Raw genomic sequence first — 259,612 nt, 5'->3', positions numbered from 1 at the left:
CTATCTGAAAGCGCATGTAGATCAAGCATTCATGATCAAATAATAAGTTTACCTCTTATGCAATATAGTTTTGGTCTTGAAAGAACGATGCTCATGTGAAACAATTAGCCGTTTGGTGATGTTGAACTTGGCCTGACTGCTTTAATGTAGTAAAACGGCAAGTTATTCACTCCTTATCAAAGTTTAAGCATTATGCTATCTTTATATTTTTGATAGCTGCAGATGTTTCCTTCACAATTTTGTTATTTATGAATAACTAAATGATCATAATACTTTCATCTTGTCGAGGATCGCATGCTGAACTAAAACCTAGATAGCAGGATAATGGTATTAGTATTTGCCAAAATCTCAATAGAAAAAGTTGCAATTATTCAAAAAAACTTATTAAAATTATATTGGTCTAGCAATAACAAGTGACAAATAAAGCCCGCTGACAAGAATTGCAAATTTTGCTGAACAACCAGTATGACTGCTAGAAATCTAATACATGCTGAAAGAACCATGGAAAATACTGCTGATAAATGTTTGTGGTAAAATGTTCGCGCCTGGAAATCTGCCAAGACTGAGTAAAAGGGTTAATTCGAACAGAAAAAAAGAAAAAGGGAATCCTGCACTAAACTTAAACTTGAAGTCAACACATGGCTTTCCATGTGGCAGACTGCATGCATGCCTGAAGTGGTGTCCATCCAGCCACGAAGAAAGGACAGTGGGCTTCAGCTCACTTCTTAGCTAGCGACTTTTTTCTTTTCCTTGCTAAATATAGACCCATTCCATCTCCTCCTCCCCCTACTCTTGTTCTGCTGCCCTCTGATGGCCAGGAGCAAGATGATGTCTCCTCCCAAAACAGTGCTTCTTCTGGTGTTCATGCTCCATGTTTCCAATATCATCTTTGTGAAGGCTGAGGATAGCTCAGCTGACAGCAGCACCTCTCCATACCTATGCCTCTGCCCCCCCCAGTGCGACAACCCATGCCAGCCTTTCCCTCCGTCGCCGCCGTATCCATTTTATGGAGCTCCGCCGCCGCCGTATCCATTTTATGGAGCTCCGCCGCCGCCGCCATCGCCGGTTGAGTGCCCACCAACTCCTATACAGTGCTGCGAAAATCCCCCAGCACAGGGTTCGGGTTCTCCTGTACAGTGCTGCCAAAATCCCCCGGCACAAAATCCCCCAGCACAGGGTTCGGGTTCGGGCTCGGGCTCCCCTAATCTCCCATATTACAACTATTCATCCTCTCCTCCATTGCCAACCTTCCACCGGGTCTGCAATGCTCTTCTCTCCATCCTGCTCTTCCTTCACTATGCTCTCTAGGTTCTCAGAGGATATGCTAAAATGCTAGCCTCCTCCTGGGATCCTCCATTGGACTGGTTTCTAATAAGTTTTGTGGTTTGTCATGGTAACTGTTAGTCGGTGTAGCTTGTTCTTATGTGCTTATGATGTGTATTCTCTTTTATATTCAAATTTGGAATAAATGTACGTCTCTATTTTATTTAATCTACAGCGATTCCGTTGCTTTTCGTTTCCTTAGAAAAGAAATTGAGAACTGTGGTATCTGATGGCTAGATTTTTGAATCTTATTAGGAAGTCTTTCCCAGTATTTGCATGAATGTGATAGGTAGACCCATGATTGCTCCCTTCCAGGGGGTTTCCAACAAAAGTTTGTACGTTAACATGGTAATTGTTGGTGGCTGCAGCATGTGTTTATAAGGTAAATAATTCTATCTTCTTCGATAAGATGATGAGAAATGAATGGATGGATGCCTTTGGAATATTTTGTTTCAAACTAAAACTTCTGTGCCCTCTTTTATCATGTAATTGCTTTCCCGGAATGGCACATCGGAGATCTGTTGCATTGTTAATGGTACTTGGTAAGCGGTTTTAGTGGGAAAGCGGCTCGGGTTTCAAGTGCAGTCTCGGCCACGTCTCCTTTGTTTTGGCATCATGCCTGGTTTTGGCGCTCTCTTGGCTCCCTTTAGAGATCCGCATGGGCGCATCTGGCGGGCGGTACTCCCTAGAGCGGCCACGTCTGGGAAACCGTGAGCGGCTTTTTGGCGTCGGTTTGTCGCTTACGGCGAGTTTCCGTCTTGTTCTCCGATGGTCCCTGGCGAGTTTTTCCTGTGCGTGTCCGAGCAAAAGCCGCGGACCGCGGTGGTTCCTGTGACAAACAAATCGTGCATTCCTCTGGAGGAGGATGTGGAGAAAAAGCATTCAGCTTTTAAAGATCGCTCGTTCCTTCAGCTGCATGCGTGCAATGAGGACTTTAATTTCAGTCATATATTTCCTCTGTTTTTTTATGGAAAAAACGTTTGGTGGCGGGTTGCATTTGAATTTCTAAGCCTCATGAGGGAGGCTTTGAGGAGACTTAAGTTTTGTTGAGTGGGGCATCACTTGTATTTACCTGGCTTAATATATTTGGCTGGACAAAAACACTGTCTCTTTAAAAGTAAAAGGACATCCCTCAGTGCGGTGGTGGATAGAGCTCTCCGTCAGACTGCAGAGATCATCCACACTAGTATGGCAACTTTATCCGGGATGGCTAGAGACATCTGAGATTCTCACTTCACTACTGCAGCGCTTAGATTTATCTTTGTCTCTTGGGAGCCCCTACTCTCAGTCATTTCAAGATGAATTTCGATGGTAATATGTTGATGACAGATAGAGAAAGAGGAGGTGCAGAATTTGTGATTAGGAATCATAAATTTAGACTGATTGTTGCGAGAGAGCGTCGCACCTAGGACATGACAGCTATTGGGGTGGAGCTCGGGACAGTATGGGAGGGCATCACCTTCGCGGGGTGTATTCTAGAGGCTAACAAAATCTTTCTAGAAGGGGACTCAGCAATGGTGATCAAGTGAATTCGGGACGAGGAGTGGAGGGGCGATGGCTATCCACTGCTCAAGGATATTCGCAGGATAGTGAGAGACTGTGACTCATTTTAGGCCACTCATATATATCGAGAGGCGAACAAGACTATAGACTAGGTCGCCTCCTTCGACGCTCACCATTCGGGAGAGGTTATTTGGATGTGTTTCGTAGCTGCTCCCTCACTCTTATACCATCTCCTTTCTATCGATTCTATTGACAACACTCACCTTAGAGCAGTGTGAGCAGCCGTTGTATTAAAAAAAAATAAAATGAAGAGGCACTGTTGTTCGTCGGATGGCTCCCCTGCTCGTCAAGCTGCATCATCGTACCTATCAATGTTGCATACGCCCCATAACTGCCCTATTCTATAGCGAACGTAATCACACTGAGGTGTTTAACGTTATTTATCTTGTGATCCAAGCGAGGACCTTAAAATCAGTTAGGGCATATGACTATCTTACTTGGTAATAAGCACCAATCCTCACATATATAAATATCATTCGAAGGATCTTTAGGTATGTTCGCTGCTATTTATCTCTCGAGTCTCCATTGTTTTCTCAAAATCTCTATCTAATTTAGGCATTGGAGGATCCTTCGTCAGACAAACTACTATAAGTAAACTTTTTTCCTTGATTTATGTTGGAGAACATGAGTTGCCATCTCCAACCAGAGCATAGGTTCCACGAACCACTTCACCTTCAGCTTTAGCTTAGAGCTTGGATCGATCTTGCAGGTCCGACCTGAATCATCATCAACACCAGCCTTAAGGAGCCAAATTGTGGAGCAGGATCTTGGCAGCAACAACTCTCTCTCTCTCTCTCTCTCTCTCTCTCTCTTTGGGTAACAAATGGAGGGAGAGGTATTGTACACGGCAACAAATTTTTGTGGATATAGGTGTGAGGATTCGTGCGGGCATGTGTTTAGTGCCACATTGGTTATTCGCCAAGGAGATTTTGGGTATTTATACAGAATCAAAAAATCCAAATAATACTTTTCGGTTAGCCATTTTGGATGAGGTTCTGTGTTGTTACAAATAGTATCAGAGAAAACTCGGCCCATAGTCTATATAGATTAGGGGACATTACAGTCAAGTTCATGGAGGCTGACCATGGGCCTATCATGGTGTTTGTGATTAGATTTGAATGAGTTTGAATCCTTAGCCTGATGAGAATGTCATAACTTAAACGGAGGGAATATGTGAGGATCCGTGCATGCATATGTTTAGTGTCACATCAGTTATTCATCGAGGTGATTTTGGGTACTTATATAGGATCAAGAAACCCAAATAATACTTTCCGGCTAGCCATTTTGGATGATGTCTTGGGTCGTTATAATAGGCCACATTTTAAAGAAAAGTTTCAACCAAGGAGGCCACGATTGTATTGTAAAACTAGTTATGAAGGCAATGCATCAAATAGCCGGTTGGATAACTTTTTGAGCTTTGTGAATTTTTGTGGACTAGCTTTACCAATTTGGTTGTTTGGTCTAAGAGTCGCAAGGTTTCGGGATTCAATTGATGAACAAGGAAAACATACTCATCGCTTCTTTTTATGATGAAAAAGGAGATCCAACAACGAGATAGCCAATCTTGACCTCTCTTTATGGACTCGAACAGTTGAAGGACTCGAACAAATTAGAATTTCTAAAGCAAACATTGTAATTTGAAGCAGGTATCATGATTTGTTTTCTGTGATTTTTCTTGTTGGATCGGCTGAACATTGTTTGAAAGCTTTTCGAAAAGCTTGATCATTGAGATTTCAGAGCATTGGTGGTGAATCAGTGTCAGATATTATGTTGTTCTTAACTAATTCATGAGGAAAATACTAAAACTGTATGTACATGTTTAGAGTAGTGTGGCCAACATATTTCCCCAACCTAACAATTATATCAGGATTCTCCATGTATCTAATATGGATTCTATTAACAACAGGATGGAGTGAGTGGCTTATGTCAGTGCTGCAGATTTAATGTTCTTGTTTGGTAAAAACAAGCATTTCCTTTTAGAATGAAGGAAACGAATAATGCTCACTCTTGACATTAAATGTATCATACATGTATATGTATTGAGTCGAAATGCTTCGGTACATGAATTGTGATGACCCATATGGGCGCATGTTTAGTTCCATATTGGTTATTTACTGGATAAATTTTAAGTATTTATATATGATTGAGAAATCCAAATAATACCTTCCGGCTAGCATTTTTTGGGTGAAGTTCTGGAGTATTATAAATGGTATTAAAGCGGATTCAGTCCATAACCTCTATGAATTAGGGGATACTGTAGTATAGGTATATTTGAGCTGACTAAAAGATTTGGATTCTTAGCCTCGCGAGGACGCTAGGGTTTAAATCTTGGATTTTTCTATAGGATCAAAGAATCCAAATAATACCTTTTAGCTAGCCTTTTTGGATAAGATTTTGGGTTGTTATATTAACTCAACTATTATAACCCTCCAACCAACTAAACAAAAAAAAGTGGTAGCTCTAACTAAATAATTTTATTACATAATTTTACTATAAAATATAGATGCTTTGCAAAAACAAAAGGCAAAATATTAGATCCTTCAACACTAGAATTTTGGGATGGAACAAAATTAGTGTAATATTTTTTGCCTCTCAATTTTCATAATTTTTTTTCTTCTATTGTATATTTTAATGCCAATATCACCATTTTTTGCAATAATTAGACTCAAATTACAAATTACCATGCATTACATACTAGCAATTTTTACATTGATCAATTAATTCAACCTCAATACCCACACATCATATCATATACTATTGCAACTAAAGCTCATTATGTCTAAAGTTTCTAGAATCCTTAATTTTAAGCCTCCAATCATGATATTAAGTAAATCATTGGCACAATGCCAGCAGGATTCAAGAGTAACTCTTATAATAAAGATACTTCTTTGACTCGTTTTTCACTTTATCTACTTGGAAAAGTAAAGAAGACGCCAAGAAGATAAACTAAACAAATACAAGCATATAAGTATACAGATAATAAAAAAGGTGTACCATTATGTAACATGTCAAAGTCATACATACTTCTTTATGTACTTCTTGTTCATATGCATGCATAAAAGTGGTAAATTCAATTGAAACCATAGTTTAAAATAATAGTTGTTATAACATGACAATAGTTTCTGTAATTATTTTGGACCATCTCCATTATATTGTGATGGGTGATTCAGTGCATTAATGATTTGTTACTACTATTATCACACCATAACCTTAATAAACTAATATATACTCTCAGTTCAATTTTTTTATTTTTTTTCTAAAATATGTGCCACCTAAAAGAATAAATCTTATTCAGTAAACAAGGATTTGGATAGCAGCAGCATTAAATTTCCTTGTTTGTTTAGTTGTGGCAGTTGTAATTTCAATATTAAATAAGTCTGAACCAGGAAGAATGGGGCAAGTAACGGCCGTTATAACGGCCAAGAGCGGGTGGTTTGTTACATCGGATTGACGCCGTTACTGGAAGCTGGAAATTCTAGCCTAGAATGGGCTGGGATTGGGAAGCTATAACGGTTGCGTCACAACCCCGTTAGAAATGGAGCCGGAGAGCCTGTAGGGCCGGAATCCGCGTCGCACCCGTAAGAACTCGTGTCGCTCTCTCCTTGGAAATTAAGCCGAGAGTCACGACCCCTTCGGCCTTAAAGCAGAGGAAATCAGGGAGGGGTAACTCTTTTTCATTCTCTCTCTCTCTCTCGCTCGCTCCGCGTCTGCCACCAGGAGCTCCTCCTCCATCGCCGCCGTCCGACGAGGTCGCAGTGCTTCTCTTTCCTCGGTACGATCTATCCCTCGCTCTCTCGATCTCCCTCTTTCTTTCTCGTCTGCGGCAATTCCATCTTTTCATCTTTTCTTTCGCTTTGCCATCGATTGATGCGAGAATCCATTCGTCGAGGCCGGCGACCTGTCTCTTGCGAAACTTTTTTGAATTTTTCTTTCTTTCTTTTTTTCTTTTTTTTCCTTTCTTTCTTGATTACCCGTTTCGGGATCGGTCGAGGATTTAGGGTTTTTGTGCTGCGTACTGGAGTTCTTCTATATTGTTGCCCTTTGTTTATGTAAATTATTCAAAATGGATGCTTCTTAATTACGGGCTATGGAATAAAAGGTACTAGTGGTTAGGAAGCGGGTTGCTGACCTAGATCCGGAAAATTTGCTCTCCTTGATGCATAAATCTAGTCAATCTTGAATATTGTTGGATTAATTGATGATAGAATGATCCATATTTTGGTAGATATACCGATTCTTGGTCTGGATATTGGTTCACCGAACATTATGCTCATTGATATCTCTGAGGCTGGTGATTTGATCGCTGCAGAAAGGGATTTTGGTTGAATTCTTGAACAAAGATGTTTTTTTTTTCTTTGAATTCGAGAATGCCTGCTCGTCAACTGAATGACTTGCTAAAATTGCTTTAAATTCTTTTGAGGGGTACCTTTTTGCAAGTTGGAACCAGATAGAACTCTTATTGACCTTTTATCTGCTTGTGCAGAGAGCAAACAATTTTGTTTAATGCAGGAAAAATTCCATGAGTTTTCCTTAAAAATATATTCTTTGGCCATCACTTGCTCGAGGTGCAGTGAGCTTCTTGCTTCATATTCTTTTCTCCAAGTGTATAAATTATGTTTTTATGATAAAGGGGCTGAACTGAATGTTATTGAATAATACTGCAACACGATTGTGCTTTTTCGATTGTTGCATTCTTTGAACTGTGATATTCTTTGTCCATCTTAAGATATTAGTGATATTTACTTGGTATAGTTGGACTGTGTGAAAAGTGTTAAGTGTTACTTCAAACGTAGAATGGGTGTTGACTTGTAAATGCTAACCTAACTGCTTTGTATATACATTCTTGTGATGTGAGAATGATTGTGGTACATTACGTGAGTTCACATATTGCCAATTATCTCACAACTTATTTGTAGATATCTTTCTTCATGTTCTTTAATCTTGCAGGTGTAAGGGAACTGTGAGATCCGATGGCTATGATTGATGAACCACTCTATCCAATTGCAATACTGATAGATGAGCTGAAAAATGAAGACATTCAGCTGCGACTAAATTCTATTCGCAGGCTTTCTACAATTGCACGGGCACTTGGTGAAGAAAGGACCAGAAAAGAACTAATCCCTTTTCTTAGTGAAAACAATGATGATGATGATGAGGTACTCCTCGCAATGGCTGAAGAGTTGGGTGTATTTATTCCATATGTTGGAGGGGTGGAATATGCACATGTTCTACTTCCACCTTTGGAAACATTGTGCACTGTGGAGGAAACTTGTGTTAGAGACAAGGCTGTCGAATCACTGTGCCGAATTGGAGCACAGATGAAGGAAAATGATTTAGTAGACTCGTTTGTTCCTTTGGTAAAGGTAAGACAACTTACTCAAATGATGGTTGGACTTATTACCCTTTGTTGTTTGGTTGGTACCTGCTTGTTATTCTTCCTTTTGAGTTTGATGCATGTGTTGTTTATGTTCACTTCGCAAGCAGAATTCTGATATTCATGGATATGCAGGGACGGACTCATTCTCCATTATTCTAGGGCTATTTTTCCCAGCTTCTCGTTTTGCTTGTTCTTTTCTCATGGATTATGTTAAAGGAAAAACCACATTATTCTTGAGGACATTCATCATCTTGTTTGGGGGGCTCTCTGGCAGAAATTTTACATATTGCCGGCATAGCAGTTTGCCATGATGGACACTTATGTGCTGAAATTGATGTATTTTATGGAGCAATTGTGTCTTCTCAGATTGGGGGACTCTATGCATGCCAAAATTTTGCATGTGTTGTGGTAAAACATAGATCTTATAAAAAATTTGAGATTGAAGAATACCTATTATTCTGGTTTGTCGTACTGCCTTATGTGAATTTTCATACCCATCACGACAATCATATATAGAAGGAAAAGAAGAGTGCTTTTTAAAATTTTCTTTTAAGACTAACTTCATTATAGAGCTTTCATGTTGCCCAAAAGCTTGAATCAATTGAAATTTAACTGTTCTCATATTAATTCTATCTTTGCTTTCAGTGCTCTTGCCTTCATGTATAAAATCCACTTACTCTAATTTGAAATGTCATCGTGTTCAGTTAATTTCCTGACTCGTTCATTTTCTCATGTGCTTCAGAGGCTAGCAGCAGGCGAGTGGTTTACAGCTCGAGTTTCCTCTTGTGGTCTGTTTCATATTGCCTATGCAAGCGCACCAGATCACTTAAAGGCAGAATTAAGGTCCATCTATGGCCAGTTGTGCCAGGACGACATGCCTATGGTGAGAAGAGCTGCTGCAACAAACCTAGGAAAATTTGCAGCTACAGTTGAATCGAACCATCTGAAGATTGAAATCATGTCAATATTTGAGGATCTAACACAAGATGGTACTGTTTGGTTTATACGTTTTATTAATTTATCATCTGCTAGTAGTTAGGATTATTTCCTTTTTGTGACATGTATTGCTATACTGATTGTTTGTATTTTTCCGAACTGTTTATCAATTTCTCTTTAAGTTATGGAAACATGTTAATGAGTCCTGTGACTTTAACATTTTTTCGCTGACCTACCTAGTACTGATGCTTATATTTGTCAGCCTTCTATCTACATTTTGAGATCTGGAATTCTTTATTTCTTGATGATCAATGGACAACGATTATAAATGGCAATTGTGGGGAGCGTAGAATTATTTTAACACTTTGTTTAAATAATGGTGACTATTATGTTATAAAGGCCTATTATAATGGTTGTATAATGGTTTTAGAGCACCTCATGTTGTTAGATGTGAAACTCAGGAGCAGGTGCTGATGTAGTTGAGGGTGCGGGGAAGCAAATTTTTTAGAAAGACTTTTTAAGGAAGTCCTTAGGAAGTGGGTGTGGGTTTGAGCTACCAGGGAGATTATGAAGCAAGTGCATTACCCTAGGTAGTAGACTACTAAGGTTATGCATTATGAAAACAGACATGTATGCCTGCAGTTATAATGCCAATACTAGGGTTGTATTGGGTGTTTGTCTCAACTTCTGACTCTTTATTTTTGTCTTTCTCATTTTAAAGTTGTGTACTCTCTGTCTCTCTCTCTCTCATTGCAAAGTGGGTGCATTCACAAAAACACTATTAAAAAAATAAAACACAGCAATAACCTAATCTAGCTGTCCATGCAACAGCACACCCATCTGTATATATGCAACTCTTTTGTCTATGTTTGTGTATGTAAGCTGCTATGAATAATGACATGCACATATGTTGTCGTTTGCTAACTCAGTGTGGTGTTAGTCCAAACCCATATACTGAACTGTGTCAACAGTTTCAGTGCTGGTGTCATTTTAAAGTTATTGAAAAGAATTTGAAAATCCAAGGGCATGGAAAAAAAAGAATAAGAAAAGTAAAATATTCAAAGATGAGTCAGACATATGAATTATTTTTTTATGACTTAATATATTGCTTGCTTGACTAGTTTTAACAGTTATCACATTCAAGTTTTTTTGAAAATTAAGCATTTTCTAGAAGAAAGTACTATACAAAAAGCTAAGATAAAATCAGAAAAAAATATTAGGTATCCTTCTAGATTATAATATATTGTTTGCTGACAATATAACGGACATGAAAGTGGCACTAGATGAGGAGTCTTTGTGACACATAAAGATTATGGTGTCTAATAATTAGTTTACCATCTCAACTTCCATTCAAAAAAATATGGTATTGTTAAAATAATGACTGGTTAGCAATCATCAAGAATGACTGAAGGACATTCAAATCACTAATACTTAATGCATCAATATCAAATATTATTCTTCTAAAGTATGAATTCATGTTCAGCAAGTAAAGGAATGGCTATAAAAGGTATAAATTATTAATTTACTAATCATTAAATTATGAACTAACAGATTTGAATCACTGATGTATTAAGCATTCATCAGACTTGCTTTTACACCAAATGTTTATATTCATCTTGAAGTTTGACAAAATCACATACGACTACGAGGTTTCATTAATTACACATTTTTAAGGCCACAGGATTGTAGGGTGCTGGGATCCTTCAGGCTTGATATATTACTACTAAAGTAAGAAAAAGTAAGAAAATTTGGCTCTTAGTAGCCACAATCTTCTAACTACGATAATGCACCCCTCTTGGAATATTCCAGGCATCTTGAAACCATGCCCACTTCCTAAGTTGTTACTTATAAAAGTATTTCTAATGTATTTGCTTCCTTGCACTCACACATAAACCAGCTCTCAGTTTTGGCAATTAAATTTTGCTTGTAGAGGGAACAAACCATTCTTCTAGATCAGGCCTGATATATTATTGCTTAAATAACAAAGAAGTCCATATTTTGACTATAGATGGAACCAAGGTTCGTAGAACTGGTATGGGGGTTGAAGCAGTCGACAATCGATTTGATAAGGTACTGGTATGTATCGTATGGACCTAAGGCGTATTAGAACCAAGGGAGGGATAGCGAGGAAGAGAGAGAGAGAGAGAGAGAGAGAGAGAGAGAGAGAGAGAGAGAAGAGAGAGAGAGGGGGGCTGAAGCCACCAGGGTTCGTCATCTTCAAAAGAGAGAGAGGAGAAAGAGGGAGAGAGGGGGCGAAGTTGCCGAGGTCGTTGTTATCTTCGGGAGAGAGAGCGAGATTGAGTGAGAGAAAGGGGGCGAAGCTGTTGAGGTCATCGTTTTTCGGAGAGAGGGATTGTGAGAGAGGGAAGAGAGAGAGGGCGAAGTGTGTACCTGTGGTGTTTGTCGGAGGTGGTGGCAGCGACTGGTATGGGTGGTGGTGTTGAAACCTTGACCCTGGCCAAACACAAGAGGGAGGGAGAGAGTGATTGAGAGGCAAGGCGACTCAGGGTTGGGTCAGGGGGGTTTATAAAGGCAGTAGACCGCTTGAATCATCTTTAACCAAGCAAAACTGGACAGTTGTGCTTGGTTCAGGTTGGTGCAAGCCGGTTCGAGGCATGTTCGGAATTGAACTTGCATATTGACTTTTTTATTTTGGCCCGAAACAGGTTGGTACACTCCGAACCGAGTGGTTCGGGTCGAGACAACTAACCTTGGATGGAACAAATACCAAACAACACCTTGAAGAAGAATTAACGATCTTCTTGCTCTCAACCATCAGTTGTGGCTGAAATTGGTGGTGAAGCTTGAATGTTTGCATCCAGATCAACTGAGTATTATTTATGGTTTTTCATGTGCTTTATTCAGTATATTTGCTGATGGCTTTCATGTAGCATTGCATGGTTGTAGTGATGATGCTTATTGTTCTAGACGATAGTTGTAAGCGATTCTCGTTATTTACATGTCTTCTGGATGCTTTCTGGTTTACATGTTCTCACACTTGTATCCCAATATTCTAGCTTGGTGTATTTCCCCATTTAATTATGTTTACTCTTTTCTTTTTCAACTTCAATTGTCTTTACTATACTGCTAAGTATAAATATGTGTCAAACTTCTCTGTTTCAGATCAAGATTCTGTGCGCTTGCTGGCTGTTGAGGGCTGTGCCGCACTTGGGAAGTTGTTGGAACCCCAGGACTGTGTAGCTCATATCCTTCCGGTCATTGTTAATTTTTCACAGGTATCCCTGACATATGCTATGCTTTCTGCTTAATATATGCTGTTTTTCCTTGATTGTATGAGGCAAATATATTCTGCAGCTTGGGTACATGTTTGCACCAACAGCATATGCTTCTCTCATTGGCCTGCAAAATTACTGTTCGCATCTACTTCATATTTATAGGGTGCACATTTAGATGTTGCTAGAAGATTGTCATATCAGATGTGGTTTATTTCATGGTATGAAGTGCATTTATGTAAACTTCTTGAATAGGATAAGTCCTGGCGTGTCCGCTATATGGTTGCAAATCAGTTGTATGAGCTTTGTGAAGCTGTTGGCCCAGAACCTACCAGGTAATACACTTACAAGTTCTGATATTACTGCTATATTGCATCCAATAGCTTATCCTTATCTTAGTTTGTTTTGCAGTTTGGGTCCTGATTTTATGCTATTATCTTAGTTTTTCGATTAGGCTATAGAATGTTTACATTCTTGCAAACAAAAATATATGTGGTTATATTAAAGTCGAGTAACTTGGTACTTTTCTTTTCCGTATTGTTGTGGCCATATATGAACTTTGCGAGATATCTCATCCTTTTTGACCTCTGTGTTGCTTTAGGGCGGATTTGGTGCCAGCATATGTTAGGCTTCTTCGTGATAATGAGGCTGAAGTACGCATAGCAGCTGCAGGGAAGGTGACAAAGTTCTGCCGGATCTTGAGCCCTCAACTTGCAATCCAGCATATCCTTCCTTGTGTAAAGGTATTTATTTTGTAGAGAATTTAATACAGTCCTAGTGATATAGTGGTTAGAACATGGAACTTGCACTTTCCTTTTTATTCCTTCTATTCCTTTTGTGATCTTGTTCGCATACAATGTTATCATCTCCAGGAATTGTCATCAGATTCTTCACAGCATGTTCGTTCAGCTTTGGCTTCGGTAATCATGGGTATGGCACCAGTACTGGGAAAGGTATGAATAGCATTGCAAGCATAAACAAGGTTCTTCTGTGAGGTGTGAACCGAACAATCATATAAGCAAATTTACACAAATTCGTGTAGCTTATGCATATATATGTATAATGATGTGGGCTCATCTGTTGCATTCTTTGAAATACAAATTATTTATGGTGTAATGTTTATCGAATCTGTTTTCTAGCTACCTTTACTTCTTTGCTTTTCAATTTTTGATCATCTAGAACCTAATTTGGATTGTTATTTGAAACTTTTGCTCTTCTTATATATATATATATATTGAAAAAATATTAGCTGGTTTTCATGCTTTTGGTTTCTAATTCTGATATATAGTCATTTGTGACAATTAACTCCAGTAATGCATGGTAAGCTATGTCCTGTGGTAGCTTAAATGGTGAACAGTTCTTGAATTGTTTGCTAGTGACATATCCACTGCTGGTCTCAGCTTAGTGGCCGTTGTCCATGTGAATGGGAAATGCAAGTGCATCTGATGGTGAAAGCTTAGGTGCCTCATGCTTTATCTCTATTTTATATTTGATCATGATGCCTGGTGATCGTGTGAAATCTATCCCCAGAATTATTGATAGACTTTGTATGTCTCACCTGTGCTTGATTCACATTTGATATGATTTAGTGTCATTATTTTAATTGGTTTGAATAGTGTCTTTTTATATCATGCTATCACACAATAAGCAAAATATCCATTTTTTTTTTGTTTTTTCGTTTTTCACGTGTTTTTGGTGTTGTGAATATTTGTTGTCAACATTTTGCAACTAGGATTAGAATTGTGTACTGCTTCAATTATTGATGATAATCATCCATCATGTTGCATTCCTTTTTTTGGGGGTGGGGTGGGGTGGGTCTGTTATTTCAGAGTAAAGGTTTGCTAGTGTAGTTATCTTAAATTTGTTCGTGTAACAAAATCTTTAGATGGTTTACATATTTAGACTCAGTTTTAACCTATATAATCATTGTCTGTTTATATTATTATTTTTTTTCTGTTCAGAAGTTTGGAGAATTTGTTGTCCAATTGATTTTGGAAATGCCTGTTCTCATATCTTTATGCCTTTGTTTTCTATGTTTTTCTTTCAGTTTGCTAGATGCAATGAGCTAGTTGCTTGTGTTTGTGCCTTTGTGGCTTAACTAATGCATGGTCTGTGTTAAAGCGTATTCTCTGGTAGGAACTTTAAGGTTAGCCACTTAAGGTTAACTATACAAATTAGTAGATGGCTCCCAAATTCTGATACATGTCTCTAGAACACCATGTTATTGTTTCGGTTACCTAACATGCTTGTCACCTTTACATCCATTTTATCTTAAATAGAGATTTCACCAATTTTGGTGTTTTATGTAGGATGCTACTATTGAACAACTTCTTCCAATCTTTCTTTCTCTGCTGAAGGATGAATTTCCTGATGTCCGACTCAATATAATTAGCAAGCTTGATCAAGTTAATCAGGTGAGCATATCTTTTAATGGCTTTATCGCAATGGATATTTTCATATGGTTGTCTCTTGTTGATTTTTAGTGTTGCATGAATGTCTTGCTGCATTCTTAAAGGCTTTTGTTTTCTTTCTTTATTGCATGGTTATACATAGATTTAAGAAGGCATCGATTGTTTGTACCATTGTTTTAAATTCAGCCATGGTGGCCACTATAGCAGCCATTATAGCGGTTTCAAACCTAAACAGCTTTGCTATGCGCCATGGCAGCCTCATGTGGTGCTTGGGCCTATAGCGCCTGATATAGCAGGAGAAAAGCAACTATGATGGCAGCTAGCTTCCATTACCCAGTTATGGTCTTAGCAATCCAGGGTCTTGGGAGAGGCAAATTGGGTAGGCCTAACCTTTGGCATTTTTTTGCACAAAGTTGCTGTCCCAGGACTTGAACCTGTCCATTGCGCTTGTTAGCACAAGCCTTTATTATTGCACCAAGCAATGGCCCCTCCTAGGACTTATAGCGTACAGCAGCCACTACTTTATTGATTTATAGGGGGCAATATGTTTCATAGCGGACTGGACCAGTTCTAATTGCACTGGTTCAGCATTTAAGCTTTAATTGGATTAAAAGAAGGGTCAGTTCACTTATTTGGTGCCCTAGTTGAATGGAGAGTGGGAAAGAATAGAAGAGAAGAATGGAGGGTAGGAAAGAATGTAGGCATCCCTCTCATCACTGCACCACTAATGCTCCAAAGCTGGAGCTCCCTCACCAACACTCAATAGCCAATGCATCACCTTGCCCCCCGGAGATCTTTTTTTTATGGTCGATGTTATATGATCATGGACAACTTTATTTTATGAATGATGTTATTATTTTTGGTAGAGGGTGATATTTGTTATTAGATTGTGGAGCTTTGCATTATATGACGTGGATATGGTATTATGATGTTAGGTCGATAATGTTTTATAGTATTGTCCTTCATTTCTAATTTTTTGCATGAACTTGATGTAAAGTATTGATTTTGATACTTAGTAAGAAAAACATGGATATGTTTTCACAGCCTGCTTTGGGTTCATAATGCCTGCTATAGAGCCCGCTAATCCGCTATCTGCTATGAAACCTCCTAGCTGCTACATGTCCGCCGTTCACTTTTTAATGCATTGTTTGATACTAAAGCAAAAGTACAAATTCAGCTTATTTTCGGATTCCTGTTTCTGGTTCAAGCCAACCTGATAGTACCAGAGCTAAATTACACGAACATAAAATGCACTAGTAGATGAATTAGTGAAATAATGTAAAGCACTCAAAGTGATTCTAGTTGTTCTTTCCTTCTGCAGCCTACTTGTTACATATGGAAGAGGCAGAACAAGCGCATTACTAATGTTCATCGCATGGATTAAGTAGACAATACTGATAGTTTAACTGCATAAGTTATACTTATCCAACTTTAGTGAGAAATTTTTCTTTCACTTAATGGAAGATGCAGAGCAAGCTCTCCCTTTATTTGACATGTGATTGAAAGTTCTAATCTTTGCTGTCGTAGTTTGTTTTCTTGCTGTATTCTCCCCTTCAGTTATCTATATTGGTGCTTTCGATGCTACATATACTTAGATGATGCAATTATTGTAATCTAGTCAGCTTTCATGAGATAACAGTATCTATCTTTGATGAATGGTATTTTCTAGTTGGGTTACAAAACATAGTTATTGCATAAGCTTTTGTTGTTTTTGAAAAATAAATTGTTTGTGTTTTAGCTAAAATACAAATGCCCATGCAGGTTATTGGAATTGATCTCTTGTCCCAATCACTACTGCCAGCCATTGTGGAGCTTGCAGAGGATAGACACTGGCGGGTTCGGCTAGCCATAATTGAGTACATTCCTTTGTTGGCAAGCCAATTAGGTGTTGGATTTTTTGATGATAAACTTGGTGCTCTATGCATGCAGTGGTTGGAAGATAAGGTAAAATAATTTCTTGTCATAATATATATGACTAAGATAATTTATCTTTGAACTATTTTCAGCATTCTTTTTAATATTGACTCTAACATCATCTTGCTTTGGTGATTACTCATTTGCAGTGTCAATTTTGTTTTCTTTTATCCTTATAGTGATATATGCTTGACAGTATTGATAGGGGTTGATTAACCATGTAATTGAAACTACAGGCACACCTCTATTCATGAACAAATAATTGAAGCTGTTATGCTTCAAATGGTTGCAATAAATTATCATAGACCTTTTAAAAGTTAATTCATCCATCTGCATGGCTTGTGGGTATGCACTAGGTAGTTGTGAATAAAAGAATATTGGGCTTGTGTTTTCTTGACAGAGATTATTTTCATTTTTGTCACGTTGCATAGCTTAATATAATATACGAGATTATTTGCAATCTTGTGGCCCTTGCGAGTAAATCCAGCCTATCCATCTGTTTTCTTTTTCTATTTAGGCTGCTAATAAGACATTTCTTAAGCAAAACTGTCAATGCCAAAAATGTCAATAAATTGACCAAAAGGCTTAATTATTTCGCAGGTTTTCTCAATTAGAGATGCAGCTGCTAATAACTTGAAGCGTCTTGCAGAAGAATTTGGCCCAGAATGGGCTATGCAGCACATAATTCCACAGGTTGGCTTTTATGGTTCAGTTGTAATAGCATATCCTTTTGCATGAAGCATCAGTATCTGTTTCCTTCTTTATCCTGATGGATTTGCTGTATATTAGGGTGGCAGCATTCAGTAACATGGTGATGCTGAAAAAACTTGAAATTTGAGTTTATTCAACTCATCTGGAAGTTTATTCAATTAGCCACTGGCATCAAATATGGCACAACGCTTGCAGCAGTTCCTGCCACTGAAATTTATGGACTGCTTTGGTTACAAATAGGTTTTATTATCTAAAGAATAGTAAATGGATACCTTTGAAATCTATGAGTACTTCCATCCGGGCTATTTAAGCTGAAAATTACAATTGTATGTAAAATCACAATTTTGTTTGGGAAGAATACTGCTAGAGAGAAGATTATATTGCAGAAGATAAATGCAGAGGATTCACCTAGCATTTGGGGTGGACAAAGTGGACAACTAGAATTTGAAAAAATGTTAAAAAGAAAAATTATATACAACCTACATGTATATGTATCTTTATGGGAAAATAGTCTCTAGAAAAGGGAAAAAAGCTACAAACAAAAAACAACACCTCAGCGACCAACAATATATAGGGTACCAAATTGTAATCCATGAGTTTTTTAATAAGTCGTATACGTTTCTTGCAAAAGTCATTAATAGTTCATGCATAAGTCATGAGATTTCTGAATCATGAATCATTGAACGATTCTCAGTTTGATCACTCAGAAATAATTTGGAGAATATGCCTAAGAAAAAAGTGAGGAGGATTCTAGCATTTCAATAATTTGGAGAATACTAGCCATATGGGGCCTACAAGAGGCGGAAACATACAATAAAAAATTGATGCAGATTTTCTATTTCCCTTTTATCAAAAGTTAGGTAACTAAACTTTCTTGGAATTGTTTCATGGGTTGTGCCATCCCTTTTGTTCTTGATCTCATAAAATAAGTACTATCACATTGATATCTATATATATTTTCCTTTTAAAGATTTGAATTGGTTATTTGAGCTTGAAATTCTTTGCTTGTTTAGTCTACATTTAATTATCAAATGAGTTAAAGGTATTAAACCGTTTGGCTATGAGAATTCTTTCCATTGTTAATCTGGGTTGGCTTTGTGAATCAAGGATGCTTCAATTATTTTCCAACACCATGTCAGCATAACTGACATTGTATTTTTCCACTGGAAAGTTTATCAAGGCTCCAGTAGAGAGAGAAACAAACAAGGTTTCTCTTCATATGTAAATGTTTATGCTATATTATTTTACAATATGATAGAGGTTCAGACCAGAAAAAAAGAAGAGCCTAGGCCTGCCACATATATATCTAGGGTAGCCTCGTGTGAAATGGATAAATCCAAATTAATCAAGTTGTGAGCTGCTTGTGATTTTTTTCCCTTTTCTCATGGGAATGTCCTAAGTCCTAATGATGAGATGCATATCTGATCCATAGATGATTTGTCCATTTGCTTGGTTCATGCGATTTTCATTTTTGTGGTGGCTTGTGTAATGATTATTTTTTAAAAATTTTTGCTAGTTTTTGATATTATGGTTTTTGTGATTGGCTCATGGCCCTTGGATGTTATAAATGTAATGTCTATGTCATAGTGGAAAATGCATGCTGTTATAGAAACACAAGAAGAGATTAATATAGAGGAAATATCTTTGAGAACTCGGATGGGATCTCATGAGGTAGCAAGATTCACGAATTTCTCTTTGTGGATCACAAGGTAGACAATAATGATTATATGTAAAGCTGATATGGAAGTCTTAACGTGGAGAGAAATTTAAGGGAGGAACAAAGAAAGTGATTGAAAACTTATAAAGGCACATCTTGGTAATGTTGTAAATGTCATGCTGTTCGCTAGCCACTCCGTATGGCATGTCTTTCTTATTTTGTCTTGGCTCATACAAATGGACAACAGTCAAGTTAAATTACTATTTAAAGAACAGGGAAATAAAAACTGATTGTGGTTTAAACTAACAGCTTTGTATTTTCAAGACTGATCAAGAGAATTTCTTATGTAGGTGCTTGACAAAATCAATAATCCACATTACTTGTACCGTATGACGATCCTGCATGCAGTTTCTCTACTAGCCCCTGTCATGGGTGCTGATATTACATGCCAAAAGCTGTTGCCTGTGGTGATTGCTTCCTCAAAGGACAGGTGAATTCTGAACCATTTGTTGAGCTAACACCAGTTTCTTTCCCTAGATCTATACCATACAGCCAGTTGAACATCTCACTGAAAATTTTCCTATTCTGCTAGGGTACCCAACATCAAATTCAATGTGGCAAAGGTTCTACAGTCGCTCGTACCCACTCTTGGCCAATCAGTAAGTAGGATAATTTGCACAATGATGCTCTGCATCTTATATCTTGCTGCCATCATGGTATTTCGATTGATCTTGGTCGTGCTCAAAATTCTACCTCACAGGTGGTGGAAGGCACGATTCGTCCTTGTCTTGTTGAGCTCAGCGAGGATCCAGATGTGGATGTCAGGTACTTTGCCAGCCAAGCACTACAAGCATGCGACCAAGTCATGATGCCAAGCTAGGATGGTGTTCTAGTGGTTTGATCTCTACCATTTGGTTCTTCTAATTTCCATTTTTCATCCAAGACATGCTCTGTGCCTTCCTGCTGAATCTGTCTGGGATCTTTAATTCAGTGATGAAAGAACACTAGCTTTTGTATGTTAATTTGTTAGAAATGAAGATGTTCTAGGTTGGCAAAAGTTTCTTTTTGATTTTTAAATTTGAATTATTGTGATTTTACTAGGTTTTTGGGTTTTAGCTGAAGTACAACAAAATTATCATGAGTGCTGGTAAAGTTTTAAATTTTAGATGGATCCCTGCTTAGGATGGGACTTTGCACTGTTGTTTGTGTATTTTGTGCCTCCTTGATCTTAGGATGACATCTTCCAGAAATGCTCATGGTTTAATATGATTTGATGCCAAATTATGATATTGGAGAAGTTAGGGTTCCTTCCGAGCCCTGAACGAATTTCTTTACGGCTTGCTTGAAATTTGAACTTTTGATATCCCAGCCTTGGCTGTAATTCGCAGCTTACTGGATACTGTTCCGTAGTGTCCTCTAGGAGGGCTTTGACATGAGCTTGTATTCTAACGCATGCTTAGCTGTCCGGTGAGAAGCATGATTTGGGCTTTCTGTCATGGGTTGATATGCTGGCCAATTAATTGTGGAAATGATAGAAAAGCTTGGTCATCTCATAGAGATATGAAATTGGTTCAGTTTAATTCTATGAAGACAAATGGTTGAGTTATAGCTCCCAGAGGAAGCTAAATCATGTTCCTTGTCAGATTTGTGAGCCCTTTGCTGACTCCATGGCAGCAACTTATCCTAGAAATTACCCAAGAAATATATAACCTGATTAAAATATTTCTTTTCAGCTCATTACGGAAAATTGATCAAATGATAGTTCAATTTTGCAGTATATGTCCGGCGTAATACTGAAACAAAGATGTTTGGGTTTTTAGAATTTTGTAGTTGTTTTCATGTTCTGGTTTTTCTAGCCTAAAGGTTTTCTTCCAAATTCCTAAAATTTAGCCCGGTGATCTGGAAACAGTTTGGAGAATAAAATTGAGTTTGATTCGATTTAAAATACTTAAATTAGAAAATAAAAATAAAAATAAAAAAAATATTTGAGGTTGATTTGACTCGTATCAGTCAAGCTTGAGCCTTAGTTCTATTTTAAAAAATATAGTTAAAATAAACAAAATATTATATTATAATTAAAATATTTAATATATATATATATATATATATATATATATATATATATATATATATATATATATATATATATATATAGAGGATTGATAATCTAAGGTTATCAATCTATTTATTTTTTTTAAGACAAAAAATATTTTTACTTTTTATAATTTTTAAGAATATTTTATATTTTTTTACGATCTCATATTAACTCATTCTCTCACCCTCCAATTAATACTCTTTCTCTTTCTTTCTCTCTCTCTCTCTCTCTCTCTCGGGTGATAAAGTAGCAAGGCACCTCTCTCTCTCTCTCTCTCTCTCGGGTGATAAAGTAGCAAGGCACCTCTCTCTCTCTCTCTCTCTCTCTCTTCGCATGGCATGCCGTTCTCTCACCCAATTCGGACAGGCATCCTTCCCCGGTTTGCTCTTCCTTGGTCTTGCCAGCAGACATCCCTAACAATGGGGGACTAAAAAGTTTGAACTCTGGATCACTTTGCGTTGCAAGCTGGGCTAATTCATCATCAGCTTTTGGCTGTATAAGTTACAAATAAAAACATTAGCGAATCTCTAATGCCGTCGATCGAATTCTTAAAATGAATGGCCATCTAACAAAGAACAAAATCACAAATCGTACAGCACGGAACAAATCACAATATTATCAAATATATGTTATGATGTCTATCAATAATCACCCCACCCCACCAAAAAAGAAAGAAAGAAAACACCGTAGCATGTAGACTAATTAAATCTGGTAATTATCTAGCAACTGACTATATCTATTTTAATAGTCCTAGCCAAAGTCTCGCTTCTAACGCTCCTTAGAAAGCAGAAACAGAATGATCCATAAAAATTTCCCGGCATCACCAGAATTTGCTATAACACCCGGCCAATTGGATATATTCAATTAGCAAGCAGAGACAGTTCTTTTCCACTAAATACAAAACCTATTCAGTAGATGCGCATAATGCTCACTTCAACAAGATACTTCTCTCAGATGCAGCAGCATAATATCCTACTCAAACGGTCATGTACAGCCAACGATAGACATGCAATTAGATGATAGAAATCAGAGAGAAATGAGAACCTTGATAGAAGGTATCAAGGAAAATATTACCGATGAATGTACCACATTTGGAGTAGGTGGCTTGCTCCTTTTTTTCCTGCATTGCTTTCTGCCGATTCTCATAGAAGCCAAAGTCGTCCAATATAGAAGTCTTCGAGGAATAGCTAATTAAAATGTTCAACATCTCAGTTCCTTGGGGAAATTTCACCTGATAATAATACAGCATAAGAATTTGATTAGAAGACAAAATATATCATATGCAAATAAGGTAATGCCTGAAAAGATTAAAGAAACTATCACAAAATAATTAGGAAAACTTAATTGAGCGGACCATGTAACAGTTATCCAGATAATGAACCCCCTTCATAAAAATTCCACAGCTCAACTCAAAATCAACGAATAAAAGAAAGCCATATTAAGAGTTGACATCTTTAAACAATTTGTGGTATCAAAGGGTTTATTGAAAATATTATTTTATATAGATGCCTTACTACTTTACCGCCACAGAGAGAGAGAGAGAGAGAGAGAGAGTATTAATTGGCGGTTGAGAAGATTAGTTAATGTGGGATTGTATAAAGACATAAAATAACCTTAAGAGTTATAAAAAATAAAACTATTTTTTGACTACGGAAAAATGGGTAGATTGATAACCTACCATAACAGAAAGTAAGTTATCAATCTCCATACATACATACATATATATATATATATATATATATATATATATATATATATATATATATATATATATATTTCGAGCTGAGTATTTTGTTATTAGAGCTATTCGAGCTTGACTCAAGCTCAAGAATAACCGAGTCAAGCTCCAGCAATTTGCAAGCTGCTCGGCTTATTTACACCTTTATTAGTTTAGAGCTTGTTTGGAGCCGTCGCTGGTTTCTGGTTTTCACCATGCTCGGTAGTCCACTTGGCATCTCGACGTCGGCTCTAATGATGGAGAGGACGAGGGGGAGGTGTTCAGATTGGAGTTGGTAATAAAACGCCTCTGGTATTGAAAAATCGTTGGGCCCACATCCTGCTGACTTGGCAACTTAGTAAGCAACCATCTCAGCAATATTTTCCGTCGTTTAGACAAATCGTCCCATGACTCGTGGCAGTTGCAGAAGGCCGGTTCCCCAAGGCATCTTTTTAATTCTCACTATTAGGTCATTTGGGCCCGTCCCAGATCATTTTATAGTATTCCTTCGTTCTATGCCAATTTGACGCTAACCTCTAAAGGCTCTAATCAACCAATAAAGGTGATTTGGCCACCATCAAGTTACGATCACGATGTCACGGCTAAACAATAATCCATGGCCGGAATCATTGAATGTCATAACAAAATAAAGACCAATATAAGCCACTATAAACTGCTTATATAAAATGATCACAAAGATGTATACATTTGCCTATCTACTTAATGTCATTAAGTGTTGCAACAGCAGGCACTATCGAGTGACTCGTATGACAGCATATGATGAAGAATAGTAGGCTTAAATAGCAGCCTCGCTTACAATAAATAGTTGTAATGTACATGCAACGATCTTAATTTTTCACCCTCGTGGGTGCCCCAGTGTATTGGAAAGGGGTATCAAATTAATTATTGAAACCATCTTCCGAAAAATATTTAAATTCCCTCAGAAAAAAAATCTCAAAAAGTAAATATATATTAACTTCTAACATCAAATTTTTGATAAGCAAAGAAACACTATAGGATAGACCTGACTACGGTTCGGTTCTAACCGAAAAATCGGATCGAAACCGAACCGAAAAGAATCGAACCGAAACCGGAACCGTATCTCACGGTTCTTAACCGAACCGGAACCTTGAGAAATACGGTTCGGTTAAGATTCTAGGTCTGATGGAACCGAACCGGAACCGGAACCGAAACCAGAGCCTAATTTTTTCTTTTTTTTCATTTATAATAAAATAAATTAGTTCCAAATTTATTTAATGTAACTTATTATTTTTTTATAATGTTATCTAGTTGTATTATTAAAATTTACTTTGATAGTTAATAATAAAATGAGGTACAAATTATCATTTTGTATTAATTACACAATCTATTTGTATTTATAATTTTTTCCAAATTGCTTACACAATCTATTTTTTTTTCAAAATTTTATAATTTATGTTGAAAAATCGGAATCGAAACCGTCTACAATCGGAATCGAAACCGTTTAGAACCGGAACCGGAACCGAACCGACTATTTTCAGTTACGGTTAAGGTTCTAGATTTTTGTGGAACCGGAACTGGCAGTTCCAGAACCGTGGTCAAGTCTACTATAGGAACACTATCAAAATGGAAGCTGTACTGGAAATTGTACATTTTTTTCAGTGAAAAGAACCATAATATTGATAAGATATCCAGTAAAATTACAAATCATTTTTCTACAATTTAAAAAGTAGATAGTATTAATTATTTAATGACGGGATATGGAGCATGATATCTCTTCAAGCAACCTATTTATCTCTTGACATCGTCTTGGCGAAGAAATATTATAGAAATACCAAGAAAATAAAAGCTACATTTCAAATTGTACTTTTCAGTGGAGAAAACCATAGCTTGGTAAGGTATTTTATTAATATTAAGAATCATTTTTTTCTACAACTCAAAAAAAAAGACAATATTAATTATTTACTATCAGCGTAAATATTAAGAGATCTCTCTCTTTGAGTGATCTATTTATCTCCTAGACATTCCTTATATCCTCTTTTTTTTTTTCTTTTCGTGTGTTGTAGGGTTGTCATTAGGCATTTGGCTGCGAGTCAAAATGGAATTTTCTTACTGGATTTGAAAGCGTAACTAAAAGGATTAAAGTAGGATCCCTGCACCATGCCATGATGGAATGTGGGCCATGCTCAACGTATTGTGATTAACAAATAACACAAACCTCTTATCTCGAGATGGTGATGACACAAGATTTTGCAACTACTCCACTAAGATACGAAATATCTAATAATCAATCACCAAGATCACCTAATCTTCATGTGCTCGACAAGTGTAAGTATTAATAGTTGCCGTTATATAATCGTAGAAATGGAGTCCTACGTGCGTAACTTTTGGGCGCCCCCGGAAATGCCCTGCCCCGAATACGACAATCAGGAGCCCACGAACTCATGCCGGCATAATTCCACCCACGAAGGACGACTTACCCCGTCCTTCTTCCCCCAATTTACGTTCTTGCCTAAGCTCCAAAGCTAAGTGCTCCAAGCAAATAGTGGCACTATTGTAACTATGCTCCAATTTAGGGCTATTTTTCTGGTACTCATCTTTAAAGCGTAGCTAGAGAGGGAGAGGGAGAGGGAGAGGGAGAGGAAGTTGAAACCGCAGTCTTAATGGCGATCGATGGCAGATGGGTCAAGGTCTGTCTTCCCCCCCTCTCTCTTTCTCTGACTCTCTGACTCTAACCCTCCATGCTCGAGAAATTTAACGGACGTCCCTGCTATTTGCTGAATTTTTACTGACCCACCCTGTGTTTTCCACCCTCTGGCTTTCCAAAATCTCGTCAGCTTTGAAATTTGTAAAAATTTGCTGAGAATTATACAATTACGTTGAATTATTTTGACAAGAAGTTATTGATGACGAAGTTATGAAAAAGTTTGTGGGAATTCCTTCTTGTCTTTTGTCTTTTCTTCATTTTCGACCCTTTTTCCTCTGTTTTGTACTCTAGAGAAGTTATAGCCAAATAATCGTGAAAGAGATTGAGAAAGCGAATTTAGAGAATGAGGTCAAACGGGCTTATGAAATGAAGCACGAAATACTAAGGTTCTAGATGTAGTTACTTGATCACCCTTCAATTCTTGCTGTAGTTATTTGACTTCTGAGTTGCATGCTATAGATACAAGTTATACTATCTGTTTGTTAAACACTTATATATTTGGAATCAAAGCATTGCTGTAATTGATGTTATATCTTACTGCTTGCTGAGGAGCTCTGTATTGCTACTTAGAATTGCCCTCTTATATTTGAACCCACACTCATTACCCTAATGGATGACATTGCTATCCTTGGCTTTAGATCGTATTGTTAGCTTTACATTTTCAAATTTCTAGATCATGTGCTCTTCGATGTCGTAAACTTGTAGATTGCACTTAGTAGCTCATGGATTTCTTGTTATTGATGTAACCATCATAGATTTTGTAAAACAGTGGTAAAAAAAGTTCTTGTTTAAGTGTTATATAATGATGTGAATGAACTTATTGGCTAATGAACTGCTTGTAGAAATTATATTGTTAAATATCTGACCTATATTGTCGAATGCAATCATTAGATGATGAATGGCTTGTTACGAATGCTATCATATATAGTGATTCAGGAATACGTGTTGATTGTTACCTTTAAATTGATGGGGTCCTTGATTTTGAAGTCTAAAAATTTGGTCTCTCTGGAATCCAGTTAAACTTGAGATCTGAGCTGGGTTGTGAACGTTTGAAGCTTAAGAAAAAATTAATTGGTACTGTTGTTAGGCTCGATTTAGGACTTGTATCCTTTCAAAATGCCTAAATGTTTGATTGGGTTTTACACAGAGGGCTAAGCTTTGCTGAAATTAACTTCTAAATCTTTTTATCTTGCAATAAACTGTCAAGGGAAGAAAATGAAGATGAACAACAATGAGGTTAGGACGAGGTATATATAGCAGGGTAAGTTCAATATTTTGATGTTTGGGTTTCGACGTCTGCGAGAGAAGAGTAGAATTCAAAAGAAATGGCAAGATAAAAGAGAGGTTAAATTGGGAATAATCATGCCAACAGGGTATCTTGGTGACAGCATGAACTGTCACCATGTAGAAAAAGAGAATAAAATCTAGGTTATTCAGCTAAAAATTCTAGTAAGAGTTTTGAGTTTTTTTTCCTTTTTTTAAAGGGGGTGGTGAGCGGGTTATTTAGTAGACCCTCAGCCCTTTTTTTTAAACAAAAATATATAGAAGGAGAATTTCAAAAAGAAAAGAACTGCCATGAGGAGGGAGTCATGGATTCATCTTATGACTTTGATAATAATAATAAGCACTCCTTTCTTAGAGAGATTCATTAGTACAAGGATAAAAGGAAAGGAAAGGAGTAATAGTAGTTTGATGTTCATGGAACTAAGTATAGAAGAACATCTTAGCCTTTACAAAGTTTTTCCTTTTGGCACAACAGCCTTTACAAAGTTTAAACTCAATCAACTTCAGGATTTTCTTAACCAAGGTGACTAATTATGACTCGATACTTGTGTTACTCAAATAGCACATCAAGCTCGCAAAATTGTCAATTAACAAAAATTTCATGAAGCGACATGTAGTAAGTGTAAATTGTAGGATCTTCAGAATCACATAGATCCTTCATCTCCTAACTCACCAAGATAGAATACCTAAATTTGCAAGAGGCATTAACAAATTTGCTTAAGTTATATACCCTTGGAAGTTTTAACAAAATAAAAAAGAATGAAAAGAAGAAAGAAAAAGAAGCTCCAAAGTGTATCTTTTGCCGAAAAGCTAATGATTGTAGAAATTAATGGCTTTTGCCAATGGTGAATGATAATATCTGCTGAAATTTTCATATATATATACATACTTTCAGCTAGCACAGAAAGGAACTGGACCTGGCGCAAGAAGCTCCCATGCCATCACGGTTGTAGGCCATAAGGCTTATGCCTTCGGGGGCGAGTTTACTCCCCGTGTGCCTGTGGACAACAAGCTCCATGTCTTCGATCTCGAGGACCACACTTGGTCTGTCGCAGATGCCGTAGGTGACATCCCCCCGCCGCGAGTGGGTATCACAATGGCTGCCATCGGCACCACCATCTACATCTTTGGCGGCCGAGACTTGGAACACAAGGAGCTCAACGAGCTTTACTCCTTCGACACCTGCACTGATGTGTGGACGCTACTCTCGTCCGACGAAGCCGGACCGCCCCACCGGAGCTACCACTCCATGGCAGCCGATGAGCGGAGGCTGTACATCTTTGGTGGGTGTGGGAATGCTGGCCGGCTAAATGACCTCTGGGCATACGACATCATTGATCGCCGGTGGATCCAGTTCCCATCACCCGGCGAGAGCTGTCACCCTCGAGGTGGCCCTGGGCTAGCTGCCACCGGAGGGAAGATATGGGTTGTGTATGGATTCTCCGGCGTGGAGCTTGATGATGTGCACTGCTTTGATCCTATCAGTCAGAAGTGGACGCTATTTGACACTACTGGGGACAAGCCAAGCCCTCGGAGTGTGTTTTCTACTGCAGGAATTGGGAAGTATGTGATCATATATGGTGGCGAAATCGACCCAAGTGATCAGGGCCACCTTGGTGCCGGGAAGTTCTCCGCCGAGCTCTTTGCGCTGGACACAGAGACAAATGCTTGGCAGAAGCTGAAGGACTTCTCTGATGCCGGCGAGCATCCAGGGCCTCGTGGCTGGTGTGCATTCTCCTCTGGAAAGATGGAAGGCAAGGAGGGGTTGTTTGTTTATGGAGGAAATTCACCTACAAATGACCGGCTTGATGACATTTTCTTCCTCACTCCTAGTTTGTAAGGGTTGAAGTAGAATGGAGGTATGGTTTTGAGGAGTCGGTCTTGTTTGCAGAGTTCGTATGATAGGTGTGTAAGCAGACGGAATGCTGTAGTTTTATGGTTGTGGATTGTGTGTTGTGCGCTTAATTTGTGTTGATATGTGGAACCATTTTGAGGCTTGTAATAAGATTATGATTTCTCCATTCTAGGTTAGGAGCTTTTCACTCTTTTCTCATTTTACTCTCTTTCCTTTTGCATAGCTTGTTCTGTCTCTTATCCAACTGAGATTGTTGTCCCATGATTTTGATGGCAGACATCCATAACAAGTGGTATTCTCTAGTGTAAGCCATTGGACCCCTGGTAATTGGTTTTATAATATCATCCACAATAAAGGCATTTGGCATTTTACTTCCCAATTTTCCAAAAGGATTTGAGGAAGTCATCTTGGCCCTGAGAAGCTGATGATTAACACTTCATAGTGCCTCTGGGCAACTTGGCTTCTGAATTTTGCTGACCAAAATGGCCATTAGAATTAACTGAGAACTGAATTTGGCAGCCATTCAGTTTCTATATTTTTTGCTAGGGTTTTGGAGACTTGAGGATTTCTAGAATTCTCCCCAAGCCCATATGTTCATAACATTTGTTGGGTAGCACCCCCTCTTTCATAACATGTGGATTTGAAGCCCATATGTTTTAATAGATATCATCTTGCAAGTATCTTGCTTTTGCTTTTGGTGAGTGAACCTCCTGATCCGAGACATAGGGATGATGATGAGAGATGGAGTGACCTTCGAGGCCAAGCATGTATTCAGATAAGCCAATGGGACGACTAACTAGTCAGGATACATCCTGTGGTCAGGAGAGGGGGAGCAGTCATAGGCACCCAGTGACCTTGTATTTTTTGATTTTATTGGGTGTACTCATATCCGCATTGTATAAAGACCCGTCAAAGCATAAAAAGAAAAAAAAAGAGGGTGCATGTAAGCTTGTGCACTGGAGCAGAAAAAATATGATGCATACATAAATTTAGCAAGCTTATTAGTTTAAATTCCTCCAAAAAAAGGGAGTTCTGTAACTTGAATTGATAAACTTGGCAAGAAAGCACTGGTACTCTAATGCACCCAATGAGGCCTATGGTGGACCATGAACTTGCAAACCAAACTCTGCCAGGCCCATGACAAATATAAATTCCCAGAGAAAAACCAAACTTGTCCCAACTAATCTTGTTGCTGTTTCCTCCTTAGGACCTTGAGAGGAGCTCCCATTAGTATTCTTAGGGGGAGGAAAAAAAAAAGAAAAATATGACCTTCTATTCCACAAAAATGTTTATTCATATAATGGTTTAGCAAAAATAAGGTAAAATAGCAATTTCATGGTAATAGATTGTAACAACCCATGACCTCACCCAAAATAGCTAGCCGAAAGATATTATTTGCATTGCTTGGTCATGTATAAGTACCCAAGATATACCCAGCAAATAACTGATGTGGGACTAAACACACGCCCGCAAGGGTGCTCACATACTCCTCCCGTTCAAGCCCTGACGTCCTCGTCAGGCTAAAGATTTAAATCCATTCAAATCTAATCACAAACACCACGATCAGTTCGTGGTCAGCCCCAAGGTCCGCTCTGATACCATTTGTAACAACCCAGGACCTCATCCAAAATGAATAGCCAGAAGATATTATTTTAGTTCCTTAATCCTGTATAAGTATCGAAGATCTACTCAACAAATAACCGATGTAAGACTAAACATACGCCCGCACGGGTCCTCACATAGATAATATAACCCTCATGTCCCATTAAGTTTGTTGATTATGCCCAAAGTTGGCTCTTTTAGTGAGTAGTCCATATTTTTGAAGCAAAGCTCAAGCCATGGGGTGTTCTCCTCACCCAAGCCCCGTTTGAAATGCATTCTGTCTCACAAGTTTCCAGCACATCCAGGCTCTTGCATTCAACTCGAGCAAGCTGATGAGCTAACTTGGTTGAGTTCCCCCACACAATACTCATAAATTTCTAGTTTATTGTACGTATATCTTCCGACAATTCTTTATGAAACTGCATGTCCATGCATCTCTTCGAAACCAATAGATCCCTTTTATTTTTATTGGATCATTAATAGTAGCAGCACCTATTTTGTTAATTAGCAAAAGTCACTGAGGAAGTCCTACTTTAGGCTTTAGAATTTTGAATCCTAATAGGCCGGGTGGATCGACTGGTATTGGGTACTTGCAGGCAGTGACTTGGATCGCCCACATTGGGTTGCAAGTACTATTTATGATTGCCAGGCTTTAATTTTTAGTATGCATTAATATCGTATCTTAACTTCTCTTCATTTAAAGTTAATTTTTGAATTCAAATTATTATTATAATCTTCATCTTTTTTTTTTTTTTTTTACTTTCTTCCTAAATTATTCTTCTTGTTTATGAAAATGTTACAGCAATAATTTAAATTCAAAAATTGAATTTGAATAAAGGAAATTTAAGATACGTTATTATGGATTTTTTTTGTATTGGGTGTTCCTACTATTAGCCCCATGTTTTTTTTTTCTATTTTTTGGAAAAAATATTCCACCACTTTGGGTTTTTTTCGATTTTCTTGATTTTTTTTTTCCAAATTTTGTACTCATTACATTTCTAATGAAATGTTTAGTAGCGCGACCATTTTTCTGGAAAAAAAAATCTGCTTGAGAGGAATTTTTTTTTGGATTTTTTGTATGGATATCCTCCTAAATATCAAATTTTATATGAATATTCTCCTAAAATTGATATTGGCATATATATCCTCGTAAAACATTTATTTTGCTATTCTACCTTTTTTTATCTTTATTTTTGCATTTGTACTTGCGTCATCTAACGCCGTTAAAAATTTAACGGTTTCAAATTAAATGACTAAAATATCCTTAATAGGTAGATGTGCAAAAAAAGAAGCATTCACAAGACGATCACGAGGAAGGACAAAAAAATAATTTCAACATTTTATTTTATTTTTAATTAAAATAAATATGATTTTTATTAACGGTATTAGAAGAATTTTTATATTAGCGGCATTTGCACAAAAATAATATTTTATAAAAATAAAAAAAATATAAATTTTAAGAAGATATTTACGTAAATTTAAATTTTTAGGTGGGTATTTCTGCAAAAAAAAAAAAAAAAAATTATGATGCCAATGAAGCTGCAATTTTCCGAGTTTGGACTCAAAACCTCTCCGGAATAAAAACCACGATGGGCAAGTTCCTTCACGTGATCGGTTGGGGAATGAAGCCAAGCTGGAGCTCGTTTTCATGCGGTTCGGCTGTCAACATCCGCTACGACCGATCGAGTCTCATGAAAAACGTTTTCCCGAAGTTGACAGACTAACTACTGCAATGCCACTCTCTCAATGCCCAAGTACTGTGATAACATTAAAAATCTCCGGTAACATTACCGGCGAAGTTTCTTACCGAGAAGAGGTCAAGTTATCACTCTCTTATGGAGAGACAGAGAGGGAGAGAAGCAAAAAAAACTTTTAAGATCAGATGAAGATAGCCTAACTAGCACCTGAAAGTGAAGTATAATAAATCTATTGATAGCGTTTAATGGACAACTTGACCAATGGCTAAGTAAATTATTTGATTGGTAGCCTGGCAAGTTTGTTGAGGGCAGAGTGATGATTAATTTTTCCGTATATGATCCAACGCAGGAACAAGGATGAATATCATGCGAGGCGAGTGTGTTAATTAATCGAGAAATACTATAGTAAATCCATGTATGTCCAAATTGTTTCCTAAGAAGGAACATTAAAGAAATCACAAAGAGCGAAGATGTGCCCTAATGCTACCCGCCAATTAACGAAGAATTAATTCTTGACTTGTATTGCTAAGTTCGCATTTGCAGTACTTCTAAAATGTATCAATTGGCAAAATGTTCTATAACAGATAATGGAAATGGAGTGTAGGTGGAGTGGGGAGGCATTTGGTTGGGTAGTTGCTTTCCAAAATAGAGAGGAATGGTTAAAGCTGGGGTTGAATCTTTGGCAGGGTTGAGTGTGGCTTAAAAGGACCTTGCATGATATATACGTGGGACCTATGAGCTGTCTTGGCTGCACTGCCAGCTAATAACACCTTGTAGCCACGCCAGGGACATCAACCACAGGAATAAAAGAAAGTTTTGGGGCCCCAAGCCTTCTCTAAGTCTGATCTTGAATAAATAAAAAGTGGCTATCCCATTCGATTTGTACCTCAAAATGCCATCGCATAGGAAGTGCCCAAAATCTATGGTCATATATTTGAAGCTGACACCTAATGCATGCATCTTCTTTGTTATATAAGGCTGTCTTGTAGTGAGGATTAGAGTGTCGGTAACCATTAAAAATCTTCTTAATCCTCCCACACTAGTATTAAAATTACCTCCAGTTATGGAGGTAATGCATGCTCAAACTAACAACCGCTATTACATGAAATTATTGTCTCTTCCTCGGTTAAACCTTGGCATTGCCTGACCGACAGATAAGACTAGTAAATTGGGATATATATATATATATGGCTGCCCTGCCATGGCAAGCTCTTGGAATTTTCACACTCTTAGATGTTTTGCACAATTTGGTATAATAATATTTAATAACCAGGGTCATAAATAATTCATAAAATAATCCAAGTATATATTGGAGTTTTAATTACAAAAATTAATTTTTTTATCTCCTAATCTTTAGTTGTTTTAAATATTTTAAAATATTCTTTTGTGAGACACCTATTTCAGAAGAGTTGTGACATTTTGGAAGAGAACGTTGGCTTCCAAAGCATTACGTACATATCTTCAAAACAATCACATCTTTTCAATTTTTGAATAAAAATTAAGCTCTTGTCAATCTTTTGAATTTATTTTAGTAAATTATTCGTTTATAATATTTTCATAAAATAATGATATAACAATTTCTAGGCAATATATTTTTAACGGTGTGAGGCTTCCAGGCACCAAGTTGGAGTTGTTCTCTGGGCTGTATAATATGCTTGTAAGAGAAGTTTATATGGTAAAAGGATGTCTAAGTGGTAATCAGACAGCCTAAAACTAAATTTAAGTTTGCAGAGCAGGGATAAAAATCAAGCTCATCCTCCATTGTATATCGGCTGATTGGTCTCTCTCTAGCTCTTGTTCCACTCAGTTCAATTACCCATCTGGAATTAGACAATGGCCACCAAAAACTAATTAGAGAGAGATCATAGGAGCTTGTATTCTTTTTTTTTTTAAATAATATTTGGCCTCAATAATTCCTTCGCATGTGTCTTCCCTCTCGTTCTCTACATAAAAATAAGCTGTCATGCAAAATTCCCAGTATGATACATGATCAAACCCCACAAACAAGCCGAAGAGTTTAATAATCAGGCGAAATTAAACTAATTGGAATCCACCAATCGGGTGGTTGAGAACAATGCAACCCTCCCGGAGAGTGATTAGAATTGGGCGGTCAGGATGAGGCGGCGAACGCCATGATTTGGACGTTTTCGGTGCTTCGAGGTCGCCAACAACGAGAAGAGAATCGGCTGTCAGAGACATCTGTTTGCCACCCAGCGCGGGCCTGTCGGTGGCGGCCATACGTCAACGTCAAGAAACCCACTCGTCACCGTCCACGTGGCAATCTCGACCGCCATCCTTCCTCACAGCCTGGCGCACCCCCCAAGATCAAAACCCCCCCACTCCGCGGCCGTCGCCTTCTACTCAGGAAGGCCCACGTACTTGCTCTAAACTACGATTCTGCCCCCAACGTGGTTGCCTTTTTAGCCTTGCTTCTCCCCTTCTCCACCGACGATTCTTCGGTACGAACAAATTTTTAACAACTTACAACGACAGCCCAAAATTGACTTCCGCCAAGATTACCACGTGGTTGCATTTACTCTTTCTCTTTAAAGATATGCTCTTGAGTTTGACTTCCACATTTACCTTGGAACTGCCACGTTATTGGTTTTTTTTTTTTTTGGGTAACCACGTTATTCGGGTTCGGACCCAGTTTTTAAGTGCCAAACAGGAAACATCGGTGATTTATTGAGGTTTAGTATATCAACTTTGTCCGACGCTAAAAAAAAATAAAATAAAATAAACAAGATTCTAAAAAAAAATTATTAATTTAATTTTTATATTTATTCTTTTTGTTAGAATTATAACTGTTGGTTGTACCAAACTTAGTCGTCTTCCTAAACTTTATCTTCATTGATTTATGATTGATTATGCCAAACTTAATTGGCCGTATTAAACTTCGTCAGGCTTCTAATACTATATAAAGGCTACTCCAATACTTTATATTAATGGGCAGAAATACAATTCTCTTTTTTTTCTAAATATTTCACCATAATATCAGAGCTACCGATTACGTAACATGTTGCGACTTGCCGTCCACTCTTCCGCCTTTGCTATGGTCGTCGTTGTCGCTAGTAGATCCTTCTTTTTTTCCTGCGAAATCAAGAGCGGAACCACGCCTGATAAGTTTATCTTTGCCAAGCTTCTTGTGTTCATTTTATATAAATTTTAGATAATACATATTTTGTATATAATTATGTGCAACATAGGTGAAACTGAACAGAGATATATGTAATCTAATTATGTGCAGTAATTAAACATTATAAAAGCCAAATAAAGTAACTTTATTTTTCATCTTTGGATCTCAAGAACAGCTATCTAATATTTAATTTGTTGCTGGACGGTAACTTAAGATTCCGTTAATAACCTCAAGCTTTTACACTTTTAGGGGTTACTTCGTTTTCGGATGAGACTCCAAAATCCTCAGATCTCAATCACGGTCATCGTGTAAGATAAGCGGAGCAAAAGAAAAAAAAAAAACCCCTTGCTTTCGGTGCTTTTGCTGCCCCGAAGATCACAAAGTAGTCTGCAACTCGAGACAATGGCAACGTTAGTAATTTATTTCAGATGCTAAGCTTAAAGTTAAGCACGATAACCAGACCACCACTACTTAAAGTACTGATAGACCTCAACCTCCGCTCCCCAACTCTTTCCTCCGTACTCTTCTTCCGCTTCTTCTCCTTCTTCTCCACCGCCGGTGGATATCCTATCCCTGATATCCCAATTATTTTATCCGTGACGGTAAAACAACAGCGGGGACAATGCGGCGGCTCTGGGATATCCTGGCCGTCGTCGGCGTTTTCGTCGTCCTGGCGGGGTCCATTTCGGCGACCCGCGCCGCGACCCACACGTACAACATAACCAAGATCCTTGCAGAGCACCCGGAGTTCTCGACGTTCAGCCACTATCTGAGCGTTACCCGGCTCGCCGGCGAGATCAACCGGCGGCGGACCATCACCGTCCTCGCCGTCGACAACGCCGGCATGGCCTCGATCCTCGCCAAGCACCTCACCCTCGAGTCTCTTCGCAACGTCCTCCGCCTCCACATCCTCGCCGACTACTTCGGCGCCAAGAAGCTCCACCAGCTCACCGGCGGCTCCGCCCTCGCCTCGTCCATGTTCCAGGCCACCGGCGACGCCCCCGGCACCTCCGGCTACGTCAACATCACCGATCATCGCGCCGGCAAGGTCACCTTCATCCCCAAGGACGCCGACGACGGCACCGTCCCCGTCGCCTTCGTAAAGTCCGTCAAAGAAATGCCCTACGACCTCTCCGTCATCCAGATCAGTGCCGTGCTCACCTCGCCGGCGGCCGAGGCGCCCGTCGCGGCTCCGGCGCCGGTGAACCTCACCGATCTCATGTCCAGGAAGGGCTGCAAGGCCTTCGCCGACCTCCTCCGCGCCAACTCTGACGTCGAGAATACCTTCGGCGCCAGCGTCGACGGCGGCCTCACCGTCTTCTGCCCCGGCGACGCCGCCATGAAGGCCTTCATGCCCAAGTTCAAGAACCTCACTGCCGAAGGCAAGACGTCGATCCTCCTCTACCACGGCGTCCCCGTCTACTACTCCATCCAGATGCTCAAGTCCAACAACGGCGCCGTCAACACCCTCGCCTCCGACGGCACCTCCAAGAGCTTCAACTACACCGTCCAGAACGACGGCGAGGTCGTCACCCTCAAGACCAAGATCGTCACGGCGACCATCAAATCCACCGTCATCGACCAGGACCCGCTCGCCGTCTTCGTGATTGACAAGGTCTTGGAACCAAGGGAGCTGTTCAAGATCGCCGTGGATGCACCGGCGCCGGCGCCGGTGGCGAAGGCGAAGGCGAAGGCGAAGGCGCCCAAGGCCAGCAAGGACACCGCGTCGCCGCCCGCCCCCGCCGGGCCGGAGGAGGCGCCGGCAGACATGAAGGACTCCGACAACGCCGCCGGGAGGAATGATGGCAGGTGGGTCGTCGCGGCCGTGGCAACCGTCGCGGCGGTGGCGGCCGTGGGTATTTACTAGGGTTCCTTTATTTTTATCCTTTTCCTTTTCTTTACGAGAAAAATTTGTGTAATTAATTTGGTGGTGAAATAAGTGAGAGAAATCTCCGTCGTTGATTGATGGAGGGGGTATCAGTGGATTGTTTGCAACGTTAAATCTTAAGTTATCATTTTATGACATTTTGTAATTTTACCATTCGCCAGACTTTGGATTGTTTTGTATACTTTGTTACATAATAGAGACAGGGTTTGGAGGTAAGCTTTTTATTGTTTCTCTAGTTTAGGAACCACAAAGAATTACAATACTAGATATTGTTATTTGGATCGTGCGTGGTAATTAATGAGGGGCGAAGGCTAGTCCCTTTCTCCTTCTTGTTTTAAGTGAGAAAAATAAACGGGTGGCAGCAGGCAAGGGATACCTTCTTCACATTCATTGCGTATTCCGAGCTCAAAGCAGCGCAGAAGGACGTTATCTATGCGAGACTCAGAAAGCGAGAAGCATTCTGAGCACGGACTATATTTTTTTGAAAGGAGACTCGGTCACTATGATCGAATGGGTCCGATGTCAGAGGTGCACTGCAGATGAGAGGTCACTGCTCCACAATAATTGCCGACTTCTGAAAAAGTGTGACTCTTACTTGGCCACTCATGTTTACAGGAAGGCAAACTGTGTCGCTGATTGGATTGCCTTTTTTGTTGCATACCACTCGAAGAGTTTTATCTGGTTAGATCACGCGTCCGCGCTTTTCTGTAGTCATTTGTTTTCTAATTTTGTTGGTCACATTTATATCCGACACATGCTAGTGTCATTGTGCCCAAAAAAAAAAATAAATTGGTAATTTCATAATTCTTTAATTAAAGATGGGTGGGTCCAGTGGAATAGCCAGCTGGGTTTGGACAAAACTGGAGTGGAAATATTGGACGCAGGATGCATGAAAGCTATTAAAAAACTAAAAAATGAGAACATGGTGGGGATATCAAATATTTCTGTTCTCTACCTCATTTTCTCGTCGCATTTCAATCGGAGCAAGCAAGGATGGTGGCCCTATCTCCTCAATCTTAGCATTGCAATTCTTGGGTTCCGGAGAGACTTAATTGTACTTAAAATTCTCTTTTGGCCGCAGCAATTGCTTCCTTCAGGATGGTGTCCTACAAAATTGTATCTATAGGATTATCCCATAGGACCATCCTGTACTTCTCTCTCTCTCTCTCTCTCTCTCTCTCTCTCTCACACACACACACACACACACACACACTCTCCTATTACATGCATGAAATCTAGGATGAGTTTTTCCCTCCCTCTTCTAGAAGCAGCAGCAGAATAATTAGATTTGGGAAGCTATCTTTCACTCTCGATCCTATTAATTGTATGCATGAAATCTAGGATGTGTTTTTTCCTCCCTCTTCCAGAAGAAGAGACAGAATACCTAGATTTGGGAAGTTATCCCATCCGCCACGGCAAGCTTCCAAGGCATTATGGCCACCACAGCTAATAGAATGGGCTTGAGCAGGCAAATGATAGATCAGCTAAGAAAAGTTTGAACCTGTCCTAAACCTAACCACATTAATACGAGGATCTAAACAGCTGTATGTTTAGTCTTATATTAATTATTCAGTAAAAAATTTTGGATATTTATATGGAACCAAAAAATTCAGATAATACATTATGATCAGCTTTTTTGAATGACATCCTGAGCCATGACAAATGTTATCATACGGACTTGTGTTTAGTTGCATATTGGTTATTTGTCATAAAAATCTTAAGTATTTATAGAGGACCAAGAATCTAAATAATATTTTTTTACTAATCTTTTTGAATAAAATCATGAGTTGTCGCAATTAATCCACATATTTGTTTTATAATATTCTTTTTTGATAAAACTTATTTGAGTAGTTTTATCTTTATACTCTTCCCTTGATTACACTATCCTGAGTCAAATCCTTAATGCAGATGCATACTAATTTGTTTCCTCTTTTTAATCTTAATAAACATGATAGTCACTGGGGAAAGGCATGAGAGTTTGACATGGAGACCATCAAATGATTTGTGGAAAATGAGTGCCTGTTTATCAATATTTGAAATAGTTTGAGATGGCAATTAAGCACAGGACTAATGAGTGCCTGTTTTAAAACTTCTCATTCAGGCCACATGTTATTTTCGATCCATGAATTTTATTTTTACTCTCCTTTATTTATTAACCTTCTGTAAATCATTTTTCTGTGTCCCTTTGATGTCACAAACTATTGCATAAAATTTGGTTAAGTTGGTCTTGGCTCAATGAGGTCAGGGGAAAATAGTTTTCACACTGGATTTGGGCTCAAATCATGCGGTGGTTGGGGTATTGATGATGAACCAAGCCGAGATCTGCTCAAGTTCAGCCTGATATTCCACCCAACAGCTTATATTGCATGCTGCTTGTCATCCCTACAAGGCGCCTTCTCGAAGCCCAAATCTAGATAGAATTATTCAGACTAGCTTTTGATTCATTTCGACTCAGCCATGTACTGATAGATTTATTAATTTGTTAGTACTTTTTTAAAAAAAATATAGTATAAAACGATATTACCCTTCGATGAGATATTTTTTGAACAAAAGCTTTAAATAATATATCACTATGGACCTCCTGTTTTGCTCAGCTCTTATTAATAATATCCTCTCCTCCTGTCGTAAGAGGAGAAAAAACGTCGGTTCTTAATATCAATAAAAAAATACTATTATCTATTTTCAAGATATACCACATTTTATATTTTTTTTGGGATATTTGATGCCTATTAATTTCATCTTCATGCATCGCAAGGATTTTATGCTCATTCGAAGTTATATGAGATTGTTGAAAATAGTTTGCCTAGAAACTGCTATATATTTATTTTATAAAAATATTATAAAGGAATAATCTACTAGAATAAAATCAGAAGATTGCCGCCAAGGCGGTAGCTCAGTTGGAACGGAGCTCTGCTTCTAACCAAGCGGTTCCAGGTTCGAAACGCGCGGGCGTCGATTAAATGTGGAGACCGGATGCTCCTAGCCTGGACGCGGGGTCTAGAAGTGCTACTGGTCGGCTGGTAGCCTTGGTGGTGCCAGGTGTGACGTACTCACACGTGGTACTCGAGCCAGAGCCCTGTGGGATAACTGAGCCGGGGCCACGGGTGGGGAGGGTATGAGTAATATATGGCTGGGGTCTGGTGAGCTGGACCTATACCAAACGGTCATTCTGCCCGAATCGAACATAGTCCTGGCGGGGGCGGGGCCCGGTTGGGGCTGCTACGCGGGGGTGGACTTGTCCTCTCCCCCCTACCCCCTTTTTTTCAGCAAAAAAAAAAAAAAAAAAAAAAATCAGAAGATTGATAATAACTTGTCTGTATCAAGGCGTGTGATATATACTTTCTTAATAACGTGTTTCGCCTAAGGTACAACAACCCAGTTCTCTGTCTATGGACTAAACTCTCGGGAGATAGAATAGCAATAAGAGAAAGATTAGATTGGATTTTGACTAATCCCAAGGAGTCATAAATTTTTTCGAAAATCAACATTCTCTTTCGAAGAATCATAACTCTACTGAAAAAAGATATTTTACAAAAAAAAAATTTAAAGCATTTAAAACAATTAAAGTTAGAAGATAAAAAAATTAAAATTTTTAATTAAAACTTTAATAGAGATTAGAGTTAAATGCTCATTCTGCATAAACATTATCTATTACTATCATAATTGCAAGAGCTTTGTTCTTGTTCCACATTAAGACATAGAATCATAACTACTTATGAAATGCTCTCTCAATACCTATCATAATGATGCCTTTAATATGTATCAGATGACGCCACACCTATTGGCCATTGTGATCTTAGCATGCCTTCTAAATTCATTTACATACAAAGCACCCACCAGAACTATATGAATACTTGTACCTGTTTCTCTGCTTCTTTGGGATGAAATCCGGTTTTTGTGTGATTCAAATTGCATAAAAAATAAACGATCAAAATAATAATAGTGTCATTGCTCATATTATCACTCTTTTTCTGGTCACCGGTTGGCAGTGACCATTTACCACCGTGCGAGAGAGATCTCACCAGTCATCACGGGTTGAAGGAACCAAAAAGAATACAAGCGATAGAGGATGGTACGTAGAAATCGAAGCCCAGCATCCACGCGACTATGGGCGGAGCCTATAACGAGACCTGCCTCGCTTCTGATGCTCCCGGACGTCTCGTTAGTGGCACTCGGACCTGGCGATTCTGCCGGCGAGCCCCCGGCGGACGGCATGGGAGGGCTCGGCGGGCTCTGGACTTCGGGAGCGTCGGAGCCAGCGACAGGGAAGGACGCCGGGGCGGTCGACGGAGACGTCGCCGGAGCAGGGCTGGTCTTTCCAACCGGAGCCGGAGACCTGGCGGGGGTGGCGACGGGAGAGGGAGCCGTGGCCGGAGTTGGGGGGGGGTCTTCTCAGCCGGAGACGGCGGCGGAAGGGCGGTCGCCGGGGAGGCCGCGTGGGGATCGGACTCGTCGGAATGAGGCGCCGGCGCGGTGCCCTCGGCCTCGCCTGAGGCCACGGAGGCGAGGAGGAGGAGGGCGGCGATCGCGAGCCGCGAGGACGCGGTGCATTTTCTGGACTTTGGCGGACATTTGTAGGGGCGGAGGATGGGAGTTTGGAACCGGAGGGGATCATGTTGGAGTTGTAACTTTAAAAAACAATATTAATTTTAAAATAAATATATCAGCTTTACCTTCTAAATTTTAGATGTTTTAAAATATAGGATAAAGCCCTTGTTCTTTTCTTTAAACGCTTCTTTCAAATGTAATGTTTGAAAACAGAACAATGGTGCACCGTATCGGTCTAGAGTCTATAAATAGACTTCTTTAGGATTAATTCTTATAAAATCCAATTTCTCTTTATTTCTCATTACTACTTTGTCCCCTGAGAGTTTTTTCACAGGCAGAATTTTTTTACTCTTTAAAAAGAAGGATCGAACTGAGCTGAGTTGTTATATCTTTGGGATGAGATCGCCGCAAACCTACACGTAGGAGCTAAATCACGTTCTTGAGGCAATGTACATCACACGCCTCGATTCAGGTAAGTTCTTTTCAATTTTTTGATTTTATTTTAGTAAATTATTTTTTATAATAGTTTTATAAAATAAATATATAGCAATTTTTAGGCAATATTTTTTTAACAGTCTAAAAACGTGATTCTAATTGTACTAAAAATTGCTATATATTTATTTATTTATCAAAATTTAATTTGATAGCATAGAACAAGATTTAGTTTAATTGTATAGAAATTTAAAAACCTTAACTTCATTCTGAAGATTGTTTCCTTCATAAAAACAATTTTTTAAGAAAGTCATATTGCTATGAAAATTGTGCAAACAAATTTCTGCATCTTTAAAAATTGTACAGAAATTTTTTTGTATATTTAAATTTTTTGTAGAATTTTCTACATCTTTGCAAACAGTGTAGAAATTTTCTATAGATTAAAATCTGTATAGAAAATTATTGTAGCTTTAAAAGCCATGCAGATTTTCTATAGAATTAAATTCTATGCAATCTTTAATTTATGAGCAGAATTTTTTTGTATCTTAAAATTTATGCGGAAAACTTATGCATTTTTAGAAGCTATGCAGAAATTATTGTTGCTTTAAAATCATGCATATTATTAGTTGTTTTCAAAATATCTATTGCTGCTGCTTTGAAAAACGTGCATAAATTATAAAATTACTTGTTATATTTTTTAGTATAGTAATTTAATTTTACTATTATTATATCTCTTTATTATATTTATTTTCAAAACCTAGAAGTATATTATTGAAAGCCATTAATTAACTATTCAAACATACATGGCTAATCCCCGTGAAACTTGTGTTTGCATAACAAACTAAGCAAACAAAACTTTATAAATAACTTCTTTTGATGATCATAGTTCAATCAAACCCGAAAAATTTAGTGGATCTTCCTTTAGAAGGTGGCAAAGCTAAGTAAAATATTGGCTCACCATATTAGGGTTGATCGCTACCATAGATTTCTCTGATGCTAGATCATCTAATAGATCAACCTCTCAACCCTCTTCTAGCCCTCAAGATTCTCGATCGTCGGGCTCTTACTCTAAAATCCCTGAAGAAATTGATTTTTATTACCGCTATAGGATCCATAGTGTCCATGCTGATTCTTTATATGATATGTACACGTTCTCACCAAATCGGCTAAGGAGCTTTAGCATGCTCTTGAGAGGAATATGGATTGGATAATATCGGTCTTGATTGGTTTGTCGTATCCAAGTTTTGTAAATATACCATGGTGGATTCCAAATCTATCAATGTCCAAATCTATGAATTCAAGATCTTCTTAAAAAGGCTGAATTGATAGGTTGCAATTTTTTTGAAAATTATAGAGTCGAAGCCTTATTTGATTCTCTCCCTTCATCTTGGTCGTGTTTTTCTCGTGAGTTAAGTTATAAGCAAGGTGACTTAACCCTATCAAAGATTATAAACTCTATCAGGATCGAAGAAGAGCATCAACTTAAATATAAGCCTAAAACTGATTTTGGACCCAAGATCAATTTGATCGAATCAAGTCAGACCTATTTCAAATCTCGTAGAAAATTCTTTAGAAAGAAAAAAATCCGAGAATCCTTCAACTCTTGTCTCTTCCTCCAAACCTCCTAGAAGCCATAACCGTCTGGATCAGAAGCTAAAAAGAAAGGAGACCTTCTACTTCGTGCGTGGGCGAACAAATTCTATGGCGAAGAACTGCTACTATAGAAAGACTGAACCTTGGAAGAAAGGATCACCTAAACCTTAAGTAAATATGGTTGAAGATGGTTCTGGATCTTTCTTCAGGTCAAAAAGTCAAAATTCTTTGGTTTTCCTTGTCTATTCTTCTTATGATTGGTGGCTTGATTTCGGAGCTAATGTTTATATTTGTTTTGATCGCTCCTGGTTCTCCACCTTTCAAGAATCAATGGAGGAGGTGTAACTCTTGGGAACGACTCCTCAGCACAAGTGTTAGGAAAAGAACGAGTGAACCTAAAGATGACATCTGGAAAAACTCTAATCTTTCAAGAAGTACTGTTTGTCCCCAACGTTCAGAGAAATCTTATTAGTGGATCTCTTCTTGTATCTAGGGGCTATAAGATTGTATTAGAATCTAATAAGTTTGTAATTACTCGTAATAATGAGTTTGTTGGAAAAGGCTTTGCATCTGAAGCCCTATTCAAATTGAGTGTAATTCCTAAAGATTGTAATAAAGATCACCCTTTTATTCTAAATCTTGAATCTTTTAATGTTTGGCATGGTAGGCATGGTCATGTGAATTTTGATTGGATCCATCACATGACTAACTTGAATATGATCACTAAGATCCATCTAGATGAAAAGGTCAAATATGAAATTTGTGTTCAAGCCAAAAGTACCTGAAAACCTTTCAAATCTATTAATAGAAGTTCTAACCTTCTTGACCTAATTCATAATGATGTGTGTGACTCTACCAAAATTCTAACTCGAGGAGGAAATCATTACTTTGTAACATTAATTGATGACTTCTCTAGGTATTTTGCACATATCTAATCAAATCTAAAAATAAAGCCTTAAACAAGTTTAAAATCTATAAGGCTGAAACTGAAACCCAAACTGAGAAAACCCATAAAACTTAGGTCTGATGGAGGTCGAGAATATATCTCGAATGAAATTGCTCTATTCTGTCAAGAACATGGGATTATTCATGAGGTTACTCCTCCTTACTCTCCACAATCGAACGGTGTAGCAGAATAGAATAACCGTACCCTTAGGGACTTGGTTAATTCAATATTAATCAGTTCAGGAGCACCCGAGAACTTGTGAGGGGAAGCTCTTTTTGCAGCCTGTTACATCCTAAATAGAATACCTTTTAACGATAATAATAAGATACCTTTTGAACTCTGAAAGAATAGAACCCCTAAATTAGATTATCTTAAAGTATGGGGATGCCTAGCTAAAGTAGGTATACCTGAACCTAAGAAAAGAAAAATTGCCCCTAAAACCATAGATGCAATATTTGTAGGGCATTCCTTAAAATAGTAGCACAAATAAATATCTTATAATTAATTCCAAAATAAGTGACATCTCTAATAATACTTTCATTAAGTCTAGAGATGCTACTTAAAACCATGAGATCTTGAAAACTATGAGTTAATCAACTTTCGAAAGAAATTGTGGGCTCCGTAGTCATGATGGGGTGCCCCAATCTCTTCTCACCCATCAACCTTCCTCCTCAGGTTAGACTAATTCCAGGATAAATCACATATGTATCGCCCATCAACCTTCCCTCTTGATCTAGACTAATTCTAGCCTTCTAGGCTCTAATGATATCCTATTATGGATCTGGGTTGTATCTTTCGTAGGAAAGAAACACTCATCTCTCTTCGTACGAATCTACTATTAAATACTTTAAGATCCACAATGGTGACAAATAATTGGAGTGCTTTAAAATCTGTGCAAACGCAATCTAACAGCGAGCCTTACCTCAAAAAAGGTGGTCTCAGCGAGCCGTGCCTGATCCGTTGGCTCAAAATTCCACCATGAAGACTGGACTGGCGCATGGAGTCCGCTTGGTTGGGTCTAAACTCCGTCGGGTTTTGATAGCTGAGAGAGAGCCCGAGAGGGGATCGTCTCACCGTCACGGGGGCTTTCTTCGTTAGCGCTTCGTTCGTTAATGTTACGGTCGCCTTGGGCGCTCCGCACCGATTTGACGCCCCTCTTAGTCCTCTCTCGCCCCAGATACTCCCGCAGCAGGATACTATTACACACCATCTGTTCGATGGAATGCCGATAAGACGAAGCATTGCTCCTCCATTCGAACCACGAAGTTAGCAAAATAGGGGAAGAGATATAGTTTCCGATAATCCGGAAAAAGCAATTCAAATCTAAAGACAGCACCTTTCACCTGAACTCGATAAAATGTGGACCACGGCGTGCCGGAGAGGTCCCAAGTGCGCATCCTATTTCCTCCAGAGAGCAAACTTCGTACCGAGCACGCCTGTAGTACATGCATGTAGGATACTACTTTGCGATTCTTCTTTGAGCTGTCTTTGTGATCTTACCTTCGCAAAAGCAGTAGAAAATTTCCATCCATGATTGTATAATTTGTGGTTCGACATGGATGATATTAACTCGTTTTTTGTTGTTGTTGTCGTGATTTAATGGCTTCGTTAATGAAAATGTGTTCTTATTCATGCAACAGGTAGGCCTTCGTTGGAACTCTTGCGATTCTACGCGACAAATTTCCTTCTCGAAGAAGCTGAAGATGCTGGCGAGAGCATGAGCCAATTGCAGAAAAGGAGCACTCCCCCGATATCACTTGCCAAGAGCTTAGCTTGCCTCCCTGACGAATCCTCCACTCCTGAGAAGCGAAGGCCCCTGACACGAATGGAGCTCAAGAGATTGATTGAACTTCGCGTCAAGAGAAGGGTGAAGGCACAGTACTTGAATGGGAAATTTTATGATCTTATGGGTAGTGTTGTCGCCGCTGCCGACACTCTTCAAGACTCATATGATATCATTCGGCTCAACTCAAATGTTGACTTGGCATCAAAGATAGATGATATTTGTTTCAAGTCCTTGGCAGAGGAGCTTGCAAGCGGCAATTTTGATGTCGAGGCAAATACTTTGATGATGGTTGCAAAGGGTAGAAGCAAGGAGTGCTTAGTCCTTCCTAAATTAAAGCTGAAAGTTATTCAAGAAGCAGTTAGAGTAGTACTCGAGGTTGTCTACAGGCCTCACTTCTCTAAGATTTCTCATGGTTGTAGAAGTGGAAGAGGGCACAGATCAGCCCTGAGATATGTATGCCAAGAGATTGGTAAACCAGATTGGTGGTTTACAATATCTATGAATAAAGAGGCTGATGGTAATATTCTGTCCAAGCTTATTTCAGAAATGGAAGAAAAGATCGAGGATGCTCGGTTGTTTAATTTTATCCATCGCATGTTTGATGCCCAAGTTCTCAACTTGGTATTCGGAGGCTTTCCAAAGGGCCATGGTCTTCCTCAGGAAGGAGTACTCTCCCCAATTCTGATGAACATATATCTTGACATCTTCGACCGTGAAGTGTTCAGGATATGCATGAGATATGAAGGCATCAGTTCAGATTCTGCTGATGTGAAAAATGGCCAGCGCTCGAAACTGCGCTGTTGGTTCCGAAGACAGATGAAAGATTGTGATGATAAGAATGTCAACCAGTCAACAGATGCTGTGGAAACAAGACTACATGCTTGCAGATACATGGATGAGATACTTATTGCAGTTTCTGGTTCCAAAGATGTTGCGCTCAGCATAAAGGACGAAATCATAATTTGCTTGAGGAACTCATTATATTTGGATGTGGAAGATCATGCGGATCTGTTTGCAGTTAGAAAGAATTCTCGTGGGTTGCAGTTCCTTGGAATGGCTGTTCGGCTGGCTGCCAAAGAAACTGCTGCATTGAGAGCTGTAAACAAGTTGAAGGACAAGATCCGGCTATTTGCTCATCAAAAGCAAGAAATTTGGGATGCTATGACACTTAGAATAGGGAAGAAGTGGCTGGCATATGGCTTGAGACGGATCAAAGAATCAGAGATCAAGTCACTAGGGCTTAGCACTCCATTGTTGGATCAAATTTCACAGTTCCGTAAAGAGGGCATGAAAACAGATCACTGGTTCAAGGACATGCTTAAGATATGGATGCAAGACATGAATGCTAAAGTTGAAGCTAACGAGGAGATAATCCTTTCCAAATACATTGCTGAACCAGCACTGCCAGAAGATCTGAGAGATTCATTCTACAAATTCCACAAGCAGGCCATGGAATATGTTTCATCAGAGACAGCTGCCACCCTTGCACTGTTGCAAAGCTCCACCACCAATACAGAATCTATCCCTAGTACTGAAACTACAGTTATGAGGATTGAGGCACCTATTAACTTTATAAAGAGAAACCTCCATCGATATGGCTTGATAAATGTTGAAGGATTTCCACGTCATGTCTCCACCCTTGTCTTACAAGATGATGCTCTGATCATAAATTGGTTTTCAGGGCTAGTTCGCCGGTGGCTAAAATGGTATTCTGAGTTTGACAACTTTGGAGACATTAAGCACCTGATAGTTGAATGTGTCAGAAAATCATGCATTCGAACTCTAGCGGCCAAGTATAGGATGCATGAAGTTTTAATCGAGAAGCGGTTTGAGTTGGAGCAGAGTGGTATTCCTCTGACAGAAGACTTAGAAACTGAAATGATGACATCAGACTCTCCCATTTCTGATGATGATGAGGCTTTGATGTATGGAATCTCATCTAGTGGCTTGTGTATTCTGTCTCTATCAAGGGTTAAAGTCCCAACGCGGATATTTAATTGCTTTGTAATGGGATGCACCATTGCATCTCCAAGTATGTACGCACTTCATGTGAAGGAGAAGCAAAGGTTTCCTGGATGGAAGACAGGATTCTCAACATCAATTCATTCCAGCTTGAACAGAAGACGTATTGGCTTATGCAGCCAGCATGTTAAGGATTTGTATATGGGACATATATCTCTTCAATCTATAGAATTTGGTGCTCTGAGCACATGATTTTCCATGCGATGTTGATGGTTTGAGCATAGAGGCTTAAGATCAAGGTCTGCTGAACTGGGCTGAACTGCCCGGTTTAGGCAGTACCGAACCAACCCGGTGAAAAACCGAGTCGGTTTGCTATTTAAAATTGGTTCCAGCCCGTCTCACCGGGTCGGTTCGCTATTTAAAATCGGTTCCAGCCCCTACAGGCCGGAACTAGTCCTTTTCGGGCTGGTACTGGCCAGTTCGATGCCGACTCGATGCGAACCGGTCAGTTCGCACCGAGTCAAGCCACACTGTAGCAATAATGTAGCTCGGAGCATCTCATGGGTCAGATTTTGTTGCCGGTATATCCGGATGGATCTCTCCATAGTCGTATTATTAGCCAAAGGACACCTCTTAAAGCCAAAGGACACCTCTTAAAGCCAGAGATTCAGAGATTTTGTTGCCGGTATATCCGGATGGATCCGAGAGTGCTTATAACTCGGCGCACGTTTCTTATGGGATGAACGTATAAGACTACAATACCGCTTGGTTAGAGGGATGGGTTGTTGTGCCTCCTGACTATGCTTATGATCTGGATATCTACGAGCTCCAACGCCACTCGACTCGATTTTAGATATTGGTATGTATGTTGTACTTTAAATGTATATAAGTAATTATATTATGTTATATTTTTTACGTCACTACTTGAATTGAGGCTATTTTATGTTGTTTTTTGAAGCATGCAATATTTTACTAATTATTTTATGATTTGTATAATTTTAAAACAATAAAATGTATCATTAGGTTAATCCAGGATCATAGAAATATCAAAAAATATCAAAAAAAATCAAAAAATATCAAATTACATTTAAAATTATTGAAAAACTTCAAAAAAAAAGTAATTACCAATTAAATATTCTTAAAAAGAAAAAAATGGGTGTGCCGATACGGAACCGGCACGCTATAGCTGTTACGGTACCAAACCGGATCGACTGCCGACTGGTACGGATTCCGGTACCGGTTTGGCGACCTTTGCTTGAGATATTTTGCTGCCTCATTGCATGTTTTGCAATGATCAAGGTGCTCTCACAGAGTTCAGTTTAAATCGGTTGACTGATAGGTTCCTCCAACATTGCTCAAGCTAGTGGCTTGATGATGCAAATTCAACATTTTCGCTGTTCTGCCAAGATTTGCAAGTGCCATCATCTCATACCATCTTGCCAAAGTGTTTGCTGATTGCACTATGTTATTGCCTTTGTAATGCGCTTTGCCTCCAAATTTGGGCCAGGTCATGGATGAAGTTTTCACATATGCTTAGCTCAGCTGTCTGAGATGCTGAGGGCAAACACCCTTTTTCTGCAAATGATGACCTGATGATAACATTGAGATACAAGTCTGTAGAAGTTGGCAGAATGCAGGGCTTCGTGTCATAACGAGCAGTTGTCAGAATTTGTTTTGAGCAAAATTTTGTTGGTCCAGATAGCTTTTCTGAGGCCACAAACAGACTTAATCTAATATGGAGGGGAGGTCAGGAATATCAACATGAGACATATAGAACTTATGTTTATTCTTTCTCCGAGTAAAGACAAAAGAAAAATGTTTCTTAGACTGTGGAATCAAACACATGAATGATAAATTAAAACTCAAAACTGAGTTATCAGCTTATAAGCCGCAGCATTAGACTGAATGCAGATAGGTTCGATATTTGTTTAATCAATGTCATCATGTCATCTTTCTCTGTCAGCTGCACCAGAATATGCTTTGTTAACACTACACAATTTATGTCCTGTAAATATAATGTAAGACATCAATACCATTGTCTGCAACAATGAAAAAGTCTCAATTGCATACAGAAAAATTGTGATGATTCATGATGACATTTAGGTAGTACAACTGACCAATCCAATATTTGAGAAATACAGTGGAATTGCCATGTCACTAGTCAAACTCAGGACCTCTCCTCGGCAGAGTGGGGTGCTAGGTTGCTAAGTTCGGTAAGTTTGTTTAATTAGACCTGTATCTGCACTGCATTGTTGTTCTTGCTCTTGTTGTTGTTTTGTGTGTAGCTAATTCTACTGAAAAAACACTAAATGCATTTAAATCTCTATATGGCTTCACACAAAGAAAAAAACTGAAAACTAAAACAGCCGATACAATTTAGATCTCTCTGTAACTAAATGCACAAAAACATACAGTTTTGCTTTCTGAATCACTGTATGTGTTCAACAGTTGAAATTACCAAACCCTGGCCTTATTTAAAATCGACACCATCGCCAAATCTTTGTTAACCCAGCGATGGAAACCTGTAAGCTCCAATGGGTAAGTGCTGTTGATTATGAAGCAATAGTATTAGGTACAGGTGTGTACTGACAATCTATAATGATCTGTGAATAACTTCTTTTACCAATAGGATGTGCCCTGTTCAGCAATTTTTTTTAGAATTGCAGACCTTCTGCTCTCCTCCACTGCATTTTTAACCAACCATGCTCCCATATTGCTTCTTCATTGGTCTTTGCACCATAAAACAGCTATCGAAGATGTCGAAAAATAGATTATCTGATCTAGAATCTTGCGATTATATCAATTGACTGCACATGAAATTTTAGAATCAGAATCTGTCATGTTTCAGTTGCAGCTAGAATAGTTTGCCATATTAGAGACACAAACAGGTTCAGTTAACCCATATTGAATTCTATCCTTAACATCGGAGCCGGTTGATAGAGTGGTTCCAATTGTGGGAAGTCGAAGGGCTATGCCCAAGTTGAACTCTATGATCCAATTGTGGATGAAAGGCAAATTCTTAACTGAGTGCTATTGGCTGTGAGATCAAGAAATGCTTGCATGACTTATAAACTCGACATGTAAAATGCCAAAACTTAGATTGCTCCTTTGGAGCTATGTGATTGATTGTGTTTTACCATTTGGCAGAAATTTTGGTCCTTAATTTCTAGCTAGTCAAAGCATCAACCTGTTCTGAGGAAGCTTAAAGTTGGTTTTTCTTATTCATTGCCTTAACTACATTTAATACCAAAAAAAAGGAAATTGTGAACAGCATATGGTTTTATATTCACACTCATGTGTGGATAGTAAATGATTGTGAAAATCTCTCTGAATAGTGGGTCATAGCAGTTATAATATTTCGTATTTCTTTTTTGACATTGTTACCTCTATATGCTGCCAAATTTTGTGGTTACAGGATATTATTTAGAACTATTTCTTCAAGGCTGACTAGGTGGCTGTTGTACTCTTGATCAATGAATATGCATGGAAGTACTTTGCTGTGATCACCTACCATTGGGTTAGAAAGGTCATGCGAAATTGCATTTGATGTAAAGATCAGTATTTTTAACTTTTTAGCATATGCTTTATCTTTTATAATTTTGAAGTGGTTTCATGCTTAATGTGTGATTTTGGAAGAAGTGAAAAGGTTTGATGGACCTCAGAAATTTCAATAATTAATAACTGTAGTGTGTCTAATCTTTCGATAGTTTGGTTCAGTCCCCCTCATAGTGCTTCAAATTAGCTCAGGCCACTCAACAATAGTAACACAATATTGGGAAGGAGTGGGGGGCGAGTACTTGGCTTGATTTTATTATTAAGTTCTAATGTGGCAAATTCATGCTTACCAAGCCCATACATGGCTTCTGTTACCACTATCTCTTTACCTTTTCCATGTCTATTGTTGTGATGAAAAGATTAAAAGATTTATGGATATCTTGTATAAAATGATTGGAAGACGAGCATGAACATTTCCCTTACCAGTTTTAGATGTGTAGAACTTAAAGCGAAGGGGCGAATGTGTATTATGGAGCTTGCATACATTGTTATGGAGATTATTTGAGGCACATCTCTGGTGAAAAGGCACTAATGCTAAATAAATGGAAGAGAATTATGGTTGAAATGTAGGAATTCGGGATTTTCAAGCCGCTAGGTTTGTTGTGATGAGATAATAACTGGGGAGTGGTTTCTCATACAGACTCTACCATGTTGGAAACAATGAAATTCATTCTTCACCTTCCAAGGGTTCTAAGATCAATGGAATGGTAACTTTGAAATTTAGATTCTATATACAGGTTCTTGATGAATGTCTTGTGAACTTGGAATTTTCACATCCTATTTACAAGAACATCTTTTGACTAAGGTCTTCAGTACGCAGGAGATAATGTATCTTTAGCTTTCCACACATGACAAAACTACTTTGTCAAGGATAAGGGGTCTTTTATTTTACAATTACAGGAATTAAGTACTTAAAAAAAGAAACCTTTAGTTTCTTAATTTACCTGCTTTGATACCCTGACAAGTTAAATGCGCACTAAACTTTAGGCATGATGGTGTCTTTTTTCCTCTTTTTTAAGATCATGCTTGAAAATGCATTATAGAGAACCTTTTTATCAACAAAAGTTTAATTGGGATACGATCTTATGGGTGCCTTTGCTATACGAAAACAGTGTAAAATGGGATGATCAAGAGGTAAGTTTTCACCCCCCAGTTTTGAGAAAGAGCACTCTGAAGCCTCACAATCATTATGTATAATAGTAGATGATTTGCCTTGCTATATTAGAGTAGTTGCTGATCCTCCATCATCTGAAGGTACAAGGAAAGCTGCAATAGATGATTCATTGGGAAATATGGCAGCAAGGAAACATTAGGAAAACGTTTATGGATGAGTCAAGGATCTTAGCTTTTATGAAATGAATAATCAAACTACTAACAAAGTGGAAGTTAGGGAATTATGTAAGCTAAGTTGGACTAGTCAAACCATCGACACCGATATTTTTCAAGGTTGAGAATCTTGGGGTTTCACACTAATTAGAGTAAAATATTGCCTATCCACTTTGTATTCATGTTCAGTCACCAAGTAAAATTCACTATCTGATCTAGCTGTGAGATCGAGTGGGTGCGAAGCATGGTAAAACCATTGATCTATATATGTGAAATAATTTCCAATATTTGTACTATAATTAACCTTTTATCAATAAATTAGCTACCTTCAGTGGTAAAAAAAATTACCCCTTATGTTAGTATGTGTTTTATTTTCCTTGGATTTTTTACATAACAATATTTCATGTGATATTCAAGTTAACAGTCCAGATCTTTGTTCTTACACAAGCAATATCATATTGTCTTTGCATTTTATGCAGCTCAAATCGATTGACATCCTCTTTTTACGACTTTTACTCTATTTTGATGATTAATTGTCTTGTCATCCTCATTAAGAAAACCATATTTTATTTTATGGATCACCATTATGCAGAGGGCTTGTGTTGATGCATTATCACTATGGAGAGCCATTCGAGACCTTGAACACAATTATGGATGTTGCATGAGTATTTTGTCTTGAGATTAGAGGTGTTTTTTATCTTTAAACCCAAAACTCTATTCGAAAATGGTCAAAACATTTCAAAAATCTCAATGGCCAAAACTAACAAACATTAATCACTACTATTGGTTGGCTTCATTTGTCCTTTTTGTCCATTTATTCCTATTAAGAGGTGCTCCATTAGCACCGTCAGCTTCTCCAACTTTTATCATACATGATCTTAATTAAAAGTGTTGACTATTTGGAAGACTGGGTATCTTTAGGGGTGGCATAATTTGGGCCAACCTGACATGGACCAGGTAAGCTCAGGTCCGCATCAGGTCAATTAGATAAAATTTGTGAATGTCACAACCTGATTTAAGCCCTTATGTTGGGTATCCCACATGAACAAATTGATGTACAATATTATGAGGTAGTAGAAGAAAATGGTGCACAATTGATCTTATTATTCACTATCATTTATGTACAACAAACATTTATCTTTGTGGTTGTGATATAAAAATTGATTGAGGAATTTTCGTTAAAAAAGGTAATTTGGGACTATAAATGACATCGATCCAGCCTCAATAAATTTAATTTGTAAGCTATTTTATGATGTAAGATGAACTTCATGCTGAAAGTTTTCAAGATTCTAATAAGTCTAGCTGTCATGGCCTATGGACCATCCAATATCGGAAATGGAAGTTCTCAACAAAGTTTATCTAATATTTGATTGTAAATTTTATAGAAATTGTTTGGTAGAAGAAATTTGTTGAATTTTACTTCATCTGCATGGTGCAGAGTATATCTTATGTTATATAATAACTTGGTCATTTATGTAAGGATCTTAGAGCAAGTATTACTTTGTGTACCTTGGTATCTCCCTTGTTAGAATTATCAATTATGCTGATGTTTCTTATAGCTTTTACAATTGCACTAGACTAACTTGTGTCCTTGGTTCTGTTACATCAAAATTTATTTCCAAATCTGATCGAGAATTTACACGACTGTTATTTTAAAAAAAAATCAGGGCAATGTGGATCGTTATGTTATTAGCGTATCTATTGTTTTTATTATCTATTTGATTTGAATATATTCAATTTTGCTTATCTGCAACTAGAAGAGATGTCAATTTCTTTCTGTCTACATCTGGAGACCCCCATTCTTGTGCATTGGCTGATCTTCTTTCAAACTTTGAGCTAGTAAGTGGTTATCTTGGATGCACAGTCCGATGCTCGTATTCTGAGTTGAGGAGGACTTTCTTGGCAGGGATGCACTGAAAAAAGAAAATTGTGACTGTAGTGTCATGGATACTGCTGAAAAAACTTTGGCTAAAACCCTGTACTATTGTTTATTGTAACCAGATCTGGAACTGTTTTGAGTGTTTCTATATGTTGTTCTCTGGGTTTGAATGTTCTATCAAAAGCTGCACTTATGTTGTAGGGTTACAGTGGGACTACAATGTGTCCCATGTATTGATGATGGAGGTCACTTTTGGAAGCATTGCTGGGGATGATGCAACTCTGGTCGGATTGAAATCCTGGAATTTCTTTACATCTGTGCTTTTTGTCTTGCTATATCTGTGAATATAACCAGTTGATCAGTTGATAAATTTTTAGGTTGTCAAAATCTGCACTTGATGTTACAGAGTCATGGGGCCATTGCTAGTTGAGTTATATTGTGATGTGGGCATTTTCAGAAGCATTCCCACATTGTATTTTTGCTTGGATATTCATGAAACAGAACTCTGGAATTTCTTCTCTTTTTTTTCCTCTTATGATTTTTAGCAGCATGGCTAGCTGATGGATGGAACCTTTTTGATTTAGGAGAAATCATTGCATGCACACCAGCTGGTGCACACCACCAAATCACCGAGACATGCAAGCCTGGTTTCATTTATTGTGCGCTCATCTTAGTGTCACACGTCATGCGATAATTTTTCTTGTTTTAGGGTTATTTAGAGATGCAAATAGGTCGGATCAAATTGGGTCACGAGTCATTCTGACCTAATTTGATTTTTTGTTTGGATTCTAATGTTGGATTCAAATGCAATCCAAAAGAAGATCGGGTCAGGTCCGTGGTTGAAATTTCTGGCCCAATAGGTCATTTAGGTTGAGTTCGGTTCATGTATAACTCGGTCCTAATCTAAAAAATTTGAGTCTGATCAGGCCGGGTAGATGTTGAACTTGGAAATTAGCATACTAAGGTCTAAGGATAGTGTTTGTTTTGTTAACGGGGAATCAGGCTCTGGCCCCGCACGTATTATGGCTTTAAGACGAGATAGGAACGATGTGGACTCTGGAGGGGTCGTTTAGCCCTTGTACCTTGCCCATCTTGGCCCCTTTTGGGCCTTTCTACCAAACGAAGTGAGATCCGAGTATATCGTCTTGAACGCTGGATCCTGTCTTGTTCATCGCCGAGATAGATAAACACCACCCACATCTATTAGCCATGAGAAGCATCACGAACAGACGAATCAGGTTACCTTTCTAATGCCATCCTACTTGCAATTTATATGCAAAATAATTTATCTGGGGGCCATCTTTTGTCCTTCTTGATGTCAGTAACAAAACATTAATCCTTTTTTGTTTGCACATTAAAGCAATGAATCACTGGAAAAAATAATTATTAATTTTATTTTGCAGCGTACAAAAGACTTGGCGAGGCATGCTGTAGAGGCTGGTGAGTTTAGATGGCCAACATAAACTTAAGGGTGAGAATCCAGTAGATGACTAATGTTTTTTCATAAGACATTCCGAATTCATCGCAAAGCATAGCACAGTGAACATAAACTTAAGGGTTTAGGTCAGGTCATAGAATAAACGGTCCAAAGTTAATCTAAAAAATAATGGGTCAAATTGGGTCGGAATCCAGTCATTCCAGATCTGATCTAAAAAATAGAATGGATCTAATTTTAGAATCCGACCGGGCCTCACAGGTCTTTTAAAGCAAGTCGGATCAAGTCTAAATGGGTCGAGCCGGCCATGTGTCAATCCGACCTATCTGCACCTCTAGGGTTGTTATAATGTCATTGCTTCAAGTTGTGCGATCATGATCGTGGAACTTTTGAAGGCCAAATTGGGAACGAATGCTTGCGATCATGCATTACAATGTCATTGCTTGAGGCCATTATTACACCTATCATGTAATATAGGAATTTAATAATGTTGTTGTTTGCTTCACTGGAGTGGTTTCAGCAGGAGCGTGTACAGTTATCTAGATCTTGAACACTCGGTGAAAAGTCAAAAAATGCCCTCCAGTTGATTGGTTATATGCAATTTCCATCTGCCATACGAAATTCTAATTGTTTGTTTGAATAATTTGTGATCGAATAACTTGAGGTAGTAGTTATTAACTATAAGTTTATATTAACATGTTGGTAGATATATTTTTGAAGTCTTAATGGGAGAAATAAGATTTGGCAGAGTTTGAGACCCGTCAGGATTGGTGTAGGTGGGCTGAACGGAGCCCACTCTTCTTATGAGCCGAATCCATTTTGGGACGTTTCTCTCTCTCTCTTTTCTTTCTTCTTTTTTTTTTTTTTTTGGTACAACGGTTGCTCATCCTACTTTGGTGTACGTGCAGCTAATAGAGTCAAGAGCTACAAAATGGCATAATTATGAAGAACTAGATCCTGATGCATCCAGAGGACCTCTCCGAAATGCTGCGCTGCATCGAAGGCGTTTCTCTCGGTCAAAAATCATTATTATCTGGCTGATTATTTATTTATTTATTTAGTTAGTTAGTTAGTTATCTTGTAGAAGAGTAACATAGGTTTAAAAAAAAAAAAAAGAATCGAGCACTCACAGATTTTCTCCTACAAAACCCCGTAGCCCGACCCTCCAGCCACGAACCCAAAAGAAGGCTGTATTCCTTGAAACCGTGTCTCGCCCGCAATGGCCCGACGCGTTCTGAGCCCAAGCCCAATCCCCGTCCGCTTCCAATGGTCCAATACCATTAGCTGACCAAACCCGAGGGCGCTAACCCTATGGGCTGGTATGGACACGTTCACCGAACCCATCTTCCCTCCTGCCCGCCACAACTGAAGTCGTTCAAGTCCCTACGCCATTTGAGTCGGCCACATCGAGAGAGCACGTGAGGCACCTTCGCGCTGGGTTTCGCACGGTGCTGCGGCTTCCGCCACAAGAAAGAAGCCCGGCTTGGGAGAGCAAAATGCGGACCCGCATGCTCTCTCCATAAATAGAGAGAAGAGAAGAGAAGAGAAGAGTAGAGCTCCTTGCGTCCTCAACCGCATCAGTCTCGGCAGCAGCGCTTTCCTTTTCTCCGCCCCTTTATCGTCTCCGGAGGACGACAGCAGCAGCGGCGGCGGCGACGATGGTGACGCTAGTGGTGGCGACGACCGCAGACCCCGCCTCGGTCGGCCCTGCCTCCGCCTTCCTCGCAATGCCCGGCTGGAACCCCGGCCCCTCCCTCTCCGTACATTCGCGCCCACATGTTTTGTTTCTATTGTTTTTCTTGTGTTGATGATTTGTCTTACCGGATGGAGGGATGAATTGATGGGATTAAATTAGGAGGGGATGGAGAGCTTCGCGAATGGGGATGTGAGGCTGTTGAAGCACGAGAACAGCATCGTGGCGGAGGACGACCTGGACCGCCGCTGGGAGGTCGCCACAGGAGAATCTGTCACGGAGGTCATCTTCCTCAGCCGCCACACCGCCGTCTCCAACCGCCCCGCCCTCACCGTGCATCCCATCGGCGTGCCGCACCTGCGGGACGACGAGATCCCGCCGCAGGGAGGGCGCCCTGGCTGGGCTGCCCTGCCCAACCCTCGGATCGGCCCCTGGCTCCGGCTACTCAAGAAGATCGCCGATTCCCTGGGTCTCCTTCCGGAGTTCGAGGTACTGTGGATCACACCGCCTTTTCGTTTCTTTCCGATGGATCGGTCCGGTGGGTACCCGGTCCGACATTTTATCGGCTCGGTTGGTCGGGCTAGTAATAGTAAGGTGCTTAAAACTAAACACCATTGGTTTGTCGGACTCAGTGGAAATCCAATGAGTATACCGGACCGTTTGTCTGAACCGGATCGGCCGGAGTGGATGTTGGGCCGGCTTGATATATGCAAGTTGTAACGTAGTTTTGACGGGAGATGAGAAAAGGAGAAAACAAAAAAAACTAGAATGCTGTTCCCATTGTAACGGATGCTAATCTCTCTTCTTCTTCTTTTTTTTTTTTTTTTTTGTTTTGTTTTTGGCTTCATGTAGGTTACTCTGGAGGCAACTCATCATGGACCTGTAGTTAATACGCCAACCTTGTTCTTGGAGATAGGTATATGGCTTTCTTGTAAATTTGCACATTTTAGTACTTTTTTTTTCATCAGTCTTTTGTGATGTTGAGTGTTTCAGTAATTGCAAAATTTAAATTTACATGTTCATAATTGTTTCCCTTTTATTTGATGAGATTTATGGCTGCCTGTGGGCTCCTTGTAAGGTTATCTTTTAATTCTTGTAGGAAGCACAGCAGAGTACTGGGGTAGGCAAGATGCTGCTCAAGCTATAGCTCTAGTGAGTGATTTTCCACCAAAAAAAAAGAATATATATTTTCAAGAATTTAAGCTTGTCATGAATAAATATACCTGCTCTTAGACCTATGCCCTTTGCAGCAATTTTGCAATTTCATGAATGTTATGGTCAAGTGTCGCACAAATAGAGTTATAATCTTTCTAGCAATTTATATGTTTACTATTGTATATCATTATCCTAGAACTATTTTAATAGTTCTGGAGGACAATTTTAGAGCGGAATCTTATTCTTTGATCTTCAGGCCTTTTTCCTTTCTGGATCTTCTCATCTTGTGTATTGGTGACTCCATATTTTCTTTTATATTTATTTTGAAATCACAAATATTCTAGTCATGTTCTTATGCTTTTCATAAATGGAAAGAGCGACTACTCTTTCCATTGACATTAATGGAAGATATTGGCTGTAGCCATATTAACAATTCTTATTGCATCAATTTTGGGATGGCTTTGTTGCTTCTCCTCCATTTGACCCTCCCAGGGGCCATATCAGAGTTTATAGTATAAACATAGTTAGAAATATCTCTGCACCAAGAGTATATCATTAGGAAAGTACAAAATCTTAGTATTGGAAATTTGACTATATTTTTCTTTCGTTAAAAATTGTCATTGAAATTATGGGAATGGAAAAGCGTATCAAAAGCCTCTTTTGCCATCGTTTGAAGGTTGAAGAAAAATCAGCCCAATTTTAAGTCATTTATGTATCATAACAACTCCCCACCAAAAGGTGAGGAAGCATGCAGTCTATCTTGTTAGCCCATCAAAGATCATTTTGCAGAAAAACATCTATAAAACTTGATGTTCAAGGTATCTTTTATGTTAAAAAGGTGTTTAAGTTCTTTTATTTAAATAATATGAAAAGGTCATTAAAATTTTAACTAGGGAATGTTTCACTGCTTTCCTCTCAAACTTGGTTGTGTTATTCCCATATTGTTATTGGCAACATGAAACATTTGTTGCTATTATTTCTTGCATTTTCCCATGGTTTGCATTCTTAGTAACAATACCTCTATATGCTTTCAAGAAATAAAGGTTACTTTCAGTTTCCTTTTGGGAGTAGCCATGAAGCACAGATAATAGTCCATGACCCGGAAAATTGGTGGGAACCTAAGCAAAGTTGACACTGGGATATTGACTATTATCCATGTATTGAAGATTATTCTGCCAATGGATGTTAAAAAAACTTTGGTTATCTATGAAATAACTTATCGCACAAAATGGTTCCTCAAAGATGTATATCCAGATGATGTATAATATTGGAGAACTGGTTAGAAATGAATATTATGGGTTTATTTTGTGCTTGGCTGAAGTATAAGATTAGTCACTCAAGGAAAGCTCAAGGCATGGATGAATTTCCAAAACAAAAATGTATTGTAAGAAGATCCAGAGAATGTTATTACTTGGGGCCATTGAATGACGGACTGTGGCAGAATATGCTTCTTTAAAGTGTAATTTTTTTTTTCTTGAGTTTATCTTAAAAATCTCTTTTTGATTGCACCACTTTTTGTTAAAGAAGAAATTATCTAGGCTTTTATAACGTGTTCATATAGCAAGTATGACCAAAAATTGGATGCTAGGATCTTCGCACATATCCAAAAGTGCCAAGGATTACTTTTATTGGTGCCTGCTTTGAAATTTAGTAGTATAATGCTTACATTTATTTCACTTTTCAGGTTTAATTATATTGCCTTTGTTTGTATGTAATTAGACTCATGACAATATGTTTAGTAAAATAAATTGCTTTGTTTTATGATATTTGCAGCTCATGTGGGAAGGACTTGGCCTTGGAGGAGGTGGTAGTGTGGGAGAGTGGAAAGGGTAAGGCACTATTTTAAGGAGGTTGTAGAAAGATGTATATAAGGCTTCTGAGAAATAATCTTTTTTCAACTTACTGATTGTAAAAATAAATAGATAATTCCTTGCAAAGAGGTCCAAATCACTATTTTTAAACAAATAAAGCAAAATTTGGACCAAAGATTCATAAATCAAGCTACTTTGCTGTAGACAAGTTTTAGGGTTCGCATATGCTTAAGTACCAAGTATTACATTTCATTTTACTTGTCTATTACTAGTCTTTTCCAAATTAAATAATGATAAGAAGTAATTTAAAGGTGATTCTGAGCCCAGCTTGTTAGCGGTTGTCATTTGACATTTTTGTGTATTGCCTGCATCGACTTTTTGTTGTCTATTGCACAGGAACAATGGTAAAAATAAAGTCCTTCTGGGAATAGGAGGCGGTCATTATGCTCCTCGCCACAATGATATCGTTGTGTAAGTAACCACGTCCTATCTTATCATGGTTTATGGTTAAAGTGAAGTTTTTTAATTTCACCATGTTCAAATTTCAATTGTCATGGCATAATAAATAAAAGCAACAATACAGGCACATATTGTTTGAAACCACTGAAGGAGGAGTCTAGTTATGGCACATACCCTGGTGATATACAAATTAATATGCTCTTCTAGTCACATCACTATTTGTAGAGACTGTATAACGTTCATCTAGGGAAGTCGACTAAAAATTGCTTGTTCTTTACATTGCCGTGGCCTTAATGGAATGGCAGGAAACAAATGCCCATGTCACTGACACTGGCCATCCCTCTTGTTCTCCATGATTATTGCTTATCAGATGAGAACGAAACTGGGCATTCCCCATCAGTTTCCAGAGATCTTGAAAGCATAATTTCCTTCTATGAACACTTTGCTATGTGCATTAAAAAAAGATTGGTTCCAGGATGTAATTCTGCTTGTACCTGAATTACTATTTGCTTACGTATTGGGCACGCATATCACCAGTTAAAGAAAGAAAATAGGCATGCCTCCCTTTCCATAGTAAGCAATAATGTTAATTACTTTCACTATTTGTTGAACCATGTTATTTTGAGATGTATAACTGAGTAGTATCACACCTTTGTGGGGATTTATGAAATTAATGTATCAGTTTTATGGGTTATACCTTGGCACTCTGATTTGCTGAATCTAAATTATTTTAAAGGCATATTTTGAAGAAGCCATTACATTGTTTGATTAAAATCCTAGATCAAGCGAAGTATTGGAAAATTACCTCCATGACATTTCTTGTGGGCCAACCCTTCTAAAGTCAGTGAGGTCAAGGTACAATGTTAGAGCTTGTCCCTTTTTTGGGTCTAGCTAGGTGCTTGCGACTTAATTTTAATAAATTTGTCGGTTATGTTGCATTTATGGCGGAGGCATTAGATCTCTCGAATGAGACTTTGTTTGCATTTTGGGGAATGGGGGGCAGGGTTGGGCAAGTTCCAAATAGTTACTTTTGTAATTTTTAAATTTGTAATACAGTTGCTTCACAAAAAAGAGGGAAAAAAAGATCAGGCATTTTCTGACACGATGTGTTCTATACTTGAAATAATTTCAGAAAAGATGGTGTATGGGTCGGCCACCTTCTATCAGGATATTCTTTACCGATGGAAGATCCTAACCAGAAAAAGGTAAAAGCAAGTGAGAAAACCATCGGTGGAACCTGGAAACAATCAATCAAAGTTGCATACGAGGCTACTGTATCAGCTTTTCCAGGAGGAGAAGTTCTAGCACATCTAGATCACAAGTAAGTTCATAACCCTCACACAAACCTGTCAAGGTCTAAAATTATTTTTTTCATTTACCTTTATTTTGTCAAACTAACTTATGACACCAGGTTTGATTAGCATATGGTAAATATGAGATAAACATAATGAGAAAAGACAAACTTCTTGGAAGGAGAAGTTTTGAGAAAGAAATGTCTAACTTTATGGAATAACTTACCTTAACCTGAGCTCATTGGTGGTGGGAGCTGAATGCCTATGAAGCTTCAATATAATTATTCACCTAATGAACAAGGCTTGCCCTCATGTTTGCATTAACAATATCTTGATGGCCATTTCACCTAACTTGCATAAGAACATGCACTTGAGTTCATGAGAGTTTTTTCTTCTCTAATGAACATGATGTTTCTCAGAGTACTTAGATACCTTTTATTTTACATATACAAGAGTTGAACTCCTGTGCCACTTATGGAATTATGAACCTCAGTGACACATTGCCTTATCAATACCTAAATTCAAGGGACACCAAAATAAATCCAAGCGAGAGGTGATGCATTTCCTAACAGGAATTGCAGTATGGAAATTGCAGTATAAGGTTACATGTAAAACATAAAATCCACTGCCACAAAAACTTATCTTTTACTTGATATTCAGATGTTTACCATGCTTGTGAGTTCAAAGCTTCTCTACCCTTCGCATAAACTTCCATTCTTGTTTACTGTTTCAGTGTAATACATTTGGATACGCAACAGACTTGAATTTTTTATTTTATTCATGTTTAGTTGAAGGAGCCCTCTCCCATTTTGGAGTACTACTTCAGTCAGGACATTGTTCCCTTCTGTTCTCTCGGTGATTGATGAGATATCAAAACTAACTGTCTAGTTTGTTCCTGAAGTATATTTCTCACTTTTAAGCATCTAAAAGCATCTCTTGCAAATAATTGCTTGCTGTTGTATTACCAATAATGTTTTTTTCACGCTCATCATGTGTCAAACTAACCTTGAGAAAACAAAAATGGTTTTGGCATCTCGTTCTATTGTTAAATCAATTTGCCTGCTAATTATGTTATTCAGATCTTATGTCTAATATCAGTGGCAGTTAACTTCTTAGTTGCTGTAATTCTTCTTGGTGGATGCAGGAGCTTTAAGGGCTGGCAGAAGAATGCCATTACAAGCTTCTTGGCAGAGCAGAACATAAAGATCGGAAAACCTGAGGACTACTTTTAATATGCCATAGTTGGAATGCAAAGAATTGGACCTTTTTACCCCATTATATGCCTGATAATATTGAGGTTTATAAGTCCAGCCCTATTCTTCTTCATGTGATCACAGTGTAAGATTAAGTTATGGTTTCAATGAGTGATATTTTAAGGATTACTAAAGTTGCAATTCATTTTCATCTTTGCTATGGTAATTGCTCTGATCTGAGAATGGACATTTTCCAGAGGATCTACTGTTAACTCTTCTTGTTCGTTGTCCAATCTCTGAGTCAATTGGTCAGCTGCTTTGTCAAACACAGCTTGTTCGTCCAGTTAAACCACTAGACTAATAGATTTCTTTGTTACAAATAATAGATTGTTTATGGTTCCCTAAATCCAAGGACAGGATACTGAGAGGTCTTCGGTGGTTGGAAATTTGAGCAGTGCCCATTCACCTGCACGCCTGACAACTTCTCAACTCCCGTAGGCCCCTTGGTGGAAGAATTGGTAGCCCTTGGGTGAGCAGAGATTGACCACCTTTTCACAGGCCATTATTTTAAAAAAATTTCCAAGATATGGTACCATATACTCACCTGCAACATAATTATTTAGATCGTAATTTTTAAAGATCTTTGATTACCAAGCAGAGATTGATGACCGCTATTAGCAACCCCTTCTTCATGACTTCTATATCCTCTTATCACCAGGTTTTCGCGAGCTCCAGCCACTTACTGAAGTATGCCTGCATTTTGTTACTAGGAGATAAAAAAGAAATCATGCCTGCACTTTGCTAAATAAACTAGTCTCTTCAAAACCACAGGCATGCAACTCCTTATTCTGAAAGCTCCAAGCACCAATCATGAAAATTTTTGAATGCAGGCAGGCTTGAAAAAGACTTTCGAAAAAGCTTGCAAACTAGACCCATCAAGAAACGCATAACTGAGGTAGATGGTCCTGACTATAAGTGGAATAGAGTAATAAATTGATCCTCTTTAGGTGAAGGATAGCCAATGAACATTTCCTTAGAGATGCGATTTTGAGATCAGATGCTGGAATTCTCATAGGAATACCGTATACACTGTAATTTAGTGCAAGCAAAAGAAAACAACCAAACTCTGTTGAGCTCAGCCTATGCCGCAAAACATGCATGGTAGTTGGCTGGATAAGGAACTTGCAGTTTTAATTGTAACGTTAGAGAACAAATGCTCGGAGGTGAAGCCTTGCCTCAGCTGCTGCAGCTAACAACTCTTCGCTGGGGTTCTCTTTTGCGGCAGCAATAGCTGCAGTGTAGGCCTTTCTTGCCTCTTCCATCCTCGCCATATCACTCTCATCGATGCTATCCTGTTTTAATTTAAGCTGGTTACTTGCATGTCGACACACTTTCTGTTCTACCTCCTAAACTACAGTTGACTGGTAACATAAAAGGCAGTAGGCTGATAAAAGTACATAAGATGCACGTATTCATGCGGAGCAAAGACATGAAGAAGTCTAGTTATATGAACTGTTGCACTACCTTAGCATGCAGCTTAGACAATGTGAAAATGCAAAGCATGTCTCAGATTAAGAAGCCAGCAAGAAAAGACAGAACATGATCTTCTGTAACCCTAAGTTACGATTTCAATGTAACTAGAGCACTGATATCATTTTATTGCACAAGTTCGGGCACACAATTTGTACCTGAGTAAAGTTCTTATTCAGATTGTTTACTTTACAAATGCAGTCTCTTTGATTATCTACTAAAAGGATTATGAATTTATGATAGTGAGAGTGACCAATAGCTTCCATAAAGAAATGAATTCACACAGCAACCAAATTACATGTTCATCCAGATTTGCATTTCTTTTTGTGAAATTCCTCTTAGAATTCTAATGTATGTGATAGGAGAATTATGAATCTGACAGAGGCACTGATGAAAATTAATATCTACAGCTGCAACTTTGAAGATATTCATGTAAGGATTCCTGATCCCTGCCCTAGTAGCATCATACATGATGACAGCTGCATGTGACTGTGTACCTTATACTACTGATGCCCTTATCTCTGCACACCTGACTTACTGATGATAATGACCTCAGGGAATGCTCATGAGAAGCCTATATACATGGAACTAGCTAGTATTATACTTGTCGGATTTGATAATACAATTGTCAGTTACTGTATTAAAAAGTAATGTCTCCTGCCATAACTGAAGCACTTTCAGGATTTCTTGTACTGTTTCAATTCTTTCAATTCTCTCATAATACCTCCTAGTTTTGCAAAGTTTCATGCAGTCAGATGCTTTTAACTCGACACCAAATAGTGTAACCTCCTCTCTACTGCAAATAGCCTTAACTTGAAGCACCTAAAAAGGGTATTCTTAAACTAGAGAACCTAGATAATTACATGCCAATGTGACAGGCTGTAACTTTAGAGATTAAACTTAATTTTCATACCACCAAAGCTCATCAAAGGAGACTAAAACAAACTAAGCCAGACCAAAAAGACTACTACTCAAATTAATGATAAAACTTCAAATTGACCTAAATATTCATGCCCTACATCCTCATGGACTACATTGCAGCGACCAACTGTGAACCAATGCCCATGGAAAAACACAAAGCCATGGGTTCATCAAGCCGAAGCAAAAAATGATGTTCACACAGCAACTAAACACAATGAAGCTTGTCAGCAGCGGGTAATGCATTAAGCCCATGTGATTACATGCCACCATTCAAATGAGATTTAAACCTCAAAATATGTGCAGAGGAGTGGATCACACTATCTAAATTGCAGCTTTCATGTTGACAATGTACTTCCAAGTCAGGTAGACTATAAAATAACAACATGCACATGAAGTAAGACTTTTAAATGCCACATCTTTTGGGCTCCTTGATCTGTACCAGTTAAAAATTTTATTCACAATAATAGTGTTAAATATTTTTAAATGTATTATGATATATGGACTAACATCCTTCTCTATAATGCACCATGATCTCATTGTTGTCTAGACATCAGCTAAAATGTTATGAGCATGCAGGAACGTCTCAACTCTCTACTAGTAGTACTATTTACAAAAAATCTCATTCTGGACTTTGAGGCACTCATACTAGCATCAGACTTATTGGTTAATTTCTGTTTATTCCCAAGTGGTATGGCCTTCAGGGCTCACTATGTAACAGGGAAAGAATAACACAAGATAAGCTTCGTATTTTTGAAAAAAAGAAAGAAAGAAAGCAAATATGATCTTACTATGTATGGCAGTTGATCAAATTTTTGAATTGAAGTGATGTCATCATCAGGATATGCAGCTGAATCATTTTTTGATAGCTCTTCAAATAACCGCATGAGTGCAGTAATTTCGAAGCCCATAGAGTCCAGATCTCCCTGCAGTTCCTCAATTTTAGTATTTGATGTCCTTGCTTCCCACTCTAATTTCTCCAAAGCTGCTTGCTTGTCTGCTAGCTTAATCTGTAGTTAAGAGCAAAGGCTTTAGATGAGATATTGTATTTCTTCCTGACCGTCATATGTGTGAGATAGAAGCAAGGCTTAAAGTAATAGCCATTATAACAGTTCCAGAGAGGGTCCAATATTTCATATTGTATAGGTTTTACATTATAACAGCCATTATTTAACATTTGCAGTTTTCACCATTTTTTTAGGTTCAAATCTTAGTACCAGATAGGATTTTTTTTTTATTCAGTGAACAGCAATCTAGGCAAACAACATTGTTATTTTTCTGGTATTGATCATCCCATCGCATTGTAATAGCAAATAACAGCCACTCTAATGGTCTATTTCTTTAATCCCAAAAGTCCAGGCATCTTTGGACAAATAACGACCATTATAACCATTACAAGGGTTGATAGCAGTTTCATGGGGGAATCCATTATAATGAGATTGCAGTTGATACAAGATATTAAGATTAATATTCCTTGGAATGATCGAAAAGAAATGAAAAGTACAGTATGCTAAGTGCACAGTAAGATGTCAGCACATGAGCAAATGCTAGATCAGATCATTTTCAATGTAACATACAGCCACCTTGTCAAGAAAGGCATTAGGATGACTCATGATATAGGATATTGAAGAAATTATAAAATTAAGTAATGTAATTTGAAAGAAATAGATATGTAAATAATTAACAATCAATAGTTGAAACACCAAAGGAAATGGTTTTCATGCCATTGTGCATATTCGTAAGGCATATACATGCACACGTGCATGCAAAAACATGGACAGCATACACAAGAATGCATGCGAACGTGTGTTTGTACATGCACGTGCATGCATGCATTATTAGCATGTATCCCAAGTACTATGGTGGCATCCTAGAAAATTCACAACATCCAATTAATCAATGCAAGAACAGGTGAAATCCCCGGCCTTATAGAATACAAGTGCCTTTCATAGAGTAGTTCCAGTTAGCTCAAAAGCCCCGAACTCAATCATGCCCCAATGAAGCATGGCAGTGAAATTTAAAGTGTTGATATATGGTCTTAAATTATCATGATAGTATTCATTATAAGATTTCTGATCCAGTTTAGCATCCAATCTCATCTAAGACTTCTGTGTCAACAATATATAATAAACTAAATTCCTTAAGACCCTTAGGAAAAATTTAAAAAAAAAAAAGATTCATTTCAACTCTCCACTAGCAGGAGAAATTCTCCCTTCCCCATAGATGATATCCTTTCATAATGGCGTCTACTTGTGATGCGAGAACTGGAACCCCAAGAAAAGGTTCAGGGAATATGATCGCACCGGATAAAATGCAGAAATATGCTTTCTTACAGTGGTTATAATGAACGCAAGCAAATCCCAAATATGAATATATTCAGCAAGATTGGCTGAATCAAAAGAAAAAATGATATGATACATACAGCACATACTGTACAATGCACAGTAGATGAGTCTTTCATATCCATTGTTTGAATAATTAAAGATTTAGTCGAAGACAGTTAAAGGAATGCTTGAAAAAAACAAGAGAGTGGCAGGACAAATCTTCTTATTATATACCTGCGTATTAGCCAATTGTGAATTGGCATTTCTAACCACTGAATCCTTCTCCGCAACCTGGTGTCTCAATTCATCGAGCATCATATTAACTCGACTCATTCGATTCATCGTCTCTTCTGCAGATTTCAGGGCTTCATCTTTCTCCAGTATTTTTTTACGTAGGTCATCCAACTGCTCCTGCACCACAGTTAACTCTTCTATATTCTTTTGGACATACCCTACTGCCAATGGCGTTGAAGAAAAAACTGAAAGGTTGTCAGTAGTAACATCTTGGTCATTTGTATCTTTGCTCAAGTCTCTAAGATCCCTATGCTTTTTTGCAGAAACAGTTTTGGATGGTTTTCTGCCTTTCAGATCAACGACCTGCACTGCCATTGGTTTAGTTAAGCCTCAATTATGGCATCCACCTTCAATGCCAGAAAAACTTGTGAGTCCAGAAGATAAAAAAGGAAAAACATTAAAAAGTCAGACGAGAAATTAAAAATAACCATCTTGTTTAACTTCTTTCCAGAGGTAACTGGAAGCAGTTAACAAGCATGCTGCAGAAGAATATGTTGCACATTGGAGATCATTTCTATGAATGTTTTGTTGACCAATGTAGAATAACAGGTCTAATAGCTGAACAGAATAGATTTAGGAATCAAAATGTAAGAGAGAGCGATCTAACTTTGACAACTGGATAAATAAAATTGTGGCATCCTAAATTTTCCTATGTCCATGGGTTTATTTCTTCCTCTTCCTTCTACGGGAAAAAAAAAACACCAAAACTCAATCATTTGACCATCAGGTGTTAGGTTTAGCTTTCTCCCTAGAGTTGACAAAAATCATAACCTTTGAGGCATGTGTGTGCCAAGATGAATCAAGAGACACTGGTGCTTTGAGGTAGTTTGCTTACACTTTAGGTATTTCCTGAATCAAAATATATAAATCTAAGAAAATCCAAGAAAATGATGAATATGACTTGGTGGATGGGAAAAAAAAGAAAGAGAGAGATGGATCATGGATATCTACTCATTGAAACCTCACCTTGGTCTGGTTGGAAGGTGTGGGCGTGTAGACCACCGACGCCCGCCGCGTAAATGACGGATTTCCTCTCCGGTCCTAACACCATTTATCAAAAATAATAATCGAACAATAACTGGGAAAAATAACGGATTCCTGAAAGAGGGAGACGGCACACCATAAGGGACTCGACGAGGGGGACCATTTCGACAAGGTTGTTGAAGAGGACCCGGTCGACATTTCCGCCATCGCCGGGGGCATTCTTCGACGACGAGGAGAGTGGAGGCGGAGGCGGGGACGAGGTACAGCCGGCGAAAGTCCCTCTCTCCTGCGGCTCGTCGAGGCCACGGCGCTTCTGCGGCTTCCCCAGCATCGGCCCGGCTCCAAGGCGGTGGGGAAAGAGAGAGAGAGGGCGGGGGGAGCGGTGAGCGACGGCAGCCTCAGAAGTCGGAAGGGGGAAGAAATTTAGAATTTCGAATGGCTAGTGCGGGTCGGGTTACGGATTCTCCTCCTTAACTGAATCCGGCCCCCTCAAAAGGTCCCAAGTTTTTTTTTTCTTTTTTTTTTTTTTTTTTTTTCGGATGAGCCATCGGAGTCGAGAGAAAGAATGCAACCTATTTAGCCAGCTACTCCAGTAGTACCTTATGGGCTGGTGATGGAAAATTATCCCAGCACTCTGAGGTATTTTGTTTTTTGATTTTATTGGATGTATTCGTAGATATGATCCACCCGTATTAGCAAAAAAAAAAAAGAATGCAACCTAGAGATAAGGAAATAAATACAAGACAAGTCTAAAAAAAATCTTCAGAATGGTGAGTGGCAAAGGAGGCGACTTAATCTTACACATATGATTTGAGGAAGCTCCAGAAGCCCCGATCCTCATACATTTTGTAAACAGATTGGGTTGCATTGCCATCTTTCTCTACTATTAATACGAGAGGAGAGAGAATGAAAGATATTAAAGAATTAAAAAAATAAAAAAATTGCAAGATTCAGGAATCTTGCTCAGAGAGAGAACTTTGTCTTGCTATCTTTTATTTTTTTTCTTCTTAATTTTGTTCTTTTTTATACTCATGCAACGTATACGATTTTAGGTTATTAGACATGTGGCCCGAAAAAAGGAAAAACAAAAACATGAATGATTGGTACTACAAGATTTCAAACCATACGTGCAAGATTTTCAAGTATAACAATCCATTGGGTTCGGTTTCAAAATTTTTTAGCTATTGATCAGCAATAAAAAAATTACTGATATTATTTTTAAAGAAGAGAATGATTTTGTAGAATTACCACTAAATATTTTGATCATAATGCTATATCTTTCATTTAGAGAATCTGGTGCTATGATCTCTAATTGAGTTAATCAATGGATCAAATATGAATAGAATTACCTGATTCAAGTGAGGAATTCCTGATGCTTTGCTGCCATTAATTTTGGTCATATCTTTTTACTATTACAATGTAGTTGTCAATTTACTTTTAAATATTCACATCACATTTTACTGCTTTGATATTTCTTCTTAGTTTTGTAGTTTCTTTTAGTATTTCTACCTTCTTCCTGTGGAATCGACACCCCAATATATACTACGATAGCCGCATTATTCTTTAGGGGTAATCACTGCCACAGATGCCCTCATGCGCCTCGTGAAGTGGATAATCTACTTCGGTTGGATAGAGGCACCTGAGGAGCAGCAACAAAAACAACCTTCGATATAATTTGTCATTGAGGAGGATGTAGTGGGAAGCCTGTCGGCTGTCGCTTTATCCGGCATGCTCTGGTCCAGTCTGCATGCAATCTCTCGTGCTTCAAGAAGTCGACGAGAGGGTTTAATCAGCTTAGCTCGATGGCGGTGTTCATCACAACCTCAGTCTCGTCAATGCTCGGTGTCTCTAGGACTTTGAGGAAGGTGGTTTTGGTCAGTTCGACAGTCTCCGAGGTGGCCAATTTTGATAGCAAGTCGACCCTTGCATTATCCATCCGAAGAATCTACTGTATGTCGAAGTTACAAAAGGTTGAGGTGATGTCCTTTACCTTTTATAGATATTTGATTGTCGATGGCCCTCGAGCCTCGAATTCTCCTCGCACTTGGCAGGCCACCCATTATGAGTTGCTGATGACCTTTAGTTGCTGAACCTCGAGCTTCTTGGAAAGCTTGAGGCTGGTTATTAGTGCTTTATATTCGGCATCATTATTTGAGGTCAGAAATTCGAACCACAGAGCATACTCCATAATTACTCCATCAGAATTGGTGAGTATGAGCCTAGCCCCGCTGCCCTCGAGCTCGACAACCCATCTACGTGCAGGATCCACAGTCGCTTTGTGTTCTTCTTTTTGGAGAGTTCAGTGAGATCTTCATCATGGATGTGCATTCCACTAGAAAATCTGCTAGCACTTGCACCTTGATAGACGCCGAGCTCCACTGTCCACTTCGTCAGTCGACCTGCATTTTCAGCTTCTACAGAATGTGTCTCATCGACTAGCCGATTAGGACTGTGATTGAATGAGCTCGGAAGTATGGCTGGAACTTTCGAGCTGAGATCATGAGGGTGTAAACCGTCTTCTCCAATTTGGAGTATCCAATCTCGGCGTCGCGCAGAATCCAACTTATGTAGTAGATCAGTTTCTGGCATCCTTCTTCCTCTCGTACCCAAACCAAACTCACAGTAGAAGGAGAAATGGCTAAGCATAAGTAAAATATTTCTCCAACCTGTGGTTTGGTGAGAAGAGACGACGAGCTGAGGTATTCCTTCAGTTGGTCGAATGCCTCTTGACACTCATCAGTCCACTGGAAATTCTTGAGATGTTTCAGGGCCTTGAAGAACAAGAGGCAATGCTCTGCAGATCTAAAGATGAACCTTGCTAGTGCAGCGACCCAACCAATCAGGCATTGAAACTCTTTGACAGTCTTTGGGGGTTGCATCTCTTGCACTATTCGAATCTTCTCGAATTTCGCCTCGATGCCTCGCTGCATCACCATGAATCTCAGAAATTTTTTTGAGGTGACCTTGAAGGTGCACTTTATCGAGTTGAGCTTCATCTGACACCTCTTCAGAGTCACGAAGGTCTCATCCAGGTGATCTAGAGGATCGGTGATGCCGTCATACGGCTCTACTTAGGGCATCTTAAACTGAGGTGGGATCAGTTGCTTCATGATCTGCTGGGAGAAGGAGGCTCCGATGATAAGTTGAGGTTGTTGTTCGCCCTCATAGCTTGTCCCCTGAGGGCCTGAATCTGTCGGTTCATTTTCTTGATTCTCCTGTTGAGGTCAGCATTCTGCTGGGGTAGCGGCTCCACATGGCGAGGAGGCGAGAGGCTCGGAGCAAAGTCCTTGTTAGAATGGGGGCTTGGTGTACGTCTCATCCCTGCCAAGATTACTCTGCTAAGTGTGTTGACTTTGGCGAGACTGTTCGAGGTCCCGATTCTGAGAGTGGTGTCTGACAGGTGCATGTAGTGCACCACCGACTGAGAGGGATGACTGGGCTAATCGGACTCCGGCTGGACCTAGTCCGGCCGTCCATCTACTTGTTGCAGAACCTGGACAGCCATGATCAGTGCCTACACCTGTTGAATGAGTAGGTTGAACTGCTCGTTATCCTCTGGCGTAGCAGGTTTTTTCGGCGAAACAGGTTCCGAGCTCTGCAACAGTCCTCGAGAGGTCAGAGCGTGGTGTTGCAAAGTATGCAATGCAATGCAAGCTCTTCGTGACCTCATGTTGGCGATTTCTCCCTCCGTTGAATATGATGTAGCTAGGGGGTGGTCCTTCCTCTAGCGTCAATCTATTGCTGCTGGATCCAGACCGAGGTTAGAGCGAAGCTCGGACGACCTTAAAAATGGCTGGAACTAGGGCTATCAATGGGCCGAGCTGCTCGGGCTCGGCTCGGGCCCGACTCGAGCTCGGGCTCCTTTGACAGCCCGGCTCGGTAAATTAGTCAAACGAGCCCGAGCCCAAGCCCAAAATGAGGCCCGTTTAAATCCGAACCCAAGTCCGAGCTCAAGCCCGAGCAGCTCACGAGCCCAAATGAGGGCTCAGTGAAGTTCGATTCCAAAGGAGCTACCAAGAAGGGAAAAGTCAAAGTTACTAGGACTTATTATGCGATCGGGGTCCACTTCCCTGCCTAGCTCCTCTGAAAAAAGGAACCACCTTGCTTCGGCGCACGATTCGGGAAACAACCTCAAATAAGACTACCAACGAAAGGATTCAATATCCCACTACGTCAGACAACCTTACCTTACATATGCTAATTATGTGTTCCAGTTCCGTACCGATAATCAGGAATCAAGTTGTGGTAGCTGATTCATATGCTTCATCGGCCTTCTTTCCTTTCGTGGTGTGAACGAATAAAAGGAATTGAGTTGGGCCTCAACACTTAAAACACCGAAAAGCATTTTCTTTGTCTCTGACCTATCTATCAATCCATCATTGTTTTGAATGCGCTCCCGGTTTTGTCAGCTAGAACCATAGATAGGGGATAGTTTTCGATCATGGAAGCTATCAATAGTTGGGAAGGAGAAAGTTCATATCCAAGCTCTTGGAATATTAGTTAATAGAAGTACAGGTCTAGGAGAAGTAAGAATATCTTAGCTCTTGGAAGACAGGGAATTGAAACTAAGCCTACAATAAGGAGTCCAATTAACAATTTAATTAGGTCCCACTTAAACTTGAACTCAACCCAATTAAATTTTATTTGGCTTAATCAATTTTAATCCCAATATGATTGAACCGAGTTGGATTTAGATCAAACCCAACCCGAGCTAACCCAAATCCATTTAATTTCTTTAAATCAGATTGGATTGGTTCGGGTTCGGAGTCAACCCGTTAACCCGAATCCAACCCGTTAACTCATTCCCTCCTCCTCCTCTTTCTTTTTCTTTTCTTCTCCTTTCTTCTCGGTTTCTCTAGAATCTTCCCAACCCCACCTCCACCCCCACCCACGACTTCATTCTCCTCGCCCCAAGCCCGAAGCTGATGCCCCCCTCCTCGCCCTCCCCTCCGACAACGGCTACGACGACGATGCTGTACACCGATCCCAGCTCTCCGAGAAGCTCCGCCGCCTCAGCAAGAAGTTTCGCATCATGTCCGGCTGCATCGCCCGCGGCCAGGACCTATCCCGCCTCGCTCCGCATGACCGCGACCTCCTCCACCCGCCTCTGGCACTATTCCTATGCCTCCTCCTCTTCCTTCTCTGCCTCCGATGCCGCTGCTCCCGGTGGGGGAGGCAACAAGTGCCGCCACCCCATCCGACCGTTCCCGCGCCGAGCCTACCCCTATCCCCCAGCTTTCACTCCCTCCCCTACGGCCGAGCCCACGGCGCCCGCGGCCGATGCCTGTGCCGGCGGTGCTCGCTACCACCCCCTTCTTTCTTCTCTTCTTCTTCTTTTCTTTCTTTCTTTCCTTCCTTCCTTCGTTCTTCTCTCCGACGACGAATCGCTTTCTTTCTTTCCTTCGTTCTTCTCTCTGACTACAAACTGCTTTCTTTCTTTCCTTCGTTCTTGTCTCCGACGATGAACCGAGCTCGGGGATGGGGCGGGCTCAGGCTCGGGCTCGGGCAAACGAGCCTTACGATCTCAAGCCCGAGCCGTCCAAGCAAGCCCGAGCCCGAGCCTAGAATTTTATGGAACGAGCCGAGCCGAGCCCGCGGAGACTCGGGCTCGACTCAGCTCGTTAATAGCCCTAGCTGGAACCGAGTTGGGCTAGTTGGTTGAGGTGTCGGGAGTTGAGTTCCTCCAAGAATGGCCTGCAAGAAATTCGCTCGCCGGAGAGTTTCCGGCAAGAGATCTTTCAATGCCTAAGTCAGAATAAAGATACAATAGTATAAAAGAAAGAAATCTCAGCAAAGGGTGGTCCTCAATAAATGATATTGCATGATATCGCCTTATGTACCTATGGTCCCCCGGATTGCTCCTTTATATAGAAGAGTTGATTATGTCGTTACGTGGGTTGGCGTACACCAGTGGTCAGGTGGTGACCGGTAGTATGACCTCGGCGTGGACGACATACGGTACTGACCGCATGCTGAACGCAAAACCATTGAAATAGCCAGTCACTGTCACGACAACCAATTACCAGGACTATCTGTCCTTATCATCACATGTCGATAGGCTCCTCTGTTAGAGACAAAGTTGTTCATCTCGGCCTGTTGGTTCCTCTACTGAGCTGAAGTTGGTTACCTCGGCTTGTACCGAGGTGGTCGGAGTCTATCTGGTCAGAGGTCGAGGTGTCTAATATTTCTCCCATCAGTCTCAAAAGATAAGAATAAATTTTGCTATATATTCTTAATTCAAAAGATATGTTATTTAAGGATATTTTTTATGTACTTCAACAAAAATCATCCTTCTCACCAGTTGGGGCTTTTATGTATACATGCACACATATTAGTAGTGTAACTCTATATTTAGAGTGAATTAATTGATGAAAGTTTGTATTCTTTTTATTTTCAAGCCGGATTGGAGAAGTCCAGTTCAATCATTGTTGGTGATCAAGTTGTCCATTCCGCAAATCATGGACAATGGGGTCCACTGCATTGTTGGTCGTTTTGCAAAGCAAAGATCATGGGTAATCTAAAATTGGACCAGCAGATTACAGAAGTTGGACAAACAATCAATCATGGAATGATCAATATGGGCTAAAACCATGCAAAACACGCAAAGTCTATTGAATTTGATCTATGAGCTTTGTTATGCTTATGAGCTGTCAAAAGATTTAAAATTAATTTGATTTTGGTATGATTTCTCTTTAGCTAATTATTTTCTATAACTTTTTTTTTAAAAAAAAATTATATAAGGCATGTACTATAGAATATCATATAGGTGGAATTTTTATTTTACCACATTTCCTCTCTCACCCTTTTTAAAGAAGAAATCACAAAAGTTAAATAGGGAAGTGACTCCTCCTACTAATGGGGTCTCTTAATTCCATAACTTCAAAAAAAGAAGAAAAAAAAAGAGCATGTGCCAAGAAAGATCATCTATGAAGAGAGACCATCCGTATTCTTTTTTTTCGTCAAGCCAAACCATCTATCTTCTTCCTTATCAAGTCGTTTATCATATTCATATAATCTTCTTTCGCCTTTTTAAGTTTTTTTTCCTTCACCAAATTTTTCTTTATTTTCTAGAATCTTTACAACTAAGAATCCATAGAATCTAAGGAATGGATGTATATAATTTATTATATTAGACAAAGCTAGAAAACTATGTATCAGCACTGACGAACAACATATTCTAAAACCATATATCGATTTATCTAGAGATATGTATTAACTTGCTGGGTGACTAATTTGCTTGGTGTATATCATCTACATGGTGTGTATTGGTAAACTGTATATTTTAAAAATTGTATATGTATTTATCTGGAGGTGTGTATTGGATCAATGCCGAATGTGTATCAAATAAGCTTACAGTATGTATCAAAAAGTAGATAAGTATGTATCACTAGCCATGTAGTGCGAACTGATGAATATGATGTTCTAGAGACTATGTATCAATTTGCATAAAGATGTACATTGGATTAGTAGATGACTAATTTGCTAAATATGCATCATCTGATCATGTATTATGTATTAGTTAATATCATGGTTTAGAAACTATATATCGATTTACCAAAAATATATGTATTGGCTTGTTAAATGACTAATTTATTTGATATGCATTATTTGACTATATGGTTTGTATCAGCAAAAAGTATGTTAGTAGAAAAAATTTATATATATATATATATTTTTATGATGGATATTAAAAAAATATAATAATATAGGTTTTTTTTTTTTCTTCTGAGAAGGACGTGCATGATAGACGCATGAAGAAGACTTGAAGAGCAAGCAAAAAAAAAGGCAAACATTTTGTGTCAATCAGAGCAGCTTTTTCATTTTTTTACCCATTTTCTAAGAAAAGAAAAGAAAAGGCTGATATATAGATATATTTTTAACCAAAGAAAAGAAAAAGCTGGTACATGGAACATCAGCGCCCGATCGTTGTTGCCCACGTGTCACCCCGATGAACCCTTCCCGACCGTCGCCATGTCTATCTGACGCGTTTTTAACGGAACAGATGAGCGAAACCCACCATTGAACGGTCCAGATATTTCAAAATAAAAGGAAAAACGAAAAACCATAACCGACATAAGTGCGATATAAGAAAGGCACTACCGTCCTCGTTTTCTCTATTTGCTCTCCCCTTCTCTTTCCTCTCCTCTACGCCGCAAGATTCTCTTCTCAAAACCCTCACTAGATTCAGTTGCGAAACCTCTCTTTCCTCCCCCCCCTCTCTCTCCTTTCTTCTTTCCGTCCCTTTAGGGTTTCGATGAATTGATCGTTCGCCATGGCGGAGATGTCAATACTTCTCGAGATCTTCCAAGAAGACAAGGTGCCGAAGGATCTTGCCCAGAGATTACGCTCCGATTCTATCAGACCGTGCCTGGAGAGGTTCCTCTCGATCCTCGAGGTCGGAATCGGGGACGCTGGTGGCGGCCTGCCGGGTTTTGAGAGCTGGAGTCGGTCCCAGATCGAAGCCGTGGTCTCGGTGGCCAGGCTGATCGTTTTGGCTATACGCTCCACTTCCGGTATGGAGCTAGTCCTCTTCTTTTCTTGGAATTTATGAGGTTTCGAACGGATTTGTGGAATCAGTTCACGATCTTTTGGTGATTTTCTTGGATGTTTTTAGTTCCTGAGCATGTGGAGTCGGTGGTAGTGGTGATCTTGGAGAAGTCGTTGGAGTTCTGCATCGTTTTTCTCGAGAAATCGCCTTTTGAAGGCGATGATTTCAGCTTGCAGGTACACTTCTTGGACAGAATGTTTTTGTTCTGAAATGAATCAGTCGAGATTATGCTTTCAGATCATCTGATTCCTCTCGAGTATGAAGATATCGGTGCTACCAGTTCAGAATCACCATTCTTTTATTTTGATGGGTTTTGATAATCTTTTGTTGAATGCATAGAAGTATCTTATGTTCATCTAGCATGATTCTTACGTGGGATTTGAGTCGCAAGTGCAATCACTTGGAGCAAAACTAGCTAAATTTCTGGCGTGCTATATAGTACTATGATCTGGAGCCTTATAATGATTTAATTGATAAGCATCATGTACTTGATCTTTTCTTGTTCTCGTGGAAATCAAATGTTCATTGATGCTTGATGTGTTGGGAATATACTGTCCCAGAAAATTTTAAATCTATAATACTCTACTTCAATAAATAATAGGCAGAAATAGGCTTAGAGAAAATAAATAGAGAAAGTGGAAAAATGGAACCCGAGATGCTGAGGCGTGGTATGTTGGTCACTTTCCTTGAAGTAGATTTCGCCGCCTTACAGTGCACTAGGCTTAGATGACGTTCTACTCCTGAGATACAACAGCCTCTCGCACTGTTCCTTCTGCCTCAATAATTTGCACGGATCAAAGAAGCCTTCGAACCCAGAATCAGTATGCAGCAAGCCTGATTGAAAGAAAAATAGCAAATAGAAAGAATAGAAGTTCTCTGTTTTCAATTCTGTTTTTTTTTTGTCTAATCCGAAGAGGTCTATTTATAGACTTCTTCGGAACAGACGCGATCAAAAATCGGTCAACGGTCAAAACTGGTAATAAAGTTTGAAAAAACACTGGGAGTAGGATCAGCGGATGCGAGGTCGGTTGCGAAGAGGTGCTAACGAGGAAGCGACGTGGCTCCTCGTGCTAAGGGTGCGAAGCACGACTCATGCGCCTCTTGGCTCATCGCACCTGTTGTCCGACCTCGGCTCCTCTGGGCTCATTGCACCTGTTGTCCGACCTCGGCTCCTCTGGGCTCATTGCACCTGTGGTCTGACCTCAGCCTCGGCACCTCGGACGAGCACAAGGAACCTCGGACGAGCAGGGCCTCAGTCTCTTGGACGACCTCAGCTCTGGGTCGCACAGGTGCAAGGAACCTCGGACGAGCAGGGCCTACGAGCACAGGCACGGGCGCAAGGAAACTTGGACGAGCAGGGCACATGCGCAAAGAACCTTGGCTCGGACAAGCACAGCTCGGCCGCAAAGAGCCTTGGCTCGGACAAGCACAGCTCGGCCGCAAAGAACATGCGCAAAGAGCCTCGGACGAGCAGAGGCAGGGAGAACCATGCTTTACGTAAAAGAAATGAAAAAGGAGGGAATGGGGAATCGAACCTGTCATCTCATCCTCACCCAAACAACGCACCAACCACCAAGCCATACTCCCTTGTTAATACATATGTATAACATATATATATTTTAAGTATGAAAACTTTTAATCATTAATTTAACCAAAAAATCTAACATTCCCCCACCTGATTAAAATGTTTTCAAAACTTTATAAAATCAGAAAATAGTCAAACCGGGCTTGTTTATGTCACGACTTCAATAAAGATAGCTTGCGGCTTTGAACCTTTACCTAGTGAAAGTATATTTTCATCTGAAAGGTATAGTGGTAGCTAAAAAGCTTTAAACCAAATTCTTTGGTTCAGATTTCTATATACTTCACCCATGACAAATGCAAATACTGGGTTCATCATAGGTGGTGCTTTTTCTGGCCTTATGCACCAATATCTCAGTTTCATGAGTGCTCTAGGGGTTAAACCCTTATCGCCATAGACTGCGGCCACACAGTCACACTCACATAGGTGAGTCCTCCAAGGGTGCTCGCAGCACAGCACCTTGCCATAGACTCGGACTCATTCAGAGTTTTAAACTCTTCCGTATACCTCTGCTGTATTTAGCACTCACATCACAGGGAGAGACTAAATGACATAAAGTCATTTTATTATAGTGCTAACTAATCATTAAACAACTTGTTTTTCCCGTTGAACCTTTCGTCTTGGGATCTCCAGTCAGAATAGGTTGGGTTGCCATTGTCAATGATTCTTTATGGGTTTCAATCCCATCCCCTTTGATGTTTCTATGACTTTGCTTCTAGCCAGTCCTTTGGTTAAAGGATCTGCTAGGTTATCTTTAGATCCAACAAATTCCAAAGTTATGATACCATTTTTAATTAGGTATCTAATAGTCTTATGTCTCACACTAATGTGTCTTCTGTTTCTCTTGTTATACTCAGTATTTCTACAAATATTAATTGCAGCTTCATTATCACATAACAAAGAGATAGCAGGTATAGGCTTTTCCATAATAGGTATTTCAGACATAAGATTCTTAAACCATTCTGCTTCTTGACTTGCAGAATCTAAGGCTACAATCTCAGCCTCCATAGTGGATCTTGTGATCATAGTTTGTTTGGATGATCTCCAAGCAACAGCTGCACCACCCAACATGAATATGTATCCACTAGTTCCTTTTCGGTTCACTGAATCAGTGATCCAACTAGCATCACTGTATCCTTCAAGTACAGCGGGAAATCTTGAGTAATGTAAACCATAATACATGGTACCTCTCAAGTATCTAAGTACTCTATCCAATGCTTCCCAGTGACTAAGACTAGGGCAACTATTAAACCTACTGAGCTTTCCTATAGCATAAGAAATGTGAGGTCTACTTGTATTTGCAACATACATCAGTGTCCCAATAATTTGAGCAAATTTCTCTTGGGCCACTGGATCACCTTTATTGCACTTCAAGTTCAAACCATGCTCATAAGGTGTACTCACTGGTTTACAGTTGTACTTATCAAGTTTCTTCAATATTTTCTCAATATATTGTGATTGATCAAAGATTATACCATCAGGTATTCTGGTAATCCTGTTACCAAGAATTACCTCTGCCTGACCTAAATCTTTCATATCAAAATTATTAGATAAGAAAGTTTTGATATCAGTCACCATATTCATATCAGTACCAAAAATTAAAATATCATCAACATATAAACACAAGATAATACATGAATCATTTTCTAACTTTGAATATAAGCACTTATCTGATTCATTTGCTTTAAAGCCATAAGAAACAATTATTTTATCAAATTTTCTATGCCATTGCTTAGGAGCTTGTTTTAAACCATAGAGGGATTTGACTAACCTACAAACTTTTCTTTCCTGTCCTTGAGCCACATATCCCTCTGGCTGATCCATATAGATCTCTTCCTCTAAATCACCATGAAGGAAGGCAGTCTTGACATCCATGTGATGAATTATCAAATTATGGATTGAAGCCAGTGCAATTAAAGTACGAATTGTGGTTATTCTAGTTACAGGAGAATATGTATCAAAGTAGTCAATACCCTCTTTCTGAGAAAAACCCTTAGCAACTAATCTTGCTTTGTATTTTTCAATAGAACCATCAGGTCTTAATTTCTTCTTAAATATCCATTTACAACCTATAGCCTTACTACCAGGTGGTAAGTCAGTTAAAAAACCATGTTTTATTAGTCATAAGTGAATTCATTTCACTATTAATAGCTTCCTTCCAAAACATAGAATCTAATGAGTTCATAGCATCTTTATAAGTTTTAGGATCATCTTCAACCATAAAGATATAGAAATCAGATCCAAAATCTTTCTTTTTCCTAATTCTTTTTCCTTTACCAAGTTCATTAATATCATTAAGTTCATTTTCATTTTCATTATTAGGAATAATTAGAGAATTAGATGGCGAACTACAAGATGCATCATTAGATCTATCTATTAAATGCTTTTCTATTCTATCCTTAAATGGAAAAATGTCTTCAAAGAAAGAAGCATCTTTAGATTCAATTATAGTATTCTTATCTATGCCATTAATATCAGAACTAATGACTAAGAACCTATAAGTAACGCTATTAAGAGAATAACCAAGAAACACAGCATCAAAAGTATTAGGTCCTAATTTTCTTTTCTTGATTAAAGGAATATTAACCTTAGCCAAACAACCCCAAACTTTTACAAAATTTAGGTTAGGTTTTCTTCCTTTCTAAAGTTCATAAGGAGATTTATTAGAACCTTTAAATAGAACCCTATTAAGCAGGAAACATGCAGTAAGCATTGCTTCCCCCCACCAAACCTCAGGTAAACCTGAGTTGGCAAGCAAAGATCTTACCATATCTTGCAGAGTCCTATTTTTCCTTTCAGCCACTCCATTAGACTGAGGTGAATAGGGAGGTGTAACTTCATGTAGAATTCCATTAACTCTACAGAATTCATTCAAGTCATTAGAGGTGTATTCTCCTCCTCTATCTGACCTGAGAATCTTTATTCTCTTGTCAAGTTGATTTTCTACTAAAGATTTGTAAGTCTTGAACATCTCAAATGCTTCATCTTTAGATTTCATTAAATAAACTTGACAATACTTAGAATAATCATCTATGAAGGTAATGAAATACCTTCTACCCCCTTTAGTCAAAGTTCCATTTAGATCACATACATCTGAATGTATTAATTCTAATAAAGTTGAATTTCTATTTACTATTTTAAATGGTTTTCTAGGTTGTTTAGATTGAACACAAATTTGGCACCTTTCCTTTTCATTTAATGAAACATTAGGTAATAAACCAGAGCTAATCATTCTTTTAATAGTATTATTATTCACATGTCCTAATCTAGCATGCCAAAGAGATGAAGAACATATTGAAAGCACAATTTTATTATTGTTATCAGAAGAAAAATCCAAAGATACATTATTTATTACATACAAGCCATCACACTCATAGCCTTTGCCTACAAATGTTCCATTCTTTGTTATAATCACTTTCTTAGATTGAAATAACAAAGAATAACCACTCCTATTTAGAAGAGATCCACTGATCAGATTCCTCCTTCCATCGGGCACATGGTACACATTAAATAGTGTAAGCACATTTCCAGACGTAAGCCTTAGAAGTACTTTTCCAGTTCCAAGCACTCGTGCCGAGGTGGAGTTCCCCATAGTTACTGTTAGGCCACTCCGGACCTGATAAGTAGTAAAAAGGGTATGATCAGTACACATATGAACATTCGCACCTGTATCCACTAACCAATCGGTAGAGCAAATTGCCAAATTTAATTCTGGACTTAAAGTTACATACCGATCATCAGTACTAGTAGGACCAATACTGGATAGCACCATGTTGGTTTGTGGATTTACAGGTTGAGAAAGCGCATGTTCATAGTTCTGATACTTCTTCCTCTTCATCCGGCATACTCGAGCCATATGACCGAGTTTCCCACAATTGTAGCAAATCGGCTTCCGATCATTCTTATTGATATGGTGTTTTGGCTTCATAAGTTTTCTTTTGTTTCTAGGTCCACCCTTTTCAAATTTGAACTTATGGGTCTTATTCTGGCCTTCTACAAAGTTCACCTTGGTTAGAAGCTCAGGATTCATGAGTTGCTCATTATCTTTTTCAAGGTGTTGTTCTTGGATCCTAATGGCAGACAATAGAGTTTTCATTGTCATATCCTCGGTTTTATGTTTCAGGGATAACCCAAAGTCTTTCCAAGAAGGTGGGAGCTTGTCAATGGTACAAGCAACTTGAAGGCTCTCAGTTATACCCATTCCCCTTAAGCCTAATTCATGATAAATCACTGTTAACTCATGGGCTTGATCAACTACGGGCTTGGTGTCAACCATCTTATAAGACAGGAATTGACTAGCAGCATACTTGTCCATTCCGGCATCTTGGATACCATATTTCTTATTAAGATCATCCCAAATCTCCTTGGAGGTTTTAAAAGTGCAGTAGACATCAAAAAGGGGATCAGTAAGATAGGACAGAATCCTTCCCCTACACAGGTAGTCTTTCTTCTTAAATTCCTCCAAATTATAAGTTCTAGCTGGTTCATTCTCTTCCTCATTTGGAGGAGAGTCAAAGATTATGAAAAATAACCCAAGTGTGGTTAAGAAGATTTCCATCTTCTGTCTCCAACGCTTAAAGTTATTTCCATTAAATTTTTCAGGAGGAACCGGGTCACTTGCATTGGCCATTGGGGTAACTCTAAGTACTAGCCTATTATATGTAGGAGAAATCTACTTCAAGAATGTTGGAAATAATGATCTGGAGCCTTATAATACTATGATCTACTTCAAGCTATATAGTACTATGATCTGGAGCCTTATAATGATTTAATTGATAAGCATCATGTTCTTGATCTTTTCTTGTTCTCGTGGAAATCAAATGTTCATTGATGCTTGATGTGTTGGGAATATACTGTCCCAGAAAATTTTAAATCTATAATACTCTACTTCAATAAATAATAGGCAGAAATAGGCTTAGAGAAAATAAATAGAGAAAGTGGAAAAATGGAACCCGAGATGCTGAGGCGTGGTATGTTGGTCACTTTCCTTGAAGTAGATTTCGCCGCCTTACAGTGCACTAGGCTTAGATGACGTTCTACTCCTGAGATACAACAGCCTCTCGCACTGTTCCTTCTGCCTCAATGATTTGCACGGATCAAAGAAGCCTTCGAACCCAGAATCAGTATGCAGCAAGCCTGATTGAAAGAAAAATAGCAAATAGGAAGAATAGAAGTTCTCTGTTTTCAATTCTGTTTTTTTTTTTTTGTCTAATCCGAAGAGGTCTATTTATAGACTTCTTCGGAACAGACGTGACCAAAAATCGGTCAACGGTCAAAACTGGTAATAAAGTTTGAAAAAACACTGGGAGTAGGATCAGCGGATGCGAGGTCGGTTGCGAAGAGGTGCTAACGAGGAAGCGACGTGGCTCCTCGTGCTAAGGGTGCGAAGCACGACTCATGCGCCTGTTGGCTCATCGCACCTGTTGTCCGACCTCGGCTCCTCTGGGCTCATTGCACCTGTTGTCCGACCTCGGCTCCTCTGGGCTCATTGCACCTGTGGTCCGACCTCAGCCTCGGCACCTCGGACGAGCACAGGCACAAGGAACCTCGGACGAGCAGGGCCTCAGTCTCTTGGACGACCTCAGCTCTGGGTCGCACAGGTGCAAGGAACCTCGGACGAGCAGGGCCTACGAGCACAGGCACGGGCGCAAGGAAACTTGGACGAGCAGGGCACATGCGCAAAGAACCTTGGCTCGGACAAGCACAGCTCGGCCGCAAAGAGCCTTGGCTCGGACAAGCACAGCTCGGCCGCAAAGAACATGCGCAAAGAGCCTCGGACGAGCAGAGGCAGGGAGAACCATGCTTTACGTAAAAGAAATGAAAAAGGAGGGAATGGGGAATCGAACCTGTCATCTCATCCTCACCCAAACAACGCACCAACCACCAAGCCATACTCCCTTGTTAATATATATGTATAACATATATATATTTTAAGTATGAAAACTTTTAATCATTAATTTAACCAAAAAATCTAACATGATGTAAAGTTACTAGCAAGTTTAGTGGAGGCTCCAGGAAATGATGCATAGGATAAGAAAGCGTTACGATTAGATTTAAATTCTCATGAAGTTGCTGAGTGTAATTGGCATTAATGGAGGTCTGGAAAATAATGTTAAGTTAGTGTTGTCCCCTAGAACCTTGATACTCATCAGATTGTCAAGTGTCTTGTTTCCTCCTATATAGTTGATCATTGAAAAAACTTCACTAAATCATGGCATGTGCAACACTTAGTCTTGGTTCATGTGAAGGTGGTATCTAGTATACATATATATTACTGAATGAATTCATAGATGTATCGCTGCTTTTAGCCGATTCACTTTCCTATGTTTATTCAAAAGAGATCAAATAAGGGAAGTGATTACAATGGGGTATAAGTATTAATGAATCTAAAAAACAAGTGCATTTAGCATCACTCTTCTTTCTGAACATGGTGAGAGATTGATGGACTCACATTCCTGATTCATGTGACTACTTTTGAATGAACAGTTGTAGTTTAGTCTCTGAATGAAAGCTATTTATTAGTGGCTAAAAGGAGTATTTGATGTATAATTGTGATCCCATGAGTTTAGAAAAAGAAATATTTGATAGGCTATGTGATCTTGTCAAATAACGAAATAGTATGCAGCATATAACCTGATTGATTCAAGAGAAAGGGCATGGACACGACCTATTCAAGAGGAATATTTGATGATCATCAGTGATTCAGTACTTGGTTTGCATCCCAGACATACTTGTCACATGTTTTAGACTCAGCTATGCCTGTTTCATACAAGATATGCCTCGTTTTATGCAATCTTGGAACTAAACATTAAATGGCCTCAAAGCAATTTTTTGGCCAGCAGGCCTTGTTCATTAAATGATAGGTGAACCAGGAACTGGACAACAATAACAATAGGGGAAAAATGGATGGGGAGGAAAGGAAAGACAGGTTGGTATATAACAGTTGCCAGTGAGCAGAAAAAAAAAACAAAGTCAATAAACATTTGTGATGCCCATGATTGATTTAAGAAGAAAGAATAATCCATATTGTGATCTAGGAGGGTGGAGTACTTGATGGACGTGATCCCGTAACCGGCGGATATTTGGGTGCTTTTTTTTTTTAAATTGATGTGATTTGATAAAATACTTCATCTTTTAGTTGATAGTTCTATTTTGCCAAAATTTCTTTGAAAGGAGATTCCCCTGGATTTGATGACAAACTATTCACTGGCTATATACTACCAAAGCAGTGTCATAGAACTTTGGACCTAACAGTTACTCCCATTACCTTTTGGATTTGGCAACAACCATGCAGTAGTTCCACAGTAGCATCATAAATCAAAATAAATGAAGAAGCCTTGCTTAAGAATGAAAAACCTATCTGCTTAAGTAGAAATATATATATATTTTTAATTTTTAAGTTCAAGAAGTTGAATCAAACTTTTTGGACGAGATCAGTAGAGGATCTGCAGAGGATATCAGGAATTAATCGCAACTTAGTCCTGAAGTACACAGGTTCCTTACTCATCTAATGTAATAGTTATTTCCAGGATACATTGTTTTGGTTTTGGTCAGAATCAAAGGGAAAACCTAACCATGTTTTGGTTTGGTCAATTTGAATCATAACCAACTACCTTCTGTTCTCGTTGAAATTGATGCATATAAAACTGGTAATGTTATTACTAAATGTTTGTTATGCTTTTCTAAATTAAGAGGGTCTATTGTTTGTGGGTAATAATTGGGCTTCCGTGGAAGCAATGGTAATAAAATATAGTCAATGTTTAAGCAAAGTTTGATTCTTATGAACAATTTTTGTGGTCTTTCTTATTCAGTAGTTTACCACATGATACCTTAGTGATTTGTGCTTCTTCAAGAATATGAAAAAGTTTTGGTGATAAACTTTTAACGATTACATTTATTAGTCATTCTTACTTGTTGCTTTTCATAACCATTCTTTGTTACTCTTATGTTGTTTGTTTTTCTTCTCATTTTGATGTTATGCCATCTCAATCATTATATTTGTCCCTAAGACACCTTCACAAAATTACAACATTAACACTATGATCTATTGTTTAGATGACTTCTAGCAGTGCTGTTTAACTTTGCTATTTTTATGATCTCCTTTTGTGATTTATTATTTTTAAGTATTTTTTATAAGTTTTAAAAAATCTATTCCAAAGTGTAAAGTACAATATTGGTAATATTTAAATGATCTATAATGTATCATTTAACTTGTATATCTTTTTGGGCTTCCTCTACACATTTTCCCAAGTTGCTTTGATTGTATAAGTTTGAACTGAACCCACTGAAAACAAGATTGTTTCGGTCTATAGTTTGGTTCTCCTTATAGTTCTCTAGCACACCTAATGCGGATCTTAGTGACAATTCTCGCCATACTCTTTACTACCATAACTTCTTACTGCTCTTGCAGCAGATCTTAGTACCTGAAAAGACGCTACCCTATCACTTATACGAACCATCTTTCTCCTTCCAAACTAAGGTGAAAAATAAGCATTTTTTCCCTCTTTCTATTTGATGGTTGTATTTATGGTTTTAGTCTAGTCTATGTATGATATCATATTGGTTGATATGGTAACGAGCAGGATTCAGAAATTAGGGTTCTGAACTCTTTATTAAATAGAAAATGTCAATCCTACACTTCATAGTGGTGCAACTTGGACCCACCAAATTTGGGTTTCTCTGACATGTCGGACATTTGGCCACTTAGAACACTGCATGGTGTTCCTTGACACTTCACACTATCAAACTATGATGCTATCTTTGAAACTTTTAGTTTAACATAACAATCGATAACCATTTTATCTAATCTTATGAATTAAGGAGCATAGATCTATGTCATTATTCATTTATCATGCAATATATATGTATACATATTTACACATACCTTGGTGTGTTCATATAGAACTCCTTTCTATGAGATATTGTATCGGATCTGTCATAATAGCTATAATTTGTCATATTTTTCTATTGAATCTATGTTGCCATCTTCATTTTTATGTCTCATTGTGCTTTCTATCTAAACCTTGAGGCATAAAATGGAGAATAGGCGAGAGAAGAAGTGAGCGGGAATGGAGGCAATCTGTTTGCTTGTTTCACACCAAGGGTTGAAGTTTCAGCTGGTTTCTGTTAAGTCCCAATAGTTCAGTCAAAATTGATGGAAGCTGAAGTTTTTGGTTTTTGTTTTTTTTAAAATTAGCAGGCATATATGTTTAAGATTTTCTAATAATTTCTAAAATTTGTTAGTATTAGTCAATACCCCATTTATCTATGGCTCTAATTATCTAATTTGTGTTATTTTTCACTAGACTTCGTTATTATAGCGGGCAAGATGCAACTTTGATGTGTCTTTACTAATTAGATTATATGTTCCTGTGTTTGTTTCCATAAACTAGTTTTGTTTAAAACATGGTATGCCGTACTGTACCGAATGGTACCGGACATACCGTACCATACCGGTTCGGAACTGGTACCGATACCGGTACGGGTGGCGTACCGATACTCGGTATGCAAAAGAATCGTGTACCGTACCGTACTGACACTATGCTAGTGTGGCACCGATACAGGGTCTGATATTGAAACAGCGAACCTTGGTTTAAAATGATATTAAAATGAAATAGTGAGATAAAATGGATTCTTATTTTGATGATCTTTTCTTGCTTAAAATGATATTTTTAAAACAGACCTAATGATATGCTTAAATTGTTTTTTTGTTGCTCAAATGAGTTATTAAAATGACATCAAATCAATATGCTTAGAGAATAGTTCAGTTTAATTCAAAAATTTAAACAAATATGGGAAATTATTTTCAGCTAAATGTAAAAATTATAGTATATACAGGAAATTATTAAGAAAATAGAGATCATTGTAGGAAAATTAGAAGCATTAGAGGAAGTGGAGGATAACTATTAAAATTAGGGATAAGTATACTATATTTTATGTATTGAGTTTTCGAATAATTAAGTTTCAACTTGAAACCACCCAAACTACACAAATTATGGTCCTAGTTAACTGAAAACACAGTGGGATAATGTGAAATAACTTTTCTTGATTTTGTTAAGTTTCGATTTTTGGATTTTTTTAATGACTCTTTTGACCAAAACTCCAAAACTCAATGCAAAACTCTTGAAACTGCTGAAAACTGCCGAAATCGCTACACATTGTTTCACACACAAGCACATGCCCATGGATGAGTGTGAGCAGATAAGAGAAAAGTATTACACAGTGGGAGGGGGGCGAAATATAGAGCTGTTCAAATGTTTACTCAGTTTATATTAAATATATATCCCCCCTCTTCTATATGAAATGTATTTATTTAGAGCTATACTGATGACTTTCCTCCCCTAATGCAAAATAAAGTCAAGCAGTTCTAAGTATTTTTCGTTTTGCTATTTGTCCTAGTAGTCAGCATTCAAAATGAACTTCTCAAAAAGTACTGTTAAATTTACCATGATGCGAGCATAAATTTTTAAGTTGATATTTTCATGAGGTATGTGTTACCAACATGATACTCTTGTAGGACACAGAAGATGCGTGTGTTTCTTTCTCATTTTATTTGGAGGTTAGATTGAACATGAGCATTAGTAAGATTGCTCAAGTTTCCGCGAGGGGGATCATTTAGAAATATGTGCAAAAGCTGATGTCTTTCATGTGCAGCACTCCAAAGTGTTGTTTGCTCATGAGGTAGTTGCTGCATTCAAAGAATGGATGCTTTGTTTCTAGGAAAAGAGAGAGCAGATAAAGTCAATGTGCTAGAATGCAAATTTACTGTATGCAATTCAGATGTCAAAATAATAGTCGTAAGAAAATTTACTAAGATGTGCGTATTACTAAACCAAAAGAACTTACTATCTGATCTTGTGTTCTTGTGCAAGTCTATGTGGTATTAACTCTCGACCACTCCAAAAGTTGGAGCTTAAAAGATTTTATCAGTCCTTCAATTTTTTTTGTTCCCATTCTGTTCCTTTACCGCTGTTTCTCTGTTGCTCCTCTATTTGCTATTTGTCTATGTTTTTAGTGTTAAGACACTAATAAGATACTTCGAAGGATGAACACATAAGTAATTTGGATGTAAGATAAAGTAGTGTGATTGGTTCTGCATTAAGTTTAAACTTTTAGGCTAACTACTCAATTATACTAAAGATAGTATATGCATGCGAGGGATAAAATTTTGCTTCACTAGAAATGTGCCAGCAATATAAACATGATTTTGTGCATAAACATATGCCAACTTATTGAAGCATATTAACTATTAAGTATTATAAATTTTCAAAGTAACAAAATTATTTCGGATATCAGGTATAAATGTTTTTAATTCTTATTATCTCATTGTGTTAACTATCACAAGTTATTCATGTTCAAGTCTACTGGATCTTTTCACCAGTAATAAAGAATATAAAATCTAGGCAAACTGAATATGCTGATTTTTTATAAAATATACGATTATCTTGAAGTTGTTCTATTCAAGTTATTGCCTTCATAGGCTATATTTTTAGTTGGAAATACAGAGAAGGGTTCAGGAGTGTTGTGTATCAAAATAGCATATGGAAGTAGTTGGGATGAGTGATGCATGAGTGGAAGATGATGGCTGTGATTTCATCTAAGTTGTCTGATGAAAGTAAGAGGAGCAGAGATGACTCTGTTAACATATCTGATTTAAGGTTTCTACTCTACCATATAACTTGATAAATATGTTTACATTTTTGGCTGGTGTGCTACTCTTGAAACCCTTCCTTTGTGTGTGTGTGAGAGAGAGAGAGAGAGCCGAACCAAGAGGAGTGTACTTATTAAGATAGGAGTATCTTTAGATGTAGTGAGTGGAGATTTAAGCAACCATTTTTTTTAAATTTTTATGTTATATGGAACTCATGGACGAGTGCTGCAAGAACCATGAATTGATGGCTTGATAAATACATCCCGAATTTTTGGCTAGTGTGTCCTTTTTTAAGATAAGAGCATGAACTGAACTAAGAAGGTTGTGTTTATTAAAGATGGGAGTATCCATAGCAATGTAATGAGTGGAGACTTTTGAAGTTCCTCTTAAACTGAAAGTGCTACTCAAGTGTTTTTTTTTTTAATTTGCGATCTGCAGGACAAAGTTCATGGTTATATTTTCACATGTGATATTTGCTGGCTAAAGATTACATAAAAAATGAACAACCAAATGAAAAATGAAGTCTGAAACTGGACCTTGATCTTCAGCTTCTGATTTTCTTTTTCAGGAAATAAATTTGGTGTACATAATGACTACATGAAATATCATGTTTACTGTACTAACTTACACGGAGAAAAAGTTTTAATATGTAAAGACACTTAACATAATTTGGGCCTAAGCTACACCTGTGATGTTCTGTATGATACTCTTCAAAGTCATCTTTTTAGTAGTATTGCAGGGGTCTATCGAGATATATAGTATTTGTGTGTTGGATGTATGATTTTGTTACTTTCTCTTGTAGTTCATTAATGGGTTCAAGGAAAGCTTGTTGGAATTCTTGGTGCAATGTGCTTTTTTTCAAGAATAAAGTCATTTCATATGATACATCATTTCCTGTTGCTTATAGTTTGTTCTGAGTCTTTTTGCAATACCTTGTACTCTGTCAATTTGCAGAATATTGTAGCGCAGTTCTTGCAATCGGTACTAGCTGATGGAATTATCAAAGAATATCCTTATCCTGTAAATAGCTATGTAGAGCAATTGTCAAGTATTCCAGTTAATCATGCCAGTGTGGAATTGGGCAATAATCCTATATGCAGTCTGCAAGGTAGGACCTCCATGATGCACATGTTTATAATTAAAATCTATTAATTTATTTATCTTATTATTGGCTTTAGTATATTCTCACTTGGCTTGCATGACTCTTTTGGATAGTTTTTCACTGCTTGAAGGATGTGAATATGGTGGAAAGTCTACTGGTAACTTCTGAGGTTTTCCAATCAGATAACATTGTCGCGGAATTACATGATTCACTCCGCCCAGAGGCTTCAGATTGCACAATGCTCCTAGCACAACACATAGCAGTTGTTCACTTGAAATGCTTACCTCGTCTCCTTATGCTATGTAAAAAAATGCTTTGGCCTCCAATTTCTTTTGATGAACAGACGGAGGATGTAAATTTCAGCTTGATATTGTCTTTCAGTCAAAAATTTTTGAACTTAGTCCGAAATCTTGCCCGGGAAACCCCTCATGATGTTCGCGATGCTGAGTTGTTATGTGCAGTTGTGAGCTGTGCCGATACACTGCCAACCTTGTTTAGATCGAAGTTTGACTTTATTAACTATGACTTGGCGACTGCTGGAAATGAAATAGGGAGCCTCTTATTACAAATTTTGGAAGAATTTCTACAGTTTGTCCAACTTGTCTTCTATGATGGCAATATATTTCTAAATATCCAGACATGCATAGTTGCTTCCATGATGGACATTTTAGATTCCAAGGTCTGGAGATATGATGGTGCATGCTCTTCGCCAAGACCCCCATTAGTTTACTGCCCTCAAATTGTTCTCTTTGTGTTAAAGCTTCTCAAGGATGCTAAAAATTGGAAATCTCGAACTCATAACCTGAAGGAAGAGTCAGATTTATCTGATTATTTGTGTAAATCTGAGATAAATGTTCCAGTATGCCATGTTCGCTCTGAGCAGGTTTTCATGCTTAGAAAGTATACTTGGGAAGAGTATTTGTCATTGATATTTCCAAAGTCAGAACAATGGATAGATGGCTTAATACATCTAGCCTATTTCCTCCACTTGGAAGGGGTTAAATCAAGGTCAATGGCTGATAAATCACGTTTAAGTTGCGCAAAGCCTGCTATCGCATCGGATCAGGAGTGTGCTGTTAGTCATGAAGATGAAGCTATTTTTGGGGATCTTTTCTCTGAATCTAGCCGATCTGCAGCTACTGGTGATGGACTTGATCAGCCAGCTGCTGTGGCTACTGGTACGTCGAGCAGTCCCCACTTGCCTATCCAAGCAGCAACTGAATTGCTGAACTTTCTGAAGTTGTGTGTCTTTTCTCCAGAGTGGCATCATACTGTATATAAAGATGCTTGCAGAAAAGTTGATGCAGGTCATATAAATCAACTACTTTCCATTCTTAATTGCCAATCCTGTTTTTCTGGTGAAAGGAAATCTGAGAACGCCGCCTTGCATTCGCAGACAACTTTTCTGGATATCAATGATATCTGCTTTGAACTCTTGCGTGATCTTATAGTTCATCATGCTTTATCAACATCTCTTAAAGAACACCTTGTTGATCAAGTGCTGAAGGTTGAAAATGGAATGTATGTCTATAATCATTATACTCTTACTCTGCTAGCTCATGTTCTTATTTCCAGGGCAGATTTGGATGGGGGTCTGACAATTAAAATCTATGAGGAATATATTAATTTTGTTCTGGAGAAAGCAAGGACTATTTGTTGCAGATGTCCTGAGCCCAGTGATTTCTTCAGTACTCTCCCTTGTGCTTTTCACTTGGAAATTCTGCTGATGGCCTTCCATCTATCAAATGAAGCTGAAAAAATTACGCTGGCAAATTCTGTGCTTTCCTCGATCAAAACGATAGATGCTCATCCAGCTGGTTTTACTGCAAAGCAACTTTTTTGCTGGGCTCTACTAGTTTCACGGTTGCTTTTAGTGTTACGGCATATGGTAATGTACCCATCTACTTGCCCACCATGGTTGCTTTTGCGGTTGAGAACTAGATTGAGGGAAACTCCTCATAAAACATGTCATCCTTATTTATTAAATGACCAGTTGTCATCCTGGGCGTCAACTGTGGTAGAAAGCATTCTACGTGATTCTATCAAAGATGTTTCAGTTAGTTGCTTGCTTCCTCAGCTTATTGATGTTACCCCCCATCCTTCTGTAATATGCGGTGACAACTCTGCCTTCCAGCGATTAGCCTTGAACTGGGATGATTTGTTTACTACTTTTTCATGGATTCTTGGTTTCTGGAAAGGGAAAAAGGCTGAAGCAGTGGAACAGCTAATACTTGAAAGATATATCTTTTCGCTTTGCTTGGGTACTGTTTCTTGTATCTATTCTGGTTTGAGTTGCACACTTCTTGAGGGAAACGGTTGGCTGAATCTTGACTTTTCAGATATGGATTCATTCTTAAAATTTGCTCTTGTTGTGGTGAATGACAGTTCTGTGGTTTGCAAGGATGCTGATTTTTCAATTGTGGTTTTTAATCTGCTTCAGCAGTTACACTCTGAGCAATTACCAGATATGACTACACTACAAGGTTGGGATTTTCTGAGGAAGGGTGCATGGCTTTCCTTTGTTCTCTCTCTTATATATGCTGGTATTTGGAGATATTCTGTGAGATGTGCAGTTCCTGGAGTTGAGTCTTACTGGATCCAGGATGCCAAGGATGGTGAGTTTTTTAAACTGGGTGAAGGCATAATTCTGAACATAGTTCAGGGAAACAAAAGTGGAAGATTTTTGTATTTGCTAGTTTCTATTTTGAAAATGAACTTGCAAGTTCTTCAGGAAGCATTTGTTTCTATACTCAATCATGGTCACCATCTTTCAGATGGATTCTCTCCTCTTATATTGCTTAGACATACTGGGTTAGACAAATGCAAACAAGATATTCTGATTGAGAAGACTGGTTGCAATGTTATGCAGCTGGAAATGATATATGGCCTCTTGTTGAAGTTGGATGAAATTTCTTTGAAAGAGGATACAAGAAATACAAGTCATATTTTTTTGAGGTGCTTGTTTCATGGTTTTCCATCACATTCAGATTCTCGCAGTGGTGTTCTTCTTTCTTGCATTCTTACTATAAAAGAGGTTATTTGTGCTCTAGATGGGTATCTCAAAGTCAAAGATGCAGAAGGAAGAGTTCAGTTAGAGACTGAGGTCATTTGCCAGCTTCTTGATACAGTTATGGCGATAAAATCTGATAGGATTTTCCAATGCATCAATGAGAAATGTAAATCTATATATGCTAGTTTGGTTGTTCATCATAAAGAATTGGAAGACTACAGTGATTTGTTTGTCTTGAAGCAGTTGGAAGGTTTTTTGGCAGATGCTAGTTCTAGAGAGGTAGTTGATAGTGGTCTACTGGAAATACTAATTTCCAGTGTTGTTGATTTTATCGAATGCCTTCGAAAAGATGATTCCAAAGCAGAAATCTATAAATTTTATCTGGGTTCTAATAATGTGTCAGAGGAAGCCAAGGAAATTTTCAGTGGGCAATGTGGTAATCTGCTGGTTCTCATCAATGCATTGAATAAGTGCCATTCTGAGACAGTCAATATGAAGGTACTAAATTTATTTGTTGATCTTCTAGCTAGTGGACTTTGCCCTGGTCTCCATGAGAAACTACAGAAAACTTTTCTTGGGATGGACTTGTTTTGCCTATCACATTGGCTAGAAAATAGGCTCTTAGGATGCACAGTAGAGTCCACTGGGGGAAGCATTACTGCAAAAGGAGGTTCCACTGCACTCAGAGAGTCGACCATGGATTTTATTATGCGTCTTGTATCCCAACCATGTGAAATGTCTACAGAACTCCAGGGTCGACTAACTGAAGCCATGCTTATGTCGCTTGATTGTGCATTTATGTTGTGTGATATTCAAACTGCTAAAGCTTATTTCAATTTTGTACTTCAACTTTTAAATGGCGAGCCCTCAATGGAGCAACTTTTGGAAAAGACTGTAATGTTAATGGAGAAACTTGTTGATAGTGAGAATTTGCTACATGGACTGAAATTCCTATTTGGCTTTGTTGGGGCTGTATTGGGTGGTTTTGGAGCTAATAAGAATGCTTCAGATAAGCTCTCATCAAAACTTTGCTTGAGTAATAGTTTTGGGTCAGGATCTGAAGCATCCAAACCAGTTAACTCAAGAAAAAATTCGGAGAATTTGGTTCTACCAGCTAATCAGGAAGGTAGTTCTGCACAGATTGATTGTGATGCAACTTCTGCAGATGAAGATGAAGATGATGGCACATCTGATGGGGAGTTGGGTAGTGTGGACAAGGATGAAGAGGAGGATAGCAATAGTGAAAGGGCATTGGCCTCTAAAATATGCACATTTACATCTAGTGGCAGTAATTTCATGGAGCAACATTGGTATTTCTGCTATACTTGTGATTTAACTGTCTCTAAGGGCTGCTGTTCCATATGTGCCAAGGTTTGCCACCGAGGCCATCGTGTTGTCTATTCTCGATCAAGTCGATTCTTTTGTGATTGTGGGGCTGGGGGTGTCAGGGGAAGCAGTTGCCAGTGTTTGAAGCCTCGAAAATTTACTGGAAGCAACAATTTACCAGTTCACAATACCAATAATTTTCCGTCCTTTTTACCCTTCTCTGAAGATGGTGACCAGGCAGCAGACAGTGATTCGGATTTGGATGATGATGTTTGTGTGGATATGGGCAGTTGCTTCAAGTTATCAGTCCCCAGAGATGTACAAGATGGACTACCTGTTATACTTGAAAAACTTGATATGGAAGGTCGTTTGCTTGAACTATGTAACAGAATGCTTCCCACAGTAATCAACCGTAGAGAATCAAACCTTTTAAAAGATAAGAAGGTAATTCTGGGTGATGATAAGTTATTGTCCTGCAGTGTCGATCTTTTTCAACTGAAGAAGGCTTTCAAAAGTGGATCATTGGACCTGAAGATAAAGGCAGATTATCCAAACTCCAGGGAACTCAAATCACATCTGGCTAGTGGTTCTCTCACCAAATCCTTACTTAGTGTCAGTGCTCGAGGTAGGCTTGCTGCTGGTGAAGGAGATAAAGTTGCTATATTTGATGTTGGGCAACTAATTGGTCAACCTACTGTTGCGCCTGTGACAGCAGACAAGAGCAATGTTAAGCCACTATCTAAAAACATAGTCCGTTTTGAAATAGTCCATCTAGTTTTTAATCTTGTGATAGAAAATTATCTTGCTGTAGCTGGATATGAGGAATGCCAGGTCCTTACTGTGAATCCTCGTGGTGAAGTGACTGATCGTCTTGCAGTTGAACTTGCTCTGCAAGGTGCCTATATTCGTCGAGTGGAATGGGTACCAGGTTCTCAGGTTCAGCTCATGGTGGTCACCAACATGTTTGTCAAGATATATGACCTTTCACAGGATAACATTAGTCCCATGCACTACTTCACCCTGTCTAATGATTTGATTGTGGATGCCACACTTGTTCCAGCTTCGTCGGGGAAAGCCTTTCTCCTTGTTCTATCAGAAGCTGGGTCTCTATTCAGGCTAGAAGTATCAATGGAAGGTGATGTGGGGGCCAAAATATTAACAGACATTATCAGGGTTCAGGACAAGGATATTCAGCCCAAAGGCCTTTCATTGTATTTTTCTTCAACTTACAAACTGCTTTTCTTGTCATATCAAGATGGCACTACCTTGATGGGGCGCTTAGATGCTAATGCAACATCTCTTATTGAGGTATCTTATGTGTATGAAGATGATCAAGATGGTAAAATTAAGCCAGCTGGGTTGCATCATTGGAAAGAATTGCTTTCTGGTAGTGGGATTTTTGTTTGCCTCTCAAGTCTTAAATTAAATGCTGCACTTGCAGTATCTATGGGTCCTCGTGAGTTATTTGCACAGAATATGAGATATGGTGCAGGCTCATCTTTGCCTTTGGTTGGCATTGCTTCCTATAAACCTTTGTCCAAAGATAGAACTCACTGTCTTGTTTTACATGATGATGGAAGCCTTCAGATTTACTCACATATATCTACGGGAGTTGACACTGCAGCAAATTCGAGCATAGACCACAAAAAGAAGTTGGGATCCAGCATTTTGAGTAATAGGGCTTATGCTGGGTCAAACCCAGAATTCCCACTTGATTTTTTTGAAAAAACAATGTGCATCACAAGTGAAGTGAAGCTGAGTTGTGATGCTGTCAAAAATGGTGATTCTGAAGGTATCAAGCAAAGGTTATCATCAGATGATGGGTTTCTCGAGGGCACTAGTCTTTCAGGATTTAAGGTATGATGACTATTTCTTCCCAAGTGGTCCTCAAACATTTATATTTAGTCGTTTAGGCTATAATTGCTGTCTTGTGTCTCAGTGCATGTGTGCTGCTATATGGCTTTTGTTTGTTTTCTTTTGTATACTTATTGTTAACAAGAATAGTTATGGAGTTTTCACCTTTTGCATTTGCTTAGGTAACTGTATCAAATTCAAATCCTGATATTGTTATGGTTGGTTGTCGTATGCACGTGGGCAATACATCAGCAAGCCATATTCCTTCTGAGGTTACAATTTTTCAGAGAGTAGTTAAACTAGATGAAGGCATGCGATCATGGTATGACATTCCTTTTACAATTGCCGAGTCACTTCTGGCTGATGAAGAGTTTACAATCTCTGTGGGCAGAACCTTTGATGGTTCAACTTTGCCTAGGATAGACTCTTTGGAAGTTTATGGTCGTGCTAAGGATGAATTTGGTTGGAAAGAGAAAATGGATGCTGTGCTGGATATGGAATCCCATGTCCTTGGTGCGAATTCTGGTACTGGAGGTGCTGGAAAGAAGTTCCGTGCAATGCAAGCAGCTCCTATTCAGGAGCAAGTTTTGGCAGACGCTCTTAAGCTTCTTTCGAGGATTTATTCATTGTGCAGGTCACGTTATTCTACTGAAGTTGAGGATGCAATGATGGAGCTTAATAAGCTTAAATGCAGGGCATTGCTAGAAATCATATTTCAGAGTGACAGAGAACCTCTGCTTCAGTCTGTTGCATGTCATGTTCTTCAGGCAGTGTTCCCGAAGCGGGAGATCTACTATAATGTAGCTATCACTGGGATTATTCTCTTTTATTTTTTTTCCCTTTTCTTTTCTTTTTTACTTCCTGCTTAATTTTTATGTCTTTACCAGGTGAAGGATACCATGCGCCTCCTAGGAGTGGTAAAATCTCTTCCCATGCTCATTTCAAGAACAGGAGTTGGAGGTGCTGCATCTGCGTGGGTGATCAAGGAGTTCACAGCACAGATGCATGCAGTGTCAAAGATTGCAATTCATAGGAGGTCAAACATGGCCAGCTTTCTGGAAACTCACGGTATCTCAGAAACATTATGCAATTTTACCTGCATACACACTTATGCATCGACTATCTTGAATACTTAGAACTTCCAAGTGCCTCTTTATCAGTCTCTCCAAGATTCTGAAGTTCTGTCTGCACTTCTAAAAAAAATTGCCTCATCATTCATATTATGCCACTGTCTTTTGCTTTCAGAACTCGTGATACCCCTTCTCCCTCCACTTTCTCTAATGATTGATTGTAATGCAGCCTTCTAACAGTCTCCTTCTTCTTATGTTTTACCATGTGGATCACATCCAACTTCTAGTTTAATAATTGATCTTGGCATGTCTGATGCATGCGGGGAGAAGCATGTTGATTGACTGTTCTCTAAATCTTATCCAGGATTGATAAATGCAGTACACTGAAAGAAGATCGATGATTCCTCTACCAACTTTTGTTGGTAAACTTCTCCAGTTTATCTCTTGATTGGGGGGGGGGGGGGAGAGGAGAACTGAGATGGGTGTTTTAAGTTTTTTCTTTTTGAATAAAAACTTTATTAGAATGTCCTCGGTAAGGGGGCTGATGGTCAGATGAAATTTATAATATTTAGAGATATTAATATTATACAGATAGGCTTAGGAATCCATTTATTTATGTACTTAAAAATGCAAAGTCAAAATAGCTCTACATGGTGAAATATCTTGCACTAAATCTTTACTCTTGTCTTTTGCTTGCTCAATTTAAATCTCTCAATATGATGGTTCATAACATATTAAGAACAACCCCTTATATTATGAGCCATATTTAGGATCAAGTTGATAAAAACACATTGCTTGTGCATGCATAATGGAATTGTGGTGTCCTATTGATTACTATTACTCATCCACATGCGGATCTTCACTTTTGCTTTGTGCTTTCTTGATAGGCATGGCACTTGTGAAACTGGCAGAATTTATTTTTAATAAAGAAAACTGATCAAAAGATGTATTTGTACTTGCTTTCCCAAATCCATTTAAGCCTTCTTTCCCAAACCAATTGAATTGAAGTGCTTAAACACGTAGAGTGCTTTCTCAATGTGCATAGGCCTGACGAGTTGATTCTGGATTACAGTATTTGGATAATTGACTTGTTTAGGAAATGCCTTATAATATTTAAGGAAAGTAAGTTTAATGAATTAATAAATGTTTGTTTGGTAGAAATTTTTTGTATTAACATGTGATTTCAGTATTTCAATGTTCGGTACTATTTTGGACTTTGATCTGGAGTTTTCAATGTTCGGTACTATTTCAAAAGACAGTGTATGTCTTCTTTTAAAAACTTTAACTGTTCGGTTTATTTAATTTGTTAATCACATGTGACACAGTGTATGTTCTCTTATGTTTGCCTTTGTTTCAATTACCCTAGATATTTGGAGTCTATCATCATGGGTCTCAGCTATTGATGCTTTCAAAAGAGGGTATACTGAAAGTGACTTTCTTAACTGTTATATCTGAATCTATGTTGTATGATGTTTGCCTTGTTGTATCAATTGTAAATACATGTATCTTAATCTTTTCTAAGATCATGGTAATCAGCTATGTGTCAAAATCACATATTGACATGCTTGTCTTCTCTAACTGAACTTTAAGAGGCAATTAGCTGCTCGTTGGATTTACTTTTGTTGAGACATAGTGTGCAATTCATTTCATTGCATCTGGTATAGGATCTTGGGTTGTGGATGGGTTGATGCAAGTTTTATGGGGAATATTGGACTTGGAGCGACCAGAGACACAGACGATAAATAGCATCGTGATACCCTCTGTGGAACTGATTTATAGTTATGCTGAATGTCTGGCTTTACATGGAGCCGAAGCATCTGGACGCTCTGTTGCACCTGCTGTTGTATTACTAAAGAAGCTACTTTTTGCACCATATGAGGCAGTACAGACATCTAGCAGGTCAGTTTTGCAACTGAACTGGATCTACAAGTTTTCATGCATACTGTAAGCCCTGACTCGGGTGGTGATTTTTCTTTTGTTGATGCAGTTTGGCTATATCATCTAGATTGCTTCAAGTGCCTTTTCCAAAGCAGACAATGCTAGCCACTGATGATGCTGCTGAGAATCCTATAACAGCACATGTTCCTTCCGATATGGGTGCAACCAGTGGTAATGCACAGGTCATGATTGAAGAAGATTCTGCTACATCATCAGTACAATATTGCTGCGATGGTTGCTCAACTGTTCCTATACTTCGCCGCCGATGGCATTGCAATGTATGCCCGGACTTCGATTTATGTGAGGCCTGCTATGAAGTGCTTGATGCAGATAGGCTTCCTCCACCGCATTCTAGAGATCACCCTATGTCAGCAATTCCTATTGAAATTGATTCCCTTGGAGGTGATGGCCATGAAATTCATTTCCCTATGGATGAGCTGAATGATGCAAGCTTAATGCAGGTTGCTACTGATATGAGCCTGCAGAATTCTCCATCCTCAATTCATGTCTTGGAAGCTACTGAGACTGGAGACTTCCCTGGCTCAGGAACTGACCAAAGGATAGTTTCAATCTCTGCATCAAAGCGTGCGGTGAACTCTTTTCTGCTGCATCATTTAATTGGTGAGCTTAAGGGATGGATGGAGACAACATCTGGTGTTCGAGCTATTCCTGTTATGCAGCTCTTTTATAGACTATCATCTGCAGTGGGTGGACCTTTCATGGATGGCTCTAAACCTGAAAACTTGGACCTGGAAAAATTTGTAAAATGGTTATTGGATGAGATAAACCTGAACAAACCATTTCCAGCCAAGACCCGTTCTTCTTTTGGAGAAGTTGCAATCCTTGTCTTCATGTTCTTTACTTTGATGCTTCGAAACTGGCACCATCCTGGCAGTGATGGTTCTCAGCCAAAATCAGGTGGCACTGCAGAAATACAAGACAAAGGTTTTGTTCAAGTTCCGCTATCAGCTTCAGCGGCTCCATCCCCCACTGATGACCTAGAAAAGAATGAGTTTGCCTCCCAGCATGTCCGAGCTTGTTCCCTCCTAAGACAACAAGCTTTTCTGAACTATCTAATGGACATATTGCAACAGCTTGTTCACATTTTCAAATCCTCATCAGCAAGTGTTGAAAGTGGTTTATCAGCTGGTTCTGGTTGTGGTTCACTTTTGACAGTTAGAAGAGACCTACCTGCTGGAAACTTCTCTCCTTTCTTTTCAGATTCTTATGCTAAAGCTCACCGCTCAGATATATTCATGGATTACCACAAGCTCTTGTTGGAGAACACTTTCCGGCTGGTGTATAGTTTGGTTCGCCCAGAAAAGCAGGACAAGTTGTTGGAAAAGGATAAAACATACAAGACATGTGTTGGTAAGGATCTGAAGCTGGATGGTTTTCAAGATGTTCTCTGCAGCTATATCAGCAACCCACAGACAACATTCATCCGAAGGTATGCTAGAAGGCTCTTCCTTCATCTGTGCGGTAGCAAGACTCATTACTACAGTGTCAGAGATTCGTGGCAGTTCTCAAGTGAAGTGAAGAAGCTACACAATCTTGTAAATAAATCTGGAGGTTTTCACAATCCTGTGCCATATGAAAAGAGTGTAAAACTTGTAAAGTGCTTGTCTGCAATTTCTGAAGTGGCTGGAGCCAGACCAAGGAATTGGCAAAAGTACTGCTTAAAGCACACGGACCTTTTGCCCTTTTTGATGAATGGGATATTTTACTTTGGTGAAGAATCTGTAATTCAGACTCTCAAGCTTTTGAATTTGGCCTTTTACACTGGAAAAGACATGGGTCATTCAACACAAAGACCAGAAGGTGGTGATGCAGGAGCTTCTAATAGAAATGGGCTGCAACCTGCAGATTCAAAGAAGAAGAGAAAAGGGGAAGAAGGAGATAGTGGTTCAGAGAAATCTTGCCTGGATATGGAGCAAGCTGTTGATATCTTCAGTGACAAGGATGGCTGTGTTCTAAGGCGTTTTGTCGATTCTTTCTTATTGGAATGGAATTCAGCAAGTGTGCGCCATGAAGCTAAGTGTGTACTATTTGGCATTTGGCATCATGGAAAACAGTCATTCAAGGAGGCCATGCTGTCTGCTCTCTTGCAGAAAGTGAAATCCTTACCTACGCATGGCCAGAACATTGTGGAATATACTGAGCTCATGACCTGGCTGTTAGGTAAGATACCTGATAGCGGGATGAAGCAACATGAGTCAGGGCTTGTGAGCAAATGCTTGACGCCTGATGTAATAACCTGCATATTTGAGACTCTTCATTCACAAAATGAGCTTTTGGCAAATCATCCAAATTCTCGCATATATAACACTTTAAGTGGTCTTGTAGAATTTGATGGTTACTATCTGGAAAATGAGCCCTGTGTGACTTGTAGCTGTCCAGAGGTGCCTTACACCAGGATGAAACTCGAAAGCTTGAAATCTGAGACAAAGTTTACTGACAACCGCATAATAGTAAAATGCACTGGAAGCTATACCATCCAGTCAGTTACAATGAATATTCATGATGCTCGTAAATCAAAAGCAGTAAAAATTCTGAACTTGTATTACAACAACAGGCCTGTAGTTGACTTGTCAGAGTTGAAGAATAATTGGTCGTTGTGGAAGCGTGCAAAGAGTTGTCATCTTGCTTTTAACCAGACAGAGCTGAAAGTTGAATTTGCCATTCCGATTACTGCATGCAATTTCATGATTGAGCTGGATTCCTTCTATGAAAATTTACAAGCTTCTTCTCTTGAGTCGTTGCAGTGCCCCCGGTGTAGCAGGTCCGTTACTGATAAGCATGGCATCTGTAGCAATTGCCATGAAAATGCATACCAGTGCAGACAGTGTCGAAATATTAATTATGAAAATCTGGATTCTTTTCTATGCAATGAGTGTGGATACAGCAAATATGGCCGTTTTGAGTTCAATTTCATGGCAAAGCCTAGTTTTTCGTTTGATAACATGGAAAATGATGAGGATATGAAGAAAGGATTGGCAGCGATTGAGTCAGAATCAGAAAATGCTCATAGGCGATATCAGCAACTGTTAGGATTCAAGAAGCCTCTGCTTAAACTTGTATCAAGCATAGGTGAACACGAAATTGATTCACAGCAGAAGGATACAGTTCAGCAAATGATGGTGTCTTTGCCTGGGCCTTCATTCAAGATAAATCGCAAAATTGCACTTCTTGGTGTGCTGTATGGTGAGAAATGTAAAGCAGCTTTTGAGTCTGTCAGTAAAAGTGTCCAGACATTGCAAGGACTTCGGCGGGTGCTGATGACTTATCTGCATCAAAAAAATTCTGATGGCGCAGTGGCTTCATCAGAATTTGCCGTTCCAAGATCACCAAATAATTGTTATGGCTGTGCTACTATGTTTGTCACACAATGTTTAGAATTGTTACAGGTGCTGTCAAAATATACACACTGTAAAAAACAACTTGTAGCTGCTGGCATCTTATCTGAGTTGTTTGAAAATAATATTCATCAGGGCCCTAAAACAGCTCGTCTTCAGGCGAGGGCTGTTCTTTGTGCTTTCTCTGAGGGCGATGCAGATGCAGTGGCTGAATTGAATACATTAGTACAGAAGAAAGTCATGTATTGCCTTGAACACCATCGTTCCATGGACATTGCACTCGCAACACGAGAAGAGCTATTGTTACTTTCGGAGACATGTGCTGTGGTCGATGAGTTGTGGGAAGCCAGGCTACGCGTTGCTTTTCAGCTGTTGTTCTCTTCTATCAAACTCGGAGCAAAGCACCCAGCCATTTCAGAGCACATCATTCTTCCTTGTTTGAGGATCATATCTCAAGCATGCACCCCTCCCAGATCTGATGCTGCAGATAAAGAACAAGGTGTTGGAAAATCTACTTCTGTATTGCAATCAAAGAATGACCATGGCATAAATCCATCCGTAACTTCAAATTGCCTTCCAAGTGCTAGTAAAACTCCAACAGAGATGACAGAAAAGCATTGGGATGGTAGTCGGAAGGGTCAGGACATTCCACTTTTGAGCTATACTGAGTGGGAAAAGGGCGCGTCATATCTTGATTTTGTTAGAAGGCAGTACAAAGTCTCACAGGCAGTTAAAGGTACTGCACAGAGGGCTCGCCATGATTCACAGAAATTTGACTATCTGGCACTAAAATATGCTCTTAAATGGAAACGTCGTGCTTGTAGAAAAACAGCTAAGAGTGACTTTTCTACATTTGCTTTGGGCTCCTGGGTCTCAGAGTTGATTTTAAGTGCTTGCTCACAGTCTATAAGATCAGAAGTATGCACTCTTATTATTTTGCTGTGCCCCCCAAATTCTTCTAGACGGTTCCAATTATTAAACTTACTCATGTCCCTGCTTCCGGCTTCACTATCTGTTGGTGAAAGTGCAGCAGAATATTTTGAATTATTCTTCAAGATGATAGATTCAGAAGCTGCACTTCTTTTCTTAACTGTGCGAGGATGCCTGACTGCTATATGTAGGCTGATAACACAAGAGGCGTGCAACTTAGAGTCACAAGAGAGAAGCCTCGGTATCGACATATCACAGGGATTTGTCCTTCATAAGCTTATCGAGCTCCTCAGCAAGTTTCTTGAGGTGCCCAATATTCGAATCAGGTAAGCATGTTCCTTTCTGTTGAAAACTTTTACTGCTGTCATTGATTCTTTTCCTCTATTTAAGTCTTCTTGGGCTTGGTGATAGATTCATGCGGGATGAATTGCTGTCTGAAGTGCTCGAGTCTCTTCTTGTCATTCGAGGTCTTGTAGTGCAGAAGACAAAACTAATAAGTGACTGTAATCGGCTTTTGAAAGAACTTCTAGATGGTCTTCTGCTGGAGAGCACAGAAAATAAGCGGCAATTCATTCGTGCTTGTATATCTGGTCTGCAGAATCATGGCAAGGAGAGAAAGGGACGGACCTCTCTGGTATGGAATTGCTCAGTGCAGATTTGTTTAAGATATTTATTGAGTGATCTTTTTTTGGGCGAGGTTTTTTGCTGTCAATCTCAATCATGTTATACAAGATTTTATCTTTCATTTCAATTCCCAGCACTAGTAATCCTTCCATTCATGCTGCTACATGGTGAATATTTTCACATAGTTCCATATTTTGGGGAGAAATATTCAATGTTTCCTTTTGTTTTTTCAAGCAATGGTTCTGGATGATGTATTCAGTCAAAATCTTACTTTGTTTAATTTTGACTGCAGTTTATTTTGGAACAACTCTGCAATATGATATGTCCATCAAAGCCGGAGCCTGTTTATCTTCTGATTCTCAACAAGGCACACACTCAGGAAGAGTTTATCAGGGGTTCCATGACGAAAAATCCCTATTCCAGTAGTGAGATTGGTCCACTGATGCGAGATGTTAAAAATAAGATTTGTCATCAGTTGGACTTGTTAGGTCTTTTAGAAGATGATTATGGCATGGAGTTACTAGTTGCTGGCAATATAATTTCTCTTGACCTAAGCATCTCTCAAGTATACGAGCAAGTATGGAAGAAATATCATAGTCAAACTCAGAATTCTGTGTCCACTGCTGGTGCACCATCTTCTGCCGGTTCGACATCAATCAGAGATTACCCACCAATGACTGTAACCTACCGACTCCAGGTTGATTATGGGATCGGAAAGTTTGCTTCTTTAACATTATTGCTGTTTATATTCAATAGAGCAATAGCTCCATATGTGGTGCAATTAAATCTCACTTTTCATAAGAAGTATAGAATAATGGTTTTCATCTGTTCTCAAAGACTTGATTTTAGATATGTAAATATTTCTTTTGTTCCAGCACTCTGTGCATTATATAGTTTCCATATGCCACGTATTAATTGATACTTTGCTTGCATATGTAAACATACATTCATTTTCCTGTATATTCATATCTCTATATTATTTGCATAAATGTTTTTGTATGCTCAGTGGTATACATGCATAAGCAACTCAAGGTGCATACACATTTTGTCTCACTTAGTTTGCTCTCTCTCTCTCTGTATGTGTGTGTGCATGAACATTCACCTGCCCACCCGTAGCTGTCCCTGTTGTATATGTGTTTTGGTCAGCTAGTCCTAGTCTTTTATAGCTATGCTAGCTTGTTGTGACGCTCGAACATGTTCTTATTTTGACAGGGGTTAGATGGTGAAGCTACTGAGCCAATGATCAAGGAGCTGGAAGAGGAAAGGGAGGAATCACAAGATCCTGAAGTCGAGTTTGCAATAGCGGGCGCTGTCCGGGAATGTGGAGGTCTTGAAGTTATTTTAAGCATGATTCAGGTATGTGCTATATTATTATTGTTTCAAGATTAAAGAATTGCCTTTATGCTTATTTTCAAGGGGACCTGCCTCAGTTTTTAATTTTATGAAGTTCATAATGCTACTTTAGATATGTTTGTTGAGCATCTTTCGTGGAGAACTCAAGAGTTATGACAGTGAAATACTTCACATTAAGGTCTGTGGTACCGACCTATACCAGCCTGTATTGACCATACTATACCGTATGGTTAAGGTACCGGTATGGTACCAAGGTTTGGTTTGGTATATGAATCGAACTAGTCCATGCTGGTCCAAACTGAGTAGAATTGTCCTATGTCGCTTGGTACCGCTCAAAACTGGGGTGCGTACTGTACTGTACCGACCCATATTGCCCAATATCTGGAAGTATTGTGATAAAAGGTGAGAAAAAAAAGGGGGTTGGAGCCTCAATGTAGGTGCATATCGTACCGTACCGACTGAACCTACCGGTATAGAAACCGGCACTGAGATTGCGGTCCTTGCTTCACAATATATTCTAGGCCTTAGCTCTTCTTTATTCTTCGATTTGTATTTGGTGCTGAAAATGTTCTATTGTGCTACCAGTTTATCACATGTTTTATTTAGATGATTTGTTGAGTTTTCTGCTCTTAACTTCATATTTTTTGCAGCGATTACGTGATGATGAGCTGAAGTCAAACCAAGAAGAGTTGGGCTCGGTACTTAACCTTCTCATGTATTGCTGCAAGATACGAGAGAATAGACGAGCCTTACTACAATTAGGAGCTTTAGGGCTGCTGCTTGAGACAGCAAGACGTGCCTTCACAATAGATGCCATGGAACCAGCTGAAGGCATTCTTTTGATTGTTGAAAGCCTTACTATGGAAGCTAATGAGAGTGACATTGGCATTACTCAAAGTGTACTCACAATTTCTAGTGAAGAAAGTGGTGCTGGTGGACAGGCTAAGAAGATAGTTCTCATGTTCCTAGAAAGGCTATGCCATCCCTTAGGTGCCAAGAAGTCAAATAAGCAGCAGCGGAATAATGAGATGGTGGCAAGGATATTGCCATACTTGACTTACGGGGAACCAGCAGCTATGGAAGCACTTATTCAGCATTTTGAACCTTACTTGCAAGACTGGGGTGAATTCGATCAACTTCAAAAACAGCATCAGGATAATCCCAAGAATGAAATCGTGGCTCAACAAGCAGATAAGCAAAGATCTGCTTTGGAGAATTTTGTTCGAGTATCAGAGTCACTAAAGACAAGTTCATGTGGGGAGAGGCTGAAGGATATGATTCTTGATAGGGGAATCACCAAGGCTGCAGTGAGGCACCTGAGAGAGAGTTTCTCGGTTGCTGGGCAGGCTGGGTTCAAGTCAAGTGCAGAATGGGCAACTGGTTTAAAACTACCATCAGTTCCATTGATCTTGTCGATGCTGAGGGGACTTTCAAAGGGCCATTTGCCTATACAAACATGCATTGATGAGGAAGGAATCTTACCCCTTCTTCATGCTTTGGAGGGTGTGTCAGGAGAAAATGAGATAGGTGCAAGAGCAGAGAACCTGTTGGACACACTGGCTGACAAGGAGAGTAATGGGGATGGTTTCCTTGGGGAGAAAATATCCAAGTTGCGACATGCTACTAGGGATGAGATGCGCCGTCGTGCTCTGAGGAAAAGAGAAGAGTTACTGCAGGTAAATTTTTATTATTTTACCCCTTCTATAAAGTGTTTTCCTGATGGTAAGTAACTTGCAATATTGTATAATTGCGTGATTTTTTAGTATTTAGATAATGTGATAGGAAATAATATATAGTTTTAAGTGTGATAATGCAATATGCATTAGAGTGAAGATTTATCTCATATAAGTGAGAAAGAAAATGGTATAGTCTACCAAAAAAAATGGGTACACAAGTTGGTGGAAGGGTGGAGCAATTATGTGTTGCAATGCTGGTTCCATTCTTATTTTTCAAGTTTTTCTGTGTTTCTTTGAAAACCAATCACCTTTAAATGCCATAGTAGTATAATATTTTATAGCAGGAAAGAAGCTTGTTGCAACAACTGTTGTTCTCCATAAATTGAAACTTTGCTCCCTTTTGAAGTTAAATAGTTGCGCTTTGTTGGTTTGGCTATCTTGAAAATGGCAATGCAATTTATACTTACCGGGAATTCAGTTTTTGTTTTCTCCCCCCTGCTGAGGAAATGGGATGCCATGTTATACCTTTTTTTTCCCAATTCAATTTGATAACTGTTGGATGCAAATCATAATTAGTATGGATGATTTATAAGAAAAGGGCAGTTGTTTGGTAAATTATATTTTCATTTTTTGATTAAATCTTCTAAGATTTTGTTTTAGCTGGGACAACACCTGGAATATCCATTTTTACCACCACAAATAATTGATTACTCAAGGGTATACTGATTGGAGTCTTAATCATGCTAGCATAAGTTATTCCTACCACAAATGCAAGTTATATAATTAATGCAATGGGTCCTTCTAATTAATTCTGTGCATAAAGTCAGTCTGTTTTCTGTGTTCTGCTTCTCTTGTAGGGTCTTGGAATGCGACAAGAATTTGCTTCAGATGGTGGTGAGCGTATTGTTGTTGCCCAACCTGCCATTGAAGGTTTGGAAGATGTAGAAGAAGAGGAAGATGGGCTGGCTTGCATGGTATGCCGAGAGGGGTATACTCTGAGGCCCAATGACATGTTAGGTGTCTACTCTTATAGCAAGCGGGTGAATCTAGGTCCAACAAATTCAGGAAGTGTCCGCGGGGACTGTGTTTACACAACTGTCAGTCATTTTAACATCATACATTTCCAGTGCCATCAGGAGGCCAAACGAGCAGATGCTGCACTGAAAAATCCCAAAAAGGAATGGGAAGGAGCTACATTGAGGAATAATGAAACCTTGTGTAATTGCATCTTCCCCTTGAGGGGCCCATCTGTTCCTCTTGCACAATACGTTCGCTGTGTCGATCAGTACTGGGACAACCTGAATGCCCTTGGTCGTGCTGACGGCAGCCGACTCCGACTACTGACTTATGACATTGTCTTGGTATGACAATTTCTCTGTTCTTTCATTTTATTGTGTTTTGCAACCTGGCTTTGAGAGATGTCAAATTGGTCTATAATGTGTAGTTAGGTCACCCATCATTTTATGGATAGTTGTTCACAATTTGATGAAAAGCAGAAGATATCACTGGTTGTGAGTGCCATAACAAACAAATGGTTGAATTGTAGATGATGCATTACTACCCCTAGATCTAAACTTGATGCACTACTACCCCTAGATCTAAACTTGATACCAGTCTCAGTGATTGCTCTTTATTTGCTCTCTCTACAGACACACAGAGACACGCACACAGACAGACACGCTCACTCTCTCACACACACATACACAGAGCTCTCCCTGTTGAAGCAAGCCAGTTGATGCAGCTTGCTTCTTGAATTGTGGAAACATAAATGAGATTGCTCAAGCTATATGTGGTTGGCATAATTCATGTCTAGGCTTCTATTAGATAATTTCAAACATGTAATTAGGAGGGTAGGACTTTAGCTACTGCTTGTGTTGCACCATACATTTCTCATGACATGTCATTAAGGCCAGAATTAATGACATCAAGAGTCCATCGCTGGTCGAGATCTTATTGCTGTTTTGCTCATTGTAATGATTGTTATTACTTTTCCAGTTTTCAATATTTTACTTACACTTCAATGTCATTATTATTGATATTGTTATTGTCATCATAGCTGAACTCATTTAGTAAATGTTTGTTGCCGACAAAGTCTCTCTCTCTCTTTTGCAAGTTGGACTTTCTTTGGTGTGTCTATAAAGATATGTTTGATTGGACGCTTACCCTGCTATTAATAATGCTTGTTGGATCATGCAATTTGTTTTCCAGCTATGAAAACCAACTGTTTGGCCTTCATCATATGACACATTACCAATATAGAGGTGCACGCCCTGAAATGTTCCTATAGGCATGTTAGATCTCAATATGATACTTGAATGTTCTGAACTAAGCAGTTGATAGATTTGAATGTCATGAGTGCACTTATGCAGTCGGAATGTCTTATGGTGATCATTTCTCATGGAGAAACAAATGCATATGGTGGCTAAACTATCTTTTATGTGCTAATATATTGCTTCATGCAGATGTTAGCTCGGTTTGCAACGCGTGCTTCTTTCAGCACAGACTGCAAAGGTGGGGGGAGGGAGAGCAACTTCCGCTTCCTCCCTTTCATGATCCAGATGGCTTCTTTCCTACTCGACCAAGGAAGCCCGAACCAACAGCAGCGCCGAGCCATGGCAAAGTCAGTAGCTGCATACTTATCTAATGCTTCTCCCGCTTATGATTCTCCCAGTAGGCTTTCATCCTCTCTTCCCGGGGCTCGTTCTGCTGGCTCTGAGGAGACTGTCCAGTTCATGATGGTTAATTCTCTCCTCTCCGAGTCATATGAGGACTGGTTGCAGCACCGCCCTACTTTCTTGCAGAGGGGCATATACCATGCCTTTATGCAGCACAAGCATGGCCGGTCGACCCTCCGATTGTCCTCAGAATCATCTGCTAGTGCTGTCAAATCAGATGAAGGATCCTCGACAGATCTTAATGACAACAAGAAACTCTTCGCCATCGTCCAGCCAATGCTTGTTTACACTGGTTTGATTGAGCAGCTGCAGCGATTTTTCAAGGTAAACAAGGCATCGAGTGGGGCAAGTTCAAAGGGGTCATCAGGAGGAGATGAAGGGGGCAGCGGGAGTGGTTTGGAGAGGTGGGAGATTGTGATGAAGGAGAGGCTGGTGAACATGAAGGAAATGGTGGGATTCTCGAAGGAGATGCTCTCATGGCTTGAGGACATGACTTCAGCTGCCGATCTGCAGGAGGCATTCGATGTTATGGGGGTGTTGGGAGATGCCCTGTCAGGCGGGTTTTCCCGGTGCGAGGACTTTGTTCATGCAGCAGTTCTTGCTGGGAAAAGCTGAGGATGGACGATGGTGATGCAATGTTCGAAATCATTATCCTCTGTTGCCTGATGATGCTCATATGCTGTGAAGGCATGAACAGATGCCTTGTAACATGTGCTGAATGAAAATCTTTTGATCGCTAGTAAAATCTCTTTTCCTTTTCACTCCATGAGCAATTGATCCGTACCGGCAGATCGTCCGAGTTTTGTTTTGGATTTTCTTCAAAATGTTTCACTTGTGTGCTCTGCGAGATTATTCTATTTGTGGAATGTACGAGGTCTTAATAACAAGTTCTCCGGCCGGCAGGTGCAAAGCTTAGCCGGCTTGGAGGATGTACGGGGTCCATGTTTTCTCCAATATGTTGGATGTGAAAGGAGTTTAGGTACCATGAACTGGGACAAAGAAAAGAAGGGTGCCAGGTAGCAAAAATGAAAATAGCGATGATACTGCAGAAATCCATTATTTGAAAACTTGCTCGTGTATTATAATATATGCGGGACCGTTCCGCTGAGATCGATTTTATTGGGCAGAATTTGAGTGTCAAATGTTATATATACATATGTTGCTGGAAATTGGATCCGGAGGCGGCCGTCGGCTGAGAAGGAGGAGCTCCGGTGTGGGATAGGGGGTGGCGGTCCGTCGGCGGGCGGCGTCCTCTGGGAGATCTGCAAAAAGCCGGTGGTTGGGGTTCGGCGTCTTCTGGGGGATCTGCAAAAAGCCGGTGGTTGGGGTTTCTGGCGTCGGCCTTCCGATGCCTAAGTCAGAGGGAGCAAATGTATGGGGGAAGAGGAAGAATATCTTTCGAGTTTCAGAGTCCAACCCTCTCTAAGATGGAGGGGTTCCTCTTTTATAGAGGGGTACATAATTATCTGTGATGTGACGGGGCGAACGGGTTACCGTCATGATTGAGCATGTCGTATGAATTAATGCACGAACGTGTGAATTAATGCATTGCCGTAAGAGATCAGGCCGGAGCCAATGAGTCGTCGTGGTTGATCGGATATAGTCGAGCGGGTCAGCTGTTTGCCATGGAGGGCTTGAGATTTGTAGATAGCATGCGCATTAATTGTTGAGTGAGCCGGAGATCAGCAGAGGCCATGCGTATTGATTGTTGAGTGAGTCGGAGATCAGCAGAGGTCATGCGCATTGATTGTTGACAGCGGTAGTAGGGCGTGGTCCCTGGTCGACCTGCAGAAGGATGTGATCGCGGCGGGTGGATGGTGAGACCGGGTTTTCGAGGTCGAGAATGTTGAGGTCGGGTGCCCGGGTCGGACGTCTCGAGGTTGAGCGCCTGGTCGGGCGCCAGGTCGGGAGCTCTGAGGTCGGGCGCCTCTGAAGCCGGGCGCCTCCAGGTCGAGCGTCTCTGAAGCCGGGCGTCTTCAGGTCACGTGCCAGCAACGCATTGATGTGCTTCGGAGCAATTTATTTTTCCCCAACACTACCCCGGCTTCCAAGTTCGAGCTGGGAAGTAGTTGCCTTTATTGTATTGGTGGGGGCCAGGGAACCTTAAATTATTCCGGCATTCCGCGCGCTTTGGGGCACCTTTAATGAGAGGAGATGGGGCGACGCCCTTTCGCCCTTCGAGGCCGCCTCGCGTGGTGGGCTCATGATGGGGCTCCGGGATCCGATGGGACGCTGCTTTGATTCTGTATTCGAAGCATCGATCCAGATTAAATATGTCGTTTCGGTTTTTGGAGTCGACATGTGGCACGATCTGGATAGAAGGCGGGATCCAGTCCCGCCGATCTGGACCGTCGGGAGGGTCTATATAAACCCCTTGGCTTAGCCCTAGAAAGGTCTTGCTTGGCCGTTTGTTGTTGCTGCTCCCCTTCTTCCTCCGTTTCTTTTCTTCTTTCTCAGCAGTAACCGAGCCTTCCCGACGGTGCCCTGAGGCGATTTCTGGCGACTCCTCCGTAGGTCATTTTCCCACGTTGGCTCGGAGATTCCCCTTCTTCTTCTTCTTCTTTTTTCTCCTTCATCCTTTGTTTTCTTCTCCGCCTTTCTTTTTGAAATGGGTCGTGGTCCGAATGAGGTCGAGTCTAGCTTGACTGAGGAGGAACTAGAGCTGGTCCGTTCCCGGTTCTTTTTCCGGCACGGGTTTTATCTTGAGCCTATAGGGTTGGAGGACCGGGTGACGAGGCCTCCTCCAGATCGGATCGGAGTGTACGTTGAGATGCTCTGGGCCGGCCTGCGATTTCCTCTTCACGAGTTCGTGAACAAGTTGCTGGTGGAGTACCAGCTCGTCCCAGCACAACTCACTCCGAACTCATGGAGGACCATCATCGGGTTCATATCCCTTTGCCTTGCGCACGGGATACCGACCCTGATAGGTGTTTTCCGCCAGTGTTTCTTATTGAAGTCGAACCCAGCGAACGGGGAGTGGCTTTACTTTGCTTTTCGGAGCGGTATGTCATTCTTCCGAAGTGCCCCTTCCTCTATTCATGAGTGAAAGGGGAGGTTTTTCTTCCTCTCCTCCGAGCTTTCGTGGGGATTTGACCCGAGATGGGGGCATCCCCGGCTGAAGGCCCTCAACCGGCTCACCGAGCTCTCGGCGGACGAGCAGAGGGCATTTGATGCTCTACGCGGCCTCGGGGGCGATATCCTTCTGACCGGCCTCCTGAGCGAGGAGGCTTTGGTGAACGTCGGCTTGAGCTCGGCGCACCCCGAGGGTAAGAGCCTGCTCCTTCTTCATTTTGCTATTTTTTGTCTTATTTGCTTCTTTCTTTTTTTTTAGCGTTGATCTAACACTTAGAAATTTTTCTTCTTTTCAGACGTTCCCAACATGGTGACGAGCAACACCGCGCTTTTCTCCCGACTTAAGAGGAGGGTGGAGCGGGGCTCTTCCCGAGCCCAGGAAGAAGACCAGGTCGGCCTCAACTTCTGGTCCTGCCGAGGCGAGGGGCTCTGGGGACGGAATATCCGGATCTGTCCGGGAAGTCCCAGTCCCCGAGCACGCGAGCTCGGGTTCCGGGGGGGCGTCGGACTCGGCGCCACCAGCTTGCCCCGCCCCTATCTCTCAATGGGCAGGCCGACCAGTCGTCCGTCTGCGGCGCTCGGGCCCCGAGCCGAGCAGAGGCCTCGGGGTCCCGAGCACGTCCCGCCCCGCCGTTGTGAACCCGGGCGGGCCGAGTTCGTCGGGGGTCGGAGGTCGCTCCGGGAGGGGATCTGGCAACCCGGAGTCTCCCATTCGTCATGGCAGTTCGGTCCTCCACGATAGCGATGTCACGCACGAGGTATTTCGTCGTGCATTACTCCCAGCTGATCGGGCCGAGTTCGAAGCCATCAAGCTCGGGGATATTGTCGATCAGACATACTATAATGTTGTCCGGGTAAGTCGCCTTCTCATTTTTTGCTATGGTTATCGGCATTTTCTCCACTTTTACTTATCGTTGCTTTTCCTGCAGCATCTCCACGAGATCAATACACTGGTATTCATAGCCTCGGGATGCCAGAATGAGGCTCGGCGATTCCAAAGGCAGCTGGAGATGGCCGAGAAGAGGCTCGCCGACTCTGAGACCGCGTGGGCGGAGGCCATCGCGCGGATGGAGGCTGCCGAGGCCGAGCGGCGATCGGCAGTCGATCAAATCGAGGAGGAGAGGGCTGCACACACTTTGGCGCGGTCAGAGTAGCGTGCCTTTGAGGCGCGTCTGGCCAAGGCTCGTGCCGAGGCCGCCAGCCACAAATACGAGGGCGAGGTTCTCCGCCTAAAAGTCGAGCAGCTCGAGGCTCGAGAGAAGAGGGCGCTGGAGAAGGCTCAGAATGCAGTGGAACTCTTCAAGGAGTCGGAGGAGTTCCGCGACATGTTGGAGGAGGCCGTGGATGGGTTTCTTCGCGGCTTCGAAAATTTTTGAAGGCAGATGCACAGGTTCTGTCTCCAGCTCGACCTCGGGGGTATTCGGCCTAGATCGGGGATCGGCGAAGAGAGCAAGTTCGATCTTCCCGCAACCCTTGAGGCCGAGGAGGAGGTCGCCGAGGCCGAGATTGATGCGGCCGAGCAAGCGGCCCAAGAGACTCCCCTTGGGGAAGTTGCCGAGTGCGTTCCCGAGGCCACTGGCGAAGCCCCATCTGAGGCCGCTGCGGAGTGTCCCGAGCCAATTCCTGCCGAGGACCCTCGAGTGATCATCGTGGATGACCCTGAGGTCGATGCTGATGCAGCTGCTGCTCCCTAGGACTTAGCCTTCTCTTTTTGTTTTCCCTTTTTGTAAGCGAGTTCGGCCCTTGAATACGGCCGAACCTCAATTTTGTACTCGGCCTTTAGGCCTTTATTAATGAAGAACTTTCTTTTTCTAAATTTGTGCTTGTCTCTTCTTTGCATAGTAGGTAAACTTTTACCTTGGCTGCTTAAGTTGAATTTCCCTCCCACGAATTTCTCCAAGTCTTCAAGCTCGGCTAAATTCATAGACTTAGATTCTGGTAGCATTCGCTAAATTGTCAGGCTTAGCTCTGATAGGGATCGCGTTAAGGCTCCGGGTTTAGACTTTAGGAAAACTCGCTAAATCTTTGAGCTTGGGCTCCGAAGAAGTTCCACTAAGCCTTTAGGTTTACCCTTTGGAAAATTTGGCCAAATTCTCGGGCTCGGCTTCCAGGATAAGCTTGCCAAAGCTTTAAGGTCGGGCTCCGAAGAGATCCTGCTAGGTATTTAGATTTACCTTCTAGAAAATTTGGCCAAGTCGTAGGGCTCGGCTTCCAGAACAAGCTTGCCAAAGCTTTAGGGTCGGGCCCCGAAGAGATCGTAGACCGAGGTCGGGCTACCGTTGGGGCTTTCGTGCCTTTTGATCTCTAACTCGGTCAGAGTGTCAGCAAGTAGAATCGGAACTTACGATGAGTGACTTGGCACCTCCGGGCTCGGCCAAAGTATCATCGGGCAGAGCTCGAGGTCGTCGTTACAGGCCGTCTCGGCTTAAATCGACGTTTGGACTCGGCCGGGCCCTCATTCAGAGGGGCCCGGAACAAGTGAAGATTGAACTGGAGATTGGTAGTGAGGAGGGTACGCACGGGGTTAAAGGAACCTCGACTTATGGTTGATTCAGGAGAGCATCCCGACCTTGGTCGGGGGGTTCCGAGCTTAGTCGGGGTTTTGCCGACCGTCTTGTAATATAAGAAAATAAATGCGATGACATAGGTGTTGGGTAGGGTTATACCTCTTGCACCATCGGAGCCGGGCATCTCAAATAGAGGTAAGTGACTCCGCTCTGTGATTGGCCTTTAGGGGCGTTCCTCGGCCTGTAGTCCGCTTCCGCAGGTGGTGTTATCTGTTGTAGGGATGGCGCTTTGGTCGGAGTCTTGCGCAACAGCATAGCTCGCACCGGCCGAGCAGGGGAGAATGCTGCGTTCCCTACGAGGTATTGTCTTCTTTAGGCACGCCTGCACGCCAGGGGGTCCACGTAGATACTACCCCGTTGTTGAAGGCCTCGGGGGTCCGCAAAGGTACTACCTCGTTGTCGAAGACCTCCGAGGTCCGTAAAGGTACTACCCCGTTATCGAAGGCCTCGGAGGTCCGCGAAGGTACTATCCCGTTGTTGAAGGCCTCGGAGGTCCGCGAAGGTACTACCCGTTGTTGAATGTCTTCCCGAGGTCGAGGAAGCTTGGGCTCACTGTCGACTCAGCGGCGCATCCCAACCTTAGTCGGGGTATCGAGCACGAGGTCGAGGAAGCTTGGGCTCGCCGTCGACCTGGTGACGCTTCCCAAGGTTGAGGGAGCTTGGGCTCACTGTTGAATAACGGCGCATCCCGACTTTAGTCGAGGAATTGAGCACGAGGTCGAGGGAGCTTGGGCTCGCTGTCGATCTGGTGACGCTTTCTAAGGTCGAGGGAGCTTGGGCTCACTGTCGAACAACGGGGCATTCCGATCTTGGTCGGGGTCTTTGAGGGAGATCGAGACCGAGCTCGACGTCGACGTGGCGAGGCGTTCCAGACTTGGCTGGAGCATCCGAACTTGGTCGGGCATCCGAGCTTGGTCAGGCATCCGAGCTTGGTCGGGTTTTCTGAAGATCACAAGTGTCCCAATATCAGGAGGAGCACAGAATAATTAAAGGAGAACTGTGAATGAATTAACATGAGAAGGGGACGAGAATCGTATTCCCAATCATCGAAGACCCCTGAAGGGTTTACTGGTAGTACATCCGAAGATTTTCGGAATTCCAGCTTCGTGGAATGAGGGTCCCCTGAAGAGATTTCAACTTGTATACTCCGGGCCGCTGGACTCGCGCGATCCGGTAGGTCCTTCCCAGTTCGGGGCAAGCTTCTCCTGCTCGGTGGGCTGAGAAACTTCTGCTCTCCTGAGGACAAGATCTCCTGCCTTGAAAAGCTTGGCCTTCACTCTGGAGTTGTAGTACTGCACCGTCTTTCGTTGATATCTTACCATACGAACTCGGATTGCCTCCCTGGTCTCCTCGATGAGGTCCAGGTTGCCCCTGAGTCAGGAGGAGTTGGAGGTTGTGTCGTAATGTTCCACTCTTGGTGAGAGGAGTCCAACTTCTAGAGGGATGACAGCTTCCGTTCCGTATGCCAGGTTGAAGGGGGTCTCGCCGGTAGGAAGTCGGAATGTGGTTCTGTAGGCCCAGAGGATATTGTAGAGGTCTTCGACCTATTGCCCCTTGGACCGGTCGAGCCTAGCCTTGAGCCCCTAGAGGATGGTGCGATTTATTACCTTGGTTTCTCCGTTCGTCTGTGGATGGGCTATCAAGGTGAAGCGGTGATCGATGCCGAGCTCGGAGCAGAATTCTCTGAAATGGATGTTGTCGAACTGACGGCCGTTATCAGATATAAGGATGCTGGGGAGTCCAAATCTGCAGATTATTGACTTCCAAACAAAATCCCGCATCTTCTGCTCGGAGATCCGGGCTACTGGTTCGGCTTCGACCCATTTGGTAAAGCAGTCGATGGAAACGACCAGAAATTTTCTCTGCCTGGTAGCCAAGGGGAATGGCTTCAGGATGTCAATCCCCCTTTGGGCGAATGGCCAGGGGGCGCCGATCGAGGTCAGCGGGGCCGAAGGTCGGTGCTGGATGTTGGCGTTCCGTTGGCATCGATCACACCTTCGGACGAAGTCGTTGCATCCTTTTGAAGTTTGGGCCAGTGCTCAGCCTTCCAGATGGTTTCCGCATATCCCTTCATTAACCTCTCGCATAGCATAGTCCACCTCTGACGGGCGGAGACATCTGAGGAGGGGAGAGGTGAAAGATTTTTAGTAAAGTTTGCCTTTATATAATATGTATTAGGAGGCTAGACGCTTGATTCGGCGAGCCTCGAGCTCATCGTTGGGGAGAGCCTCAATTTGTAGATAGTTGACGAGCTCGTCCATCCAGCTTGGCTCGATGTCGACGCAGAGGGTTGGCTCAGGCTCCTCTGTACCAGGCGTTTGGAGATATTCGAGCATTGTTGCCTTAGGAAGCTCGCTTATGCGGAAAGTCGCCAGCTTCGATAGTTGGTTTGCCCTTAGGTTCTCCGTTCTGGGAGTGTGCTGGATATTGAAGGAGCCTAAGGTGGACGTGAGGTCTCGCACCTTTTAGAGATATCTTTGCATCGACGGCTCTCTTACTTCAAAGTCTTCCAGAATCTGGCCTACGACCTGTTGGGAGTCACTGAAATCCTTCAGGTCCTCTGCTTTCAGCTCCTTTGCCAATTTGAGCCCGGCGACGAGCGCCTCGTACTCCGCCTCATTGTTCGAGGCTGGGAACTCGAGGCGTAGGGCCTGCTCCGCAACTACCCCATCTGGGCTTGTAAGGATAAGACCTGCTCCGCTACCCTCCGAGGTCGAGGAGCCGTCCACATATACGACCCATGACTGCCTCGGGGTCTCCTCCATTGGCATGAGTGGGAGCTCGGGATCGTCCGGCAAAGTGCACTCCATGATGAAATCGGCGAGCGCTTGGGCTTTGATCGCCGGCCTCGGACGGTATTCGAGGTCGAACTCCCCGAGCTCGACTGCCCACTTGGCAATTCTCTCGGCGCGATCCGAGCGTTGCAGAATCTGCTTCATAAGCTGGTCGGTCAGTATGACCACAGTGTGGGCCTGGAAGTAGGGCCGGAGCCTCCAAGCCGAGATGACCAGGGCAGAAATTGTTTTCTCCAGTTTAGAATATCGGGTCTCGGCATCCTTCAGGACCCGGCTGGCATAATATACTGGTCTTTGAAGCTTGTTCTCTTCTCGGACCAGGACTGAGCTTACCGCAACCGGGGAGACGGCCAGGTACAAATAGAGGAGCTCATCCTGCTGAGGTTTTGTGAGTAATGGAGGGGAAGCAAGGAGGTGCCTAAGCTCTTCAAAAGCTTGCTGACATTCCTCCGACCACAAGAAGTTCTTCGGTCGCTTGAGGATTGTGAAGAATGGGAGGCAACGCTCGGCCGACCTAAAAACAAACCTTCCCAGAGCTGCGACCAGCCCCATGAGCCGCTATATCTCCTTGACCGTCTTTGGTGGCACTATCTCTTGCAGCGCTCGAATCTTCTCGGGATTTGCTTCGATTCCTCGCTGGGTGACTGAGAAGCCAAGAAATTTGCCCGAGGTGACTCCGAATGCGCACTTAGCAAGGTTGAGCTTCATCCGATACTTTCTAAGTGTGGAGAATGTCTTGTTGAGGTCAGCCATATGGTCCTCCACTGTTCGGCTTTTTACCAGCATGTCGTCCACATAGACCTCCATATTTCAGCCTATTTGATTTTTAAAGATTTGGCTGACCAGCCTTTGATATGTTGCTCCAGCATTTTTCAACCCGAACGGCATCACTTTGTAACAATAAATGCCCTTGTCGGTGATGAAGGCCGTCTTTTCCTCATCTTCTGGCGCCATTCGGATTTAATTGTATCTTGAGAAGGCGTCCATGAAGGTCAGTAATTGGTGTCCCGAGGTGGAGTCCACAAGTTGGTCAATGCTGGGGAGCGGAAAGCCGTCCTTTGGGCAGGCTCTATTCAAGTCGGTGTAGTCCACGCACATGCGCTACTTCCCGTTAGCTTTCTTCACGAGGACCACGTTGGCGAGCCAGTCTGGATAGGAGACCTTCCGGATGAAGTCGGCTTCAAGAAGTTTGTCCACTTCCTCGACCGCTGCCTGTTGTCGTTTTGGGGCGGAGCCCCGTTTCTTCTGCCGCACAGGTCTGCAGGTCGGTTTCACCTGGAGTCGGTGAATCATGACCTCAGGGTCTATTCCCGGCATGTCGGCGGGCGACCAGGCGAAGACGTCCCTATTGGACCAAAGGAACTCAATCAGGCGGTTTCTTTCGAGGGAGCTCAGGCCGGAGCCGACCTGCACGATTAGCTCTGGGCAATTTTTTTGTAAAGAAATCTGGGTAAGAAGCTCACCAGGTTCTATCCGTCCTTTTCGGGGGTCGTCCTGCACTTCCAAGATTTCGATGGGCAGCATCTGATCTGACGTTTGAGTTGGCACCTTGGCCGGTAGCTCCCCCCGACTTGGTGCCTTAGGTGGTTACTTTGCTTGGTGAGTTGCCATGTAGCACCGCTTAGCTATTGACTAATCCCCACGAACTTCGCCTATTGCTTAGTCGGTGGGGAACCGCATAAGCAGGTGATAGGTCGAGACCACAGCTCGGAGGGCATTTAGCCCTGGTCGTCCGAGGATGGCGTTGTAGGCCGAGGATAGGCGGACCACAAGAAAATCCATCCTCACAGTACTTTCTTGGGGAGCAAACTCGACCATGACAAGGAGGCCGACCTCACCCTCAACCGGGACCGAATCCCCAGTAAATTCGACCAGTGGAGCATTCATTCTCCGGAGCTGGGTTTCTGTCATCTCCATTTTTTGATAGGCATCGTAGTACAAAATATTTATCGAGCTTCCATTATCAACCAGGACACGTTTTACATCAAATTTGTTTACAATCATGGAGATGACCACAGCGTTATCATGAGGAGTATCAACTCCTTCCAAGTCCTTGTCCGAGAATGAGATGACTTTGAAGGTGCGCGAACGCTTCAGAGGGGTCTTTCTCTCGATTGGATCTTCAGCTGAACTTCCTCCTCCGATAGCATTGATGGTACCGGTGATAGGCCTGTTATCATTTGGATTCTCGGGCAGTGCGGCATTTTTCACTGGCCTCCTTTCCTCACGCCGGTTCCGCACAAACCGGTTGAGTACTCCGCGACGGATAAGCGCCTCGATCTCATCCCGGAGCTGGAAGCAATCCTCCGTGTCGTGGCCATGATCCCGGTGAAAATGACAATACTTTCTAGGATTGCGCCGAGCTCCTGTATCCCGCATCGGGGGTGAAGGTCGAAAATAGTCTCGACCTTCTATCTCCATTAGGACCTCTGCCCGGGGAACATTCAGGCGGGTGTAATTCTCGTACCTCCCCGAGGGCATTCATGGCCGCGGTGGAGATCTCGGTCGAGGCGGGGATCTTGGTCGAAGCTGTCACCGCTGTCCAGGTGGACTCCTCAGCCGAGGCAGGTTCTTGTTTCGACAGGGAGACGAGCTTTTGGGACGGCCGCGCTCCTCGCGGCGTCTTTTCTGCTTCTTCGAGGCCTGCTCAGTCGCGCCCTGCCTGGAGGCGATGTCCTCCTCGGATTTCGCATACTTCCGAGCTCGGACCAATATCTCGGTGAAGTCGGCAGGAAAGCTTTTCTCAATTGAGAAAAGAAATCTGTAGGAGCGAGCTCCAATCTTTAGTGCCGACATGGCTATCGACTGGTCGAGCTCGCAGACCTCCTAAGTTACAGCGGTAAAGCGGTCGAGGTATTCTCTGAGGGATTCCCTCTCCTTTTGCTTGACGTCCAGGAGGGAATCCGACGTTCGCCACTAGCGCCGGCTGGCAGCAAAGTTGGTAGCGAACTGCCTGCCGAGCTGCTCAAAGGAGGATACCATGCTCAGCTTCAGCCCAGAGAACCAAAGCCAAGCTGTTCCCCGAAGAGTCGCAGGGAAGGTCTTGCAGAGCACAGCCTCCGAGAACCCTTGCAATGCCATGAGGGCTCGGTAACTTTCCAAACAATCGAGGGGATCAGTAATTCCATTGTAGGGCTCCACTTGGGGCATTTTGAACCTCGGTAGGACCGGCTCATCCTCGATTTGGTGGAAAAAGGGGGACTTGGTGGTAAACTCAAAGTCACCCTCATGCCTTGCCTTCCTGCCGTGAAGCGCTTCAATCTGGCGCTCAAGCTTGTCGAGCTCCCCAGCCTGGGGGATTGCCATAGTAGTCTGCTCCGGCTCGTGTCGGTCCGGGGCTGACTCAGCTTCCGAGAGCTGCGGCCTTCTGTCTATGCTCCTCTCCGGTAGTTCTTTCCGGGGAGACGCCCGAGCTGAGCCTTGGCAACAACATCGTCCTTCATTGTTGGCCCTCGAGGAGCCATGAAGATTTTGGTCCTGGGGCACCGGTCTGTTTGGAGGAAGCACTGGCTGGACCTGGGCTTGTGGAGGCGGCATAGGTGGGGCTTCCTCACGTTGCAAGCCTTGGACGGCTGCGGCCAAGGCTTGAACCTGCTGCACCAGAATATTGAACTGTTCCGGCTGAACTTGGAAAACTGGATCAGCCGGAGATGGCGAATTCTGGACAGAGTGTCCAGGACTTGGTGGAAGATGCCCGGAGGCATTGGAGGCTCCTTTGCTTCTCAACTTCATGGCTACAACTCGATCCCTTCCTCTAGCGCCAACTATTGCTGGAAATTGGACCCGGGGGCGGCTGTCGGCTGAGAAGGAGGAGCTCCGGCATGGGATGGCGGGTGGCGGTCCGTCGGCGGGCGGCGTCCTTCGGGGGACCTGCAAAAAGCCGATGGCCAAGGTTTCCGGCGCCGGCCCTCTGATGCCTAAGTCAGATGGGGCAAATGTATAGGGGGAGAGGAAAAATGTCTTCCGAGTTTCAGAGTCCAACCCCCTCTAAGATGGAGGGGTTCCCCTTTTATAGAGGGGTACAGGATTACCTGTGACGTGACGGGGCAAACGGGTTACCGTCATGATTGAGCATGTCGTATGAATTAATGCACAATCGTGTAAATTAATGCATTACCGTAGGAGATCAGGCCGGAGCCAATGAGTCGTTGTGGCTAATCGGACGTAGCCGAGCAGGTTAGCTATTTGCCGTGGAGGGCTTGAGATCCGTAGATAGCATGCGCATTAATTGTTGAGTGAGCCGGAGATCAGCAGAGGCCATGCGCATTGATTGTTGAGTGAGCCGGAGATCAACAGAGGCTATGTGCATTGATTGTTGATAGCGGTAGCAGGGCATGATCCCCGGTCGAGCTGCAGAAGGATGTGATCGCGGCAGGTTGATGGTGAGACCGGACTTCCGAGGTCGAAAATGTTGAGGTCGGGTGCTCGGGTCGGACGTCTCGAGGTCGAGCGCCTGGTCGGGCACCAGGTCGGGAGCTCTGAGGTCGGGCGCCTCTGAAGCCGGGCGTCTTCAGGTCGAGTGCCTCCAGGTCGGGCGCCTTCAGATCGGGCGCCTCCAGGTCGGGCGTCTACAGGTCGGGCATCTCTGAAGACGGGCGTCTTTAGGTTACGTGCCGGCGATGCATTCATATGCTTCGGAGCAATTTATTTTCCCCCAACAACATACATATACGAGATAACTGGGCGTATCTTCAAGGCAGTATAGGCAGGACTGATAGGAACTTGGTAATGTCTTGCAAGAACTAGTTGAGAATCTTCTGTTTAGAGTGGGATATAGCATCCGTGCTGGCTTTGGTCAAATGAAGGTGGATCTTTTTTCTGATCAAACAAATGGGGACCATCTATTAGATTAGAAGAATTTTGATTGATGTTCTCAACATCCCATTAGAACAAAAGGATGTTTTGCTAAATTTTGACGAGGACGACATTTGGATGTTTGATTTGTAACCCAACAAAAATATGCATAGCACGAACAGATCTTCTGTTTTAGGGAATGCTGTGGATGCCCCACAGACCCATCCTTGGATAATGTCCCATACAACTCCAGTTTGGAGGGGGACAACCATAAAGAAATATAGATGCAAACCAGGTGACCTTAGATTATCAAAACCTGAAAGATCAGGAAATTGCAGGGTTTTTTTTTTTGGTTTGTAAATGCCAAGGTTTCCTCATCTTAATTTGTACAAAATGTTAGAAGGAGAAGACAATACTTGTGTGTGTAACCTCGTATACTCATCCTTATAGCCTTGAGTATATCCCACATGGACTCCAAGGGGGCAAAAAAGAAGAAAAACTACACAATTTCCGCAATGAATGATATCCTGTAGTTCTGTTATATAAAAAAAATGACATAAGCCAGAAACGACCGATACAGCATTTAGAAATATCATCATCAGGGATGTCAGCAGGATACCCTTTTTTTTTTTTTTTGAGTATCTAACCCATCCCAAATCCGAATGGGATCCGCTAATAAAATCCTAAATTAGGATTTAAAAATTGACGCCGAGTTACATGACCTGTTTATATGATATTATATATATTATAAATCTTCATATATATATATATATATATATATATATATATATATATATATATATATATATATATATATATATATATATATATATATATATATATATATATATATATATATATATATGTAAATATATAAGCTACAAAATCCATTTGATGTGTTAATAATTTTTACTTATATTAGTTATATTCAAGCAAAGATCTTTCCCTTTGTTACCGTCTTTGTTTTTTTTTTTAATTTTTTGATAATTCTAAGTCGGACACCTGATTAATAAAAATTAATCGAATTGATTCAGATACTCGACAAGTTTTACAGTTTTTTTATAGAATGAGTTCAAAATTTTTGGGTAAACTTTTAATCAGTCTTGGAATGAGTTCAGAAGGTAGGATCTTAAATGGATTTGCAGACAGATTGGACAAATTTTGCAGGTACCTAATCATCGTGGCATTAATCAGTTCAACAATTGCATGCCTCTCCACTTCAACTCTACAATCTAAACAGCTGATCAAATATATGACGAGGATAATGATTTCCATAATTCACAAACAAACACAGTAACAACGAAGATCAGCTATCCGCGGTACCTTCATGGATTAAGTACTGTGACTTGGTATAAGAGACTTCTAACAGGATTGAAAGCCAGAAATGAAAAGTGGCTTCTCAATTTATGATGGAAGCCTCGTCATGAAACCATATGAACACATAATGCCATTACGTGCATCTGCAAAGGCTTGAAAATTCATCCTAGATTCAGAATGAGGATGATTACAAGATAAATAAGAGGATCCGAGCATGTAGCATTAGCTCTTATCAGTTTTATGCCTCTTCGGAGCTTGCTCAGATTCCTCACCACTGCTCCCCACTCTCGAGTCTTCCATTGCTTGATTAAAAGCTGAGGGGTCTTCAAGATCCTACAATCAAAGGTGATGAAAAGGACCACGTCAATAGTTGTTACATTGATTCTGAATAGTCATTGCACAGAGTAGACATGTTGTCAGCTGGAATACAAGCCTTAAAAATTAACACTACAACAGCAATAGGCTTAGACATAAACCCAAGTGCTCAACTAATAACACACAACAAAGGGTACTCACGGTCCTAAAATCCACAAGCAAATCAGGATGACAACGAGCATGAGCTCATCACTTGTCATGTACTTCTGAGTTTTGTTTGAAACTTGGGACAATCACTAGAACCTATAAGCTCTTTCCCTCATACTGCATCATGGGCCCTGCTTATAAATGAGACAAACGATATACTGGCACCAGCTTGCGATACTAAGTTTGAAAATGGTTTCACTTTAGAGTCATCTCATTTAAGTGGGTCACAAGCTGAGAATAACATGTACAACTAAACTAGGCTCAAGCAAAAGCTTAAGCTTGAACACCCTTTTTATGACCAAGAACGAACAACCAACCTCAGCTTGGCTGATAGGAGATGCGGATCCAAATGGGATTTGAGGCAATACTGAAATCACTTTAGAGGTCCTGTAAAGATTTTAAGCCCAGGCATCAAAACTCTCTAACCAGAAAAAAAATAGCAGTTTGGAAGAGACAGCTAATTAGGGGTAATAATGAGCTAGCCAGCTTTAGCTCAAGCTCCGCTGGTTTTGTAATTGAGCCGAGATCCAGCCAGCTCATTTAATTTGAAGCCGAGTGCAAGCTGTTCACAAGAGCTCATTTAAAAGATCTCATAAGAGCTGGAGATTTTTAAATGCCTTCATTCATACATTTTGAGATAACTATCCTAATCATATTTTAATCCTATATTTTAAGTATTCCATATAGATTATTAATTTATAGTAAACAAATATAAAAAAAATACATAGAGAAATGTTAATTAAATTAACATATACAATATATAAACTGCTTATTTATATTCATATTCCGAGCTTAATCAAGCTAAGCTTTTAGGGAGACGAGTGTAGCTCTAGCTCATCAGCTAATTTGCCATTCGAGCATCTCAGGCTTGAGCTCAAGTTTGAGCCAAACATGATTTGGCTTGCTACCAGCATGCTCCCTAAAAATCAAGATACCGCAATTCAACATTGGAATGAATATGGGCATTGTCCAACCCAATGTGATGACAAAAACCAACTGCTTTGGAGAATAAAATATAAGGTAATGTATCATACCCTCCTTATATAAAAAAAGAACAACAAAACATGCAAATAATGAAGTAAAAGCGAAAACAATTCAGGAACATCTTCAGCAGCAGATTACTTCAGTGAGTTATATAACATAACTGGGTAGGTTACAAAAAGCAGTGTCATGAGAATAGCTTGGCAAATGCAAGGAGATAACTAATTATTCATTATGTAATGTGCACAAGTTAGATACTAAGACATATAATTGTACTGTATAATGTTTATTCATCTTAACATAATTTGCAAATCCATAAAAAAGAAAACAGGTGGGTTAGGAAAAGCATTGTAATGAGTGTCATTTCCAAATCCAAGGAGATCAACAAATATTAATCAACTTGACAGAAGCAACTCATGATGTCATACATATAATTGTTGCAATAATGTTTATTCAGAAGAAGAAATGATCTTCATCGGATAAGCACAGATCCATACTAGTATATATCCAAATGCACAGGGTAAGACCAGAATTGAGAGTCCAGTACCGAAATGGGGATAATTTCAAGAGATGTTATTGAGAATCTCATTTAGTTCAGTAAATTAACTAGAAGAAAATATAATAAGAACAAATGAAATAATCTATACCTTAGCACTGGACATGGTGGTGGTAGCAGTCTGTCTTCTACTATTTGCACGTTTACCTAGATTGATCTGCACGGAAATGCTGGCTTGAGACAGATCTATACCTAAACTCTCCAGTGCTTGTGTTAGCGTAGTCAATATCCTATCTCACATCAAGCCCATGTTAAAATTCAGGTAAATATTAATCTCAAAATATAAAATCTTTCAAAACTGGGTCCTGCTGGTTTAACAAGAAGTTCCAAAGGATATACATAAATATGAGCAAATGAATGGTCTGCTATGAAAAAGATGAAGTTCATTAAAGCATATGCTAGAAATGAAAAAAGTAGAGATTTGAAACCTAAATTTTCTCTGTCAAGATATTTGTAAATGTATCCCACCTTAAGTGACCATAACATTAACAAGTATCCAAAAGAAATAACTAGAAAAGCATAACTCCCTGCGAAATTGAATTGCTACATCTTAGCATGAACTTTTAACAGACAACAACATTGATAGAAGCTTGTCTATTGTTGAAAAGGAAAATACAACTTATGAAAAATAAAACAAAATAACAAGGTCTTTGCTCTGCCCACCATCCACACGGAGATCAATGAATAGACAAAAATAAATAAATAAGAGGTCAAGTCAAAATGTCAAAATGCATCTACTTTTCCAATTCAAAAAACAAGAAGGGGGGCAGCTCTTTCCCAACAACTACTAGTGGAAAAAAAAAATGAATGCGGTGATAGACAGTTTAATGATTAAAATTTTCATATATAATACTTAGGAATAACAATCCATAGCCAAAGAGCAAGTATTCGTACCCACAAAAGAGAAAATGCAAGTTTTCAATGTCCTAAAATAGTGCACATAAGAAGATGATCTAATACAATGTAAACTCACCCTTGAGTATAGACACTAGACACGCTGATTGTGCCCTCATCAATGGCCAGCTCTTCTTGTATATTCAACATATCACTACCGATAGTACAGTCAGCCGGGCCTGATGATCTTTGCCACTGAGATTGAGCATGGGATGCCATGTTATCTGAATCTGAAATTAACCTCTCCTGAGGGAGTGTTAAACCAGATTCCCTTCCAACAGAAGCACAAGGAGCGAGCACTGCACCTGTACCAGTATTCATGTCTGGTTCTGCTACATTCTGTGTGTTCGAGAGCATTGTTGGCGCAATAGGGATGCTATTGTCAACAAACTTTCCACTGAACATAAACCCAGGGGGGACAGGTCCATTTTTTAAGACATGAGAAGGGTCAGATAAACCATCTGTGGGACCTTGGCTGTTACTCTGTTACAAGCCATAAAAAATATAAAAGAGATCATGTTATTCATGCATAGTCATATTCCATGCCCATAAGCAATAAATGGCAGATACAATATGATTCCAGAAGAATTTTAGAAACTAAGAAAAAGAAGTGAATTCAATGAAACACTCATCTCATTTTTTGTGGGAACCATAGAACCCAAAAGGGGAGATCCTAGGATTGGTGGAACTAGGATGTTTCAGTTGTACGCATGTGCACGTGCACATAGAGAGAGAGAGAGAGAGAGAGAGAGAGAGAGAGAGAGAGAGAGAGAGAGAGAGAGAGAGAGAATTATGAATTATAGGAGAATGACTTATATCGAAGAAATAAGTTATGGAACCTGAGAGTACAAATAAAAGCAAAATGGTCCAGGGATGTGTCTAGTTGATATCATTTAATAATATGATATAGTTATTGCTTATTTTGTTGACACATAATTCCTGTAAATTGCCAGGCGCATTAAAGAAAATTTCAAGACAAACCACCTTAATTATTTGGAAAACCTTCATCTGCTCATTCGTAAATCTAACTACTAAGGTACAGTCAGCCCCACAAGTATTGTTAGTTCTGGAAAACAGTAAACAAGATAACGATAAAAGACCAATTTCATAGTTGAAGGTCCATAATTTCAATAAAAGCACATAAAGGCCATACTAAATACCATGAAAAATGCTATCTACATCTGATAATTTAGGTGCTGTTTGGCATCACTTTTATTTTTGCTGTTTTTAGGAATAGACAATGGAAATTCTGTTTCTGTTTTTAAATTTTTGTAAAAAAATGTAGATACATTCGATATAGTTAATTATTTTCTAAAATATATGGAGGTAGTGATGATGGCGGTAGCGAAGGCAGCTGCAGTGATGGTTGTCTAAATGGTAAGAGGCGGTGGTGGTGTGACGAAGGGGGTGGTGCAGCTGAGGCAGTGATGATGGTGGCAGTGGTGGCAATAGTGATGGAAGCAATGGTGGCAACAATGGTGGCGGTGGTATCATTAGTTATAGTAAAAAATATGAATTTTTTATTTCAAAAATATTGAAAATAAGAATTTCTTATTTTTAATTTTTGAAATAATGAAAATGATTTCTGAAAAAAAGAAGTTAGAAACAATAGCACAACACATGTTTTTTGTCTCAGTTTTTGGGTATTTGTTTTTCAAAAGTAGAAAACAAGAAATAAAAACTATGCCAAACGGGCCCTTAATTTACTAGGCTTTGACAAAATAACGGATTTAAAAAAAAGATAGATCTAAAAGCATATTGCTCATTTAGAGAGACACAATTAGACTAATGCTCCCAGTCATACAACCATTTTATTACAACTGATTAATTAGTACAAATTGTATGGAGGCTCTTTGCAGTTGATCCAATCTTGTTAATATTTGGAATGTAGATAAACCAGTCCATGCATACAAAAAAAGTGCATTTAACCCCAGGCCATTCTTGTTCCAACTGGATCGAAATTTATGTGGATAAGCAGATTTTTGTGAAGCAAATGATAATGACATGTGCATCCACCCAGAAAAACAAGTACCTAGAGATAATGTCACATGCTGCCTGTCTACAAGCATATAAATGCAAATTACATGCATACATGCATGTATGCATCTGTTGACTTTTATGAAAGAAGAAAGTAAATCAATTACCCATGGCATTAATTTTGCATTTTCCTGACCCCATCCCTGGTATTCATACTTTTGTACCTTCTCTTGTAAGAATTTAACATATTCAATAACCTGCATAAGGAGGTGAAGATAATATATTATCCCATCCAATTTGATTACTGCAAAAGAAGAAAACAAGCTTGGGATGATATTATTACCTCCAAAAGAAATGAAGCTTTATCTCTCTTCTGATCACTATGAGGTATAAGGTCTCTAAGTATCTGAAATCTATGTGCCAGATTTACCATCCATTTTCAGTACATCAAATATAGTTCATGACAGATGGAAGACAATAAAACAATGCTTAAAATTTGTGCAATTTTTGATTTTCTATTTTGACTTAGGTCTATGCTGAGAAACAGAAACAAGAAAATATAATTGAAGTTTAGAAATAAGAAATTCAAAAAATGTTCATGAAACAATATAACTTATGCAACATATTTCAGTGTAAACATTACTAATTCTTTGCATTCGCTACAGTATTTACACTATGTTAGCAATCAATGTGAACGAAATGTTGTAATTTGGGGGGCACGTATGTTTTTGTTGCAATGTCTGAGATACGTGCCTAACACATCCAATATTGTCCAGCAATTCTAGGACATGAGATTCTGGATATATTGACCATGTACAAAACAAACATCTCCATGCATGTAGATGTGCACACACCATGTGTGTATATGCCCAGATTTTAGGGATTTGCAGTGTTTGACACCAATACACAAAGTCACTTCTGATTCTCTTCATATTAACCATATCATAGCAAGTTGATTTAAGCATCTCATTCAATTTATACACGGTGCTTACAAGCCAGTAGGTTTAATAGGATGGCTGCATGGACTGTACAGGAAGACTGCCAATCAAGTCATATTTATTACTAGTGTTGGCAAAGTGTGTTGCATGTGAAAGGAAGAACAGTGTGTATGATCCATTATTTGATTAAAGATTATTACTACTTAATATAACTCTGCAGATGTATTCCCCTTTTGGCTGGTGCACTTACTCTTACTTCTCTCCTTCCCAGTGAGCAAGAACTTTAACTAAGAGGGGTGCATTAATAAAGATGGATTCTCTATAGTCATGTGCGGACAGGGACTTGTAGAGTTCAACAGTTTAGGGATTTTTTAATTGTTATATAATAGCAGAGTGATGGATTATTTCATTATTATTTTCAAATAAAAATAAACAAGTTTTTATATAAGCAAAGTGAAATAAGCTAGAATTAACCTGAAACAGGTTCCACACCAAATTAGCTGCCGAAAAGCATATTTTTTCATAGGTAGTACACAAGACTATGTATGAAATTGTAAGTAACTATTTTACATTTTGTAGATCATCTTGACTCTAAATTAAATAAAAGTGATTCTATCCAAAAGACATGATTGGACAAACGAAATTGTTACCATCAGAAGTTGGGTAAAACAAGGCCGGAACATGTATGATTCTAATACAGTTGAAAAAAATCATCCATGTTATAAAAAAAGCATCTATAGAGTTCTTATATGTAAATATAAATGTATACACACACATACATATATATGTACTAGCAAAGGGCACCTGCAGCATGCTTCTGAAAAAAAAAAAGAAAAAAACATTTTTACTTTTTGACATTCTGCATATTACAAATAGTATATAAAACATAGAACAAATAAAGAATAAGGCTGCTTTTGAAGATCAGACTGATGATACTATATAATAAATCTTGGAAGCTAAAATTATTAAGAAGATAAAAGATATTGTGTAACATATATGGAAGTTTTCTGCAACTAGTAGTTTTCTTCAGTTTCAGCATATTTTAATATAAAAGAGTGCCGTGCCATAAAAGATACTTAGGGGTGTCTATGAAGAGTGCGGTTCAGATCAACTACAAAGTAGAAACTTAATTTACACTTTGAGACCCCATGCTACACATGGTAGGCTTTGAGATTCGAATGGGGCTCCCTCGTAAATTTTTAACCCAAGGCTTAGCACGGGATAACAAGTGCATATCCAAAGTCCACTTTGTATGGCATGCACGTCCCATGCAGAAACTTAGTTTCCACTTCAAACATGCCATGAAAGGAAATGTAAAGGAAAATATGGCCGGCAGGATTAGAGGATTTGAATGAGTCATTATGGGAAAAAACTTGACAAACAGGATCATAAAGGGAAAATTCCAAATTGTAAAGCTTCTTTTTATAACGGAGCGTGTGTACATACCTTCCCATTCTCAAATGAAGCCAAGAGATTTTGTCTGAAATATATACAGGACAGACCATAATAGATTGATTTTACCCAAAAAAGACTTCAACTAAGGGTTTGTTTGTTTATGTGTAACTCAAGGTGGAAGTCATGCAAGCAAGGTATACCATATCGTAACCAACCGAACGGTACAGGACGTACCAGACCGGTTCGGTATCGGTACACAATACGGATGACGTACCGATACTCAGTAGCTGGTATGGTCGGTACGCCAAATCAGCCCCCATACCGGGTGCACCGACACAGTAACAAGGTGGCACTAGTACAGAGCCCAGTGCTAAAACGACGTACCTTGCATGCATGTTATGAAAGTAAGCAACTTCCAAGAGATTGATTAACAACTAAAATTCCTTAAGTTATGTTTCCACTTAAACAATTACCCTTAAACCCCAATAAGAGACCTCCAAATTTTTTTTTAAGAAAAAAGAAGACAACCCATGTTCCCATCCCACTACAAGCAACCTCTCTATTTTGAGAAAGAAAAGGAAAATACAATCCAAATGATTGAATTGTAGTTCAAAACAAGAATCTACCATAGTAAACACCAGCAAATGAATCTCACTTCCAAGAATTGCACTTCCATTACTTCTTGAAGTTATGTTGAAACACCTAAACCTCAAGCTATAATAGGTGTTGTCGTAATTAAATTAGCCAAAAGAAAACTTTTTTGAAGATGAAATACTCCATTTTGATCATTATTCTAAACCATGCATCATATGACATGCCCTTCTAAATTCATAATATTACCCAAGATTTTCAGTATCGGTTTTTATAACCATGCTAATACCCAACTGGTATTGTGTCGTCATAGTTCGGTTCCTGATGCCGATGCACGATACAAGAGGCCTACTGCGTACTAATTCGCTACCATTTTGAGTTGGTACGCTCGATGCAGATAGGTACAGTCAAACTGAAAACATTGGTATTAACCACATAAAGAACTTTGCTTAGAAGGGGTAGAATGCATAAACTAATGCAGCCCAATCCTAGAATCTTAGAACACCTAATTGGTAACCAAGTAATATAATTATGCTAAACATGTTTTGTACTCTCCAGATTTAGGAATTTAAGCTTCTTATTCATTTCCTATAACAAAGAACTTTGCTTATATTTGTATGCTATCATCTTTTCTTCCATCTTGATAGGAAACCATTTCGAAATTAGGTCGACAAGATTGCAGGTACATTAAAGTTTTCATGCCCATAAAAAAAAAAAAAAAAAACCACAACCACAGCCAATGTGACCAAGAAAACTTATTAGCATATCGATCTGTGAGGATGATAATGAGTTTGCTTTGAAAGGATGCATATTGGACAAGAATAACCCATTTTTCTAGTCATTTTAGCTGTCAATTTGAGTCTGAAGGATGGTCTCTTTGCAAGTCCTAGCAGATATCTTGTTCCTATTTAGTACTTGTCATAAGTGCTTTTAGCGAATGAGAATCCATAAAGCCAACCCCAAATAGTTGGAAAAAGACTGGATGGTTATGGTTAAGGTGCATGGTTGGTACAAGAAGGATGAGGCATCATCTCACCATGTGAACAAAGAATATCTTGTATTCATTACAGAACAATCTAAGATCTTTGATTTATCTAGTTGCAGATGTGCATGTGACACTACAATATTAAGGAGGTACTATAAGATAAATTCCTTGTACAAATGACTTTGATGTAAATAAGATCGATGCTAGGATCAGTTCTCAGTGCTTAGATCAAGTCACTGGATTGTTTAATTATGTCATTCAATACAAAAATAAACTTTGCTCAAAACGTGAAAGGAGAAGAAAATCTGTAAAGACGAGCGAACAACATAATTGTTCAATAATATGGCAATTTAAGCATAAGGAGTCTGTTCGTGCCTCCTGGAATTGAAATGTACACAATTCTACTTAGTTACACTTGATTTCAAATGTTTCCATTTTTTTTCATTCTATATTTCATTCTTTTCCCATAAATTTTGATTTCGGTCTAACCTTTGCCAGAGTGTTAATTGCTTTTTCTTAGTCTTTCCAAATTTTGATTTCTAATGTCATAATACTTTCTTGTAAGTTGGAAAATGCCTGAAAAAAAGTGAAAGCACACAACATCACGGACATCGCTTGAAGACAAACCAGCAAACAGGATAAACTAAACGCAAATCTTATGACAAAATACATGACAATGTTCTTCATGTAGCATCAAAATGCCTTCTTTTCTTTTTTTACCTCTAGAACTAAATCGATGAACCAAGGATAACCACGATGTTGATAGATCGGTAACACCAGCAATTATTCTGCTAGTGGAAAAGAGGAGCATATTACTGTAACGGTCAACTCACCTATCATTAATTTTGCACCTCCGACGCTGCTCAGTTGCCGAGTGCTTCGATCTTGGCGTGGTTGGTGTGCTCGGTTTCTGCTCACTACTCTTCCCATCCAACATCACCGTCAACTCCACTGCCCAAAACCCAAAAGAAATTAACAAAAAACAAAAGCTTAAACCAAGTCAGTTTATCCTATTCTCGGCTCACCAGAATAAGCTGCTTTTAGATTTTTTTAAAAAAAGAGGGCTAAAACTAGACAGTCCAAAATAAACCAAATTGATCTTTCTTCACAATCAAGAAGCCTAATGGCAGAGAAATTTACAGCAAGAAGAAAGAGCAAGAAAGTGACTGGATCGCCTGCTCTTTTACTTGTGGGTTCAGGAGAATAAGTTCTTTTTCTAAGAAAATATGGATTACAACGAAGAAAAAGCAATTTTCACATGAAAAAAGATTGTCTTCCAGGTCCAGAAAGCATAGATTAGAGGTGCAAGCAAAACAAGAAATAGCAAATAACAGCTGGAGGGGAAAAAAATAGAGAAAAATAAGAAAGAGAGAACCTTTCTGGGAAGAGCTCTGACTCCTCCCAAACTCATCCTCGTCTTCGCTCGATCTCGACACCGTCTCCATCAATTGCTCCCTCTCCTTCGTCCCCGACGATCTATCGTTCCCACTCCCTCACAGCCCTCAGTGAAACCCGATCTATCGTTCCCAATCCCCTCAGCCCCCAGAAAAACCCTAGCGAGAGATCCACGGAAAACCTAAGAGAAGAAATTAAGTCCCTCTCCCTTTCTTTCTTCCTTCTTCAGAAAAATTAAAGAACAAAAAAAAATCAAAGGGACAAAGTGGCAGAAAAGAAATCGCGCTAACCAACGCCGGGTGGGCGTGGGATTAAAATAAGCGCATCCGAGAGATCTCTCGAGTTTCGTTGCATCAAATGCAATTGTAAGGGTATATTGGTAATTTTATCATTTTGTCTTTGATGTGGATTTCGGATCCGCCCCGGAAATCTCCACGCCAATCGCCGCCGCCTTCGGCGCCGGCGAGCGGCGGTCAACGTCATCCCCTCGAAAGCAATCGCTTTCCTCCACGTCACCGAATGGGGCCTCCCCTGTCCACATCCGACGGCCCACATCGCCCTTCCCATCCATCCGACGGTCTTCGCCAGTCTTCCAGAGCCTTCCGCTCGAAGGGAATAAAGGAGAGGAGGCACCGAGACCCCCTCCGTTTAACCGGTCCGCATAAAATCGTCTATGCGAAAGGTCATCCTAACCATCTGTTTATATATGGATGGCAGATCATTTGTTATGCATATAAATATCTATGCGGTTGAATGACTTTGCTCTCTCCTTCTAACTACGGTTAGGTTTTTTAAACCCTCTCTCGGTTCTGGGGGGAGTTAAAAGAAGATTTCTTTCAGAAGGGAGGCGAGAGGGACGGGGGAGGAAGAGAGAGAGAGGAGGAGGGTTTTGGTGATTGAGGGGGGAAGGGGGCGGGTGTTTGGGTTGAAGGATTGAATCTCCACGGGAGGATCGTTGTCCTGATCGGATCCGCGCCGTCGGTCGCCGATCCTCGCGGTGCCGAGGGCGGATCAGACGGCCGGCGTTCTTCCACTATAGTCTGGCGCGCGTTCCCTCACCAGATCTTGGCTTGCGGTGAGTTTGCTTCTCCCCACCGTCTTCGGATCTCGCGAGCCGATTAGAGGTCTCTGGCCTCCATGATGCATTTCTTCGTGCGATCGTCGATTTCTTGACGTATGCTATGCTTTGTTCCTTGGATCGATGGGAGTTTGAGGATTTATTTCGGATTGTTTAGGTTTTTTCATTCCGGTTCCTGGTTTTCTGGTTCGGATATTATCTTGAACTGAAAATGATTGTCGAATTATTAAAATTATGTGAATTGATTTGCCCCGCCAGCAAAAAGTTACTTCCTTTTCAGTTATTCAGGGATTTCTGGTTTGGGTATTATGTTGAACTGGAAATTGTTTGTCGATTCTCGAAATTATGTGTTTTGATTTGTTCCGCTAGCAAAAAGTTACTTCTTTTCGAGTTCTTGTATTAGTTTTTAGATGAATTTCTCGGAAAAAATGCACAAGAATTCATATGATGCCTTTTGGTGTCAACGTTATTTTCTCGAAAGTTTTCTCTCTTTCTTTTTGGGTATATAATGTGATGAGTTTATGTTTCACTTGTTAGTTTTTGGCGATATTCTTAGGACTGGTATTGATGGTTATTCTTGCTTCCGTCCAATTCTCTTTGACATGTTTCTGATCCTGAAGTTCAATTTTTGCTGAACATAGACTATTGGTCTTTTTTATATGATTTTCTTGATTTTTGCATATAGCATCAATAATTCGTGGAAATTATCCATGCTTAGGCTTATATTACACTTAATTTACGAATGCTTTTAAGATTTTGTTCTTTATTTTCATGCGCAACCAATTGGTTCATAAGCCATATTATTTTCCTTCTTTTATAGCTTCTTGTCGTAATGTTTCTCCCAATTATACATCATAACAACAGCAACCAAATCTAAAATACTGGTTTTATCCAAAACATTTAAAAATTTTAGATGTTATTATAGTATCATATAAAGTGAAATGTGGCAGATAATATTGTAATTCATAAACTGATAAACATTTTTTTGAAAAAGAGTTCGCTCGTGCCATCCACTTTCTGGTTGACAGAAAATGGCATGAAAGATTTTCAGCAAGTAAGTTAATACTTTGTCTTCCTTGCAGGTTTGACTTCTTTTACTTTGATTGACTTGATGGCTTCGCAAATGTAGGGGGATCATCTGATTTTCGTCTCCCCTCTCCACCGCTACGTGTTCTTTGCTTCTTTTTGTGTGAGGTGCTATCCAATTCATGGTCGTGACTGTGCATCTTCCTCTCTCCGTAACTGCGTCAGCCTCTGTGTTTGGCGTGCGGACGAAGAAGAGGAGGAAGACTTTTCCTGTTGCCTCCCTTGGCAACTTTGCTCTACAACTTCCCACATTCCATGTCTCCTAACTTGGACAGCCCTGTGCAGACCCAGATGGCAGTTGCAATCCTGAACCAAACCCTTAGCAGTGAGTGCCAGCATAACAAGAATGGTGAAGGGAAGCCTGTGGGAAGAAGGCGTGTATTTGTCCAAACTGAGACTGGCTGTGTCTTGGGTATTGAATTGGACCGTAGGGACAGTGCCCATACTGTGAAAAGGAAACTTCAGTTAGCCCTCAATGTCCCTACTGAGGAGAGCTCGCTCACATTTGGTGATCTTGTTTTAAAGAATGATCTTAGTGCTGTGCGGAGTGATTCTCCACTTCTCCTCACCAGGAATTCAATACACAGGAGTTCCTCTACCCCGTGCCTCTCTCCCACCGGAGGGGATCTCCAGCAAAGGGATAGGAGTTGTCCAATTGAAATCTTAGGGTGCTCAAGCCACTGCTCTCGAATGAAACAGCTTGTCAAGGATGTTGTTAACGCAATAAGAAGTGGTGTGGATCCGATACCTGTTCACAGTGGACTTGGGGGTGCATACTACTTCAGGAGCAGCAGGGGTGAGTGTGTTGCAATTGCGAAACCGACAGATGAGGAGCCATTTGCGCCTAACAATCCAAAAGGTTTTGTTGGGAAAGCCCTTGGCCAGCCAGGTCTTAAAAGGTCAGTTCGGGTTGGTGAGACCGGCTTTAGGGAGGTTGCTGCGTACCTTCTTGACCATGATCACTTTGCAAATGTGCCCCCCACGGCCCTTGTCAAGATAACTCACTCGGTGTTCCATGTGAATGATGGGGTCAATGCTAAGAATACTAAGATCTTTGACAAGAAACGACAGGTTATGAGCAAGATAGCTTCATTCCAGCAGTTCATTCCCCATGACTTTGACGCCAGTGATCATGGGACTTCAAGCTTCCCGGTCGCTGCTGTACACAGGATTGGGATACTCGATGTTAGAATCTTCAACACAGACAGGCATGCTGGAAATCTCCTGGTGAGGAAGCTTGATCGTGGGGTTGGTAAATTTGGGGGACAGGTGGAACTGATCCCTATTGATCATGGCCTCTGCTTGCCAGAGAGCTTGGAGGACCCCTATTTTGAGTGGATTCACTGGCCGCAGGCATCCATCCCATTTTCTCAGGATGAACTTGAGTACATTGCCAAACTTGATCCAGTGAGAGATTCTGATATGCTCCGAATGGAACTGCTAATGATCCGTGAAGCATGCCTTAGGGTCTTGGTCCTTTGCACAAATTTCCTCAAAGAAGCTGTAGCTTTTGGGCTTTGCCTAGCTGAGATTGGTGAGATGATGAGCAGGGAGTTCAGGGGAATGGAAGAAGAACCGAGCGAGTTGGAGGTTGTTTGCATGGAAGCGAGGAGGTTGGTAGCAGAAAGAGAGATATTTTCTCCAAAAGCCGAAATAGGAGATGAAGATGATTTTCAGTTTCATATTGATTGTGGAGAAGAAGATGATTACGTGTTGTACAAATCGCTGCCGCGATCCTATGGTTTGGGGTTCAAATGGGGAAGTTCTAGGAACCCTTTGTCAAAATTACAGGAGAGCATGGAGGAGGAGGAAGAAGATGATAAGGCTAACAAAGATTGCAAGGTGGAGGAAGTTGCTAGCTTCTCTCCTGTTCATGAGCGGATTCCAAATGTCTCGAAGTTGTCTGTGTCATTGAAGGGTGTCGGCATCGCGGAGAAAACTCCAGGGTACCAGGTTGAGGTTCCAAAAGGGGATATCACTACCAGTAAAAATAACAGTAATGGAAGTGCAAATGAGCAGCTTCCAACAAGCACGAGCTTTGTGAAGCTGGCAGACATGGACGAGGAAGAATGGGGGGCTTTTCTCGATAAGTTTCAGGAGCTGCTGCACGCTGCATTCCGTGGCCGGAAGAGTATGGCGGCAGGTCAGAGGCAGAAGCAGAGGCTGGGGACTTCTTGTCAGTTTTGAGTAGGAGATTAATTAAGAAAGGAGGAAGTATGGGGTGTTCGTGTGTTTGCAGTTTGTTTTTGTTTCTGCCCTTTCTTGTAGGTGTAATGTAAGGAGAATAGGGAGGTCAAGAATAATGGTCAGGCATGCGAGTGACGGGCAGGGGAGGTGAAAAATGGAGGTAGCGCTGCTCCCGTATATATTTTCTAGGTTGGATTATTAGTTGCACGAAGGTGAGTGTGATGGCCTGCCTTTTCTTATTATGATATGCCCTTTTAGATAATATTGCCACAAATAAGAACTTATGTATATTGTTCGAAATGTTATCATGGTAAGCAACTCTACTCACTGGTGTTTATGATATAATCTTTTAAAAAATATATTCATGTTTAGGCTGGATGTCCATATTTTCGCAGGTTAGAGATTCATGGTATCTGCTAAAATGTCTGAGAGTTTTGCTAGAACCAGTATCTGCAATGATCCCTAACTATGTTTCAGGCTTCCAATAATCGAATAACAGTTTCATGTGTATATATTTATTGTTGAATTGATTGTTTGATTTGTTTTTTTTTGGTTATGATGTCATTTAGGTTTGGCATTCCTAGAATTATCTTAGGTGCTTATGAAAATTGGGTCTGTGATAATTCCCTAGGTTCCTGATAATTCATTATGTTTATAATGTTCAAGACAAAGTTCTAAGAGAAAAAGATTTTTAAGTGTAGAATCAATTTCGACGCTGTTCTGGGGCCTCCAGGGTTATGGTCAGACAAAAGCTCTTTATGTTGGTGTGAGAAATATGTATATTTGAATTATGTAAAGCTCGTCTATTGAAACACATTCACGTTCTCTAGATTTTCTTTAAACCGCTGAGAGCCGGAGATGTTACTCTTTGTTATCGAGTCTGTTCATGACCGCAGAGACAGCTGAACATTGAAATCATGCATCCTCTGCTGCAATCATATTGTATCTTAAATAATTTTGCCATTGTCTCCAAATCTTCCAATAACTCCTGACAATCAATTCAAGTCCCATTCTAGTCACCAATAAGACTTTCTTACATGCATATAATGAGCCCCCAATCCCAGATCAAACGGGATGAATGTTGTTAGATATTCAAGTTCCTTGTGTTACATGGCCCGTTGGTTTCAGGTAATCCATCCATCAGTGATTTAGTTCTCGAAAAATTACGTTTTTTTTTTCTTGGGTAAGTGCTTGATGATAGATTTTTTTTTTTCGGGGTTGTTCGCAACATCAGATTTTTTGTAGGCCGCCCTCCTGGTGGCTCCCATCTGATTCACGGGAGCTAAACAAAGTTCTTGAAACAATCCTCGTGGTGGTTCCCACCTGATCCGCAGCTGCCAAAGCGTTTCTTTCATTCCCGCTCTCATGATGGATTCCAGCCTCGTCCTAGAGCAGTCGCTGCCGATAGATGCCATTTGCTTTATGCTTTGTCCTTAAGAGGCCAATGGAGGTGAATGGGCGGTGATGGGGGGTAAAATGGATCATTCTGCTCATAATAATAATAGGACCATCCAATTTCAGCCAAATAGACTCCAACACCGATTGAGCCGGATCTTAGTTCCGCTAAGAGCCAATCCGACCTCGGACTCCGTCGAAAGCTCAGCCGACCTCGACCGGATCTTTCTGATGTCACGACTTGCAGCAACCTCCTCTTATGCCTGTAATGACGTCCTGAGCCCGAGCTCGGAACGTTCTGCTGAGTCAGTTGCGAGCCAAAAAAGACCTTCAACCGTGGGATTATTCGCCGACGCGCCCCGACCAAGCTCGGGACGCCCTTATATCCGCCGAGGCGCCCCGACCGAGCTCGAGGCTCCTTTTATATTCGCTGACGCGCTCCGACCCGAGCTCGGAGCTTCCTTAGTATTCGACGATACGCCCCGGCCAAGTTCGGGGCGCCCCATCTAACAACGCGCTACGACCCTTGAGCTCGGGGTTCCTACCAAGCAAACCTTGGAATGGGGGAAGCTCGGCTGACCTTAGCACCCGCCAAAACGACCTCGCCGAATGTACGATGTGATCCCTCATCGAGCTCAGTTTTGCCCACAATCTCATCCACGTAAGTGCCCACGCTCGTCTATGTAGCTATACATTACAACGTCACCGCGCCATGCTTTGCTTGCTGGCCAACGATAGTCAAGGACAACGCTATACTGCTCCAGCTATACCCCATCACACCTATCGACGTCTTACCGTTCACAGGAACGGCTTATGCCGTGTGCCTCAAGCAAGCTCTAGCTGCGCGCCATCAGTCTGAAATCTATCTCCTTCCATAATAAGAACGGGTCATATCTCCGCCATCTAGACACCTTTACAAGGACTATATATAGCCCCATCAAATAACACTACGGGAACTTTTGGACGAACTAAGATCCACCCTAACTAGAATATCGGAGGGCCCTCATCGGAACCACCGGTGAGGCTTTGTGCAGGTACATCGTCGCATGGGAGGTGGCTCTTCTTCTTCCGTTCTAGCCGGCAGCTTTCTCGACTCCTTCGGCATGGTCACCCTCGGGCTAAATTTGAACCACAACATGCGGCATTAGCATGGTTGGCATGCTTGCATCGCATGAAGGGTATTAGAACTTGTGCATCCTATGCATTGTCTTGAGGCCAATGAAGGTGAATGGCACGCTAGCATCTCATAATTTTAAGTAGTGAATATTGTTAAACAAAACTTGGAGGCCCTATCAGTTGCAGATGTCATTAAACAAAAGTAAGTTGGCATAGATTATGGGTGACTCCTTTTTGTGCCTGCTGCAAGAAGCAGGTTTTTTTTTCCCACAACGGCTGCCCAAACAATTTTAACTTACAAAGAATAGAGCCGAGAGAAAGAGATGGCGTAGTAGGGGGGCAGCATGTAACATCTCCAAAAAAAATTTTTTTTCAAGTGTTGAGCAATAAAGAAGGCAATTTAGTTTGCATATGAACGGTCTGAAAGAAGCCGTGATCTGTCGTCCGCCTGCGTATGTTATCGAGCAGTAGGTGTCTATTTTTCTGCTAGTCTTCGTTCCGTATTTATTCGATCATCGTAGTTAAATTTTTTTAAGAGAAATACGATCAGTTTCTAAAACACGTCTGGCATAAATGATGTTTTTCAAATGTTGTCCTCAGCTCTACCTTTATAATTGTCATATTAAAGGTGCGTCGCCTCCATCAGTTGGCACCGTCAGCAGAAAACTAAGAAGAATCATAATTTGTACTGTATGGAATCATGACTCTGGACGCGTAGGGCAGCATGCTGGGGCACTCCCTGCTTTGTCTCAGAGAATGCACCTAGAATGATGAGTTGAAGTGCATCTTGAGACGGGTGCCTGCGCTTGTGGAAAATCGATCTGAGACACCCATCTCAACATGCTATATATCTCTTATTCTCTTTGCAGCCAATGAGAACTCTTATATATAGTATATATTCAATTAAAGCTAGAACTGGCTTGTTTTGCTGCGCCTCACATGATGTTTGACACAGCGGCATGTTCCATGGTATTACTTATCCGCAACGCTGGGATACTTATCCAAACTTCTGGTTGGATAGCATCTGTTGAAAGTTAGGCCGCCATGCATAAGGTCCACAGGGTGATGCACCCCCTGGAATTCTTGGGATAGCTCCGTAAGGGCAACCCGATAGCGACTCGGCTATGGTTCCAACCTGATGTTCCTTATTTTGACAAAAGTAATATGCTGACAAGCAGCTCTTTGCAAGCCAGTTGATTGATTGATTGATTGATATGAGTTTCTACGTTTGTGGAGACTTCTCAAACCATTCTTCATTGGTTCTTTTTGGTTTGATCTCGTCGTTACAAGGAATAATGGTTTAGAAAACGAAGAGGAGGAGAAGAAGAGTTGGGGATTCGGCGTGATTAGTGGAACTGATCTTGTGGTTCCACGGAGCTAGTCGTAGGAATTTGCTTATGATTGAGGTACATGTTGAATTGTTATTGGTCGTGCAACGTAGACCTGCCTGCATCCAACTCAATGGGGTCGGTTTTCTAGCTTAAGTTCCATTGTGATCTACAGAACTTTTTCATTCACCAAGATTTCAGCAATTCTCCACTCGTTTGGGTCATGGGTGATCTACATGGTTATTTATCGATATGCCTATAATTTGGGTTGCAGTTTTGTGCCGTTATTTATTCTACATGGTTCGCCACTTAGCCTATCAAGAAAATTCCACGTACAGAGATATTATCAATTTTCTATAACATAGGTTGTGCAAGATTGTTATTGCGTCCACATGGTTTAGCTTAATTTCTACATGTTAACAAGAAGCAAGAAGCCATGATATAAAATCACCCAATGCCACCACCCTGATCATAAAAGGGTCACTGCATATAATTTTGTCAGCTCTTTCTCACTGCGTATAATTTTTTCGGAGAAGCCTTTTACGTGGTGAAGTAGAATATTAAGGCTTTGGGAGGACCAATGGGAGAACTCCATGAGGCACCATTGGAAAAATTCATTACATTACATTACATCAATGAATTGACTAGACGAATTAGACAAGAGCACTGTGTGGTTGTTGTACAGGCGTCTAGATTAAATTGTATTTCAATTTTGGAGTTTTGAGAGGGAGAACAGAATGCTCTTTTGGTACAAAGGCCGGGAAATAGGAACGAGTTGCAAAAATGCGACGGTTGAGCATGGTGATGAGTTAGAACTGATAAAGGTCAATCTTCCCATTTATCAATGGAAATGGGAAGAGTAATGCCTATGTCCACGTTCTCATATAGCACCGTACCACATACATGCTCCCATGCTAGGGAAAAATAAGTGCCATTCTCCTTCCCACAAATTTATCCAGTATTTAGTCCTGTATTGGTTATACATTAGATAGATCTTAATACTTTGACAAATAACCTAAATAACAATTTTTTGACTAGTTTTTCGAGTGAGGTCTTCTATTGCTATGAATAGGGAATAGGGGATATTGCACCCTTGCCAAAAACCTGTATATAAGGTCTTCAGTTGATTCTTGGTAGTTGTTACATGCAAACATTCCAATCCTTACCATGGATAGTTGTTATATGCTCCAATCTTTCAATACTCAATCTTTACTCTTTTCTAGTATTCAAATTCTATTTCAGTCATAATTATGATTTGACCATTCTTATTCCTGTTTCAATTCTGATTCTAATTTTGGTCACGAAATGAATGCGTCCTAAATTTCTTTTCCTCAATCTCTTCTTTAATCAAGTCCAACCCACTCATTTCCCAGGCCCAAAATCAAGTTAGCTCACATGTGAGTCCACCATGTCATCGAGGAGGGACACCACAACCGTGTATATTTTCCTCCGCTTCGCATGCCATGCAACCTCTGACGGCTACCTCATCCTCCACCTCCTCCCATGCATCGGTCTCCTCTACGTTATCTCTCGCATCCGCCGACAGCACCCCCTCCATCGCCTGCATCCGCAAGGCAGGGTTCAGCCATGGACGGAGGCAGAACAACGACTATCACGCAAAGCGGGCAGAAGAGGAGATGCCGCCGGAGCGAGATATGGCCTTATTTGATCTGATCCATACCCACTTTTTATCCTATCTACTTATCCTAGGACCCAGAAAAATCCCACTACAATGGAGTCCTATAACAGGTGGAAATGTCAATGCCCATAGCATCTTCGAAATCTGAGAGAGAGAAAGGAAGGATAGCAGCAATGGTAATAAAATCGAGTGGGAGAGAGAAGGGAACTAGATAAGAATGATGGCAACTGCAAAAGAATTTCCCTGCAACGATGGCAATGGTGACAGAAATACTAGCGGAAGCGAAAGAAACCGGCACTAGCACAGAAGTAGCATCTCAATATCCTTCCAACTAGTCCACTTTATATTCTCAGATAGTAGTTTTGGGAGTATTCATCATGATCTCCAAAATTACTAGACCATGGTTTATAGTGTCATGCACATAGAACTAGAGCTATATTTGTTCAAAGTTGAATAATAATTAGTATAAACCTTGAACTCACTTCAGTCATCGACAAATTCTATGTACTAAAATGATGCTTTTGGGTTGACGAGACAGGACTGAAGTAAGAAAGATTTGAAGCTTATCTAGTTTTAGGGCATAGAGGAAAGGAGTGAAGACTATACGAGTAACACAGGTGCGAAAAAGTTTTCATTAACTAGCTAAACGCAGTGGCTATTTATTTTAGCAAAAAGGTTGATGATATTTAGAAGTAAAGGAGGATTCATATCCTAATGCGAAAATTTCATAGCACTAACTAGGGTTTCGGATTAATCTCCCTAAAGGTAGGTTATTGTTGATCGGAGGCCTGCGATGGGCCTTCTGATGGTAGGCCTTTTTGAGCATTTTGAAAAATTTCAGAGGTGGTTGCTAGTAGCTTCTGTGTTTCATCTGTCTCAGATTGATCATGTGATAGTCCTGAAACTTTTGAAGACCCCAAGCTTGCATGAGTGGAAGAGGTCTCCATTACTTGGGATTTGATTTGAGAATAATTTGGGGGTTCAAGAGCATTCCCAATTCGGTTTTCATGTTGAGACTAGTCGATGATCCTGACTGCAGCGTCGTGCTACTAGAATCCTGAGGACAGATGGAGGTGAAACTCGATCGTTAGTGTCTATATATAGTTGGTCAAGAAGCCAGAACATGATGTATGAGACAACACTGTGCTGAGTGCAAAATCTTAATTGCCACATTGATGAAGGGCACCTCCTTACGATCAAATATCACTAGTTAGTTCTATGTGAAACAATAATTTAGGTCCGGACAGGAGCATAACATGAGACATGTTCAGTGTGACTTTAATTATAGTAGAAGGATTCTTTAAAAAAAAAGGTCTTAGCGTTAGATATGGCCCAATAACATGATGACAAACAATATGAATATGGAAAATATGACATTTGGCGAAAACATACAAGAAAACAAGAGTCCACCTGAACTTTTAAAAGTTGGTTAAGAGGGACCTTCCTTCTTGAAAAACAATAATCCTTCTTTCTTACTTAATGCATGTAAGTGCATGACCATGTTTCGCTTAGAAAGGCCTGGCCAAAATGTGGTTGCAGAAGTTTCGAGTTAAGATGCACGAATTCGCCTACCAGTTTATCTTCACAAGACAATCTGTAAGTCATAATGCTGTTTCTCTATTTGTGGTCCTGATAATTGTCAGAGAGATGCCGAACTAATTGAATTGTGGTCTCTATATGTGCATATTTATGCGTATGTGGTGCATTGTCCTAGTCTATCCTGAGGCAGGGATGGACGCGCATGCGCGCGCACACGCGTGCCCACACACACGCGCGCGTGCGCATGCACACACACAGAGAGAGAGAGAGAGAGAGAGAGGGAGGATTGGATCATTTACCTTTGCATTTGATGACCCAAATGACTTATTTAAAGAGTTCTTGGCCTTTCCTGCATCTGGAAGGGCAAGTATTCAAATTGAACAAGAATTCGTTTTATCTTCCTCTGCATTCCACTTTGTAATTCAGCACAATACTCATATAAGTCTTATCTGATCACTCGTAGTATAATATGTAAGAAGACTAATTAATATGCGGCCATCGCAGAGTCAAATCATATTGTTAAGCATATGCATGTCTGAAGAATGCTACTAATATTTGTTTGATCGAAAAGAACACTTGATATAAATTAATCTTATACTTGGATTAATGTAAGAACTGCGATTGGAATCCTACCTGACATAATAACTGAGACGCCTCGTTACACACGAACATCCATTTGAACATGCACCGGAAGTCATATAGGACACTAACACACTAAAAGATGTTCTCTCTCATTCATCAGCCACAAAACTAGTTTTAAGAGCCGTTGCTTTAGTTATTCTTGGGAGGGTGGTTTCCGGGTCTGTGGTAGTCAGCACTGAAAGGTACAAGGCCATGGACTCTTCTATGGAGACGTCTATTACTCAGTTTACACCCTAACCTCGACTCTCCCGCTCCTCCATGCCCACATTTTCCAACAGAATAGTTTGCACCTGTTTTCATTGTGCCTTTGGCTTCCTTCACCATCTTCCTTCCTCCAAGCCGTATGATTCCAGTGCCATCAACCATCTCGGTGTCTTCAAGCCCCTAGCGAGAAGTTAAAGCTCATAAAACCAAATTCCCACACGGATAAGAAAAGATCATTAACAAATGAAGGAAGTATGACGGAGTTTGATACTATATATATACCCGATCACTGCTGAAAATACCATCATTATGCCTAAGTGTTGCCATGCCTGCAGGAAAGAATAAATTAGGAGAAAGAAACCAGTACTGCTCTTGAGACATGATATGCATGCGTGAAAAATTTTGTTTTGGATGAAGAGAATGGGGAAGAGAGTCATCATGCATGCCTACCTTCATCGGCAAGTGCAAGGGAGTCCCCAAGAGCAGCCGAAGAGAGCAGAAGTCCTACTACAAAGCTTATGAACCTTAAGAGCACCATTACCTTTTACTGACCTATAGACGTTATGCTTGTCATTCAACAAGTTCACAAAGAGGGAGGAAGAAAGAAAAGGGAAAGGTTGGGTCTTATAATCTAAGACCCTAGCAGAGAGGTCAAAGCTAGGCTTCTAAAATCTCATCTCTTCTAAATATTTAATTGGGGTTCTAATACATTTTAAATTGTCCTCTCAACGTTTTGTTATTGGCTTGGTTATATTTCTGCACTTGGAAAGACTCAAAAACTTGTCCTCGTGATCTATAAAAGCAGTGTTTGAAGCCTTAGCATTGCGTGGAATTGAAGATACGAGTGCTTTGTGCCTGTCTGCCGCCATGCACGCTACGAGGAGACGGTGGTAAAGTTTTGTGGGCAAATTTTGTCAATCCACCAAACCCTAGGGTTTTGGAAATCTTTTCAATATCATGGAACCCTAGTCCCCATGTGGACGCATACTTAGAGCTTGGACCAGGCTTTCCTCTTTCCACTATATTTTTCGTGTCACTGGTCATGAGGTGAGTGCAAAGGGTTCAAAAGAACAACAGGAAACGAACTTCGACTTTGGCACGCTTTCTTATGAAAATGGGGGGCAGCCCCTAGCTAGCTTATGTTCCAAGTGTGTAAAGATAGTATACACGTTATTATTATATGCTCTCTCACACACTTGGCTTGGATTTGTTTCCCTCGCCAAATCACCGTACGTGAAGCATGCTTGCAAAGTTGGGCTCGAGAAGATCTTCGTTTTGACATATGCCGTCGCACCATTGGCTACGTCTGCGGCAGCTCCTCCTGTGTAAACTATAGAAAAGAAAAATCCATATCAGATTGTGTCATATGGAGAGAGAGAGAGAGAGAGAGAGAGAGTGAGTGAGAGGGGAGATACATTGACTGAGCCTTAGTATGATAATATATACCATAAGTTTTATTGATATTTTTTGGTTTCTAAGCTAAGAATTATTTGTTTAACAAGGCCAAGCCTCGCCCTAGAATGCAAGGTTCTCGCTCATAGTTTTCATCCTGATTTATCCAACGAAAGAGGTGAAAAAGAACTTCGCTGATCTTAAATACTTCATATCTAAGAGATGTAGAGGATCTTCTGATGGAAAAACATTTAATCACTATATTTGATGATGAACTAAGAGCACGTATTGTAGTGGGTCTAGTATGATAAAATTAGCTTACGAGATAATGTTTTCTTCAAAAAAAAGAAGGAAAAAAAAAGAAAAAAAAATCTTAGCTTAGCCAGTTAGCATTCTTTTTTACTTATTAGACAAGTTTAGATACAAATCTTGGCAATACCATCTGCGCTGTACTTCTTCAAAAAATAAAAAAATAATTATATGAACTAAATGGTGAGACCTCGGTGGACTGGATTTGACTACTAGCTGACCCAAAAAACTTAAGCCAGGTGTGCAAGAGAGGCTTTGGTGTCTTTTGTCAAGGAAATCATCTACAACCCACTAATCTAGCCACTAAAAGAGTTAATTATTGACTGGGAAAAGAATTTAAAAAAAAACACGGCTGAAGAACATTGGTTCAAATTAATGGAGGATTTGGAAGCCAAGTTTGGCCAGCGGATTGCAGCTCCGAAAGCAGCGAGAGCATCAAATCCGGAGCCGAAGGAACATGGACTTCTGGAATTGATCGCCAGGCCATTCCGTATGATTAGCACTATCAGAGAAACTCTTAATTAATATGAAATCTTGGACTCCATGCAGGGCTTGAGAACACGAGGGCGCGCCGCCCAAGCTTCTGAATCGGTGGGGCGCCTTTTGAGAGCCGAGCCAGCTCAGCGAGTCAGACTCCATGCTGCGTGGAAGACCGTGCCACGTACTGCTTGGCCTTGGGGCCCTCCGCGTGTCATGCCACGTGGAAAAGTACTAGTGGTGGCCATCAAGTTCAAGAAGATTCTACAGAGGTCGGCGTCCTCAATTGAGCTGAATTATTCTATGGAATTCTAATCGAAGCCTTCTTAGCTCTCTCCCTGTGTACAGGGATTTTGCAGCAGAATCGTTTTACACTCGTATCTCGTATTGTGCTTTTATGCTCGGATAAATGCAAATGTTTACCTTACTTAACGCGCTTATATTGCTGCATCCATTATACTAATTGATGCATATTTGAAAATATTAATCTTGTAAGAAAGCATATGTGATCACTTTTCCGTAGGGCTGCAAATAGGTTAGAGAGTATGGTCGAGTGTCATGTTAGTGTCTTGATGTTGGATTTAGATCCAACCCATTGATTGATCGGGTCAAGTCAAGCTGGGCTCATAAAAAACATTTTAGAGCTAATTGATCAATCAGGTTGGCATAATATTCAGTCTGACCCAAACCCAACTCAAAATATTCCAATTTGTGTGAGGACGGGATCAAATGAGATCCTTAGTTTGGATAAAATATTTAGTCTATTATTTTATAACTAAAAATATAATGATTAATAATTCAATATAAATCATTAAAATTTCAAATAAAACTACCGGGCTAACTTAAACATCAATTTCTATTCAAGAAAGCTTTTCTTTAAACTTGAACCAAGAAAGTAATCATTTTTAAGGTACAAATTTACAAGCTATGTTTTTAGAAAATAAACATTGATATGTTTGAGAATGTTTTAAGTAAGAATCTACTAAAATAAATAAATAATATTTAAATTTAATTAAGTGAAAGCATGTAGAAGAGATGGGATTATTGAAATGAACAAAGAGGAGCTAGTTTAAATAAGGTTTTAGGATGAAGCAGAAGGAGTCTTCTATAGTTTGGATTTCCGAGTTGGGTTGAATTGCATCTAGTGGATTGGATCTATTTTTTTGTTGACCGAAACTTGGCTTGGATATTATTTGGTAGGGCTGGGTTAGAAGATATATGAATATGATCCAGACCAGACCTGATTTCCAAATCCGGTCCTATAGTTGACCTAGACCGAATTCATGGATGTTTAAAAATAGATAGGATCAAGTCTAATGTGGTTTGGACCAAGTCAGGTCATGAGAGGACTTGATCTATTTGTAGCTTTACTTTTCCCTTTTAACAAATTCAACAATTAAACAACTTTTTTTGGATAATTTCTTATATTGAATAATATGTGCACCCAAATATACACCAGAAAGAAAGTAGTGAACAGCCTTCAAAGTTCAAAATGTGGTGTTGTTAGTCAGGAAGTGCAAAAATCAAACTTGCTCAAGGTCAACACCTATAGAATAAAAACACAAGAAAAAATAGCTCTCTTAGAGAGGATGGTTTTTGATGAGACACAATAATCAATATTTGGGCAACTCTTATTAGCAAGATGAGTTGCACACCTGATTCTCTTGACATTGATGATTAAATTCGATTGCAACATGACATGATGGGTTTGGACCCAAATAAAGATAAAAATTATACTAAGACAACATGCAGTCTAACAACTAAGATTTAAATCATTCATAACCTAGTCGAATCCAAATCCAATTGCTTAAGAGCGCTTGAGAAATATCTAGCTAGATTCATGGTTAACATGAAATCAAACCGATTTCACATAGATCTAGGTCTAAGTGCAGGTTTTGAATAACCAATAATATACCTGTCTCACTCTCCAAGAATACGTAGAATATCAAATGATTTTTATAAATTCTTTGACATGTTTCTCGAGAGAACTTTGTGGCATGCACATGATCACACTTCCAAGTGGAGCAACATTTCATCCATTTAAAGCCTCAAATCCGCACGCCGTCGACACCTTCTCGTGGGAAACCACGGCTTCTATGCATGCATTCCCGTGCTGCAACTTGGTTCCCCGAGCCCTCAGGGACCAGATTTTCCGTACACTACAAAGAGACTTTATAAAAAACAATGGGTGAGACCTGATTTCTGAAACTATGGCACTCTTTGTTGAGAAATTATTAAGTGGATCAGATCCATGATGAACCTAGAATGAAATTATTAGATAGATGTATTTCACTCTAAATTCATAGTAGATCTGGACTACGTAATAATTTATTATTTGGGTTTCTCTAGATTATTCCCATTTCATTTCTCAGTTGTCGCATGTCTACTTGAAGTTTGACGCAATCACTTGACAAGTTGGTTCGAGTTCTAGGAGCGGGATCCATTCTTTTTTTATTTAGTCCAGCTAGGAGCTGATTAGATAAGAGGCATTGGCCTGATCCAATTGTATGGATCCAGTTGGGAGTTAACAATAAAGGTTAATTTGGAAAAGAAACTGACTTTGGAGGCTAGAAAACTTTTGGATTTGGGTTAGGACCCAAAACCAGATGGGATTGTGGTCTTTTCGGCAGCACTAGTGTTGTGGTTGAAATTTGGCCTGAGGGTGACCACGACGGAGGAGTCGGAGGGGCCGTCGGCCAGGCCGGAGAAAAGACACCACATTCTGTATGTCGGCGTACCTGTACAAAGCCTCGCCGGTGAATTCCGGTAAGAGCCCTCCGATGCTTAAGTTAGAGTAAATCTTAGTTGGTCCAAAAGTCCTAGGCGTTACCTGATGTGGGCTATTTATATTCCTCGCAAAGGTGCCCAGATGACAGAGGTATGGCCCATCCTCATCATGAGAGGAGATGGCCTTGGCCAAGTGGCATGCAGCCATGGCTTGCTTGAGGCAAATGGTGTAGGCCGTTCTTGTGAACAGCATAGCATTGATAGAGATGGCATTATATGGTCCCTGGCAACAAGGTATGGCTCTGGTACACATATCATGGAGTGACCAGCAAGTAAAGCATGGCACAATGAGGTTGTAATCTACGGCTACGTATGCGGGTGTAGGTGCGCACGTTGGTGCACGCGTGGATGCGGTCGTGGGCGAGGTCGGGCTCGCTTGGAAGCCACAGCATATACTTGGCGAAATTAGCTTGGTGAGCACTGAGGTCGGGCTGACTTGGGGACCGTGACATATATTTGGTGAGGTCTGCTCGGCGGACTCTAAAGTCGGCCCAGCCTCCTCGGCTCTTAGTTGACTCTGAGGGCGCTATTGCTTGCGGTCAATGGCATCATCATAGATACCTGGCACCCCGAGCTCGGGTCGGGGCGCATCGTCGAAGATACCTAGTGCCCCGAGCTTGAATCGGGGCGCGTCGTCGAAGATACTTGCGAACAGTCGACATGGCCTCTTGGGCTCCTGGCCGACACTACAGGGCGCCCCGAGCTTAGGCCCGGGACGTCATTATGGATACCTACAGCCAACGGGGCCTCTTTGGCTCTTGATCGGTACTGCAGAATGCCCCCGAGCTTAGGCCCGAGACGTCATTATGTCATCAGAGAAGGTTGTTGCAGATCGTGGCAGCGACTTGATTTGTGGAAAGGGGCCGAGGTCAGCTCGGCCTTCGGCGAGGTCCGAGACCTGGCCTGCTCGGCGCTACGATCTGCTTGGCTGGAATGGGGTGGTCCCACACTAGGGTAGGACGATCCATTTTGCCCCTCATCAACTAGCATTCCTAGGCTCGAGTATTTCTCTTTGTTTGGATCAGACAGAAAGACAAAAAAAAGAAGAGGAAATGGAAAACCATACTTTGAAAATAAAAAGCTAAAGCATTTCCTAAACAAGAAAAGGGGTATGTGTGAAAATGTGGAGAGAATCAAATCAAATATCTATGAGATACCGTACAAACTTTTTAGATTCTTAAAGGATTTTTTTCAATCAACAATTTTAGCTACAAAAAAAAGAGATATCGATAATAGTTAAAAGATAGCTTGGTCAAACAAGGAGAAGAAGTGGGGAAGGAAACTAACCCAAGTTGTATTAATTTCCAAATTGTAAATTATATCTCTTGTAATGATGACTTGAAGGATAAAATCAAAAATACTATGTTTCAAATTGTTTGATTTAGGTCAAATAATAAAATACTTACCATTTCGTCCAATTAATGGCACAATTTATGTGCCCAAGTTGTATCAATTTCTTCACTCATTCAGAGTACCTTCTAGACTTCCCAAGAGTAAACATTATATAGTACGTATTAATGCAAATCTATTAACTTACTCAAAATTAAGAAAAAAAACCACATATTTCTATTACCAGTTGCCGCGCCCGGTAAGGTCATTCTGTTTTAAATCCTCTCCTAAACTGGTAATGCGCCTGCAATATTAATTTGTAATTGAATCTAGACTCCCTATATCTCTCTCGACTTCGGATTTATATGCATAAAATAACAAACAATTGCAATGAGCATGGTTTTTTTAAAAAAAATATTGCATCGGTTTTTTATTACCATTAGCCGCACTTAGTATGAGCTCACTATATAGTCTTCTCTCAAATCTACAATGAGCTATATAAAAGGCAAGAATTACCATATGCCGCAATTAGTATAAGCCCACTGTATAGAGCCTTCTCTCAAACCTACAATGAGCTATATAAAGGCAAGAATTACCATATGCCGCAATTAGTATAAGCCCACTGCATAAAGCCTTCTCTCAAACCTACAATGAGCTATATAAAGGCAAGAATTACCATGTGCCGCAATTAGTATAAGCCCACCGTATAAAGCCTTCTCTCAAATCTAAAATGAGCTATATAAGGGCAACAAAGAATTCAGAAGTTCATCCAAACAAGCCACCACAATAGAAGCCTTATGAAGCCAAAAGAGCCACTACATCACCCTTTTGGGGCATCGGCAAGCCCAAAGTCATTAGAAGGGGTCCCTTCAATGCCTTGGATATATGTCCAATACCATCCATACCTAAGAGCTAGATCACCTGACCTCAATGGAGCTCCACTTTTTTCCATGGCTTGCCCTTAAGGGTTTGATCCATTCCTAATGGTTGGGAGCTCATGGCTCTCCAACAGTTCAAATCCATCCATAAGGTCAAAGCAGAGGTCCTCCCATCATCCCTTGGGTCACCCTATTGCCCTCAAACATAGCACAGTTCCTTGGTGTTGGCAATTATGGGGAATTATAGGCTGGTGGTGGCTTTGGATAGAAGTCAAGACCAAATTAGTGTGGGGGAGGGAGTGGCAAGACTAGGGAGGCCAAAGACCCCCTAGGAGAGCACGACGGCCGTCGCCAGGGGATTACGATCGCCGGAAATCGTGAAGGTAATCGGATAGCACAAGTTTAAGGATTTGTATATTGTGTTTTTATGATCGCGTTGCAATTTAATGTTTCCTTTATATCGATCATGTTAATAGTGCTGTTAACAAACCGAACCTAAGCCTAAGTTGTCTGAGCTGAGCCAGCCTAACATTTTTCAACCATCTACTGAATAACATATCATCCACACACTTATTGTTACAATTTAAAATATGACTTATCGCATATTTATCCTCCAAAATTCGCTGCATGTACATACTTGTAAAGGTATATATGCAGGAAAAAATCTTTTCAAGTATGATACCTTATATGTTCCATCAGCAGTGCATGATTTTTTAAAACTTTGATTGGAGGACCTAGTCATGAAGTGGTGAAAATAATGCTAGGCCCATGGAATACATGGCCTTAATAAAACCTAGAAAATTATAAACCTAGATATAATAGGAACTAGGATAAATAAAAGAATTTATAAATATTGGGTTCAAGGTCCCTTTTTTGGCAGCTGCAAAATCCTGAAGCTATTTCTAGTCAAGTTTATTGGTTGCAAGAAGAGGACTTGACTGTCCTTGGTAGAAGGTTTAATATCACTTGGATTTGTTGATACCAGTGACTTAATCCCTGCTTTCTTTGCTGTGTATAGATTAATGACTGGTTCTCATGTTTGAACAGTTGATTTGTAAAATTTTATAAATACAGGGTTAATCGAGTTATATATAGGTTTAGCTTGATCGATGAAAAATTAAGGTTTACTTAATTATGGAGTTATATATAGTTAGTATAATACCGATACTAACATAAAAATGAGATACTAGCACTCATATGGAGAATTTTTATTACTAATAATGGACAACGTAAGATGAAGTTGAGTCAAAAAATATTTGTGCTATCTTTTGGTAAAAAATACATTTGTGTTATTTATCGCTACAATTCTAACATACTTGTCACACGCAATATCGTGATTAATGTATGGATAACCAATGGCAAAAGAAGAAAGAATTAAATGAATTCTTACCTCAGTTTTATTTTGAAACAGCATAAAGTGGGCAAAGAAGCAGAAAACCTAACGAATGTCATGGATGTCAAGCATGGAGTCAATACATGCGGCTTGGGAAGGAACATGATCAAGGCCAAGAATTCAAGTGCAAAAGTAGAGCACTGCAAGAGGAGAAGTTGGGAGTGACATATAGCAAGAGAAAGACGTGATGAAGGCAAATATTTCAAGCATAGCTGCCACTAAGGATAGAGCAATGATCGATTTGGTTTATTTCCTCTAGGCATTGTCCCGCATAAATGAATGTGATGAGAAATGACAAAAAATTAAAAGTGACTTTCCTCCATCAAATCTTATTACCATGACACCTTTAAGCAATTGTCTACTAATATGACTAAATGCTGCACAAGCATAAAGACTATCAATATCATTGTAGATGTAGTGTTTGTAAGATTCCTAATATATTTCTTGAACAAGTTGAATGAAACCAGTCATTTTAAATTATATCATTTTTTTTGTGTACTGTACCATTGAAAAAAATATAATCCAATTATATTAAAAAGAAAAAAAATCTTTCGTACATACCCTCCTAAATATTAAAATTTGCATAAATATTCTTTTAAAAGTGACATTTATATGTATATCCTTATCAAACACTTGTTTTGTATGTATACCCTTCTTTTTTTTTTTTTGTATATCTATCCATGCCATTTAATGTCGTTAAGAAGTTAGCGGTTTAAAATTAAAATGACAAAAATACCCTTAATGGGTAAATATACAAAAAAAAAATATTTATAAAGATATACATGCGATGATGTTTATTCCAACCATGAAATGTGCGAGACCCCAAATGCAATCAGCTTTATTTGCAAATGCACACTTCCTATTTTTGCCCCTTTTCTGGGATTGTTGTATGTGTTATCACTATACAAATGTTTTATCCCTAAAATGTTATAATTTATATATTTATCCTTGGATTAAATTCTTTTTGTTTTTCTAACCCTACAACCACCTTCTATTCTGTACCACTAACGGTGCCTTTAAACCGTATATTTAACCTTAGATATAATTTTTAACTACTTTTTAATAGCAAAGTTAATATAAAATGGTCGTAGATTATCTTTTTTTAGAAAAAATCATGAAAAATTAATATAATGTGGAGGAATAGTAGAAGTACCAGAACTAATCAATATCTTCTTTTAAATACTTAAATTTTGAAAACTTTTAAAAGAATAAAATGAAGCAAGTATTTTCTTAAATTTTCTATCGAAAGGAAAAATTGTCTATTATTATAAGTTATAAGCTAGTAGAAAATTTTTATTTTAATTTATAGGTAAAATAAATCATTATATTATGTTATTGTAAACTACTATCTTAGTAGTTAAGAAGTTTGTGTCTTTTTAGACGTTAGAGGTTGATCAGCTCTCAAACAATAATTTAAATTCTTTTCGAACCGACAAGGATAAATATACAAAAAGGATAGGGATAAATATGTATATTGGAACTTTGTGGAGGTAAATATAAAATTTGACATTTGTATTCTTTTAAGTAAAGAATCTTTGCTGCATAGGACTTCAAGAAAATAAAGTTTATCAATGGTGTTCCACATAATTTGATATAGTCGTGAGCTGTTAGTATTAGTTTTCGGGAAAAAAAAAACTACAGAGCACTTAATATTGAGGAATATTTGGGGGGAAACAAGTCTAACTTTGTGAAATTCAACCGTTTGATAAACGTTTATATATGGAAACTAATGTTTTTCTTTGATAAACAAATATTGACAAAAAAATGTCTCATAATTCCGATAACAGTGTTATTCTATAACAACGGATCTCCATGGAAAAACTTTGCTTCATTTTGTGCAATTTGGAGTTATCCAATATTAAGATAATTACTGTTATAATTATGTCATAACAATAATTGTCCAAATCAATGTTTACTTAATAAAAAATATTTTTCCTGGCAGTAGAATTTAAAAATAAAAGATTTGAATTTTAAATATTATTTAATTAATTAAATGATGCAAATACAAATATTTGTTCAATATACTGCCCTTCATTATAACACTAAATAATGCACCTATCATCCTCCTCTGGTGGCTATTATAACATTATAATGGCCATTGTGTTTAATTAGACCTATTTGTAACCTGACTGGGCCGATTCAAGCTGGGAGTTTGACCCTGAGGCTTACTGAGATCCGAACCAAACCTCGGGCATCGTGAATATTATTTCTAGTTTATTTATTTATTTTTTCTTCTCTATTTTTTTTTCTTTTTCTTCTTTCTTTTTTCTTTTCTTTTATTTTTTTTTCTTTTTTTTCTTTCCTTTTCCTTCTCTTCTTTCTTTTTCCTCCTTTCCGAAGCTTCTCCTCTCTTTGCTTCTTTCTTTCTTCTCTTCCCCTCTCCCTTCTTCCTCCCTTGCCTTACTTCTCCTGCGGTCATGAAAGGGGCGATCAAGCTCCCAGCGGCACGATGATAGGAGCGTGGGCAGCGAAGCCGGAGGAAGAAGCTTCAGAGGAGACGCAATCAGGGGAGAGGGAGCGGCAGAGAAGGAGGGAGAAGAGACGGAGGGCGTCGAGGGCGGCGGCGGGGGAGAGAGAGCGGCAGAGGAGGAGGGAGAAGAGGAAGAGGATGTCGGCGGGGGAGAGGGAGCGACAGAGGAGGAGGGAGAAGAGGCGGAGGGCGTCGAGGGCGGCGGTGGGAGAGAGGCAGAGGAGGAGGGAGGAGAAGCGAAGGGCATCGAGGGCGGCGGCGGCGGGGGAGAGGGAGAGGGTGGCATTGAAGAGGGGGAGGGAGTGGGATGGGTGGGAGAGGAAGAGGCGGCGATGGAGTGTTTTAGAAAAAAAAGGATCTTTTAAATTGAGGTATTTTGGTAAAAAAAATAGCTTCCCGACAAAGCTAAAAACAGCTTTTTTTGAAAAGCTCCAAATTGGAGCTTCTCCAAAAAAAACTATTTTTAGTTGTTTAGAAAAGTTGAAATAGCTTTTCCAAATTTTTACCAAACATCATTTTTCATCAAAAAGTACTTTGGAGGGCCAAAAAGTACTTTTTGGCCCTCCAAAAACTCCCCCAAACAGGGCATAAGTCATTAGAATGCTCTTAAATTTCTTGCCTATATCTGCGAACTAGACACAGTTGTCTTAAACAACAATGGCATAATAATGAATTAACAAAAAAATCTCATTCAAAAAAAAATGCCTTTTGATTATAAAAAAAATTATGATCTAATCCTTCAAAATAAAATACATTTATATCTAATACAAAGTATTAAAGTATATTGAACGTGTTCCTAGAAGGAAAATTAACTAAAAAGAGAGAATGCAATTAAATGATTAGTTTAAAAAAAAAAAAAAAAAAGGAACTACAAGTACTATTTTAAGAATCAAAGAATTATTTATAAAAGAAAGCAAAAGACAGCCTTCAATGTTTAAAGTAAATTTAACATCTTAGTTCAAAGAAAAATATTTAAAAAAGGGAAGATGGGACTAAATGAGCAGAACGACTCCCCTTTGTCTCCTTTTTCTCCATATAATATGATAACAGATTCAATCCATTAGTCTGTTTACACTTCCTTCTTTACAGGTCATTGAGGAAAAACTGCAGCTGTAAAACCGTTAGTCAACCTTCTTTTCCATAGGCCCAAAGCATGATTTGTTACAAAAATGACCCAAGCTTGAATAGTCCTACCAGCATCAGCTACATCATTTTAAACACTAAGGTACCTCTCTTTTTGCTTGCTTACGTGATGCTCAACCAAGTGTACCCAGGATTCCGATAAACATGCCATTTCAATAATGAACAATACCAAGAAGCTAAGTGATTAATTTGCTCAAATTATAAGAACATTTACCAGATCAGGAACTAAAGAGTTTAGCAAACAACAAACATATCACATGCATATTAGTTGGGTAAGCTCATAGATCAATGATATTTGACTCACTATAGCGTAAAGCAGCGGAAAAAAAAAAGGCTTGAGGACAGATTGGAGATGTCAAAATAGACCACCAAACTTTAGTTCAAATGGTACCTCCTCTTGCTACGAACAAGGAAGGTGAAAGAAAATCAGAGTGTTAACTCGGCCCCGGTGGTGTTGGTGACCACGATTTCCAGCAAGCATAGTGACGGGCAACCGCAAACTCAACGAAAATAAAAGAGGAAGAAGGAGAGGAAAAGAGGAGATATTGCACGGGATGGAGGGCTATGGAGGTGGGGGCTCTCTCTTATCGAGGAGCCCTAGGGTCTCCATGACCCCAGGATTCCTCATTATGGTTGAAACCGCCGACGAGGATGAAGACACCTCTTAGGAGGCGTTTGGTAACCTCAACAGGATCATCATGATGATCTAAGATTCCAGATGATCTGAATGCTGAGGTGATTTGATCCCCAGTGATTTAAGATCAATGTGTTTGGTAGGCAATGATCCAGTGATTAAAAATTTTCGGATATCCATGAGTAACTTGTTTGGTATGGTACGGGGATCCAAGATCACCGACCACATAATACCATAAATACCCCTGAAATATCTTAGATGGATTTTTTTTATGTTTTTAATTCTCATGAATCAAAAATGTAAGTCAATATGCTAATTCCTATAATAGCTCCATAATTTTGTCACATATTCCACTTTTAGTAGCCCTTATCATATATTTATTAATCACATAAAATATATTATAATAAAATATTAATATATTTATCAATATATTAATTATTAATATATTCTATAAAAATATATTTATTACTCCTATAAATTATTAATCTTATAAAAATATCTTATTTTCCATTATAGAATTAATATTTTTATTTATACTTATAATAGATTTTTTAATACTAATAATTATTTTGATTAGAAAAATAAGGTAAATAGGAGTAATATATTAAATATTTTCATTATATAAATATAAAATATAATAATATATTTTTACTATAATTTAAAATTATCCTTCAATAATAATATGATTAGTAATATATTATAATATAATATCAACATAATATTATATATATATATAACATTGACATAATATATTGATGGTATATTGATATATCAAGTTTTCTGCTAAATTGAGGGGTATTTTTGTCTTTAACTTTCAACCCAGGATCACTGCCCTCGGATGATCTTGGATTTCCGACCTCAAGGACGGGTATCCCATCACCGAGTTGGACGGTGATTTGAGGAGTGGAGGTGAATTAAGATTACCGCCACGTAGGATCACCGTGGTGCAACCAAACATGGTGATCTCATCACCTCCATCCACATCACCCTTGATTAGGGGGGCATTTGGTATGAGATGATCGTCTCAGGATCAAAGGTGATGTGGGTGGAGGTGATGAGATCACCGCGTTTGGTTGCACCACGGTGATCCTACGTGGCGGTGATCCTAAATCACCCCCACTCCTCAAATCACCGCCCAACTCGGTGATAGGATACCCGTCCTTGAGGTCGAAAATCCAAGATTACCTCAGAATAGTGATCCTAGGTTGAAAGTTAAAGACAAAAATACCCTTCAATTTAGTAAAAAAATTGATATATCAATATACCATCAATATATTATGTCAATGTTATATATATATAATATTATGTTGATATTATACATTATATTAATGATATATATTATATTATAATATATTACTAATCATATTATTATCCTATTATTATTAAATGATAATTTTAAATTATAGTAAAAATATATTATTATATTATTATAAAATATATTAATAATTAATATATTGACAAATATATTAATATTTTATTATAATATATTTTATATGATTAATAAATATATGATAAGAGCTACTAAAAGTAGAATATGTGACAAAATTATGGAGCTATTCTAAGAATTAGCATATTGACTCACATTTTTGATTCATGAAAATTAAAAAATATATAAAAAATCCATCTAAGATATATCAGGAGTATTTGTGGTATTATGTAATCGGTGATCTTGGATCTCCGTACCATACCAAACAAGTTACTCATAAATATCCAGAAATTTTTAATCACTGAACCATGACCTACCAAATACATTGATCTTAGATCACTGGGGTTCAAATCATCCCAGCATTCGAATCACTGAGGATCTTAGATCACCGTGGTGATCCTGTTGGAGTTACCAAACACCCCCTCCAGTGTTCTCCAAGTCAATCACTGCCAACCATGTATCACACTCCTTCAACTAATTTTCAAGAGACTACACTTGCGACTTGGTGAGATTTGTTTTGTAAAAGGGTGACGTAAAATATTTATGAAGGAAGATAGGATAACAAGTCTCAAGCACACTTTCATATGTATATTACCAAACACCTGACAACTTGAAGTATTTTCAAATGTTGATTACCCAAGCAAGGCAAAAATTATTTATGCCAGCTTATACATAAAAATACATGCATGTTAAATGAACATAGTTGACATCCATGAAGTCATTCTTGGACTCGTAAGTGTACAATGAACATAGCTGACATCCATGAAGTCTATAAAAAAATGATATGTGAAAGGGTGGAGGATTCTGAGTCTCCAAGGAGGGTAGACACTACTACGGCATACCTGATTTTCATCGTGGCATACCTGTCGGAGAGATATCTAGAGCAAGATAGCTGCCGTGAACTGTAAATTAACAGCAGTTTAATGCTCCAACCACAAATCTTAAAGTCCTCCAGGTATCACAATTACACGCAACAGAAACACAGTTTTTTTGCCAAACGACTAAATCCATACCCTAATTGGTGAAAGTTCAGAGAAAGACAAATGATAACAAGCCGATACAATTTTATATTTTTTTCTTTTATATCAATTCTGTGATTCGAACTAAATCTAATATGACTTTGAAAGTTCGAGAAACAACGCAGTTTAAGGCAAACCACTGAATTTCACATTCTTCAAACTTTCCCTTGAAGGCTGAATTATGCGAACCCTTAAGTCTCAGAGCGCACCAAGAACCGACTCCCTTAGTCTCTCAATTAGCGCCGCATTTATGTGTAAAACACAACATCGGAATACCATTTGCAAGATTAAACATGCAGAATAGTAAACCAAGGACACTATTTTCCAAGTCACACCTACGTGCAACTAATGGGATAAATTGGGTTTCATGTTACTTGATGCAATATAAAGATTCAGGTCAGTGTTACAGTAAGCTGCCTCCAATTTTCCTTTGATCAAAGCAGCAACTTAGAGTTGAATTGCGAAGTGCTTCAATTTTCCTTCATGTACCAGAAGATCTCCAACATTATCTGAAACAATTTCAGCACAAGGTGTTGGACTAAATCCTGCCAGAACCATGAATCCAACTGAGACAACAGAAGCAAGTTAGCTCTGGTTGCTAAATTCTTTCTTGTTTGAGTTTATATTATTTCTAGAAATATCTCCACTTGAACCATCCAGAGACCAATGAATCCTCTAACATGCTTTTGCTATGCCAGAGTGGCCAAAATCATCATAGTCAAAAACGAAAAATGTCATAGCACCTTGGAAAATCCAACTGCTAATCAATCAGCGAAAATGGGCAGGTCCAGATATAGATCCCCTGCAAATAAAGTTAGATGAACTAATAAAAGTTTTCAAGATCCATGATAATATGTTTGTAGACCAAACAGGAGAGTACGAGGGAGGATGAGTATGATTCTTCTTTTTGCCTACCAATCCAAAAGCAATGCAGCAGCAACTCAGCAGTATCGTTTGTTTTGTCATCAGCATAACAGTTCACCTATGCAGACCAGTATTAAGGTATGATAGAATATAAAATTTTTTCAAGATCCATGATAATATGTTTAAAGACCAAACAGGTAATATAATTGAGGATGAGTATGATTCTTCTCTTTGCCTACCAACCCAGGAGCAATGTAGGAGTGAAATATTGTTTGTTTTGTCATCATGCAAATGTATCACGGTTCAGCTACCTAGACAAGTATTAAGAGAATGAAAACAGAAAAATTATATACAGCATTCATCCTTATGGATTATTTTCATAAGCAGCATTTACGGAAGACACTTGATTCTTGGAAATATAACTTGTACTGGAGAAATCTTACTAATAAAGGAATTTAGACAATTTATGGATACATTTTCAAAGTCTCATACACACCAAAACAAGCTTAAGTGCCCTGCATTCCGAGCAAATACAGGCAAAGTACTGATTGTGGGCAGACAAATACATGAGAGATCATCCAAGCATTGTTGTCAGGATCTTATGGTTTGGGTCAAGATGGCCCTCTGCACAATTTGAATCTCATCCCTGGATACAGACGGAATAGAATCATATGATCTAAATCCATTTTATGACCATACAATTCCTTTGATCATAAGATCCAACTTGGTGATGCTATTCACATATTAAACCTTCTGGAAGATCCTTTTGTTCATAATTCATTTGAATTTTTGCCCTTTGGATTGGCTTATTTATCACTAACAAGCCTCTAGCACAAATATAAAACTGGAACTTCTGGTAGCCAAAGGGAGACTTTTCACATTCTTGAAAGTTAATATAATTTATAAAAATTCAGTTACCTTTTCCAACAACATTCTACCTCAAGAGGAAGGTGATTTAATAGAGTGACCGATCATGCTGTTAAGCATACTCAAAATCCCTCCTTAAAAATTCAATTACATTTCCCTACAACATTCTACCTCAAAGGGCAAGTGATTTAATAGAGTGCCCTATCAGGTTTTGTTAAGCACATTCGAAATCCCTCCTTAGTTCATGCATAAAAGTATTAAAACTCACTCTTATGGTGCCATATAAGCTGAAGGATGGCAACGGAAATTTTGTTTCTACCTTCAGAAGCAAATGAAAGGAGGATATTTTGCATGGAGATCCAATGATGCATACAAATAGCACCATAACAATTGAAATATCCACTTAAATATCTCTAATGACCATTGATAATCAAGATTGAAGCACAAGAACAAATTGGTCCTTCAAATCTTTAGAGAACATGATAATGAATTCAACTTAGACTTCTTTTTATGAATTACTGTAGCCGAAATTGCCTATCACAAAACATGTTATTGTTGGTCCACTGCTTACACCAAACCACACAACCTCTAAACCAAAGAACATGAACATCAAATAAAATGAAAAAAAGAAGTTAACAAGCAATATCTGATTGGATCACTCAGCCATTTAGATTAAAATTAGTTAACTAATACAGGGCCCTTACCATATCCTGAAATCTTGATCTACCTATTTCGGGTAGGCAAAGTATCTCCAGATGTTTTATGCAATAAAAGAAGCATAAAGGCAAGCAAATAGTACGAACTTCATATCTGTAACCTCACCAGACAGAAAATTATATAAGGTCACGCAACTAAAAGAAAAAAAAAGTGGAATTGTAATATGTTCTCTTTGGATGGAAACTTACAAATGTGAATTGATGAATGTGTTGATTGCTTCAGAATATCTGTAGTACCACAGCCTTCATCATCAGACTGCATGTATCTGTTGAGTCACTGATCTTGGTAACCCAAGTTTGTCGAACCAGATAATTATAAAAACAGTAAAAGAATATTTCCTTGCCAGACAGACTGGTAAAATTAAATTGAGCAAGTTTTCAAAGGAAATGCAGCTAAAATGGTTTCTTTTGCGACAGAGATGCATTTGGTTTACAACCCATTTCCAGACCAATCTTAAGCAGAATTAGTAGAGCTCCATGTGGTCAGAACACTCCCACCACAGCAACAGCCATATCCTGTTAGGTTGACTTACTTTCTGTATACCTTGACATTTGGATATGATCATGTCAAGCCTGTAGGACTACTTACTTTTCTACACATTCTTCAGTTATGTAGACAAAAAGATATTTCCTCTTCACAAGAAGGAAACTTTATTAGTTCATCAGTAAATGATCAAATTGTCCATAATTATGATGTAAGCAGGAAGAATGCCATTCTATCCAAATACCACCTTTTGACAACCTTCCTCCACCCAAATGATGCCCGAGCTCTGCACTCAATAGATGGACGTATCAAATCTTGGCTCATAAAAGCAAACCTGACTGTTGCACAACTGGATTGCACAGCCTGCAATCCATGACCATGTTTTCTTATCAGCATCATAGAGAAGACCTTTCCCTTGGTTCCATGATGTAAAACATATAACGTTATCCTGGCCAAAACACTCGAATCTTTCAGCCGATAACCTTAACAGCGCTCTGAAATACTTTGGTGGCATCCTACTTATTTCCACCCACACCGTCTTAGCATGATCCAGCTCCCAGATTCGCATGCTCTGGAGAGTGCTGTAAAGTCCAATCCTTCCAACCAAAAACAAGCGCTTTTGAGCACCGGCAACCAAATAGCCATCCAACAATGACCGTGGAAACTTGGCTGGAATATGTTCCCAATGCCCTGTATCTACTCGATACATCATCAAGCCAAGTGGTGAAAGAGTCTCAAGATACAGTCTTGAGTCACAAAATGCCATCTTTGATGAGCATAGATTAACAGCTGGCATTATCTGATGAACAAACCAACTGTCAAGCTTTGAATCATAAACTTCCGTAGGCAGTGTTTTGTCTCCATAAATATCACTTGCTGCAATTACCTTGAATGAACGCCCTGCCCTATCAACAACCAGGATCAACTGCCTTTGCTGATTATAGTGCATTGATGGCAATGTCCTCCAAGTCTGAGTTAGGGGATTGCAAACAAGGGTTTTAAAACTAAGCCCATCCAATCCACAAAAGCAAACAAGACCACCTGAAGAACCAACTAACCAGAATGCCCAATCTGGTAAAAAACCAAACGGGATCTTATACCATTGCTTCAATGGTAGGCTGAATGCAGAACACTGATAAGTATGCGAGTTCTTCCAGAATGTGAGAAGGCAAGGTCCATGTGAAGGAACTTGTGAGTGACATGCGAGAAAGCTACTGTCTTGAAGAATCGAATTCCATCGCCTGCAAACTGACCTCAGCCTAAAGATCAAGAAAGGAGGCACCCTAGCAAGAACCTCAATTAGCAAGTCCTCGGGCAATAGTGCCCAAATCCTATCTTCCATTTGGATATCAGCATGAATGACTTTACCAAATGTTGCAACAGTCTCCTCATCAAAACCCCTGGGCTTGGTCTTGATCACCTTCTGCCGAGATGGGCTTGTATTTCGAGATCCAGTTCTGGCCAAAGGGACCGGACATCTCAGAGACTCATCTTCTCCAAAGGCGCCATTTTTCACCACTTGCAGCCGTACTTCTCTGGATCTTTCCATGACTTCAGAAATCCAAAGTGCAGAACCTAAGAGTGCAAGCCATTAATCCATGATACTAACTGCAGTAGGACAAAAGGCAAATCCAAACCCTAATTCTACACTTCTACCAAGCAAGCTTTCCGCTTGACTAGCAATTTACAGCAAAACCCATAAATTTAAAAACCTCATCGACTGATACGCTAATTACAATAGGGACAGGCAATCCAATTCCAATAAAAGTCAACACTATCAAAATCTAAAATTTTTCAATTCGAGAGGATAATCACAATCATCTGGATGATTCAAATAGAAACTATTCCTGGCCTCATCAACCCTAGCCTCTAAATTCAACCCAGCGATCAAAAACCCGTTTTGAATGACAGAAAACACCGCATTGCAGATCAAAAAATTTTAACACGACAAAATTAAAAGAAAAGGAAAACAGACAGCCCATTTCAAAGTCCTAAAAATCTCAAACCAATAATCCAAAAAGAAACAACAAACAACCGATCGAGGAACAAAACCTTAACTTTCACGATTCTCTAATGGAAAGGATCCCATTCGATAAACCGATCCCACCATCCAAACGAAAAGGGGAAAAAGTCATCAAAGAAGCCATAAAACAGATGCCAACGAGATCAAGCGAATGATCTCGTGCAACAAACAGCGGAAAAATCGAATTTTCTTTGAGGGTTTCAAGGGAGAAATACCTTTTGAAAAGCTCTTCCGATGGGAGAGCGAGGACGAGAGCTCCGGCCCACAGCCGCTCCCTGACAAGAGTTTTGTTTTATTTCAATTCCGAGCTGGTCCTATTTCCGGTATTCTTGGGATCGTTATACGCGGAGAGAACTAAACTACGTGGCATTTTTCTATTGTTTTAATTACACCACGCCGATGCGGTGATGTAGGAAGATATTTGGTGTTTGGTGATCCGCGAGGTATCTGTCATGAGTTGGGATTAGGTCGAGCGCGGTGAGAATGAGGACACACTCACCGAATCAGGCCGGTCAAGTGGGATACCACCAAGGATGGCGTTGGTGGCGAGTCTGTATCGGGGTATTAGGTATGCTTTGAAATAATGGGAAATACGGTGCAGCGAGGTTGAGAGACGCGCTATTTTCTTCTAGAGAGTTGAATAAAAGAAATTGATAAATTGATATTCTCGAGAGAACAGACAAATAAAAGCGAAAATACTGAAATAAGGATACTATTTAAAGTGCCATTTTCATTTGAGTCCACCCAAATATTGCGGATAGCATCCCAACAAAAGAGTCAAAAGATTGAAAAATTATTACTTATTAACATTGCATAAGTATTCAAAATCTAACCAGTAATCAATACCAAATAAAATCGGAGACGCTTAACTCCCTCATCTCCGGAGGAACATGAGCATCGGAAGCGGATGCTCGAGGAGCTTAACTCTTTCATCTCCGGAGGAATATGAGCACCGAACGCAGATGCTCGAGGAGCTTAACTCTCCCATCTCCAAAAGAATGGAATCTGCTTACCGATGACGCCAGCAGCAACGCGCCACACCGTACCATCAGAAGTTTAGCGAAAAAAATTTGGCAGGCGCAGTCCCATTCCAAACCCCAGCAGCAGCACGCCACACCGTATTGTCAGAAACTTGACGAGTAAACTTGGCAGGCGCGGTCCCGCTCCAAACTCCAGCAGCAGCGCACCATACCGTATTGTCAGAAGCTTGACTGGTAAACTTAGCATGCGCAGTCCTGCTCTCGATCATGAAGACGTACGTCTGCATGGCACCGCCTTAGTCCTCATCTCCGATTTTATTTGCTGCCCCCAACTCCTTTATCATCCAATTCGAGATCTCTTGCTCTTTTTCTATAGTGCTTTCGTCTATAAACATCGTTGAGCTTCAATTGCCTTCTCTCTGAGATTTGTCCTCATTGTGGACGTCTTCACAAAAGGTCATCCTCTTGGCATCTTTCGATCTCTTGTTTCCAAACTCAAGTTGTTGTCCACTTTACTATTTTGAGTTTGAGGAAGGATGTTAGAATCCATTGATTGATTGATTATGCCAAACTTAGTCGGGCTTACCAAACTTTACCTTGATTGATTTGTGATTGATTGTGCCAAACTTAGTCAGCCTTACCAAACTTCGTCATCCTCCTGATACTATATAAAGGCTACTCCTGTACATTATAATTGACGGGCAGAAATACAATATTCTCTCTCATTCTTTTTTTTCAACAAAAATATTTGTATACACAAATTCTTATATATTTTTTAAGCTTTAGTATATACTTTCAATAGGCTAGGTCAATTTTGATATCATTTGCAATAATTCAGAATTTCATAAAAAGATAGCTAATTTGAGATTCTTGGCTCTATATAAATATCGAACACCTATCAAGTGCATAGTCAACATAAAACTAAACATAAGCTCGCATAAATTCTCACATATATTGTGTATAATAAAGAATTATGCATTTTTTGATAATTGCCACACTGCTGATCTTGAAAATGGAGAGCTGGTTAGGCCCACAATGCTCGACAACCCTCTTGCCTTTTTCTTTTGTAAGTCGAGCAGCCTTTTCCTTATCAATCAGCATTATTGCGAGATGGGCAGAAACTGAGGTTCTATTGTATCAAGAAAAAACGAAAAACCCTAAAAAATCCAAGTTGATCTTAGTCCAATTCAACGACAGTCGGAATCAATTTCAGCTAGAGATTGAATTGGAGGGGCCTACCAGCCCAATCACGACCATTCATATACAATGCAATGACAATGATTGAGCAGATCCCATGTAGTGCACTTTTCATTGCACTACATAAGATCCATTCTGTCATCATCATTGCAAAATACAAAGATATTCATATCAGGAGTTCAGATCTCTCTCGTTGAAGCCCGAGATGGAGCCATGGAGTCTCAATTTTCAGTGAAGTCTCAATTTTCAGTGAATAGGAACAACAGTGTAAGCAAAACGAAGACACAAAAGAAGGAAGATTAACGGAATGTCCTGATGTTGCATATGAACATTGGAGGAAACTCAGTAGATTGGACTGAAGGAAACATGGCTAAATACCCATGAGCAATTATATTATTTTAGGTGCAATACGAAAAAAGCGTTGTCATGGTCAGGGGTTCAGGTTGTATCATTCGTATGAAACAATGATCGTTCTTCTTTCATAGTGACACCTATCGGATCGTATTTTGCACAGATATCAAAGCATTTCAACCATTCGTATGGATCTTGAGGCAACCATGTAGCGATTGAATGGTGGATTTGTGCAAAGAAAGATGAATCCTTCTCTCTCCCACCAACAACCCTGTAATGTCCAAAGGGTGAGAATATGGACATAACATCCTATTCATATTCATGTACGTTTTGGTAACTTCTTGTTTTATTTTATTCATACATTTTGGCAAGAACCTCTCCTCTATTACAATTTGGAGTCACTTGAATTGCCGACGACTGAGTTGATAGACCTCGTGCCTCAAAAATTCCATGACCAAACAAACATTCCTCTCAATCCTGACTCATATAGCGTCCTTTGTGCATGGCTAAGAAAGCTACGTCCGACTGTATACTTTTATTCTCCAATACACAAAAATAAAAAAATATGCACTCAGATGAAAAGATAAAGAACACCCAACTGATCGATCATTACTCAACTAGTGCAGCCACTTTAGTCACTTCAACCACAATGGAATATCTGTGCGAAGCATTCTTATTTGCCAAATCAAATACTTTTCTAACATCTTTTTTGGAGCTCTCATCTCAATTATGAAGCCTATGGAATTGCTTCCAATCCCAAGAAGAATTCAGCAAAGCTTTCTTCCCACAACTTGTTAAATTCATGTGGACCCCATGATTTATTTTCAGCAGTCGCAGGAAAAAATCTAAACTGCAAGATATGATCTACAGGACATAAAAGTTCATAAATCATAAAAAAAAAAACATGTATTCAGAGATCCCTCACTTGGTTTTCAGTAATTAGGTCGATTGTACTTGATTTAATGCACCCATGAAGGCTCTCCAAACCATATTCTTTTGCTCAACTCCAAACTTTACTATAGTATTTGGTGACTCAAATGAGATCATCGAGGTGATCTTAGATCTTTAGTGATTCTTATTTCGGAGTAATCTAATTCTCGATGATTTAAGATCACTGAATTTGGTATGCTAAGTTCTAATGATTAAAGATTCTCATGTATCCACAAATAACCTGTTTGGTACTCTATGAAAATTCAAGATCGCTCACCATATAATACTAGAATTATCCCTGATATATTCCATAAAAATATATTTATTCATCATATAAAATATATTACAATACAATATTAATATATTAATTATTAATATATCCCATAAGAATATATTTATTAATCCTATAAAGATATATTGATTGGCCCTCTAGAAGTAGTATTTTTATTTATACTTATGATATATTATTTTAAATATTAATAATTATTTTGATGAAAAAATAAGGCAAATGGAAGTAATATATTAAATATTTCATTATATAAATATAAAGTACAATAATACATTCATACTATAATTTAAACTTATTAGTGAATAATAATATGATTAATAATATATTATAATATAATTTACCATAAATATAATACTATATAATATTGTATATATAATATTAATATAATATATTAATGGTATATTGATATATCATTTTTTTGCAGGATTAAGCAGCATTTTTATCTTTAATTTTCAGCCGAAGATCACTGCCTTAGAATGATCTCAGATTTCCGACCTTAAGGACGAGCATACCATCACTGGGTTGGCCATTGATTTAAAGGGTAGAAGTGATTTAGGATCAATAATACGCATCATCTAGATGATCACTAAATATGGTGATTTAGGGTGATCACTCCATACCAAATTCTGGTTATATTGTCATCTAATAATTCTCTCTGTCTTTGCAATACGTTTTCCTTCGAATTTAATTAATAGAACACAGCCAGACCTGGAGAAGGGAGAAGCCACGCCTTGATATCCGGATAGCACGTGAGCTACAGATCCAAATCACGTGCTTCTCTCCTCACCAGCACCGAGAACTTCCCCGTTTACGCTTCCCTCCTTCCTTATTTTCCCTCACCCTCTTTTAGTTTAAAAAAATCCCGAACCTCTCGCTTTCTACCCTCCACCCCCCCAAAATCCTTATTCTATTAATTTTTAAAATCAGCAATAAATGCCCCTTGTTCTCCCTCTCCCTCTCTTCCTTCTCGTCTCCTCCACTCGAACTCCCTCCGATCCCAGAGGGAAAACGAAGCCCTTGCACCCTAGCCGTACTCCTTTTCTTCCCCGATCCAAAGCCCTACTTTTGACCCTCCTATGTCATATCGGAGTCTCCGCCGCCGGTCTCGCCGTTTCCGCCGCCCGATCTGATATCAGCTCAAGGTCGAAGGGAGGAGCAGAAAGGTAGGGTTTTGGGGGATATTTTTGGGCGGAGATGGGAGGGGTGACGTCGGCGGTGGCGGCGAAGTTCGCGTTCTTCCCGCCGAGACCACCGTCGTACGGGGTGGTGGTGGTGGACGAGGCGGCGGGGTGGCTGGAGATGACGGAGGTGCCGCGACGGGAGAACGTGGAGGTCCGGCGGCTGCGGACAAAGCGGGGAACGGCGATTGTGGCGATGTATGTCAACAACCCCGCGGCGAGACTCACCGTGCTCTACTCTCACGGCAACGCTGCTGACCTTGGGCAGATGTACGAGCTCTTTACTGAGCTCAGTGCCCATCTCCATGTCAACCTGATGGGGTGAGGTCTTCTTTTTATTGACAATTCTTTTTAAAAAAAAAAAATTAAAAAAGCTGACCACACCGAGGGACAGGCCCTGAAGCGAAGAACAGGAACGAGCGGAATCAATGTGTTCCAATTTCTGGCCTTGCACCGACCATCCAACGGACTAAATTAGAAATTGGAATTTGTTGTATTTACGGTTCTGTTCACTAGTTTGTGGAGAAAAGGTCTTGACTTTATTTAGAGGAAGATGACCATGGGAAAGATCTTTAGTTGAAATCTCTTTTCTGTTCACTGCTGAGGTAAAATAGGCGAGCGGCCCCACTTGGTTTCTTAAGTTTGAATTTTTGGACTCCAGTTTCAAGAAATAATAAAAATCATGGGTTACGAGATTCTGCATTGACTGTTTCTGAGCATTGTTCTGAGAAGTTCTGATGACGATATGTTTTTGATGGAGTGAGGATATTTTAGTTTGATATGATTACTTATAACTTCTGATTGCTTTTTTTTTTTGACTGCTTGCATGTTTTGCTCTCATGGTTGGTAAATTTATCACCGAGATGGGTTTTTATAGAGAGGTTAAACTATCAGTCTTTACCTAGATTTTATTTTTTGATTTCAGAATTACAGGTAAAACATGGTATGTTTTACTCTATCTCTCGCTCTTGCTGTTTTAAATTTCTTCACTGCAAAAAACTTGTTTCCTTACCGGTTGAATGATTATTCTTAAATTTGTATAGACAAAAGACAGCGTTCTTAATAAATTATCAGCACATTTAACATGTAGTGATTAATAAGTCATACTAAAAATGTCTAGAGTTTTAGTCTGAAGAATGATTCTTGTAGACTTTCCTAAGCATTTAGGTATGAGCGCCAGTGAGCTGACAGGCTTCTCGCATTTAAGAGGGTGAAAGAGAAATGCACCTCCTTAAATCTTCCTATTTTTGCTTGCTCCTCACCCAATTTCTTGCGGGAAAAGTTTGCTAAAGGACTCGAACTTTATTATTTTATAGTTACCAATATAGCCTCCCTATCTTTCCCAAATAGCAAAAACTTTCCTTGACACATGGAGACTTGTTATGAAATTTCATTCCATATAAAATGAATTAACTAAGAATCTTTATTCAGTATTTTCCCTATAACCTCTTTTATCAAATGAGTTAGTAATTTTTCATTCTAATAACTCTTCTACAAATGCTCTTCCCACTTATTTTTCCATATTGGTTCTAATATTTTTAAGTATAAATTGTTATATGGTTACGATATAATATGTAGTGGTTTCTAAAATGCATTTAACTGGCAACCCAAATCATGTCCTCCACCCTAATTGAACGATGATAGTTTATTCAAAAAGCTTGGGTTACAAATTATTAACTCGATCTTGAACCATGCTATGAATTAGGTAATTTGGTTTGTCAGATATGAATTTGTTGCTTTTTATGATATGATTCTAGGGCAAGCTTAATGTTGTGCAAGGTGGGAGAAAAAGGAGTAAATAAGAGGGGAAGTAAGAGTTAGGGTGAACGGAACTATAGGGTATGTAAAACAAGAGGGGAAATGTAACGTAGTTTTGGGCGGTCTCACCTTCAGTTTAAGTAGTGTTGAAATGATATCAGAATCACTATTATTTGGGTAAGTTTCATTTCTCTGATCAATTTTGCATAATGATGGTAAATGGAAACGAGCTTAAAAAGATGACTCTCCATTCTGCCCTTCTCAATGTATGTTTTTATCCTATGTATAATGCTGTATTGGAAGTTATTGATTGTTAAGCTTTATCATCATCATCACCACCACCACCATCGTTACCGCCATCATCATCCTTAGGTATGCTATAGGAAAGTTGATCAGATTTGAGGCCAAATCTGGTCGGCTGAAATATGAAGATGGGAGTTCCAGAATATAAATCCTAGTTGTTGAATATGATCTATTGTCTCTAAATGACCTACAAAACAAAAATAAATTATATTTAGAGACCCCTAGTTTAAATAATATGAAAAACTATAAAGCTTAGATACATATATCGGATATGGATGCTACATGATACGGATATGTTGATACAACAAATCTTGAAAAGTAGGATATGATACGGCTAGCATAAATCAATGAATATACATATATATGCATTTTTATGTTCATGCATTCATTCATAGATAGACAAGTATATGCGCAAATGTATGTATGTTAAAAAAAAACACAAAACATGGTACACTATCGAAGTAATGCAGTTCGTACTTTTCATGATAGTATCAACGTTTACCTGTTCAATATCTAGTCATGATTCAAATCCTAACCTCAGTCCATACTTCGTATCTAAATAATAACATCATAGACCACAAAATTAACTATTCATCATTGAAAGGTTAACATCAAAACAAAAAAAAAAGGAAAAGAAATGCCCTCCCACTTATTTTTGGAGGTATTGGAGAAGTATTTTGAGTATTTTTGAGAAGTATCTGGAATGTTTTCTAATTTTGAAAAATAGGATACTTTAGATAAGTATCTAACATGGATCGAGAAGTATCCGATAAGTATCGACATCTAATATATATCAGATATGGACATGGCATGTGGTTTGAAGTAACCATGCTTCTGAGATGAAAATTTTTTTTTGTTTGTTTTTAGGTTAGAAACATCCAAACTAGCTGAAATTCATCAAGTGTATTTTGAGTTGCCTATGTCAAGAACAATGGTTCCGATTCTTAATTCATGTAGCCTACATTACATTTTAGTTTACTAGCTCTGTTTGCACCTCCAAGCATAGGATGACTCAATGCATGGGCAGAATCTCTAAAACTATCTTTGTAGTTTTTAAATAGTTTAAGGTTGTAGATCTCACCAATGGATTGGACTTTCACTTCAGAGCCTCTATATTTCAATGTGACCTTATTGGATTTAAGGCCAAATTTGGTTCACCTTGAAAAAGCATACCTCTCATCATCATGATCATCATCATCATCATCTTTTGGAAGATTTTGCTCTTATGCCACCATTGCTAAAAGTTAGGGTCATGTAATATATATACATATACACACACATGCGTACATACATATGATTTTCAATTTATTTTTGATTTTGACCCGACCAGATTTGAAGCCATATCTGTAGCTGTTGACATTATTGTCATGAATTTGGATGTGTTCAATTAGGCAAAACTATGTTTCTTGTAAAATATATTTATGCTCTTTGTATTTACCTCTTTTGGAAGGTTTTGCTCTTATGCCACTACCAATAAGAGAGGGTCATGCAAAATACATTTTTATAATCTTCAATATTGTTTTGTTTCAATTCTTAGTTTTTAATCTAGTAACTGTGGTTGAATGGAATTTGCTGATTGTTCGAAAGTTGCTGTGCTAATTTCATGCCTCAATTATTAAAGAAAAAAAAAGGAGAAAGAGAATATAGGTTCTGTCTTAAGAATGTCATGCAAATGTAAAGGCCGACGTTGCATCTCTCAGATCATTGCAGCTTTTTTTGATAAGCGATCATTGCAGCTTTCACAATATTTTATTGCAGTCTCATTATGTTGTTCACTAGATTTTCAGAAACCATGATAGAAATGAATACATTTTGTAAAAGATTGGAGCCCTTGGTGGCGAAGTAAATAGGATTCATTTGAAAGCAGACTGGGCATTCATTAAATGTAGAGCAACACTTCTGTGCAAACAGTTCCACAGAACAATGCCAGATGTCTTAAATATTGAAATTCTAATGGATTCCAAATGCCACATTTGAATATCTGTGATGCATATAGAAATAAACAGGAAAGGTGACTCATGAATGTCTATTACTTTTGTGAAATATACAATTCTGCACGTGGGCTGATGACCTTACAAGGTACACTACAAAAGGGAATTATAAACTCGATAATAGCAAAGCAATTTGGACACATGGCCTGATAAGGAAAAAAGTAAAGCATGTATAGTCTCAATCGAATAAAAATCAAATGAAAAAATCAAAACATATTTTATTAGAGGCAACACATAGGAACTAATACAACAATCTATAATAGAAGATTTATCAAATCTGACCAACTTGAATTTCCCTTATTTTCATCAAATGTTTCAGTAATGATAAAAGGCAAAACAATAAGCAAAACTTGAAAGGCTAAGGGAGGAAGAGAATGCAGGTGGGCTACATTTAGGTCAAGGTTTCTAGTGGTGGCCCTTAAACTGGTCGATGGTGGTCGGCGCATTACGTGCCAGGCCAGTACCAGCAGCTAGCAACATGCTGATTAATTCTTTTTGTAATACTTTTTCAAATAAAGCTATGAAAATCTTTTGAATTTTTTATTTTGGCGTGTTATGGCACAGCACTAATCATGCTGTGCCAGTTGGTGACTGGTGGAACATCTACCAGCATCAGCATTTTAATCCTCGGTGGATTGATCAACTCAGCATTGGCAGATGTATAAAATGCACATTCATTTTATACTCTCTGTCCACAATAGAATGGCTTAGTTTATAAACTATAGTTGAAGACCCCATATATTTTGTTTCTATGCATTAAAAAATGCATAAGAATTATTATGAACATTTAATGATATGTGTGCCTCCTTTCAAAATTCATTCCCCTTATTCATTCTCAATCAAGTAGACGTGGACAGCTAAAACTTAGAGTGCAATTGACTAAGAATGTAAAATGTTCAAAATTTTCATGAAGGTTGAGAGATATAAATTATAATTTAAGACACCTATTTCTTTTACCATACAAGCTCACTTGATTTATTAATGTTGACTTTCATGTTTTATGTTATTTATCAGATTCTGAGGCTTGAAATGAACACTTTTTGAATCAGAGCTTCTTTGGCTGTTGTCTTGCTGAATCACTTTATATATCTCTATTTGTTATTGCTTCATTTAATTCATACATCTTTTTCTGCAGGTATGATTATTCTGGATATGGACGGTCGTCTGGAAAGGTAGGAATTGATTTTGTCACCTTGTTTGGCATTGATATTATTAGGACAACTGAGAACTTCATCTTTGCCATTCTCTGCTGGTAGCCGGGCGAGCAAAATACCTATGCGGATATAGAGGCTGCTTATAGATGCCTTGAAGAAACTTATGGAACACATGCGGAAGACATCATTCTTTATGGCCAATCAGTTGGCAGTGGCCCAACCTTGGAATTAGCTACTCGTTTGCCAAATTTTAGAGCAGTTGTTCTGCATAGTCCCATTTTGTCTGGCCTGAGGGTCATGTACCCTGTGAAGCATTCATACTGGTTTGACATATATAAGGTTCCTTTACATTTCTGTTAATCGTATGAATACATTCTTTCCTGTACGCTAATACCTAATGGGCGTTTGCCTTTGGTCTGCAGAACATTGATAAAATTCCTTTGGTCAAATGCCCTGTGTTGGTCATTCATGTAAGTATCAGTTCAAATTCCATCTTTGGTCTTCTTTCATAAAAATGTCTGCTGAAGCCTACCATATTTAGGTTCTACAGCTTTTTGTCAATACTGGCTGCGGAGCTTGTATATTTGTTTTTGGCTGCGCTGGTTTTGCTTTCTGAAAAGTAAAGTCCAATAAATAGTTCTTCATGTTTAAGTATTTGATTTCATTATTTTAGCTCAAATCAGTGGAATTGCTGATCTATGTAGAACGGGAAGTGGAAAACTTGCATTGAGATGGCTAAGGCTGTTGATATTGTAATAGTTATTAATTTAATTGTTTTATACAAAAGCTAAATGAAAATTTTCTAGAAAGTTGAAAGCTAGTTTTGACACTCTCTCTATCTCTTTCAAAAATATAATTCCTTTTAGCTTATCAAGCTCTGCATAATGATTGGTATTCTCTATGTTTAATGTCATTATGTGGTTTCAGGTGTCAGCTGTGCCAGTCCATGCAAGCTGGTATAGTACTTGTACTGACATGAGCTGGCGCAGCTCCCGTTTACCTTTTTTATTTTTAAATAATTTCATCTAAAAGGATTTTTTTTAATAACTGGGGCATGGTGCGTCACATGCTGGCACCACATAGCGCATACCACCAGGCTGGTGACTAGAATGCCCATGGTCACCAGTACTTGAAATCTTGGATCGAAGTTTTTGAAGTAACACTCTTTCCTATGTCTGCAAATACCATTTTAAACCATCTTCTTTCTACATCAGTGCAGCATAGTTGATTTGAGAGGGTGTCTGGTTTTGAACACTTCATCTATGTCACTGGATGAGTCTTACTAAATGGTGGTTCATAATTTCATAGCCAAATGGACCATCAAGTTGACCTCCACTTTTTCTTGACCCTTGTACATAAATTTGAGTACCATCACCTATAATCTGTGCCTCCTAATGTACCTGTATCTCACACATTTTAATGTGTATTTATCTCACCATTCTCTTCTTTGCTGTGTTTGTGTGGGCCCCTTTTATGGCCGACACCCTGAGGTCTGAACTTTCAACATTGGGGATGGTATTTCATTCTGTCAGATATTCTTGTATGTGTCCAATGCATTTGTTGATTGCCTTTTCTTTTAGCCATGTCATTTTATTCAATTTTAGAAAATAATTACTGGTCTATTAAACAGTTCAAATAATGAATCGTCTTAGAATTGTTTATTATATGACTTAGTGATACGACATTATGGACATAAGACAAGAATGATTCTTGAGTAATCTGTCTATGCATCTTGTGCTGATATAACAGAAACATTGGCTCATGTCGATGGTTGAATAGAAAATCATATGTGAAAGGAAAACCATATAATTTAAGCATTCGTAGAGGAGAATAAAGGAATCTTTCTCAGTTCATGACAAAGTGTGTTCAAGTTTCTTGTTTCAGTGACTAACAATGCACGACCTTGGGAAGAAAAGCTTTAAAACTGTACTGAACTTTTTGCAGGGAAAACTCTCTCTCTCTCTCTCTCTCTGGAATTATGGTCTGCCTTTCTGTACATAGGAGGACTCTTGTGAAGTATTAAGCTGCTTCTTAGGATAACTTACAGGATTAGATAAAATCCGTTACAATTTCTGACATAATGATACTCCTTTATTGAATATTGATCAATTTTGATGTTCTAGGGGATGGCTGATGAGGTTGTAGATTGGTCGCATGGAAAGAGGCTCTCGGAGCTTTGCAAAGAAAAATATGAGCCTCTATGGATCAAGGGAGGGAGCCACTGCAATTTGGAGCTATACCCAGAGTACATAAGACATCTTAAGAAGTTCATAACAGCTATGGAGAAATCACCTTCTAATAGAAACAAATCTGCAGGCTGCTCAGGTGTTGCAGATCCTTCTCAGACAAGCTCTGATGGTTTGGATCTTCCAAGGAAAAGCACCGATCAGAGCGAGAAATCCAGGCAGAGCACTGACAATAGGGAGAAGCCAAGGCACAGCACAGACAGAAGAGATAAGTCTAGAGTCAGTACTGATAGGAAAGAGAAGTCAAAGAAGACCGCTGATCATCCTGACAAGGCAAGGAACAGTATGGACCAGCCTGAGAAGCCAAGGAAGAGCTTTGACCGGTCTGATAAAACTTAAAAGGCTGACTAAATTTGTTTTTCCTTACCCATTTTGTTGCTATATATTATGTATAATCACATATCTAAACTACATGGTTTATGCTGTCATCTGTTTTCTTTTTACTTAACTATTGTAATCATATGGTGGCAGCTTCGGAGGGATGATGAGATCGGTCGGGTTATGCAACATCGACTGTTTCAAAGTCACAGCTTCAGGGGGCTGAGGAATACGAAGGTCAGTTTTTTAGTATTTGTCAATGTTCATGTTGTAGCATTGATTGTTCAATTGAGCGAGTGGTTTACTTTGGTGAAGCAAAACATATCTCCTTGTACTAATTTGAAGAAAAAAAAGGGGAGGGGGGTTTTCAGTTGCTTGTCCCACATGAAGGCATATTTCTTCATCTTAAGAAGGAAGGAGGTTTAATTTAATGTGGACATCTTCTACTAAATGTATATTGTCATTCTGGCAGTTGAGATTTTTGTGTCAAGCTTGTTTACCTGATCCAGGGTACTGAAGAAACGCCAAATGAACTCCAATTGATATGTACGGAGGTAGTAAATTTCATAGTTAACCTCCAAAAACATAGGGGAGGCCTCATAGATGGTTGCTAACCGGTACAGCTTGGATTTAGGCTCAACTTATACTTGACGAGCATAGGGTAAACTGCTGTGTTCATTTAAAGAAATGATATTATACGCCACAGAAAATGTTAGCGGCCTAATAATCACTATCTTATTTACTTTCTTTACAAATATCCTTTTGTCATCAAAAATTCTTGCTACTTACAAAAGCTTGCGTTTCTTTTGCTAAGTAATAAACAAAATCAAAATATCTGACAATGTGCCAGTGTCGTGTTTAATTTAACCGCACCATGTATCACCACTCACCAGGAATAGATTACCTCATTGAATTTTAATGCATTAAAGCTCCTGATTTGTTGGTGTAATCCTGAACTTACTTCTAAAGAGGTTGATGAGGAACAGAGATGACAGGACCTGCTTCATTATGAGTTCTGAATCATGAACCTTATTTACTTCTTGTTGGTTTTAAGTCATTTAATCATGATTGCAGTTAGACATTTCTCTTTAAATTTCATTAGTCAATGCTAGTATCAAGCACATGGCATGTAATGCAAGAAGCAGGAGGAATGGCTTGTGATTTAGTTTAGATTCAAGATCTTTTATTCTTCGTTACATCGAAATCTGCACCATATCTAATTTTGAATGGATGGCATGCTCTTTGAGCTGAACAACCAGCTTATGGTGAGTGAAAGTAGGGAGTCCATGTAGGTACGTCCATCTCAAGATTTGTAAAGACATAAGAACTGGGAACCTCAATTTTAGATGGTCTAAACATCGAGGTTGCCCTTCCCAGTTGGTTGTATCTATAGATGACTGATGGATTGTATGATAGGTATCTAAACAAAAACATTAATGCAACTCTTCAGAATATGATCGGAGTAGCATAGTTTTCAAGCACCTCCCATTATGTGCACATGAATAATTCTCTTGCGACATGATTAGAAGGGGATCGGTGTGATTGCGGATGTGATGAGCTTCTATATGCACAAAATGTGTGCTCTAAAGTATTTTCTAATGCAAAATTAAAGCCTGATATAATGATTGTACAAAGATCTAGGTAAGGAGAGAGATTTGCCATTATATCATAAGATTGTAGAATTGGAAAAAAAAAAAATCAGATCCTCTCAAGTTCGGGAACAAATTTGATGGTCTGGTTCTGCAATCACGACCAACGACCATCCATGTATTGCAAGATGACGATTGTTAAAGAACCTGGACATAGTGTAACCCAAAATGAATTAGAGAGATACTAAGCGTTGATGTAATCTTTGTGAGCTCCCATCCATTTCGCCATCACACATTGGTTGTAGTCACATAAGTGCCAATATCAACAGGCAAAATCAAAGATGGATATTTTAATAATTATGCACCCCCCCCCCCCCCCCCCCCCCCCAAAAAAAAAAAAAAAAGTTGGTGGGTTGGTATAGCTCAGCCCATCAGGCCTCCCAACAAATGTCTAAACTTCAGATCAGCAATTGGGAAGTGCAAGACCAGGTTGCTCCGAACCCAACTCAGCCGAGCTGGTCAGACCGGGTTGCAATTTGTCCACGAATGCCAAACTGGTATTTACTGCAAACCCAACTCAGCCAACCTGGTCAGACCGAGTTTCACTTTGGGCCTGGTTCTGTCGGGTGCAAGTAGGACACTCCCACGGATCCGTTAGCCCCGAACGCTCCGATCCCCCCTTTCTTTCCTTTCTCCCAAAGAAAATGGGGAGAAAAATTTAGTGTTAAAAAAAAAACCCTACATTTTGAATGAAACAAGCGGATAAAAAAACCTCGATTTTAGAAATTCTAATTTACAAAAATCACGCACATAAATAATGAAGCATAATATTTTGTTATATATATATATATATATATATATTACAAATCAAAACATCAAAAAAAAGATAAGATTATTGCAGCAAATCATTATAATTTTAACAATTCGAATGCTTGCTGAATCTGATGATGAAATGGAATAATCTCTGAAGCAAATCAAGTTTGAAGCAGAGATGGGATCGAAAGGTACAATAAAGATGACGGTGCCAATATATGAAGGGAACAAAAGATCCTTCGACTGGAAGAGACCTTAATGTGCAGCTCATATGGTGGCAGATATTTTGCAGCCCATGGTTCATCTATGTCAATTTTCGTCTCCACTAAAAAATACAAAAAAAAATTATATCAGATAAATATTCTCAATAACTTACTGTGTAATGTTGGCACTGGAGGCAAGCTGTAGCCCTAAACTAGCAGGTTGACGGGTGTTGTGGGAATAAAGAGTCCGAACTTAGTCCTACATCGACTAGATAGCGGAGAGATCTGTTCCTTAAATAAAGGGGGAGTTACTTCTTTCTTTTTAGAGGCGCCTTTTGCGGGGCAAAATCGTGCGTTGGGAAGAAACTATGAAACCCCCTTCAAAGCAGAGGAGAAGCAGTCGCTTTCACTGTCTAAGACCGGTGAAGACTGAACTTCAGGATTTGGGGGTACCCTCTGACCTCATTAATGGTGCTTTTATTGAGAGCCCTTGATCCCGAAATTGACTTCTCCGCTATACCCTTCTCTTCCCAACGCACGGTTTTGCCTTGCAAAAAGTTCTTCTAAAGAGAAAGAGGTAACTCTCATTCATTTAAAAAACAAACCTTTTTGCTATCTAGTCAATGTGGAACTAAATTCGGAGCTTTTATGCCCACAACAGCGGGTATTACTGCAACAACACAGAAAATTATTTTTTAATATAAGAATTTTAAAATGTTCAGGTTGCCTCCTGTTACAGTTTTAAAGTTTTAGCTTTGGTCGACAGGACCTCCCGTTACAGTGGAATATTTGGAGGGATGGGAAATTAATTTCCCGTTTTAAAATCTATTCTTCCCCAAAACTCCAGCAAATAAACGGTAGAAAAGAGTCGTCCCCCGCCATCCCCTTCTCTCTCTCTCTCGTCTCTCGTCTCTCATCTCTCGCGTCTCTCTTTCTCTCTCGTTTCTTAGGCTCTCTTCCTTTCTTTGATCACATGAACTCCTGTCTCCATCCTTTTCTCCATCGCCGCACTCTCTTTTTCTCCCCTTCTCGCCCTACGAAATCCACAGTTTGATGTGTTGCAACGCCTCCCTCATCCTCGCAACCCCTAAATCAGCTCTCTTTTTACAGTCCCAGAAGAGTGCCGGTGATTTCGAATCTGATATGCTCCAATACCATATGGAAATCTTGCAAGAAATGCATCGTATTCCTTGCGAAACCTGAGCTTCGCCGACCAGCCGTCATCACTCCCCGCCCTGCCCTCCATCTCCAAGTTTCTTGGTGACGCTCAAGATCCAATTTCTTGCGAGAAACGTAGAATCTTGAACATCGGAACACCCTTCAGTCATCGGTTCTTCGACAGGGGGCTTTGCCTTAACGGAGACTCGTCGTCCTTCCTCAGGTATCCCAACTCCACAATTGGGCGGATTTGTCGCGATTCCAGGTTCTTTGCTAGCGTTTCCGGCTGTTTCTTCCACCGACGTGGATGAAGACACTTCTTCAATAGAAGAAATTCAAGAAATGCTGGAGGATATCAGCAAAATCGAGGAGAGCGAAGGCAGTAAGATATGCGGCAATCTTAAAGAGGTTCCACCAATACCACAGTTGGAGAAGCCGAGGATGGCGTGCGGAATGGGTTCAGGCAAGTATGCGATGCTTTGGTGGAGGCAGATAAAGAGAGAGACTGAGGCCTGGGAGCAGGCGGTGAAGGAGTACGAGGAGTTATTGATGGGCATGTTTGAGCAGAAGCTTGCCCTGAACTTGCCGTACGTGAAATCTTTGTTCTTAGGACCAGATTGCCGCAGAGCAGGAGCATGGCAGTGATTACTACGCACAAGCTGATGATTCTCCTGATGACAGGCAGTGGAGATGGAAGCATTCATGTGGTCCAGGCTGCTTGCCAACTTGGTGAGGCTATTTCTAACAACCCTAGACCTTACCCAAAATGGCAAATAGTTTGAAGACCCGTGTGGGCGTATGTTTAGTCCTAAGAATTCAAAATCTCTCCGACAATTAATCGATATAAGAATAAACACACACCTACACGGGTCCTCATATACTCTTTCTATTTAAGTCTTAACATCCTTATCAGACTAAGAATCTATATCCATTCAAATCTAATCACAAACACCATGATCGGCCCGTGGCTAGCCTTTATAAATTCTGCAGATCTCCTCGGCGAATAATCGATATGGGACTAAACAAACGTTTGCACGATCTTCATATACTTCCCTCGTTTAAGCCTTGACATCCTCGTCAAGCTAAGGATCTAACATATCCATTTAAATCTAATCACAAGCACCACGATCGGTCCATGGTTAGTGTCTATGAATCCGTACTATAGTATCCCCTAATCCACATAGGCTGAGCTGGGCCACTATGATACTATTTCTATCAACACAGAACCTCATATAAAAAGGCTAACCGGAAGGTATTTCTTGGGTTCCTTAGTCCGTACATAAAATCTCTCCGGTGAATAATCGATATAGAGCTAAACACACACCCGTATGGGTCCTCACACTATTGGGCATGATATCTGTTTTCTGTTCCCCTTTATAATAATAAATTTAGGTTTGGTTTATCTTTATGAATTGATTATAGGGTTATAAAATTCATGCATTATACAAGGTGTGGTATTTGTTTACTTAACAAGTAGAACATTAGAATTTGCATAGCTATTACATTTTTTGTGTTTCAAGCAATTGATTTCAAATGGATCTCAACTCATGTAACGCATTCTGGCTGTCTCCTATATAAGAATCCCATGACCTCAGTTATTGCATCTAGGCTAACATGTATGGATTTTGTGGTGATGAATTGATTATTTTGTACCTCATGTATGTGATGCTACCTGACAAGATATTGCAGGTACGCCTTCCCATAGGACTTGGGGACTTCAAGCTTTATAAACCTTCTCACTTTAAGACTAATCATTTGTTTTCTTTCTACTATACTGCTGTCCACTCTGTTGAATGTCATCAGTAGCTGGTGTAAGGATGACATGGAGAACGTTACAGCGTCCTGATCATAAGCATGAGTTAGGGATCTCATCATGTGCATTTTCAACTGTACGACGACAGTCTTAACTTCTACTAAAGGGTTGAGTGTGAATACAAGAAATCTTCAACAAGTTTAGGATTCATATGTGGAATTTCTTTTCAGGAGAATCATGATTTATGGACTTGCCTATGCTATGTTAGAAGAAATAGACATTTTAAGAATCAACCCTCATAGCAGAGGTACCTTCAGGAGGACTTGGTGATGATGGATTGCCATGAAGGATGACCATCTATCATATTTAAGACTTTAGCTTATCTTATGCTTTAATGCAAATACTTTTTGCTTGGTAGTTGCGAGTCTTTGGTTTGTTCAACATAGAAGTCTGCTTGAAGCTGCTTGTTGATTGCATGAAGTTAAAAGATTTTTATGCTTGAACCTGACAAAATACCAGATAATGCAAATTACTCCAAAGGTCGAAAAGAAATGAAAAATTATATAGGCACAGAGAAGACAAAGTGGTAAATTGTGAAATCTCCAGCATGGACCTTTAATAGTGTCCTATGGGAACTTGGATATATCCAACCATAGAATGAAGAAAAGCATGCCGTGCCACCTAAAAATTGACTTGGCCACACGCATAATGTTTGACACCACTCCTAGTGGCTTTGACAGCGAGAAATTTTGAAGAAGTATGACCATATTTTTTGTATATACACAATTATCTTCTGACACAGCTTGAGGTCATTCTTGATTTGTTATGGCTTCCTAAAACATTTCATGTTTTTCCCTTCTTCTGCTCCTACAATTAACACTTGGAGTTACCCTCTGCTGCTTTCATTCATTCTTTTTTTGTTTTTTTTTTGGCTTCTTCCGTTTCTTATGGTTGTCTTCGCTTCTTTTCCTTACCTCCGGCATGCTCAGCAGAAAACTAAATGTCAAACTCACTACTAGTCAGACCCCTTGATTGTACTTCTAGCAATTTTTTTGCACCTATTGCAATATATTTGAAGAAAATAACTCATACTAAGAAAGTTATGGGCTTGTAGCTAGTTTTCCATTATTTGGTTGCATATGGGAATTCAAGGACTAAAGGTCTATCAAGTTATGCCTTTATGAGGAGATAGTGGATCCAAGGAACCAATAGATTGCAAAGTGTGCTTTACAGATACCCTTTCTATCAAAAATTTTACTAAATTTTAGCGCATATCATCCATTCATATACAGAGCTAGGTAAACTATCATAATTATTCACATTCGAGATCTTGCAGATTTTATTTATTAATGATTGTACCTGCTCTTGATATGGAGCTAGAATATATCAGTATTGGCTGGCAAATTTTGGAACTTGAGGGCCAGTGAAGAATCTAGATGTACCTTTTGTTACAGCACTTGATTTGGTTATTTGCACATCATACCATTTTGTGTTTTGTAAGGTGACTGGGGATCTTGGTATTTTTGGTGGTTATAGCAACTGATAGAATTTTGCAAGTTCATATAATTCCTTGCAGTAATCATGCTTGCAATTGCTTACTTCTATCAAGATTCTGGGCTTTAGCAGCATGATTTTGATTGCTGAACTGTGTCACTTTATTCTATCTTGATTTCACTGTAATCCTTTCATTTTTTTCATGGTAATTCGTTATGTTTTGCCATGGTCTTGATATTACCATCTTACTTGATGTGCTGCAATTTATCTTATGTTCCTATTTGTCATTCAAGCAGTTGTTTGTCACACATTTCTGGTGTCATCTTGCACATTTATATAATCTGCAACCTCAGTTTGTCATGTAAGTGTTTAAAGCTATATTTCTGGCTTGAATCAGGTTAGGATTCAGAGGTTTCTGGAGAAGACAAGAAAAAAGACTGATAAGGATAAGAAGAATGGAGATATGGAAGGTGCTACTTTAACCAAAGAGCAGGAGTTTGTACAGAAGAAGGTTACAAATTTGATGAAAAAGTAAAAGGTGCACCCGGTAAGGAAGATAGCGAAGGGACAAGATGACTCTAAGCCATGGGGCCAAGATGCTTAGGTCAAGGTTTGTGTTTCCCTTGCCCAGTACCAATTACTCTAGTTTTATCTTTTGTTGTTACATATGATAGACTTCTCCCCCTTTTCCTTCCCCATTTTTTCTTTTTTTTCAATTTTCATATTTAGGTTGGAGTCACTTGATTGAGCTGTTAATGGAGACAGCTTAATTACAAACTCCTGTTAATCAGTTAGCAGATGGTCCACCTGATATTCAACCTGCATTCAGGCACTCTCTCAGAACTGTCACGAAGGAACAGCAGTAAGAAGTCTGACCATCAGGCAACTGAGAGTGCTATATATCTTGATAACAATGCATCACTTGACAGAAAACTTAGCAGGCGATATGGGGTTATTGAATGCGATCCGCTAGTCCGTCAAGGGCTAGATAGAACTGTGAGTACGTTTTATGATTTGTTGGTCTTGTGACTTTTAAATAGTATACATTTGGTTCTATGTCAAAGTTTATTTTGAAATGGGCCTTAAAAGAAGTTGCTTTTTAACAGGCAAGAACAAGGTTATTCCTTACATGCCAATGTTGGTGCTTCCAGTAAATTGGACACGGGATGTAGTCCTGACTTGTTCATTTGAAGTTCTAAGTTGGCAAATTCAGTGGTAAATCTTGACTGTTTGCAATTGGGCCCTCTTAAGTAGTGGTGTTGCATGATCATAACTGACACATAGTGTGCAATGAATCATGGACACGGGCGTGTGTTTAATCCCACATTTGTTATTCACCGAGAGATCTTAGGTACTTATACATGAATAAGGAACCCAAAAAATACCTTCGGATTAGCCTTTTTAGGTGAGATTCTAAATTGTTACAAATAGTATCAAAGCGGACCCGACCCCTGACCCATGTGGACTAAGGGACACTGTAGTACCGGCTCATTGAGGCTGACTATGGGCTGGTTGTGGTGCTTGTATTTAGATTTGAATGGATTTGGATCCTTAGCCTGACGAGGATGTTAGGGCTTAAATGGGAGGAGTATGTGAGGTTTCGCGTGGGCGTGTGTTTAGTTCCACATTGGTTATTCGTCAGAGAGATCTTGGGTACTTATGCAGAAAAAATACCTTCCGGCTAGCTTTTTTTGGGTGAGGTCCTGCGTTGTTATAGTATAGCTAAATTCTTTCAGAAGTCATGGTTCGCATTTTATGAGCTTATATGGTTTGGAAAATCAGAGCATGAGCCTTGGCATAATGGTAAGGTTGCTTTATTATGACCTAGAGATAATTGGTTCATAACACAGAAAGAGTCTTTCAACATGCACGGGTAAGGCTGCATATATTTGACCCTCCTCCAACCCTACAACCGCAGGAGCTATGGTCAAGAGAGACTTATCAAGATTGTGACAACAAGGTCTATGTTAAACTTCATTCCCTCCACACCCCCCCCCCCCCCCCCCCCCCAAAACACACACACACAAAAAAAAATCATACTATTGTCAAAGTGTACGGGCAGTTCAAATTCTTTGACCCTTGGAGATTCTATGTCCAAGAATTTTGAATCTAAAATTTCAACTTTAGAGGTCCAATAACTGATTTCTTATTTACATTGCTGTACTCTACTCTGAATTTTCTTCCTATTAAATAGTACTAGTGTATTATGAACATTGCAGATTTACTTATTGGATGTCGTTGCTTTGTCTTCACATACTATTGGGGTATCAACTACAATACAAAAGATTGAAGTACTATGTGCTGGTGCAGTCTCGTGCTGTGTTAGTGCTTGGTTCCCATTGGCAAACAAACATCAGCATTTAGCACAACAGCCATGTGCCAACCTTTGCCGGCCAACATGAACAATTTAATCCTTGCTAAAAGATTCGATGTTTAAGGTCAACATTGACCAAAAAATCACCAACACAAGTTAGTGTACAATATGCACTTGTTACCATGTCGGTGATCTTCTGACTCTACATAGCTTATGTGTGTATGATGACGAGTGTACTTAAATCCTTAATTTTCAAGCTTGATAAATATGAATGCACTTAAATCCTTAATTTTCAAGCTTGATAAATATTTCATTGTTAGGCACTGCAGTAAACTAATTACATTATGAATATGGATGTCAGAGATGTGGGTTTTACATATGCAATGCATGGTAGCACTTGCAAGTTTCTCTTGAAGTTTTGCTTTCCACTTACCATAGGAGAAAGAATAGGAAAACTAGAAGTATAGAAAAGAAATTAAAATTGTAGCAGGCTAACATCATGCAAGGATCATGTGAAGAGACATTCCTCTTAACTCTAAGCTGGAAATTTCATTGATTTAAATTGGCATTGTTGTAATGCCTAGTATAGGCAATATCATGTTAAATACAAAAGTTTTAGCTGCATTCTCTGGTATCTCCCAAGTCCTTTCATTCACAGTTTAAAAGACGTTCTTCATGTGTCACCTGGAGTTTTCTATGGAAACTTGACTGTAAAGAATGGACATGGAAGTGCAGATTCAGTATCAACTTTCTCTTGCTTTCATTTTAGCTGCAAAATCAATAGTAAAATCCTTATTATTTCAGTTCACGTTTAAGGGATTTTACTAGTGCTATTTCAATTGAATGTTATAGATGGTTTATTTAGCTGGTTAATCACTTGTGTAGACACGTACTAGGAATCTTCTAATCATCCGAAGCTAATTCAATAAAAATGGCATTCATTGTTATATGTGGTACAATTTTAACTGTGGCAGCATCGTATGTTTTTCTGAAGATTGCTGAACTAATTTTATTATAAATTTTTAATACAGAGTACTTGAAATTATATGAAGAGATGCACAGAAAGACCCAGCTACAGACCTAAATGCCTTTCGTGCTAGACTTTTAATTATTCAGTTAATCTTTTATCTTGCATCTTTTTCCTTATGGTAAAGAATTCTTCAGGATATTCATGATCTGGTTGATTGAACCATTGTTTTTGTTGCTAGAAAAAGGTGACCCTGTCTCTTTCAGTCAGATGGTGACGAGAATTTACGTCTTATTAATAAGTGCCTTTTTAGTGACACCTTTGATATGACACTTCATACTTGCATGACCTAGATAGCATATCCAGTCATCAGTAAGGTAGTCTATGCTGTTCACGACAGCATGATCCCAAAATCCTACATATAAATTATGTTCAATCTGCATCTGATTATCTGTTCAAATCAATATGGAAACCTGGAATGCCTCCTATATCTCTCCTCATTTCAACAGCCAATTCAAAGTACTATTAACTTTTCTTTTTAATTGTTGATATCAATGGATTGTAGGTGGACAGAAAGTTGGTGATGCAGACTGTCATTACATCTGTATATGGTGTCACTTATGTTGGTGGCCATGAGCAAATAAAAAGAAGATTAAATCAACGGGGTGTTATTGCAGATGACACAGAGCTATTCGGTGCATCGTGCTATGCAGGCAAGGGGACATTACATTTCCATTTTTCAGTCCTTGTTTTCTTTCTAATAGTTGAAGTTTGTTGTATGAGATACATAATTTTCATATTCGAATCTGTAGTTCAACTGGAAAATCTTTAACCATTTGAACAGACTACATTAATTACACTTGGGGAGATGTTTCAGGCTGCATGTAGCATCATGAGCTGGCTTGGGGACTCTGCAAAGGTATGCATTTCCATCTGTGCATAATGTAAGCTAAACGATAAATATGCCCACAAAAGGATCAGGGAGATGTTTCAGGCTGCACGTAGGATCATGAGCTGGCTTGGGGATTGTGCAAAGGTATGCATTTCCATCAGTGCATAATGTAACCTAAATGACAAAAATGCCCACGAAAGGATCACAAAAAAAATCTGTCACATGATCTTTTTGTATCCTTGAATACAGGTATAGAGAAAGTAAATAGACTTGCAATTGATTTTAGAGCTGAATTATGTATAATTAGAGGAAAACATCTGGGAAAAGACACGAGTTGAATCAATGACATATAAGGTCTTTGTATGTCTTATCTCAGCTGAGATGAAAACTTTGGTCTTTGAAGAGGAAAGGTTTGGATCAAAGCAGTTAACAGTAAATGAAGCCAGATAGATGTAAACCTAAAATAAAAGCTTCTTCATTTGTTGTGTGCATCAACCATTAGCAATGATTATCAGGTTGATTTCAAATCCCTGTTTGTGAATAAGCCTTTTGTGCAAGGGCATACATATATATATATATGTGTGTGTGTGTGTGTGTGTGTGTGTGTGTGTGTGTGTGGGCGCGCGCGCGCGCGCGCAAAAAGCTCTTCTAGGACAAGTTTTTGGTGCAGACTACCTTAACTAGACAGGCCAGGGTCATCTTCCACTGCCTAGAGTGGACGATTTCTCAAATGGCTAGTTGTTAAGAATTGGCCATGATCCAAATACTTAGTGATGCTAAGCTGATGGCATACTATCTTCAATTCTTTGCTGAGATGGTCATATAGCTAAGATGGAGATCAATAACCATTGCGATGATCTTCCATGGGAACTCGATGAAGTTGTTTCTATGACCTAGGAAATTCAGTCAAGGTTTACACCATGACTCTTGGGAGCATATGTTGGATGGGCTGCAAATAAGTTGTACTACAAGGGGCAATAGCCCGATACATAAAATTACAAGAGGTTTCGACCCTTAAATGTAAAATAATTTTATTATTGTGCATAGTAATGTCCACATGCATTCAATGAAAAGTGCTGACATCACTTTCTTTCTTTTTTTTTCGTTTGCAATTTTCCCTATCCATTGTGCATCATGAAGAATAACTAATTTCCATTTTCATGATATGGCACTGCTTTCAATTTTTCTCTATATCGACCAGATTATTGCTTCAGAAAACCATTCCGTAAGGCGGACTACCCCTCTTGGACTTCAGTAGTTCAACCTTACTGCAAATTGGGAAGGCATCTTGTAAATGTTTCTTAAACCTATTCTCTTTATTTTGTTTGTTTTCGGTTGAAACCAAGTAGGCATCATCCGATGTTTTAGTCTCTCTGAAACTGACAATTGCTTGTTTAGTTGCTTTCATAGATTAAAACTTCTCTTCAAGTTTGACCTTACAACTGGAAACTGACAAGGTTTCGTTTTTGACCATTTCTTCCCGAAAACTGAAGTTGTAAATCTGAATATGAAGAATTCCATTGCAATGTAAAAGTTTTAATCCCTAAACCTATTTGTTTTATTCCTAGGTCATGGTAAAGCGGAAGAAACAACTTTTCCTCCAAACTTTGTCCACTCCCTTGATGGTTTCAGTATAATGATGACTGCAGTTCCATGCAAAAGAGCAGGATTAAATTTTGTAGGTTGCTTAACTTTGGGTGATTGTACATCATCTCATATTGTGTTATGTGATATAAATCTATTTGTATCTCAATATTCTTCTAATGTTGCAGGAGTCCATGATTCATAGTGGACACATGCGTGCGACGTTGATCTGATGAGTGGGATTCTTTGGGAAAAGCTTGTGGAACTCTATGAAACACCCATACTTGAAAATGTATTAATTTCCCATATCTAATCAACTGATAAAATTCAAACATCCTGAACTGTGAAGTGATTGACAATGTTTGTTTCAAATGAAGGAAGACATACCAAAATCTGATGCTTCTTTTATTTGTTAATGCCGTGTTGGAACTTATAACTCACAATGTTTTTCTCCGGAAGATGATCTATCAATCTGATGATGGTCTTCAGTTTGTTATATCATTATTTTATTCTAACAAGATTATCTTAGAAACATGTTTTTTTTTTTTATCAATGAAATCTCTCTCTCTCTCTCTCTCTCTCTCAACAATTGTCTGTAACACATGTTGATACTTCCTTGCAGTTACTTGAGAGCTGTCAGCAATCTTTTCCTACATTAAGTTTGAGCGAGGAGATTTCAATCTAGATGTCCTGGACTCGCCGTACTTCTTCAACTGACTTGGCATGTTGTCCATCTCTTTCCTACATCCAACAGCCTCTCACTTCAATGGCCTCGCTTCAAGAGCAGGCACCGTACAAAGATTCTTCATCTGCTATCAATTTGCATGATGGCAGAGCTAATTCTTTTGCTGGGGGGCATGGCAACATGGAAGACGGAGCTCTCCTGTGCTGCTAAAAAGCCTCACTTCATATGTAGCAACAGCATTCCATATGTTGTCAAAGACTGCACTGAAGTGCTGATGACAGAATTCTTGCACTCAGTTGCCATCATATGCAATGAGCTTGTATTAATGAGGCTGGAGTCTTTCATATAATGGGTTGAGGCATTTCATGGCTAGGGCATGGCCAGATGCAGAGAGATGATTAGGTTGATGGTCATAAAAATAAAAAATCTTATGCGAACCAGCAAGATGGTCTAATAACTAGTCCAGGCAGGGTGGTTAAATCCCTACTTCAATTGAAGCGCCAGGGGTCATTGACAACAACGCTGAGCATCTATAAATGAGAGGCTAGTTCGGAGCAGCGAGTGGAGGGACGGACATTTCCATCTGCATGTTATGGATCTTGACCAAAAAAAAAAAGATCTTTGTATTGGCTATTTCGGATGATATTCTTGCTTGATTTGTGATTTAGCTTGTTGTAAGTTAGCAGAATCCCTGATTGGTACTTCTAGCCATTTGTTTTACTGCAATATAAGAATGTAACATGAAGAAGAATCAAATTCAACTGGTGATGACGAAATACTACATGACTGCTTCTTCAGCCTAACAGAGTTTTGTTGTAAGGTCTAGTTACAAGCTTCGTCAATTTTAATGAGGTTTATAATCCTGGTAAATGATCATTCTGGCAAAAAGTGATTCCAAATTTTCTGCTGGAACTGCATATACATGAAAGTCCCATCCAAAAAATTTTGTTATATAACCTTCACAATTTTCTCATCTCTTTTGCATGTCCTTCAATTCCAGTTTGAACCCTATTGGTGGTTGAGTAGGGTTCAACCATCCTTTATGCTTTTCCATTTCTTTTGAAAGGTCCATTTGGTACTGTTTGGTAGGGTTGTCTACATTTATACAATCTCGAGTAAAATTTGAGTGATTGTCTTTGAATTCTACCTGCTACTAATTAGCCCATATTTCTTATTGTTGGATATGACTGTAAGGATGGATGGCATCCCAGTAAGGAATTATGGTTACCAGCAAACACAATCAAGCAGTCTTCTACAGACAGTGATTATATCTACTTGATGCACTAGCTTTGCATCCAATAAGAAGCCCTAACATCTTCAATTATGACGCATAGTCTGAACAATTTTTATCATTCAGGAAGATTATTATCCGATTCCTATCTCAACATCCAATAACTCTTCACTTTAGAAATGGTTAAGCATGCTAAAGAATCATCTTAGCATCCTTACGTTGTTCCCCTTTCCATGCAAAAGGTCCAGTCGGTACTGGCTTGTTGAGGATCGTTGCATGCAATTGGCGTTTTTTTTTTCTGCCTCTCCTTATCCTGAAGACCGCAGAAAAAAAAAAGAAAAAAAAAACAGAAAGAAGCTAGTAAAATGTGGATAAACATCAGTCATGGCAGCCATACTGCCTTTGGTTGCAGGGGCAATTAAATCTCATCATTTATACCAAAAGCAGAAATTAAAAATTGAGCAAATGGTAGAAGCGCACTAGCTTATTATGGCAGAAAGTTCTAATAACTTGCTAACATACTATTGAAGTTCTGGATGCAGAAGTAAATCATTCACCTTTACCAGAGACAGCACCAATCTTACTCTTCTCTGTTCAATACCTTCACCAGTCTTCCACCCCCTACCACCCACCAACCACATTATTGGTTTCTTCTATAAACATAAGCAACCAAACAAGTACTTCAATATGCTTTAATTGGAACCAATGACAAAAGATTGGCAGCTACCAATCAGCTCTTTTACTTATGAGATTGGTTTGAAAGAACAAAAAATCACTCAAATCTATGAACAAGAAATATTAAGTGGGTATGTTACGATATGCAGATTGTACTTTTTTTTCCAATAGACACACATATTTATCAAGCATCGAAACAACAGCTTCAAATTCAGTAACTTGCTGGTCTATCACATCAACCTGCTTCACATACTCATCAAAGCCCTGATTTTTCTCACTAAGTTGCTCCACGAAGACTCTTAGTCCAGATGCAACATCACTGAAACCATCGTATTCCTCTGCCACTCTTTGGTTCATCTTCTCCAGAAGCCGTAGTTGATTATTAGTTCCCTGAAACAGAAAGCGGCTCATTTAAGTGAAAACAGGATGGTAAATTTAATTTATTTTTTTTTAAAGAAAAGAGGATAATGCACATAATTATTGATATTTTAACCACAGTAAAAAAGGTTCTGCAAATTTAAATGTGACTGTGGAAAGAAATGACAGTTTCAACAATGATATAGAAATTTATCGATAATGCAGTTCTGCTTCAGAATCAAGTTCATTCTTGAAAGATGGAGGACAAAGAGGAAGGTAAAGAGTAGAATTGAGCAGTCAAGTTTCTTGCAAAGAGTTAGTACAAAGTTTCAGGACGTTGTCAGTACAATTTCTCCACAAATAAACAGTGGAAGGAGAAAGAATAGAATAGCGTATTTAAGGGAATTGACTAGGTCCTGATTAAATGAAGTTAATTAAACATTTAATGTAACTTTATCTTTGTAACCATTCATGACAAAAGCTTATCATGAAAATTTTATAAGATGAGGGCATCTTGTGCTGAACAACCAGAAATCTAAAGGCTACAGGAAGACAAGACCACAATGATTTTTAATAATTCGACAATTGAGTATGACTGTATATATCAAGGAACATTTGACACATAAGAAGCATGATCTTACAACAGATAATTTAATTTAATTGTGTTTATTCATGTTTGTCTCATTGCTTCAGATAACATAAAGCTAAATACGAAGACACATGAACTTACAGTCTCGATTAAGCAACAATATCAACCACCTACATGCCCAAAGCACCAAAGTTAGAAAGCTAGGATTTATTACAAATCTATAGATTTTCCATACGGAAGCAATGGTCAAATCTCTTTCTTTGTGATAGATTCTACAGCATTATTTTCCTCTCTCTTCCTTTCAACTACGATATTGAAAAACTTAACACCGTTCTTCATTCAATTCTGGAGTCAATCTTCCTGGGATGAACCCATGTTGCTTTTACAAAATCCATTTTTCTTTATCTTTTATCTACCACCCTATCCTATAAATCCACATCATAGCATTTGTGGAATAGATCAGGAAGGACAAAACACCAACGAGCAGTTAAAATAGATCCCTGAAACCTATCTTATCTGTTTAAGAGTATTTCTGATCTGAACTCACTGCAATTTGCGCTCAATGATTTCATCCAACCCTGTTCCACAAAATCTCTCTATCTTGACCTAAAACTTATTTGACACTAGAAAAAAAAGAATGTATCAATTTAACTACTGTTAAATTCATGGTCTCGATCTGCATACAAAGTGACCTCTGACATACAAACAGCATTCTTTTTTTCACCGAAAAGAAAGTAAGCCCATACAAAATTCATTAAGCGGAAAAAAGGCATCAAATTCGGTCAGAAAATTTCATAAATACCAAATTAAATACCAGAAAATCCTTCTATTACGACCAATGAGATTTCCCAGCCAGATCAAATTCCAGTTCCATCGGACCAAAAATACCTAAAAAATTCCAAAAAGATCGCAACTTTCGTCCAAATATAACAAAAAATAGTTCGATCATCTCAAATCGGATCATAATGGACAAACTTCTACTCTTGGATTAAAACAAATGAAATCAGAGCAAAACGAGAATGAGGAGGGCCGACCTCGAGCTCGCCTTTGATCATGGAGGAGACGTTGGCGAAGAGATCCTCAAGCGATTCCGCGAGCTCGTCTCTCTCGGCCCCCTTCTCCGCCATGGCCCCTTCTCGACTCCAAAACCCTTATCTTCCAGTTCCGAAGGGGGCAAATAGCGCCCAGCTTGGATCTGTTCCGGTCCAATTAATCCCAGACCCGGTCCAGCCCAAAAGGGCGTTAACACCACTGCCGCCGGACCGAAACCAAAGATTGGATGGGGGAAAATAGAAAGAAATATTAACATGAGGTTGGTAACTATTTGTATTTATAAAAAGCATGTCAAATTATGACATAAGTTCAACTGCAACATTTCTATCGACAGTACTTAGGGTTACAGTTGATAGGCTGGAACCTAGTTACTGGGTTGGTATGATCAATTAATCATAGATTTAGTGTAAAACATGAGGAAAAAGCAAACTAAGTATTCCTTGAAGAGTTTTCTCTAAAGAAAGAAAGACAGAAAGCATTTCTTATAGAGAGCTGTATTTGATTGATTCCTTAATATTCATGATTTCCATGTCTTGATGTTTCTAGACCACGTTGCTGTGAAGCTTATAGTGAGTCATTTGGGATGTGTTGCAGGGAGTCATCAATGTTTCTTTAACTACATGAAATTGGAGTCATATGATGGAGGGTCATCATGCTGCAAGTATTCCATATGTCTACTTGGAATGCAGCATTTCTAGACATATCTTGATTTGTTCGATTCTCTCAACCTCTTCTACTTTGAGAAAAGTCTCTCAACATTAATAAATCTATCCAGGCGTATTTGGTTCGTGGCTGAAATTGGAATTAGAATCGAAATAGAAATAAAAAATGGCCATATCCTCCAATAAGTTTGGTTTATGACCGAAATCAGAATCAAAATCGAAATGAAATTTGAATACTGGGAAAGAGTAGGAATTGAATTTTGAAAATTAGGGCATTCTATTCCTTCGTAAAATCAGAATGGGAATAGGATTCTCGCAACCAAATAGCTGAAATGGGAGTTACTCGTTCTCATTCCCTCTCCAGAGTCCAATCCCTCCCCCCCCCCCCCCCCCCCCCCCCCCCCCCCCAAAAAAAAAGCTCGTAGTTCTTTCAACCTCCATTCCACTATAAAAGGCCAGTAGAAGGTGTCTTAGGCCCCCATAAAAACCCTCAAGGTAGCATTTGATTACTCAAATGGAATTACCGAGGTAATCATAGATCGCTAGTGATCTTTATCTTAGGATAATCTGATCCCCAATAATTTAAGATCACCGCATTTGATATGCTATGTTCCAGTGATTAAAAATTCTAAATATCTATGAGTAAGATGTTTGGTGTTTCATGGAATTTCAAGATCACTTACCATATAATACCAAAATTACCCCCAATATATTCAATAAAAATATATTTATTAATCATATAAACTATATTATAATAAAATATTAATATATTTATTTATATATTATTTATTAATATATTCTATAAAAATTTATTTATTGGTCCTATAAATTATTAATCCTATAAGATATATTAATATTTTTATGTATACTTATAATATATTTTTTAATACTAATAATTATTTTGATAGAAAAATAAGGCAAATAAAAGTAAGATGTTAAATACTTTCATGATGTTAATATAAAATACAATAATATATTTCTGCTATAATTTAAAATTATCATTGAATAATAATATGGCAATAGTATAATTAATAATGTTTTCTAATATTAATATATCATATCAATACAATGTAATATCATATATATATATATATATATAATATTGATATAATATACTAACGGTATATTTGTATACTATTTTTTTTTACGAAAGTGAGGGGCATTTTTGTCCTCAATTTTTAGCCTAAAATCACTATTTGGGTTGATTTTGAATTTCAGACCTCAAGAACGAGCATCCCATCATTGAGTTGGGCAGTAATTTGAGAGGTGGGGATGATTTGGGATCACTACCACGTATGATCACCTTAGTGCAACCAAACACGATGATTTAATTATCTCCATCCATATCACTTTTGATCTTGGGATGATCACCCTATACCAAATGCCCCCTAACTATGTTTGAAAAGGAAAAGACACACAAGGAGGGGTTGGGGGGGATCAAAAGTCTTAAAACAAGGATTGTATAACCATATACTGATCTAGATGCAATCAACCCTGTTCTATAGACCAACTTGCAAGACCAACTCCATGACAAATGATAAACTGGCCCAAATTTTGATGAGCCCCCACCAACAAAACTCTAAATCTTGCCGGCAAGTAAGGTCTTAGAGGCTATTTGAAACCTTGCGAGTGAAGATGCAACATAGTTCAGGTTGTAGTTTAATTAAGTTGCATGTAATTGAATTGTATTATAGTTGAACCTACACTATTTGAAAGGTTGCAGCTATAGATGTTGTAATTAGTGTTCTTTCTATCCGAATCGCTGTGGTTGAGAGTTGTAAGTTGAAAGGAGCCATTTTTTGGTTGGATGTAATAATATGAGCTGCAGTCACCCTATAAAGTGGTTATGAGCTTTACCCTATTCTGAGTGATATGCAACATTTTTGAAATATTCTTTCAACCAGTTACAAAGTTAGTTGACTTAATTTATATGATTCTATGCTATAATAATTTCATATTTCACTAATACAAAACATACAATCTGCAATTTAAACTAAACAAAGATATTTGAACCACAAACTACATATTACCAAAACATTGTTCAAAGTACCAAACCACTAAAACATCACAGAATCAAGTATCACAATGCTCTAGCATGATCATGATCATTCATCCAACCATAGTTACATCTACATGAACCGGATAAAAAACTGAATCATGGAAGGTTCCCCTATTGCTAGTGTTATCTTTGTGACCACTGCTTGAACAATAGCCATAAGCGGTTGTCCCTATCTAAATCATACCAAGATACAAATAAAACCACAAAAAGTTGTCCATAGCATAAAAATCTAAAATCAAGATATGACACCATAAGCTAATATAACTGCCACATTTACTATTAGCATAATATAGATTTTTTAAGTTAATATCCCCAAAAGATTATAAACATCTACAACTTAGGATCTCACCAAAAAAATTTGTCAAAAGATGTTATTTGGATTTCTTGCCTCTGTATAATACCCAATATTCACTCGGTGCATAAACGATGTGGGAGAAAACACACACCTATACAAGTCCTCACATACGATTCTCATGTAAACGTTAGCATTCTTGTCAGGCTAAGAATTCAGATCTAATCAAAATCAATCACAAAAATCCTGATTAGCTCATAGTTAGCCCTAAATAGGCCTATGCCATAATATCTTTAATTTATATAGGCTCCAGATGAGATCTGCTCAAATACTATTCATGATGATCTCATATCTAACTCAATAAAAAAAGTATTTTTTGAGTTCGGGATTAAAATCATAAGAATAATATTGATGATTCTACGGATTTTGGACGAGGAGGCAAACAATTAAAGGATCTCCCATGAATTTGTCTCTTCTGCACGAAAAGCACAAAAGAAAGCTCCAGAATAATCACAACCCTACAAAATTAGAAACTAAATGACAAATTTGGCTTGGATCTACATAGACCCGAGGACGTTTTGATCTAGAATAGATATAGGGCTACCATTCCTAGCCTCTATTTCTTTGATCCCCGAGGTAAAATATTTATTGGAGTCGTTTTCCCAGTGGAAACTATAGATTTAGGCCAGGATGCTTGACGTCAGTTAGAGAGGGGAAAAGACAAAGCGGAGAAAGGAGAGAAAAAACTTGTTGATTTTTGTCACTTCGAAAGCAGTATGACAGGGAAATCGATGCCGGAGATAACACCGGAGCCGCCGGAGATGCGCCGGAGCTGTTCAGGAGGGTAGGGAAGCGCTTTGGACGTCAAGTCCTTAAGAAGCCCAGGGCTTCGCGAAACACCGTCGAGAGGATGGGGGGATGCGACGTGATGCGAGGAACCCCGGTAGCTCTACTGCGCACGTGCCGCTACTCGAGCGCCTGGGGTCCGGGGCCGCGCGCTACCAAAATTCGGGGCTCACCTGCAAGCTTGCCACGGCTGGACCTGCAACGCTTATTTCAAGGCACCTCCATACCGCAAGTAAATCCAAAGACTCCTAAAAGTGTCTCTTAACGTATGACAGGCCAGCAGCATGTAAGAATTAGCTATTTTTTTTATTCAACCTTTTTTTCTTCTTCTTTTGCTCTTTCCTTTCTTTAGTTATTCATTGCAGCCGTTGATTATTTCTTAACGTATGATAGGCTAGCAGCAACTAAGGACTAGTTTTTTTTCTTATTTAGCTCTTTCTTTTTTTTACTCATTTTTTTATTAATCCTTAATTGTAGCTATTGATTATTTCAAACTCTTGTATACATAGGCAAAACATACAATAATACAATAATAAGGCACAAAGCATCTTTCCTCCAATCTTGAGTTTCTTCATATTTTCTCATGGTATCGGAGCAATTTTATTTTTTTTTCAATGGCGTCATCTTCGAGTTCATCCTTGAGTTCTATCTCGAGTGCCTTTGCTTCCATGCCTCATATGGCTGCTGATCAATCCAGCCCATATTTTCTCCATCATGGCAATAGCCCAAGCACCACGTTGGTCTCACAGCCCTTTGATGGTGATAACTACCACACCTGGAGCCGTTCCATATGGTGTTGAGTGCCAAGCACAAAATAGAGTTTATTAATGGGTCTCTTCCTGGGCCAAGCCCGACTGATCCCTTGTGTATGTCATGGGTTTGTTGCAACCACATGGTCCACTCTTGTATCATCAATTCTATCTCCAAAGAACTGAGTGTTAGCGTGATCTACATCGACAATGCCCGTGTGAGCTGCCACCGCCGCTGTCGCGGGATTCGCCGCTTGGCCACCGGACTAGCTACCTTAGACTGAGATGCATCCTCTCCGCCGCTCATTGGTAAGTCTCATTCCCTCTATTTTCCTGTTCCGGAGCCTCCTTCCTCTGTTCCAGCCCCAAACCGAGAACGCCCTCGATTTTCTTCTTCTCGTCGGCCGTTGCAGCAACCAACGGCTGCTACTGCCACCGACGGCTAGCCGTCGGCCACCCAGGTCGGCCGCTGCCGGATCCTCTCCTCTCTTCCCTCTCCTTCCTCTCTTCTTTCCCTTCTTCCTCCTAGATTCAATGGAGTGAAGAACACCATTTTGGCCACGTTCAAATTTGGGCCCAATTCATTTATTTGGGCCCTACTAGGCTATGCCCATTATAGGCCCAATTTGGGCCTACTTCAGTCATTTTGGGCCCTGTTAGGCCGTGCCTATTGTTGGGCCATGTTTACCCATTGTGGGCCTGTTCACCTGTTGGGGACTCGTTCATCAATTGTGGGCCCGCTCATCTGTTGTGGGCCTGTTCACCTATTGTGGGCCCGTTCATCCGTTGTGGGCTTGTTCATCCATTATGGGCTCGTTCATCCATTGTGGGCTCGTTCATCTGTTGTGGGCCTGTTCATCCGTTGTAGTCCTATTTATCTATTGTGGGCTGTATTTATTTTAGGCCCTATTCATCTATTGTGGGCCGTGATAATTCATTTTGGTCCCTGCTCATTTATTGTTGGTTGTATTCCTTTTGGGCCCTATTCATCTATTGTGGGCCGAGTCCGTTCATTATGGACGAGATACATTGATTGATCCAAGTCGACTCAGACCAAATATTTCTTTTCTGATTTTGGTCAAACCAGACTGAATAGGCCAAGCCTCTGATTTGACCTAACTAAGTAGATCAAGCCCAAAAGCTCAAATATCCTTAGATTGTATATTTCTTTCTCTCTCTAAGCAAGCCCACATTCTGACTAGATCCAGGCCTTTCCTCTGATGGTCGATCCGAAACATTCGGACCAAGCTCAAGACCAGGATCAGACCAAATCCAAACCCGAGCTGAGATTCTCTCTCCTCCTTTTTTCCCTCTAGACAAGCTCGGGGATCGTAGCATAAACCCTATCTTTCTTGTAGCTTGGATCCAAGTTGACCCAGATTGGAAACTCCGAACCATACCGGTACCCGGGCGATAGACCAGCCGTTACTTCAGCCTCAGATAGATTAGACCACTTTCGATCTTTACCTCTGACCTATTGAATCCTCCTTGCTCGGACTGAATTGATCTGGAGGCATGAAACCATAATATTTGATTTTGACTTCTGAATTTATGTTAAAATTTATAATATTTTAATGATATTAAACAGGTGTATGGGACATGTTTGCCCGAAGTGGGATTTAAAGCAAAAAGAGATAAATAACTTAATGCTTCATAGTGTATTTTTCAAATTATTCGGTAAAATAACTATTAGTTGATTAAATTTTGAGATATATTTTGTACTTAGTAAAATGGGTTACATATGTTAAATATTATTTGAAAATTATGTAATGTGCTATGAAATCTGTAAAGTGTGATTGGGCAAATTATGAAAAATCTATTTTGTATATATGTATGTATTCTCAGCATTGCTATGATTTGGCCCTGTCAATGGAGATTATTCGTTGGCCCTGTTGACTTGTAATCTGTGAGGAATCGGTTTCGACACCGTACTACCGTTTGTTTAGAATAGTGGTATTTGAATACTGTACCACCGGTGGTTAATAATAGTAGCGTCTGGCACTTTGTGCGACCCATGCCACTGGGTTACATGGCCGTAGCCTATTTATGTTGGAATTCTGGTATCATAATTTTTATGAAAATGCTTAGTAAATTTCAAAAGAAAAAAAATATGTTATTTGTGATTTATTTTTCAGTCATTGTTTTGTACTTTGATTAATTATCTGGCATGCTTTGACCCCATTCTGAGGTATTATATTGCTTACTGGGCTAGTGTAGCTCATTATTTTATTTTTTCTATTTCATATCGAGAGGCATGATCGTACGGGATTGGGAAGTGCGCTACATTTTTTTCTGATAATTTTTTTAGTTATTGGTATTTTAGAGAGACTAGTTAGAGTATTTGATTTATGTTGACATATAGCATTTTGAAACTTTAGAAGTTTGCTTTGAATAAATTATTGATAAAAAAATTTAGAAATTTGTCATTACTTTGATATGATCCGCAGCGTTACATTTGTTAGGATCCCACATATGCCATAAAAATTCGAAATAATTTTCATGTTGCAACGGAAAAACTATGCGGGATCCGTTCATCGCATGAACGTATTTTAAAACCATTCGTTTGTAGATAGATTAGAATTAAATTATTTTAAAATATTTTAAAATCATTAAGAAGATCAGATCTTCACCTTGTGTGGGTAGATGGTCTCCGCAAATCTGATTTACGTGGATTTGTAGAAGGTTCGATGGAAGCCGCACACGCGTCCGGCCTCTACGGGTATCCACACGAGGTAATGATTCGATCGAAGCCTACGTATCTCCCCGGGGTGCTAGCTCTCTTGCAGAGATGGCTTTTGATGGCTGAAGTCCTCCCTTTCAATCAACTCTTGAATGCTTAGGGAGGAGGAGGAAGAAAGACGGATCAAAGGGAACAAGAACAAAACACTTTCAGCCTTTTCCCTTTTCTTTTGTTGGCACCAAGAATGAAGAAGGAGGAGAGCCACCAAGGATTCTTCTTCCTCTTCTCTTGCTTGCGGATGAAAGGAGGAGGAAGGGGGTCCTTTTTGCTGCGGTGAACACCAAAAGAAGGATTAGAGGAGGGGCTGAACCCCTCCTCCTTTTATTTCTCCATGAGATAAGGATGAGCTCCTTATTTTTAGGAGCTCACCCTTATCTCCCCAATTCGGCAGCAAGGAGGGGCTTACGCCCCTCCTTTTTCTTCCACGCACTTCCCAAGGGGAGGGGCGTGGGCCCCTCCCTCATATCCCATTTTATTAGCCATTTAATCAAATTAAGTGGCAAGATGGTTTGGGTTCATTTTATGAGTCCAATCCTAGTCAAAATAGGATTTTTATGAACCCATTTCAATTTCCTCCAATTTCTAATCCAATTAGAATTTAATTGAGCCATGACTCTATTGAACTCTTCAATCCTAATCTAATTAGGAGTCATGAAATTAATTAAATTAAATTTAAAATTAATTAGGACTTAAAATAATCTTAATCTAATTAGGACTTATTAAATTTCAGCCCTAAGACAATTAGGACTTTAGAAATCCTATTCCAAATAGGATTCTAATTTAATTTGAAATCCTAATCCAATTAGGACTCCAAGGATCCTACTCCAAGTAGGACTCATGATCAAGTCCAATTAATTAAATTTAATTAATTAAATTAAATTGCAATTCGATTGCAATTGTTCCTTCTTCCAACCACTAACTCTTAGCGGGTTATCCATTTATCAATCTAATTGATTATTTGTGATTTCTAATCACATTCAACCATCGGATCGGTCAATACCTCTAATGTGTGTGACCCCATAGGTTCTATTCTGATTGGTAGTGAGATATATTGCGATCTCTATCACAATATCATTGAAAACTCCTTTCAATGGGTTGAAACAATTTTCAACTCAACTCATCAGGATTTATCGACCATCAAGATGATCCCTGTGAGTCTCACCATCCACCAGTGACACCTAGCAGTATGTAGTGGCCACCCAGCAGAATAGAATGATGAACCTCTAGGTGCAGTTATCGTATGATACAGTCCTTCTATCGTGGATCCCTACAGACCGGAGGTCATGGATAACTCGTCAAACCCCGTCGTCTGTCATATGTCTAGATTTATTTGACTTGAGTTCGATAGTGAAAAACTCTTTCTCCACTTTTGTCACGACCCCCGCCCCGTTCCCGGCGGGCCGCCGCGACGGTCCTAGGGCGCGGGTAGGCATAAGGCCACCAGCCACCGCGTAGAACCCTACTACCTATCAATCATCAATAGATCTTGAAAAATTTGGCATGATACATGCACAAAATGATCACTTTTTCTATAGTGACCTGTCAGGATTATCTCAATACATACAACACACTACCTGTCAGAGCAGCAATCACATAATCCGTCACATAATGAACCTGGACAATATATATCAATACATTATCTCAGGCATATAACTCATCTGTATAAAATCTGGTTCCCATTCCATCCATGGTCAAACCCATATCCACAACAGGATCTATGACTGTAACTATGCACTATATACAATAGAAGGTTTATAATACACCAAAAGGTATAAACCTCTATTTACATTATACTATACTATACTATGGAGCGGCACAGCTAGCAGGCAACCACTAATCCTGCTCCTCTCTATACAATACCTTTCCTGCAATCAAAAACATCAAACTGGGGAGTGAGTATATAAATACTCAGTGAGTGGAGTAGAGAGTACTATGCACATGAGACAAGATATAATCATGGCTCGAGGTAAAATCTCAAGATCAATAACAAGATGAACATGAACTCAACATAAAGAATATGGAGTAAATCATCAATATCACCACAATCAATATCAACTCATCTGAAGCATATATGGAATAATCAAGTCAACATATATGCTACTCATAAATATGTTCAACAGGTCATAGTACTGAATCATATAAATCAGGTGTCAATAGGCTAAATCATCAACAAGACAGCTATCGGGAGGTGGGTTTTACGCCCCAGGCGAACCAGCAACAACTCCCTACTGCCATATGCATACATCGAATATGACACCACACCAATATGTAAATCATCACTAGACAGCTGTCGGAAGGTGGGTTTTACGCCCCAGGCGAACCAGCAACAACTCCCTACTGTCACATGCATATGCAGGATAAGACACCATACCGATAACATAAATGCTAGACAGCTATCGGGAGGTGGATTTTACGCCCCAGGCGAACCAGCAACAACTCCCTATTGTCACATGCATATGCAGGATAAGACACCATACCGATAACATAAATGCTAGACAGCTATCGGGAGGTGGGTTTTACGCCCCAGGCGAACCAGCAACAACTCCCTACTGTCACAAGCATATGCAGGATAAGACACCACACTGATCATATAAATGCTGGCCAGTATCCAGAACAGAAATCCATCTCACATCTACATACTAAACGGCACCTCGCGGGAATTCTACATCCGCGGAAAGCCATACTGCACCTCGCGGGGTCTTACTATGCTCGGCGGCAAGCAGAATATAAGTCGTAGGACCGGCCGATCCTACGCCTAGGGCCGTGTCCCCCCCTAGGAAGGGACTGGGCTCCGCCCACCCAGAAGGCTACTATGTGCACAAAGGCCGATGTTCAACCCCCATCGACTATAGGTGTCCTGCAGATACTGCCAAGCCATGCATAAATGCCATAATGCACCCTCCAAATACTCTACTAAAAAGGAGTATGATCAAGACTACCACTCACTCGACTCCGACCCAATCATAAACTAACATCAGGGTTAGGAGTGAGGGTCAGGGAAGTGCAATACAACTCAATATACCACTAAAAAGGCTCTACAAATCTTTGAAATGGAGGAAATGAAATCAATTTATAAAAAAAGTTATTTCACAATTTGGAACCAATTTAATTACTCATAAAAGAGTATAATCAAGCTACGACTCACAAGTCTTTAAAATAGAGGAAATGAAATCAATTTACAAAAGAAATCATTTCACAATTCGGAATCAATTTGATTACTCATCAACCCCTCGTAATTCCTCTCAATGTTCCCTCACATGCATGTACAGAATAATCAAGCATGGAGAATCAAGATTATAGAGGAATCTACTACAATATCAATCAATATGCTCAAGTGGAATCAATTCACACTTGGCGACATTCATGAAAATGAATTAAGAATGCTCATAGTGCAAAGTACATGACTCCCACTCACCTGTCAATCCGGCACAGCCCTGATACGCCTCCAAAAATCTACAGCAGGCAGTGGGGAACTTCTTCCTCTTGTTTTCTAGCTTCTTGCCCAACTGTGACATGCATTTACAATACATTTAGTCTTGTATCAAGGGCTATAATCTACGTGCCAATTATAACATAGGGAACTTTAATTGATTCAACTCCCCCGTTCCCTAAATCTTTTCTTTTCTTTCTTTTTTTCTCTTTCTATTAATTAACTCACCATTTATGTATATTAGGGACTCCCTTGCATGAGTACAAGGTCCCCTTAGCTTAATCTGGGCTTAATACCCTATTATGGCATGAAATCCCTTATTTTCCACCCGGATGAACAGTAATCCGGACCGACGGCCGGTTACTTCATCCCAGGTTTGATCCACTTTCCAGACTCCAAATTTGATGAAATTTTTACCTAACATTCTACACTCATAGAGAATTCCAAAGAGATATAATGCATTGCTATCGGAGGTCGTTTGGCCCCCTAAATAATTCACCGAAGTTGGGACTTCGACACAATTTTTCCGTAGTGTCGGAAAAATTTGTCAAAATCTGATTCTTCCTTTTTTAACCGCCTCTACAACCCTTATCCGACCCCTCTAGACTATATCCACCCTTTGTATAGCCTAATGTCATCAAAAGACTAGGTAGGGACGGATATTTACCTTTTTCTTTTTGGAAATCGAGGTCCTTGCGTAGAGGGGAAGGAGATCTACACTTTTTCCTTCAGCTGGAAGTGCAACCGGGATCCCTTTCCCTCTCGAATCCCCTTCCTCTTCTTCTTTTTCTTCTTCTTCTTCTCTTTTTCTTTCTTTCTTTCCTCTATGTTTCACGCGTGAGACTCCCTCTCTCTCAGTTTCATTCCACCGACAGCACAACCCTCTAATTAAATCACATCAAAACACTATTCACCCTTTTTTTAATATTATTAATTTTCCATTTTGCCCTTGCCACTTCGATATATCTGCAATTATGCCATTATCTTTTGATTCCTTCCCATTTTGCCCCTAACACTTCAACGCATCTACTATTATCAATTTTAAAGGACTATTCTATCCCTTTTTTATATAAAAAGAATAAAAAAAAATTTTGGGGTTATTACAACTTTATATGACTGCCCTGGCCAAGGTCTTAGAACTCAGTCTAATAAATCACATAGGATCACTCCTCTTCTATCAAGGTCGATAGATTCCATGTAAGTGCATACCCTACTCCTACAGTGAACTTACTGCAGCCAATCTATACTACAAGGACCCATATGGCTAGAGACCATGTATACGTGTAGTCAAACTACAATAACCTCACTGTGAGTAGCCGAAGCACCGCAGGTCAAAGGACCAGTCATACTACTGCAACATCAAGCAAGTCACTGACGAGTGGATAGACATCCAAGTGACTTCTTGTCTTGGTCACGCTCAGTACCCTTGTTCTCTAACAAGCACCTGCACTATCACTTCAGTGTCCCTACACTGTGGACTCGAGTCTCGTCCATCCATAAGGAAAGCGATTTGTGCACTGATCAGATCGATCACCGTCCTCGTGATGATCCATTGATCATGAGCATTTAGAAATTAATCACCAATAATACATGGCTCAAATTCTCAACTCTTGAGAATATGTACCATCATCTTATTAATTTCTTGGACGATTCATAGACACATAAACAATATGAATGAAAAGATGCCCATTTATTATTCGATAATAATAAAGTCAAGTACAAATTTATGTCCTAGAATTAATAATGTGTCCGCCAGATTGGCTTCTAGGGCATACATCTAACAATCTCCCACTTGCACAAAAGCCAATCAGACATATATCTAAGTCCCATCTTCTCAAGGTGGGCTTCTGTCTTCTGCTGATTTAACTGCTTAGTGAGCAGGTCTGCCACGTTGTCTGCGGAGTCTACTCTCTGTACTTCGACATATTTCTTCTCGAGGTATTCGCGTATGAGGTGAAAGCGCCGCTCTATGTGCTTGGACTTCTGATGAGACCTTGGCTCCTTAGCAAGAGCTATGGCGCCATTATTATCGCAGTAGAGTGTGATGGCATCCGATGGCATTACATCTAGCTCTGCAATGAATTTGTTGAACCAGAAGGCTTCCTTTGCAGCTTCAGAGGCGGCGATATACTCAGCTTCCATGGTAGAATCAGCAATGATCGGTTGTTTGGAACTCTTCCAATTTACCGTACCACCATTGCACAAGAACACATATCCAGATGTAGACTTTCTATCATCAATATCAGTCATAAAGTCTGAATCTGTGTACCCTTCTACCTTTAACTCCAATGCTCCTCCAAAGACCAAGAACAAATCTTTAGTTCTTCTTAAGTACTTAAGAATGTTCTTCACAGCTGTCCAGTGCTCTTCACCTGGATTCGACTGATATCTGCTAGTGACACTCACAGCAAGGGCTATATCAGGTCGTGTACACAGCATGGCATACATGAGGCTTCATATTGCAGAAGCATAAGGAATCCTGCTCATGCGTTGAATCTCTTCAGATGTGTTGGGGCACATCTTTTTGGAGAGATGAATCCCATGCCTAAAGGGTAATAGACCCCTCTTGGAGTTTTCCATACTGAACCTCTTCAGTACCTCCTCTATGTACATCTTTTGTGATAGGCCAAGCATCCTTTTAGATCTATCCCTATAGACCTTTATCCCCAAAATATAGGATGCTTCCCCAAGGTCTTTCATGGAGAACTCTTTTGATAACCAGATCTTGACCGAGGTTAACATAGGAATATCATTTCCTATCAGGAGGATGTCATCCACGTACAGTACGAGGAACACGACAGCACTCCCACTAACCTTCTTGTAAACACACGGTTCCTCTTCGTTCTTGATGAACTCAAACGATTTGATCGCATCATTAAAACGAGTGTTCCAACTCCGAGATGCTTTGCTTTAGTCCATAGATGGACCTTTGCAGCTTGCAGACCTTGTGATCACCATCACTGGAAGTGAAACCCAAAGGCTGCTCCATATAGATATCTTCATCAAGATATCCATTCAGGAAAGCAGTTTTCACATCCATCTGCCATATTTCATAATCATGAAATGCTGCAATAACAAGCAATGTTCGAATGGATTTCAGCATGGCTACAGGTGAAAAGGTCTCCTGATAGTCAATGCCTTCACGCTGACTATACCCTTTCGCTACTAGCCTTGCCTTATAGGTCTCTACCTTTCCATCCGAACCTATCTTCCTTTTATAGATCCATTTACATCCAATAGGTACTATACCTTCTGGTGGATCTACTAAGGTCCAGACTTGGTTGGAATACATGGAGTCTATCTCTGACTTCATGGCTTCCAGCCATTTCTCGGAATCGATATCAGATATCGCCTCGTCGTAGGTATTGGGATCCTGTACATGTTCCCTATCTCCCATGAGGAACATTTCCTCGGTGTCCTCTACTAGTATACCTAAGTATCTATCGGGAGGATGGGAGACCCTACTAGATCTACGAGGTGGAGGAGGTACTACGTGTACTGGCTCTGTATGAATAGGTTCTATAGGATCCATGACTCGTTGCTTTTCAGAGACTCTCTCTTCAAGCTCAATTTTTCTCCCACTGCCTCTATCAAGGATAAATTATTTTTCCAGAAAGACGGCATGTCGGCTCACAAACACATTGTGATCCTCTGAGATGTAAAAATTGTATCCTAATGACTCTTTAGGATATCCAATGAAACGAGCACTTATGGTCCTAGGCTCTAACTTGTCCGCCTGTAGTCGCTTGACGTGGGCCGGACATCCCCAAATCTTGAGATGACCAAGACTCGGCTTCTTACCATGCCATATCTCATACGGTGTGGTAGGAACGGATTTAGAGGAAACTCTATTCAATAAATAAATTGCGGATAATAAAGCATCTCCCCAAAGAAACATAGGTAGATCAGTGAAGCTCATCATGGATCGGACCATATCCAATAGAGTCCGATTCCTCCTTTCTGACACCCCGTTGAGTTGAGGTGTACCCGGAGGTGTCCATTGTGAGACTATGCCATTTTTCTTGAGATAATCCCGGAATTCCCCACTAAGGTATTCTCCTCCTCGATCTGATCGAAGAACCTTAAGGGTTTTTTCAGTCTGTTTTTCTACTTCATTTCTGAACTCTTTGAACTTTTCAAAAGATTCAGATTTGTATCTCATAAGATACACATACCCATATCGTGAATAATCATCGGTAAAGGTAATGAAGTATGAATAACGACCCCTGGCTAGCACATCGAATGGGCCACACACATCAGTGTGTACCAGGGTAAGTATTTCAGTGGTCCTCTCCTCATGTCCTACAAAAGGTAATCTAGCCATTTTTCCTTGAAGACAGGACTCACAAACTGGATATGACTCAGAAGTCAATGGGCCAAGAAGCCCATCTTTCTCCAATTTGTTCATTCTGTCCTCTCCAATATGGCCAAGCCTGAGGTGCCACAAATACTTCTGGTTTATCTCATCTCTGGATCTTTTAGATCCTATGGCACTCACTACTTGCTCAGACACATTCACAGACACATCAATATGCAAGTGATAGAGACTATCAATCATGAAACCACGTGCAACTAATTTATTTCTGAAATAAATAGAACAACAGTCTTTGTCAAAGGTCAAAACATGACCATCCTGTGCTAAACACGAAACAGAAATCAAATTCCTGCTAGCAGCAGGGACATAATAACAGTCTCTAAGCAATAAACTAAATCCAGACGGTAATCGCAGAGGGTAGGTGCCCACAGCTACAGCAGCAACTCTTGCCCCGTTGCCAACCCGAAGGGTCACTGCACCTTCCGCCAGCCTCCTACTTTCCTTTAGACCCTGCATAGTAGTGCACAAATGAGCACTAGAACCAGAATCTATAACCCAACTAGAAGTAGAAGAAACCGTAAGGTTAGTTTCAATCACGAGCAAGTCTAACATACCTTCAGAAGGTGTGTCCTTTTTGTTCTTCAGGCTCTCGAGGTATGAAGGGCAGTTCCTTTTCCAGTGGCCGTTGACGTTGCAGTGGAAACATTTTCCTTTGTCATCAGCCCTTTTCTTATGAACTTCCTTCTTAGGCTTTTTGTCTTTCTTGTGCTTCTTTGCAGGCTTCTTTTTCTTCCAAGTAGACTTTCTCTTGAAACCAAAAGTCAGCTCAGCAGCCAGAACAGAGCCCCTTGAACCTTTCAAGGCCCCTTCAGCAGTTACCAACATATTCAACAATTCGGTCTTTGTACATTCAATTTTATTCATATGGTAGTTTACTATAAACTGGCCAAATAAATCAGGAAGGGATTGCAGGATCAGATCTATCTGCAGTTCCTTATGCATGGACATACCGAGCTTCTCAAGTTCCTCGAGGTCCTTGATCATAGTCAAACAGTGATCGTGGACAGACTGCCCCTCACGCATCTTTGCCTTGAAGAGCCTCTTGGACACTTCAAAGCGTGCAGTGCGGCTCTGCTCACCATACAACTCTTGCAGATGAGCCAGTATTTCCCTAGCAGTCTTTATGTTTTCATGCTGGCATTGAAGTTCGTTAGTCATGGATGCCATGATGTAGCACTTGACCCTAATGTCGTCATCAGTCCACTTCTGATGCGTCTCACGCTGATCATCAGTAGGACGTGCTGGTAGCCTAGGGATATCATTCTCGAGCACATACCCTATTTTCTCACAATTCAGAACAATTTTCAGGTTCCTAAGCCAGTCTTTATAGTTGGTTCCGGTCAGTCTGTTGGTCTCAAGGATTCGGGTCAAAGGGTTTGAAGCTGACATTGCGATCTGTAGAGAGTAAAGATTCTAGTTAGACTTTGTACTTGAACTTAATTTGTTCTAGGGACTTTTAAAACAAATATGCTCCCACTATTTTCTCGAATCCCTCATACTCCCCTGATGGAGAAACGAAAACCCTACGCGACTAGGATTTCTAGTGGGTACTGCGGTCTCACCGATTTACATGCCGCCTCACCTAACAGTTATTGGTGACATATAAATGGATGAGTGTACAACTCTTGTACAATGCTTCTCAAGCATATTGCAGTGGTACTTGGTCTCTAAGTGATGAAGACCTCATGTTGCCCAGTAGATACAACCCAAGAGGGGGGGGGGGGGGTGAATTGGGTCTTATAAAACTTTTAAGCTACTTCTAACACTTTTCAATTAATTATGCTAAGTTGTATAGTTGCACAGTGGAATTTAAACTTAGCAATAGGTTGATTTATCGAATGAGACTTGATTAAGTAAATTTAATATGCTTGCAACTAAAGGATACGCGGATAAGAGTTAAGCATGCAATTTATCTAGGTAAGTAAGTGAGCAAGATAGACAATGACAAAAAGCATCACAAACACAACAAACATATAGTGGTTCGGTGCACCCCAGCACCTACATCCACTCCCCAAGACCTCTTGGGAATTTCACTATAATCCTACAGATTACAGCCGGTTGTTTTACAAGCTCACAACCCAACTTGTTGTTTTACGAGGTCACAACGAACTCGGTCGGTTTTCCCAGGCTCACCGACTAGAACCACCCGATTGTTTTCACGGGCTCACAATCCAACCCAGTTGGTTTTTCCAGAGGCTCACCAACCACAACCTTACAACGATTATTTTCCGGGTTCACAATCAACCCAGTTGGTTTTCCCAAAGGCTCACCAACCACAACCTTACAACGTTGGTTTTTCTCTTTGGCTCACCAACAAACCTTAACCCCTTGATTCAATCCCTTGATTGAATCAAGTTACAAGATATTTAGAGCAAGAGTTTAAATCAAGTACAAGCTTCTCAAATAAGCGAATATAGCAAATATAAACAAGTAAAGTAAAGGGAAGAAGCCCTCAAACAGATTTATAGATGGAGGAACTCGGCTTCTTCTTTACTTGACCCTCTTCTGATTTTGCCCAAAGTAGAAGATCACCGAGGCAGCACACGGATGGAGAGGAAGCTTTGGGATTCACTTGGATGCTCTTCTTCTCTCTATTTTTCTTTGAATGGCCCTTTTGTGCTTATGGGAGATTTTCCGTGTAATCTCTTTGGAATCTTTTTCCTAAATGTTCTCTCCCACTTCCATAAGTTCTCCCCTAGCTCTCTTCTTATTTTTATAGCTTTAGATGGCGTGGAAACAAGAATATAGCCGTTAGAGACAAAAATAGAGCCGTTGGACACAGTCTGCACTTCCTGACAATATTACCGTTGGGATCGGAGTCGACTCGCGCGATCAGGAGTCGACTCGCCTGTTGCAGGAGTCGGCTCGTGCTTTACTGGAGACGACTCGGCCACTGTTCCAAATTTGAATTAAAGTGCATGCCTTGACTGGGAGTCGACTCGCCAACATCTGGAGCTGACTTGGCATCTTCGGAGTCGGCTCATCCCATGAATCCAGAGGACATACTTTCTGATTTTCTTCCTCGAGTCGACTCGGATTCTCTTGGAGTCGACTCGGCTCTCAGAGCCCGAAAACTGATCCTCTGCATTTTTGGGGTCGCGCTGCCTTGGAGTCGACTCGAACTGTCTTGGAGTCGACTCGCCTCTCAGAGACGAAAATACCGTCTTCTGTCTTTGGGGTGCGGTGTCTAGGAGTCGACTCGCGTATTGCGGGAGTCGACTCGAATCTCAGAGTCAGTAAATTGGTCTTCTGTCTTTTTCCTTGTGTTCCTCTGAGAGTCGACTCTCACTTTCTTTGGAGTCGACTTGCCAACCATCGGAGTCGACTCGCGTTCCACTGGAGTCGACTCGAATCTCAGACCCAAAAACTGCTCTCTGACTTTTCTGCCTGTGACTCCTAGGAGTCGACTCATACTACCCTGGAGTCGACTCGGTGAACATCGGAGTCGACTCGCACTCTTCAGGAGTCGACTCGTTGACAGGTTCTGAGATGAATCTTTCTGTCCGTCTGTCTGTTGCTCCTTGGAGTCGACTCGGAACTGTAGGAGTCGACTCGAGTGCCTTTCCTTTGAATTTTTCTTAAAACTTGCTCTTCTAAATTGAATCCTTTGAACTTGAGACTTGGGCCAATAAATTGTAGCTTTCTTCCAACTTTTCTTGAGAGCTTTGGAGGCCTTCTTGTGTTCTTCCAACTTGCTATGTTCCTTGCAAAATAAATATCTTTCTCCTTGCAACACAAACATTAGTATTTATACTTCAAGGTTTTGTGATCATCAAAATCAATCTTTAAATCAATCTTTGGGTCATCAGTCTCCCCCTTTTTGATGATGACAAAACTTGGAGTATATGCAATATAAGATATATTGTGTTCTAGAAGTAATGCATAGCTAAGTTGCATGAAGTAAAAACATATATATTTAAGAACATACTTCATGATAATGCTTTAGATTTAATCAGCTTAACACAATCAACATATTTCAATTTAAGCTGATTTGTATTCAATTCAAAACAGAAAGCATTGGGCATATACTTAGATATTTCTCCTCCTTTTTGACAACATCAAAAAGATAGTGAAACATTAAGCACAAAGATAAGAATACTCAAATATTTTTTTTTCTTATTGTACTCTGATTTGCATGTCAAATTATTGCAAGGATATGAATCATATAACTCAAGGCAATAATATTAGAATCAGATTAATGAGCATAGATCAGAGACAATTAAGATAATTTCAGAGCAGAACACATCGAATGTGATTTCAAAAAGTTTTCTAATTTGATACCACAGATAGTTTTCTAATCAAGTGTAGGTGGAATCTTTCTTAAGTTAATTCAAGAAGTCCCACAAATGATATTCAAGGAAAACACGAATGGAAATCTAACCTCTCTTCAATAATAAGTATGAAAGCTTGTTCATTTAAGAACTTTTGCCCAAAATATTAAGTATTTTATCAACATGAGAGCAATTTAATTAATTTTCAGAGTATAAGATCAAAACTCATATACTTGAAAAACATATCATCACGTTGGATCATTAATTCTTAATGACTTCAAAGTTCTTTAATGATAATAAGAGTATTGGGGCACAAATACCAAAATATGGATTCATGCAATTTTTGATATATCTTAGAGCTTTCTTAAAGACTTTCTTTTATTCCTTTAGAAAACAAGCACAATTTGATACATAAAAATAGGAATTGGCACACAATTTAAGTTCTAAAGAGCAAGCCAATTTGGACTCGTTAGTAAATTTCAATATAGATTTTCTAAGAGATACTAAAAAAAAAATTCAACACGTTATTCTCCCCCTTTTTCATTAAGTTAGAGGCTCTTAAGATCAACTGTTTGACTTGCAATTTGGTTCATGATGTATGCATAAGAAATATTAACCAAATAACAATCCTCAAGATGTATCATAAAGATTTTTGCGGTTAAGTTTCATAATACCTCTCCTTCTGAAAATTTTCTTTCTCCCCCTCAATTGATTATTCCATTTAACAGTTTAGAGTTTGAAGATAATGTTCAATAAAATTGTCAATCTCAAAAATATGTTTTCCATAAGTTTCAGCTTATTTTCATAAGACTCAAGGTATGAGATAAGACAACCTTTATAGAACTCTTCTCAAGGCATAAACTTATAATTAAAGCAAGTATTGCATTATAAGGAGGTTCATCAAAATCAATCCATAAAAATCAAGGTATGCTTCAAATTGAAGTAACTTTAGGATAAGATATCTAAAGCTCCCCCTCAAAAGATGCATACTTTTTTAATCATTCTTTTCTTTTGTTGAATTTCAGATTTTAATGTTAAACGTGAATAAACCTGAAACTTTATGATATCAAGAATGTAGAGTGATCTAGAATTATTCAAAATTTATAGTAATCACTCTTTCTAATCCTTTAAGAACAAGTTATGCTTTCTCCTAATCTTAGAGAAAAATGTATAGAAATATTAATCAGAAAATGATTCATTTGAAGCTCAGTTTCTTTCAAAGGCATTTACATTTTCTTTCTTTTAGAATCATTCGAGTGAGCTGAAATATTTCTTGCTTTAAGATCATTCACTCTATTCTGTCTTTAATAATGTAGGAGAGAAAAACATGTAGATGATCATTGAAATATATATATTTATAGAACTCAATTTCTTAATCACAGTTTTTCAGCAATGTATACATGAAGCCCAATAGTTTTTTTTTAATATCAAAATAAAATCATATATTTAAAAATATTTACTTGCAATCAAGATCATTGAAAGCCACATCATTTAGGCCAATATTAGTATACCTTGAAGATAAGAAATGATATATTTCGGATGCGTATCGGAGCAATCAACCAAAGGCATCAAAATTAATTCTGTTTTTCTTTCATTAAGATTTTATTTAGAAATCATATGGAGTTCAAGCTTTTATACAAAATCAGATTCTGAATTACATAGGATTTTCAATTGAGGCTTTCAAAAACATAATTTGAGATATGTATCTTCCAGATTGTAGCTCATCTTAAATCATTACGTTTGAAAACACATATTTCAAACATGTAAGAGCATATTCAGAGTATTTGTATTTATGTTGAGTTTTGGTATGAGTTAGAACATTATATACCAAAGTTAATCAAGATGAAGGATAAAAACAACTCAATTCATTTTGCCTAAATAGAGATATCCTTCTCTTCTCCTTTTTACAAATTTATTCAACTTTCAGTTTTTAACGATGATTGTTAACGACAAATCTGAAAATTTCTTTTCAATAATACCAAACAAAAGATGTTATGTAGCATTTCAAACATTCAATCAAATTGTCCAAGTATGAAGCATTACAAAATATTGAGAATCCATAATTCAAGACATCATGCCACATGCAAGATATATTATGTGTTAAGTCATGCATTAAAATAATAAGAACAAGCATATCAAGGATCAAAATCAATTCTTTTCAAATAAACTCTCCCTATTTAAATATAATTTTGCACTGATTTCATCCTTAAAGTGTGTTTTCAAGTGATTAAAAATTTGACTTGATTCTTCTTATATACTTTCATTTACTTTGTCTTTCATTTTTAACTTTCCTATGTTCTATACTCTACTTGCTCCCTATCCGGTGGAGTTGGGAAGGGGCACGAGGTACTACCACTAGCCTCCCTCTTGTGCCGTCCCTAATATGCCCTACACCGAATAGTTGGGTCAAATAGTGCCGGGTACTACCACTAGCCTCCCCATTGGCACCATCCCTATGATGAGCAATATAGAAAGGTTAAACTATTTACTTTAAACTCTCCCTCTATTTAAGTGTAATTCATTACGGATTTTATCCCTTTCACAAATCAAATATATTATGCTTGTTTTGCTTTTCCTTAAGATGAAGTATTTGCCTTTACTTAGATTTTACTTCTCTTGAATAATATCCATTTTCTTTTCTTTATCTCTCTCTCTTTTTGTTATTCTCAAGTAATTTACATGAAAGAGCAGAATAAAGAATTAATCTTATGTATCATATATATGTATATCATGCAAACAACATTTTCATTATGCTCATGGATTCATAACTTCTCACAAGTTATTTTACATCCAAAATTTTAAGCATATACTTGTGTATTTCATGGTTATGATATAGGCTAAGAAATCATTTAGTTTGGGCAAACCATGAAACAGTTTCTAAAAGTATAAGTCAGTCAATACACATATAGACATGATATCAAAAATTAATAATTAAAGAATTTAATCATGCCATCATAAGATTTAAGTTATTGACTTTGCTCAATTAATTTGTGAGAAAGGTATCTAAAATTACCTATTCATTATATATATTCTTCAAGCCAAACTAGATTTCTTACGTGCGAACTTTTGGCTGAAGAAGATCCTCTCTCTTGTTTGCATTTGAATGTTTGTTGTATCTTATGTGGAGGTGTCCTTCAAGTTGAAATTTCTCATTTTCTTGCTCAAGGATCCTGCATTATTAACAAAATTCTTTTCTTTCTTGAAAGAAAGTTATTAGTTTCTTCAAGATACAAGACATTCATATAGCATATTTCTTAACTAGGTAACTCAACCTAAGATATGATAATAATTGAGTGTTGAGTCACTTTACTCAAGAGATTGCCTAAACATAAGCAAACATATGTCACTTGAACTAAAGAGATAGTTTCATTAACCAAGACTGTTCAAGGACAAGCATGTGAAGCAATAGGAAGATTCATCAAGGCCAAATTAATTTCTTATTTTCAACATCAATTTAGCTTAGATTCTATTTGCTTAAGATAATTATCAATAAGGCATGCTAGCTAAGTTTTGATCAAATTGCCTTAAACAATTGTTTCTATCAAAATTCAGATTATGATTCATTTGTTATCAATAAATTATGATTCATTAGAGTTAGATTGAAGTCTTGCATAAGGGCACATAATGATCACACAATCTGGTCTATTAGGTGTATGATGAAATAATTATTCTATCATGCTTTTGATGCTTGTTCCAAATCACATATTGCTTTATCATATTGGTAATGAGTGTTTTCAAATAAGGTGGTTATTTTACATAGATTTTTTTTTTAAATGAAATAACCACATAGACGTATATTCTACACATTCATTTGACAGAATATAAAGCTCATAAAGCAAGCAAATGATAATGGTGATCTTTACTTCTAATCATGCAAGAATTTCATCAAGATCTAATTCATCTTTTCTTGATTGAATCTTTTAGTAGTCACCAATTTTTCTTCATTAAGTGCATTTCTGAAAACTCAATTTGGTTCTAATTATTAACAAGTTTTCAGATTGTCATATGTAAAAGATTAAACATATCCATATATAATTTGATTTTAGTATCTTGATAATGAATCATTAGTCTCATAAAGAATAAACTGAATTGATATTTCTTTAACTAGAATCTTTTCATTGAATATTCTATATGCATTGCTTGATGAATGATATCCAAGGATAGAAATATCTTTATCAGATTTGGCATTATTTTCATAAGAATATATCAGGTATAACGTGTACGACTGAAAAATATGAAAGATATGCAGTAGTTCATTTTCTATTTTTCAGAAGATCAAATGGAGTTTTCCTCAAAAATAGACCTAATAGAAACCATATATATGACAAGCAATGATGATAGCTTTTAAATGACTATCGTACAACATTGCCTTTTTCATTTCTTCAAGGATTCTATTAACCCTATTTTACTTATGGTGTTCTTTGGTGCAGAAATAATTATATTCAATATTATTTTCTATGCACAACTTAATACAAAATTGGTTTTCAACACTATGCCATGATACTTCTTTTACTTTCATAGTTTGCAAACCTTTTTCATTTGATCCCTTTCACAAGATTTAGCAAATGCAGAAAATACTTTAATTTTACTTGCCAAAAACAAATCCAATGTAAGCTTGTGAAAACTTAGTGATGGAAACAACATCTTTAGATTTAGAAATTGATTCTTGTTTGTTTCCTTAGTTAACATGCATAGTAAACTTTGACCTTGCAGAAGATATTCTAAGTAAACCAATGACAAGATCTTTTGAGATTAGGTCCATACTAGCATAAGTTAATTTTATATGCCAAAAAGAATTCTTTGATCATAGTATTTATGTTGCCCAGTAGATACAACCCAAGAGGGGGGGTGAATTGGGTCTTTTAAAACTTTTATGCTACTTCTAAAACTTTTTGATTAACTATGCTAAGTTGTATAGATACACAGTGAAAGTTAAACTTAGCAAGGTTTTGATGTATAGACTTCGACTTGATTAAATATGCTTGCAACTAAAAGATGTGCGGATAAGAATTAAGCAAGCAATTTATCTAAGTAAGTAAGTGTGTTAGTTAGACAATAACTAGAGGCATTACAAACACAAAGGACATATAGTGGTTCGGTGCACCCCAGCACCTACATCCACTCCCCAAGACCTCTTGGGAATTTCACTATAATCCTACCGATTACAGCCGGTTGTTTTACAAGCTCACAACCCAACTTGTTGTTTTACGAGCGCACAACGAACTCGGTCGGTTTTCCCAGGCTCACCGACTAGAACCACTCCGATTGTTTTCCCGGGCTCACAATCAAACCCTTACACGTTGGTTTTACCCTCGGCTCACCAACAAACCTAAACCCCGTTGGTTTTCCCTTTGGCTCACCAACAAACCTTACACCGTTGGTTTTCCCTTTGGCTCACCAACAAACCTTTACCCCTTGATTCAATCCCGTGATTGAATCAAGTTACAAGATATTATAACAAAGTTTAAGATAAATCAAAGCTTCTTAAACAAGCAAATATAACACTATAAGCAAATAGAGTAAAGTGAAGTCCTCAAACGAGTTTGGAAGATGAAGGAGCTCGACTTCTTCTTTACTTGACCCTCTTCTGATTTGGCACGAAGTGGAGGATCACTGAGGCAGCATACGGATGGAGAGGAAGCTTTCGGATTCACTTGGATGCTCTTCTTCTCTCTATTTCGTTTTGGATGGCCCTTTTGTGCTTGTGGGAGATTTCCTTTGTAATCTCTTTGAGATCTCTTTCCTAGATGATCTCTCCCACTTCCATGAGTTCTCCCCTAGCTCTCTTCTTGTTTTTATAGCTTTAGATGGCGTGGAAACAAGAATATAGCCGTTAGAGACAAGAAAAAGAGCCGTTGGACACAGTCTGCATTTCCTGACAATGTTACCGTTGGGATTGGAGTCGACTCGCGCGATCAGGAGTCGGCTCGCCTGTTGCAGGAGTCGGCTCGTGTTTTACCGGAGACGACTCGGCCACTGTTCCAAATTTGAATTAATGTGCTTGCCTCGACTGGGAGTTGACTCGTCTTAACTTGGAGTCGACTCGCCAACTTCTGGAGCTGACTTGGCAATTTCGGAGTCGGCTCATCCACTGAAGTCCGTGGATCCAATTTTGAATTTTGTCCTCTCGAGTCGACTCGACTGTCCTGGGAGTCGACTCGAATCTCAGAGCCCGAACTCCCGATCCTCTGTCTTTTGGCTCGTCCAGTCTTGGAGTCGACTCGAACTTCCTTGGAGTCGACTCGGCTCTCAGTTTGCGAAACTTGGTCTTCTGCCTTTTTGATGTGAAGCTGTCTTGGAGTCGACTCGAGCTGTCTGGGAGTCGACTCGAATCTCAGAGGCAGTAACTTGATTTTCTGTCTGTTGATGGTCGCGGAGTCTCGGAGTCGACTCGTGCAATGCGGGAGTCGACTCGAATCTCAGAGTCCCAAAAACGCTCTCTGACTTTTTCCTTGTGTTCCGCTGAGAGTCGACTCTTGCTTTCTTTGGAGTCTACCTACCAACCATCGGAGTCGACTCGCGTTCCACTGGAGTCGACTCGAATCTCAGACCCGAAAACTGCTCTCTGACTTTTCTGCCTGTGACTCCTAGGAGTCGACTCATACTTCCCCGGAGTCGACTCGGTAAACATTGGAGTCGACTCGAAATCCTCAGGAGTCGACTCGAAGACTATTCTTTTGAATTTTTCCTTTGATTTTACTCTTCCAAATTGAATCCTTTGAACTTTAAGCTTGGCCCAATAAATTGTAGCTTTCTTCCAACTTGAGAGCTTTGGAGGCATTCTTGTGTTCTTCCAACTTGCTATGTTCCTTGCAAAATAAATATCTTTCTCCTTGCAACATAAACATTAGTATCTATACTTCAAGGTTTTGTGATCATCAAAATCAATCTATGAATCAATCTTTGGGTCATCAATCTCCCCCTTTTTGATGATGACAAAACTTGGAGTATATGCAATATAAAAGATATTGATTTCTAGAAGTAATACATAGCTAAGTTGCATGAAGTAGAAAACATATATATTTAAAAACATACTTCATGATAATGCTTTAGATTTAATCAGCTTAACACAATCAACATATTTAAATTTTAAGCTGATTTGTATTCAATTCAAAGTAATAAAGCATTATGAGTATATATAGCATATACTTAGATATTTCTCCCCCTTTTTGACAACATCAAAAAGATAGTGAAACATTAAGCACAAAGATCAGAGCAGAACACATCGAGTGTGAATTCAAGAGGTTTTCTAATTTGATAGTTTTCTAATCAAGTGTAGGTGGGATCTTCCCTAGGTTAATTCAAGAAGTGGAAATCTAACCTCTCTTCAATAATAAGTGTGAAAGCTTGTTCATTTAAGATCTTGTGCCCAATCTATTAAGTATTTTATCAACATGAGAGCAATTTAATTAATTTTCAGAGTAAAAGATCAAAACTTATATATTTGGAAAACCATATCATCATGTTGGATCATTAATTCTTAATGACTTCAAAGTTCTTTTATGATAATAAGAGCATTGGGGCACAAATACCAAAATATGAGTTTATGCAATTTTTGATACATCTTTGAGCTCTTTTAAAGACTTTCTTTTATTTCTTTAGAAAATAAGCACAATTTGATACATAAAATTAAAACTCATTAGTGAGGTTCAAAATAGATTTTCTAAGAGATACTCAAGAAAATTTAATACATTGTTCTCCCCCTGTTTTATTAAATTAGAGGCTCTTAAGATTTGTAATTTGGTTCATGAGTGATGCATAAGATATACTAACCAAATAACACGCCTCAAGGTGTATCATAAAGATTTTCAGATTTAAATTTCAGATGATACATATTGGAGAGTATTAGGATCATTTTTCATTTTGTATTCTTCCTCTCTCCTTTAGTTATAGATATACGCGATTAAGTTCCGTGAGACCTCTCCTTCTGAAATTTTCTTTCTCCCCCTCTATTGATCATTCCATTTAAGAGTTTAGAATTTGAAGATAAAGTTCAATAAAATTGTCAATCTCAAAAATATATTTTCTATAAGTTTCAGCTCATTTTCATAAGACTCAAGGTTTGAGATAAGACAGCCTTTATAGAACTCATCTCAAGGTATAAACTCATTATATAATTAAAGCAAGTCGTGCAATATAAGGAGGTTCATTAAAAACAATCCATAAAAAAGATACTGAATATCTGAAGCTCCCCCTCAAAAGATGCATTCTTCTTTAATCATTCTTTTCTATTGTTGAATTTCAGATTTTAATGATAAACGTGAATAAGACTGAAATTCTATGATATCGAGAATGTAGAGTAATCTAGTATTATTCAAAATTTGTGGCAATTACTCTTTCTAATCCTTCAAGAACAAGTTATGCTTTCTCTTAATCTTAGAGAAAATGTATAGAAATATTAAACAGAAAATGATTCATTTTAAGCTCAGTTTCTTTCAAAAGCATTTACATTTTCTTTCTCTTAGAATCATTTGAGTGAGCTGAAATATTTCTAGCTTTAAGATCATTCACTCTATATATATTCTGATGGAAGTCTTGAAGAATGTAGGAGAGAAAAACATATAGATGATCATTGAGGTATATAGATTTATAGAACTCAATTACTTAATCACAGTTTTTCAGCAATGTATACATGAAACACAATAAATCCCTTTTTAATATCAAAATAAAATTATATATTTAGAAATTTTTGTTTGCAATCAAGATCATCGAAAGACATCATTTGGACCAATATTGGTACACTGTAAGGATAAGAAATGATATGTTTCAGATGCGTATCGGGTCAAACAATCAAGGCATCAGAATTAATTCTGTTTTTCTTAAATTAAGATTTTATTTAGAAATCATATTGAGTTTAAGCTTTTATACAAAATCAGATTCTGAATTTCATAAAGATTTTCAATAGAGGCTTTTAAAGTCATAATTTGAGATATGGATCTTCCACATTGTAGCTCATCTTAAATCATTATGATTGAAGACACATATTTCACACATATAAGAGGATATTCAGAATATTTGTATTTATGTTTAGCACATTATATACCAAGGTTTGAAGGATAGAACAAACTCAATTCATTTTGCCTAAATAGAAATATCCTTCTCTTCTCCTTTTTACAAATTTATTCACTTTTCAGATTTTAACGATGATTGTGAATGACAAATCTGAAATTTCTTTTTAACAATACAAAAAAAATTTATATAGTATTCCAAATATTCAATCAAATTATCCAAGCATGAATCATTGTAAAACATTGAGAACCCATAAATCAAGACATCATACCATATGCACACTATATTAAGTGTTAAGTCATACATTAAAATAATAAGAACAAGCATGTCAAGGATCAAAGTCAATTCTTTTCAAATAAACTCTTCCTATTTAAATATTATCTTGCATTGATTTCATCCTTAAATTATGTTTTCAAGTGATAAAAAAAAACTTGATTCTTCTTATATACTTTCATTTACTTTGTCTTTCATTTTTACTTTCTTATGCTCTATACTCTATTTGCTCCCTATCCGGTGGAGTTGGGAAGGGGCACGAGGTACTACCACTAGCCTCCCTCTTGTGCCGTCCCTAATATGCCCTACACCGAATAGTTGGGTCAAATAGTGCCGGGTACTACCACTAGCCTCCCCATTGGCACCATCCCTATGATGAGCAATATAGAAAGGTTAAAATGTTTACTTCAAACTCTCCCTGTTTGAGTGTAATTAATTATAGATTTTATCCCTTCCAAATGTGCCGAATATATTATGCTTGTTTTGCTTTTCCTTAAGATTGAAGTACTTGCCTTTGCTCAGATTTTTCATTTCTTGAACAATGTCCATTTTCTTTTCTTTATCTCTCTCTCTTTTTGTTATTCTCAAGTAATCTACATGAAAGAGCAGAATAAAGAAATAATGAAATGTATCGTATAGAGGTATATCATGCAAACACTATTTTCATTATGCCCAAGAATTCGTAGCTTCTCACAAGTCATTCTAAATCAGAGTTTTAATCATATACTTGTGTATTTCATGGTTATGATACAGCCATAGAAATATTTTAGATTGAGCAAACCATGAAACAATTTCTAAAAGTATAAGTCAGTCAATACACATATAGACATGATATCAAAAATTAATAATTAAAGAATTTAATCATGCCATAATAGGATTTAAGTTATTGACTTTGCTCAATTAATTTGTGAGAAAGGTATCTAAAATTACCTATTCATTATATGTTCTTCAAGCCAAACTAGATTTTTTATGTGTGAACTTTTGGCTAAAGAAGATCCTCTCTCTTGTTTGCATGTGAATGTTTAGTGTATCTTACATGAAGGTCATTAGTTTCTTTAAGATACAAAGCATTCATCCAACATATATATATTTTTTAATTAGATGACTCAATATGAGATATGACAATAGTTGCATGTTGAGTCACTTTATTCAAGAGATTGCCTAAATATAAGCAAGCACATATCACTTGAACTAAAGAGATAGATTCATTAACCAAGATAGTTCAAGGACAAGCATGTGAGGCAATAGACAGATTTATCAAGGTCAAATCAATTTAGTTTAGATTCTATTTGCTTAAGATAATTATCAATAAGATGTGTTAACTAAGTTTTAATCAACTTATCTTAAACGTTTGTTTCTATCAAAATTCAGATTATGACGTATTTGTTATCAATAAAATATGATTAATTAAAGTTAGATTGAAATCTTGCACAAGGTCACATAATGAGCATACAATCTGGTCTACTAGCTGTATGATAAAATAATTATTCTATCATGCTTCAATACAGCTTTAACCAATAGATCTACTTTGCTCATCCTTTACAATTTCTACAAGATGGGGTCATAGATATACCTTCTTCACGCCAATCTTTTATAAGAGTTTTCTTGTGGACTAACGTTGGTCAATGAAGATCCCCTTTCCTGTTTGTCTTAATTTGGAGTTTGAGAGAAGATGTTAATTCATTCATCATATTTCAAACTCACTTTGCAATATAACTCTTCATTAGTAGAACCAAAAATGATGTCATCAATGTGTGCTATGAGCAAGCAAGATATCATAGATTCTTCTTTTTGATGCATAGATTTATCACTATCTGTCGAAAAGGTTGCTTAAGCTTTTATAACACGCTTTTGATGCTTGTTTCAAATCATATATTGCTTTATCATATATGTAATGTGTAATTTTTAAATATGGTGGTTATTTAACATAGATCTACTTTTTAATGAAATAACCACATAGGAGTGAATTCTACACATTCATTTGACAGAATATAAAGCTCATGAGTCAAGCAAATGATAGTGGTGATCTTTACTTTTAATCATGCAAGAATCAAGATCTATTTCATCTTTTCTTGATTCAGTCTTTTAGTAGTTATCAATTTTTCTTCATTAAGTGCATTTCTGAAAAACTCAATTTTGTTATAATTATTAACAAGTTTTCAGATTGTTATATGTAAAAGATTAACCATATATAATTTGATCTTAGTATCTTGACAGTAAATCATTAGTCTCATAGAGAATAAGACGACTTGATATTTTTGCAACTAAAATCTTTTCATTGAATATTCTATATGCATTGCTTGATGAATGATATCCAAGGATAGACATATCTCTATCAGATTTGGTATTATTTTTCATAAGAACATATCAAGCATAACATGTACGACTGAAAAATATGAAAGATATGCAATGGTTCATTTTCCATTTTTCAGAAGATCAAAAGGAGTTTTCATCAAAAATAGATCTAATAGAAATCATATGTATGACAAGCAGTGATGATAGCTTTTTTTAAAAATCATTTAAGTAGATGACTATCATACACAATTGTCTTTTTCATTTCTTCAAGAATTCTATTACCCCTATTTTACTTAAGATGTCCTTGGTGCTGAAATAGTTAATTTTTGCATAAACTTTATCAGGATTTTGGTTTTCAACACTGTGCCATGATACTCTTTATCTTCACAGTTAGGAAACCTTTATCATTTGAAACACTTTTACAAGATTCAGCAAATACAGAAAATATTTTCAAGTTTATTTTCCAAGAACAAATCCAATATAAGCTTTTGAAAACTTAGAGATGGAAACAACATCTTTAGATTTAGAAATGATTTTTGGTTGTTTCCTTAGTTAGCATGCATAGCAAAACTTTGACCTTTAAGAAGATAATTTAAGTAAGCCAATGGCAAGGTCTTTTGAGATTAAGTATATACTAGCATGAGTTGATTTTGTATGCTAAAGATGGTTTCTTTAATCTTGGTATTCATAGTGCATATATTTAAAAACATACCAAGTACACATTATCATATCTATGATCAATAAACAATAATGCCATGAATTAAAAAAAAAAAAAACTCTCAATCAAGCATATAGAGAATTCATAGAATTATTCTTAATAAATTAATCATTTTGCAACTTATCCAATAGTGAGTAAAGTATACTATGAAGTGATTTGATCATATTTCCAAAAGTATTTTCTATATCACAAAATTGATCACTACTAGCAATTCATATCAAATACTAAGCAAAAATAATGATGAGATGCAAGGATTACTGATTTTTGTTAATAACTTTTCATAAGTATATTTTAAGTTTCTTTTGTTCCATGGGTATCTTGGTACACCTATGTGTACATCCTCATTTTCTCATTTTGGGTACCCAAGCTTGCTTGAGTCCTTGAGAGTTAGGACATATGGTTCCTTTTGGAACCCATATCTGTTTAATAGTAATAACTTTACCATTTGATTTAATTATACTAGAACGATAGGTAAAGTTGTTATTCCCATCCTTTTCATTTTTGAAATAACTTATCTTATTTAATGGTTTGCTTGATGAATTGATAATCTTTTTCTCTAGAGTTTTATTGTTAAGTAAAGGAGTCAAGCCAAGTTTTGATTTATCATAAGCAATATATTGGCTTTCAAACATCATTTTTAATCGCTCTGAACTTACAGTGAATCTGTTAATAAGAGATTTTGATTGGTTAATTTCTTCACTTAACTTTTGATTTTCTTTAATTAAATACTGGTTTTTCTGAATCAATTGTTCTGAATTTAACCTTAAACTTTCATTTTCAGAATTTAGTTTGTCTTGTATTTCAGCAATAGAATTTCTTTCTTTTGAAATTTGCAAATTTAGCTTTTTAAGATTTTTATTTTTCATAGCTAATTTTCTACATTCACCATACAAATCATGAAAAGCATTTAAGAGTTCATCATAAGAAAATTCTTCATGAAGTTCATTAGATTCAGATTCTACTTTATCTTCTAGTGCCATAAAACATAAGTTAGTTACCTCTTGTAGTTGATTGTTGCTTCTAGCTTTCAATTTCTTGCTTGACTCTTCCTTGGTCAAGACTTTCTTGCTTTTTATCTTTTTCCTCCTTTCTTCTTGCTTCCTCTTCTTCCTTGTCTTTAGGAAGCTTTTGAATCTTTTGGTGTTTGGGAATGGATCCTTGTTCCCATCACCGGACTCTTTGTTTTTTGAACTAATCTGCCTCAGAGTCGACTCGAGCCTTGTTGGAGTCGCCTCGGCTAACTTGGGAGTCGACTCAGAAATACTTGGAGTCGGCTCGTTCACAGGGTCTTCAAGACTGTGTCTCTGCCTTTCAGACTGTTCTTCTCTAGGAGTCGACTCGGACAAACGGGGAGTCGACTCGGCTACCGTGGAGGATTCAACACCTTTTTCTGCAGTCTCATTGTTAGTATGTAATTGAAGCACATGTGAGCTAATCTGAGATTTATCATAAATATTTTCTAATGTATCCCAGATCTCCTTAGCAGATAAGCATGCAGAAATTTCATTAAACTTCGTTTCATGAATAGCACAATATAATATGTTCATAGCATTAGCATTCAATTGTGCTAAGTCCTTTTCATTAATAGTTTTAGAGAGTGTATGAAGGTCATTTATTATGATTTTCCATAAATAATAGTTTTGAGATTGAATAAAAATGCGCATGCGTGCTTTCCAATATGTGTAGTCTATGCCATTAAACAGTAGAGGCCTATTAATTAACTGTCCTTCTCTTAGAAAACTATCTATTTGAGTTGTCATGATCTTTGGCTCTAGTCGGTTAAGACTACAAATAATATTTGAGCACCTGCTCTGATACCACTTGTTGCCCAGTAGATACAACCCAAGAGGGGGGGTGAATTGGGTCTTTTAAAACTTTTATGCTACTTCTAAAACTTTTTGATTAACTATGCTAAGTTGTATAGATACACAGTGAAAGTTAAACTTAGCAAGGTTTTGATGTATAGACTTCGACTTGATTAAATATGCTTGCAACTAAAAGATGTGCGGATAAGAATTAAGCAAGCAATTTATCTAAGTAAGTAAGTGTGTTAGTTAGACAATAACTAGAGGCATTACAAACACAAAGGACATATAGTGGTTCGGTGCACCCCAGCACCTACATCCACTCCCCAAGACCTCTTGGGAATTTCACTATAATCCTACCGATTACAGCCGGTTGTTTTACAAGCTCACAACCCAACTTGTTGTTTTACGAGCGCACAACGAACTCGGTCGGTTTTCCCAGGCTCACCGACTAGAACCACTCCGATTGTTTTTCCGGGCTCACAATCAAACCCTTACACGTTGGTTTTACCCTCGGCTCACCAACAAACCTAAACCCCGTTGGTTTTCCCTTTGGCTCACCAACAAACCTTACACCGTTGGTTTTTCCTTTGGCTCACCAACAAACCTTTACCCCTTGATTCAATCCCGTGATTGAATCAAGTTACAAGATATTATAACAAAGTTTAAGATAAATCAAAGCTTCTTAAACAAGCAAATATAACACTATAAGCAAATAGAGTAAAGTGAAGTCCTCAAACGAGTTTGGAAGATGAAGGAGCTCGACTTCTTCTTTACTTGACCCTCTTCTGATTTGGCACGAAGTGGAGGATCACTGAGGCAGCATACGGATGGAGAGGAAGCTTTCGGATTCACTTGGATGCTCTTCTTCTCTCTATTTCGTTTTGGATGGCCCTTTTGTGCTTGTGGGAGATTTCCTTTGTAATCTCTTTGAGATCTCTTTCCTAGATGATCTCTCCCACTTCCATGAGTTCTCCCCTAGCTCTCTTTTTGTTTTTATAGCTTTAGATGGCGTGGAAACAAGAATATAGCCGTTAGAGACAAGAAAAAGAGCCGTTGGACACAGTCTGCATTTCCTGACAATGTTACCGTTGGGATTGGAGTCGACTCGCGCGATCAGGAGTCGGCTCGCCTGTTGCAGGAGTCGGCTCGTGTTTTACCGGAGACGACTCGGCCACTGTTCCAAATTTGAATTAATGTGCTTCCCTCGACTGGGAGTCGACTCGTCTTAACCTGGAGTCGACTCGCCAACTTCTGGAGCTGACTTGGCAATTTCGGAGTCGGCTCATCCACTGAAGTCCGTAGATCCAATTTTGAATTTTGTCCTCTCGAGTCGACTCGACTGTCCTGGGAGTCGACTCGAATCTCAGAGCCCGAACTTCCGATCCTCTGTCTTTTGGCTCGTCCAGTCTTGGAGTCGACTCGAACTTCCTTGGAGTCGACTCGGCTCTCAGTTTGCGAAACTTGGTCTTCTGCCTTTTTGATGTGAAGCTGTCTTGGAGTCGACTCGAGCTGTCTGGGAGTCGACTCGAATCTCAGAGGCAGTAACTTGATTTTCTGTCTGTTGATGGTCGCGGAGTCTCGGAGTCGACTCGTGCAATGCGGGAGTCGACTCGAATCTCAGAGTCCCAAAAACGCTCTCTGACTTTTTCCTTGTGTTCCGCTGAGAGTCGACTCTTGCTTTCTTTGGAGTCGACCTACCAACCATCGGAGTCGACTCGCGTTCCACTGGAGTCGACTCGAATCTCAGACCCGAAAACTGCTCTCTGACTTTTCTGCCTGTGACTCCTAGGAGTCGACTCATACTTCCCCGGAGTCGACTCGGTAAACATTGGAGTCGACTCGAAATCCTCAGGAGTCGACTCGAAGACTATTCTTTTGAATTTTTTCTTTGATTTTACTCTTCCAAATTGAATCCTTTGAACTTTAAGCTTGGCCCAATAAATTGTAGCTTTCTTCCAACTTGAGAGCTTTGGAGGCCTTCTTGTGTTCTTCCAACTTGCTATGTTCCTTGCAAAATAAATATCTTTCTCCTTGCAACATAAACATTAGTATCTATACTTCAAAGTTTTGTGATCATCAAAATCAATCTATGAATCAATCTTTGGGTCATCAATTTATAATGCATATATTCAAAGATATACCAAGTACACATTTTCATATCTATGATCAATGAACAATAATGCCATGGATAAAAACTCTCAGTCAAGCATATAGAGAATTCATTGAGTTATTCTTAGGAGAATTGATTTACCAAATTATCCATCTATAAGTAAAGCATAATCTAGAAAGATGGAGTGATTTGGATATATTTTCTTTTCATATCAGAAATATCACTTATATCACAAGAAAAGAATGATTAATACTTGCAAGATGTGTTTTAATCAACTAATAAAACAATTTCAGTATGAGAGGATGCAAGAATTACTAATTTCATTATTTCTTCCATTTTAGTCACTTTTCTTAAGTATATTTTAAGTTTCATTCTTTAATATATGTCTAGAGCACCCAATGTCCAATTTAACATCTTTTGTTGGAGCCTTGAGTGCTAGACACACCTGCAGAAAATATTTAGATTTTCAACTTAGGAACCCAAGCTCTTTTGGGTCCGTGCAGGTTAGCTATTATTGTTCCTTTTGGAACCCATATTTTCTTAATAGCTATTTTGTCCATCGGCTTGCAGATTTTAGGGCTACAAGAAGTGTATTTCTGCATCTTCTTATTAAATTTAACAAACATGGATTTAACATGAGTGGTAGATAACCCTTCAGTTTTCTGTTTTTGCCTTTTAGGTTTATCAAATTTGTAATGTACAGATTTAGGAACAGAAGAGATTTTGCATAACCTTTGTTTCTGTTTATCAACATTATAAGAATCTATTTTAAAATGATTAGAAACTGTTTTAACAAACATATTCTTGAAAAATTTTTGGGTGTACCAAGGTTGACATCCCAATCCAATATTATCAAATTCAGCTCTTTGATTATTTATCATTAGATTCAACTTTTCAGAGCTCAAAGTAAATCTTTCAACAACGGGTTTTAATGTGTCAACTTCTTTAGTTAATCTTTTGTTATCTTCTGAAAGCAATTCATTATTTTTCTTAAGTTTATCATGGCTTTCAGTGAGAAGTTGGTTTTTCTGATTTAGTTCTTGATTTTCTTTCCTCAAGTTCTTGTTCTTACAAACAAGTTTCTTATATTCTAAATACAAATCAGAAAAGGCATCGTGAAGTTCATCAAATGTAAAATTGCTTTCAGTTTCAGCATGTACCTCATGTGCCATGAAACATGAATTTGCAATATGATACTGCTCTTCTTCTACACATGATGTATCAGATTTGTTAGGGCATTCATATTTAACTTCAAGCATATTCCATATATCTTTAGCAGTTATGCAAGAAGATATGTAATTAAACTCATTCCTATCTAATGCACAATATAATAGGTTCATAGCCTTAGCATTTAGTTCAGCCAAATTTTTATCAAACATACTTTCAATTAATTTCGTGGGTGTGTGTAGGCCATTTGTTATGACATTCCATAGCTCATAGTTTTGTGATTGAGTAAAGATTTTCATTCTAGCTTTCCATTGAATATAGTTAGATCCATCAAACAGTGGAGGTCTGTTTGTGGACAGTCCCTCAGCAGGTAATACGTTATGTGGGGTTGTCATGATCTTTGGCTCTAGTTGGTTAAGACTACAAATAATATTTGAGCACCTGCTCTGATACCACTTGTTGCCCAGTAGATACAACCCAAGAGGGGGGGTGAATTGGGTCTTATAAAACTTTTAAGCTACTTCTAACACTTTTCAATTAATTATGCTAAGTTGTATAGTTGCACAGTGGAATTTAAACTTAGCAATAGGTTGATTTATCGAATGAGACTTGATTAAGTAAATTTAATATGCTTGCAACTAAAGGATGCGCGGATAAGAGTTAAGCATGCAATTTATCTAGGTAAGTAAGTGAGCAAGATAGACAATGACAAAAAGCATCACAAACACAACAAACATATAGTGGTTCGGTGCACCCCAGCACCTACATCCACTCCCCAAGACCTCTTGGGAATTTCACTATAATCCTACATATTACAGCCGGTTGTTTTACAAGCTCACAACCCAACTTGTTGTTTTACGAGGTCACAACGAACTCGGTCGGTTTTCCCAGGCTCACCGACTAGAACCACCCGATTGTTTTCATGGGCTCACAATCCAACCCAGTTGGTTTTCCCAGAGGCTCACCAACCACAACCTTACAACGATTGTTTTCCGGGTTCACAATCAACCCAGTTGGTTTTCCCAAAGGCTCACCAACCATAACCTTACAACGTTGGTTTTTCCCTTTGGCTCACCAACAAACCTTAACCCCTTGATTCAATCCCTTGATTGAATCAAGTTACAAGATATTTAGAGCAAGAGTTTAAATCAAGTACAAGCTTCTCAAATAAGCGAATATAGCAAATATAAACAAGTAAAGTAAAGGGAAGAAGCCCTCAAACAGATTTATAGATGGAGGAACTCGGCTTCTTCTTTACTTGACCCTCTTCTGATTTTGCCCAAAGTAGAAGATCACCGAGGCAGCACACGGATGGAGAGGAGCTTTGGGATTCACTTGGATGCTCTTCTTCTCTCTATTTTCCTTTGAATGGCCCTTTTGTGCTTATAGGAGATTTTCCGTGTAATCTCTTTGGAATCTTTTTCCTAAATGTTCTCTCCCACTTCCATAAGTTCTCCCCTAGCTCTCTTCTTGTTTTTATAGCTTTAGATGGCGTGGAAACAAGAATATAGCCGTTAGAGACAAAAATAGAGCCGTTGGACACAGTCTGCACTTCCTGACAATATTACCGTTGGGATCGGAGTCGACTCGCGCGATCAGGAGTCGACTCGCCTGTTGCAGGAGTCGGCTCGTGCTTTACTGGAGACGACTCGGCCACTGTTCCAAATTTGAATTAAAGTGCATGCCTTGACTGGGAGTCGACTCGACTTAACCCGGAGTCGACTCGCCAACATCTGGAGCTGACTTGGCATCTTCGGAGTCGGCTCATCCCATGAATCCAGAGGACATACTTTCTGATTTTCTTCCTCGAGTCGACTCGGATTCTCTTGGAGTCGACTCGGCTCTCAGAGCCCGAAAACTGATCCTCTGCATTTTTGGGGTCGCGCTGCCTTGGAGTCGACTCGAACTGTCTTGGAGTCGACTCGCCTCTCAGAGATGAAAATACCGTCTTTTGTCTTTGGGTTGCGGTGTCTAGGAGTCGACTCGCGTATTGCGGGAGTCGACTCGAATCTCAGAGTCAGTAAATTGGTCTTCTGTCTTTTTCCTTGTGTTCCTCTGAGAGTCGACTCTCACTTTCTTTGGAGTCGACTTGCCAACCATCGGAGTCGACTCGCGTTCCACTGGAGTCGACTCGAATCTCAGACCCAAAAACTGCTCTCTGACTTTTCTGCCTGTGACTCCTAGGAGTCGACTCATACTACCCTGGAGTCGACTCGGTGAACATCGGAGTCGACTCGCGCTCTTCAGGAGTCGACTCGTTGACAGGTTCTGAGATGAATCTTTCTGTCCGTCTGTCTGTTGCTCCTTGGAGTCGACTCGGAACTGTAGGAGTCGACTCGAGTGCCTTTCCTTTGAATTTTTCTTAAAACTTGCTCTTCTAAATTGAATCCTTTGAACTTGAGACTTGGGCTAATAAATTGTAGCTTTCTTCCAACTTTTCTTGAGAGCTTTGGAGGCCTTCTTGTGTTTTTCCAACTTGCTATGTTCCTTGCAAAATAAATATCTTTCTCCTTGCAACACAAACATTAGTATTTATACTTCAAGGTTTTGTGATCATCAAAATCAATCTTTAAATCAATCTTTGGGTCATCACCTCACCTAACTGTTATTGGTCCCATTACTTAGTTAAGTCAGACCCACCGTATAACCGCAGAAATAAAGTCGTCATTAGGTCCTCACCTAACAGTTATTGGTGCCCAACCCCACCTTTACCCCACAACATCTCATGTCTAATAGAGAGGTCCAGTCCCCCGATGCAACTTGCCCACTGTGTCCAGCCGAGACAAATCAACGCCGGAAAGACCTTAGCAACTCTACTACGGTGGAAGACCTATGGACTTAATATTGCATAATCAAGTCTTAGTGTTTGCAACTTGAGTTCTTCATAAGAGGTAATCGAACAATTGGCCAGGTAAGTAGGTGGGAGGCTCCCCTTACTCAGAGAGTAAGGTCCTAATTAAGTAACCACCTTATAGGCTTGCCTAGACACCAATTAGATCAATTAATCTAATATGACTAACTCATGTTGGTTCACCCTCGACTGATTAGGGAGGTTTCGATTTAGGTCTCACTCGATCACGTATTCACATCTCATGCAAATATAAGTCTACCCGCATAGACATAAGCATTAAACATCCAGGCATTTATCAAAAATAAAATTAAATGGTGATGATCATGGATCCAAGATGGGGTCATTTTACAAGCACATGCACGTCAATTGGTTTGATCGTCTTCAACTCTTGACTCGATCTTGATCCTCTAGGTCCAATTGTGATCAACTCCTTGATCTATCTTCAATCAACCCTTGATCTTGATCCGCGCATGTTGAGCTTGTTGATGTACATATCGATCAACCATCGACGTGCAACACACATCACAGTTTACATCCCAGATTGCTTTAAAAATTAAATAAAAATAAAAATAAAATTACAACCCTTTTCATTGAGACACGCAGGTCTCTAATACATGAATTTAAGATGCACGCAGGCATCTGAAAATTAAAATTACATGCATCACAGAACATCACAGAACATCGCAGAACATTTCAGCACATTCAAAGGGTCCATCCATGATCATCACCATACGCATCACATGCATAAAAAATTATTTTCAGATCTGTAATTTAACTGATTATATCATCTCATAACTTGCTGATCATGCATGATTTGATTCTAAACATTTGTAATCACATTATTAATGCATTAGAATCATTAATCTAAGCATCCATTAATTAGTATGCAGAAAAAACAGCAAGCTGAAAATTCTGCATACTTAATTTTCAGCAAGCATAATCCCTTAAATTTCAGATCTAAAATGCCTTAAAAAATTTAATTCTAATCTTAATCTACATAACCATGGCTCTGATACCACTGTTAGGATCCCACATATGCCATGAAAATTCGAAATAATTTTCATGTTGCAGCGGAAAAACTATGCGGGATCCGTTCATCGCATAAACGTATTTTAAAACCATTCGTTTGTAGATAGATTAGAATTAAATTATTTTAAAACATTTTAAAATCATTAAGAAGATCAGATCTTCACCTTGTGCGGGTAGATGGTCTCCGCAAATCTGATTTACGTGGATTTGTAGAAGGTTCGATGGAAGCCGCACACGCGTCCGGCCTCTACGGGTATCCACACGAGGTAATGATTCGATCGAAGCCTACGTATCTCCCCGGGGTGCTAGCTCCCTTGCAGAGATGGCTTTTGATGGCTGAAGTCCTCCCTTTCAATCAACTCTTGAATGCTTAGGGAGGAGGAGGAAGAAAGACGGATCAAAGGGAACAAGAATAAAACACTTTCAGCCTTTTCCCTTTTCTTTTGTTGGCACCAAGAATGAAGAAGGAGGAGAGCCACCAAGGATTCTTCTTCCTCTTCTCTTGCTTGCGGATGAAAGGAGGAGGAAGGGGGTCCTTTTTGCTGCCGTGAACACCAAAAGAAGGATTAGAGGAGGGGCTGAACCCCTCCTCCTTTTATTTCTCCATGAGATAAGGATGAGCTCCTTATTTTTAGGAGCTCACCCTTATCTCCCCAATTCGGCAGCAAGGAGGGGATTACGCCCCTCCTTTTTCTTCCACGCACTTCCCAAGGGGAGGGGCGTGGGCCCCTTCCTCATATCCCATTTTATTAGCCATTTAATCAAATTAAGTGGCAAGATGGTTTGGGTTCATTTTATGAGTCCAATCCTAGTCAAAATAGGATTTTTATGAACCCATTTCAATTTCCTCCAATTCCTAATCCAATTAGAATTTAATTGAGCCATGACTCTATTGAACTCTTCAATCCTAATCTAATTAGGAGTTATGAAATTAATTAAATTAAATTTAAAATTAATTAGGACTTAAAATAATCCTAATCTAATTAGGACTTATTAAATTTCAGCCCTAAGACAATTAGGACTTTAGAAATCCTATTCCAAATAGGATTCTAATTTAATTTGAAATCCTAATCCAATTAGGACTCCAAGGATCCTACTCCAAGTAGGACTCATGATCAAGTCCAATTAATTAAATTAAATTGCAATTCGATTGCAATTGTTCCTTCTTCCAACCACTAACTCTTAGCGGGTTATCCATTTATCAATCTAATTGATTATTTGTGATTCCTAATCACATTCAACCATCGGATCGGTCAATACCTCTAATGTGTGTGACCCCATAGGTTCTATTCTGACTGGTAGTGAGATATATTGCGATCTCTATCACAATATCATTGAAAACTCCTTTCAATGGGTTGAAACAATTTTCAACTCAACTCATCAGGGTTTATCGACCATCAAGATGATCCCTGTGAGTCTCACCATCCACCAGTGACACCTAGCAGTATGTAGTGGCCACCCAGCAGAATAGAATGATGAACCTCTAGGTGCAGTTATCGTATGATACAGTCCTTCTATCGTGGATCTCTACAAACCGGAGGTCATGGATAACTCGTCAAACCCCGTCGTCTGTCATATGTCTAGATTTATTTGACTTGAGTTCGATAGTGAAAAACTCTTTCTCCACTTTATATTACTGCCCTGGCCAAGGTCTTAGAACTCAGTCTAATAAATCACATAGGATCACTCCTCTTCTATCAAGGTCGATAGATTCCATGTAAGTGCATACCCTACTCCTACAGTGAACTTACTGCAGCCAATCTACACTACAAGGACCCATATGGCTAGAGACCATGTATACGTGTAGTCAAACTACAATAACCTCACTGTGAGTAGCCGAAGCACCGCAGGTCAAAGGACCAGTCATACTACTGCAACATCAAGCAAGTCACTGACGAGTGGATAGACATCCAAGTGACTTCTTGTCTTGGTCACGCTCAGTACCCTTGTTCTCTAACAAGCACCTGCACTATCACTTCAGTGTCCCTACACTGTGGACTCGAGTCTCGTCCATCCATAAGGAAAGCGATTTGTGCACTGATCGGATCGATCACCGTCCTCGTGATGATCCATTGATCATGAGCATTTAGAAATTAATCACCAATAATACATGGCTCAAATTCTCAACTCTTGAGAATATGTACCATCATCTTATTAATTTCTTGGACGATTCATAGACACATAAACAATATGAATGAAAAGATGCCCATTTATTATTCGATAATAATAAAGTCAAGTACAAATTTATGTCCTAGAATTAATAATGTGTCCGCCAGATTGGCTTCTAGGGCATACATCTAACAACATTATGGTCTGCCGTGCAGGCATATGTCATCTGCCGTGCTTCGGGCTCGGGGCGTGACACTTGTAGTATATAAATGTTATTGTTTTGCGGGAAAAAGAATAAAAAGTAAAAAGGAATGTTCTTGATGTATGTTTGCAGTGCAGATAAACAATTATATAAGCTGGGCCTCATGTCGCGTTTCTTCTCCTGTTCGTGACAACTTGGGAACGGCATCTCAACTTTGGGATAAAGTTCGTCTGAAGTTCCTTGGCAAGGGGGGCTTCCAAAGTTAAATCTTACAAGAAAGATGAGATGTTGTCCCGAAGTTGAATTTTAATTAATAAATTTTGGGGGAAGTTTCTCACTTCCTCCATTCTTTCCTCAAAAAAGGAAAATTCCATGGCTATTGCTGAAGGAAAGCATCAGATTCTGTTCTTTTCTTTCTTTCTTTTTTCTTGATGACGGAAAGCATCAGAATTGAGCTCTTGTTCCGGAGAGAAAAAGGCCTCTCCCTCTTCCTCTTGGCTCCTCCATTTGACCGTATTGTCTCAAACCTTAATCCTGTGAGGAGTGAGGGAAGGAGATATGGTTCAGTCTCTGGTTTCCAATGTCGTGTCTCAGCTTACCAACCTTCTCATCCAAGAAGCTGCTTCCTTGGGTGGTGTGCATGATCAGATCGAATGGGTGAAAACAGAACTCCATCTATTGCAAGGCTTCCTCAAAGATGCAGACTCCAGAAGGAAGAGAGGAGACGAAAGAGTGGAGAATTGGATACGGGAGTTAAGAGATGTGGCATATGAAGTGGAAGACATCATAGACAGGGTCAAGTTCATGGCTGAGAGGCTCAGGCAACGTCAGAGGAGAGGCTTCATGGGCACAATTTCAAGGTACTCTCACAAACCTTGGGAATTGATTACCCTTTATAAAATTGGTTCTGAAATTGGAAAAATAAAGGAAAAGATCAAGAATATTTCCGAGAGCAAAGATAGATATGGCATTGCTAATCTAGGTGAAAGTAGTGCAGCGAATGAAAGTTCTCAATCACTTAGAGAATCCTCTCCTCACTCTTATGATGACAACATTGAAGTTATAGGCTTCGAGAATGATAAGAAAGAAATAATGAGTCAATTGCTTGATGGGAATGAGAAAACACGATGTATAATTTCTATAGTGGGCATGGGTGGGCTAGGTAAGACCACCCTGGCAAGAAAAGTATATAATGACCCTGCAATTGGTAAACATTTTGATACCTTTGCTTGGGTTTCAGTTTCTCAGAGCTACCGAGGTATCGAGCTACTCAAGGACATCATGGGAAAAGTAATGGGAATCAAAAAGAAGAAAGAAACAACTACAGAAATTACAGCAGAAGGCTTACAGCTGATGGGTGAAGAAGACGTGAGACAGAGGCTCCATGATTTCCTAAGAGACAAAAAGTATTTGGTCGTGATGGATGATGTATGGAGAGTTGATGCATGGAGAGAAATGCAGCGAGTCTTTCCTGATGAGAACAAAGGTAGCAGAATATTGCTTACTACTCGTGAGATGGAAGTTGCAAACCGTGCCAGGACACGCTTTCCTCCATATGAACTGCACACTCTGAATGACACACAGAGTTTGGAACTCTTGTGGAGGAAAGCATCTCCATCAAAACAAGATGTCCCCACTGATTTGAAGGAATTGGCCCAGGCGCTTGCAAAGAGGTGTGGTGGACTTCCTCTTGCACTGGTGGCGTTAGGGGGCTTTCTATCAGGGAAAGATCCTAACTATGATGAGTGGTCGAGTGTAGCTCAGAGCATGGATTGGGAAGACAGTGGAGATAGGCAGCAGTGCTTCAATATATTGGGTTTAAGTTACAATGAGTTGCCATATCCATTAAAACCATGTTTTCTATACATCGCTGCGTTTCCAGAGGACTCCATTATCTCTACTTCCAAATTAGTGAGGTTGTGGGTCGCCGAAGGGTTCATACCCCAAGAGCAAACAAGGACAATGGAAGAAACCGCCAGGGACTGGTTGCATAAGTTGGTCCAGAGGTGCATGATTCAGGTTGTCAAGAGAAGCAAGGCTCATGGGCGGGTTAAGAGCATACGCATCCATGATCTGCTACGCGACTTTGGCCTTGAAGAAGCCAAAAAGGATGAATTTCTTCATGTTTGCAGTTGTGCCGACATGGCAGTATCTAGTCATATATCGAGTCATCGGGCAGCTTTCCACAGTCGTACGCAAGACGAGGTTGCTGTTTCCTCGCGGCGTCTCCGCACTTTGCTGGGTTTCAATTTAAGTTTGACTAATGGGCGAAGATTTTTGAACGGGTTAAAATTATTAAGGGTGCTGGATTTGGAGGGCACGAGAGATTTGAAAAAGTTACCGAAACAGATCGGCAGCATGATTCATTTACGATACCTGGGATTGAGCAACACTGGTTTGAAGAGACTGCCATCTTCCATTCGACATCTCTTGAATCTGCAAGTTTTGGATGTGAGAGACACATGCATTTATTGGCTTCCGAAATCATTTTGGAAAATCCGGACGCTGAGGCACGTATATATTAATATAGTGATGTTTCTAATTGCACCGATAAGTGGCGAACACAAGAACTTGCAGACTTTAAGAATCCAGGGCTATGGATTCGATATGGATGCTATGTATATCGTCCGTTTGCTAGGCGTAAGATTCATCAAAAATTGGGTTACTATACCAGGCTTTACTCTGAAGGTGGCGATTGACGAAGCATGTGAGAGAATGTTTGGAGAATCACTCGGAAAAGCACTCGAGAAAATGGACAGCCTTCTCTCCTTGACTCTGAGTTTGCCTATACGTAACATCCCTGGGGACGTCCTTTTCGCTCAGGCACCAAACCTGCACCAGCTCCGTTCATTGAACCTATGGGGACGGTTGTTACTCAAACAACAACAGCAGCTCCTAGATAGCAGTCATGTCCTGCCAAACCTCACCAAGCTCAAGTTATCTTATTCCAAATTGGAGCAAGACCCAATGCCCGTGCTGGAGAAGCTGCCAAACCTCAGGTTTCTCCTACTGGCAATAGAAGCATACGTAGGGAATAGCATGTCGTGTTCTTCTGCTGGTGGCTTTCCTCGACTGCAACACTTGAAATTAGCCTATCTAAACAATTTAGAGGAATGGAGAGTGGAGGTTGGGGCGATGCCCAGCCTCACCCACTTAATTATCTATTCGTGCAATAAATTGAAGATGCTTCCTGAGGGATTGCAGCAGGTGACCACCCTACGGCAACTGAATCTGATTTTCATGCCCCGTGAGTTCAATGACAGGGTCAGAAATGAGGATGGGTACAAGGTCCGACACATCCCCTCCATTATTTTTGAACATGAGCTGCACTGACATAATATCATCCGTACCTGTAAGTCACTCCCTCTCTCCTCTATTTCCTCTGTTATTTCCATCCCTCGAGATCCTGCTAATAGAATAAATTTCTTGCATGATTGAAAACGCTCAAAGCTTGTAATTGTAGCAGGCTACATGTTTGACAGAATATCATGCAGAATATTATGATTTATTTCTTTCTGATCTTCGAACGTTCTAATTGCTGAAATTCTCATTCTAAAATTCTTTCCCTTATCTAGCTTAAGAAAACAGAGCATTGAACTTAACCAAGTACTGTTGATCTTACTGGAGATTGAACTTCACTATTTCTGGTTGTATTTTGTCAAATACAAATAGTTAGATGACAGGATGTGATAACTCAATCCATCTCTTACAACACCTCATGCATTAAGACACTGATAACACCATTCATAAACCTGGGATCGGTCAAGAACAGTTAGAAAAAGTAGAAAGTAAACATTGAAAAGCTCGGAGTATGTACTCTAAACATTAGGGGTAAATGATTGTTATTACAGTTAGCTATGATACTATGACTCCTTCAACGTGTTCGTTTTTATTTAGTCAAAAGTTGGTAAGCCACCAATCCAACAATTGACTGTTAATAAGTTTCTTGTGCTTACGTAAATGACACAGCAACGTGCACTAATTCTCTTGCTGCTTTCATTTTTTTAAGTTCCAATCATGACTTTATCTACCGAGATTTGTTAAAAAAATTGAATTCATTGGAAAAGAAAATCAAAAATTTGGAATATTCTATTCAACGTAGACGTTTCCAGTTAAATGATTGCAAAGGATTTGGCACGGCTCTTCTTTTCCAAATCATAGATAACTTTGCAATTTCAAATATAATGTCGACTACTAATATATTGTTGGTACTTTAGTAAATCTAAATGCACCCTTCACTTAGAATCCACAATGTGAGTAAAGATGAATATCATTGAAAGAATCTTACTTCTCGCTAGTTTTGAGTTTTTTCTTCATTCAATGCATCAAGGAATTTATTTCTAGTTCCTTCTAAAAGGCTGGGTTTTTATTTATTTGCTAAATTTCCACTATGCCAAAGGTTTCCCATGCTTCGAGCGAATAACTTTACCATTTCCATCTAAGTAAGTAACAACTATGGTGTTTCTTGTCTTGCAGGGTGATTACTTTAATTGGCGTTAGCTGAAGTGATGATCCAGTCAATAAGATTTTCTGGCTTTCTTTAATATATACAAGGCAACATTTCTAGCTATTTCTTATGGAACCATAGAACTCTTGATTGTATTAGTTGTTATTTTTCATTTTCACTCATATGTTTCTTTAGATTTGATGGAATTGTTAATTTTCTGTAATGTATTTAATAATGCTTTTGACACATGAACTTCTATTTCAACTTGCAAATACTTGGCGATATATATTATATTTTGATGCAGTCTTCTTTTCTAATGTTTCCTCGTAGCATCCTTAAAACAATAGCTTCGTACATTCTTCGATTTAATATTAGCATATTCACTGAATTTGTATCTCAACCTTGCATAAAGTTCATGTCTCTCTATGTTTTTTTCCAAGAGAAGCATGAGCAAAGCTCCACTTGGCTTCAATAAGATCATAATGTAAAGTTCATTTTTTCCAATTACCCTTATTGCCAATGGCTTGGGAGAAACGATCTGTGACATTTCAAAAGAAGATAGATGAGGAAATAAGTTTTCTTTTTCTTTGGAGTTCTTTATAAATAGGCTCAAAAAAGAAAGCCGTTTTCAGGGAGAACCAAAAAAAACTTCTATTTTCATTCTCCAAATTGTCGGAAAAAACAAAAATCTTATTTTGTCCTCTTTTTCATTAAATCTCTATGATCAGATGATATTTTATATCTTCACCAAGCTTAGAAATAGAAAAGAAATAGAAGTTTTATCTGAATATCATCTGTTAACAAATATTTGGAAAATTCTATTTCCAACAATTGAATACAATTGTAGGTGCATTTGACAAAGATTTCTCTATTCCATTCCTTCAGATTTTTGCAAACTGCGGATGCAAATTTGACATGGTTATTTTAAATTAATTGGTAAATTTTTTTACTTAAACCAATCACTTGTGATTAAGTGAAGTTGTAGACCCTATGAATCCTGAAAATTGGGCCTATCGCATCCCAAATGCACGACTTTGGTTAGCATGTGACACGGCTGCGTTTTGTATGGTGTAAAACTCTAAAAAAATATGCGAGGTTTATTGGATGGACAAAACATCAATGAAATCAGTGGTGTAAGCTCCAAAGCATTAAAAAAAATGTACGAGCTCCAAAGCGTCAAGGTCCTGCGAGTCGTGCCTTTCTCTAGTCCTATCTGGAGTCAGTGGTAAGGAAAGCGGACCGTAGTTGCGACGCTGCCCCGAGGGAATCGACTTCCACGCCAACTTTCTGAACCTTTTTTTTATTTTTTGTGCAGAGAAAAATGAAAACATGAGGGTGCTTCTCAAAACACTTCAACAAAAATATTTTATAAATATGTTAACATATTTCTTAATAATAATTATAAATATTAATTACTGGTAGATGATTAACAAATATTTATTAGTTATCAAAAAAATCTAACATACGATTTATTAACAATAATATATTATTTATATTACAAATAAAATTTATTTGTAATAGAAATATATTTTATGATATCTGCATAATTAATTTTTAAAATATTTACTATATCATGTAAATATATTCCAATATTTGAAATATCTAATGTATTTCAATATGCAGTGATAATGGCTTTGAATTTGAGAGATTTCTTTGCTGAAAAGAGAATTATTCATCAACGGAGTTGCGTCAACACACCCCAACAATATGGAGTTGTTGAATGCAAACACCAATACATACTCAATGTTGCTCGTGCACTCCATTTCCAAGCTAGCCTTTCTCTTTAATTTTGGGAAGATTGCGTACTTACAGCCACCTACCTTATCAATCGCCCCCCAACTCCACTTCTCTTAGACAAGTCTCCTTACGAACTTCTTTTTTCTTCCAAGTCATCATATTCTCATTTGCGCATTTTTGGATGCTTGTGTTATGCTTCGACTAATGCTACCAATCGTTCCAACTTTGATGCCCGTGCTAGGCGTGGTCTTTCCTTTGGTTACCTATATGGTGTCAAGGGTTACAAAATTCTTGACTTTGACACTCATGCAATCTTCATTTCTTGGGACGTTGTTTTTCATGAAACGATATTTCCCTACCACAATCATTCTTCTGAAACTTCAATTGTGCTTCCTCGTCCCATTCCTAAACACGTGCCAACTTCCTCCTCGCCTCCACCCGGGACCACCACTGCTCCTTCACCCTTGCCACCGCACCTTTCCAACCCAAGGCGATCTTCATGGCCACGACAATAACCAGGATACTTGCAGGACTATCATTGCCATCTAGTGTCATCTCCTAAATCTTCCCAATCATCCACTATGTGGTCTGGTCTCCAGTAGTTAGGTACTCCTCATGATCTTTCTTTATCACTCTTGTATGATCGCTTGTCTCCCCTCATCATGATTTTGCTTTAGCTATATGTTCCCATATCGAACCTCGCACCTTTCAGTATGTTGTTAAACATGGTCACTGGCGTGATGCCACGGCTACTAAGATTCTAGCACTTGAGGAGAACAATACTTGGACAATCACTACGCTTCCTCTTAACAAGCATCCAGTCGATTGCAAGTGGATTTATAAAATCAAGTACAAATCTGATGGCACCATCGAGCGTTACAAAGCTCGCTTAGTGGCCAAAGGTTATACTCGATGAGAAGGTTTTGAATACCATGACACATTTTCTCTTGTAGCCAAATTAACTACTGTTCGATGTCTTCTGGCCGTAGCAGCTATCAAGAATTGGGAGTTGCACCAACTTAATGTCAACAATGCCTTCCTTCATGGTGACCTCCATGAGGAAGTATACATGTCCCTTCCACCGGATTTCTCTAGTCAGGGGGAGCATCAGGTGTGTTATTTCAACAAATCCCTTTATGGCTTGAAACAAGCCTCTCGGTATTGGTTCTTTAAGTTCTCCAGCACTCTTCAAGAGCATGGCTTTATACAAGCCTCATGTGATCATTCTCTTTTTAAGCGGGTACATGGTACTTCTTTTACAGCTCTCCTTGTTTATGCCGATGATATTATCATCGCCGGTAATGATAATGCTTCTATTGCTGACCTTAGAGCCTTTATTCATGGTCGTTTTAAGACTAAAGATCTGGTCCTCTCAAATATTTCTTGGGCTTAGAAGTAGCTCGTACTTTCAAAGGAATTTCTTTATGCCAGCGCAAGTATGCTCTATAAATTGTTGCAGATTGTGGTCTTCTTGGCTTCAGACCCATCATTTTTTCCATGGTTTAAAATCTGAAGCTCACCAAGATAGATGGCCCCTCTCTGGATGATCCCACAAGTTATCGTCGACTAATTGGATGTTTACTGTATCTCACGATTACCCGCCCGGACCTATCCTATACTATTCAGATTCTCAGTCAATTATGGATAGCCCTCGTCAACCTTACATGGATGCGGCTACACAGGTTATTCGTTATATCAAAGGGACCCCAGGTCAAGGAATATTTTTTCCTTCATCTTCTCCTCTACATTTGAAGGCTTTTTGTGACTCGAATTGGGTTGGTTGTCCTGGTACTCACCGGTCTGTCACCGGATACTGCATCTTCCTTGGTGATTCTCCTATTTCTTGGAAATCAAAAAACAAAGTATTGTCTCTCATTCTTCGGTAGAAGCTGAGTATCCCGCCATGGCTTTCACTTGTTGCGAACTTACTTGGTTGTTAACTGCTCTACAAACTTTACAGATACAACATCCCCAACCTGCTCTCTTATTTTGGGACAACCAAGCTGTTTTGCACATTGCTGTAAATCTCGTCTTCCACGAACGAACGAAATATATAGAAATTGATTGTCATCTCATTCGCGAATAATTGCAAGCTGGTGTTGTTCGCACTCTTCATGCTTCTTCTGAGCATCAGATTGGTGATCTTTTTACAAAACCATTGGGCTCCGATCAGTTTAATTTTCTCATCAGCAAGTTGGTGTGTATAACATACACACTCCACCTTGAAGGGGAGTCTTAACGTATGACAGGTTAGCAGCAAGCAAGGATTAGCTATTTTCCTTATTTAACTCTTTTTTTGTTTTGCTCCTTCCTTTCTTTAGTCCTTCATTGCAGCCATTGATTATTTCTTAACATATGACAGGCTAGCAGCAAGCAAAGACTAGTTGTTTTTCTTATTTAGTTCTTTCTTTTTTTTGCTCCTTCCTTTCATTAGTCCTTAATTGCAGCTATTGATTATTTCAAACTCTTGTATATATAGACAAAGCATACAGCAATACAACAACAAGGCACAAAGCATCTTTCCTCCAATCTTGGGTTTCTTCATATTTTGTCAGTATCTTATTAACTTGGCTTCATTCAAAAATCTAGCCAAACTTAAAGAAAAAGTATCTTATACACTCCAATATCTTTCTTTGCGTACGTTAAACTTGCAATTTAACGAAAGAGGAAGCTTATGGTGTAAGATCATCCATCAAATAGCATGAATAAATTAAGCACTGGAATGTACATGATCACACATCTATCTCTCATGATGCTGGATGTATTAAAAAGCTTCTCTGAAGGTATCGCCTTGCTTTCCCTATGTAGAACACAACAGCATTGGAAATATCTAGAGAACAGATGATCACAGGCATTATTAGAGTACATGCACTATGGAGGAAAACGGAAGGAATTAAACCAGTTCAAATTTTATCATTTTTTATTTTTTGACTTCCAGGACAATGCCCAACTTCCACTGGGATGATACACTTCGACAATACACACACATATATCTATCTTTTGACATGTGTACATGTGCTGCAATACATTCAACTCAAACTTATTACCAAACTTATACATCAAGTTACATTTTTTATTACCAAACAGACTAGACTACTGCATGCCGCCCACATCTCCAACTGGGCTCTAAAATAATTCCAATACACTACTCTATGCACGCTAATCTCCAGTCGCTGCGGTCCTGTTTTGGCTAAAGACCATCTAAGCCTCCTTGCTCTTCTGGAAGAGAGAGTAGGCGTCGCTGTATATGGCCACCACATTCGAGAACACAGCAAGCACAATCATGAAAGCGGATAGGATCCTATCACGTTTCGTTGCTATGCCATGAGGATCTCTGGAATGATGAAATAATTAGAATTGTCATTATCAGGAATCAGAAGGAAGAGAAATGGCTCAAGATCAGGGGAAAATTCGATGTCAATCTATCTATACAAGAAATTATATTTCAGAGGATAACTGTTTAGATGTTTAATCTTGGCTTTCAGACTCATGGATCCAGAAGCTAGACAACTATACTCGACATGTTTGGATTTCCAGAAATCTGGCCATGCAATGCAGAGTAGAGTTGGAAGTCCACAGGGAAGTATAGGAGTTTACCTGAGGGTAATGGCTGCAGGAAAGATGAATCCAATACAGACAGCAGCAGTTGCACCAGTAAATTGGAAGGCATCCCAGATACTGGGAATAAAAATTGCAGCCAAGTATATCAGAGAGAGGAGCATCACTGTAATGAACGCAAATCTCCGGTTATCTGAAGACAAAGGACTCGCTGAGGGAAAGATTAGGCCATCAAGGTTGAGTCGGAGCGCAAAGAAGACCATAGGAAAGACGAGCATGATGTGTCCAGCATAGCTCACTCGGACAATGTCATTGAGAATAGAACTGTATGAGATACCGAGATATGAGTCGAAGTTGGCAAGCACGTCATCAAGTATGGAGTCACCAAAGAGAAGGAAAGCAAAGAAGCTTGTAGCTATGTAGACAATAGAGCAGAGGGCTACAGAAGTCTGCACGATTGGTCGAATCTGCGAAGAGTCTTCAAGCTCATTATCAATGCTGTGAACTGCAGAACAACAAAAACACTGCTTAGAGTTAAAAGAATACCCATTTTCCTGCACTCGATAAAAAATAAAACAAGAAGAAACATACGGCAGTCCAAACTGATATTGATATTCTTGAATTCATTCCCAAAGTTTTCTCCCCCTTTTCTTGTAATTGAGTCAACTATAATTAAAGTTCTAACCTCAAGATCCTAATTCAGTGCAAGTTGTGATCTTGAACATTAAAATGGCACGAGACACAAAGAGCCTTTTCCCAATTGCATTAATACGAGCGTAAGAACTTTCGTGGATATCTTATAATCACAGTAATACAATTTAATCACAATTTGTTGGAAACATATTAAATATCAGATTCCATTGGTCCTCCTGAAGGATAAAATGCACTTATTTTGATAGAAACTATATAAACTGGTACATATAACTAAGTTTTACATGAAAAGAAAGAAACTTATCATTAGTCCTAATATACACTATTGAAAGATAACAAATAATGGAAAAAAGAAAAATAAATCAGCACTAGTGTTCACAAATTAATTCTATTTTTATTACCATGTTTGTATATCAAAAGCAAGAAAGTTCAAGATGGGGAGTGCATACCATTGAAATGGCAGATATATGCAGTGACAACAACAGGGACAGTGGTGAAAAGATTCCAGACAGATGCTAAATCTGATAGTTGGGGAAACAGTCTGGGCATCAGGATGCTTCCATTCAGTAACTTGATGATGGCAATTCCAGCAGTTATAACAACAAAAACAACCGCTAGAGCAACTGATAAGGCTGAAGTGTATCTCAGTGAATCTGCATGCAAAGGAACAGAAATTCTGCATCAATAAGTGAAACTAAAGAGCAAGGGGGGGGAAAAATGACTTGGACAAGGCATGACATGAAGCAGAGAGTCGGATTAAACTTACCTACACGCTTAAAGCTTGTTAATGGAATGAACACGATGAGGGTTGTAACTAGAAGAACAAAAGCACGGCAAGTCCACCAATGTTCTCCAAACCATCCTTCCAAGATCCCGGAGTGGTGAATGCCACTAGAAGATGTTCCAGAAAGCACATCACCTTGTTGCAGAGGTTAATTGTAAGGTTAATGAAATATCCTTAACTCTCTAAACAGGAAATATTAGAGCAAGTCATACTAGGAGTATTTCATGATGCAATCAGAATGACATAAAAAATAATAATGAACGATAGTCAATTTAGGAACGGATACAGTTGCTGAAAAAGATATATAAGTTGTTCAGAATATATTTTAGTAAGCAACATACAAGCTTCTTATCTTCCAAAATATTTTAACTATTATAAAAATGATCATATGATAGCTTCTGGGATGCCGGATTAGCAGGGTAAATGAGAGAACTGCAAGAGCTGAGTAGTAGCAGATGTAAAGCGTAATGGAAAAGGAAAGTAAACTCTCAAATTATTAAAAAAAATTATATAAATGACAGCACCAAGCACTTGAAAGAAATTACTTTACAGCTTAAACATCCATAACCATTTCAAATATTAAATGTTTAAATGAGCAGCGACAGAATTCACAAGCTTAATATTGCTCTCAATATTTTTAATAAAACCGAAAAAATCATTCTAAAGCAACTCATTCAAATCCACAGGGGAAAGAATTCACGAATTAAAAGAAGAAAAAATATTCAAGGGCTTACTAGAAGTAACAATATCAAATTATTGCCTACCCAGATGCTTACAATGCCAAGGAAATCTAATCGAAAGAATCATGTAATCATAGTGCCCACAGATGTTAAAATGGTAAAATACTGCAACAACCGATGATAACTCGAAATTGGAAATAGAAGAGAAGTTGTGATTTCATACCAATAATAATCATGTACACAATCATCATGCCCATATTATTCACAGTCACACTAATCTGCAACAGCATTCGTCCGAACTTCCCGAACGCATCTCCCATGACTCCTCCATATGAAGTTTCCTTCCCTGCCCGGCTAAACCTGATCAGCATCTCGATCGAAGACTCGGTCAGGAAAGCAACAAAAATGATCATCAAAATCCCAGGGATTAGCCCCAAGACTTTCATGGTGGCAGGCAAGGCCATGATGCCAGCTCCAACAGTGGATGTCGATAAATTAAAAACAGCCCCTGAAAAGGAAGCTCCATTGAATTCACTAAATCCCCCATTTTCCTGGATGGTTGGTAGCAGCGGAGCAGTCTCATCTCGAATCTCCTCATTCTTCCGGCCTCCCTTCCTCTCGATCGGTGGAAGGCTTCCAATTGCCATGTTTGAACTCTTCCAAACGAAGATTGTTTTTTTTTTTTTTTTTGATGGGCTCGGATTACAGAATCCGAATCAAGCTCTTGAAGTTAGCTCCAGTTTCCAACTTTGGCTCCCAGAACCTAAGAATTCGAACAATTTAAAGCCAGAAAAAATCACTTCAGGGATTCAGACCATGGCTAAAAATCTGGAAAAAAAAAACAATTATATATCTAACAAAAACCTGATGAGTAATACATTAGTTATAACAAAATTACTCCTTCACAAAGAGATTTCAAATTCAGAGCTTTACTGTGTACATGAGTTCGAATTTAAATTCTAACGCAGCCGGATGCAAGAGCTTTACCACTCAAACAACTTCAAATTTAAATTTTTGAAACGGTCAGACATAGGTAAAAGGAAAAAAAAAAAAGTGAAATGGGTTCGATCCAAACAAGATTTTTACAAGAAAATCAAGAACAAGCAGCTACGAAAACCAGCGAACCTTGAAATCGATCAAGAGAAGTCTTTAGCTTGATCCCAGCACCCAATCCAAGATTCGCAACACCCAAAACGGTAATCAGAGACAGAACCCGGGAAGAATAACAAAAAGAAATCCTTCTTCTCTTCCTTGCATCTCATCTTTAAAGTACTCAGAGAAAGGGCTTCCGCCTAGCCGAAGACTTCCACACACTCTTATCTCCGAATGGACCCCTCACTCGGAGAACAAACGCCGAAACTACTGAATTTCTATAATTTTCAATCGCTCTCGATAAAAAGAAGACATTTTTTTATTACACCACCGAGCAGAGCAACGTTCGTCGCCTTCCGGCGGTCGAAATCCCCACGTTTTCGGTGATTCTGTTTGGTAACGCAGCTCATGGCCCGGCCCGAAGAGGCTAGGCCCAAAGCTTGAACCCTAGGGATGCAAATGGGTTGGATCGACCCGTGATCCAATCCGACCCGCATTAGACCCGACCTGATCCAAATTTTAGGACTCGCAGAGATAAGTCGGATCCTAAATTTAGATCTATTCTATTTTTCGGATCGGATTGGGTCTATCCAATTTTGATTCGGATCCGAATCCGACCTGACCCATATTTTTAGGTCAGTTTCTTACTATTTTATAGTGAAACTTTAAATATAAAAATATATAGATCCGAATCCGACTCGAATCCGACCCCATCCAAATGATCTGTCGGATCAAAATTTGTAAGCATAAATATGACCCAACCCAAACACGAGTCGCACAAGCGGCGGCGGCGGCGAGGGGTTAGCAATCCAAAGATCGGCAAGACCCTGGGATTCATCTATAAAGAGCACTCATTCGCTTCTACGAACTCGACAATCGGAAATCGTGAGAATTCCTCCGATTTCTCAGAACAAGTTTCTTCTTTAGTTTTCACTGGAAAGCAATCGTCGGATCTTCACCGGATTAGTTTCTTCTTCCTTTTTGTCTCTTAGTTCGATGGTCTTTGTCGCCATGAATTTGGGCCAGCGAGAAGTCAGAAAAGGTGAAACAGGGTCATCCTTATTTTTTCTTCTTTCTCCATGGTTTGTCAACCAATGCCGGCCACGACTCGTTGCTCGAGGCTCTTACCAACGGCGTCACTGCTGCTGGGGCTGCTGCGGGCCGTCATCCCTCAGCTCTTCCATGGCGGGTTGAGAAGGAGAGGGAGAGAGATTTCTCCCCTATTTTGAGTAAAGGAGAAGACTCTCTCTCTCCTCTTTTCTCTCTCTTCTCTCTTGCTGGGTTAAAAGAGTTGAAGAAGGAAGCAGGAAATGCGATAGACCCCAGGTGAACCTCAATAGAGGGTTCCATATAGTAGGTTTCAATTTATAATTTTTTTATTTTAATAATGATTTTAGTACTATAGGGGAACAATTTATGGGATGGGGAGACTTGAGCAAAGTTCTGGCCCTGCGGTTCCTAAGTGAGGTTTTTATTGGGTTTGTCATAAGTTAAGGTAAGAATCTTTGTACTTGATCACCAATATATATATATATATATATTTATTGATTTGTGCTGTTGGATTTGCATCGTGAGATGGCATCATAAGATCTGCATTGTGAGATTTACATCGATAGATTTGGTTTGGTATGAGATGGTATTTTTATATAATTTTCGGTGCAGGCATACTTGTACAATTATTATATCTATCTGATATTGAAAATTGTGAGAAATATATTTTGTAAATAGAAAGTGATTTGACAAGAATAACATGCAAATTAGATAGATAAGATATGATTTGGACTAACTCGTCATGGGATAGTCTCCACGTGCTTATGCATGGGATAGTTTCTACGACTTATGCATGGGATAGCCTCCACGAGCTTAGGTGTGAGATAGCCACCATACGCTTACGCGTGGGACAATTTCTACAAGCTTATGCATGGGATAGTCACCACGTGCTTATGCATGGGATTTTGTTTAGCAGTCTTATACTGGGTCATGATCTTGGTTAGTTCAAAGCCAGAAAAAAATTGCAATGAAACTTAGAATTGAGATATTGAGAAACAATTGATAAGATAGATAAAACCAACGCCAAATAAAAGGTTTTACTTATTAATATTTGTGATATATATCCCTTTTGACAAGTCGGATATTTGATGTATGTATATTTTGATATTTGTTGTTTTAATTGAGTTATATTGGATGCTTGAAAAGAGATTTTATAATTTATTTTTTTTTATGCTGCTTATTGCTATTTTCAAACTATATTATTATATTGATGTGAATATGCGGAGTTTCTTATCGGGATATAAAGCGCACAACCCTCTTTTCTTTTTTTTCAGAGTTGGAGTTTGCAAGTTGTTTACTTGGTTGCTTGCCTATGGTTGAGATCGTAAGGAAAAGAGATAAATAGATAGAGCATTATTACTATCTGTTAGATAGATGAATTTAATTCTATGCAAATTTATTATTTATTATGAAATAAGATTATTTTTGCTTATAGATATTGAGATTGTAATATATTTTTTTTCGGGCCTCCTATAATTTTTTAGAACCTGCTCAAAAAATAAAAAAGTGCGGCCATGTGGCCGACTCGGAACATTTTGAGCCCCTTAGGGCCGGACTCTTAACGGTGATCCGAGAGGGAAGGGGATCGCACCCAAACCCTCGATGCCGTACCGTGGCCTCCAGAGCGGGGTGGTTCTTTTGAACCGGAACCGAAACTGAAAGGTAATTATTGATGGTAAATACTTCAAAACTCCCATGCTCGCAGCCATTTATCTGTGGTAAATACTTTCCATTTCGCTCGGTACATGCATCCGAACACGTGCTATAACTGTTTAATCGCGGAGTGGACACGCTTCGCTCTTTCGCTATTGTGGTAAAAGAGAATTGCCTTTCCCTTGGTCGTCATTCTAGTGATGTCCCACTGGACGCCGGTAGCGAAAGATGCCATTTTAATAAGCATTTTAAAATAGTCACGAGATGACGGATAGTCGTTGGTTAAGCATTTTGTGAAGTTTAATTAACAGAATAAAAAAAACAAAGCCGAGAAGGATGTCCCAATGCACATAGTTTCCATCTCCCTTCAAGAAGGTCGGATATATATTCAATTTTATTCTTAAATGCAGGATAACTATGTGCTTGAAACTTTCATTGTACGGTATTCGAGAAGATTAAGACTATGTTTAAAAGAGCTGTTGGCAGTAGAACTGTTGGAAGTAGAACTTTTATAAAAAGCTATTTACTGTTTGGTAATTATATTTTTAAAGTGCTGTGACACTTTAACATGTATTTGGTAAATAAATTAAGAAATTACTTTTGTACGACAAAATTACCATAAAGGATATTGCATAGTATTATACAACAGAGCATAATAAAATATAACATATATTAATATATAAATATATGATATAGTATAATATTACTGCAATGTAATATAATATTATTATAATATAGAAATATAATAATATATACTATAGCATAATAATTTAATATTATATTAAATTATTTAACATAACATATCAATGTATTAT

General features: G+C 39.2%; 15 protein-coding genes and 2 long non-coding RNA genes across 37 annotated transcripts; 11 read left to right on the top strand and 6 right to left on the bottom strand.

Moving 5' to 3' along the window:
- Positions 1-6,504: 6,504 nt before the first annotated feature.
- On the top strand, positions 6,505-20,325 carry LOC103712762 (serine/threonine-protein phosphatase 2A 65 kDa regulatory subunit A beta isoform). Its single transcript, XM_008799383.4, has 13 exons — positions 6,505-6,658; positions 7,834-8,249; positions 9,006-9,252; positions 12,323-12,435; positions 12,688-12,767; positions 13,034-13,175; positions 13,305-13,385; positions 14,742-14,846; positions 16,605-16,787; positions 17,358-17,450; positions 19,476-19,615; positions 19,718-19,784; positions 19,886-20,325. Exons 2-13 carry the CDS (start codon positions 7,857-7,859, stop codon positions 20,003-20,005), a joined length of 1,764 nt encoding a protein of 587 aa, XP_008797605.2. The 5' UTR covers positions 6,505-6,658; positions 7,834-7,856; the 3' UTR covers positions 20,006-20,325.
- Positions 20,326-25,468: 5,143 nt separating this feature from the next.
- On the top strand, positions 25,469-28,960 carry LOC103712761 (nitrile-specifier protein 5). The gene is made up of 2 exons (XM_008799382.3): positions 25,469-25,606; positions 27,803-28,960. Exons 1-2 carry the CDS (start codon positions 25,580-25,582, stop codon positions 28,745-28,747), a joined length of 972 nt encoding a protein of 323 aa, XP_008797604.2. The 5' UTR covers positions 25,469-25,579; the 3' UTR covers positions 28,748-28,960.
- Positions 28,961-35,678: 6,718 nt separating this feature from the next.
- LOC103712760 (fasciclin-like arabinogalactan protein 2) lies at positions 35,679-37,301 on the top strand. The gene has a single exon (XM_008799381.4). It carries the CDS (start codon positions 35,820-35,822, stop codon positions 37,062-37,064), a length of 1,245 nt encoding a protein of 414 aa, XP_008797603.2. The 5' UTR covers positions 35,679-35,819; the 3' UTR covers positions 37,065-37,301.
- An 8,197-nt stretch (positions 37,302-45,498) lies between these two features.
- On the top strand, positions 45,499-55,632 carry LOC103712774 (nuclear intron maturase 4, mitochondrial). 2 transcript variants are annotated; one of them, XR_003386740.2, is made up of 3 exons: positions 45,499-46,055; positions 46,245-49,211; positions 54,991-55,632. XR_003386740.2 is itself a non-coding variant. In XM_008799395.3 (2 exons), the coding sequence occupies exons 1-2, from the start codon at positions 45,962-45,964 to the stop codon at positions 48,602-48,604; spliced, it is 2,454 nt and encodes an 817-aa protein (XP_008797617.2). In that variant the 5' UTR covers positions 45,499-45,961; the 3' UTR covers positions 48,605-55,632. The 2 variants fall into 2 exon arrangements, 1 of the variants encoding a protein (XP_008797617.2); XM_008799395.3 differs by having other exon boundaries at positions 46,245-55,632.
- A 2,417-nt stretch (positions 55,633-58,049) lies between these two features.
- Positions 58,050-64,368, top strand: LOC103712758 (D-aminoacyl-tRNA deacylase). The gene is made up of 8 exons (XM_008799378.4): positions 58,050-58,307; positions 58,403-58,729; positions 59,093-59,156; positions 59,340-59,392; positions 61,169-61,224; positions 61,603-61,677; positions 62,798-62,986; positions 64,102-64,368. The coding sequence occupies exons 1-8, from the start codon at positions 58,206-58,208 to the stop codon at positions 64,187-64,189; spliced, it is 954 nt and encodes a 317-aa protein (XP_008797600.2). The 5' UTR covers positions 58,050-58,205; the 3' UTR covers positions 64,190-64,368.
- A 733-nt stretch (positions 64,369-65,101) lies between these two features.
- On the bottom strand, positions 65,102-70,643 carry LOC103712759 (protein MICROTUBULE BINDING PROTEIN 2C-like). Its single transcript, XM_008799379.2, has 5 exons — positions 70,337-70,643; positions 70,183-70,257; positions 69,157-69,519; positions 67,390-67,608; positions 65,102-65,502 (listed from the first exon to the last, which is right to left on the bottom strand). The coding sequence occupies exons 1-5, from the start codon at positions 70,529-70,531 to the stop codon at positions 65,353-65,355; spliced, it is 1,002 nt and encodes a 333-aa protein (XP_008797601.2). The 5' UTR covers positions 70,532-70,643; the 3' UTR covers positions 65,102-65,352.
- Positions 70,644-78,317: 7,674 nt separating this feature from the next.
- Positions 78,318-113,655, top strand: LOC103712757 (auxin transport protein BIG). Its single transcript, XM_008799377.4, has 14 exons — positions 78,318-78,713; positions 78,815-78,924; positions 92,935-93,088; positions 93,196-99,275; positions 99,455-100,072; positions 100,160-100,340; positions 102,007-102,241; positions 102,330-106,892; positions 106,978-107,200; positions 107,483-107,887; positions 108,403-108,546; positions 109,194-110,219; positions 111,077-111,580; positions 112,682-113,655. Exons 1-14 carry the CDS (start codon positions 78,473-78,475, stop codon positions 113,507-113,509), a joined length of 15,312 nt encoding a protein of 5,103 aa, XP_008797599.2. The 5' UTR covers positions 78,318-78,472; the 3' UTR covers positions 113,510-113,655.
- A 13,708-nt stretch (positions 113,656-127,363) lies between these two features.
- Positions 127,364-138,013, bottom strand: LOC103712756 (transcription factor BIM2-like). 2 transcript variants are annotated; one of them, XM_008799375.4, is made up of 7 exons: positions 137,654-138,013; positions 137,112-137,229; positions 132,713-132,782; positions 132,537-132,626; positions 130,472-130,875; positions 129,590-129,728; positions 127,372-127,772 (listed from the first exon to the last, which is right to left on the bottom strand). In XM_008799375.4, the coding sequence occupies exons 1-7, from the start codon at positions 137,721-137,723 to the stop codon at positions 127,662-127,664; spliced, it is 1,002 nt and encodes a 333-aa protein (XP_008797597.1). In that variant the 5' UTR covers positions 137,724-138,013; the 3' UTR covers positions 127,372-127,661. The 2 variants fall into 2 exon arrangements, with proteins under 2 accessions (XP_038983491.1, XP_008797597.1); XM_039127563.1 differs by lacking the exon at positions 129,590-129,728 and having other exon boundaries at positions 127,364-127,772.
- Positions 138,014-138,498: 485 nt separating this feature from the next.
- LOC103712755 (phosphatidylinositol 4-kinase gamma 5-like) lies at positions 138,499-142,402 on the top strand. Of its 2 annotated transcripts, none has more exons than XM_008799374.3 (2): positions 138,499-138,748; positions 139,834-142,402. In XM_008799374.3, exon 2 carries the CDS (start codon positions 140,093-140,095, stop codon positions 142,022-142,024), a length of 1,932 nt encoding a protein of 643 aa, XP_008797596.2. In that variant the 5' UTR covers positions 138,499-138,748; positions 139,834-140,092; the 3' UTR covers positions 142,025-142,402. The 2 variants fall into 2 exon arrangements, with proteins under 2 accessions (XP_008797596.2, XP_026662608.2); XM_026806807.2 differs by having other exon boundaries at positions 138,516-138,748; positions 139,881-142,402.
- Positions 142,403-149,599: 7,197 nt separating this feature from the next.
- Positions 149,600-150,471, bottom strand: LOC120104233. The gene is made up of 3 exons (XM_039115051.1): positions 150,338-150,471; positions 150,170-150,216; positions 149,600-150,067 (listed from the first exon to the last, which is right to left on the bottom strand). The coding sequence occupies exons 1-3, from the start codon at positions 150,423-150,425 to the stop codon at positions 149,813-149,815; spliced, it is 390 nt and encodes a 129-aa protein (XP_038970979.1). The 5' UTR covers positions 150,426-150,471; the 3' UTR covers positions 149,600-149,812.
- A 14,701-nt stretch (positions 150,472-165,172) lies between these two features.
- On the bottom strand, positions 165,173-170,416 carry LOC103712753 (F-box/kelch-repeat protein At5g15710-like). 10 transcript variants are annotated; one of them, XR_005512247.1, is made up of 4 exons: positions 170,314-170,416; positions 166,060-169,650; positions 165,888-165,946; positions 165,173-165,710 (listed from the first exon to the last, which is right to left on the bottom strand). XR_005512247.1 is itself a non-coding variant. In XM_026806805.2 (2 exons), exon 2 carries the CDS (start codon positions 169,622-169,624, stop codon positions 168,368-168,370), a length of 1,257 nt encoding a protein of 418 aa, XP_026662606.2. In that variant the 5' UTR covers positions 169,625-169,650; positions 170,314-170,416; the 3' UTR covers positions 165,173-168,367. The 10 variants fall into 10 exon arrangements, 1 of the variants encoding a protein (XP_026662606.2); XR_005512248.1 differs by having other exon boundaries at positions 165,173-165,653; XR_003386733.2 differs by having other exon boundaries at positions 165,173-165,946; positions 166,060-166,126; positions 167,781-169,650.
- Positions 170,417-174,679: 4,263 nt separating this feature from the next.
- LOC103712752 (alpha/beta hydrolase domain-containing protein 17C) lies at positions 174,680-183,292 on the top strand. Its single transcript, XM_008799370.3, has 6 exons — positions 174,680-175,344; positions 180,211-180,247; positions 180,332-180,568; positions 180,652-180,699; positions 182,353-182,798; positions 182,947-183,292. Exons 1-6 carry the CDS (start codon positions 175,040-175,042, stop codon positions 183,017-183,019), a joined length of 1,146 nt encoding a protein of 381 aa, XP_008797592.1. The 5' UTR covers positions 174,680-175,039; the 3' UTR covers positions 183,020-183,292.
- Positions 183,293-186,266: 2,974 nt separating this feature from the next.
- On the top strand, positions 186,267-193,731 carry LOC113463071. 5 transcript variants are annotated; one of them, XR_005512234.1, is made up of 5 exons: positions 186,267-187,285; positions 190,201-190,413; positions 190,533-190,799; positions 190,910-191,018; positions 193,650-193,731. It is a non-coding gene; the product is annotated as an uncharacterized LOC113463071 (long non-coding RNA). The 5 variants fall into 5 exon arrangements; XR_005512238.1 differs by having other exon boundaries at positions 190,533-190,803; XR_005512232.1 differs by lacking the exon at positions 190,910-191,018.
- A 199-nt stretch (positions 193,732-193,930) lies between these two features.
- LOC103712751 lies at positions 193,931-197,050 on the top strand. Of its 4 annotated transcripts, XR_005512230.1 has the most exons (5): positions 193,931-195,266; positions 195,375-195,433; positions 195,545-195,654; positions 195,749-195,852; positions 196,183-197,050. It is a non-coding gene; the product is annotated as an uncharacterized LOC103712751 (long non-coding RNA). The 4 variants fall into 4 exon arrangements; XR_005512231.1 differs by having other exon boundaries at positions 193,931-194,120; positions 195,178-195,654; XR_005512229.1 differs by having other exon boundaries at positions 193,931-195,433.
- A 1,132-nt stretch (positions 197,051-198,182) lies between these two features.
- Positions 198,183-200,433, bottom strand: LOC103712750 (biogenesis of lysosome-related organelles complex 1 subunit 2). The gene is made up of 2 exons (XM_008799369.2): positions 200,132-200,433; positions 198,183-198,541 (listed from the first exon to the last, which is right to left on the bottom strand). Exons 1-2 carry the CDS (start codon positions 200,222-200,224, stop codon positions 198,275-198,277), a joined length of 360 nt encoding a protein of 119 aa, XP_008797591.1. The 5' UTR covers positions 200,225-200,433; the 3' UTR covers positions 198,183-198,274.
- A 42,861-nt stretch (positions 200,434-243,294) lies between these two features.
- LOC103712773 (putative disease resistance RPP13-like protein 3) lies at positions 243,295-247,909 on the top strand. The gene is made up of 2 exons (XM_008799394.4): positions 243,295-246,497; positions 247,622-247,909. The coding sequence occupies exon 1, from the start codon at positions 243,704-243,706 to the stop codon at positions 246,476-246,478; it is 2,775 nt and encodes a 924-aa protein (XP_008797616.2). The 5' UTR covers positions 243,295-243,703; the 3' UTR covers positions 246,479-246,497; positions 247,622-247,909.
- A 4,306-nt stretch (positions 247,910-252,215) lies between these two features.
- LOC103712749 (amino acid transporter AVT6A-like) lies at positions 252,216-256,364 on the bottom strand. Of its 2 annotated transcripts, XM_017844197.3 has the most exons (7): positions 256,128-256,364; positions 255,936-256,000; positions 255,226-255,765; positions 254,305-254,457; positions 253,988-254,191; positions 252,927-253,392; positions 252,246-252,663 (listed from the first exon to the last, which is right to left on the bottom strand). In XM_017844197.3, exons 3-7 carry the CDS (start codon positions 255,647-255,649, stop codon positions 252,531-252,533), a joined length of 1,380 nt encoding a protein of 459 aa, XP_017699686.2. In that variant the 5' UTR covers positions 255,650-255,765; positions 255,936-256,000; positions 256,128-256,364; the 3' UTR covers positions 252,246-252,530. The 2 variants fall into 2 exon arrangements, with proteins under 2 accessions (XP_008797590.2, XP_017699686.2); XM_008799368.4 differs by lacking the exon at positions 255,936-256,000 and having other exon boundaries at positions 252,216-252,663; positions 256,128-256,363.
- Between the last annotated feature and the right edge of the window lie 3,248 nt (positions 256,365-259,612).

The sequence above is a fragment of the Phoenix dactylifera genome, chromosome 1, assembly GCF_009389715.1.
Source record: "Phoenix dactylifera cultivar Barhee BC4 chromosome 1, palm_55x_up_171113_PBpolish2nd_filt_p, whole genome shotgun sequence".
NCBI classification, from domain to species: Eukaryota; Viridiplantae; Streptophyta; class Magnoliopsida; order Arecales; family Arecaceae; genus Phoenix; species Phoenix dactylifera.
Note: the sequence above shows the minus strand (reverse complement) of the source record. Positions and strands in the feature narration are given on the sequence as shown.

What these genes read in the sequence shown, in the direction of transcription:
- LOC103712774 (XM_008799395.3), top strand. Translation starts at nt 45,962, where the DNA reads ATGTGGACCACGGCGTGCCGGAGAGGTCCCAAGTGCGCATCCTATTTC. An exon ending in CACGCCTGTAGTACATGCAT is followed by an intron (nt 46,056 to 46,244) that starts GTAGGATACTAC and finishes TTCATGCAACAG; the next exon opens with GTAGGCCTTCGTTGGAACTC.
- LOC103712757 (XM_008799377.4), top strand. Translation starts at nt 78,473, where the DNA reads ATGGCGGAGATGTCAATACTTCTCGAGATCTTCCAAGAAGACAAGGTG. An exon ending in AGCGGGAGATCTACTATAAT is followed by an intron (nt 100,073 to 100,159) that starts GTAGCTATCACT and finishes TGTCTTTACCAG; the next exon opens with GTGAAGGATACCATGCGCCT. An exon ending in GAAAGGGACGGACCTCTCTG is followed by an intron (nt 107,201 to 107,482) that starts GTATGGAATTGC and finishes TTTTGACTGCAG; the next exon opens with TTTATTTTGGAACAACTCTG.
- LOC103712759 (XM_008799379.2), bottom strand. Translation starts at nt 70,531, where the DNA reads ATGCTGGGGAAGCCGCAGAAGCGCCGTGGCCTCGACGAGCCGCAGGAG. An exon ending in CACCTTCCAACCAGACCAAG is followed by an intron (nt 69,520 to 70,182) that starts GTGAGGTTTCAA and finishes ATGGCAGTGCAG; the next exon opens with GTCGTTGATCTGAAAGGCAG. An exon ending in TTGATCAACTGCCATACATA is followed by an intron (nt 65,503 to 67,389) that starts GTAAGATCATAT and finishes AAATTAAAACAG; the next exon opens with GATAGCATCGATGAGAGTGA.
- LOC103712752 (XM_008799370.3), top strand. Translation starts at nt 175,040, where the DNA reads ATGGGAGGGGTGACGTCGGCGGTGGCGGCGAAGTTCGCGTTCTTCCCG. An exon ending in ATGGACGGTCGTCTGGAAAG is followed by an intron (nt 180,248 to 180,331) that starts GTAGGAATTGAT and finishes CTCTGCTGGTAG; the next exon opens with CCGGGCGAGCAAAATACCTA. An exon ending in CCAAGGAAGAGCTTTGACCG is followed by an intron (nt 182,799 to 182,946) that starts GTCTGATAAAAC and finishes ATATGGTGGCAG; the next exon opens with CTTCGGAGGGATGATGAGAT.
- LOC103712749 (XM_017844197.3), bottom strand. Translation starts at nt 255,649, where the DNA reads ATGGCAATTGGAAGCCTTCCACCGATCGAGAGGAAGGGAGGCCGGAAG. An exon ending in TGTGTACATGATTATTATTG is followed by an intron (nt 254,458 to 255,225) that starts GTATGAAATCAC and finishes CTCTGCAACAAG; the next exon opens with GTGATGTGCTTTCTGGAACA. An exon ending in ATATATCTGCCATTTCAATG is followed by an intron (nt 253,393 to 253,987) that starts GTATGCACTCCC and finishes GTTGTTCTGCAG; the next exon opens with TTCACAGCATTGATAATGAG.
- LOC103712756 (XM_008799375.4), bottom strand. Translation starts at nt 137,723, where the DNA reads ATGGAGACGGTGTCGAGATCGAGCGAAGACGAGGATGAGTTTGGGAGG. An exon ending in AAGCTTCATTTCTTTTGGAG is followed by an intron (nt 132,627 to 132,712) that starts GTAATAATATCA and finishes CTCCTTATGCAG; the next exon opens with GTTATTGAATATGTTAAATT. An exon ending in TCTAGTGTCTATACTCAAGG is followed by an intron (nt 129,729 to 130,471) that starts GTGAGTTTACAT and finishes GATGTGAGATAG; the next exon opens with GATATTGACTACGCTAACAC.
- LOC103712758 (XM_008799378.4), top strand. Translation starts at nt 58,206, where the DNA reads ATGGTGACGCTAGTGGTGGCGACGACCGCAGACCCCGCCTCGGTCGGC. An exon ending in CGCCACAATGATATCGTTGT is followed by an intron (nt 61,678 to 62,797) that starts GTAAGTAACCAC and finishes AAATAATTTCAG; the next exon opens with AAAAGATGGTGTATGGGTCG. An exon ending in CTAGCACATCTAGATCACAA is followed by an intron (nt 62,987 to 64,101) that starts GTAAGTTCATAA and finishes TGGTGGATGCAG; the next exon opens with GAGCTTTAAGGGCTGGCAGA.
- LOC103712755 (XM_008799374.3), top strand. Translation starts at nt 140,093, where the DNA reads ATGTCTCCTAACTTGGACAGCCCTGTGCAGACCCAGATGGCAGTTGCA.
- LOC103712750 (XM_008799369.2), bottom strand. Translation starts at nt 200,224, where the DNA reads ATGGCGGAGAAGGGGGCCGAGAGAGACGAGCTCGCGGAATCGCTTGAG. An exon ending in TGATCAAAGGCGAGCTCGAG is followed by an intron (nt 198,542 to 200,131) that starts GTCGGCCCTCCT and finishes TTTCTGTTTCAG; the next exon opens with GGAACTAATAATCAACTACG.
- LOC103712762 (XM_008799383.4), top strand. Translation starts at nt 7,857, where the DNA reads ATGGCTATGATTGATGAACCACTCTATCCAATTGCAATACTGATAGAT. An exon ending in AGCTTGATCAAGTTAATCAG is followed by an intron (nt 14,847 to 16,604) that starts GTGAGCATATCT and finishes ATGCCCATGCAG; the next exon opens with GTTATTGGAATTGATCTCTT. An exon ending in TGCAGTGGTTGGAAGATAAG is followed by an intron (nt 16,788 to 17,357) that starts GTAAAATAATTT and finishes ATTATTTCGCAG; the next exon opens with GTTTTCTCAATTAGAGATGC.
- LOC103712760 (XM_008799381.4), top strand. Translation starts at nt 35,820, where the DNA reads ATGCGGCGGCTCTGGGATATCCTGGCCGTCGTCGGCGTTTTCGTCGTC.
- LOC103712761 (XM_008799382.3), top strand. Translation starts at nt 25,580, where the DNA reads ATGGCGATCGATGGCAGATGGGTCAAG. An exon ending in TCGATGGCAGATGGGTCAAG is followed by an intron (nt 25,607 to 27,802) that starts GTCTGTCTTCCC and finishes ACATACTTTCAG; the next exon opens with CTAGCACAGAAAGGAACTGG.
- LOC120104233 (XM_039115051.1), bottom strand. Translation starts at nt 150,425, where the DNA reads ATGGTGCTCTTAAGGTTCATAAGCTTTGTAGTAGGACTTCTGCTCTCT. An exon ending in CCTTGCACTTGCCGATGAAG is followed by an intron (nt 150,217 to 150,337) that starts GTAGGCATGCAT and finishes TCTTTCCTGCAG; the next exon opens with GCATGGCAACACTTAGGCAT. An exon ending in GTATTTTCAGCAGTGATCGG is followed by an intron (nt 150,068 to 150,169) that starts GTATATATATAG and finishes ACTTCTCGCTAG; the next exon opens with GGGCTTGAAGACACCGAGAT.
- LOC103712773 (XM_008799394.4), top strand. Translation starts at nt 243,704, where the DNA reads ATGGTTCAGTCTCTGGTTTCCAATGTCGTGTCTCAGCTTACCAACCTT.
- LOC103712753 (XM_026806805.2), bottom strand. Translation starts at nt 169,624, where the DNA reads ATGGAAAGATCCAGAGAAGTACGGCTGCAAGTGGTGAAAAATGGCGCC.